The 261,061-nt window shown below is 42.2% G+C and overlaps 2 protein-coding genes across 4 annotated transcripts; both read right to left on the bottom strand.

Annotated features, from left to right (window-relative positions):
• Positions 1-17,346: 17,346 nt before the first annotated feature.
• On the bottom strand, positions 17,347-203,845 carry TMEM131L (transmembrane 131 like). Of its 3 annotated transcripts, none has more exons than XM_064383805.1 (35): positions 203,684-203,845; positions 202,931-203,001; positions 196,257-196,300; positions 110,309-110,377; positions 104,019-104,142; positions 102,850-102,966; positions 101,579-101,689; positions 78,407-78,484; positions 78,053-78,206; positions 76,144-76,202; positions 75,726-75,834; positions 74,146-74,239; positions 73,473-73,626; positions 72,340-72,510; positions 70,872-70,941; positions 69,667-69,784; positions 67,510-67,651; positions 66,100-66,209; positions 64,718-64,790; positions 62,226-62,353; positions 59,643-59,785; positions 55,691-55,877; positions 55,312-55,497; positions 54,575-54,724; positions 53,585-54,213; positions 45,294-45,442; positions 36,559-36,683; positions 33,128-33,294; positions 31,917-32,102; positions 28,736-28,814; positions 27,113-27,195; positions 21,899-22,019; positions 20,515-20,603; positions 19,237-19,376; positions 17,347-18,495 (listed from the first exon to the last, which is right to left on the bottom strand). In XM_064383805.1, exons 1-35 carry the CDS (start codon positions 203,805-203,807, stop codon positions 18,220-18,222), a joined length of 4,830 nt encoding a protein of 1,609 aa, XP_064239875.1. In that variant the 5' UTR covers positions 203,808-203,845; the 3' UTR covers positions 17,347-18,219. The 3 variants fall into 3 exon arrangements, with proteins under 3 accessions (XP_064239875.1, XP_064239874.1, XP_064239876.1); XM_064383804.1 differs by having other exon boundaries at positions 74,146-74,242; XM_064383806.1 differs by having other exon boundaries at positions 31,917-32,099; positions 74,146-74,242; positions 203,684-203,807.
• A 31,116-nt stretch (positions 203,846-234,961) lies between these two features.
• LOC110567340 (small ribosomal subunit protein eS28-like) lies at positions 234,962-235,309 on the bottom strand. Its single transcript, XM_064383722.1, has one exon. The coding sequence runs from the start codon at positions 235,307-235,309 to the stop codon at positions 235,100-235,102; it is 210 nt and encodes a 69-aa protein (XP_064239792.1). The 3' UTR covers positions 234,962-235,099.
• Positions 235,310-261,061: the final 25,752 nt, after the last annotated feature.

Genomic DNA, 261,061 nt, shown 5'->3' on the forward strand with positions numbered 1-261,061 from the left:
TTTGAATAGTTATCCAGCAGTTTACATGTATTTGTTCCTATTATCTTACATTTTGTTTTTTTCTGAAATTAAAGCAAAAATAGGGAATACACACCATGTTTGTAAAGCCAGGTTAGGGTCCTAATAACTAGTTACTAGGATCCTAGTACACTCCAGTAGCTGTGCTACGAATCTAATTTCCCCAATATATGAAAGCATGGAAGGCTGGGTGCTGGGTACCACAGTGAATTGGCACTCAATTTTGAAGAACACTCAACACATAGCCAAAGTGGTGGAGGGAGCTTCAAGTCCAGGCTTCTTCCTGCTGGGATTGTTTCTAGAATGAGGATCAGGTCCTACCTGCAGCTCTGGGGTTTAGAGACCAAAGACTCTCCAACTTGTTAAAAAATAAAGGAAAGCTTCTCCAAAATTGTATAGGTGTGTTTAAACATAAGTGGTGCTCAGCAGTAGGCCAATCATTTCTTTTCAGGACACATAGAAGCTTCCATTTCCCAGCCTCCTTCCCCCTTGAGTGGGAACACATGACCAGTTCAGGCCAATGAGCTGTAAGCAGAAGAGATATACTGTATATCACCACTGGGCCAAGCATAGAAGAGTAGGCTGCATACTCCTCATGGTTTCTGCTGTAGTTGAAAACAGGGAGAACTCTTATCTTCCTATGATGCCATGGTCCCAAGAGAAAAGTAACCTGACTTGCTGATTCACACCAAGGGACAGTTGCCCTGCAGCATCATCTGTGCCTGTTTAGAGAATAATTTGTTACTACAGCATAACCTAGTGCCATAGTCTGAATGTGTCTTCCAGAAAGTCACATGTTAGAGACAGAATCCCAAATGGAACAGCATTGGGAAGTGGGGCCTAACTGGAGGTGTTTAGGCCATGAGGGCTCCACCCGTAAGAATAGGTTAATGCCATTATGAAAAGCACTCTCAGGAATGGGTTCTTTCTCTTGTGCTCTTGCCCTTCTGCCTTCTGCCATGTGATGACACAGCAAGAAGGCCCTCACCAGATGCCAATACCTTGATCTTGCACTTCTGAGTCTCCACAACTGCAAGAAAATTTTGTTTTTTAGAAATTAGTCTGTGGTATTCTGTTATAGAAACACAAAATGAACTGAGACATCTAGCTTATCCCAGCAAATAAAAAATCAATTCTGGGTTTTTCAGTCAACTTGACACATTATTTTGACCTAGTGATTTTTTTTTTTTTACAATGAAATAAGGTACGCAAACAAGTGATGGTTTTATCTTTATTAGTACTATGGATCTGGAATACACAACGAACTTGGGTTCCTGACCTAACCCAGTACTACTTGTTTCCTTTGTTGCAGGAATTTGTTTTAATATTGAATTATCAAATGGTCATATTTCAGCCCACTCTTATAGCCTACTCAATCCCAAAGTCACAGTGCTGAGTCTGTTACTTCAATCATTTTGAGGTTTTAAATAAGTTCTATATCTACAGTGAATGAACAAACATTTAATTAGCTAGATGAAAGGACATTGGTTAAAGTTTTTGTTTTTTATTTTATTTTGTTTTTAGTTTCTAAAGTAATAGCTTTCCTTTAAAAATAACTGGTTGAAATCCAAATACATTCCATATTACTGACTTCCTCTCTGTACTCCAGCAGAAGTATTAAATTGCTCAAATGTCTAGGGCACACAGAAATAATTATTTTGAAATGTCAGTTTTAGTTTGCATAAATATTGTAGTATATATATTTTAACAAAGCTGTATTTTAATGGTGACTTTTATAGTACTTGCCCACCATTTTGATTAATGGTAATCCTACTGTTGTTCATTTCGTATATTGGCTAGACTTGTATGTAAAGACATTCTTATGTCCCTTTAATCCCAGCCCAAGTAATTACTACATACCTCATTTTATAGGACTTTTATTAGGGAATGCTTACAGAAAGTTTCACTTTGCCTTTGCCTTTAAACTTTGTCCTTTTATAGTATAAAGTAAATTTTATTAGGACTTTAGCATTTGCTTTTAAGATGCTTACTTTTTGCCACTGTTAAATAACATATACTTTCCCTTAAGATTTAATTAAAAGTTCTGGGGGAGGTGGATTAGATAATAGTAACACATGCTTATAGCAGACCATACCACCTCCCCAAAAAAGAAAGATACAAAAAAAGAAAATGAAAACCACTCACAATTTTCCACACCCAGTGGTGCATCACCCCACCCCACACGTAGTACGGGATCACACTGTTTATAAACTTTGTATTCTGCTTCTTTCATTGCCTGTGTTATTCTCTTACAATGATTTTTAGAGGCTTCCTAGTACTCCAACATCTGTTTGTACTATAACTTAAGCATTTCCTATTGTAGAACATTTATTTCCAACTCATTACTATTTTAAACACTGTAATGTATATGCTCTTACCTCATTTGTGTAATAGGCAGAATTATAACTCCTGCCCCAAAGGGGTCCACATCCTAATCCTGGAACCCCTGAATATGTGACTTTGCATTATAAAATATTTGATTAAATTAAGGACCTTAAGATGGGGAGGCTATCATGGGTAGGACTAATCTAATCTCTAGTCCTTAAAATAAGTGAATCTTTCCCAGCTGTGATCAGACGAAAAGATGTGAGATGGAAGCAGGGTCAGAGAGATGCTGTGTTGCTGGCTCTGAGAACAGAGGAAGAGGCCACAAGCCAAGGAATGCAGATGGCCTCTGGGAGCTGGAAAAGGCCAGGACAGAAATAGACTGCCCCCTAGACCCTCCAGAAAGGAAAGCAGCCCCGCCGCAGCTTGATTTTAGCCCAGGGAGACAGGTATCAGATTTCTGATATACAAAACTAAGATAAGATTATATTGTTTTAAGCCACTACGTTTGTGAGAATTTTTTATGGTAGCAATAGAAAACTAATCCCTTGTTGTTCCTTTGATTATTCTTGAAATCAAAGGAAAACCTTTATTTTCAACAAAACTGCCTAGAAAAGATGGTTCATTTATCCACTATGAGCAAGTCTTTCACCACATACAACACCAAAATATAAATTTAAAAAATTAAACATATCCTACCCCTCACACACACACATCTCCCAAAGGCCACACAACCCAGATGAAAGGAGAAAAATAATCAAACTCAATACCTTCACACAAAAGGAGTGTTTGAATCGGGATTTATAAATGTATATATTCTTTCCTATGAGTAAAGCAAACAAGAAGAAAAACCGAAAAATCAAAGGGGATTGAGCACATGGCTCAGGCTTGTAATCCCAATGCTTTGGGAGGCCCAGGCAGGAGAACCACTTGAGCCCAGGAGTTCAACACCAGACTGGGCAACAAAGTGAGACCTTTTATGTCTCTAAAGAAATAATACAAAAATTAGCTGGGTGTGGTGGTGCATGCCTGTAGTCCTAGCTACTCAGAGGCTTAGGTGGGAAAACCACTTGAGCCCAGGAATTTGAGACCAGCCTAGGCAACATAGTGAGACTCTGTCTCTACAAGAAATAAAAAATTAGCTGGGTGTGGTGGCACATACCTGTGGTCCCAGCTACTTGAAAGGCTAAAGAGGGAGGATTACTCGAGTCCTGGAGGTCAAGGCTGCAGTGAGCCAAAATCGTGCTGCTACACTCCAGCCTAGGCAACAGAGACCCTGTCATTAAAACAAAAAAGAAAAAAAATAAAGCTGGGGTGGCAGGGAACCCAACAAGAGGGTAAGGAAAAACTTATAGATGAAGGCCTCACAAGACTTAATACATAGACAGCATCACTATGCATAGTCTCAGACCTATTCAATCCTGCTTGTCATATTATATTCAGGAAATACTAAAGTAAGAAAAGCAATTTACTTTTTTTTTTTTTGAGACAGAGTCTCACTCTGTCACCCAGGCTGGAGTACAGTGGCGTCATCTTGGCTCACTGCAACCTCTGCCTTCCAGGTTCAAGCAATTCTCCTGCTTCAGCCTCCCAGGTAGCTGGGATTACAGATGCACACCACCATACCCAGCTAATTTTTGTATTTTAGTACAGACAGGGTTTCACCATGTTGTCCAGGATGGTCTCGAACTCCTGACCTCAAGTGATCCGCCTGCCTCGGCCTCCCAAAGTGCTGGGATTACAGGCATGATCCACCATGCCTGGCCAATTAACTTTTAACAGACCATGCATTTAGGTTATTTCTCTGGCTAAAAGCACTCCACAAAAATAGAGTTAGAAATAAATTTTTAAAGGAGATGTAGTTCTTTTTCTTATCTGGTAATCTTTGATTATGTTTTCTTGGTTTGTTTTTGCTTATTTGTCTTTTATATAGAATAAGCAGTTTAGCTTGGACTTGTGTAATATAATAAAATGTAAAAACTCAAGCTATTAAAGAACTTAAACAATAAAATAATGGAAAGTAGTGGGTAGATTCTGCGTGATAAGAAGCCTATCCACAGCTCTGAATAGCTGAGGAAGTCTATGTGATTTTTCCTGTATTCATTTTAATCACTAGGGGGCAACATAGACTATACCTTTAATAATTATATAATCACAGTCAGACTGTGGATACGCGAAGTGAAAGCAGAGTGATGAGTGGCAGAAGTTCCAAAGATAAAAGCTGCAGAAAAAGTCATCAGTTAATTTAGTGAACTGCATGAAACCGTCAGTAACCAGTTATTTTAGCAGGAAAACCTACTGCGTGAAGTCTTAGGAGCTTTCTCTTTTTATTTTTTATTTATATTTTTTGTAGAGACAAAGTCTCCCTATGTTGCCCAGGCTGTTCTCCAACTCCTGGCCTCAAGCAATCCTCCCACTTCACCCTTTCAAGTAAAAGATTTTTCTCTTAAATTTTGAGGAAAATCAAGTAGACATGATCATTGTGCTCTGAAAGTCATGCATAAGATCATGCAAAACATTTTAAAAAGTCATGAAAACATGGAATCCTTTTTTTTTTAATCAAGTATACGTCATCAATTACACATCAGTACAATCACTTTTTTTCTGTCCAGAGTGCCCAACCAATATGGCCTTATTTTGGTTTTCTTTTTTTTTTTTTTTTTTTTTGTAGAGACACGGTCTCACTGTGTTGCCCAGGCTGGTCTCAAACTCCTGGCCTCAAGCTGTCCTCCCACCCTCAAGCTGTCCTCCCACCATGGCCTCCCAAAGCACTGGGATTACAGGTGTGGGCTACTGCACAGCCAGTTGTGTTCTTTACACTGCATAATGTACATGAACTCATGTCATCCTTGCTCAGGTTTAAAAAACATGAAGGAAGCTTCCAAATGGGGAAAGATCCAGTAATGGAGGGAAAATAAAACACCACCTTAGGAATTGTGTTTTGATTTTCAGACTTACTAGTACATTTTAAAAAATATGTTTCCATCTACACAATGTTTTTGTTGTATGTATTTTCATTATTAAATGCTATAAACCTATTTTGAGAAATGCTGGTTGCAATAATGAATGCATTTTTTTAAAAAGAAAACTAATATCTAATTTTTGTGCATCTCTTTTGCTATTTTCCTTAGGAGTTAATTCCTAGAAGTTTTCAGGTACCCCACATATACGGCCAATCAAGCAATTTATAATCCCATCCCACAATGTATAAAAGTACCTCCCTCACTTGCCCAACCAATGTGGCCTTGTTTTGTTTTTTTTTTCCTGAGGTTCAATTTTATATTTTTCCTGATGTTTCACGTTCTTTCATTTAAATTGATGATAGCAATTATATGGAACAATGCTATGGAAACGCCCCCGGTTCAGTCTAGGCCCCATTGCTCACCAAACAGATAGTCGATCACTGAGATGACAAGTGTTGCCAGAGAAGAAGGCTTTATTACATTGTGGGTGATGTCAGCCAGAGACAGAAGCCAAACCTCCAATCCGTTCCTTCCCCAGACCTAAAGTTAACGATTTATATAGCAAAGAAGGAAAACGGGCAGGGCAAGGGAAATGAGCAGGTCAACAGGCAGCAGGCGGTTGAATGAGGGGTCTAGTGTCTCATTGTAACCACTGTCGGGAAATGGGAATTAGGGAGGGGTAAGGAAGAGGAGTTGGTCAGCAGGTAGCAGGTGCGTTTCATTGTCAGTTCTCCAGCTTCAGTTCTATGGGTACCCCGCTTATGGGAAAATTTAGCCTGTTACAATAAGAGTAGTCAATTAGGGGTGCTATATGCCAAGCACCATCCAAATGCTAATTCATTTAATCTTCACAACTTTGTGAGGTATGTTGCTATTATCATCCCCATTTTACAGAAGAGGAAACTGAGGCATGGAGAGGTTAAATATGCAGTAAAGCTGGAGTCAGAACCCAGGCAGCCTGGCCCCAGAGAATATGCTGTCTAATGGGGCCTCTACTAAAATGGAAAGTTCTGGAAACCAGCGTCGGTTTTCTCTTCTGCCTCCTTTATTACTCAAGTGGTTCTCATTTCCCCCAGCATGAGCATAATCCAATGTGTACTAGTTGTCACGTGGACGTATACCTGGAGACCGGTGTGTGAAAGTTCACATCGTAAGGACTGTAGTAACATTTTTTTTTTTCTATCTTTACCTATGGTACTTTGTCTCCCAACCATAGGATAATTGGAATAATCTCTAGTAATTAAAACTCACTTCTGGCTGGGCAAGGTGGCTCACACCTATAAATCCCAACACTTTGAGAGGCCGAGGAGGGCAGATCAGTTGAGCCAGGAGTTCAAGCCCAGCTTGGCAATATGACAAAACCCTGTCTCTATAAAAAATAAATTGAAAAAAATTAGCCGGGCATGGTGGCTTGCACCACCTGTAGTCCCAGCTACTCGGAGGCTGAGGTGGGAAGATCACTAATCCCAGCAGCTGAAGTCTGCAGTGAACCATGATCGCACCACTACCCTCCAGCCTGGGCAACAAAGTAAGACTCTGTCTTAGAAAAAAACTTACTTCTTTAACCATTACGTAATTGTATCTTTCCTCATACTTTTTCCTTCACATACACACTGCTGTACACCAGATACCACCATGGGTACTCCAGACAACAGTCAGACAAGCAGGCAAGGCTGTATTAGTTCAGGTGCTGCAACACAGATCCCCAACAGTAGTAGTTCAAACAAGGCAATCTATTTCTTTTCCATTTCACAGTCCCAGGGGCAGGAGTCCAGGGCTTAGAAAAGCAGGGACCTCTATGGTTTAGGAGGCCCAGGCACGTATCTTGCTGCTCTTCTATGCCCCTGGAGCAGGAGTAGGCAACCTTTCTGTAAAAGGCCAGATAGTAATATCTTAGGCTGTGCCTGTCAAAACTCTGTATTTGCAGGTAACTGAATTTTGTGTTCTAATACAGTTTTATTCAAGAAGCAGGCCACAGGCCATAATCTACTGATCCTTCCCCTGTAGCAATGCTCCTTAGGCTCTGATGTGCAAATCACCTGAGGAGCCTGCTGAAGTGAGAATTCAGGTGCAGTAAATCTGCATTTCTAACAAGCCTTGGGTGAAGTCAATGAGCGGACAGACCACTCTTTTAGCAAGGCCCTGGTGTGCTGTCCTCATCAGCACCCAGTCTCCTGAGTACTTCTCCCAGTGGAGAGAGGGAAAGGGAAGGGCACACCCCTTCCTTAGAGTTAACCCATCACTTCTGCTCAGGAGCAACGCAATCCCACGTGGGTACAGGGGAGGCGGAAAAATCCAGTCTGCAAGCTGAGAAGCCTGCACGCAGCTAAAGCCTCTCTTCCCGCCATGAAATCCACCTGCTCGCACTCCTGTCCACACCCATTCCAAAGGGGGAAGCGTTCCTGCTCCGGTTCATGCTCAGGCCTCAGCTTGAGCCTTGGTTCCCAGCCCCCAACAGTGTCCCACCGCCAGCCTCACACCCCTCCCGCGGCTGCTTTGCTCTCCAGCTCCCCTTACCAGTTGGCGGCCTCTGCATCCATCTCACCTCTGTCCTCTCCTACTCTCACACCAGCTGGGCTGGCTGCAAGGACGCCAGCCACCGACACTCGCCACCCAGCATGCACACCTCCTCCTTGTCCACGTGACTCCGCGGCACCGACACACGTGACCTTTCCCTCTCTTTTGTGGCTTCTGCTCCCTCATCAGCGAGTCTTCCTCCCTACTCCCGAAGCTGCCTCTCCTTCCTGTCTCTCAACACTAGGCCCCCAGATGCTCCACCCCAGGAGACTCCCTCCCTCCCTCCCTCGATTTAGACACTGTCAACAGACCGATCTCGCCGCCCCATTGGTCTCCAGCCTGGAAATTCACCAAGCTTCAGGTTTGTGGGTGGACTGCCTGTCTGCCTCTCCACGTGGATATGTTAAGCCTTTCACGAGGAACATGACATGCCCTCCCACAACGCTCCATCCGCCTCCCACCAGATCCTCCCCAGAGGTGCTTCCTCTCAGCTCAGGACCCAGGTCTCAAGACCCAGCCAGGATTTCTTGCCTTCCTACACCCCCTCAACCCCACCCAACCAGCCTGTCTGTGCCTATGTAACAAGCCCATCCGCCGTCATCTCCACTGTTGCCGCTGACTTTGAACTGGCCTTACGTTACTCCTGAACTACCAGCATCCTTTCTCCACTCAACTGCCAGCTGACTTTCAAAAAATTGAAGTCAGATAATGTTCTTTCACTTAAAAAGCTCCAATGGGCTGGTTTTGATAGCTCCCACCTGTAATCCCAGCAATTTGGGAGGCCGAGGCAGGCTGATCATTTGAGACCAGGAGTTCAAGACCAGCCTGAGCAATTTGGTGAAACCCAATCTCTACAAAAAATACAAAAATTAGCAGGGTGTGGTTGGTACACACCTGTAGATCCAGCTACTCTCAGGGTCTGAGGTGGGAAGGTCGCTTGAGCCCAGGAGCTCAAGGCTAGTGAGCCATGATTGTGCCACTGTACTCCAGCCTGGGTGACAGTGTGAGACCCTGTCTCACAAAAAATGCTCCAACGACTCCTCATTGCACTTTGAGTAAAACCTATCCTCTTTTTGGTGGCTACAAGGCTTTATGGAGGTGGCCTCCTGCCTCAGGGACTTTGCACTTGCTATTTGCTCTGCTAGGAAGCTTTGCCCAGGGATCTTGGCTTTTTTTTTTTTTTTTTTTTTGGAGATAGAGTCTTGCTCTGTTGCCCAAGCTGGAGTGCAGTCGTGCTCTTTCGGGCCATTGCAACATCTGCCTCCTGGGTTGAAGTGATCCTCCTGCCTCTGCCTTCTGAGTAGCTGGGATTACAGGTAACTGCCACCATGCCCAGCTAATTTCTGTATTTCTAGTAGAAAAGGGGTTTCACCATGTTGGCCAGGCTGGTCTCAAACACCTGACCTCAGGTGATCTGTGTGCCTTCGCCTCCCAAAGTGCTGGGATTACAGGTGTGAGGCATCGTGCCCAGCCTCTGGCTTTCTTTTTATTCAGGTTTTTACCTCAAATATACCTCCCAGTTCGTCACATCACCGTTTTGTTGCTCTCACAGCACTCGTCAGTATCTGAAATATGGTTTAAACCTTTTCTTCCCTAACCTTCCCCTTCTGAAATGTGACCCGGTAGCAGGACCAGGTCTGTTTGGCTCTTTGCTGCATCCACAGCCCGGGGACATCTCTTAGGAGGTATCCAGTCCATGATTTCTAAGTGAATAAAAAACTTGCAGTTTCCCTATTATTTTAGTCTTAGGGCTAAAGATAATATTCCAATAAAAGTGGAAATTTTTGCTTCCCTTTGTATATACAGTGCAATAAAATCTTATTTTGCTTTCTCATATTTTCCTGATAGGGAAATGAGGATCGATAAAGTAAAAAAATCAATTAGAATAGCACCGAAGCAGAATAACATCTAACGTCTCACACTCTCTCTAGTGGAAATAGGAGACATCACCACCATCCATCTGCAGAACTTTGTATTGATATTATCTCAAACAAACCAACTCTGTACACATCCGAGTGGTGACTCCCATTCCCTCCTCCCCCAGCCCCTGGCAACCACTGTTGTACTTTCTCTGAATTTGACTTTAGATCTCTCATAGAAGTGGGATCACATATTATTTGTCCTTTTATGTCTGGCTTATTATACTTAGCATAATGTTTTCAAGGTTCGTCCATATTGTAGCATGTATCAGAATTTGATTCTTTTTTAGGGGAGGTTGATACGCCTTTGTATGGACACACACTTTGTTCATTATCTATTAATGGCTATCTGGGCTGTTTCCACCTTTTGGCTATTGTGAATAATGCTGCCATCAACCTGGGTGTGAAAATATCTGTGCAAGTCCTTGCTTTCAATTCTTTTGGCTATATGCCTAGAATCTAATTATTTTATTTTTTTGAGACAGTCTCATTCTGTCACCCAGGCTGGAGTGCAGTGGCATGATCTCGGCTCACTGCAACCTCTGCCTCCCAGGTTCAAGAGATTCTCCTGCCTCAGCCTCCTGAGTAGCTGGGACTACAGGCACACACCACCATGCCTGGCTAAATTTTGTATTTTTAGTAGAAATGGGGTTTAACCATGTTGGCCAGGATGGTCTCGATCTCCTGACCTCATGATCCACCCGCTTTAGCCTCCAAAAGTGCTGGGATTACAGGCATGAGCCACCATGCCCGGCCGAACCTAATTATTTCTAATGTTATTCAATACTGGGGGTGGGGGAGGGGAGTGTCTGCTTCATGCAGATCAAGATTCTAACCTGGGAACCTTAGGATTTTCTAGAGGCGGTGCATGCCTGGAGCCTCTCTCTGCAGAAGGGCAGCCCCAAGCTTCCAAGACACTCTTCTCGGGCCTCCACACAACCACAGCAAAGAGAAACAAACTTAAAGCAAGTAAACCCTGCATTCTACTCAGAAATCACACCGGAGACAATCCAAGATGTCCGAATAGGAACAGCTCTGGAGTGCAGTTCCCAGCAAGAACACAGAGGATGAGTGATCGCTGCATTTCCAATTTTCCAACTTCCAGTTTTTACTGCCCACAGACCAGGAGATTCCAGGGTGGAAAAGAGTCACAAGTCTCCAGCATGGCTGTTTCAGCCAGCACAGCAGGTCTCCAAACAAAAACTCACACAAATCTGGGTGGCCATTTCAACTGGTGCCTGGGAGGCACAGTCACCCATTCAACTGAAAAAAAGGGGGCTGAAACAGGGAGCCAGATGATCTGGCTCAGCAGGTCCCACTCCCACAAAGACCAGCAATCTGAAATGCTCTGGATTGAGAGTTTCACAGCAAGCACAGCTGGACCTGGGACGGTCCAGCTCTGTTGGGGGAAGGGCATCCACCATTACCGAGGCAGTCTGCCATTACAGAGACAGTCCACCATTACTGAGGCAGTTCTAACTCTACAAACAAAACTGCAAGGAAGTTCACACAGCAGCTGGGCAGAGCCCATGGCAGTTCAGCAACACCTCTGCTGGCAGACTGTGACTAGGCTACTTCCTTGCTGGGCAGAGCATCTCTGAAAAAAGGCAGCAGCATGTCAGGAACTTATAAATAAAGCCCAACCTTCCCAGGACAGAGCACCTGGGGAAAAAAAGGAGTTTATGAGTTCTGCTGCAGCAGACTTAAACGTACCTGCCCAGCAGCTCTGAATGGAACAACAGAGCTCACAGCTCAGCACTTGAGCTCCTATATGGGACAGAACGTCTCCTCAAGCAGCTCCCCGACCCCCAAATATCCAAAAAGACACCTCATAAAGTTGAGCACAGGCTGACATCTGGCGGGTATCTTTCTGGGACAAAGATAACAGAAGAAGAAACTGGCAGCAACCCTTATGGTTCTGCAGCCACTGCAGGTGATGCCTAGGCAAGCAGGATCTGGAGTGAACCTCCAGCAGAGGGGCCTGTTAGAAGGAAAACTAAAAAACAGAAATAACTTCATCATCAGCAAAAAGGATGTCCACTCAACTACAAAGACCACAGGTAGATAAATCCACAAAGATGGGAAGAAACCAGCACAAAAGGGATGAAAACACCCAAAACCAGAACGCCTCTCCTCCTCCTCCAAGGGATCACAACTCCTCACCAGCAAGAGAGCAAGGCTGGATGGAGAATGAGTCTGATGAATGGACAGAAACAGCCTTCAGAAAGTGGGTAACAACAAACTTCTCTGAGCTGAAAGAACATGTTCTAACCCAATGCAAAGAAACTAATAACCTAGAAAAAAGGTTTGACGAAAAGTTAACAAGAATAAACAGCTTAGAATATAGCTTTATATAGAGAATATATATGAACTGATATATAATGAAATATAAATGAACTGATGGAGCTGAAAAACATGAGAACTTCGTGAAGCATACACAAGTTTCAATAGCCGAATCGACCAAGCAGAAGAAAGGATATCCGAGATTGAAGATCAACTCAATGAAATAAAATGAGAAGGCAAGATTAGAGAAAAAAAAAGAGTAAAAAGAAATGAACAAAGCCTCCAAGAAATGTGAAATGACCTAATCTACGTTTGATAGGTGTACCTAAATGTGACGGTGAGAATGAATCCAACCTGGAAAACACTCTTCAGGATATTATCCAGGAGAACCTCCCCAACCTAGCAAGGCAGGCCAATATTCAAGTCCAGGAAATACAGAGACCACCACAAAGATACTCCTCAAGAAGAGCAACCCCAAGGCACATAATCATCAGATTCACCAGGGTCGAAATGAAGGAAAAAATGCTAAGAGCAGCCAGAAAGAAAGGTTGGGTTACCCACAAAGGGAAGCCCATCAGACTCACAGTGGATCTCTCTGCAGAAACCCTACAAGCCAGAAGAGAGTGGGGGCCAATATTCAACATCCTTAAAGAAAAGAACTTTCAACCTAGAATTTCACATCCAGCCAGACTAAGCTTCATAAAAAGAAATAAAATCCTTTATGAGCACCACTAGGCCTGCCTTACAAGAGCTCCTGAAAGAAGCACTAAACATAGAAAGGAACAACCAGTACCAGCCACTCCAAAAATGTACCAAACGGTAAAGAGCATCGACACAATGAAGAAACTGCATCAACTAATGGGCAAAACAGCCAGCTAGCATCAAAATGGCAGGATCAAATTCACACATAACAATATTAACCTTAAATGTAAATGTGCTAAATGCCCCAATCAAAAGACACAGACTGGCAAATTGGATAAAAAGTCAAAACCCATCAGTATGCTGTATCCAGGAAACCCACCTCACATGCAAGGATATACAAAGGCTCAAAATAAAGGGATGGAGGAAGATTTACCAAGCAAATGGAGAGCAAAAAAAAGCAGGAGTTGCAATTCTCATCTCAGATGAAATAGACTTCAAACCAACAAAGATCAAAAGAGACAAAGAAGGACATTACATAATGGTAAATGGATCAATTCAACAAGAAGAGCTAACGATCCTAAATATATATGCACCCAATACAGGAGCACCCAGATACATGAGGCAAGTTCCTAATGACTTACAAAGAGACTTAGACTCCTACACAATAATAGTAGGAGACTTTAACACTCCATTGTCAATATTAGACAGATCAACGAGACAGAAAATTAACAAGGATATCCAGAACTTGAACTCAGATCTGGATGAAGCAAATCTAAAGACATATACAGAACTCTCCACTCCAAATCCACAGAATATACATTCTTCTCAGCACCACATCACACCGACTCTAAAACTGACCACATAATTGGAAGTAAATCACTCCTCAGCAAGTGCAAAAGAATGGAAATCATAACACTGTCTCAGACCGCAGTGCAATCAAATTAGAACTCAGGATTAAGAAACTGACTCAGAACCACACAACTTTATGGAAACTGAATAACTGGCTCTTGAATGTTGACTGGATAAACGATGAAATGAAAGCAGAAATAAAGATGTTCTTCGAAACCAATGAGAAGGAAGACATGACGTACAAGAATCTCTGGGACACATTTAAAGCAGCATTTAGAGGAAAATTTATAGCAATAATTGCCCACACAAGAAGCAAGGAAAGACCTAAAATCAACACCGTATTGTCAAAATTGAAAGAGCTAGAGGAGAAAGATGAAAAAAAAACCTCAAAAGCTAGCAGAAGGCAAGAAATAACTAAGATCAGAGCAGAACTGAAGGAGATAGAGACACACACACACACAAAAAAAACCTTCAAAAAATCAATAAATCCAGGAGCTGGTTTTTGAAAAGATCAACAAAATAGACCACTAGCCAGATAAATAAAAAACAAAAGAGAGAAGAATCAAATAGATGCAATAAAAAACAATAAAGGGGATATCACCACAGATTCCACAGAAATTCAAACCATCATCAGAGATTATTACAAACAACTCCATGCACATAAACTAGGAAACCTGGAAGAAATGGATAAATTCCTGGAAACTTGTCTCCTCCCAAGCCTAAACCAGAAAGAAGCCGAAACCCTGAATAGACCAATAACAAGGGCTGAAGTTCAGGCAGCAATTAATAGCCTACCAACCAAAAAAAGCCCAGGTCCAGATGGGTTCACAGCTGAATACTTCCAGACATACAAAGAGGAGCTGGTACCACTCCTTCTGAAACAATTCCAAACAATGCTAAAAGAGGGAAGGATTCCCTCTTTTTATGAGACCAACATCATCCTGATACCAAAACCCGGCAGAGACTCAACAAGAAAAGAAAACGTCAGGCCAATATCCATGATGAACATAGATGCAAAAATCTTCAATAAAATACTGGCAAATTGATTGCAAAAGCACATCAAAAAGCTTATCCACCATAATCAAGTAGGCTTCATTCTGGGATGCAAGACTGGTTCAACATATGCAAGTTTATAAACTTAATTCACCACATAAACAGAACCAAAGACAAAAACCACAGGATTATCTCAATAGATGCAGAGAAGGCCTTTGACAAAATTCAACAGCCCTTTATGCTAAAAAGTCTCAGTAAACTAGGTATCGATGGAACGTATCTCAAAATAATAAAACCTATTTACAACAAACCCACAGCCAATATCATACTGAATGGGCAAAAACTGGAAGCATTCCCTTTGAAATCTGGCACTAGACAAGGATGCCCTCTCTCACCACTCCTATTCAATATAGTATTGGAAGTTGTAGCCAGAGCAATCAGGCAAGAAAAAGACATAGGGCCGGGCGCGGTGACTCAAGCCTGTAATCCCAGCACTTTGGGAGGCCGAGGCGGGTGGATCACGAGGTCAAGAGATCGAGACCATCCTGGTCAACATAGTGAAACCCCGTCTCTACTAAAAAAAAAAATACAAAAAATTAGCTGGGCATGGTGGTGCATGCCTGTAATCCCAACTACTCAGGAGGCTGAGGCAGGAGAACTGCCTGAACCCAGGGGGCGGAGGTTGCAGTGAGCCGAGATCGCGCCATTGCACTCCAGCCTGGGTAACAAGAGCAAAACTCCGTCTCAAAAAAAAAAAAAAAAGAAAAAAGAAAAAGACATAAAGGGTATTCAATTAGGAAAGGAGGAAATCAAATTGTCTCTATTTGCAGATGACATGATTGTATATTTAGAAAACCCCATCTCAGCCCAAAATCTCCTGAAACTGATAAGCAACTTTGGCAAAGTCTCAGGATACAAAATCAATGTGCAAAAATCACAAGCATTCCTATACACCAATAACAGACTTAAAGAGAGCCAAATCAAGAACGAACTGCCATTCACAATTGCTACGAAGAGAATAAAATACCTAGGAATACAACTAACAAGGAACGCAAAGGACCTCTTCAAGGAGAACTACAAACCACTGCTCAAGGAAATAAGACAGGACACAAACAGATGGAGAAACATTCCATGCTCATGGTTAGGAAAAATCAATATTGTGAAAATGGCCATACTGCCCAAAGTAATTTACAGATTCAACACTATCCCCCATCAAGCCACCTTTGACCCTCTTCACAGAACTGGAAAAAACCACCTTAAACTTCACATGGAACCAAAAGAGATCCCGCATAGCCAAGTCAATTCTAAGCAAAAACAACAAAGCTGGAGGCATCACACTACCTAACTTCAAACTCAACTACAAGCCTACAGTAATCAAAACAGCATGGTACTGGTACCAAAATAGAGATATAGACCAATGGAACAGAACAGAGGCCTCGGAGACAACGTCACACATGTATAACCATCTGATCTTTGACAAACCTGACAAAAACAAGCAATGGGGAAAGGATTCCCTGTTTAATAAATGGTGTTGGGAAAGCTGGCTAGCCATGGGCAGAGAGCAGAAACTGGACCCCTTCCTGACACCTTACACTAAAATTAACTCCAGATGGATTAAAGAGTTAAATATGAGACCCAACACCACAAAAACCCTAGAAGAAAACCTAGGCAAAACCATTCAGGACATAGGCATAGGCAAGGACTTCATGACTAAAACACCAAAAGCATTGACAATAAAAGCCAAAATAGACAAATGGGATCTAATTAAGCTCCAGAGCTTCTGTACAGCAAAAGAAACAATCATTAGAGTGAACCAGCAACCAACAGAATGGGAAAAAATTTTTGCAATCTACCCATCGGACAAAGGGCTAATATCCAGAATCTACAAAGAACTAAAACAGATTTACAAGAAAAAAACAAACAAATCCATTCAAAAGTAGGCAAAGGATATGAACAGACACTTTTCAAAAGACATATATGAGGCCAACAAACATGAAAAAATGCTCATCATCACTGGTCTTGAGAAATGCCAATTAAAACCACATTGAGATACCATTTCATGCCAGTTAGAATAGAGATCATTAAAACAATCTGGAGACAACAGATGCTGGAGAGGATGTGGAGAAATAGGAACACTTTTATGCTGTTGATGGGAGTGTAAATTAGTTCAACCATGTGGAAGATAGTGTGGCGATTCCTCAAGGACCGAAAAATAGAATTTCCATTTGACCCAACAATCCTATTACTGGGGATATATCCAAAGGATTATAAATTGTTCTATTATAAAGACACATGCACATGTATGTTCATTGCAGCACTGTTTACAATAGCAAAGACTTGAAACCAACCCAAATGCCCATCGATGATAGACTGGACAAGGAAAATGTAGCACATATACACCATGGAATACTATGCAGCCATAAAAAATGATGAATTCATGTCCCTTGTAGGGACGTGAATCAATCTGGAAACCATCATTCTCAGCAAACTGACACAAGAACAGAAAATCAAACACCGCATGTTCTCACTCATAGGCATGTGTTGAACAATGAGAACACATGGACACAGGGAGGTGAGCATCACACACTGGGGCCTGTTGTCGGGGGACTAGGGGAGGGACAGTGGGGGTAGGGAGTTGGGGAAGGATAACATGGGGAGAAATGCCAGATATAGGTGACAGGGAGGCAGCAAATCACATTGCCATGTATGTACCTATGCAACAATCCTGCATGTTCTACACATGTACCCCAGAACCTAAAGTGCAATTATATATATATATATAATTAAATTTAAAAAAAGAAATCACGCCTATAGAATTTCTAATATAAAGACAAAACAACATGTAAAAATAACTTTATTAAAACTTAAAAACATTTTCAAAGTTTATACATGCAAATAGATAATTCCACCATAAAATGGACTTCTAAGATCAATGACAAGCAGATACAAACTGATCTGGTAAAACATGCATCAGCCACCTAACCTCCCCTAGGTTCCTGTCCTCAGGGTTAGCCTGCTTACTGGGAGGAAAACCACACACTTACCAGAATGTCCCTGCTGCTGTCATTGCCCTCAAGGACTGGCATGACGGAGGAACAGCCCTTGCTATAAGTGGGAAGGAGAGAACAGCTCTAGGGTGCTCTGGTTCATCCCAGCAACACACCAGGACTGGAAAGAACCCCACGCGGCACCCCCGAGCACAGTCGGCCCAAGCGAGTAACTTGCTAAGCTGGGCTTTCCAGCAGTTCTCAACACTGGCTGCTCATTATCATCCAGAGAACTTTTTTAAAAATCCCGATTGTCTGAGCCACAGATCAATTAAACCAGAATCTCTGGGACGGGCACCTGAGCAACTTCGTTTTTTGAAAGCTCCTCAGGTGGCTGCGATGCTCAGGGGAAGAAAACCATAGCAGCCATTTCTTGCTCAACTCCTACCTTCCTAGACATCTCCCTTGTTCAGATTTAAAACATTTGGCATGTCTGACACCCTTCTTGACTTTTCAAAGATCTGACATATGGATGCTTTGTTTCTACCACTTATCCATGAGGAGTTAAAAAAAAATAGAGCACCCAGATTTCAATAAAAAATTTATTTTCATATAAAAGTGCCAAAATATCCACCAATGTCATAATCTATCTCAATAACCAGTTTACACTAGTAATGAAAACACAAGCCTCTTTATTCACATTGTTTAAAAATCCGATTCTTTTCACACATTCCCACAGTAACTGGAGTCCCTAGACAGTGGGAAATTTGCATTCCTATTTGCTGTGGCAGTCCATATGTCCAGGTTCATATAGGCACGAAATGGGTTAAACCCTGGGTAGTACTCCTTGCACATGACCGCTTGGTTTTCCATGTGAGTTGAATGTTCCGTGGTGGGGTTGATGGGGCAGCAGTTTTCATACACATCGCTTTGCGGAGCCCAGATGGAACCAAAGAGTCCAGACATCGGAGACAAGCTTCGGGTGCTTGTGAGGTAGGGCTGAAGTATAAATGAGGAAGGAAAAATAAGTGAAAAAAAAAAAAGCAGGAGCAGCCTTAGAAAGGTAATGTCAACACTGAATACAAAGTACTGAATACTACAATGGTATTGAGCTACTTGGAAGTTATTAGACCACTCTCAATTTAAATCTGGGTTAACTCCATTTTTTCTCAAAGGAAAGGCTGTGAAATCCTCATGTAATGGGATAAACTTATTTGCAACCCAAGGAAGAACCCACAGACCAAATATCCTCTATCTGGAAAAACACAAAAACAAGTGTCAAGCGGATGTGAAAGGAGAAGCTGTGGGGCTTCCGAGCAGGGAAGCCGGGCTCACAGGCAGGGAGTGCTGGAAGCCTGACCACCCACTGACCTTCCTGGGACTTTCATCTCTTATCACTGACGTAAAGACGAAGTGAGTCCACATAAAGACAGCTGTGTCACAGAGGGCTGGCCCATGTTCAATTTTATCTACACAGGACCACTGCTTGGTGCATTTGGGGATGTTTTTCATTTGGGGTGGCCAGAATGTCAATGTCTGCAAGATCGCACCCATCTGATTATTACATGTTAGTTTCCTGCAGAGGGTGGCCAGCCCTGGCTTCTGTGATCTAAAAGAAACAAGCCAGGTTTTGGCTGGTCTGAACCTAACGCTAAAGCTAGCTGAGACCAGGCTTAAGGACGCACTGGAAACAGTTCAGAGCTACCCACGGCTTCCCAGCACAGGATGGGCAACACTGACCGGAGAGCTGATGAAATTGGCATGTCCCCAGGCAGCAGGCATGTTGGGCGGGGTGTTCCAGGTAGACTGTGAGTTGTGACCCATAAAGTCTGTCTGAACTTCGGCAGGACAGGGGAAGCCATTGGGATAGTTCATGTTTTCTACAAAGAATGGGAGAATATCATCATAGGTAAACATTTTCATTGAGAACTGAATTCTCACTCAGGCTAAAAAGCTTTCAAGGCCTTACTATACTGACACAAATACTTGGTCCATGTGGACCAGGAGAGTCGTTTCAATGTCATTCTCAAGATTAAAACTGTTTATCAGACACACAACCTAGGACGCCCTCAATGTGGAAGGTCTTCCTCCGGGCTTGTTTTTCTCTGTTTGATCACTTGATAGGAACCTTTCTATTACACAAAGTACACTAAAATACTACTAGAGATCTAAATAGTGTCAAGATTCTCGCCAGTCTTTAAAATGTTTTTATTACCTATCATGCCAAGCTCAGCCACCTACACATATATCATACGCGCTGATAAAGCAATTCCAAACCAAGGACTCCTTAGATAGCATTAAGAACATAATGAACAGACACTCACAAGCGTAAGAACATTCCCGAAGCACCCCCTTGTGGTTAGCATGGAGCAATGCATGTATCAAAATCTAGGTAAGAATGATATATCTCTTTCCTGAAAAGGCAACTCTAGCATAAGAAACCATGATCCAACAGTAATGCACAATAGAGCATTTTCCAGTTGACCAGGGAAATCCCATAGCTCTTTTTTATTATTACAGATGGTTGAGCCCAAGCATCTGCAATTTTCCACAATTTCCCCTCCAAGCTCCTTTCCTTCCTTCTGCAGCACCAGCCAAGGGCAGAGAAGTAAGGACCTAATGGGAAGCAGGCCAATGTTTGCATTTCACACGGGACTTGCCTGCCTAAAAAGAAGAGCGAGCAGCTAAAGCCCCCAGCCTCCCAATGGATCACCAGCAATGTTACCTCCACACAGCTCCAAATGACCCAGTTCTGCCTAACTAGAAGGACTAAATGGATTAGCGTTATTTTTGAAGCCCCCAGACACCCAAATTTGGAGGGGTTTTTGAAGGTCATATAAAATTATATATGGCATCAGTGCAAACTGGATCCACATGAAGCCATTCGGCGGTCTACTGTAAGCTCATTCTCAAAGTCTGCTCACTGTTAAATGGCACATTCTTCTAAGTCCACACACTTCCAGCTTTGACCTTCTGAGAATAGAAGAATGGCACTGGGATTGTCTGAAGAGCTCTTACCTTCTGGAAAGGCATTGTAATCGTTCAATTCCAACGGACAGTATGCGCTGGAAAACTGGCCTTCACATGTTGCACTCCAATCAATGAAACTGCACCCAAAAAAACAAGTGGTCAAGACATCAAATAAAGAAAAAGGAAAATGATTTGATTGCCTAGCATCCTAATCACTGTGAATTCCCCAATTTTGGAAAATAAAAGGTGTACTTTCTCAAGTCACAGAATCAAAGACTTACTAATGACACACCATGTGCGGGATGGATGGCATGGACTAGGAACACACTTCCTTTGTCACCATGTTTGTTAAGTCTAACTAGAGACAGATAGAGAGCTGTGGCTTTATCAGCACTGTGAAAGAACAGCTGGAATACCTTGAAGTGTCTTTGTGCACATCTGAAAAACTTAAACATGTTCTATTAAAAATGTCCACTCAGAGCGAGACCAGCATTCATCTTAGAGAAGTCCTAACTATAAAGACTATACGTCATGATAATGATCCCTATTGCAACCTAGATTCTTATTATAGAAATGAGATAGGAAATACTGTTGCAATAAACTGAACCCAGGAAACCTGCAAATGGATTCTGAGATTAAATATCTAATTTTCTTAAGGCTCCCTAATTGAATGATATATTAGTATCAAATAGCAAATTTGAGAAACTGCCATTGTGTAACTGTTTTTCAACACTCAAATTATTTGCTCTTTTAAAATTTTAAATGTGGGCCAGGTATAGTGGCTCATGCCTATAATATCAACACTTAGGGAGGCCAAGGCAGAAGGATAACTTGAGACCAAGAGTTCAAGACCAGCCTCGGCAACAAAGCAAGATCCTGTCTCTAAGAAAAAAAAAAAATTAGCCCAGCACGGTGGCACACATCTGTAGTCTTAGTTACTCGAGAGGCTGAGGTAAAAGAATTGCTTGAACCCAGGAGTTCAAGGCTGCAGTGAGCTATAATTGCACCACTGCACTCCAGCCTGGGCAACAGAGCAAGACTCTATCTCAAAAAGTAAATAAACAAACAAATAAATACAATGTTAAATGGGTTCAAGAATAATGCCATAGAAAAATGAAGAGCTTTGCTCTGCTAGGAGTTAGGAATTATGAGTGTTTTTTTCAAATCTGCCTCTAATGTATGAATAAATCATCTTTTCAATTTTTTAAAAATAATGACACTGTCACTAGCCTCATTTCTTTTATTTCCTTTCATGTTTCTCTCAATGCCTGGTTTGTTTAGTCCCAACTCTAAAATCAGAAGGAACACACAGCTGAAGTACACTGAGGAAGAAGCCTGGCCCTCGTTTTGGTAAGGAAACCCTAACAAACTGAACTCAAACTCCAACTGCCTTAGACTAAGCAAGGCCCCAATCAGAGAGGTGAAGCTGTACCTATTATGAACCGGGGCAGGCTCCTGAATCACACAAGGCACGCCGTTCTCCAGGGTGCAGTTTAAGCTGCTTGTCAGACACACCGGCAGAGTGGGCCACAGGTCTCCAGGTGAGTAAAGACCTAGGAAGAGAACAAGGCCTGAGTCCGCCCTATCCTCACCTGGCCCTCATCCTTAACCTGCTCTTCCTGAACTTCAACCCTTCCTGAACCTGCTCTTCCCTCCGGAAAACGCTCCCTGATGTCACCCACACACGCTGACTAACTCCTTTTGGGATATAATTTCGGGATATAATTCTGAAATACAGTGTATTATTTTGACCATTTCTTCAGACGGTGTCTGTCTCCTGACCTGGATGACAAGATGAGGTTCACGTAACAAGTATTTCAGGAATAACTTTCTGCAAGGCCCCGTTATAGACACTGAGGATACAGCAGTGAAGAAGTTACATTCAAGTGAGCAGAGACAACCAATGAAGATAGCACGGCAGATAATGTAAGTGCTGATAATGATGGCAAATACAGCAATTTCTTTTTGAGACAGTTTCACTCTGTCACCCAGGCTAGAGTGCAGTGGTGACACCTTGGCTCACTGCAACCTCTACCTCCCAGGCTCAAGCGATTCTCCTGCCTCAGCCTCGCAAGTAGCTGTGACTACAGGAGTCTGCCACCATGCTCAGCTACTTTTTGTATTTTTAGTAGAGACAGAGTTTCACCATGTTGGCCAGGCTGGTCTCAAACTCCTGGCCTCAAGTGATCACTTGGCCTCCCAAAGTGCTGGGATTACAGGTGTGAGCCACCTGTGCCTGGCCAAATACAACTATTTAAGATACGATGGTCAAAGGCCTCACTGAGGGAACAACACCTCAAAGATGTGACTGAGTGAGGAAGTGAGCCCAGTGGATACAGGGGAAGCACATTCCAGGCAGCAGAACAGTACTGCAAAAGCCCTGAAGCAAACATGCCTGGGGAGTTCAAACAGCAAGGATACCAGTGTGGCCAGGAAGGAGAGGGGAAAGGGCAAGAGTAGGGGCTTAGCCACAGAGCTCACTGGGAGTGGAGAAGACAGAGCCTGTGGGCCCCTTGAAGAATTTAGGCATTTTCTGAAGCTACCGAAAAGACTTGAGCAGAGCCACTTCTTGGAGACAAGTCTCTAGGGATTGCTCCCATTGCTGCACATCTTGTAAGTAGAGGCATGGCAACCTTTCTTTGGACTATCTTTTCATAGACGTTTGCTAGGCAAAAGCCTTGGAACATATAGTGTCTCTTTCTGGAGCAAAAGACAGGCATGCTTGATGCCTATTATAAAATCTTTGGGGTCCCAAAGCTCAGGGTTCCTCTCCTATAGCGCAACCCACTATGTGTGGCATCCATCTAGGGCTGTCTGAGTCACCCCCGTGGGGCTCAGAGGAACTCATGCAACCAGGCTGGAGCTCATGCAGTGGGCTTGCCCCAGCTATATTTCAGCTTTATGTGGAAAAATGGCAGCTATCCCTCTAGGGAAACTTTATCCCCCCCACTCTGTACCTGAAGCGAAGGTGCTGGCTCAGTGGGCCCTCAATTCCCAAGAGCTCCCTTAAATGCCTGGGCCTGCCTCACTGATGGCTGGGTCTGGCTGAAATCCAACAGCATCTAGTAGGAGGCTGCAGCTGTCCCACCTCAACACCCACCATGCAGAACTGAAAAGGAACGCAGCCATTTTGATCAGTGGGCAGAACCCAAAGTGGTTCTCACAGCTCTGGCTAGTTCTGCCCTGATGAACCTTGCTAGGCTTAAATGACTCGTAGGCTATTGCCAATGGCTTAGGTGCTTGGTCTACCACTTGGGAAGCAACAGACTGGCAGATTAAAGCTATGTTGTCTGGGGCTCTGAAATGTGGAAATGGATCTTGGCTTCTGTTTAAACCTTGGAGCCACTCAAGATGCAGGTCCTTGGTGAGGATATGTTCTCCACTGAGATCAACTGGAATCAAGATACTGATCAGGTCTGCACCACCCAGGCTGCCATTGTTGCTACCTGGGTGCATCACTGCCCCAGACATGGCAACACTTCCAGCATGACACACTGGGCACAAAGTAAGCTTCCTGGAAGGTAACTGGTTCATGCACATCCTATGGGAATTAATCACTAGGAGGGAGCTACCCAGTTAGAAACGGCTGGTATGGAATTTGCTGATATTAGCTGAAGTGATCGAAGACAGCACCTGGTCCCTGGAAGGCATCTGGATAGGCCTCAACTCACTGGCCGTGGTAGTTACAGATGACAGAATTGCTCCAGATGTTCTCCCTGCAGGCCAAGGTGCAGTCTATGCAACCACTAATACATCCTGCTGTACCTGGAGTAATGCCTCTGGCTAAGTGGAAAGATCAACACCGAAACTTACAGAGAAAGCCATCTGGCTCTCTAAGGTAGACCCTGGTGGTCTATCAGATTTGTTCAGCTGGTTGGGTCTGAGACTCTGGGGCATGGTTGAGGTCAATACTGCAAAGTGGCCTCATCCTGCTGCGTGGGCTCCTGTGGACAGCAGCTGTCAGTAAGTGTATGAGACAAAGCAGATTTGGTTCCACCTTCCCTTGGTCAGATTAAGAATTGCTTATGGCAGGATGCACTCATGTGAAAGTCTACCAGAAGCCGAGGCTACATAGAAATAAGAGGTGTGTATGTTGTGAGACAATTCTCCATGGGTCTCTCAGGTTTCTGCACTTCTTATGAGAACAGGCACTAGCTCCTTCTGGCCTAGCTTTCCCAGTGCATTTGTTAGGCAAAATCTCTGAAGGGGGAGTTAGTGTCTCCCTTTGGGGCAAGGCACGAGTTTGCTTAATGTCCAACACAATAGAGAGACTATCTTCTACACATACATTTGGGAGTTGTCCAGGTCAAAGGAAGGCTCAAACCTCTGCAAGCGGATGAGATCACCAAGAGAGTGTGCGCATACAGAGAAGAGGAGGGCACCAAGGTCTGCTCTCCAGAGGGCTCGGGGTCATGAGGCGGGGAGACGGGGAGGAGCTGGATCAGGAACCTAAGGTCTACCAGCCAGAACAGAACGTCCAATGTCATAGGTCAACATGGGGACCGAAAACAGAACCGATCAAACACTCAGCAATGTGCAAATCACCAAAGACTCCGACAGCACCGTTTCAGGGGAGCCATAGTGGCAAAGGCCAGATTACAGGGGTTTCTAGAGAGGACAGGAGGAGAGGAATTTGAATCAGCAACTAAGATAATTTTTCTAAGGAGTTTCCTAAAGACAGGAGCAGAGAAACAGTAACAGCTGAAGAAGGCAGTCAAGAGAGAGTTTTGGCTATTGTTGTATTTTTAATGATGGGAAGTATTATAGTATATTTGTGTGCTGATGAGAATGACCCATTCCAGAAAAACTGATGATGGAGGAGGGATGGGAAAATCTGCAATAATACCCTTGGAGAGAAGGATTGCATTGACAATCCTTCAGGCTGCAACAGGAGAGAGGCAGAGAATGGCAGAGAGAGACAGAGAATGGCAGAGAATGGTGGGCAGGTGGAGAGGGCAGTGGGAGCTTGCTGAAGGCCTCTCATCATTTCTCTCTTTTCCAGTAAAGCAGGAAGCAAGATCAAGTAAAAGAATGAGGCAGGAGGCATTGGAACTGTGGAGACAGAGGGGCAGGGCGGGAGGACACAGGTATTATGCAGAGTGGGTGTCGGGGAATCCATAGAGGCAGCTGGCATGGGGAACACTGCTCTCCAGCTTCACTCGCCTGCACAGGAGCAGGTGGAGCAGGTGGGGCCCTGGGCCAAACCATGGCTGGGGCTTTGTGATAAAGCAATAAAGGAAGAGGAGTTGAGGAAATGACTGTAGCAATAGATCAGGCCATCCCAGATGGGCAAGAAGGAAAACATGGCTGTGAGGAATGTGAGGGAGTATAAAGGCGATGCGCCCACTGCTTTGCAGGTAATAGACTGTGGACAAGATGTACTCGGTCAGTACATCTGACAAGGGCCAAGGTGAAGGCACTTGAAGTGTGAACGCACGCGCGTGCGCGCGCACACACACACACCCCTACCCCTGGGTTAGGACACCAAACCAGACATATATCTCCAATTGACAGCAAAGCAGGATGGCATATGCTGAAGGGCAGATGCTCTGTCAGTTTTTATTTTTCCTCACCATTAAAATCCTACCTTTCTCTATTAACCCACAGGAAAAAGAAAAGTACCATCCAAACCACCCCCACATCTTGCCTTTGCAAACTGTGGTTTACTGAATTTTAGATTTTTTTAACTGAAAACACTTATTTTACTGGACTAGTCATTAGATTCAATTTGCTATTTCTGTTGATAACTGGACAAGTCCAAAAGGAACCACATAAAGTCTTCCACTTTCAAGGGTAAAAATTCTCCAATGTGCAGAGCAGCTTTTAAACCCAGCATTAAATTCTATGACCAAAAGCAAGTATGTGTATTAAAGACAGAATAAAAATCAGGTTTATCCTGCCACAATTCCTGACCCACGTTAGGCAAGAAAGAAGCCCTAGAATCAGACAGGAAACAAAAGAAGAGAGGTCGAAGAAGAGGAAAAAAGAAGAAATTGAGGGAGGACTGGAGTTCACTTCCCATCAGAGTCCCCCCACCCGCTCCCGGCAGGAGAGGTTTCCTTCCTACCCACTGCTACTTCCATGCACCCAGGCAACTGCCTTCCCCGCAGGCAGAAGGTCTCAACCCTGTTGCCTGAGTCAAGCTGGTCTCCAAGCCTGTAGAGGCTGAATTAACCAGCTTCTAAAATAGAGTGAGTTGGGGAGGAAGGGGAGCAGGCCAGGGAAAGTGGTAAGCAGGTGATGTGCTGCACCCTCAACCCAGGCACGGTCCCCAATCAGCCTCTCTTCCCTTAGGCCACGCATCACCCTTCCATAGTTTTCTGTCGTCTCTGACTAGGGAAGGTGAACTAAATGCATCAGGAGTCTCCTGTGAGGGGCCTGCGATTATTCCAAGGAAGAGAGCATCTGTGCCTCAGCTGTAGAGAGGGGGCTCAGAATTGATGCACAAGGTCAGCTGGGGCCCTGATGATGCCCGTCCACAGACCAGGTGCCTTCCTGATCTATGAACATGTGGCTTGGAGAAGGGGCCAGAGAGGAAACAGCCCTGTCCCACCCCACCTGCTTTGTCTTCTCAAGCTCATCAGCCAGGAATATAGATAGCACAGAACCCGTGGCTGATGTCTGCAGCAAGAGGAATGCATCTCACCTTTATCTTCTTCAACACCTGTGGGCCCGGCAGGAAGGCTGGGGCAGGAAGGGTCTGTGTATTGTGGGAGACTATTCACAGCCCTGTAGGGAAGTGAGCAAAGGAGGAACAACTCATTTTTTTCTGCACAAGGAAATACGGATATTGTATAACCAAGTCTGATTGAGTTTTCACATGACGTCTTCCCCAAGAAACATACAGATATAAAAGATGCAAAGTTACACAGCCAGAAAAGAATTGAGGAATATTAAATTCCCAAGATCCAGCAAATTCTTGTCATAACCATCAACAAAAAATTAACTAACATAACTATGGTAACCTGTGGTTTTAAATCTACCTGTCCCCGTTAGCAGCAATTCTTAGTCCTGTGTTTACATCCTGCCCCCAATAAACCCATGAAGAGCTTTCCTTATGCGCTAGCAAGTTTCCTTCCTCACAAAGTCACCCGTTTACCTGCATTCTCGGTCCTCTCACAGTGAGGGAGGCACCTAAGAAACCAAGTTTATTTCTCACCTTGAATTCTCCTTCTTACCCACCCTCCTCTTCTCTCACTCAATCAAATGTGCTTGTTCATTTTGTCCAATGCTGCAGAAATCGTCACACAGCAGAACTGTAAGCATGTATCTACTAGGTTCTTGCAAAATTTACTAAATTATCAATGCTTAGTTTTATATCAAGGCCTACCAAAGGGTAAATGATTCCCATCTTTATAATAACAACTGCTTCCACCTTCTACACTCAGAAGAAATAAGGTCTTCTTGGCCAGGAGTGGTGGCTTACGCTTGTCATCACAGCACTTTGGGAGGCCAAGGCGGGCGGATCACAAGGTCAGGAGTCTGAGACCAGCCTGGCCAATATGGTGAAACCCTGTCTCTACTAAAAATACAAAAAGTAGCCAGGTGTGGTGGTGGGTGTGTGTAATCCCAGCAACTAGGGAGGTTGGGGCAGGAGAATTGCTTAAATCTGTGAGGCAGAGGTTGCAGTGAGCCAAGATTGCATCACTGCACTCCAGCCTGGTCAACAAGAGCAACACTCCATCTCGAAAAAAAAGAAAGAAAGAAAGAAGGTCTTCTTTTCTCTTCTGAGACAGAATCTCGCTCTGTTACCCAGGCTAGAATGTAGTGGCGTGATCACAGCTCGCTGCAGCCTCAATCTTCTGGGATCAAGTTATCTTCCCACCTTAGCCTCAGTGAATAGCTGGAAATACAGGCATGTGCCACTATGCCTGACAACTTTTTAAAAAAATTATTTTTAGAGATGGGGTTTCATTATGTTGCCCAGACTGGTCTTGAACTCCTGAACTCAAGAGATCCTCCCACCCTGGCCTCCCAAAATGCTAGGATTACAGATGTGAACCACCATGGCTGGTATCAGAAATTAGGTATTTTCTAACGTGGCTCCCTCTCTGAAAAAAAAAAAGTGATACCAGAGACTCTCTCACATGAACCATGTTTACCCGCACCATTCCTGAATTATTAATAAAATCAGATTCTACTTTCCTGCATCTTTAAAAAGTTTCATATTTTAACCTGCAGAACACTAAGTACAAAGAAGAAATACACTACTTGGTAGAAAAAGCAATATATAAAACATACTGTCAAAGCTGGAAAATAAAAAACTTACATGGGATTGCAGATGTTATGGGAAAGACTCAAGGAGATGGGAGCTTCAGAAGGAAAATCATTTGGTGAAACACTGTCTCCTGCATTAGAAGAAACACATCATCACAAGTTTTAAAAAGTATACTTCAACTGTATATTCGGTATTAAAATGCATAGGTTATTAATATCATTAATCCCTAATGACTGACTTTTCATTTTAAACTGATATTCACACATTTAGTCATTTAATTTTTAATTAAATATTAAACATGAATCGTGCAACGGTAATTATGAACATTTAGGTATATTTCTTAATAATCTCTTTTTGTTGTTACTGTGTTTTGTTTTATTTGAGACAGAGCCTCAAATAAATACAAAAGAAAAACACGGAGCCTCAAATACGTCACACAGGCTGGAATGCAATGGCGTGATCTCGGCTCATTGCACCTTCTGCCTCCCGGGTTCAAGTGATTCTCCTGCCTCAGCCTCCCAAGTAGCTGCGATTACAGGCGCGCACCACCAAACTGGCTAATTTTTGTATTTTTAGTAGAGATGGAGTTTCGCCATATTGGCCAGGCTGGTCTTGAACTCCTGACCTCGGGTAATCCACCTGCCTTGGCCTCCCAAAGTTCTTTATAATCTCTTTTATGTGTGTGTATATGTATAAAATTGTAATCATATTTTACAGAAACATTGTCTTTTTTTTTTTACACCATTTATTACATTGGGGACATTTTCCCGCTCTTACATAACCTTCACGCAACTTAAAGACTGCATACTATGCTATTGTATAGCAATATCATTAATGATTTTCATCATTCTGCTAATGTTAGCCATTCCCTCAAGCAAAACGTACACTTGTAGTTCTTCTTAACGTACCTCTCCCTCCCTTTTTTTTTGAGACAGTCTTGCTCTCTCACCCAGGCTAGAGTGCAGTGGTGATCTCAGCTCACTGCAACCTCTGCCTCCTGCCTCAGCATCCCAGTAGCTGGGACTACAGGCGCTCGTCACCATGCCCAGCTAATTTTTATATTTTTAGTAGAGACAGGGTTTTGCCATGTTGGCCAGGCTGGTGTCGAACTCCTGACCTCAAGTGATCTGTCTGCCTCGGCCTCCCAAAGTGCTGGGATTACAGGTGTGAGCCACCGTGCCTGGCCTCCATTTTAAAAATCCCACACTGGAATCCTAAGGCAAAACCTTCAGTCCTCAGTGGTAGATGCACATGCACAGAATGGATCCGCGGTGTGAACATTTTAGCAGGGGGTCATTAAGACAACAATGTCTAAAAAGGCTGAGCAAGACAAGAGGGAAAACCGAAAATGTAGAGAAATGCTAGTGGAATCACATACATGTGGGTACTTCCTCTAGGTTTTTATGGCTGCTACTGCACTAGTCTCTCAGAAAAAGCTTTCTTTTAAGGTCTCACTGCTGGTGGGAGAGAGGAAAAATAGTACAGCTTGCAGGCTGCGGAAGGAAATTCTCTATGGCTTGGGTTCAGCACGCAGAACAGCCATGAGGAGAGGAGAAGATGAGGTGGGCAGTGCACTAGGATCTGGGGAAAGAAGCCCTGGGCTCAAGCCTGAGCTACTGCATGGTGTCAAAGGATCTGGGCAACTCTGAGGCTGAGTCTTCAGAAGAGGATGAGAACACGCTGTGGACACAGCATGAGCACGCTTGACAAATGCAAGGCGCCACACAAACGGGAACTGCACAACCTCACGACCCTCTCTTTTCACTAAGGTTAAACATTTACTACGTTGAAAACAATAGTTAAACGGAATGGAACTACATCTCATTTAGATGTAAAGGTATAAAAAACAATGCTGAATAGGCTGGGCACGGTGGCTCATGCCTGTAATCCCAGCACTCTGGGAGGCTGAGGAGGGCAGATCACTTGAAGCCAGGAGTTCAACACCAGCCTGGGCAACATGGTGAAACCCCATCTCTACTAACAATACAAAAATTAGCCAGGCGTGGTGGCACAAGCCTGTAATCCCAGCTACTCTGTTGGCTGAGGCATGAGAATCGCTTAAACCCAAGAGGCAGAGGTTTCAGTGAGCTGAGATACCACCACTGCACTCCAGCCTGGGTGACAGAGTGACTCTCTCAAAAAAATTAAAAATTCAACCTGAGTGAAAAGAGCAAGAGGCAGAAGGCTACACTGAAGTATTATTTAATTTATGTAAGTTAAAGACTAATAGTCAATATTTTGTTGATGGATATATGAATGTAAAATTTAAAATGGACTAAAAGTACCCAGACCAAATTCATGAGAGTAAACAGTGATTCCCTTGGGGAGGGAGAAGTTAACACATGATAAAATATTTTTTCTTGAACAAAAAAAAAAAAGAAGAAAATATGGCAAAATTAAGAGTTGTTAATTCTGGGTGACGGAAACACAGATGCTTCTTTGACCTCTCCTACATCAGCTTTCTCAAAAATAAGGGACGGCCAATGTTCACAGTAGCATTATTCAAACCACCAAAATGTGGAAGTTATCATCCAAGCGTCCATCCACAGATACGTGGATAAACAAAACGTGGTCTGTACATAAAATGGAGCATTACCCGGCAATAAAAAGGAAGGAGATGCTGACACACACTGCAACGTTTTTGAACCTTGAAGACATCATGCTAACTGAAATGATCCAGTCACAAAACGACAATCATACTGTATAATTCCACTTATATAAGATACTCATAGTCAAATTCACAGACACAGAAAGTAGAAGAGGGGTCAGCAGGGGTTACAGAGAGGGAGAAATGCAGAGTTATTGTTTCATGCATAGAGTTTCAGTTTTGCAAGATAAACAATTCTGGAGACGGACAGGTGTGACGGCTGCACAGTGTGATGCACCTAGTGCCACAGAACTCCACACCTAAGAAGCATCACAGTGGCCAATGCTGTGTTATGTATATTTTACCACAACAAAAAGAATGTACAAATGAAAAACTAAATGCAGAGCTCTTTGAACTATTTCCAAGACAGACATTAAAAAACGACAATGATGATTATGGTTAGGATGGAGGGGAAGAAGGAGAGGAAAGAAAAAGCAAATGAGTGAAATCCAAAGCAAAGGTCAAGGTCACTGTCCCATCTGTCCTCTGCATGCCTGAGGGCAGATGGAGACTGTGTGGACTGGGTATGGGAGAGGGCAGAGGGAAGGGTCACTGAGAGTGCCTGGGGCTCCACTCAGGACTCACCAGCCGGCAGGAAGTGCTGGGTGTCCACTGCCGGCTTCTTATCCCCGTCAGAGCTGCTGGTGCTGCTCCAGCTCCCCCAGCTGCCCCGGCTGGCACGCACGCTGCCCGAGGAGCTCCCGCAGTCAGAGCTGGAATCAGAGCAGAACTTGTCTGCACACTTTTTCTCAGGCTTCCGGTAGTAACCTTCTGGAGGAAGAGTGAGAGCAGTCATGTTTTCCTGAAACAACTGTCAACCTCATGCATTTCTAGCAGAAGAAGAGAGGCGACAGGAGGAGGAAGGCCATGTTCACCTTCAGCTACCTCTGCTCATCTAGCAAGAAGGAAGGAGTGCATGGAAACTAATGGTTGCCCTGTGAGAAACAGGGGATGGGCTGTCTACTCTGCCTACAGCAGGAGCAATTAAGGGCTAAGATGGCCAACACCAACTATATAAACATGATCTAATAATGATTCTACAAATAACAAATAACTTCTATCAAGAAAACTGAGGCTACTCTATTGCACCAAAGATTCATAGGGGATTTTCCCCCTCTCTTTTAATAAGACGTCCAATAAAAGTTTCAAAATATTGATACATGGGTAGGGAGACTCTTCAATAAGACCAAAAGCAACACACGTGTGTCAAGGGAATGAAAAATAGAGGGTGGAGGGAGAAACCAGCTGAGTGTGCTGGCCTGTGTACGTGACATGGGGCATGTGTCTGGAGAAAGTGGGTGTTGGTTGGGAGGGTTACAACCCCCACCACCCCGTGCCCCACATGTACTGCCCTGTCCTGTACCAGACCCTGGACTCAGCACTGGGTGTCCCTCTACCTACCACTCCCAGGGACACTGCCCAGCAGGCCTTGGACGGGGCAGTAGCCTGGCTCTGCAGAACTCCAGGTGTGGGGCTAGCACCACCTCACTTGGCCAGTCCCCTCTTTCACCAAAGGGGGCCTGTCTAAGCAAGCAAGCATTGTTCCTTCAGCAATATGACTGAGGATAGTTATGACTGGCCAGACTGGAGGGTGGGGGCAGCACTACAGGCCTTCTCAGAGTCAACCAAATCTTAGTTTTCTGATCTCACCCTGAAAGCTTTCCACGGGGGCTTGAGTCATTAGCTAAGTTGTCTATAGCGATAGCACTGAGATGTCATTTCTCTTATTAGACACTTCCTTGAGGAAACAAAAATTCCAACAGAAGCATCATTTGTAGCTCAGTGTCATGACATACCTGCCTCTCTCTGGGCAGCAGGTAAACTGCTGGCAATTTCGGCATCTGCTTTACCAATCTCCCTGGTGCTTTCCTGTATACACCAGCTTCTTACATTGATGTCACTGCTCAGCTCAGACCTCTCAAAGTCACTGCACACAAGCTTTAGGTCACTCTGTTCAGAAGGCCTGCAAGAGCCACATACACATACACACAAAAAAATCACATCTGTATTTTATCATGTACACATGCAGACTTCCTTTCCATGAGACTTAATAGAGGTGAAAATATGAATCTGGGACTATAAGAGTCCTCCTCTCTTTGGGTCTGGTGGCAGAATATGATGAGCAGAAAGGCATACCAATAAGAAAAAGATTTTGTTATTTTAGACTTAGAATTAATTTTGAGCTCATTTAATCTATTTTCACAGTTTACAGTAAGAGGAGCAAGACTCTGCAAGGTCACTCAAAGTCACCTGGTAAGTGGCAGGTCCAGGGCTAGAACCCAGGACTCTTGGCTTGTTTTCCCTGTTGTTAGTGTAAAATATGATTTTTCAATAGATGAACCTGTTCCTTGGTGTCTGGCAGAAGGTATGAAGTGTTCATTTAAATGCATTCTCATTCACTCACTTAACAAACATCTGTTGAGTGGCCACCACGTGCCACGTACTGTTATGAAAGGTGCAGTGGCTACAAAGAAGAATAAAGTTATTTTCCCGAAGATCTCAAAGTTGAACAATACCTCTCTTACTAGACCTTGAATGCCTCGAGGGAAGAACTGCAAAACAACTTCATAAATAGCAATACAGAAATGCAGAGAATGCTACCGGAGAATTTCACACAGTCCAATTTCAGTACCTAATGTTAGGTTTGTAGGATGGCAGGTAAGATCAAATATGTGAGGTGTCCCAGGTAATTTCAATGATTTCTGATCAAGGTTAAAAAAAAGGTATATAGACAGAAACAAGAGCCAAGGACACAGACAATCTGAAACAACCTACTTCTTAAGTGTCATGAACCCAAAACAGTATAAGCTTCTGGATACTTGAAAGTTATTTTTCAATGACTTGATTTATTATTTCTTTATGTCAGAAATCTGCTTTTAAAAATGTATCCTAGGCCGGGCGCGGTGGCTCAAGCCTATAATCCCAGCACTTTGGGAGGCCGAGGCGGGTGGATCACGAGGTCAAGAGATCAAGACCATCCTGGTCAACATGGTGAAACCCCGTCTCGACTAAAAATACAAAAAATTAGCTGGGCATGGTGGCACGTGCCTGTAATCCCAGCTACTCGGGAGGCTGAGGCAGGAGAATCGCTTGAAGCCAGGAGGCGGAGGTTGCGGTGAGCCGAGATCGCGCCATTGCACTCCAGCCTGGGTAACAAGAGCGAAATTCCGTCTCAAAAAAAAAAAATGTATCCTAATGTTTAACTGGTGAAGTTCCACTTTAATTTTATATCTTTCTATATGCTCACATCAGGAAAATATAACACTTTAAAGTGACCTCAGAGTCTATTATATGTTTATGAAGATACATGTAAATGAATCCAACTAGGTCTGAGGCTTTTCCTTTCTATGGTATACTGCCTTGCAGCTTTCAAATCACTTAGTCTACATAATACAGGTCTAAATAAAGAAAATTACCTGATAATAATTAGAACTTAGTGTTAGCAAGAAATTAATAATGGATATGTGTATTTTTTTCACATTTGCATTTTGCAGATTGCTCAGCGTAAGCTGGGTGTTGAATTGGAGCCTGGAGATACCCGGGAGCTGCTGTACATCCGAGCACTGCTGGGGAGCTTGCTACGATGCTGAATCCCAGGCTCCAAATGGAACCTCCTCGGGGGCCTGCAAGCAGGCACATAAATAGCACCACGTGTGCTCTGTGCCGGCAGCAGTTCCACCAGAGGTCCCTCCCAACAAGCCGAACTGCAGCAAGGTGGAATTCCTTCCCCATGCAAATGTGCAACTGCTAGAGAAAAATCTAACAGAAACACATTGAAACACCTAGCTGAGCTCACAAAGAAGAGAACTCTCTAGATGCCAGAACTTCAAAGAACAAGCCAGAGTGGGGAATGTGGGGGGTACCGGGCAGGAAACGGGCCTGACTGTCCAGGAGCTGGGTTTTAATGTCCACTCACGGACACCCTCATACAGGCATCAGGGAGCCGAAATGAGTCTCCTGTATGAGACTGGGGCCCTGGAATGGGGCATCCTCAGTACATGGGAGACCAGAAAAGCTCCATCCACAGACCCGATGAGGAAGAGAAAAAGGAGCACATCTCTGCTGCGGGCTCCTGGCACATGCATGTGTGGGAGGCTGGAAGTCTAACCTGAGAAATCAAAACTCAGAGACCATACCACCTGCAGGACTTGGAGTCAGAAAGTACACACTACTGACCTGGTGGAAAAATCCCCAAGCTGAGAAATTTATAAAAATTAGATTTAGGTCACGCCTGTTATCCCAGCACTTTGGGAGGCTGAGGTGGGTGGATCACGAGGTCAAGAGATCGAGACCATCGTGGCCAACATGGTGAAACCCTGTCTCTACTAAAAATACAAAAATTAGCCGGGCATGGTGGTGCGCGCCTGTAGTCCCAGCTACTCAGGAGGCTAAGGCAGGAGAATTGCTTGAAACTGGAAAATGGAAATTGCAGTGAGCCAGGACCGCGCCACTGTACTCCAGCCTGGCAATAGAGCGAGACTCTGTCTCAAACAAAAAAAAAAAAATAGATTTAGGAGAATACTTCTGGCACTCCAGTAATACAGGATTCCCACACAAGCCCGGTTCAGCTCCTTCATTTACAGATAAGAAAATGAGAGCTCAGGGAAATTAAGTGTCTCAAAGAAGCAAGGTTTCCAAAGCAGAATGCCACACTGCCTGGGTTCTAATTCTGGATCTGCCCCTTTCCAAAACTTGTGGCTTTGAGCAAACCACAGTATCTGGATACCTCACTTTCTGCAGTTGTAAGAACCTACCTTCTGCAGGACGGAAGCAAGGGTTACCTGAGGGGTAACTTTTCTGTTTCATTATTATGACCCCAGAGAGCGCAGGTGGGTCAGTGGCTGAACAGGGAACAGAAGACGCATGCCTGTGCCCAGTGGGTTTCTCTAGTTCCTGTTCCACAAATGCTCCTGCCTCTCAGAAGCAGAATGAAGGTCTCCACATGGAGGGATGGCATATGCCTTTCCCCTAAAAACTACCATATCTGTTAGCATTTTATAAAGGAAAGATACACCATGGTTGCTTTAAGGTATTTTTAACAAAATAAAAACATAATGGGAAAATGTTAATTTTACAAAGGTATTTTAATCTTAAGATATAAATATCTACATTCTCATATTATCTGTATCTAACATCACAGAAATGAGTTTAAAAGCTAACAGCCAAATGCAAATTTCTAAAGTAAAAAACTGATCAACATGTTAAAGGAACAGTAAGAATTACGCACCTTGAGACTGGGGCAACACCCCTCTTCTTGTTCTTTCTACATGCTCGACTTTTATTCCAATTTAAATTTTGTAAATTTCCTTCTCTTTTCTCCTGAAGCTTTTTCTTCCTATAAGGATCTTCTTGCTAAAGAAGAAAAAGTAAATGTTTAATTGTTTAAACTGACTATGAATAAAAACATGTTTAAATTTTTGAAGACCGATTCCATCTGAATTCAGAATGTCCTAGAGCTGTTGAAAACAGAGACGTATGTTTCTCAGTCTCTAGTTTGTTTTCTTTTCCCTTCTTGCTCTACTTCTCTCCAGCTCCACAGAAAAAGAAGAAAAAAGAATTGCTGCCTATAAAATTCCTAAGAGGCTAAAAAGGAAAAACATCTGCTAGCAATTTATGACCAGCTTGCTGTTAACTTTGCAGCAATAAATCCTCCAACCTTCACCTGTTAATTTGGTACGTGCAACTCACATAAATTACTGTACTATGAAGAAAAATCAGGTAAAAACTCAATTTAGGAGCAAGTTGTGTATTTACATTTTTGTTTACAGACAAACTTTGGGAGAACAGCCAAATCTCTATAGAATGCTCCAAACTAGTTTAAGCTTCTTGGGTAAAAAAGGCAAGAATATGCCTGATGCTTTAAAAATGTGGTTCTGAAAAGCATCAGCACGACATACATAAACATTAGATATATGTATTAAATAGGTATAGTTTTCTCAATTGGGACCTTTTCCTCTTATAAATGTCAGGCTTGCTCTATTAACAGACCCAAAAGGAGAGGGATTCCCCTTGCCCTTTCAAATTATAAAATAGCTCAAGCCTTGAACATCCTCTAATACTTATTATTCCTCTTCCTTAAATATGTAGCCCCTTAAAGCAAAGACACTGTCAGTGCGTGGGCGGTGGTGGGAGCTCACACACTGAGTCCCAAAGGCTAAAAGGACCCATCTCTTCAGTGTGTTAGGTCCTTTCAGAAGGAACATGTCCTCTCCAGGAACCTCACAGAGGCAAATCCCCTTGGTCCAGAAGAGTCCCCTTCCTACTGACTCTTAGGATTCACACTTCTTGGAAACCAAAGATTGGCTCATTTTACCTTCTCTTTCAGAAGGCTGGCCCAGCAATCAGAGTAGGAATTGTGAAGTTGAAACATGCACTTGACTAACACGAATAACTTGAAAGGAGAAAAAGAAAAGGTTTTAGATAACCTGGAATACCTCCAAGTTCTGGGATATTAGAACCTTCATGCATCTATTTAAGCAATGTGCATACCACAGTGAATAAACACGAGAAGCAAAATGGGATTTTCACTGTATAGGAAGTGTGATTTTGACATTTTTGCTTTCTCCTTTATACACTTTTGTTTCCCCCAATAAGTATATATTAACCTTTCTCTGATTCTGAAGGTATTTTTAAAACCTGACAAGTTAAACACACAAAGCCCTATCCTACAGGACCTTACGCTAATTCTTCAAGTTTGAAGCTAAACAGAAGGACATGCAGACTCAGAATCTAATGTTAAACAGACATGCAGCACATTTATTCATGTATTGTTCCTTTGTGTATTTCTAACTTGGTGGGGCGTTTCCCACCCTCTGTCCACTGAAGGGCAAACAAAGGCTTGTCGACACAGCAAGTACTTAAGCCTTTCCATCCCTCCACGGTCAGTGGGGCCTGAGAAAGCGTGAGCTGGTAAGCAGTCACTCTGATACTTGGCTGCCTTTCTCAAATCCGTCCGGTTGGAACTGTCATCCTCTGCAAGCAAAAGAGTGAGTACATTCAAGACTACTGAGAGTCAGGACTTAGTGACCAGAAGTATCAGAGTTCTCCATGACTATGACAAAGAAAAGGAGAACGCAGGACAAGCTAGATTCAGAGGCGTGAGACGCATCCCAGAAAGAGTGGCAGGGAGCACCTTCCAAAGCACTGGGCCGCGAGGAGGGACGTGGCAGTGAGTCGAGCTGAGAACAGGCCTGCAATGGAGGCAGCGGGTGGAACAGGGAGGGAGAGCAAGCCAGAGCACACAGCAACAGACTTGTCAAGAAATCCGAGGAAGAGCAAAGGACCACCTGGCTGCTTTCTGGTAGAGGATCCCAGAGAGAGGAGGGTGGGACTAACTGAAGAGTCACGTGGAGCTGCAATTAAGAGCACATCTCCGAGGGTAAACGGCCTAGTGTCAATCTCATGATTGATGACCAGCTGTGTAACCTTGGCCAAGTTACTGAGCCTCTCTGCCTCAGTTTCCTGAGTCAGCCTCAAAGCACTGTGAGGACTAAAATACCTAGCATCTCATCAGCCATTTACATGAGACTTAGTTATCACCATCATCACCATTGAGTTATTTGGTGGTTTTTGTTTTGTTCTGTTTTTTGAGACAGGGTCTTGCTCTGTTGCTCAGGCTGGGGTGCAGTCATGCAATTGTGGTTCACTGCTGCCTCAACCTTCCAGGCTTAAGCAACCTCCCACCTCAGTTTCTTGAGTAGCTGACACTACAGGCAAGTGCCACCATGCCCAGCTATTTTTTTTTTTAATTTTCTGTAGAGATGGGGTCTTATTGTGTTGCCCAGGCTGGTCTTGAACTCCTGGGCTCAAGGAATTCTCCTGCCTCAGCTGAACTATTTGAACTATTTTAGTGAAGTTTGCTGAGCTCTCTGATACAGGCGTGAGCTGGTATCAATGATTTAACAAATGGCACATGGAGAAAGATTTCCTAAGCTTTACTAAAAGCAAAGGAAGAAATCAAAGAAGAGAAATCACAACTTTACTGCACAAAGCCATTTTTAAAACCACTGTGTATAAGTAAAATCAAATAAGCAATAACTTAAGTTTGCTTAGTCCCTTAGCAAACTGAGAAAAAACTCTGCTACACAATATTTGATAAAGTTGATATCTTTAACACAGAAAGTGCTCTTACAGAGAATAAAAAGACACTAACAGTCAAAAGAAAAAAGGGCAAAGGACATGAAATACAAATTCATTAAAGAAATATAAAAGCAAAAAAAAAAAACCACAAAGAGCTCATTCAAAATATTTCATCATAAAATAATGCTTTTGGGAAAGGTAAATCATAGACTATCTTGTGTCTCCTCTTTCCATTTTGGTTTCAAAAAACACAAACGTGTTTATGATGCATAAAGACTAAGAAATGGCTGGGGAAGCAGCATCCTGTTCACTGTGTCTGCCTCTGAAGTGTGGAAGCAGAAGTAGGTTAGATATTTACCTCTTAATTTCTAGAATTTCTTTTCAGTGGTGGCATTTTGGATGAATTGTTTGTGTTTTTCAGCCTTCTACAAAAAAATGAAGGAAATTGCTCACCTTTCCCTGGTAAGAAAACCAAACCACGACTGCTCACCTATCACACTGACCAAGATTCGACAAACGATGCTGCACAGCGGAGAATGAAAGCAGCATGCTCAGATACGACACGTGAACAAATCTGTACCAACTTTCTGGAAAGTAATCTGTCAGCACACATAGGAGCTTTACACAGTTTATAACTGTATTAGTCTGTTTCATGCTGCTGATAAAGACATACCCAAGACTGGGCAATTTACAAAAGAAAGAGGTTTACTGAATTCACATTTCCATGTGGCTGGGGAGGCCTCACAATCATGGCAGAAGGTGAAAAGCACGTCTCACACGGATGACAGCAGACAAGAGAAGAGAGAATGTGCAGGGAAACTCCCGTTTTTAAAACCATCAGATCTCGTGAGACTTATTCACTATCATGAAAACAGCACAGGAAAGACCCGCCCCCATAATTCAACAACTTCCCACGACATGTGGGAATTGTGGGAGTTATAATTCAAGATGAGATTTGGGTGGAGATACAGCCAAACCATATCAATACCCTTTCATTCTATTTCTTGACATCTATAACAAAGACTTACCAGAAACACAGGTAAAAGGAACAAAACTCTGCATCACAGACTTATAATTATGAAAGTAAAAAGCTGGAAACAATCTTAATGTCCAATGGCAGAAGAATGGTTTACATGATTGCACAGTTAAATGGTGAAATGTTATGTCACCAATAAAAACAAAGCTCTCCATTTAATTTTTATGGAAAATTTAGTTATAATGTTATGACAAAGCTACAGACAATAATAAGTTATTAACTATTTTAATATAATAATAGCTTTTAAAAATCTGCATAGAAAAGAATACAAAAACATTAAAAGTGGTTTATTCTGGATAGATCTTTTCCTACCTTATTCTTTATGCTTCTATAATAATCATGAATTACTTTTCTAAGGAAAAAAAAATCTGCTTAAAAGAAAATAGAAAGCCAAGCTAAGGTTAAAATTTAGTTTGTGGATTCCAAACCTGGGCTTCAACTTTCCTTGCCAATAAATCCAGAGGAATGTTCCACCTGTATTATATAGACAGATTTATACAATTTTGTAAGCTGCAAAATTAGGCTCTAAGAATGTGCAAGAAAAACAAACACTGAGCCCTGCACTTGGGAATGTGTTTATTGAGAATGATTTTACCAAATGAACAATGAAATGGAAACTATTAATACACTCACAGGACTTTCAAAGAACAGTTCTACAAAACAAGGAGTGAGTCACAGGGACAGGAAAGTAATGACAAACCACTGCCCCCAAATCTGCACCAGAGAATCCACCTTGGTTGACTTGGTTGGACAACCTTGGGCCACAAAGTACAGCTTATGCCGTCCACATCCCCCAGATGGACGTGTCTGCTGTGAACTGGCTGCCACCATTAGGTGCAGATGTCTGTTCTACACAGGTTCACAGACCAAACAATGAAGGAGAGTCTTACATAACCACTAAGACCGACAGCAAGAGCAGCCTTGAGCTCTAGGGATAGAGGTAAACGGCAAGACTCATGGCCTCGGTGATCTAATGGTAAAGACACACAGAGAAGAAAATACCTTGAAGAAATTAAGAACACAGCCATAACCAAGGGCATAGCTAAGCCTGGCACAGAGAGTCAGGAAGACTCCAGTGCGGGAGGAGAGTCTGAGATAGGCACTGGCACCCACACATGTGGCAGGTGGAGGCCAGTGACAGCACTGTTATTCCTTAGGGCCATCTTGTGCTGAGGGGACCTTGGGATAATCCATTCCAGCTTCCCCTCCCAGCACATAAGGGTGTGCATCTGGTGCAGTAAGTGCATGGAAGCATCAGCTTCTATTTCATTGCAGGGCAACATGTAAGACTCCAAAGCCCATATCAAAAGGATGTTAGGGGGCCGGGTGCGGTGGCCCACGCCCGTAATCCCAGCACTTTGGGATGCCGAGGCGGGTGGATCACAAGGTCAAGAGATCGAGACCATCCCGGTCAACATGGTGAAACCCCATCTCTACTAAAAATACAAAAAATTAGCTGGGCATGGTGGCGCATGCCTGTAATCCCAGCTACTCATGAGGCTGAGGCAGGAGAATTGCCTGAACCCAGGAGGCAGAGGTTGCGGTGAGCCAAGATCGCGCCATTGCACTCCAGCCTGGGTAACAAGAGCAAAACTCCGTCTCAAAAAAAAAAAAAGGATGTTAGGTTCAACTCCTAACTACTCATTCCCTCCTATTCCAAATTCAATGACTTTTTGTTTTATTTCTGCTCCTGAAAGTGTGCCCTACCTTCTAGGTCTAGCTTTTGGTATACTTGCCATACCTGCACCCTCAGCCAGTCTGCAAATTCAACACTGCCTCCTCCCCAAGGTCTAGATTCAGGGACCTTGTCTTTTCTCTGTGCACACCTCATAGGCTCCACATCTAACCTCCACATGGGTAACCCCAAATCTCAAGCTCCAGGCCTAACTTGTTGCAGAAGCTCTAGTTCCCCACCTCCCACTGTCTACCATACATCTCACTTCAAAGTCCAGCCGCTCTCTCTGTTGGTATGATCATTATCACACCTATCACTTTGAGACTTACTGCCTGTCAATACTTTGAGAGTGCTGCCATTCTAAAGCAATTCTCACATTAACCCACTTACTCCTCACAACTATTTGAGGTAGCTATGCTATTATCACCCTCATTTGCAGAAGGAGAAAAATGCAGTGTTAAGTAACTAACCGAATATTATAGAATGAATACATGATGAGCTAGATTCAAACCTAGAAGAAGGCTGACTAAAGCCCATGCTCTTAACCATGATAACAACATTGCTTTGACAAACATAAAAACGAGCTCATCATATCCATCAGAATTCCCCATTCCGGTCACCCAGGCTTGGAACCTTGGAGCTATGTTTTGTAAATGGCCATGTAAAAAAATGACTCCCTCTCCTGCATGTATTTGGTGCTAAGAAGTCCTGATAGTTTTTCTCTTCTAAAATGTCTCTTATCTACTTTCTTGTCCTTTACTCCTGCTCAAATGTAAGCCTTGATTACATCATATCTCCTCACAGAAAACAGCCTCTTTGTTAGAAAAGAGCTGGTATTCATTTCTTCCCTCTTCAATCTCTAAAACACTGAGGATGATCTTCCAATAATGTCTTACATTCACATTCATTCAAGCATTTACTCAACTACACTGCTTCTATGCAACAGGCATCCTGATAGTCTTTATAAAACTGAATTGAACAATATCTGATTGTTACCTTCAGGAAAATCACAGCCCACAGGTTGCTTTCAATTTGTTAACCACTGTCCACTCCCCCACCCCCACCACCAATTCAATAGCTCCCCAAAATCTGCAGAAAGGTCCCAAAGTAGCAATCCTTGGGCCAAACTCTCCAAAACAACTTTTTGTTTGAACAAATGTGCTTTTAACAAATTTGATTCTGAAATTCCTTAGCAGGCAATAATTCTTCAGTTCTCTACAGACACCACCACCTTCCTATTGCTTTCACTCAGCCTATGTCACCATTTGTGTTTCCCATCAAGACCTAGAAAAGAAAGTCTGAACTTTCAATCAGCATTCAATGGCCTTCCAACCTAGGAGGACTCTGACCTCTCCCTCCCATTACTTTCCAACAGGTAGCTTCTTCACAGCCAGACGGCTCCCTAACTGCACCCAATTATGTCTCAATGGCTGCTCCACCAGCGGGACTCAGTGCTGCCCGCTGCCCACCTTCCCTTCTCTGTTCTTCCACACACTACCTGCACAAGTTTCCACCTCCTTCAGGAGCTTTCCATGGCACCACAGCCTACATAGGCTTTTCAATCTCTGAAATCCCCTCTACTATGAATCTTGGTGTTTGGTTACACAGAAACCTCTTCTTTCCAAACAGACGGTAAATTCATAGTTTAGACTGCTGGCAACATACTTATTCTGTATCATTTCCACTATATTTGAATCAAAAATTCATGTTTATTATAAAGTTTAAACAAAAGAGAAGAAAATAAAGAAGAAAAAAGAAATCATCCAAAATCCCACCACTCAGAAATAACCAGGGTCTCCCACTAATTATTTCACAAACCTTATTTGTGAGTATTTTTCTGAGCCTACACATATGAAAGAATGGCAGCACGGATGATGGGAATAATTTACAGCACTAGGAATATATATAATTTTAAACTAAAAATTTAAGGATCCATTTTATATGAATTTAATGTAAGAAAAATAAACTAAAGTAGAACCAAAGGAACTGCCAAGTTTCAAAGAATTATTTCTTCAATTCATGCTATATTAATTCCTTAAGGATCTCTCTGAGGTTAAAAAAAAGACTGTAAAAATACTTTCTTAAGTTATCACCCTTTTAAACTACATGTTTCATGTTTTCTTAGTACTGGCTCTTTACCAAGAAAGATTAAAATTAAAATTTATTTTCACCTACCTCCCAATCCCACCTCCTGGTTTCTGCAGATTATATTACTATTTTTACTTGGTTAAAGTTTCAATTTTCCAGTCTATTCTGTGGTTAAAATTGCCAACTTTTTAGTCTTCGTTCTGGATATAAAATGGATTGAAGCCTCAACAAGAGACCTTTATTATGCCTTCTTCCATCCTGAGTGTTCATTTGAACTTCTATCTTGCTTAGCTAAATTTCATTAACTTGATTTTACAAGAACGGCTTATGATTTCATTTGTATTTAAGAACGTCTGTCTGTTGCCTTTGTACTTGAGCATTAACTTGGCTGGACACAGTATTCTTTGTTTACATTTCCATTCTCTCAATGATACCACTCCACTGTTTCCTGATATTAGATGTTCCTATCAAAAAGTCTGAGGCAAGCTTAAGTTTGTACTTCTCAATTTTCCTGTCTTTGCACAACTCTTTATGTTTGAAGTGCAATTAATTTAATTAAGTACCTAAGTCCATCATGATGCATCAATTTTTCCTGTTGTATACATTGTTTCCTTTTGATCTATAAATTTACTTCTTCCCTTAAATCAGAAGAATTTTCTTCTATTATATCATGAATACTTTTCTCATCTTTTAGAGAAAAGACGTTAATAGATACATGGACAAAGACAGACAAAAAGCAATACAACTCAGCAAGAGTATGCCCTAAAATATAAATGTTCAGTAATAACTGGATAGAAGAAATATGTTAGTTAAGTTCTACTCTTCCATCATTACCTAGAAATTACCCATTTGCTTAAAAATAGATTCTCTTCAGAGTAAAAACTATCTGGTTTCTCTAAAAATTACTGTAGTAACATCTATATAATTAGAAGATAAGTAAAATCCTCTGAATACACACATCAAACTCACCAGTTATCAGTATGGACTCAAATGCAGTGAAACATATGAAATATACATGTTCACTTAATAGACAGTCCTAAAAATGAGTTTTGTGCTTTTCAATAGGCAAGAAAAAAATACAGACCTCCATGAAAGGTATGTCCTGTTTCTCAGAACACATGTCTTCTCTAGATGTTTTGTGAATCTTCTTTTCTGAAGAAGGCTTTGTGTCCACCTTTTTCAAAGTTTCACAATGATCTACTTCATTCTTGACAGGTACTTGCTGGTTATTCCCTTGAATAAACAAATACAATTCAATTTCTAGCTAATAGTTTCCACTTACATTCCCCATGTTCCTTCCTACACCAAACATCTCATTTGACTTCATGAGAGTTCAACTTAGCATTGTTTTTTTAACATCCATGATGCTCTAGAAATTTATTTTGTTCATAGATGAAAGTATACTTACATTAAGAGTCCTACAAAAACTCAAGGAAAAAAGTGGGGGGGGGGAACACCAATATTCACAGCATTATTATTCATAATAACCAAAAAGTGGGAAAATGCCAAGTGTCCACTGACGGATAAGTGGATAAACAAAATATGGTATATACATACAACAGAACACCATTCAGAGTGACTCACTGCACAACAATGTGAAATACTTAAGACTACTAAACTGTACAGTTAAGATGGTCACGGCTGGGTGCAGTGGCTCACACCTGTAATCCCAGCACTTTGAGAGGCCTAGGCAGGTGGATCACGAGGTCAGAAGATTGAAACCATCCTGGCCAACATGGTGAAACCCTGTCTCTACTAAAATAGAAAAAATTAGCTGGGACTGGTGGCGCGCACCTCTAGTCCCAGCTACTTAGGGAGGCTGAGACATGAGACTCACTTGAACCCGGGAGGCGGAGGTTGCAGTGAGCCAAGATCACGCCACTGCACTCCAGCCTGGCAACAGAGCAAGACTCTGTCTCAAAAAAAAAAAAAGTCAACATTTTTTTTGCAAAAAAGGAATGAAATTCTGGCATATGCTACAACAGGATGAACCTTGAACACATCATGCTAACTGAACTAAGCAAGATATGAAAGGACAAATGTGTTATGATTCCACCCATGAGGGAACTAGAGTAATCAAATTCATAGAGACAGAAAGTAGACTGGTGGTTACCAGGGGCTGGGGAAAGGAGGCAATGGGTATTTATTATTTAATGGGTACAGATTTACTGCCTGAGATGACTAAAAGTTCTGGAAATAGAAATGTATAGTGGTGATGGTTGCATAACAATGTGAATGTACTTAATGCCACTGAATTTTATAATTTAAAATTGTTAAAATGGTAAGTTTTATGTGATATATATTTTATATATACATATTTTTAAGCTGGCAAAGAGGGAAAGAAGGATAAGGACTTGGATTCTGGTCATGACAGCCACTAGTTAGTTTTACAGTCAAAGTTAAGTCTCATAAGCTGCCTGTGCCTTAGTTTTCTTATTTACAAAATGAACACAGCCCCACCTGTCTTGCCTCCCCTGTTTGACAATTATAAAGATGAAAATAGAACAGATATAAATGTAAAACATCCCCACCAAAGGACACACGAACTGTTCATGGAAGGTCCTCCCTGCTACAGTGAATGCCTGCCCTGCCCTTCAGGAGCAGCCAATCAGCAGAGGAGCCAACAGCTGATTCATCAGATGGCAAAAGTGGGTGCTGGGAGGAACCGTTTCTGAAAAATTTTTTTTTCCATTTTTCTTTTAAGTGATTTCATGAGTGTACTTCTTCTATCTCTTATCCCGCAACAAAAGTAAATTAATTTCAACCCCACAATAACCAGCCTGTTTTCTAATTTGAAACAATGTATTTCAGTACCTTCTTTTTTCTTAAACTGAGAATCCCTAATGATACCTTTGAAATCTGAGAAGTTTAGATGACCATGGGGCAGGGCAAATATTTCCCAGCAAAGCAGGCTGCAGGCTCTGATGGATGGACACCTAACCGGATTACCAGCAGAGGCTCCAATCCAGCCCCGCTGTGGGGCTCAGGGCAGGGCAGGTCTCCCACCCACAGAAGGAAAGGAGCAGTCAAGTCCCCTCTGATTCTGAAATTCTGAGGCTACAAATTAAACTCACTCAAAGCAAGATACACAAATTTTTCAAATACACTTACTAGGTAAACATACTTTTATTTAGTTAACAGAAAATTATATAAATATTATGTAACCATAAAAATGCCAGGCAAGCAAATGGCACACACCTTGTAAAGTAATGCAGGTTTTTATGGTTTAAGTATAACTATGACATGCTAGGTCTTATACTTTCAGAAAAAGGGGCTCTATCTCAAAATTAAGGCTATACTCTCCAAATGTCACAAAATGAATACAGAAAATTAATCTTTTGGCCAGACTCATTACATAAAATAAAGCATCATGCCATGTTTTTAATGCTTTTGGCTGTGACAGAAATACAAGAGCCAAAGTCATATCCAGTGACAAAGCTGATCACTATCAACTGCTTCCTTTAATAATCAGGAATAACTTCAACAGTAGAGTTAGTGAAGAGTCTGAATCAAAGGCTACTTAGGCTATTTCCCAGGAATTTCTGTCCCTGTAGGACAGTCAACTATTTGCCTAGAGGGTTTAGATCATCCTCATTTAGGGGACTGTGGGACACAACTTTCGGATCCTTTTCAAACCTGTGCATTTCTGAACTAAGAGCATCTAACAGCAGCCCTGTGATCACCATTACCCTCCATTTCCTACCCTGTCAAAATTAAAAGTCATTCTTTAGCAGACATCACCTTTGAAATTTAACTCCTTCTAAAACACAAATTGACGATTAGACTTCCACAAAGGAAAATATCGAGCACTGTGAAATAGTGAAGCGACATCCAAAAGCAAGGCAGACAGGGTCCGTCCCAGAAAAAGAAAGCACAAGGAGAATATCCCTTTGGATTCTGGAAGCCATAAGTATGAACTACAATACAGATATTTGCCTCAAAACACAGATGCCATTACTCTCCTGGTGTCCTAATTTGTGAGAAAATGAATTTCCTTAAGTTTTCTTCAGGCCAAGAACATGGCACTAAAAGTATTAGTCATCAAAGTTTCTCAGGAAGGATAAAAATTAAACAGCCAGTACAAAACCATCCCCAAAAAGTCATAACGCACAGACTTTTAGAAAATTAGAAATGCCTTCTGTGGGGCCAAGGCTCAGGACAAGCAGTAAAATGAATGTTAGTAACAAGTTCTGCAGACATTCTAACATGAAAGTATTCAGGAATATGGGATACCGAATACATACATCATTTACAAATGACATCAATCCACGTGATGTGGTGTGGCTCCGGGTCCCACCCAGATCTCATGTTGAATGTCATCCTCCATGCTGGAGGACGAGCCTGGTGGGAGGTGACTGGATCATGGCAGCGGACTTTCCCCTGGCTATTCTCACGACAGTGAGAGAGCTCTCACAAGATTTAGTTGTTCAAAAGTGTGGCTATTCTCACAATAGTGAGAGAGTTCTCACAAGATTTAGTTGTTTAAAAAAGTGTGCAGCACTTTCCCCTTCACTCTCTTCCTCCTGCTCCCACCACAAAAGACGTGCTTGCTTCCCCTTCACTCTTCCACCATAACTGCGTTTCCTGAGGTCTCACCAGAAGCAGAAGTCTGTACAGCCCACAGAACCGTGAGCCAATTAAGCCTCTTTATAAATTAACCAGTCTCGGGTATTTCTTTACGGCAGTGAAAGAACAGCCTAATACTTCCCCATGACCTCACTGAGTAAGAGTGTTTGTGCCACATTAAAAATCAAAAACGAATGGAAGAAACACTAATAATAATAAAGGGGGAAGGAGAAGACTTTGGGAGGTGACCATGTTAATGCCCCTCATGGTGGTAATGGTTTCATGGTATACACTTATTCCCAAACTCATCAAGATGCATGCATTAAGTAGGTACAGCTTTAGAGCTCACCAATTCCTCAAAAAAGAGGTTAAAATAAAAAACAAACAAACGGAAGAACAAGAAACAAGTGATCTCCTCAGTAACCTGCTTAAAGTTGTAGTGTCTCAAATCTAATCACAATCACACGGTCTGTTTTGAACAAACCATCAAATCTTCATTTCAAGTTATTAGTATCTATAAGTAAGAAAGAACTTTTTTTTGAATTTCTGCAAATATGAATAAGTTCAGAAAGTTGAGGCATCTAATTCAGTGAAAACTTTCAGGTAGTGTTAAGCTCAAGGCTTAAGGTATTCTCACATTTAATTATATCTTTACATTATTACAGGTAGAAAGCCGTGAAATAATGTGTTCACTATTTCTCCTTGGTAGTGCTAAGGCCAACCACAGCTTGTCTTTAGCCATAATTCTAAATCTACATTATCTTGATCAGTGAAAATGGTTATGAACATTTAAAAAGAGTATATTCACAAGATCATTTACATCACACATAAAGTCCCACTCTTGTCAGAGGACCATGAGGTTCTGGAACACGTAACAAAGGTTTGACAAGTTTGACTTATTTTATAGTTGTTTGACAAGCTGATGCCAAGAAAAAAGTGTAGAAAAACAGAGCCTTAAAGAATATCAACAGACTATTTCTATTGGGAATTTTAATGTACTATTTACTATAGGCCTCTCTGAAGCAGGCAGGGGAAATGGAGTAGAAAAGGGATAGACACATTTCCTTTTCATTTTTTGTTTTTGTTTTTATTTTTGAGACAGGGTCTCCCTCATTGCCCAGGCTGGAGTGCAGTGGCACAATCATGGCTCACTGCAGCCTTGACCTTCTGGGCTCAAGTGATTCTCCCACCTCAGCCTCCCAAGTAGCTGGGCCCACAGGCCTATGCCCATGCACCACCAACCTGGCTAAATTTGTTTTTTTTTTAAGATGGGGTTTTACCATGTTGCCCAGACTAGTTTCAAACTCCTGGGCTCAACTGATCTGCTCACCTCAGCTTCCCAAATAAGACACATTTTCTGTTACTTACAAAATATTCTGTTTCTCGAAGACAAGTATGTAGTCAGAACCATTAATATATACCCTAGAATATTTTCTTCTTACATAATAAGCCACACCTTGCGGGGGGGAAAAAGCCTCAGAATAGGAGAAGGCAGGTTCTTCAGGTGGCTCCAGGAGTTCTGACAGGTTAGAAAAATCACTTATGGTATTCTTAAGAGGCGGGTCTGTCCCTGCCTTTCCCTTTTTCCCTTTGAAGGCAACCTTATGACTAGAATGTTTCTACAGGCCATTTGTATACTTTGGGAGAAATGGCTAAAATGTGGCAAACACACTGAGTGACTGAAAGTTCCTATTTTGCTGGAATCCTAAGCAGAATCCTGCCAGTCAACAGGAAACAATGTGACTGGTACTTAGGATTCTCAGCTATCAGGCGGCTGAAGCCCAGCTCAAAGACCAAGCTATTAGTACAATTCTACAAAAAAAAATACAGATTCTAGAAAAGATCTTACAGTAGAAACAACACACATTTCACAACGTGAAATACTTTTCAAAACTAGCAAAGAACTAATGCTCAAAGCTGGAAGTAAAAACTTGAAGGTTCTTATATATATGGTTTTCTCATTCTCAAGCATTCTTTGCACTTGTGACTTACCTGTCAATTTTATGCATGTTTACCATCTGCCAAGTTATTGCAATGTTTTCCTCTGAAATTCAACAGAACCCCAAACCCTTAGTATGACTAAAAACTCCAAACCCTCCCTTCAGACTATAATTATTTTTCCCTAGGTTTCTCAGTCCTTTCTTATTTGTAATATTTTAAATTCTTGAATTTTAAATTGTACATGGATAGCAGGCAATTTATTCACTTTTTAACATCTTTGATATTTTCCTAGAACAGTGTTGTGAACATAAAACAATCAGAACAAAACACATGTCAATGAATGAACTTCCCTGGGAGGATCTCCTGCTAACATATTACTTCTGTAGACAGGTAGAGGACCATGAATTAGCACCTCTGAATTTGCAAGTCTGAACACGGTGGAAAGCAAAAGTTCTTTCCCCAGCTCTTACTTGATCTGATCAATAATCACTCTGGTACCACTTAACATGCTGCTGATCCAGCCAAATTTTTTTTTTTTTTAATTTCGGCAGTGAGAGATTTGTTGCCCTTTAAAACATTATAAGCATACTAGTAATCTGTACAGGAAAGAAAGATTCTGGGCAGGTTTACCATCTACAATGATACAGGCAAACCCTATGTTTCCAGACTCACATATTAAATTTACTCATGCTTATTAAAGTATTATTACCTGATAATCTTGGCTCGGCTATTGGCATTGAACATCAAGCACTGGACAGGAGAATCCTGAATAAGAATTCAAATCCTTTGACCTACTCTGACACTACATTTCTCATCCATGCCTTTATATTTCAACTGCTTTAAAGTACTAAGATGCAGAAGGTCCCTCCTATCCATCTACCACAATGCCGTGGGCATTGCATCTTGCAGGCACATGTCTCTGTGGGCACAAGGGATGACAGTAGAAGCGCTTCTGGAGGGAGGATGCTATCAAACAACTCTAATTTCAAGTGTGTGCAAAGTCATCCTATGTTAAAGACTGTGCTCAAGCCTAAAAGACTCACAGAACAAGGGAAGAGTGCAACAGGACTCACTCCATAATTTCACCCTTTCACAAATGTTTTGTATTCCAGGCCCCAGAGAGTGTCTGGGAGAGAAACAGAGTAAGACACCCAATCACCCCCTCATAATACATCCACAGACAAGGTATACCATGGTTTGATTTGAAGATCTGGTTAGCTGCACTACCAGGGGGCACACTCACACGCCAGGTGGAAGAGACACAGGGCACAGTGTCAACCCTGCAGAAATCAGTCCACTTGAGGCATGCGGACCACTCCCAGGGGAAACAGCACAAATGAGCTGGATGAGGTGCACCAAGAACACACGTGTGCAGCTGCCTAGACCGCATTTCCCTCACAGGACTCCAACTTTCTTTTAAATTAGAAATGTCCTTTTATAGAACATTTAAAATTCAGCTTAGGATTTTTACCAAATGCATAAAGCTCATCAGGAGTAGTCAATCCATAACATCTCTGTACCTCTTCTCCAAAATCAAGAAGTGAAAAACATGAAGTTATATATAGATGCTTCAAATAAGACAAAAGGCAACTGAGTTTTCCAGATTAAAAAGTGTCAACAATCTGACTATAGGCTGGGTGTGGTGGCTCATGCTTGTCATCCCAGCATTTTAGGAGGTCAAGGCAGGCAGATTGCTTCAGCTCACCCTGGACAACATGGTGAAACCCCCTATCTCTACAAAAAAAAATACAAAAATTAGTCAGGCATGGTGGCATGTGCCCATAGTCCCAGCTGCTTAGGAGGCTGTGGGAGAGGATGGTTTGAGCCCAGGAGGTGGAGATGGCAATGAGCCAAGACTGCACCACCGCACTCCAGCCTGGGTGATAGAGCCAGATCTCATCTCAAACAAAACAAAACAAACCTGCCTAAACAAGTACAGAAATGTGCATATTAAAATGGTCAGGATGAACAAAGAAAAGAAAATAAATAAGCACAGGCCCTAAGGCTAGATAGAGGCCAAAGGGATTAAAGCAAAATGACAATTCTCTACAGAGGCCGTCCTCCTAGTCTACTGTGGCTTGCATTTCCCTTAACTGTTTTTGCTACATGAGAACATCTGTCTTCTTTTAACCAAGAAATACAATTAGAGAAGAACCAGGGCCAGGAAACCTGAGATGGTGGCAGCTGTTAAATAAAATAGCTGAAGTTTTATTCAGTCAGAAACATTTCATGGGCTGATTAACTTTTGTAAGTAGTCTGAAAATCTGAGTTAAAAAAAAAATAATTAGGGCCAGACTCGGTGGTTCACGCCTGTAATCCCAGCACTTTAGGAGGCTGAGGTGAATGGATCACTTGAGGTCAGAGTTTGAGCCCAGCCTAGCCAACATGGTAAAACCCCATCTCTACCAAAAAATATAAAAATTAGCTGGGCATGGTGGCACTTGCCTGTAATCCCAGCTACTCAGGCGACTGAGGCAGGAGAATCACTTGAACTCAGGAGGCAGAGGTTATAGTGAGCCAAGATCACACCACTGCACTCTAGCCTGGGAGACAGAGCAAGACTCCATGTCAATCAATCAATCAATAAAATTAGAAAAAGATGTCCATGTCCTCCCAAAAACAAAATATGATATGCATAGTCCTCTAAACTTAGGTACTAAAACTTAAACCTCGTAGTCACATTTTAAAAACCTGGTATCTTGCCTTGAACTTTTCATTTTATGTCTTTTTTCAATATTTAAACCTTTGCTAAAACTAAAAAACTCAGCACCCATAATTAAAACTGACAGTCACAGGTGAGTATGAATTTCACTAAAAACAGACGGGGGACAAACAGGAGAGAATTATCAAAGGGGATGAAAAGATTACCATTATTTTTTCTGGACATTTCTGGCAAGTCTGCCTGGTGGTACTGAGGTGAGTTTCTTGGCAAATGGTTTTCAGGTAGTTTCTTGGAAGTCTTCAGTGGACAGAGCTCCTGTTCCTTGAACTCGGCTGTGTTCTCTGAAGTTTTAATGTCAGTTTCCTTAGGAAACATACATGTCTGTATTCCCTCCTTCATATTACATTGTGAAGAAGGATTATTGAAAACAATTGTGTTTTTCAGTGTGTTTTCTTCTTTATTCAGTAAGTTTTTGGGAAAGGTTAAATTCTTCTGCAGGTTGACATTTATGCCACTTGCGTATTTGAGGTTGATCCAGTTCTCACCCACGGCATCAGTGCAAATGTCCTCCTTAGCAGCAGACAGTGAGCTGCCCAGGGGCGGAGTCTGTTTTTCCTCAGTAGTCGTGCTGGTGCTGCTGGCCGAAGTTGTGCTGGTTTTGTGTTTACTATAATACACTGAGCATTTGTGCTTCTTCTGAGAATGACCATAGGTAGCTGGGCTCCTCTTCGCAGCATTCTGGATCCTGCTTTGGGGAGTGTTCACTGGAAGGCAGTTCTTCCCCCTGCCTTTATCAGAGGGGCCATATGTATCGAGAAAGTTCTTGCAATTGCTTCTGAATTTAAGAAGAAAAACATTTAGCATTAAGGCGAACCAAATCAAACTCTACTTCTCTGCTTCCACATCCATGAGAAAAGGGTAGCAGTCAGTACTGAGTGTATTAGAAAGTTCTACCTTCCCTTCTTCTAAAGCTCCAGGAGTTTTCTGCCAATGAGAATACCCATCAACTAAGTCCTCACATGACTATCTCATAATAAAAGGAATGGGGCAGGCTGTTCACATAATGACTTAAAGAAAATTTTATGAAAACAAAATGTGGAATCAAAATTTATATTTACTTAAAATTAAATCAGAAATGAGTAATGTCAAAGGTGAGAAACCGCCCCCACTCCCAACCATGCTACAAGAATTCTTACTTGTAAGAATGGGAGCTGATTACATCCATAGGACCACTGTTTTGCTGGGAAGAGGAGCTAGCATTTTGCCTCTGTCTTGTTTTCATGAATTCCATGAGAATGTACTGTGCTTGCTGGAAGGCTATTAAAATCACACCCAACAGGGACAAACTGAGGAAGAAAGCAGCAAGGTTCACTATTGCATGGTTCTGACTGGCATTCAAAAGACCAGTTTCATTACAGAAGAATGGGGAATGATTACGAGAAACATCTGAAGATGCAGTATTAAAATTCCCTAAGATTTATACATCATAATTTCCGATGTTTCTTAGAGATTAAAAAAAACACACACACACAAGTTTCCAAAATCGTGCATATTTATAAGCTTGACATTACAATTCCATTTTTATAAAATCACTCAAACAGGGTCATGCCAGTCTTCTCAAATCATCGCTGCATGAGCTAACACAAGTAATTAATATTCATATCATCCACCATGACTGCCTATGAACACACTATACATGAAACAGAACTGTCTCATACTTCTATGCCTGATGACTTTCTTACAATTAGTTTACTATAACCTTAAAGTGTACCAGTGAATATTTCATGTATGTCACAGTTCTCAAAGCATATAACAATTCCACTCAATTCACATACTTTTTGACTACACTTGGGCAGTTTGCATTTTCATACAACTTGCCTGGATGACTTCTCTACTCAGTGAGAGGAGAACAAGAGAGACAGTAGTGGTTTACCTGACAAAGAAGACCGTAAGCCTCCAAAATGATTCCTCCCAGCTAGGTCCTGGAACCACATCTGCACACAAGGGCAACAGGTGATGAGGGAGAGTCACGTTGAGAGTGAAGCGAAATTCGAGGTCCGCTGCGGTTATGAGAGTTAGGTCCCGAATTACCCAGGAAGAGGTAAAGTCTGGAGTGAACCTGAAAATAAAAGGGGCATCTTTATGAACTTTTAATCGTTTTAATTTTAGCCACAAGGCAAAATAATGACAACACGTCTTACTTCTACAAAAGAAATATTTACATAAAAATAACATAAGACATTTTTACATCTTACATAACACACTGTTAAGAGCACCACAAAACTGATATCAAGTTAAAGCCCAATGCTTACACAATGCTGATATCGCGGGATGCGTTTGGGTCCAGGGAAAACTGATGACAATCCAGCACTTCGAATCCATACCCTTGGCAATTATATCCATTAATTTTCAGAGACAAAACAGTTACAGGAAGAGGTCCAATATTCTCAACTTTAAAGCTCTTTGTAATAGATAAAATTTGCTTGCTGTCTTTCAGTTCTAATGGGGGACCAAAAAAAACATATTTACCATATGTGAACTATAAAATTTATTTAAAATAATTTATTGAATCAATATTTATTGAGCAAACCAAACCATGATCTACATTACTAAAGTGTGAAAAAAAATCCAACATAAGCTCAAAGTATGATTTTCATCTAATTTTCAGAACAATTATAGATTCCATTCTACGATACAACAGAGATACTTAAATAGGCAATATTTTTCTTAAGTGAAATACTCTACCAAGATACAAAAAGTAACCAGGCCGGGCGCGGTGGCTCACGCCTGTAATCCCGGCACTTTGGGAGGCCGAGGCGGGTGGATCACGAGGTCAAGAGATCCAGACCATCCTGGTCAACATGGTGAAACCCCGTCTCTACTAAAAATACAAAATAATTAGCTGGGTACGGTGGCACGTGCCTGTAATCCCAGCTACTCAGGAGGCTGAGGCAGGAGAATTGCCTGTACCCAGGAGGCGGAGGTTGCGGTGAGCCGAGATCGCTCCATTGCACTACAGCCTGGGTAACAAAAGCGAAACTCTGTCTCAAAAAAAAAAAAAAAAAGTAACCAAAATCTCTTCTTTGGTCCTTTACTTATTAAAGGTTAAAGTTAAAAGTTTGTTCTTCTCAAAAGTCCAATAGTTTGATTTACTACAAGCCACCATATACCCCATGCTCTGTGATTTTCACTCACACTGAACCGGGCACCAATTAAGAGCATGTTCAAGTGCTTCTGTGTAAATCCATCACAGCTGCTAGAAACGTAGTTCAAACATGTGCCATCCTACTACAAAGAAGCAAATGCTTGCAAATAAACAAGAACACATTTTATACTGAGTTTGAAAAAAGAAAGGTTATGACAATTTTTAAATATCCTTGTGAATTATCACATATCAGGACTAATATTTTATCTGTTCTACAGGTTTTTTTTTTTTTTTTTTAGAGACAGGGTCTCATTCTGTTGCCCAGACTGAAGTGTAGTGGTGAGATCATAGCTCACTGCAGCCTTGAACTTTTGGATTCCAGCAATCCTCTGACCTCAACCTCCCAAGTAGCTAGGACTACAGGTACATGCCACCACAGCCAGGTAATAGTTTAATTTTGTGTAGAGATGGGGTCTCACTATGTTGAGCAGGCTGGCCTTGAACTCCTGGGCTCAAGTAATCCTCCAACCTCAGAAAACTAAAGTGCTGGGATTACAGGCACGAGCTATAACAACGGGTCTCGTTCTATATTTTTTTATATTACTTAATTCTATCATCCAAAGTCAACTCTAAATTTCTGAATGAATAAATGGGAAAACAAATACCCTAAAGAAGAATTCTGAATGTAAAATTACTAACAAATCTTTTCTTTTCTTTTTTTGGAGACAGAGTCTTGCTCTGTCACCCAGGCTGGAGTGCAGTGTTATCAGCTCACTGCAGTCTCCACCTTCCAGGTTCAAGCAATTCTCCAGTCTCAGCCTCCCAAGTAGCTGGGATTACAGGCATGCGCCACCATGCCCAGCTAATTTTGTATTTTTAGTAGAAACAGGGTTTCACCATGTTAACCAGGCTGGTCTCGAACCCTTGGTCTCAAGTGATCTGCCCACTTCGGCCTTCCTAAGTGCTGGGATTATAGGCATGAGCCACCATGCCTGGTCGCTAATAAATCTTTTCAAATTCAGTGCTCATTTAGCATAGTTTTCTAAAACAACAACAACAAAATCTATTCAGCCATTAAAATAGTCCTACAAATTATCCAATGGTTTCACCAACCAGGTTTCTCTGTAGAAAACAGTCACACTAAAATGCTTTCTGTGTTTTTATAAAATTAAAAATAGTAATAGGAAAATAAGACAGAATTTACCAAAAGCATTTTACATTGACTGTTTATATTTGTATCAGTTCCTGAGGAAGTTGCTGAAACTAATATAAGTGGTTTAAAGGCATTTCATTTAAACACATGCATAATTTAAAAATTTTCTAGTGCATGTTAACGTATTTTAAAATCTGTACTGTCTGATAGAGTAGCCATTAGACACATGCAGCTATTTAAACTTAATTAAAATAAATTTTAAATTAACTTCATCAGTCACACCAGTTATTTTTATTTTTGGTTTTGCTTTTTTCTGAGACAGGTCTCACTTTGTCGCCCAGGCTGGAATGCAGTGGCATGCTCATAGCTCACTGCAGCCTGGATCTCCTGGGCTCAATCAACCTCCCACCTCAGCCTCCTAATTGGGACTACAGGAATGTGCCATGATGCCAAGCTAATTTTCTCTTATTCTTAGTAGAGATGAGGTCTTGCTTTGTTGCCCAGGCTGGTCTCAAATTCCTGAGCTCAAGAGATCCTTCCACCTTGGACTCTCAAAGTGATGGGATTACAGGCGTGAGCCACCACACCCAGCAAGTAGTTATATTTAAAGACTTCTTTTCTTTTTTCTTTTTTGAGACAAAGTCCTGCTCTTATAGCTCAGGCTAGAGTGCACTGGTGTGATCTTGGCTCACTGCAACCTCTGCCTCCCGGGTTCAAGCGATTCTCCTGCCTCAGCCTCCCAAGTAGCTGGGATTACAGGCATGTGACACCACACCTGGCTAATTTTTGTATTTTTAGTAGAGACAGGGTTTCACCACGTTGGCCAGGCTGGTATTGAACTCCTAACCTCAGGTGATTTGTCCGCCTCAGCCTCCTAAAGTGCTGGGATCACAGGCATAAGCCACCCCTGACTATTTTTAAAGACTTCTTAACCACATGTGGCTAGTGGCTACTGTCTTAGATGACACAGATACAGAATATTTTCACCATCACAAAAAGTGCTATTGGTTAGCACACTTTTAATCTTTTCTCCACCATTTCAGTGATTTTCTGTGATTAGGTAACTGACAGCCAAATTAACTGCTTCACGTATTTATTTTAAATATTTAACGCTACTCTGATAATTTAGCAATTACACAATCTTCTTTCCCTCTATATCTTTTTTGTTTGTTTTAGAGAGGGGGTCTTGCTATGTTGTTCAGGTTGGCCTCAAACTCCTGAGCTCAAGTGATTCTCCCAACTTAACCTCTTGAGAGGCTGGGACTCCAGGTGTTGGTATGGTTTGGATCTGTGTCCCCACCAAAACGTCATGTTCAATTGTAATCCCCAGTGTTGGAGGTGGGACCTGACGGGAGGTCATTGGATCATGGGGGTGGTTTCTCATGGTTTAGCGCCATCCCCTGTCCCAATGCTGTCTTTGTGATAGTGAGTTACCATGATATCTGGTTGTTTAAAAGTGTGTGGGACCTCCTCCCCTCTATTGCTCCTGCTCTAGCCATGCAAGATGTACCTACATTCCCTTCATCTTCTGTCATAATTGCAAATTTCCTGAGACTTCCCTAGAAGCTGAGCAGATGCCAGCATCATGCTTCCTGTACAGCCTGCAGAACCATGAGCCAATTAAACCTCTTTTGTTCATAAATTACCCAGTCTCAGGAAATTTCTTTATAGCAATAAGAGAACAGACTAATGAAGGCCTGCACCACCATCTAGCTTATGTCTATTGTCTAAATTGAGTTAAATATCTAAAGATACCACTCTAATCCAGAGGTAACAGCCTATATATGCTCAAATGTTTACCTAATGTAATTATTTACATCAATGCAATGAATTTACTATAAATATTTAGAATTTAGAATTTAAAAGTTTTTAATTTTAGAATTTAAATTTTAGAATTTATAGAACGCTTTCACTCTCAGCTTTAATGCCAACCTCCCCTGTCAGAGTGCCACGCCTATGAACTCACGTCTACGGCAGTCCATCAGCGTGGACTCGGGCACCTTAAATCGGAGTGAGCCTCCTGCACCAGGAAGTCTTCCACCCACTTTCAATAACTCTCTCGCTCCAAATCCTTCCACACCAATCATGTCGATAACAGTCAAGTTATTCCTGTAGTGAAAGGAGATGCGAATAAAAACACATTACCATGGAGTCAAAACACTTGAATTTAAATATTCCAAGTTAGCAAGAACATTTTTAAACTTTTTTGAAGTTTTAAAAAAGAAAATCGATTTAAATAGTGTGGCATCTTCTTCCATCTCACAGAATAAGGCTGCAGCCACAGGCAAGGGAAGCCACCACTGCCAGGTACCCGAGTGAGCTGACTGCAGCAAGATCATGCAAACAATGACGACCTCCTTCTAAACACAGCCCACACACGCAGCCCCATATATTTTTCTAATAACTAGGAACCAGGGTAGTGATCAGACATTCAAGAGAAAAAAAAGCTGAAGAAATAAAGTGGGGGACACAGACAAACACTAATACATTTAGACAAAATGATGAAACGTATTTACAAAGTCAATTAAGGTGTTTTTATAGTAATTGTAAGAAATTCTGCCCTAGGGATGATTCTAGAAATAAAATTCTACTGTTTCTTTTGAAGTGAAGATTTAAAATTTCACCCCATAAATAATATGTATCTAGTCAGGTTTTTATTAGTCAAATAGTAATTCAAACTAGCATGTGACATTAACTGAAGTTCCAGGGCAAAAAGGTGGAAATAATTTTTATTTTTAAAAATTTTTATTTATTTACTTATGAGACAGGATCTTGCTCTACCACTTAGGCTGGAGTATAGCAGCATGATTATGGCTCACTGCAGCCTCAACCTCCCAGGCTCATGCAATTCTTCTAACTCAGCCTTCCAAGTAGCTGGGACCACAGGCAAGCATCACTATGCCCATTTAATACTTTGTATTTTTGTAGAGGTGAGGTTTCACCACATTTCCCAGGCTGATCTCAAATTCCTGGGCTCAAATGATCTGCCTGCCTCAGCCTCCCAAAGTGCGAGGATTACAGGCATAAGCCACTATACCTGGCCTGGAAATGATTTTTACATGATGCAAGTTGGAGTGAAGGCCACTCCTCATAATGTGAATATTATAGAAGAGAATTCATTTTACTTTTGTAATTATACATTGAAATATCTTTACATCTTTAAAGGATTAAAAAGCTTTTATTAACCATTTAAAAACCTTTAAATGATGGGGCGTTATTTACAGAACAGAAACCATCAAAAGTAAATTAACTTCTATGAAAAATTTAGACTTTCAAGTCTGAGATAATTCAACCTGGATGAAATAAAGTTTGTCTAGGACCTTAGTTCTTCAATGAAGAGTCGGTTTAAATGAAACACTAAGTCAAAAAAAAAGAGAATTTAAAAACAAAACAAAAAAATGAATGAAGAAACAGAAAAAAAGAAACTCTTACAGGGCATTAAGTATCTTTGGTTAAAATGCTTAATGAATAAACTCAAGAACTTTAACATATTTTTTTCTTAGTATCATTCATTTGCCCAAGAACAAACTTACATATTAAAGAAAATCCTGAATAATAAATTTTTTGCCAGGTGATCTGATACTACAAGTTTTTTTAAAAAGTAACTCAAATGTGGCCAGGCACAGTGGCTCACGCCTGTAATCCCAGCACTTTGGGAGGCCGAAGTAGGCAGATCATGAGGTCAAGAGATTGAGTCCAAACTGGCCAACATGGTGAAACCCCGTCTCTACTAAAAATACAAAAATTAGCCAGGCTACTCAGGAGGCTGAGGTAGGAGAATCGCCTGAACCCGGGAGGTGGAGGTTACAGTAAGCCAAGATCACGCCACTGCACTACAGTCTGGGTGACAGAGTGAGACTCCGTCTCAAAAAAAAAAAAAAAAACCTCAAATGTCATTTATTAAAAATTAAGCTTGGGTTAGACTTCTCACTAATGCAGAGCCTCAACAAACATCTGTATTTACTGTAAATTTTTTAAAGGCTCTCAAGACTATCTAAAGATGAAAAAAAATGAAAAATAAAACACATTTAACATGCTTAAATCAGTTAGCAGTAACTCATTTCAAAGGAAGAAAAGGAATAAAAAAAGCCAATAGGTTCAATGAAACACCTTTTCTGTTGTACACTGGACTACTGAGAATTCCAGCAGCAAAAAGAGATGAAAGTGATATGTTTGTTCAAATACTAAAGACTGAAAATATCTACCGCAGTGCTTCAGTGATCTTTCTATGCTAAGGACAGAGTAGATCTATGTGTGAGAGTGCGTTCTGCCTTTTGAGACAGCACTGAACGAGGTGCTGTGTGGAAAGCACTACCCCTCCTGGAGATATATGCGCACACTCCCTATTGGAGAAGAGAGGAGACTAGGGCCCTGGGGGTTACATGTCAAGCCTCCAGTGACCTCTTTCTCAGCTCCCACTTCTTCCTACCCTGCAACACAGCCTTAATCCTGAAGGTCTGATTGAGAAGCAAATGTCAACTATCAGCCAAAGAGACTTACACAGATGAGTCAGCGAGAAAGAAACATTCTACAACAGGAACACACCTACCGGATTAGTATGAGTGAGGTAACTTTTCCATAGTCAGTGGGTGTAAAAACTACACCAACCCTTTTCATTTCCAAAGGCTGCAAATGTAAGTGGAGGATGCCAAACCTGGATTCCTCGGAATGCATACCCTGCAAATTAATAACAAATTCAATGAAACAATGTCATACTCCTAGAAATCAGGCTTCCATGGTCAGTAAGTGCACCCTAGAGTTTAAACATGATTGCTTTTCTTTTAATGTCCAGATTTGACCATCTGATCAACATGTTTGAACTTGCTGATCCTGAGAGTTCACTCCAATAAACAGCTTCTGAGCCATAACTAAGAAATACAGGCAGAGGCTCCAGGACAACCTGACAAAGATGCTGGAAGGGGATTTGCTTCCTGGTTTGGATGGAAGCTGGGGCTAGAAGTTTTCTACACGAAGATGCTTTGAATGTAAAACATCAGTCAGAAAACAGACCCCGCAGGCTCTGCTTGAATGCTAAAGCAATCCGACAAGACCACCCACCCACCACTGGACAACCCAAAGATCCCTTCGTATAAATTCTTTATATTGAATTTAAGTTTATATAGAAATCATCTTTTTTATATTTCGTATCTCCAGTCAGAAGAAACATTTTTATTCATTCACATCTTCCTCTATTTCCTCCAAGATGTCTTTTTTTTCCTGCATAAAACTTGTGCTCTAAATTTAGTATCCAAGATTTCATTCTTTTTATCTTTGTGATAAGTGGACTTTCCCTCTTTCCACTGCTTTTTCTAGCTCGATCTCACTAAAAACAATGCATAATTTCTTAGAGCTGTTATATAATCTGAAGAACATTATTTTTCTTTCCTATGTTTTTAGTTTTTAATTTATCTTTCAATTATTGCTAGTGTTACCCATGCCATCTGAAAAAAAGAAATAGTAATGGTATTTGATTATTTGACTCATTTTCATTAGAATTATGAACTCCATGAAGGAAGAAACCCCGCTTTATACAAATAATATGAATGCTGAATTTAAAAGCTGCTGACTTTTGGTGTCAAACTTATAGTAAAAACAGCACTTCTATTAAATGGTTCTCATATGCCAGGCACTGAAATTTTTAGGGTATATAAAAAATTCCAATGCTCTTTACCAATGAAGCCATATTATATCTAAAAGCAAATCAACAAAATCAAAATGCGAGAAGCCTTTCTTTACATGATGAAGAATTCTAATAACAATTTTGAGTTAAATTTTAATTCAGTGTTTTCAAGGCACTAATATTAACTATTCCTTTCATCAATTTAATAAATTAAGAATAGTAATAATTTCCCTTATCCCAAAATGTATACTATTTCTTGGGGAAAATAATCAGTTGTAGATAAAAGCTTTTTCCAAATGAGTTGCATCATTTGTTCACATCTAAATAGAATATTTAGATTTAAAATAAATGGGCATTATTTTTGGAATTTCAAGCTATACATATTTCAATACCAGTGAGGCAAGATATCACTTAGTATTTTGGACTAATTATTTTGAATAGCCTTGAAGATCTCCTGGTGGAGGAAACAAGAGGGAAAGAAACCGGCAGGCTCACTAACAAGAATAAGACCACATCTGGGTGCAAGGCTTCACCCCCTACTGCTGCCTCACGCCTAAAAAAAGAGAGTCTCCTGGTAATGGGTTATCTGGGTCTTCCTCCGTCTGTTATTGAAATTAATCTAGAGCCAACAGTATATTTCTAGAAGGACAAAGATAAAGAAGAAAACACCCAAGGTGCTTAAATATGTGTGCATAGTAAAAATAGAGTTATCTGCATATGTGAGTTTTTAAGTGTATGTGTGTATTTTCTGTCAACAGATGCTCCACTTTTGAACTGATCTCAAACACAGAGTACCTGTAAGGCCAACACTCAGCTATGCACAAATAGCCACCGAATGACTGAGTGGAAACTGAGAAGTAAGGCTGCCAAGTCCCCAGGCAAACAGCATCCTCACCACATGACATGTTTACTCCTATTCCTAAGTATCTGGGCAAGACCTCATTATGGCCCACAGGCTTAAGAATTTTAGAGTCCTCCTTTTTTATAGATAAGGTAAACATCACAGTGACTTGCTAAAAACAGGAACACAGTTTAGTAAGAGAAGATTTTTTGTTAATGTATTTGTTTTTACCTTATCTTGCCATAAAAAAGAATTTGAGGGCCAAGGAGTCTTAAGAGAATTATAAATTCTGGGGTCTCAAGTTTCATGGTTTTCTACAAAGCTCTGTTCAACTGTTAATTCTTTACTCACATGATTCTAAATCATCAAATTAAAATGATTTACAGGCTAACATAAACCCAACTCCTACGGCATTCGTTAACTGGAAAAATCTGCTATGTGTTCTTAATGCCTCAAGAATCAAAATAAAAGAGCCACATACAGTACATAAAAGACATTTTAAACATAAATCAGTGAGGCCTGTATGTTCATGTATCTAGTTTGTCGGCATTCTTTTTTCTGTTTTAGGATAACATCCTACCTGGTAAGGGCAGGCTTTGGTGAGCTGGAATTCACCAGTTGTGAAATTAATCATCTGCATATCAGTGCCAAACCTATAAGGAAAAAAGCAAATGATTAAAATGCACTCACATCTGCCAATAAAGGTTTAATAAGTGTGTGCACATATATACATTTATACATAGGTGAGTATGCGTTTGTGCACACACATACACATATAATTCATCCCATCCTGTCACCACTGTGTCCCAGCTCCATCCCACATTCCCACCCCCATATCTGCCATACTGTCAGTGATCAATAAATATTGCTAAATGAATGACTTTGGCATCACAGGATATAAGGAAGCATATGGTGACAGAAGCTCTAAATATTATGAAGCAATTTTTTTCCAAATGGTTCACAGCTATGGAAGTTGAAAAAAAGTGACCCTCAACCAAAGGCAATTTTATCTCACAGGAAACACTGGGCAACATCTGGAGACATGTCTGGTTGTCATAGCTGGAGAGGTCCTACTGGCATCCAGTGGGTAGAAGCCAGGAATGCTGCTAAACATCCTTCCACACACAAGATGGCCCCTCCCACCCCACCAAACAGAACAGTAGAATCATATTATTTGAATTAATACTTCGAACGCTGAGAAACCCTGGGATAAGGGTGGATCTTACTAAACGAGAAGTCGGAAACATTCTAAGTAAAACTGTGATTGTGTGAAAATAAGATATAACAGACATGAACTAATTATCATCTTATCCTGTTTAATGCTAGACAAGAATATACATTCAGCCCTCTGCATCTGCAGGTTCCACACCTGCAGGTTCAGCCAACCACAGGTGTAGAACCCTGAAATAAGGAGGGCCAATTTTTCCACCAATGGTTTTAAAGGACTTGAACATCCTTGGGATTTTAGTATCCAAGGGGGTACTGGATGGTCCTCCATACTAATATTTTTTTAAAGATGGTGGCTTATACCTATAAAATATTACTTGTTTTCATTCTAAATGGGAAGTGATAAATATCACCTTTAGCATATATGGAGGGCCAACTGGACTAAAACACTAAACTTATTTCTTATGCTGCCCAGAAATAATCATGATTGAGAGTCTAAATTTTAGGAGTATATGTGAAAAAACATGATAAAGAATCCCTAACTAAAGGAAAAAAATGTTCTGTTGGTTAGTAGACTACGGGGTAACACTGGAGATGCCACATAACACACAGAGCCAGGCAGTTCCATCAGATCACATGTACCAAGGGGCAGGGTGCCCAAGGTCCATGAGCTAATTGGTTAATACTGTGTCCACATCCACACACAGGTCCTGGTTGACAAAGTGTAGGACATTAAGTAATTCTGAGTCTTCCCAGCACTTCCTAAACTGCCCCTCAGAAAAAAAGTCTTCATACCATCTGTGGAGCAGGTGCACTATGGCTTCGGGTTGAGGGTACAAGGAGAGGGGCAGGAGCTGCAAGGAGACTGGCCGAGAGGAAGGGTTCTGCACCACAAAGTACTTGACCTAGATGTGAGGAAAGAAAAGTTAAAACCCCGAGAAGGACGTAGCATCCTTCCTGAGATATCCTGGCCAAAAGGGCATAACCTAATCATGACGAAACATCACATAATGCCAATCAAGAAAGATCACAGGAAATAAATGGCCAGCATGCTTCAAAAATATCTATGTCATAAAAGGCAAAGAACGGGTGGGGAAGATTAAAGGAGACTACAAAAACCTGCCGATGCAATGAGAAATACTGCACTGGATTCTGAACCAGAAAAAAAAATGCTAGAAAGTATGATAGTGGGATCTCTGAAAACACCTGATCTACATATCTGGATATATGTAGTATATACGGTGTGTATATAAAATATATATATACACACACACTTCACATATACACTACATATACGTACTATGTACATACTACATATATACTGTAGATTAACAGCATCATGATTAATGTTACATTTTCTGATTTTGATCATTATATTCTGGTTCAGAAAAAAGCCCTTGTTCTTAAATAATTCACATTGAAAGTTAGAGGGCATAATGTCTGACACTCAGATGGCTCAGAAAGATACATGTATGCAGAAAGAGAAAAAATGCTAAAGCAAGTGTGGCAAACATTAAAAATGGATGAATCTTTGCAAAAAGTAACTGGGAGCTCCTGGTATACTACTTTTGAAACTTTTCTCTAAGTTGAAATCATTTCAAAATAAATTAAAACAAACAAAAGGCGGCCTGAGGATGTCATCCCTTAGAAAATCCATGAGCACCTGATAAGGCATAATTAGTACCACATGTGGTGCAGAGTTCTTAGCCATGAGACTTATGAGACATAAATGAAGTCTGCTGGAGGCACCTCCTTCCCTTTGCCCAGTCTTCCTGCCACCAGAGCTGGACGAGAGAGGCACAGACAAGCACGAAAGCCAACACGCTAAGGATGGACAGCAGACAGGGAGAGGAGCCTCAGTCCCTGACGGCATCACAGAGCGTGCAACCTGACTCACTCTGGACTTCTCCCCTTTGGGCTTCTTGTTATAAAACGATTCCTAATTAAGCCAGTCAAGATTTTCTCTGCTGTTTGCAGTTCAGTACTTCCTTAACTGATGCATTTATGGAGTGTACATTCAATTCAAAGTCGATTTGTTTCATGCATTTTCAATCAGCTTAGAATTTTACTCCTCGTCTAGTTCTTTTGACATCTCCTTAATTTTGGCTCTGAAACAGTAGCTCAAGGTGGAAATTATCTGGTACTGTGAAGACTCAAGCACTGGGGAGTCACTGACAAAGAGATGAAAAGACACACTGTCCTCACCACGCTGCTCCTCAGGGCAGTTGCACTGAAGTTTAACACGAGGCCAGGCTCCGCGACCAAACGAGGCAAAAAGAAAACAAAGGACTCTGACTCCTTGGATTTCTTCAAGTGAGCAAATCGAGTTGTTCCCAAAACATTCTTCCTGTTTAATTGATAAAGAAACTATTATGAAAAACAGTTTTCATATCTAAAAATTTAATATTTACTAATTTTGATATTTAGGGAAATCACTAAGTATTATTCCCACTTAAAGGAAAAAGACTCTTGGGGAAATGGTTTAATTCTAGGTCTGAGGATGAGAAAGTACAAGACTGACCCCAGAATGCTCTGTTTTACTAGAAAGCAAGGAAGCACTCAAAGAACAACGGGAACATGCCAAAGGGTTCCCACAAGCCAAATCTGGAATAATTTATCATCAAAAATAATAGTGATGGTAAGAGAGCACAACACTGCAACTAGATCACAGTGATGCTTAAAAACAAGACAAAAACTCTTAAAATTATATATATATATGAACAAAATAATCAGAAACATCTTTGCAGCCGTCAATCTAACAAGTGAGTTCAGCAAGAATTATCAATAAATACTAAAACCATGGGATGAAATATCCTTAGGGAACAGGTCACTTATATGCTATCAAATTATCACAGCACAGATTTATTAATTACACCAGGACAAAGGTATGTACAATGGAGAGTTCTGTCACTCATCACCTAAACCAAGTGACTCAACTTAGCAATGCCAATAATGGAAGCGACATTTATGTACCTCCTGATGAGATGAAATAATACAGACACAGGACCAACCAGGTAACTCATATTCTTACCAAAAACATTTAACCAGAACATGAAGTTGAGGAAGCAATCAGAAAAATCCAGAGTGTGAAATGTTTTATAAAACAACTGGCCTGAACTTTTAAAAAGCATCAACATGATGAAAGCTGATGAGAGGTAGGAACACCAGTCTAAGAAAACTAAGAAAACATGACGACCAAATGCAATGCATGGCCTTTCAATAGATTCTGGATTAAAAGAAAGGGAAAAGAAAAAAGCAGCTATAATGAACACTATCAGATCAACTAGGGAAAATTTTAACACAGGCTGTATATTAAACAATATAATTAAATGATACCAAGTTTGTTAGATATGCAATGGTAGTACAGTTACATGTAAGAAAATATTCTCCTTAGGAAATCAAGAATTTCCTAATAAAGTATTGAGAGTTGACGTATGACATCTACAGCTCCCTTTCCATGACTTGGCAAAAAGTCTGTGTGTGTTTCCGTGTGTTTCTCATATTCTCTATATATCAGTGTACACACACAGAAACACACACAGAAGAAGTGATAAAATATGAACACCTGGTGAACAAAATCTAGATGAGGAATATTTGAGTACTCACTGCACTATCCTCAACTTCTGAGGTTTGAAATTTGTCAAAATTAAAAGCTGGAGAGAAATATCAATCACTAGAAATTAAGGACTGTAATGTCAATAAAATACTGTGTACAGTGGTCCCCTATCCAGTCTTGCTTTCCAAAGCTTCAGTTACCTGTGGTCAACTGGGGTCTGAAAATACTAAATGAAAAATTCCAGAAATAATTCACAACCTTTCTATTACACACAGTGCTGAGTAGCAAGATGAAAGTTCAAACCATCTCACTCCATCTTGTCTGGGACATGTGAATCGTCCCTCTGCCCAGCACATCCACACCGTATTCACTACCTGCCGCTAGTCACTTAGCAGCCATCTCAGTCATCAGGTCGACTATCCTGGCATCACAGTGCTTTTGTCCAAGGACCCCTTATTTGACTTAATAATGGCTTTAAAGTGCAAGAATAGTGATGCTGACAATTTAGATATGCCAAGGAGAAGCCATAAAACGCTTCCTTTTACCCAAAAAGGTGAAAGTTGTCGAGTTAATAAAAAGAAAGGAAAGTATGCTGAGACTGCTAAGATTAAAAACCAATCTTCTATTCGTGAAATTATGATGAAGGAAAAAGAAATTCATGCATAGTATATAGGGTTTGCTACTATCTGCAGTTTCAGGCATCCATGGGGGAGTCGGGGGGAGGGTCTTAGAATGTATCCCTGCAGGTGACTACCATAACAGTGTCTCCCCACACCGAACAAAAAAGACGTCAAGTGGTGACGTACTTGCAGACGTCACCATTGTTATATTTCTTCCATCTTTCATACAATTTATTTGCAAGTTCAGAATCCACATCCCAGGTAGATGGATCCAGAGAAAGGCTCCCATTCCAGTTAGGATTTCCTAAAAGGTAGATCAGATTCCATATTTAGATTTACAGGAAACATAATTCAATTAGTAAATAATGCCAAGGGCTGAATATTAAACTTCTTAAACTGAGAGGACTGAAGAGTGAATAAACGCCACCTCTGTCCTCTGCTGCTTATTTACTAAAAGTCCCTCTAACTCAATGGCAAATGATACATCAAATTAAACAAACATGTCATAAAACAAAACTAAATTGAATTATGTGAAGGTAAAAACATAAAAGACACATGGCTCATGAATACAGCCTGAAACAAAACTAAACTTGGAACACTTTTAACAGCTTTAAATCTAACATGCGGAACTCCTTCCACACAAATGCTAATCATCATCAAGTCTTCCAGGTCACTATCTAAAGTGCTGAGGGAAAACAGTAGTTCTTGAAAGGGGGCAAAGACCGAGTCGATCCTAGAGAAGGTGCATGTTTATAACTGGTCTATCTTTCACCTCATCCTGCCAAGATTTGTTCTGTCTTGCTAAGGAGGGGATCAGGAAGGAGAGGTGGGACTCTTAAAAAAAAAACAAAAAAAAAACACTGTACTTTAAAACTCTCCTTAAATATCTTTATAAATCAAAAGACAAAAAAAAAAAAAAAAACCCAAAACAAGAAACAGCTTTTACATCAACACCAAAGCCCTTCAGTCCTCAAATCACAACCAGCAGCTTCTGCAAGATGTTTATGCTCCTATAACTTAAGTCCTCAAATACAATTCCAAGTTATTTTGACTAACTTCTAGTCAGTTCTTTTATAAAAGAATCAGAATCTTCCAATTTTTCCTATGGGTGCTATGATGATCAAACAGTTATTTGAAAAAAAAGAAATCCCTTGCAGAGGTACAAGCTACTACATAATAAGGGGGCATTATTTACACAAGTACCCCAGATGTTTCTGGAGGGTTCTTAACAGTTTTAAGTCATTCTGTTAATGACCATCCTCTCTAAGAACAGAATATGATGCAATTATCTTATAGAACTAACTATTCCATTGACAAATGCTCATTTTCTTCACTACTTCCCACTCCCCCAAACTAGAGTTCTACGGAAAGCCTAAGGGCAAAATACTTACCTGCTTTTGATTTTCCCATGAAATAATGCATGCCACAATGTGCTATCACTTCAAAACCCAGACTCCCTTCCTAGATTGAAAAGTAATATATGAATAACTTAAAACACAGCACTAAACATAAAAATCCTAACGCACTAAAACTCAAAGCAGACATTGGCCTGCACCTCAGTGAACTTCCCTTTAACCATGAGCCAATAAATTACTTTCTAATTTTTAAGAAATTTTCAGACAAATCGGAATTGTCTCTCCCCAGGAGGGTCACTGAGTAGATTCTGAACGCACAATAATCAATGACAATAATGACCCTTGGGCCCACAAGACACCAAACTGCCATCGGAATTAAAGATTATGATCATGTGGCTGCACTGAAGCCTGGGCAACAAAGTGAGACCCTACTGTAAAAAAGAAATTTTAAATTAAAAAAAAAAAAAAGATTAAATTAGTCTCAGGACATTCTCAGTGGCAAGAGGTTTTGTTTTTTTTAACTGAACTCTAATCCTCTGGGAAACAGTACGCTGATCTAGTCCTAGCTATTCAGGACATTAAATTTCTCATTTCCTGCAGGTATGTAGAGCACAGATGTGTGACTTCCACATACACCTGAAACATGCCTGCTCCTCCCACAATCACTCTGCTTTCCTTAAGCATCTCTTGGATGGAAAACAAATTTCTAAGAAACTACCCCTGCTGAAAATATGGATATATGGAATTAACCTTATATTCGGTTTAGTTTTAGAAGTCCTATCTGCATGCTTACAGCTAGTTAAGCATGAGGCATTTCTAACTATGAAAAATCAACACTATACGTGAGAAAAATAAAGATGGTTGCATGAATGTTTCATAGAAAAACCAGAACCCAGAGTTATACAAAACAGCTTGAAGCAAAAAGAAGCAATAATAATAACCAAATGAAAAGAAATAAATATTAAGGAAAAAAAGAAACATATTTAAGACGACCTAAATTAAATATAATTTACCCAGATTTTAGAAAGCATTATCTTAATTGTGAATCTTTGGAGGCTTTAAACTTGGCCCACTAAGGAAACTCAAGGATTACAAACAACTAAGAGTCACGTAGAAGAGATCCAAATAAAGCATTTAACGATCTAGTTTATTAAGTCATTGCGAGTACGCACTAAAAGCCAAACTGTTTTCTACACAAGCACGTATTTGTTGCTCTACAAATTTTGGAAATAAATGAAAATGACATCTATTAATCTATTGGTCATGACTTGTTTCATTCAAGAACCTCAAATTCCTTTATAAAAAAGAGATCCTCTTTCCAAATAAAGATTTCCATGGCTGAACAATTTATCATCCAAGATTGGCCTGGTAATATCCTTCAGTTTCTTAGCCTTAAAGAACATAAGCTTAACCCAGTTAATAAAACCCAAGCACTAAAGATTAATAAAAAGCAACAGTAATTATTAAGAAAATAGTAACACACACATAGTATTGTAGAAAATACCTTGCTTGGTGCTGAATAAATCTGTAGAGGTATTGCAAAAATGGCACCTATGTTTGTAGTCAAAAATATATTGGTGAATAGATTTATGGCAATGTCTTTAACAGCAAGTTTCAAAGAAAATATATTCCAACAGCCTGGAGGTAGAAATAAAGGGCCAGTGAAATTCAGAATCTAAAAAGAAAAGAAGCAAGAGAAATTACTTTTCCTAACACTAATTATGATTAAAATCATTATAAAGTATGATGCTAACGTTCTTCTATACTTCAGAAAGTAGAATTTTACTCAGTTATTTCCAGATCAAAAGTTGACATATTTTTATAGAAATGATAGGTTACAAATAATGCTTAAGGTGATACTGTTTTGGCCAAGCACGGTGGCTCATGCCTGTAATCCCAGCACTTTGGGAGGCCAAGGCGGGCGGATCATGAGGTCAGGAGACCATCCTGGCTAACATGGTGAAACCCCATCTCTACTAAAAATACAAAAAATTAGCTGGGCATGGGTGAAACCCCGTCTCTACTAAAAATACAACAAAGTTAGCTGGTCGTGGTGGCACGTGCCTGTAATCCCAGCTACTCAGTAAGCTGAGGCAGTAAAATTGCTTGAACCCGGGAGGCGGAAGCTGCGGTGAGCCTAGATCGCACCACTGCATTCCGGCCTGGTTGACAGAGCGAGACTTCATCTCAAAAAAACAAAAGATGACACTGTTTAAATTTCACAAAAGTAATTTTGAAATTCCAGTAAGTTATTTTGCAAAAAACCTACTATTTTATCATGAACCAGGCTCATTTTTACTAAATATAATCTTTTTGGTACAAACCATATATATAATATTTTTCAATAATGGTAAGAGCTATATTTTGAAATGCTATATCCTGCCTGGTCCCTTTGAACTCCTTTAAAAATAGTTTTTTACAAAGAGAGAAAGAAAAGTCTCCTAAAAGTAAGTCTGAAAACATTAAAAGAAAAATACATGTTTTAAAAATCATAAGTTAAAATTAAATTTTATATAAATAATAATTCCATAGCATTTGGAGTAAAAATTTTTATTATTTTATAGAAATAATTTCACAGCATTTGACCTTAAAGCTTAAAATAAGCTAAAACTTGGGGAAAAAAAATACTGTATGTACCTTTAAAATGTGCTTGGTCTCCTTGGAAACAAACACATCATTTAATACAACACTACGGTCAAAATGGTTGCGGTACCATATTGACCAAAGTCCTGATGTGTTTTCATGAGTCTCTATGTGAAACTGGGTTGCAGAAGAGTCCATTCTAAAATACCTGTGAACAGAGGACATGCATGCTATCAGCCCTGAGTGTGGGACAACAGTCAGCCTTCTTATGAGCCTCTAACTGCAAAAACAGGAGCATCATAAAACATTACTGAATGAAAGCTAGCGCCAGAGACAACCTCAGAAATCACCTCCTTCAACCTTCTGGCTCACATGAGGAACAACTGGAGCCAGAGGGGAAGCAACCAGGCTGCAGTCAGCACAGCTCACAGAGGCCGCCAGGGCCAAACCAGGACCTGAAGTCAACTCAGAAACACCATGTGAAAATGTGCTCTTTTCACACGCCTGGCTGCCTGACGCTGAACCTATTTCATAAACTGAATTCTTTCACTTCCTTTTCCCCATTCTGCTAATAGTCCTTTCGCTGCCTGGCAGCAGTGCTAAGGCAGGGGGAGGCAGGGCCAGAGAGAGAGAATCATACAAGTCATATCAGTATATTTTTTAAAAGCATTTCTAGAGGGGAAAACAAGAACAACATAGGATTTCAGGTGGAGTGGAAGTAACCTACCCTTGAGCCACAGAAGAGAAGAGGCATGCTTTTAGTGTTGGAGTGTGTGTTGTTTTCTTCACATCTTCTATAATTCCACTGTCACATGATGTAGCTCCTTTGTGATATAAAGAAATAAATGCAAAGCTTAAGTACCTTTTCTTTCATTCAGCCCAAACAAAAGTACAATATGTCTTATTTTTCATAGTTTTTTATTCACTTTTCTGTTTCCAATAAAATAGTGCATCAGACATAAACAGAACTACTTTCTCAAATGCTCCTGTCATCATCTTTGTTGCCAATTATCCAGAAGCCCACACTTTTTTAAACTAACTTCTCTACCAGAGATGACAAAAGTGAAACATGAAGCTCACCTGGCAGAGTAAGGGGAGGGTGTGGAGGCACGAGCAAGGAAGGAATAAAACCTCAAGAGCCAAAGGGAGCTGACCGGCACCAAGTGGGCTGCATTTGAAAGCACTGCCGATTGATCAGAATAATACTTTTAAGCTCTCCCTGACTTAGGTCATCACATTAAGTCACTTGTGCTCAATTCTTTTTTTTTTTTTTTTTTTTTTTTTTTGAGATGGAGTCTTGCTCTGTCACCCAGGCTGGAGTACAGTGGCGTAATCTCAGGTCACTGTCACCTCCATGTCCCTGGTTCAAGCAGTTCCCCTGCCTCAGTCTCCCGAGTAGCTGGGACTACGGGCACGCACCAGCGTGCCTGGCTAGGTTCTTTTGTATATTTGGTAGAGACGGAGTTTAACCATGTTGGCCAGACTGGTCTCAAACTTCTGACCTCAGGCAATCTGCCCACCTCAGCCTCCCAAAATGCTGGGATTAAAGGTGTGAGCCACCCAGCCCAGCCGACAACTTGTGTTCAATTCTTAACTCTCTGATGCTAATACCCAACTTCTGAATTATATATATAGTTTTTAAAAATTCAAACACTATCAAAAAATGTGAAAATAGTCTCCCTTTCTTCACCCTGACTTAAGAATTATCTTACAGGAGGCAGCTGTTAGCAGTCTCGCCAACACCCTTCCAGGTGTTCTGTGCATGTATAAGTACACATATACCCTCTAAAAAAATTCAGTGTACACACACTGCCTGCACTGCTGTCCATGCATGCTTCTCAACATCTTCTCAACAGATGTCCAGCGGTTCTGTCCTCACACACATTTCTATAGGCACAGTTTTGAATACATACATATCTGGAGGATAAACTCTTAGAACCAGAATTAAGGATCAAAGAGCATATACGTGCATTTAAAATTTTCACAGAGTTTGCCAATTTTCCCTTGAAAACAGCCTGCATATTTATACTCCTGTCAAAAACATAAGAGTGCTTTCCTTCCTAAACATCACCAACACAGAATATAAAGCTTTAAACTCAAAATCTGACATATGTGGCAGAATAAAAGTGGCATCAACAATCCACTACATCATACTATCTTAGAATCATTAAGGCTGGGACTTCTTGAAATCAAACTCATTCATTTCATTTTTTTTTAAAACATGCCTAATCTGTAGCTGTAGAAAGAGTTGCCATCATGACAACTAGATAACAAAAGTCAAATGACAATCTGTTTAAAAATCTGTACCTTTGCAGGTAAAAGAAGCAATTTTTGTAAAGTTTGTTGTAGAACTAGGTAGTAGTACTGGTTCAAACTGCAGAGACAGAGCATCTCTCTGTGAGAAATGGCGTATATCCTGAAACAAAAGAAAAATCCCACATTACTACTCTTAGCTGGGAGAGCATTCATCCAGTTTGAATCAACTGTTGGAATAAAAAGCACAGACCAGCACACATAGCAACTGCTCAGCATCTGTGCCATAACCGAGGGGATGCTGACAATCTTCATACAAACAGAGGTTCAAACAAGGGCAAATGGGCTTATATTAAAGCAAAAAAGAACAGAGATGGTGCTTCTGTCTCTGTTCCTGAAAAACCCTCACATTCTACAATTAAAAGCACACTTGCAGTTTCAAAGTTTACCTTAGGTAAGCATTTACAATTACCTGTATCCATATAAGGCTGTTTCCTGAATGTAATATATACATATTTACTGCTGAATCATCTGTCCAAAAGAATCAGAGTAATGAGATTAAAATGGAGCCATCTCATTCTCACACCTTCATATAGTAATTAAAATATCACATTACACATCTCTATAAAAAATGCTAACTTGTTTCTCAAAACTGAAATCAAAACTAGGAGCTGTTTCCTATTTTTTTTAATCACAAAAAAAAAAATCCTTAAAAAAATGCCTACCAACCTAAGCCCTCTAAATGATGAGGAACTACCCGGAGCAAAATTCCGAGTTTAGAGTCATATAATGCTCTTCTGGATGAAACCAACCAACTGGACAACTTCAAATAAAGCTATGTTCTCCTGTTGATTAGAAAGCCCCTCATTTCCTCATTTAGATAAACACACTTGGGAAGAAGAAAACCCTGAGATCTCAGATCGCAGTCTTCCTTTCAGCCTTCACAACAGAAATGGTCCCCATGGGTCAGGGATGTTCCCCATATGGATGTTCATCCAGCCGTTATGAGAATCACCAAGCACTGAGGACAGGAGAGCTGTCCTGCTGATCCAGCACTGCCACAGCCAGCTCTGAGGACTGAAAGGTAAATGCTGGTTGATCAATTAAGACCGCCAAGGCAGGGCACGGCGGCTCATGCTTGCAATCCCAGCACTTTGGGAGGCTAAGCAGGGAGGATTGCTTAAGCCCAGGAATTCCCGATCCTAAGCAACATAGGGAGACCCTGGTTCTACAAAAAAAAAAATTTAAACATTAGCCAGGCATAGGGCCAGGCAAGGTGGCTCACACCTGTAATCCCAGCACTTTGGGAGGCCGAGACAGGCTGATCACCTGAGGTCAGGAGTTGGAGACCAGCCTGGTCAACATGGAGAAACCCCGTCTCTACTAAAACTACAAAAAAATTGGCCAGGCATGGTAGTGCATACCTGTAACCCCAGCTACTCGGGAGGCTGAGGCAGGATTACTGCTTGAACCTGGGAGGCAGAGGTTGCAGTGAGCCAAGATCACGCCACTGCACTCCAGCCTGGGCAGCAGAGCGAGACTCCGTCTCAAAAAAAAAAAAAAAAAAAATTAACCAAGCATAGTGGTGTGCGCCTGTGGTCCCAACTACTCAGGAAGCTGAGGTGGGAGGATCAGTTGAGCCCAACCGAGATCACACCATTGCACTCCCGCCTGGGTTACCAAGCAAGATCCCGTCAAAAAATGAAAAAAAAAAACCTCAAAGAATAAAAACTATACTTTCTTTGAAAACAAATGCATATATACAGTCACATTCAGAAGAGTCTTTATAACCAAAAGATACTAGTAAATTCTGTTATGAATTTCATGGGTCACATAATGTGTCTCTGAAAAAAGTTCTCAGGAACTTAAACAGATGGACTTGCTTATTTCTGATAAGTAGGACACACATTTCCGAAGATAAAATTCACAAAACTGAACAGTAAAATTCTACCTCACTTGTCAAGCATCCAGGACCAACCACATCCTATTAGCTATTTAAAATACAAATCAGTGTGATTTGGTTAACTGAGCTTAGAGAAATCATTAAAAGTGGAACAAGAAACCCAAGACTTCGAATACTTTGTGAATATTTATATGAAACTGTCATGCCCATTTAATCTGTTTACTATCTACAAACACCAAGAAAAATTATTCCCAAGGAAACTCAGACTAGTTTGCAGTTGTCACTTAACTTCTCCTCAAAATAATACAGCCTTCTTAGCAGTTGCAGGCTGAGAACCAGTTACTACTACCATCGCTTAATAATTAAAGCAAAGGCTATTTGTCTTGGTTTGCTATGATACAGTCTATACATAAATGCTATAGAATGATAATGCAGACTCATCAAAATATAATGAAAATGTTTAAACATTTCACCTTACCTGCAGTCTCAGATTTATCTGTAGCTACGTAAACAATAGAGAGATGATCTAACAAATCTTGTGTGTTTTCTTCAAATTCTTTCGAAGAGTTTCCCATTGTTACCATTATGCTCATTTGTAGACGCAAAACATCATCAGATTCCAGACAACAACTCTGAGATTGGAAGGAGGAGGAAAAAAGGAAAAACAAACAAAAAAACCATCTAAACTTTGTGGTTTCAAACTCTGGAAGAAAGGAAAATCATTTAATGTAATGGCACATGTATGAGAACAGAATATGCTGTTTTGTGTTTTATTTTTAAGCAAAGAGGCAGGAAAGCAGCCAGAGAGAAAACACTACATATTTTATTTTACCTTTAATTGCTGACACACTTTATTATGTAAACTGCATTCCAGTTGCACCTGCAAGAGGCTAGTATTAGTGGTTTCTGCCTAAAATAAGAAAAAAGGGGGAAAAGAAAAAGTAAGCAAAAGGCTCAGTCTCACATTAACGATAAACAACCTGTCATGCATTCAGAAACTATACTTTTTCATTTATTAATAAATACTTGAATATCTGCTAAATGCTGGGCATTATTCTTTTTAGTGGATATACAACAGTAAGCTAAACAGACAAATCTGTTCTCAGGACTGTCACTGAGCCTATATTCTAATGAAAATCGTAAGTTCTCCCTTGGGCAACATGAAAATTCCTTATTACACCAATAAGCAGGTGAATATGTTCTAAATACACATAGGAACACTGGAGTTTGGCGTTTTTAATGTTTATTGAAAATGTTGTTTAAACACAGGAGTCTACTGTTATTTTAAAGTAGGTTTACAAAGTAACAGTTAATTCTAAGTGTGCCTTCCATTAGTACAGTGACCTAGAAACCATGACCCTCAAGTTAGACACACACACACACAAAAAGAGAGATGTCCAAAACTCAATTGACTATCATTTTTAACAGGGAAGAACTACAGATGAAAGAGACAAAAGTACACAAAAAGAATTCAGGACTGTCAAAGTTAAAGATCTTAACAGCCACCTGGGATGATGTCAACGTATATAAGAAAAGGAAAATGAAAAATCCAGTCAAGGGATACAACCTTGGGTAGGAGGGTGAAGGTGCTACAGGCATGTGAATACACCAAAAAGTGATTTAGTGCAGTACGTGAACCTAAAAGACACGAGCTATGAGATTTCCTCTTTCATTATGTTCAATGTCTCTGGCATAGTGATTGCAAAAGGGTACTCAGCCTGGGAGCCACAGTCCGAACATCAAATCTCAGCAAGGTAGGAAAGCATTCTCCAAAGTCTAGCCTGGCTTAATAGTAAGTGAGCATCTATTAAAACACCCAGGAAAGATGCATTACTAAGAAGAATCACTATAATTATGTTTAATTTGTTAGATTTATAAGACTTACCCAAGTACATTATATAAGAATACATTCTAAACTATGTCAATTGTCATTCAGGCAATTAAAATACAGGGAAAAAAAGGAATAGATCAGGCACAGTGGTTCACATCTGTAATCCCGGCATTTGGGAGGCCAAGGCCGCTCGATTACTGGAGCCCCGGAGTTGGAGATCAGCCTAGGCAACATGGCAAAACCCTGTCTCTACTAAAAAAAAAAAAAAAAAAAATTAGCCAGGCATGATGATGTGCACCTATAGTCCCAGCTACTAGGAAGGCTGAGGTGGGAAGACTGATCGAGCCTAGGAGGTCAAGGCTGTAGTTAGCCATGACTCTTTTATTCTTTTATTATCTTTTCAAGAAAAAGAATTTATATATACACATGCATATATATATGCATGTGTATATATATGTATGTGTATATATGTATATGTGTGTATGTATGTATGTATGTGTGTGTGTGTGTGTGTGTGTGTGTGTGTATATATATATATATTTTTTTTTTGGAGACAGAGTCTTGCCCTGTCGTCAGGCTGGAGTACAATGTCACCATCTCGGCTCACTGCAAACTCCGCCTCCTGGGTTCAAGCAATTCTCCTGCCTCAGCCTCCTGAGTAGCTGGGATTACAGGCGTGTGCCACCACGCCCAGCTAATGTTTATAAATTTAGTAGAGACGGAGTTTCACCATGTTGGTTAGGCTAGTTTCGAACTCCTGACCTCAGGTGATCCGCCCACCTCGGCCTCCCAAAGTGCTGGGATTACAAGCATGAGTCACTGCGCCCAGCCAAAAAAAAATAAAAAATATTTTTAATGCAGTAAAAATATTTAAGGAGTTTAACTAAGTTAGTAAATCAAACATTAAACACTCTTTTAAAGAAATCATTGTTGATATCCGCTAGTATTTTTAAATAGAATATGATTTGTAAAATATATATAAAATCTTAAACAACTAGATTCTTTTTTTTTTTTTTTTTTTTTTTTTTTTTTTGAGACAGAGTCTCACTCTGTTGTCCAGGCTGGAGTAGAGTAGTGTAATTTCAGCTCATGAAACCTCCACCTCCCAGGTTCAAGCCAATTTCCCACCTCAGCCTCCCAAGTAGCTGGGACTACAGCCATGCACCAACTCACATGGCTGATTTGTGTATTTTTTGTAGAGGTGAAGTTTCACCACGTTGCCTAGGCTGGTTTTGAACTCCTGGGCTCAAGCACTCCACCCACCTCAGCCTCCCAAAGTGCTGGGATTACGGGTGTGTGCCAATATACCAGCCCAAAGAACTAGATTTTAAAATTTGTCTTTCTATGAACAAATCCCAACATCAAAGACATAAACAGAAAAAGTCCACTTTCTGAAACTGATTTTTTTTTTTTTGTAACTTTTAAAACTTGTTTTGAGAGACTTGTTAGGCCAGGAGCAGTGGCTCATGCCTATAATCCCAGTACTTTGCAAGGCCGAGGTGGGCGGATCGCCTGAGGTCAGGAGTTTGAGACTAGCCTGGCCAAAATGGTGAAACCGTCTCTACTAAAAATATTTAAAAAGTATTAGCCAGGCATAGTGGCACACACCTGTAGTACTACCTACTTGGGAAGCTGAGGCAGAAGAATCGCTTGAACCCAGGAGGCGGAGGTTGCAGTGAGCCGAGATAGTGCCATTGCACTCCAGCCTGGGTGACAAGGGAAACTTCATCTCAAAAAATAAAACAAAATAAAAATAAAAATAAACACTTGTTATACTGCCCAGACTGAACAGGCGCAATCACAGTGCAGTGCAGCCTCAAACTCCTGACCTCAAGCGATCCTCCCACCTCAGCCTCCTGAGTAGCTGAGACTACAAGCATGTACCATCATACCCAGCTCTGAAACTGCTTTAACCAAAGTTACAAATGATCCTCACATGGCCAAATCCAACAGAAACTTCTCATTTTGTTCACCCCTCTCCCTGCTGTCACCAGCCCCCTGTCCTGTTAATAGCCTGAACCACTTGTCTCTCCTGGTTTTTCTTTCTCTCTGGTTCCTCTGCCGCTGTTCCTCCTCTAACCATCAGACACTGAGTTACGCTGGATACTGCCTGTGGCCTCTTCGCTCTCTCCCAGGTGGAGCTTGTTGGCATGCTGAACCCTCCCACACTGATTCCTCTAGCTCAGACCTCTTCATACCCATATGTGCAACCAGTGACTGGGCATCCACCTGAATCCTCACATACCCCAAGCTAGCCGCCCTTGCTGTGAGTCTCATCTTAGCACCATTATTCATCAATCCTATCATTACTTATCCAGTTGTTAAGCCAGAAACCTGAAAACCACTTTCACTTCACCTTCTCACTTACTCACTTCAAACAAGTCCATAACCAAGTCATACTGATTGTACCGCCTTCATGAGCCCTTAAACCCATTCACTTCTCCTGTTTCTTAATATCCCAGATATCAGGGGTTGGCAAACTATGCCACAGGCTAAATCCAGTTTGCTGCCTGTTTTTGTAAACAAAGTTTTACTGGAACACAGCCATGCCTGTCCCTTTATGGACCGTCTGCTATTGCTTTCGTGCTACGATGGCAGAGTTGAGTACCTGCAACAGAGACTGTATAGCCCATAAAGTCAAAATAAATTCTCTAACAACACTAAACTACAGAAAAAAATTATGGTGTAGTAACTTCCTCCTACTCTCCCTGCATCCACCTCTGCCCTTTCCACTCCATTCTCCACACTGCACCAAGAATGAGTTTACCCATATACAAATCTGGCTGGTCATGCCACTATTTGCTTAAAACTTTTCAAAGATTTCTCACCTGGCAAAAGTCCCAAATCCTCTGCTATAGCTATAAAACTCCGGCGCCTGCCCAGTCTCCACCTCCCTGCGCATGCTCTAACCTCACTGGTCTACTTTCTGCTCTGCTTGTCGTACAACCTTTGAATTTTCCATTCCTTTGCCTTGCACCCATTCTCCAAACCCAGCCACCTCTCCACCTAACTAAATCTGATTTATGCTTCATGTCCCCGCTTCTATATCCCTCTCAGACACCACAGCAACTTCTACCTGACTTTTTGTAACACTTCTCACAACAACCTGGTCAAGGTCTATATTCCCCAGGGGATTCTAAGTGTGGTGTTTTTATCACAATGCCTATCACTTCAACAGCACTCAATAAACGGCTGGTGAATGGATAGAGGTGGGCACACAGCCACAGATGCTACGGAATTGGCTTGAAAGGGCAAGAGAAGCTTGCAAAGGGTAAGAGACAGAAAATAGTAAATAGTGCCTACAAAATAAAATAATAATAAAAACCTGATGCTCAGTGTGTATTTCTGATCTGAAACTTACAAAAAACATCTAAAGAAAAAATCATATTAAAACACTTTTAAAGTACACATTTATAACTAAGTTTTTTTTTTTCTTTTTAAGAAATCTACAACAATGTAACTAGCTTAAGGTCTTAACTTGATAAGGCAATTCTCTACCCTAAAATATTTCTTCAAATGAAGAGATAATGTTAAAAGTTCACAATCATATTAACAGTTTTCAACATAATTAACAACCCTATTTTGCACAGTGATTTGCTGTGATTTAAAGCCTGACATTTTGTCATTCTTAGTAAATCTCTGGATGGATATATTTATAACTTGCCATTTTAATTAAGATTCTTCTATTAGTGAGAGGCATTTAAAAAATCACTCTTTTGTTTCATTTGCTGTAGGACATATTTCAGAATCCCACAAGGGGGAGTCCCAGAACCTCCAAACTGCCCTTCAGAAGTATGCTAAGTTTTCTAAAAGCGAAATTTTCAAATTCAAATCTTTCTCAAAAGAACAAAACAATAGCAAGGTTATCCTAAAAAAAAAAAAAAAAAAGAAAAGAAAAGAAACTCTAACCAAAATATTAGCCAGGGGCAACCATGCACTAGGGTTACAAGTCCCACCCCCCCGCACTGTTCCCAACTGAGCACACTATATGACAGCAGGACACACCCTCATCCCTGATCCTTCATCCAGAATAGGCCTGGGCTGATTAGACCGAAAAACAAACAAAAACCTAATGCTCTAGCTTTGAAACCTCCCATGCTCCTTTAACAAATCAGATCAGACATTTTACAGAAAAAAGAAACAGGAACTCTATACACAAATTTCTCTTAAGTAGTCTTCATTGAAAGTATTAATATACTTCGTATATTTCATATTACTTCATGTGAAGTATTATCCCCTTTTAGAAGATGAGGGGGAAATGTGGCTTGGAGAGGTTAAGAGACTTACCAAAGATCTTGGGGCTAGTTAGTAGAAAAACAGAAAAAAAAAAATAGCAGGTTTTTAAACTGCAAGTCATTACTTTTTTTTAACGAATCAGAACAGACCAAGTCTAGTTCTCCTAGACACCTAAAGGCCTAAAAATCTATCAACACAGGGATATATATTAGAAAAACATACCAAGATAAAATGCAAAGGTCAAGAAAATAGAAATGTTAAAACTCCTTTTGTATGGCATGTATTTGCACAGCTTTGTGGTGAAGAAGTATGAATGTAGGGAACTGGATACTAGAGAGAAAATAATCATCTCCCTTCACTTGCTAAGGAATTGCTAACGCCCTGGGCCAGGAGAAGAGTGTGATTTGGAAAGATTGTGGGCAATTAAACAGGAAAGGAAATAACAGAATTAAAGTACTAAGTCATTTAGATGACTTATTAACAAGAGTAAAGCACAGTCTAATAAATATATTTGAGAATCCAGATTAATCCAGACAGCATGAACAAGAGGACTGAAGATGTTCCTGGTAATAACTACATTAAACCTTTTTATTTAAGGACTATAACTTATGAAATATGAAAGAATTACTTAGATAAATCCCAATCTTAGATTCTATTTTTCTCAGACATCTTTCTCCCTTTTCACAATTTTGAATGCTAAATATTAGAGGTCATTATAAATCTTGGCCAGGTGCAGTGGTTCACGCCTGTAATACCAGCACTTTGGGAGGCCAAGGAAGGCATATAGCTTGAGGTTAGGAGTTTAAGACCAGCCTGTCCAACATGTGAAACCGTGTCTATACTAAAAATACAAAAATTTGCTGGGCGTGGGACTCACACCTATAATCCTAGCACTTTGGGAGGCTGAGGCAGGCGGATCACCTGAGGTCAGGAGTTCGAGACCAGCCTGACCAACATGGAGAAACCCCATCTCTACTAAAAATGCAAAATTAGCCGGGTGTGGTGGTGCATGCCTGTAGCTCCAGCTACTCAGGAAACTGAGGCAGAAGAATCTCTTGAACTCCAGAAGGCAGAGGTTGTGGTGAGCCGAGATTGCACCATTGCACTCCAGCCTGGACAACAAGAGCGAAACTCTGTCTCAGAAAAAAGAATTACAAAAATTCACCAGGCATGGTGGCACAAGCCTGTAATCTCAGCTTCTCAGGAGGCTGAAGCTAGAGAATTGCTTGAACCTGGGATGTGGAGGTTGCAGTGAGCTGCGATTGCACCACTGCACTCCAGCCTGGGCAACAGAGTCCATCTCAAAAAAAAAAAAAAAAAAAAGTAACTCTCTTATACCAACATATGTATCCGGAACACGGATTCTGTATAAGCCATCTGACCATTCCAGCAGGTGGTCCCCACACACAGTATTATGTACATGGCAAATAAAATGAGAGCTATCTTGGGTGCCTTCCACATTAACACTCATTCTATAACCAAACTCCTAACCTGCATTAACGGCAGGTTCCACTGAGTTATTAGTAAGCACTGTAAAGTTATTATTCCCTGATATTAAATAGCAATTGTGTTTCAACCCCCACCACACCACCACTACTACCCTTTTATTCCTCAGATATTAACCACTGAAACAAAATCTAACTATAGTGCCAGACCCGCTCATACAAACATCTGCAAAAACCTAGGAAGTGGCTGAAATGAGTTTGCTTTTAGGAGGGGAAAAAAAAAAGGCTACAGCATATGGATAGCGTTTTTCCTTATCCACATCATTTTAGTAAAGGCAATGTGGCCAAGTGCCTTAGCCAACACAGATTTGAGATCAAACCCCAGCCATAAAACCCTGCGGACATTCCCTACCCATTCTAAGCTCAGATTCCTCTTCCATAAAATCAAGTTATTGAATTCACAGCAATATTGTGAGTGCTAAATGAGATATATATGCAAACCACTGGGTACACAGTAGGCCTCAAAGGGAAGACTATAATTTGCTCATTCACAATTAACACATTTATTTAATAAAATTCCACAACAAATAATTTAGATGCTTGAGGGAAGCATTTTTCTCACATTAAAGCTTTTAGAAGAAAACTCTTCACCACTCCTTTGGTTTCTAAGACATTTTTTTCCCCCTAAAACACTTCAAATTCTTTTTGTCTTATTTCACAATTGGCTCAGAGCCCAAGATAAAAAGAAGTGTCATTTGCTGGACACTACCTCCCACCCCCTGAAATGTGTCAGAAACCCCCGAAAGATAGACAAAAAGCGAATGGGAGAATAAGATAACCCCTGTATTATCTAAACTGTTGGTTGGGCCAAGTGGAAGTCATCTGTGTTGGGTAACACCTTGGTTTTTACACTTAGGTAACTAGCTTTTAACTACCACAACCTGGGCTGGCAGCTTGGGTACAGCCATGTGGGATTTTCACCTTGGTAGGTCAGGCAGCATATGTTGGCTCTGTTCAAAGGCAAGTAACTATTTTTATACAATTGGATGATGCTGAGCCTCAAACAAATGGCAAGTAGGTCCTGCATGTCTGGCACAGGCCCTGAAACAAGATCCAGACTCGACAAAAGTTTAAGCTTTGCAATGCAGGCTGCTGTCACTTGACCTTGAGTAGCGTGGGCACAGCTTATACTTAGTAGGCATCACTGTGGCGAGAATTAGGCTATAAAAGAAAGGATGCTATGGTGGTTCCTCAAAAAACGTGAACAGAATTACCATTCAATCCAGCAATTCCATTTCTAGGTATACACTCAAAAGTGACAGCAGGGACTCAAACAGATACTTATAAACCCACGTTGATAGCAAGATTACTCATAAACACCAAAAGGTGGAAAAAGCCCAAATGTCCATTGATGGGCCAATGGATAAACAGAACATGATATATATGTACAACAGAGTATTATTCAGCCTTAAAAAGGAATAAAATTCTGATACATGCTACATAACATGGGCATTATGCTAAGTGAAATAAACCAAAGGGACAAATACTGTGCAATCCCACTTATATGAGGGACCTTCAATAGTCCAATTCAGAAAGACAGAAAGTAGAATAGTGGTTGCCAGGGAGAATAGTGGTGGCTGAGGGAAGGTGTTTAACAGGCGTGGAGTTTCCCTTTGGGGTGATGAAAAAGTCCTGGAGATGAATGGTGGTGATGACTGTACAACACTGTGAATGTGCTTACTGCCAGTGAACTGTACACATAAAAATGGTAAAAATGGATAGGCTGGGCACAGTGGCTCACGCCTGTAATCCCAGCACTTTGGGAGTCTGACGTGGGTGGATCACGAGGTCAGGAGTTCAAGACCAGCCTGGCCAACATAATGAAACCCCGACTCTACTAAAATTAAAAAAATTAGCTGAGTGTGGTGGCACACACCTATAGTCCCAGCTGCTCCAGAGGCTGAGGCAGGAGAATCACCTGAACCCGGGGGGGCGGAGGTTGCAGTGAGCCAAGACCACACCACTGGACTCCAGCCTGGGTGACAGAGTGAGACTTGGTCTCAAAAAAAAACAAAGGTAAAAATGGTAAATTTTGTGTTAAGTATATTTTACCCCATCTATATATAGGGAAAGGGGAAGGCAAGCACTAGACACAGCTGAAATGGTTTGAAATAACCAAACCTTGCTGGGTAACCGATACAAAGTTACAGCTAGACAGACGGAATGAGTTCTGGTGTTCTACAACACTACAGGGCGACTGCGGTTGACTATAATAAAGCCAGAAGAGAGGATTTTGAATGCTCACGACATAATGAAATGATAAATGTCTGAGATACGCTAATTACCCTGAGTTGATCATCACACATTGTATACACATATCAAAACAGCACTCTCTATTCCATACATAAGTACAATTATTACATGCCAACTAAAAAGGAAAAAAAAAAAGAAAAAGAAAGAGAAACCTCGAAGGCCAGATTAAACAGACATAAAAACAGAAGTGGAGATACCCTGAGATCTCATTGTGAGGGTACTTGAAATGAGCGAAATGTGTCTTTGTGCTAAATGGAGCTTTTAAAAGAATCTAATAAAACAGAAAGACAAGCAAGATCTCAGCAGACTGGAATTGTTCCAAAAAAAAGGATTCAGGCCAGACACAGTGGCTCATGCCTGTCATCCTAGCACTGTGGGAGACCAAGGCAGGTGGATCGCTTGAGCTCAGAAGTTTGAAACCATCCTGGGAAACATGGTGAAACCCCTGCTCCACAAAAAAATATAAAACTTGGCTAAGCATGGTGGCCCGTGCCTGTAGTCCCAGCTACTCAGGAGGCTGAGGAGGGAGCCCAGGAGGCCAAGGTTGTAATAAACTGTGACTACGCCATTTACTCCACCTTGGGCAACAGAGAAAGACCCTGCCTTAAAAAAAAAAAAAAAGTAAAAATAAAAATAAATTAAAATTAAGAAACCGCAACTCAGTTCTAGAAACTGTGGAGAAACACATTTCTAAATCCCTCATAGTAAACAATTAAGGAGCTCTACCGTCAAAGACTGAGGCGGCTACACCAAGCCGTACACAAACCTGGACAGGCGAGAGGAAATCAGGAAGGGGAGTGTGGAATGCTCAGTGCATTTTTCAGTGGAGATGCAATTACTGCTTGTGCTCTGAGGGAATATGCTTGAGAAGTTTACGGCATTTAGGACTCAAGAAAAGGCACAGCAAAGAGGAAACCATTAAAGGGGAACCAGGTAGGACAAGATAAACTGAGCCTGGGCCTGACTGGGATACTGGACTGACAGAAGAGTATCTCTTATGTAAGATTATGCAATGCAGCAAACAGAAAAAAGATTTGTTTGAACTATAGATGTTTTTAGTAGACCCAGAACTTGATTTTATCTCCTTTGCTTTGGGAGAACACACCAAAAAAAAAAAAAAAAAATTAGAGAAATATCTAAAGGGAAAATAAATATCTAGACCAAAAAGTAAAAAAAAAAAAATTAAAGGAACACACTAAGTAATTGAGAAGAAAGAGACCAACACAAAAATCTGGTTAAATGGAGGAACAGTGGAGGACAAGCAAGTCCTGGGGACAGGGCTAAGAACAGGCCCTGACGGACTCGCACTTCCAAAGTGTCAAAAACCGCTCACCTCAGGGCGTCTGCTGAGAGGAACACTCCAGTTGAAATCAGTGGACAGAAAGGAAACAACCTTCCCTAAGACGCAGGTTTCAGCAAATCCACAGTGAGAGGCAACGGAAACCACCTGTGCACAGATCTCAAGGTCGCTGCCCACAGAGTCTGCAGAAGCTCTGCTCCTAACACAGCTTCGACACCACTGAGCACAGGAGTCCGGGAAATGCCAGAAACAAGGGCCCAAGGAAGAAACAGAAATCCACACACGGAAAACAGAAGGCAGGCCGGCCGAGCAACTGGGCTACCGCCAGGCAAATAAATGTATAAACTCAGGAAAGGCCAGAGCGTCTCAGGTGCCCCTTCCTGAGAGGCGAGGTGGTATGCACAGGTGGCTCCTCTCTAACCCCCAAAGTACCCAGATTAGCCTCCTGACTAATGGCGATCTCCCCCTGCCAAGTGTTAAGTGCAAAGGTCTGAGACTTTAACGACCAGCATGAATTCAAGCGGAAACCAAAGTGAGGCTCTTTCCAACTTCCTTCCCTCTCTTTGGCAAATAGGAAGTACTGGGAACAATTCTGCTTAAAATTAGTGTTTGGAGGGCTGGGAGGTGGGAGGACATGTTTTTCCAAATTTTTTGGATGTGAAGTTAATAAATGAAGTTATTCTTGTGTGTTTCATTAAGATTGTAGATTCAAGTGAGGCTCAAAAGACTTACTACTGAACCACTACAAATTCTGAAACCTTGGGGGAACCACACACATTTTAGCAAGAACAAATCCAGGCTGTAGCTGCTAAAAGTTCCCCATCTGTACACAGGCATGGAGAACCTCTCTGATTAAAACTTAAAAAAAAAAAAAAAAAAAGACCAAGAAATTGAGGAGGACTTCAAATTCTTTGAATGTTAACTCACAGGCCAAGATCATTTGATACACCATAGCCTTGAACTTTCATGTCCTGCCAGGGGTTTGAATCTCTGAATTTTAAAGTTCTCCCTGAGTTTCATAATAGGAGAGGGTTTATATTCAAAAGCTTCTTTTTAAAAGTTAAGTGATTAAGGCATTTTAGCTATGTGCCAGAGACTAGTTCTAAGCTCTTAGAGAAATTAATTGATTGAATAGCTACAGCAATCCTATCCGAAAGGGCTATTATTACATATTTTACAGATAACCTGAGACACAGGGAGATTAGGTAACTTGGCTAAAGTCACTCAGAACCAAGATTTGTAGCCAGGTGGTCTGGTTTGGAATTCACCCTCTTACTCACTCCCACGATGCATCTCTATGACAGGCATTTTATATGGCTGGTATTTTCTACTGACATATTTTAACACTGTTATTTCATCTCATCACAAAAGCTCTGATAAACCGTACTGGATACTGCAGTTGAAAAGAATTTGGGAAAGGGAAACAGAGGAGGATGTGAACTTTCAACGCTGGTTACAGTGTGGCCTTGAAGCAGATGATTAGTGAATTTAATCCATCTCAAAGCTTTCTAGGGGCAAACTCAACAGCAGACCCCAGCAGTCCGAGGAGGGTCAACAAAGAAATCAGGGGAGGGGCAGGCTCTCAGGGGGAGGAGGAACAGGCCCAGGAAGGTGAAAGCTCAGGGCTGAAGTGGGCAGATCGCTTTGGGCTTAACAGGTAATTCCAGAGTCAAGAGAACCAAAACCAAGGACGTCACAATGAAAGCCTTCTCTTTCCCTAAACACTCCTGTCCTTTTATCCCAAGCCTTCCTCTCCCCTTCCCAATTACCTAATAGGTGGGCAACAGATAAGCATTCTATGCTGTGAAAAGGGCTGAGCAGGGCGGGGGCTCTTAGAGGAGTTGGGTTCTTTCCTCCTCCTCTCTATACTTTGGGAAGCATCTGTCCTTCAGACCCAAATTCCCCTCCAGTGAGTCACCCCAAAGTCTACCCTAGGGGAGAAGGAGTTAGTAACTCCTGGCTCTTTTACCCTAGCTGATACAGGAGAATATGCTTATTAGTAATACAAAGGCAGTTTTAGTTCTCTATCTCCAGATTCTTAGATATTCAATGATTCAGAACTTGGTGAGGAAGAGAGGTGTTATTTATTAGGTATCTCTAAGTCTTCTAACAAAAGTTTCTAAAATACTCTAAGAGAATAAATGAAAGAAGTCAAAGGAAGATCTGTGTCTTATATCTTCATAAATAGCTTATTGTAATGTTTTCCTTTTTATCCATTTATCCAATTGTCAACCATTTACTACATGTTATATTGCCAGACTCTGTGCTAGGCGATAGGAAAACAAAGATTAGGGCATAATTCTTGCTCTTAAGGGGTTTGTATCCAGTACAGAAAAATACATAAATACAAAAGCTTTTACGATAATCTTTTAACTTTCCCTAATATTTAATATTTTGCCAGCCACCCCAAGTGAATCCCAACATCCTGCAACCACAGGGATCTCTTAGGGTTTTCAGTAAAGAACTAGTCAATTCTCCTGGGAGGCAAACAAATAAAGAAACAAGGTAAACACTGAGTTAAAAGAGGGACCAGGAAACTATGTCCTCATGGTAGCCAAGAAAGCAGAGTTTTTAAAGAAGCAAACAGGAGGAAGATGAAGGGTGAAGAGACTCCACTCAGTCTGAAACAAAAATGAGGGGAGGGAGAACACCCCCACCCACACATCTTGGTATTTTCTCTTTCTAGAGTCTTCACCATGCTCCCCTCCTTTCTTCCAGTCACCAACCCTCCTCTACCTCTCCCCTTCCCACGTTCCCATTCCACAGAGGCATTCTCACTTGAAACTTAAGAAAAGTTTTAGTTGTTTAAGCAAGTCCTTAAAAAAAAAAAAAAAGCTATATTCAGAAGTAGATAGATAAGTAAATGTATACCATCACTTAATTTCCCCTTAATATACAGTAATCATTTTCCAGAGATTGACAGTCTATCATTTTTACATAAAAAAGATCAAACAACTTCTATCACTCAAAGAAATTGAAAGGAATTAGCTTGCCTTAAGTAGACAGCAAGGGAAGGGTTTCCATAGAGCCCTCCGTTCATGGGTTAGTACCTTATTCCCACAAAACATAAAAAGCAGCCTGGGGGCCGGGCGCCGTGGTTCATGCCTATAATCCCAGCACTTTGGGAGGCCGAGGCGGGTAGATCACCTGAGGTCAGGAGTTCGAGACCAGCCTGGCCAACATGGTGAAATCCTATTTCTACTAAAAATACAAAAATTAACCAGGTGTGGTGGTGTGCACCTGTAATCCCAGCTACTCAGGAGGCTGAGGCAGGAGAATTGCTTGAACCCAGGAGGAGGAGGTTGCAGGGAGCCAAGATCGCACCACTGCACTCCAGCCTGGGTGATGAGACCAAAACTCTGTCTCAAAAAGAAAAAGTAGCCTGAGGAAAAAAATCTAGTTTTTCCTCTTTCACTTATTAAACTCCCGCTCTAACCTCACCTTTGTGCCGTGCTCCTCAATCCTCTTGGAGGTAGGACAAAAAACTCCAGGTGTTATCTCAAACAACAAAAAACGGTTACATCTTGATGCACTGCTAAAACTACAACAAAATGTTACTAAATCATTATGTTTACACAGGTATTTCTAGGAATTCTCAGCTATCACAATACTGTTTATTCCATTTAACTAGTTGTGTAAGACTATCAGGAAAACAGGACAGTTCTAAAGGCCCTTATTTCTCTGTTCTCTCTTTTTCCATCTTCAAATCCTAGATCAGGCATTTTGTAATCTGTCAGTGAGAAATGTGCCCCTTTCCATTTCCTCATCAAACTGTGACTGAAAGGCTTTCCACGTTCTCCTCTTTACCCTGAGTTTACAGCTGCCCTTCTAGATTGCCACGTTAATTGACAGGTGTCAGCACCCTAGAAGGCAAGTAGCAGGTAACACCTTGGGGCACCTTCCCCACGCCAAATCTAGCAGGCGCCACGCTGCAGGCAGCCCGGGACCACAACCTTCGCCCAGCAGCTGTCCTTGGCAGGCGGGCACAAGGGTTGGACACCACACTCTGAAAGCAAAGGTTGTGCCAGTTTTAAAAGGTTAGGAACTCCTGGTCTGAAATATATTAGATATCACACAGAATATCCAGAGATAATCTCTCCTGTACACTATCCAGCATATGTTGCCATGGAGAAGGAGAAAATCCCTCGTCCCCACAAACTCTCAGAAAAAATACTGCAAGCAGACAACCAACCATTAATTATGATGATCGTTGCCAAGTATGACGGTGGTCTTAAGGTTTATTTCTAATGTTTTCTTTCTCTGGGTTTCCCATGTTTTCTTATAATCACATTATAGTTTCTGATAATCCCAGAATATCCTTAAGAGATATCTCTCAGACAATTCAATAATTTGATACTATGTTGAGACACACACACACTCACACACAACGACAAAACTACCTTTCCTTGGCAGAACTGTGTGTCAGTGTTTTCCTCTCACTTTAAAATCAAGTTTCCGACATTGTCTTATAATCACATTTTTAACAACATTATTTACAGTGATTTCAATAACAATAATTTAAGTTCTTTTCAATCTCTCAGACAAGTTATATGGCTAATGATCCTAAATGCCAGATTCTGAGACAATGCCAATTTCAAATATTCTGTTTTGCCCAAATAAATCACTGAAATACTCCCCAAATCTCAATGGCTTGAATCCAATACATTATTGGAGAAAACATTTAAATAATAAAATTTCTTGCTTTCTCATGAGCCCAACACCACTATATTTATATGCTATACCCGTCATATACTTAGTTACAATCATAGTCTAGTTTTAACACTTGTCAAACATTCCCAAATAGGTCTCATAATTATAATTCAAAGAACTACTTAATATTCTACCATGTTGATATGCTTACATTTATTAAATCCTTTTTCTACTGTTGGGCCTTTATACAGTGTCTGCTTTTTTGCCATAATAAAAATGCTTCAGAGAACATTTTATTTGTATTTATCTTTCCTGGATCAGGGATTACTAAAGCAATAGATATGAAAATCAATATAGCATTTACTAAATTTGGGAAAATTTTAAAGCATACTGAGCTGGCACTGCCAAGGATCAAAATATGCTCTTATTACAAAAAATAAAATATTCTTAACAATTATTCACTGGCTCTGCTCTCAACCTCCACCAAGTAACTTAAACTCTAAAAGTCCATTCGATAATTTCTAAAATAAGAATAATGCCACCTGACCTGGTAGTAAATCTGCTGAAGGTCAAACTGGTGGATGTGGTGAAAAGGTGAAGTTCTACAAATCTTAGATGTTATGACCAGCAGATATGCTATTTGGGGATCTCAACTCAGATGGCCATTGACTCATTTATCTATTAAAAACTCTGGGAGTCCTCAGTGTACTAAACATGAAATTGATAGAGATTACAAAAATGAAAAAGCAGGCCCTGTACCTCCTGCAGAGTCTCATGAAGAACAGAAGAGACACCTGAGACTCCAAGCATTAAGGCAGGGCGTGGACCAAGTGGCACGCAGACCCCGAGCACAGGCTGCCTGGGAACCTGGAGAGGTGCCAGAGAGACGATATCTGAACTGGGTCTTGAAGGATGGAATGAGAATAATTAGAATGGGATAAAAGCTTATGAGGTGAAGAGAGCTTGTGGAAAAGGGATGGCACGTACTGAGAATGATGAGAGGTCTGTGAGTCCGGAGTTCAGAAAAGAGGGGTAGAAGCTCTGAGTCTGGAGGGAGAAGCTGGTCCCAGGTTACTGAGGACCTTGCCTATCAAGCAAGAGCTTGGACTGTATCCTGTAAACAAGAGAGGGCTCAGCTAATCCAGCGGCCAGGGAAATAACCAGTTTGTGTAACATGACATCACCAGCAGCAGAGTGACATGTGAACTGGAGTGGAGAGAGAATGACTGGAAGAAAACCCAAGTGACAAATAACAATAAGAATGCAATAAAAGCAGGACAGCCTCAGATTGTCATTCAGACCCACCACCACAGTGACTTTCATTGCTAGGAATTCTCTCTGTGAGAGGGCCAAAACAATAAAAAAGAAGGACCAAATGAAAAGGTTTAAAAACGCAATCTTACCTCCACGTTTTCCTACTATCTTGGTCCACATGGTCAAACATAACAAAATGCCTCAAACTAGGTAGTTTTAAACCACAGACATTTATTCTCACAGTTCTAGGAAGTCCAGGATCAAAGTACCAAGAGATTCTAGTGAGGGATGGTTCCTCCTAGATGCCACCTGCTATGTGCCAACTATGCCATCTGTGTCCTCAAATGGCAGAAGGGGCAAACAAGCTTCTTTTTTTTTTTTTTTTTTTTTTGAGATCGAGTCTTGCTCTGTCTCCCAGGCCGGAGTGCAATGGGATAATCTCAGCTCATGGTAACCTCCACCTCTCGGGTTCAAGACAGGCTCCTGCCTTAGCCTCCCCAGTAGCTAGGATTACAGGTGCACATCACCACGCCCAACTAATTTTTGTATTTTTAGTAGAGATGGGATTTCACCACATTGGCCAGCCTGGTCTTGAACTCCTGACCTCAAGTGATCCACCCACCTCTGCCCCCCAAAGTGATGGGATACAGGTGTGAGCCACCACGCCCAGCCAGGCCTCTTTTATTAAGGGCACCAATCCAATTCATGAAGGCTCCAGCCTCAGGACATGGTCTCCTCCCAAGGGCCCCATCTCTTAATACTATTGCCCTGAGGATTCCATTCAGCATATGAATTGGAAGCAGTGAGAAAAAGTGAATGCATACCTTTGCGTGCAGTGTTGTAATATATGTAAGGAGAAATACTGCACACGTGGTGGCTCACACCTGTAATCCCAGCACTTTGAAAAGCCAAGGTGGGTGGATCAATAAGTCCAAGAGTTTGAGAACAGGCAGAGCGATATGGCAAAACCCTGTCTCTACAAAAAATACAAAAATTAGCCAGGTATGGTAGCGTGCACTTGTAATCCCACCTACCCAGGAGCCTGAGGCAGGAGGATGGCTTCAACCCAGAAGGCTGAAGTTGCAGTGAGCTGAGATAAAACCACTCCACTCCAGCCTGGGTGACAAAATGAAATCCCATCTCAAAAAAAAAAAAGGTGGGGGGTACACATCTATTTTCTCACTGCTTTCCTTTCTCATGATTGAATTTTGCTATGTTTGTAGTAGCAAAACATCCTTTATCATCTAAGATTATTCTGGCAACCCATATTTTAAGTTTTGCAACAGATAACTCATAACCATCTTAAAAATGACATTTGAATTATGTATCCTCAATATACTACATCAAGCACATCTCCCATTTTATGATCCATGCTCCACAGTTTTATGAAAGATTCCTGCTGTTTTTCCTTCTCTGATCAGCATTTCACAGACGGATGAGTCAAGCAGTACCTGCAAATTCTGGAACCTTACCTTCCAGACTATTTATGTTCAGGGATCCTTGGGTACATACATGCCTTTCTATCCTCTGCCTACACTGAAGCCAGATAATTTTTTAAATACTCAATGAATTATACTAAAATCCAATTCTATCTAGACCCATATGTAAGTCAGACCCAAACATATAATCAGCCTGTACGTTTTACCCACTCACGTATAAAAGTCTAAAAATTATATAGCCCTATGGTTTCAGTGAAAATACTTTTAAACCACTATTATCATCTTACTCAGTTTTCTTACTCATAATGATTCAATTGTCATACGTAAGACAACTGTATTTCTTCTCTCAACTTCAAATTTTATTCCTAAAACAAACGAGTTATTTTCTCCTCACGTGGCACTAAGGGAACAAGTTAAAGAAAAGTTGGCTGGGCGCAGTGGCTCACGCCTGTAAGCCCAGCACTTCGGGAGGCTGAGGTGGGCAGATCACGAGTTCAGGAGTTCAAGACCAGCCTGGCCAATATGGTGAAACCCTGTCTCTACTAAAAACAAAAATTAACCAGGTATGGTGGCATGCACCTGTAATCCTAGCTACTCAAAAGGCTGAGTCAGAAGAATCACTTGAACCTGGGAGGCAGAGGTTGCAGTAAGCCAAGATCGCGCCACTGCACTCCAGCCTGGGCAAGAGAATGAGATTCCTTCCCCTTACCCCCGCCAAAAAAAAAGAAAAGTTGATGATATATTTCTGTCTAAACCTTCTTGCTAAGCTTTCTCGCAGATATACTTTCTAGCTCTATACTGGAGAAGAGGCAATTACGCCTTTGGTACCTTCCACACCCTCTTATCCTTTTTGAGGGAGTCTGACCTCCTGAATCCACTAACCCCCCAACCCTGGACAATAGGTTCCTGACAACAGGCAGAGAGTATAAAAACATAAAACAGGTAGAATATCAAAATAAAGACATTCCTTTCTAAGAACAGTTGACAACTTTATAGCCACTTAAAATACAACAAAGAACTCACATAATGTATGCAGTTTTGACGCAGAAATATTATAGTCAGGATTTTTTTTTTCTAGAGGAATGCCACAATTATTTCTTAGGTTTAAATTTTGTAAGTTTTTGATTTTAGGTATTGCAAGACTTAAAAGATACTTTAAAATTTATTTTCCTGAATCGCAGTAAAAATGAAAGAAATGAAAATAACTGTCTTTTAAGAGTTTTTTTGATACTCAGATTTTTAAATATTGGTTTCTAAAAGAAGACCAGCCAAAAAATTACGTTTCATCTACAAATTCTGAAGTATTTTATACTGTAATATCACAAGAGTAAGGATGCTGTGTTGTGTTCACAGCCCTATCATTTATTGTAACACTCAAAAAATAGTGTTTCAATAACTATTTTTGACTGATGGGGGGAGAACTATGGCCAAAAAGAGCAGCCTTAGAAAGTGACTTAAGTAAACTCACAGACCCTAAGATAAATGAAAAATGAAGGAGAAAATCTACAGCCAGGAATGGGGCCACAGATGAGAGGTCAACGAGAATACCAAGACAATTCAGTGTAGAAAGAACTGTCTTTTCAACAAATGGTACTGGAACTACCAGACATCTACATGCAAAAAAATGAGTATGAATCCCTTCCTCACATCATATACTAAAACTTAAAGTCAGGATGGGTCATAAACCTAAATGTAAGGCTGGGCGTGATGGCTCATACCTGTAATCCCAGCACTCTGGGAGGCCGAGGCAGGCAGATCACCTGAGGTCAGGAGTTTGAGACCAGCCTGGCCAACATGGTGAAACTGTGTCTCTAAAATAAGAAGAAAAAGAAAAAAAGTGTGTGTATATATATATATATACACATACACATAGACACATACTTTAAAAAAACCTAAATGTAAACTATAAAATTCTTAGAAGGAAACATAGGAGTAAAGCTTTATAACCTTAGGCCTTTTTTGATATAATACTAAAATCATAAAGTGACAAAAGGAAAAACAGAAAAACTTGACTTCATCAAAATTTAAATCTTTTGTACTTCAAAGGGCATCATCAAGAAAATGAAAAGACAACCTATAAAAAGGGAGAAAATATTTGCAAACCATGTACCTGATAAAGGCCCAACGTCCAGAATTTAATCCATTTACTATTCAACAATAAAAAGACAAACACAATTTTAAAATGCGCAAAGGATATGAACAGACACTTCCCCAAAGACGATATACAAATGGCCACTGAGCACATGAAAAGATGCTCAATGTCATCAGTCATTACAAAAATGCAAATCAAAACCACGAGATACCACCTCATGCTCAGTAAGATAACTACTAAAAAAACAAAAGCAAAAATGCAAGATAAGTGTTGGCAAAGTTGTAGAAGACTGGAATCCTTATAGATTGCTAGTGGGATTGTAAAATGATGCAACCACTTTAGAAAACAGTTTTACAGTTCCTCAAAATGTTAAACACGGAATTACCATATGACCCAGCAAAATTCCACTGCTAAGTATACACCCAAGAGAAAAGACATGAAAGATACGTCCACACAAACTCACACAAAAATGTTCATGGAACATGATTCATAACAGCCAGAGTAAAAACAACACAAATGTCCACCAATGGATGGTTATGCAAAATGTGGCATGTCATACAATGTACCTTATTTGTAATAAAAAGAAATGAAAGACGGATGAAACTGAAAACATGCTAAGAGAAAGACGCCAATCACAAAAGACCATACATTTCATTTACATAAAATGTTCAAAATAGACGTTTTTTTCTTTTTTCTTTTTTTTTTTTTTACAAAAAATGTTGCTTTTCTAGACAAATCTTTAGAGACTGAGGCAATGAAAATGTTCTAAAATTAGACAGTGGTGATGACTGCACAGTTCTGGATATAGTAAAACCCACTGAATGGCATACTGTAAGTGGGTGGATTTTGTGATATATGAATTATATTTCATAACACTGTTTACAAAATAAATTTTTAAAATACCAAAAAGAAAAGAAACAGAGTTGGGTATGTTCTGAAGCAGAAACAAAGCAGCGCAGAGAGTGACAGAACCTGGCCTGTGAGGACAGCCCCACAGTGGAGGACAGCCAAAACTCCACTCAACCACTGCTTCCCAGGTGAGATGCAGGGAGTGCAACAGGAAGCCCAATCACACAGTCCCTGCTTTCACAGAGCTTCCATTCCATAGGTGATGGAAAGAATTGTGAAGCAATTACATCAGGTCGAAGTGTGATTATTTAATGGAGATAAGTATGGGAGTAGAAGTCTAACAAAGGTCCTGAAATTAGGATGGGGAGAGAGGCAAGAGTCCCTGAAGAGCTCAAGTATGTGTTGAAAAAGGAGGGATGAAATAAGGGTTAATTTGGGGAAAAGTTGGAGGTGGAGGTTGAGAACACTGTAGACACAGGGGCCTGTGGCAGGGGGGGAAATGGCATTGCACAATCTAGCGGGGAAAGGCTCTTGTGGCCATGAGGTAGAGACCAAGAATGGGCGGTGTGCAATGCAGGTGAAGAGAGACAGCAGCCAGACCATGAGGGCCTCACAGCCATAAGCAGGATTTGGTTTAAATTCTAAGACCTACAGGAATGCACTGAAGGGTTTCAAGCAAGGGACTAATGTGGTCCAACTTGAATTTTGGGGAAAGAAGTAGGAAGGGACCAAAGTAGATGCTGGGAGTTAATGGGATACTGGAGTTAGCCAGAAGAGAAATGAGGATGGCCTGGTGCCGGAAAGGGCAGTGGGCATCATGAGAAGTATGCAGGATCTGCCAGGCCACGGGGGTCAGATAATGGGCAAGCTGTTCTAGCTCTCTAGGAGGCCTGCAGAGTCAGCTTCCTCTCTCCCTTCATTCCACTTATCCTCACATTAACCCCCAATAACTAAGGTACTCTGAATACCCATCTGTATTCCAATACTCAGATCTCCACTGATAAGGCATCTGGCCCTCTGAGCTCCCAGTGGAGTCACAAGAGAAACCCGGCCATTCTCAGCTGCCCCATTTTGCTGAAGGATAGCCCTGAGATAAGGCTGAAAATGTTCATCTGCTGAAACCTGTGCTGCCAGCATATGCAAATTAAACTGAATCTCACTCTTTCTAATCCCTTCTCCAAAAGTGCAAGCCACAGCACATCAGTATCAGTCTCCTACTTAAAACCTTTCAACACATCCCCCCTGGTTTTAGGATTTAAACCAAATATAAATTTGCAAATTAAAAGAAGTACTCCTTAAAATTCTGCAAAGAGGGGCTTAGCAGTTTTATAAAAATAAAAATAATATTTTAAATCCCTAAGAATTATTTGGTGATAAAGATCCCAGATATAACCCTAGAGGTAAATAAAATTGGGTTTTCTCCTCAAGTGGAATGTAAGCTCTATGCAGATACAAACTCTAGACCAAGGCCTGGCACAAAGCAGAGGCTCAAGAGAACCGCTGAATGAATGAAAGCCCCAATTACTAATGGTATTGACTACAAATTCTAAGCAATGTTCCTTATTTAACAATCCAAAAGAAGAGGTAAGTTTCATAATATATTGGTTCAAGAGCTTTTCTCAATTATAACAGTTATCCAGTTCCAAGGAAATATGGATAATCAAGGAAAAAAAGTAGCTAACCCTATAAAATGATTAATGAAATATATATTAAAATAATTTGAACTTATCACTATACATCTACTACAAAATCAGAATAGTTCTTCCCACTAAGCCCCATCCAGCAGGACCAGAAGCAGGAAGTGGGGAAAGACAGCAAGACATCCTTAGAGGCCTGTTATTATTGGTGACCATGGAGGCTGTCTCCCTGAAAAGCAACCAGGTAAGATTTAACAAGCTCTATAAAATGGTTCACAGTCTTTAACCAAAGCATCTCTCCTCTTTATGAAACATGCCCCAAGGAAAAAGAGGAATCAGAAGGAAAATTAAAGAAATTTATAAAATAGGTATATGGCCTAACGGTAATAACAGTGAAAAACTGGAAACATTTCAAGCGTGGTGGCTCACGCCTGTAATCCCAGTACTTTAGGAGGCCAAGGTGGGTGGATCACGAGGTCAGGAGTTCAAGACTAGCGTGACCAGCATGACCAGCATGGTGAAACCCTGTCTCTACTAAAAGTACAAAAAAAAGAAAAAATTAGCTGGGCATGGTGGCAAGCACCTGTAATCCCAGCTACTCAGGAGGCTGAGGCAGGAGAATCCTTTGAAGCCGGAGACAGAGGTTACAGTGAGCTGACATTGCGCCACTGCACTCCAGCCTAGGCGACAGAGCGAGACTCCATCACAAAACAAACAAACAAACAATAAAACTGTAAACATTTCAAAAGACCAACGGTAAGATTAGGCAAACTATGGAATATCAACACTGTGAACTCTACAGCCATTAAAAAGAAGTTACATGGAATCCACTAATATTTTACATATGTATATTATTTCTATATTTTTTCAAAAAGCAGAAAATAGTAAAAACCCCAATTCTCAGAGGGTTACAAAGTTTGGCGGCTACCAGCATTCAAAGTAAATCTATTAAAATGACCTGCGTTTGTGACAGCTGAATGCTCTGGACCTTTGGAAGCAGAAAATAAGCATTCGGTAGCTGTTTTGCAGACCCTTCTGTAGAGATTCTGCGAGTGCCAATTCCAGATACCTGCAGAGAAAGAGTGAGAATTGCTCCTCTGTTAGAGTTTTAAAACACATTTGCCGTGACACAAAAGCATATCTCCAAAGGAAATCTATATTCATCACCATGGCCTTCAAGACTCTATTAATCCAATTATTATATTTATCTTTGTCTACAAAAAACACAGTGAATGTTTCAGAAATACAAAATGTTGTCTGGGCACAGTGGTTCACCCACTCAAGACTTTGGGAGGCTCAGACAGGTGGATCATTTGAGGCCAGGACTTTGAGACCAGCCTGGCTAATGTGGTGAAACCCTGTCTCTACTAAAAACACAAAAATTAGCTGGGCAGTGTTGGGAGGCTGAGGCAGGAGAATTGCTTGAGCCTGGGAGGTGGAGGTTGCAGTGAGCCGAGATCACGCCACTGCACTCCAGCCTGGGCAACAGAGTGAGACCCTGTCTCAAAAAAAAAAAAGAAAAGACAGGAAAGAAATACAGAACGCTGTATTTAAGCTGAATGTTCCTCACTGTAGCAAATCTGTTCACAAGTAGGCAAGTCTTCCGATATGGGACCTCTTTAATGGAATCCAGTAAGAAATAATCACAAAAACTGATCTTGGCACTTCAGTTGCTTGATGCCACATCTTGTTAAATGCTACATCAGGTACCATTTGAGATAATGATTCTTGTTTCTAAGAACAGCAATAAGATTCTTCAAGCTCCCTTCCTGGTACCTTGGTATGAATAGTGAGCTCCCTTGGAACCAGCATCCAAGCACACAATCAATGTCTCCCAATCAGAAATATTCCTGAGCCAATGAGGCGAGGTAGGCAAAATCACTGGAGATTGTCCTTAGAGCGCCTCCTTCCGAACTGCCTGTGAGGTGAGAGCCATGAGCTTTGAACGACTTCTGTATTTTATGATGGGAAACTGTGTGTGACAGATTTCTTTGCTTTGTATTCTCCAAAGATCCACAGTAGGGTTATAGCCCTGTACTTGTAGGACAGACAGCCAACTGTGGCATGTCAGGCAGAAAAGGGTGAATGCTGATGAATTTAACATCACTAACAGTCTTATATTTTAACGACATAAACCAGATAACATTTCCAAAAGTCTTTTAAAAAAAATCCACCCCTATGGTTAGGTCAACCAACCAAATTACGTGACACAAGGAAAAAGTTACTCACATGATAGGAAAGGACTCCATAAGAAGAGGTATTAATAAATAAAGAACTTTCAATGCTTCCTTCTTCAGTAGGTAAGAAAATAATTCTGAAGGAAGTTTTTCCCAGTGCTGGAATTACCTGAAAGAAAGATACTCAATCAGCCATTTGGAGGAACGGCCCTTTTGATAAATTGTCTTTCACAGACCTTCTTTTTTTGACAACTTCTGTTAATAGACAGTTGCATATTGTGTACCCTTGATTTATCAGTATCATGAATCCATAAGAAGCCCCAAACTGCTCAGTGTCCACCTAAGAGGATATATCAAAGAATATACCACTGCCTGAGGACGAGTCCTTTCACTTCAGACTGGAGCTGTCTGTCTCACATCTTTCCTTCCCCTCCTTTTCCACACCCACAGGTCCAACTGTCTTTAGCTAACAGATCTATCTCTACTTAAATATACAGAATAACAACATACAAACATGTTGATATGTAATAAAAATCAGGAACAACGTTTATCCAGACTGACTGTCATAAACCAAATAGTGGGCTTCCCCTTACAACACGTCCTTAGTCCCAGTGTTTTTTTTTAAGTACATAGTATCAGGCAGACATAGTAAGCAAAATAAATAAAAGCCTACTCGCAATCAGGATCATCATTAAACATTCAAGACCACTGAAATTAAAACTATTAGATGACTAGGTTTAAGCTCTGTGTTATGGTGCCAATCAGCTTTACAAGGAGTCATTCGCTATACCTTGCAGTCCTACATTTAGAAAGGAGACCTAACTTTCCTAGTAGGTTGGAGAGGTGGAAGAGGTCTTAACCATAAACTCGTATTAGTTACTAAATGCCTCAGAGTTTGTAGTCATTTAAAGACAAGTAATATAAACTTTCTTTAGTCATGATAAAGCCACGTTAAATATACATACATTACTACACAGCTGAGAGTCTTCAAACTCCCTCACAGCCCCTGCCTCCTCCAGCCCCAGTAGATATCAAGAGCCTCCAAAATTATAAAAATGAACAACTGGAAAAGTAAATGCAAGGTAAACACACAGAAGGAAAAGGTTTGGGTAGCAGAAAACGGGGAGACAGGGAGCAGAAAGTAAAAACTTCAGGCCAAAGAAGGCAAGAAAACCTGGCAGCCTGCCACGGCATAGTTTCCAGGAGTCCATCAACACCCACCCTGCAGGGAACCGGCGGCACATGGAAATGTCCAGCAGCTGCAAACACTGAATTCACCACAACTTCGCTGTCCCTGCTAGGGTTGTAAGCATGGAGAATCTTTGCTGTAGGATGTCCCAGGAACCTAGGAGAAGAAAGAAAGAAAAAGCAATAGATTGCATGGTTATATTACTATACATACATGTAAGTATTATTATATACATACACACACATATTTTTAAACTCCGAAAGCTGTCGCTGTTCATCACAAAGTTAAATTATCCAATCATGTTGGTAACAGAGCATTTAATTCACAACAGTCAAAAACCACAAAACGAAAAAACAACTTTCTTTTAGGTGTAGGCCAACCCACAGTAGCACTCCACTGGTTTCTGTGTTAGAAAAATTTAACCCATCTAGGCCATTAAAATGCTTGCAAAAAAAACACATGTAGGCACTTTTCAGACATGGGTCTCTAATTCAAATGAAAATATATTTAGATGAGAAACTGGACTCATAGAAAAACCCAATTTTTCTTAGGGTAGTGTTTTTTGAGTAATAAATTTAAAGAGACTTTTTAGGGAGGTATGCATTTTCAACTTACGAAGAGACGTTATTTTATTAGGGCTTATAAAAGGAAAACTTAATCATGGCTAAAGACCATTCTTGTGAGAAAGCTGAAAATGCTGCAGCGCTTTGCAGCTGTGGTTCTCAGCCATTTAAATTATGAGCCTTTCCAAACACTCTGATGAAAGCTCTGGCTCCTCCCTCCACAAACGTACACTTACAAAAGTTTCATACACAGCTTTAAAACCTTCCATAAACCTCAGAGTAAGAATCCCTGCTCCATGGCAGATACACTAATTCACGAAGGGCTCGATTCCAATTCTTTTCGGCAGCACTCTCCACCTACAGCGTCTCTACTCTGATAAAGGAATTGCCAGAGGAAAGGAGCTGGTCTCTGGCCCACCTACCTGGAGCCACCTACAATGTTCCCTCTAATCATTTAACTCTGATTCCTACTTCTCAAGACCAAATTCAGTCTCATTCATTATGTTGCAATGAACAGAAAGCCAGCAAAAATCTCACTGAAGTCATTTCTTCAGTTTTAATAGCCTCAGTGGCAGACAGAGCCAAATACACAGTTCTCATCAGGATGGCCTAGAAATAAAGTTATATTCTAATTTAAGCTGAATTAATTATATCTGTAATTGGAATAAAATTAGAAAAATGAATGAATTATACCTAATATTCATTATGCTGATATTTTTCTAATTTTATTCAAATTTCTCTGATACTAAAAATGTATGCTTTAGGAAAAATGACATGGATGTTGCTTCTCTTATATACAATGAGATTTCCAAAATACTATATTACTACCATCAAATCCTTGGAATTTTTCTTTTGGCTTTCACCCTTACTTTTAATCACTAGTCTTAACAAAAGCTTTAATATGTCCAATATGTATTTCAAAATGTAGTTCTTCACATCCCATTACAGATAAAATACCACATCAATGTGATTGAAATCCTGATTTTTCAAAATGTTCTTAATACAATCTTTTTTAAAAAATGTTCAACGCTACCATACACATAAAGGGTCACTTCAAAAAAGCCTTACCTCAGAGCATTAGGCTCTTTCTTCCCACAATTAAAATGAAATAAATAAGAACTTCTGTGATTTTAGGTTTTAAGTAAATAATATCAGTCATCAAAGTTATTAATACTTATCCTCAAAGCTTTATATTCCATTCACATAATTGAAATACAAGGTTTCTGGTTTTAGAGAATATACGTCTATCAGAGAAATACATGAGAAAATAAGAATGCAAAACAGCAGTGCTACAGAGCCAGTGACTGCACCACCAGAAATCTCTCCAGACCTAACAGAGAATGCTAGCTGAAGCCTAGTCACCACTGTGCTATTTTTATTCTATTTTTTTAAATTCTATTTTTAAAAGCATTATGAGGATATAAATTTCCTTCACTAGTGACAACTGGAAGATACTATTAATTTAACACTACCAAAGAAATGATTAAAATCTCTATGAATTATTAACAATTTTCATCTTAGGACCAGCAGAATATTAACCCTTAACCTAAGCCCTAAGAAGTGGGCAGAAGGCAACTGAGTAACAAGATCCTGACTTTGCATCCTCCAGGAAAATCAAAGCTATGAAGAGAGTTGGGATTTGCTCAAGGCCAACAACAAAATAAACCAGAGCAAAAGCTGAACTGGGCCAGTGAAGAACCCTTGGGGTAAAGTTTTACTCTAATGCCTATAAATTAAGTCATTTGTCAGACATAAGGTAAAACTCAACTAATCTTAAATGTGTTCTAATTTAGGCTAAAGTTAGTTCTTACTGAGTTTTTAACTTCAGCAAACTAATTCTCATAATCATATTCCAGACCTCACTAATAAGAAAAATAGCATCATGAGTGCTATCTTAGAAATCAGAAGATTTATTCTACCACTTCTAGTGAAATGACCTTGAGCAAACTGCATTCCTTCTCAGCAACAAATGTAGGAACACGTTTGTAGTACATGCTCAAACAAAGAGATATTTGAAAATAATACAGACTCAGATAGTGCCTGTCCTCACTGGATTGATATAAAACTCAAATGACAAGGGACATGATCACACTTTGGGAACCATAAAGTACTATACAAATATAACTAAATCTTCCAAAGGCAACTCAATCTAAAAATCAGAAATCCTTTCAAATCAGAGACTTTCAGCATTCTCTCAGCATGCTTCTAGCTATTAGGGCCAGCGATTCATGTACATTGCTAATTAACAAATGTGTATCATATACGGTCAGTTCTCCGTATCTGCAGATTCAACCAAGCTTGATTGAAAGTATTTGAGGGAAAAATAAAAAACAAAAAATAATGATACTATAAAAAATAAAGAGATAGAGTATAACAACTATTTCCATAGTATTTACACTGTATTAGTCATTATAAGTAAACTAGAGTTTTTTTGTTTGATTTTTTTTGTCTTTTTGAGACAGGGTCTCGCTTTGTCATCCGGGCTGGAGTGCAGTGGCATGATCATAGCTCACTGTAACCTTGAACTCCTGGACTCAAGTGATCCTCCTGCTTCAGCCTCATGAGTAGCTGGAAATGCAGGTGTGCACACCATGCTTAGCTAATTATAAAAAATTTTTTATAGAGACAGGGTCTCACACAGTGTTGTCCAGGCTGGTCTCAAACTTGGCCTCAACTGATCCTTCTGCCTCAGTCCCCCAAAGTGCTGGGATTACAAGCGTAAATCATCGTGCCCGGCCTCTAGAGATAATCTAGAGTATATGAGAGAGTGTATATAATTACTATGCCAAGGACTTGAGCATCCTCAGCTTTTAGTATCCACAGGGGTCCTGGATCCAATCCCATGTGGATAATGAGGGACAAGTATATACATACCCACTATAGCATTGACTATAGGAGTTTCACCCTTGTTGCCCAGGCTGGAGTACAATGGCACAATCTCAGCTAACTGCAACCACCAGCTCCCAGGTTCAAGCAATTCTCCTGTCCCAGCCTCCTGAGTAGCTGGGATTACAGGCATGTGCCACCACGCCCAGCTAATTTTGTATTTTTAGTAGAGACAGGGTTTCTCCATGTTGGCCAGGCTGGTCTCGAACTCCCAACCTCAGGTAATCTGCCTGTCTTGGCATCCCAAAGTGCTGGGATTAAAGCATGAGCCATCATGCTCAATCAACTATAGAATTTTTTTATGTTACTGAAGAGTAAATATTTTAGACAGCCAGGATCCAATGAACTAGAATTATTATCCTAATAGCGATACTTAACTATGACCCATTTTATATCTACCAATCCATAACATATATTCTTTGAAGTAGATCCTGCATCAAAATTTGTTTTCACAATAAAGACTTCCTTTTTTTTTCAATACAGAGTCTAGCTCTGTCACCCAGGCTGGAACGCAGTGGCACAATGATCTTGGCTCACTGCAACCTCTGCCTCCGGGGCTCAAGCAACTCTTGTGCCTCAATCTCCCAAGTAGCTGGGACTACAAGTACACACCACCACGCCCGGCTAATTTTTATATTTTTAGTAGGGTCAGGGGCTTTGCCATGTTGGCCAGGCTGGTCTCGAACTCCTGAGCTCAAGTGATCTGCTCGCCCCGGGCTCCCAAAGTGCTGAGGTTACAGGCATGAGCCACTGCGCTCAGCCTCACAATAAAGAATTTTCACAAAAGTATAGCCTCCTCTCAGAATTTAAAATCAACGAGGTTATGATAAATTCAGCTTATTTATACTATCAACTGAATTATTAAAATTTTAGTTTCAATTAAACTTTCTTTACATAAGAGTAAAAATATAAAAAATCAAAAAAGGAGACACCTAGAATCTTACAAAGTTGGCAAAGTCACAGTTTTCTCTTCCTCATTTTATAGAATCTCTTTTTAAAAAGCTCAGTATGATGCATTTAAATTCCAAGTTCAGGCTGGGCGCAGCGGCTCATGCCTATAATCCTAGCACTTTGGGAGGCCAAGGAGGGCAAATCACTTGAGGTCAGGAGTTCAAGACTAGCCTGCCCAACATGGCAAAACGCTGTCTCCACTAAAAATACAAAATTAGCCAGGCATGGTGGCAGGCACCTGTAGTCCCAGCTATTCAGGAAGCTGAGGCAAGAGAATCGTTTGAGCCCAAGAGACAGAGGTTGCAGTGAGCCGATACTGTGCCACTGTACTCCAGCCTGGGTGACAGAGGAAGACTCCATCTCAAAAAAAAAAAAAAAAATTGGGCTGGGCACAGTGGCTTACGCCTGTAATCCAAGCACTTTGAGAAGCCAAGGCAGGCAGATTACCTGAGGTCAGGAGTTCAAGACCAGCCTGACCAACATGGAGAAAACCCATCTCTACTAAAAATAGAAAAATTAGCCAGTGTGGTAGCGGCCACCTGTAGTCCCAGCTACTTGGGAGGCTGAGGCAGAAGAATCGCTTGAACCCAGGGGGTGGAGGTTGCAGTGAGCCAAGATCATGCCACTGTACTCCAGTCAGGGCAACAGAGCAAGACTCCATATAAAAAATAAAAACAATAAAAAAATTCCAAGTTCACTCTCCTTCACTGTAGCTCTAACATTTTGATGACTAGAAGGGAACGTAAAACAGGTAATCCAGATGCATAAAGGAGGACACACCAGGAGCCCACCCTAGCCCAGCCCAGATGCTCTCCTATGGCCATGGTTACTTCATTCACAAAACTTTGCTTGTCATTCAAAAGGCTCTACATGAAATTGAAGTGTTGTAAGCTGGCCCCAGAAACAAGCAGCGCTTTAACCCCTCAATCTTGAAACTACTAATTAGAAGTTCTATCTTTTCAACGTGGCTATATTCTGCATCCAGGAAGCTTAACACTTCAAGATTCAAACTATCACAGACAACAAGAGTCCTAATGTTGCCTGCTCTTCACGGCGTCACCCTTCCCTTCATTTTTCCAGGTTCCCAAGTTAGGCCCTCAACTGACACTCAGATCACATTCTCTTCATTTTGTGGTTCTTTACGTGATACTGTAAAGTCATTACAGTTTATGCACTGCCTTCCCCAACTTGAGTTTCCAAAGTCTTAATCCTAACAACTGTAAGCCTGGTGCAATTCTGAATCCAGAAGGCACAGCAAGAAGTAAAAGCAAGTGAGTAAACGAATCTAGTGTAAAAAAAATTCAGAGACCATCAATATTTAGAGTTTTTCATTATAAAATAACAGGATTTGTTTTGGAAAAACAGCATTGACTTTTTATTAAATTCCAATCACTATAAAATATTACAAGGTATACTTATTAAAAATTAAAGAATGGACGCCAGGTACGGTGGCTCATGTCTGTAATCCCAGCACTTTGGGAGGTCAAGATGGGCGGATCGTGAGGTCAGGAGATCGAGACCATCTTGGGCAACATGGTGAAACTGCATCTCTACTAAAAATACAAAAATTAGCTGGGCATGGTGGCATGCGCCTGTAGTCCCAGCTACTCAGGAGGCTGAGGCAGGAGAATCACTTGAACACAGGAGGCGGAGGTTGCAGTGAGCCAAGATCACACCACTGCACTCCAACCTGGTGACAGAGGCAGACTCCGTCTCAAAAAAAAAAAAAAAAAAAATTAAAGAAAGGACTGAAACAACTGTTGCACTCTCCTTTTCACAAAAATATTTCTCTTAACAAATCCCAGGATCAATATCCCTTCATATTATCAATATACTTAAAATTTAACATTGCACATATATGTAAAAAAATCCTGAAAATAAATAGCATAAATGAGTTTTAATTGTAAAGAAAAGATACTTACTGTATTCCAAAATCTAAAACTGATGGCTGAAAATGTAAGCCTTTTCCACTAAATAGTTTGTCCGAGAAGCTAAAAAATAGAAAAGAGAAATTGATTTTGTTGTAGTTTAACATTTAAATGCTGAGATATGACGATGTACTTAGACCAATGACTCTCAATGCATGAGATATAATTATACTCCCTTCTAGAATTTAAATGATAAAACTGAATTATTAAAAGTCTGGTAGATTTCTAGAGTTATAAAATTTAATATAATCTAAGATTATGGTTAGAACTTCATATCAGGCTGGGTGCGGTGGCTCATGCCTGTAATCCCAGCATTTTGGGAGGCTGAGGCGGGCAGATCATGAGGTCAAGAGATTGAGACCATTCTGGCCAACATGGTGAAACCCCATCTCTACTAAAAATACAAAAATTAGCCGGGCATGGTGGCACGCGCCTGTGGTTCCAGCTACTCGGGAGGCTGAGGCAGAAGAATCACTTGAACCCAGGAGGCGGAGGTTGTAGTGAGCTGAGATTGTGCCACGGCACTCCAGGCTGGCGACAGAGCAAGACTCAGTCTCAAAAAAAAAAAAAGAACTTAATATCAAATGTACAGATTTTGTAAGCATTCAGAGAGAATTAGAGATGGATTTAATTTGTAATAGGTTTTGTTTCTGGGTAAATTTGGATGACATGGCTATTTTCATAAATCCTAAATCAGGAAATGACATACAAGTAAAGTTGGCCTGGGGGAGGGGACTGTGGCCTCTGACTTTGTTAGACTTCTTATAACAAGGCAAGGACAGTATTGCATAGCCAGGACAGCTTGTGAGGCTGCAACCATCACAAGCCTGCATAAGAATAACAATCACACAGAATCTCACACAGCAGGTCACATTTCAGTGGTTAATCATCACTATGATTTCATTTTCCTTCATAGTCAAAGGGCACAAGTCAATGTAACACAAAAACATACCAAAACATATTTTTAAAAAACATGTAAAAGAGAATCATAATAAAGATACAACATGGCATATAAACATACTTAAAAACATAAAATACAAAATATATGAGTATCAAAAAACTATCAACTTCCATATGACATTTTAAAAGCTATAATAATCTAAAGATGTTTAACTGAAGAAGCTCCTAAAGGTAACACGAACAACTGTTTTCAAAGACTGGAACAAGCTTTCCAAAATAGAATCTCTTTGGCCGGAGGCAGTGGCTCATGCCTGTAATTCCAGCACTTGGAGAGGCCAAGGCAGGCAGACCACTTGAGCCCAGGAGTTTGAGAGCAGCCTGGGCAACACAGTGAGACCTTGTCTCTACTAAAAAAATCTAAAAATTAGCCGGGCATGGTGGCATGCGCTTGTAGTCCCAGCTACTCTGAAGGCTGAGGCAGGACGATTGCTTGGACCCAGGAGTCTGAGCTTGCAGTAAGCTATGATATCGTCACAGCACTCCAGACTGGGTGACAGAGCAAGACCATTTTTGAGACCTGTCTTAAAACTAAGTAAGTAAATAGAATCTTTCCATTTTCTTCTCCTACCCAGCAGCCATGGACCAAGCTAGTTCAAAGGCTGGTCCAGGAGTGCACATTTGACTTTTTTTGTTTGTTTTTTGAGACGGAGTTTTGCTCTTGTTGTCCAGGCTGGAATACAATGGCACAATCTCGGCTCACCGCAACCTCTGCCTCATGGGTTCAAGTGATTCTTCTGCCTCAGCCTTCTGAGTAGCTGGGATTACAGGCGTCCACCATCACGCCTGGCTAATTTTGTATTTTTAGTAGAGCCAGGGTTTTTCCATGTTGGTAAGGCTGGTCTCAAACACCTGATTTCAGGTGATCCTCCCACCTCAGCCTCCCAAAATGCTTGGATTACAGGCGTGAGCCACCGCACCCGGCCAGGTATTTGACTTTTAAACCTGCTGACCAATAGGCTTTGTAACCTTTCAGCAAGTCCCTCTCCAAGACCCCACTTTTCTTGAAGGTACAAACAATGCAGAGTCCCAAGAACCCTTCCAAAGTACCATCTCACAGGAAGAATTCTAGCTGTAATCTCTTCTTCCTCCCTCCACTTTCTGCCTTTATCTAAGCGTCTTTTTTCTCTATCTTCTCTCCAGTATATTCTGTTTGCACCTCCTTTATTCTATCTCCAGCACCAGCTATATTAATAATAAAGTGATGACTTGGCCTCCATCTGCCTAACTTTTGTCAATCTCTTCACTTGTTTTGAACATGGTCAGAGGAGAGGTATGCTATTTACTCAAACCCTAAAAGGCCAGCACTAATTTTACAACTGGCTTGCAGAGAAGGCCACTAACACACATGGTAGCCTCCGGAAATGATGTGAAGAACCACAGGAGGCGACGGAGGTGAAGAGGTGCCCACAGCAGGTCCACCACAGGGACCCAACTACAGATGGAGCTGGCCAGGCTCAGCATTTCAAAAGAAAAGAAAAGAAAAGGAAAAAAAAAACAAAAACAGGCAACTTCATGTACCAAAAATAATCTTGAAAAAAGTCAGGCTACTGCATAAGATAAAGTAATTAATGACAATCTTCTTCCTGTCTTGTGCACTGAAAACTGAATCTGTCATCAGATTTTATACAACTTCCAAATGAGCAGAGGAGGTTTGGAGGATTTAAGTAATTCACCCAAGGTCACATAGCTTCTAAGAGGCAGAGTCCAAATTCCAATCCAGATCTGTCGAGGTGGGAAACATGAGCCCAGTGTCAAGTTCAGGCATTGTATGACCTATCTAAGGAACCGGTGCAGTCTGGCCTGCTGGTGAGGGCTTGGGAAGCAGAGGCCAGTCAAACCCAGACTCCAGGCCCATGGCCATCACCTTCTAGCCCTGAGAGTATCAGTCACTTAGCTTCTTTCAAGTCCCAACCTTATTATCTGTAAAATGGAAATGATCTACCCCATAGTTATCATGAGAATAAAACGAAATAGGATGAGATAAAATGATGTGTCAGATATGAAGCAAAGCCTTCATTAAGTTCAATAAATATTAGCTTATATACTAAGAGAATGATGCTCATCTAATAAGAAAAGCAAAGAGAACAGATGGAAAAGCTGACTGAGCTTAAAGTCAATGTCAACCTCTGGAATTAAAAGTCCCAAGCAGCATAGTAATAATTATCTCTGAATATTATAAAATAAATGAAATATAAACTTGGGCTGTCTCATATTCTAATAGAGATTTTTTAATCCCACAATTAGAAAGTTTTACATACCCAGTAAAAAGCAGACATTTAGGGCCAAACCTAAAGTAATATGGTACAAATAGCCAGAGCGTCTCCAACTTCAAAGAAAACTCTTTTGATCCCAAATAGAGAAATCAAACCATGCCATTTTTTTCTCTAAAAGTCATAAGTTCTTTTTCTCATTGGCTGATTTCAGCTTAATTGACTTTACAGCTTGAAAAATACCATATTAAGTTACAAGGAGTTTTAATGTCAGTACATAAATTTAAAACTTGCAGGTAAATCTTGCAGGTAAAACTATTTCAGACATAGGTATTGACCTGGAGAGTACTTACACATGTACACATTGCAAAACTTTGTTAAAAGACTGGGGGGTGTGGAAGAGAACAAACTGCCAACATTTAGTCAGGTATGGACATGAACAATCATCCCCAAATATCAGTGCCAAGAAATTATATCCTGTTTGAAATGCCAAAGTTAGCTTCAAAGAAATAACTTAAGTCTCAATAACTATAGCAATAAAAGATAAAACTTCCTCCTTTTTCCCATTTCACTCAAAAGTCAGCATTTCACATTTCACCCTTCTCACGTTTCACCCTTAATAATAATGATTCATTTATGTCAAAGACGACCTGGCCTCTTTTACTCTTAGGAGTCCCCACAACTGGCATCAAATAACCACATGCATCTTGGAGAAATCAATTATAAATTTATGCCACATATTTCTAATTTTTGTCCCTTCTCCATCTGTAACATAATTGTTTTTAAAAAGCTCCTAGTTAAAAAAGAAAAATGGACTAGGTACAGTGGCTTACACCTATAATCCCAGTGCTTTGGAAGGACAAGGTGGGAGGATGGCTTGAGCCTAGGAGTTTGAGACCAGCCTGAGCAATACAGCGAGACCTCCTCCTCCTCCTCTCTCTCTCTCTCTCTCTCTCTCTCTCTCTCTCCCCCCCCCCCTTTCTCTCTCTCTCTCTCTTTCTCTCTCTCTCTCTGGCAGTCCCAACTACCAGGGAGGCTGAGGTAGAAGGATCCCTCGAGCCCAGGAGTTCAAAGCTTCAGGGAGCAATGACCGTACCACTACACTCCAGCCTGGGCAACAGAGCAAGATTCTGTGCCTAAATTTAAGAAAAGAGAGAGACTTAAATAAAAGGGACCACTTTGCTTCTATAACAGGAGAAAGGCACAAGGATGAGAAATAAAGGCAGGAGCCATCTGCGGTCTCTGAGCTCTTACTGATACAGATCCTGTTCCACACACTCTTAGTCCTTATTTTAAAGACCTTCTGCAAAGAGCTGAGCTTTCTCAACAGCAAGACCTGTAGACAAGGATGCCCACATGTGTTATTTTGAAAAACATTGATCTTTGCCTAAGATTTTACCTGTTTTTTTATATTTTAAAAGAAAAACAATCTTTTTTTAAAACTTTGGCCACCTTTTTTTTCTACATACATAAAACAAAGAAACAGTTTGAAAAAGTGCCTAGTTCAAGAGAAAAGAAATTTCAGTGGAAATGAGAAGACGCTGGGTCTTAGCTGTGACATGAACGCCAATGTGACACGGGGCTTCAGTTTCTTCTCCAGCAAAACAAGCAAGCTGCACTGGATGACTCCAAGATCCTTCAAAAGCAAGTCGATGCCCAGATTTCTTATTCTTAAAAAATTAAATCTGTCTGCTGATATCAGACACACCCTTTGAAAAATGAGTCCAGTAACTCAGACATGAAAATGAGTTGGATGTAACCAACCATTCCAGCTGTTCACAAATGTTATCCAACCAAAACACATCATTTCAAAGCAAATCTCCATCTCCCCAGAGTGAGAGGCAGGGCCACAGATTGCTAACCCCACCTCAAAGCTCTTGGCAATTTAATAAGGCTCAGCTGTATGGGGACAGGTGGTCAGCTCCAGGAGGATGCTCCCCTCGGGCTTACCATCCAGGAGGCCAGACTTGCTCATATGCCCATGATCAAAACCCAGAGATCAAGAGAGTCCAAAGACAGAAGAGGGAAACCCTACCTGAGAAACTCAGCAAAGCCCTTGGAGAATAGGGTTGAGGGGACCTCAACGAGCAGCTACCATAGAGGGACACTGAACGGAGGCTGCTTCCATAAGGCCAATGGCAGGAGTGAAGACAGCGTGGACCACCTTGGAGAACTGAGCACAGAAAGAGCACTTGCAAGCTGGCTTGCTGGCTCCAGCGGTGGAGTGAGGAGCATGAGGCAAGGAAGCCGGTGTGAGGGGTGAGGATGAGGGAAGAGGGCCAGCCCAAGGCAGAGGGCAGCCTGGGCCCCATAGCTGCTACTCAGGAAGGCTTTGCTGGCCCATGAGAAGGGGAGCGAGGGAAAGTCAGCAGAAGCTTCCCCGGGCAACGTGTGTGGATCTGTGCTGACCTTACTTCTAAGTGTTTACTCAACTCCTGGAGAACATCACAGTGTTTCAGAAGAGGGCCTGTCCTTTTCAAACAGGTGGAAAACAGCTTCACCTCCTAACAGGGATCTGAGACACAACAGCGAGCGCCTACAGCAGGAACTGAACTGTCTGGCTTCCATATTCCTCAGTGGACTGGTTTTCATCCATCTCTTGGCGCCCCACATCTAGTTAGCTGTCTTTCAGATGCAAACTCTTCCAACACCTGAAACAACAACAGGTGTTTCAAAAACAAAACTCTTTACGGTCAATGGCTTTAACCACTGGATGTTGGCAAAAGGTTGCATGGACAAGAGGAAAGGTTTTCCATCCATTTCACAAACCCCCTCTAACTCAAGAAAGGTAGCTAAGTAGACCACAGTAACCAGAATAATGTTATTGTGTCTAGACTCTTTAGTGTTCAAGGAATAACATGTTAGCTAATGAGACATTTACTCGGCTGTTCTCACTATTCACAGGAATGAGAGATCCCAGAGCTGGAAATAATGGAAGAGACCTGTAGACTCCATAATGGCAGAGATCCCTACATTAATCTCCTGGTCCCATTCTTCTAAACAGTGTGTCTGATGGGATATTTAGTCAACCACCATCTTCCTCTGAGTAGAAGACAGGTATTTCTAGGACTCAGCCGCTATCCCTGGGGACCTTAGAGGAATTCAGTAATTTCCATTATGCAACTGGACTTCAGATTGACCCCTGCACAGATACAAAAAGTCCCAACCTGGGGCAAGTCTATACTGACACATGCCAACAATCAGACTGGTAACTCCGGGGCACAGCCTTCCCCAGGTTCTCACTGCCTGGAAACGCCTATGATCTGAGGCAAGGCACTGTGCTTTAGGGCATTCCTTGAAAAACAAATGGCCTGAGCTGCAGTTTATTAAACGAGTTACATAACTACAAGAGTTATAAAATTCTACATCATAATCTTAGTATAAGTTGATTTTGTTTTTATTTTTAATTTAAAATGTACTTCTCCCCAGAAGTTTACTGATAGGAAAAAACATGAAAGACATGGGCATTGCTACTTAAGTTAGAACTGCCATTCTTACCTGTCAATTGACTACTTTCAAAGAACCATTTAACAATGGAGGCAGAAACCGGTATTTTTCTCCATTAAAATCCCACAAATGACAGCACTTCGGGAGGCTGAGGTGGGCAGATCACAAAGTCAGGTGTTTGAGACCAGCCTGGCCAACATGGTGAAACCCCGTCTCTACTAAAAATACAAAAATTAGCCGGGCATGGTGGTGCATGCCTGTAATCCTAGCTACTCAGGAGACTAAGGTAGGAGAATTGTTTGAACCCAGGAGTGGGAGGTTGCAGTGAGCCAAGATTGCACCACTGCACTCCAGCCTGGGTGACAGAGTGAGACTCTATCTCAAAAAAAAAAAAAAAATCCCACTGATGAGAAAAAGTCATTTGGTAGAACATGATTTTCCTAGTTTCTTTCATTATAGAAAACGATTCTACCTTTCAAGGTCAAAGCATTAATTAAACCAGAAGAGAGGAATCAAAAAGTCCTTGGAGCAATGCCAAGAGAGGTCTGTTGGAGGCACTCTTGCTAGTAACAGGACCTGGGGATGTATGGCAGTCCAGTGTGTTGATGGCTGGCCTTCCTAAGACAGTGACAAAAGTCATCCACTCATCTGTTCCTCAAGTTGCTGATGACCTTCTATGCATCCACACTATCCAAGGAGGAGATGTTGCATCTGTCAGACTAACCCCACGGCTGCTCTTTCTGGATGCATCCCAGGCTCACAGCCCTGTCCTTCCCTCTCCAGGATTTTCATCTCCCTCCCAGCTCTGTCTCCTCCACTTACACACATGAAAAGAATCATGCCCTAATCACTTAAGACCCTCTTGACCTTCCCTTGCTGCTTGAAGCCCTCTTCTTCCCTTTGTAGCCAAACTATAGGTGATGTAACAATGACAGCAAGTACATTTATTGAGCACTTGCAGTATACCAGATGCTGTGCCAAGCACCTTATTATCATATATAATCCTAAGAACCCTGTGTGGATACCAATTATCATCCATCCCATTTTCACATACAAAGATGCTTCGGGGATTTAAACAACTTGCTGAAGCGCACTCAGCTCTGGGATGGCTGAATGGGAATGTGATCGTGCATTCATAGCCCTTCACTACGCTGCCTCCACCCCATGGCTCTCTTGCCCCCAGTCCTCTCTGCATCAGCACGGCCCTTACTGAGGTCATAGATAATCACAAGCTGCAAAATCAAGTACTGAGCTGACCTGGCCTCCCCACTGGCTACCCTGTCATGAATGGTTCTCCCTTGGTTTCCAGGAAGCCTCCCCACTTTTCCTCCTACCTCTGTGGCTGCTCCTTCTCCCTCTCAAGCTCCTTTTCCTCTGTCTATCTCTTCCATGCTGCCATTTCCAAAGCTCTTCCCTCTACTCTTTTCTCACTCTAGCCTATTGTACACATCCACTGGTTTCACCTATCAGCCACAGATTAATGTGCTCTTCACTGACATTTCTCATTTCTGTGGCTGTCTGGCATCTTCCTTTACTGCAATGGTACATTTCCCATGATCATCCCTTCTGGATTTGGAAAGGGCCAGATACTAGCTTTAACAGACCCACTAATAGCTTGGGTGCTAATCCATGACCTAGACTTCTCCAGATTTACTCGCCTGAGGCAGGGCCTCCACAATCTGATGCCACAAGAAGTAAAGAAGTTGTAGGCCGAGAGAAAATCCAAGATGGTCGGTTAGGAACAGCTCAGGATTGCAGCTCCCAGTGAAAGCGCAGAGGGTGAGTGGACACCGCATTTCCAGATGGATTTTTATTGCCCACAGACCAGGAGATTCCCACGCGGAGGAGCCCCAAGGGTCGCCAGTGCGGCTGTTTTGGCCGGCACGGCTGTTTTGCCGGTGCCCCAGCGCAGCGGTTCCCAGTGCAGAGTAAACGGGACTGGTTCCCCTTTTAGCTGGCAAGTGGAGTTTCAGGAAGGCAGACTCGCCCATTCATCTGATTAAAAAAAAGGGGGGACTGAAACAGGGAGCCAGGCCAGGAGTTCCCGGGCAAAAAAGTGCCACGAATCTCAGCGCCGCTGTTTCAGCCAGTGCAGTGGGTCGCCACACGGGACCAGCACCTTTTCAACAGGCGACTGGAACACCTGGGAGAGAGTCAATCGTTCAACTAAAAAAAAAAAAAAAAGGATCTGAGGCAGGGAGCCACATGATCAGGCTCAACTAGTCCCACCCCCACAACAAAAAAACAGCAATTGGAAACGCTCTGGGTTGAGAGTTTCACAGCAAGCACAGCTGAACCTGGGGTGGTCCAGCTCTGTGGGGGAGGGGCATCCGTCATTACTGAGGCATTCCACCACTACAGAGGTAGTCCGCTATTGCTGAGGCAGCCTGCCGCTGCCCAGGCAACTGGCCATTACAGAGAGAGTCCGCCATTACAGAGGTGGGCCACCATTGCCAAGGCAGTTCTAACTACACCCATATAAACAGGACTGCAGGGAAGTTCAGTGAAGCAAAGCCTCTACAGGCAGACAGTGACTAGGCTGCCTCCTTGCTGGGCAGGGCAGCCCTGAAAAAAAAGGCAGCAGCACAACGGAAACTCATAAAAAAAAAGCCCTAACTCCCTGGGACAGAACACCTGGGAAAAAAAGGGGTTTATGAGTTGCTGCAGCAGACTTAAACATACCTGACCAGCAGCTCTGAATGAACAACAGAGCTCACAGCTCAGCACTTGAGCTCCTATAAAGGACGGACTGTCTCCTCAAGCAGCTCCCTGAACCCTGTATATCCAAAGAGTCACCTCATAAAGGAGAGCTCAGACTGACATTTCGTGGGTATCCTTCTGGGACAAAGATAGCAGAAGAAGAAACTGGTAGCAACCCTTACTGTTCTGCAGCTGCTGCAGGTGATCCCCAGGCAAGCAGGGCCTGGAGTGGACCTCAGCAGTCCTACAGCAGAGGGGCCAGACTGTTAGAAGGAAAACTAAGAAACAGAAAGAAATAACTTCATCATCAACAAACTGGACGTCCACTCAGAGACCCAATCTGAAAGTCAGCAACTACAAAGACGACAGGTGGATAAATCCTCAAAGATGGGAAGAAACCAGTGCAAAAAGGATAAAAACACCCGAAACCAGAACACCTCTCCTCCTCCAAGGGATCACAACTCCTCACCAGCAAGGGAACAAGGCTGGATGGAGAATGAATGTGATGAAATGACAGAATCAGGCTTCAGAAGGTGGGTAATAAGAAACTTCTGTGAGCTAAAAGAACATGTTCTAACCCAATGCAAAGAAATGAAGAACTTTGAAGAAAGATTTGACGAAATGCTAAAGAGAATGGACAACTTAGAGAGGAATATAAATGGATCGATGGAGCTGAAAAACCAACACGAGAACTTCGCGAAGCACGCACAAGTTTCAACAGCCAAATTGATCAAGCAGAAGAAAGGATATCAGAGGTCGAAGATCAACTCAATGAAATAAAACGAGAAGGCAAGATTAGAGAAAAAAGGGTAAAAAGGAATGAACAAAGTCTCCAAGAAATATGGGACTATGTGAAAAGACCTAATCTACGTTTGATAGGTGTACCTGAATGTGACGAAGAGAATGCATCCAAGCTGGAAAATACTCTTCAGGATATTATCCAGGAAAACTTCCCCAACCCAGCAAGGCAGGCCATACAACCTAGCAAGGCAGGCAAGGAAATACAGAGAACACCACAAAGATATTCTTCAAGAAGAGCAACCCCAAGGCACATAATCACCAGATTAACCAGGGTTGAAATGAAGGAGAAAATGCTAAGGGCAGCCAGAGAGAAAAGTTGGGTTACCCACAAAGGGAAGTTCATCAGACTCACAGCAGATCTCTCAGCAGAAACCGTACAAGCCAGAAGAGAGTGGGGGCCAATATTCAACATCCTTAAAGAAAAGAACTTTCAACCCAGAATTTCATATCCAGCCAAACTAAGCTTCTTAAGTGAAGGAAAAATAAAATCTTTTGTGAATACGCAAGTACTCAGAGATTTCATCACCACCAGGCCTGCTTTACAAGAGCTCCTGAAAGAGGCATTAAACATAGAAAGGAACAATCAGTACCAGCCACTCCAAAAACATACCAAATGGTAAAGAGCATCAACACAATGAAGAATCTGTATCAACTAATGGGCAAAACAGCCAGCTAGCATCAAAATGGCAGGATCAAATTCACGCATAACAATATTAACCCTAAATGTAAATGGACTAAATGCCCCAATCAAAAGACACAGACTGGTAAATTGGATAAAAAGCCAAAACCCATCTGTGTGCTGTATCCAGGAAACCCATCTCACATGCAAGGATACACATAGACTCAAAATAAAGGGATGGAGGAAGATTTACCAAGCAAATGGAGAGCAAAAAAAAGCAGGAGTTGCAGTTCTCATCTCAGATAAAATAGACTTCAAACCAACAAAGATCAAAAGAGACAAAGAAGGACATTACATAATGGTAAAAGGATCAATTCAACAAGAAGAGCTAACGATCCTAAATATATATGCACCCAATACAGGAGCACCCAGATACATGAGGCAAGTTCCTAATGACTTACAAAGAGACTTAGACTCCCACACAATAATAGTAGGAGACTTTAACACCCCATTGTCAATATTAGACAGATCAACGAGACAGAAAATTAACAAGGATATCCAGGACTTGAACTCAGACTTAGAACAAGCAAACCTAATAGACATTTACAGAACTCACCACCCCAAATCCACAGAATATACATTCTTCTCACCACCACATCACACCTACTCTCAAATTGACCACATAATTGGAAGTAAATCACTCCTCAGCAAATGCAAAAGAATGGAAATCATAACAAACAGTCTCTCAGACCACAGTGCAATCAAGTTAGAACTCAGAATTCAGAAACTAACTCAGAACGGCACAGCTTCATGGAAACTGAACAACTGGCTCTTGAATGTTGACTGGATAAACAATGAAATGAAGGCAGAAATAAAGATGTTCTTTGAAACCAACGAGAATGAAGACACAACATACCAGAATCTCTGGGACACATTTAAAGCAGTCTCTAGAGGAAAATATATAGCAATAAGTGCCCACATGAGAAGCAAGGAGAGATTTAAAATTGACACCCTATCGTCAAAATTGAAAGAGCTAGAGGAGCAAGATCAAAAAAACTCAAAACCTAGCAGAAGACAAGAAATAACTAAGATCAGAGCAGAACTGAAGGAGATAGAGACACAAAAAACCCTTCAAAAAAAATCAATAAATCCAGGAGCTGTTTTTTCGAAAAGATCAACAAAATAGACAGACCACTAGCCAGATTAATAAAAAAGAAAAGAGAGAATAACCAAATAGATGCAATAAAAAACGATAAAGGGGATATCACCACAGATTCCACAGAAATTCAAACCATCATCAGAGATTATTACAAACAACTCCATGCACATAAATTAGGAAACCTGGAAGAAATGGATAAATTCCTGGACAGTAGCCCCCTCCCATGCCTAAACCAGAAAGAAGCCGAAACCCTGAATAGACCAATAACAAGGTCTGAAGTCGAGGCAGCAATTAAGAGCCTACCACCCAAAAAAAGTCCAGATCCAGATGGGTTCACAGCTGAATTCTACCAGACATACAAAGAGGAACTGGTACCATTCCTTCTGAAACTATTCCAAATAATCCAAAAAGAGGGAATCCTTCCAAAATCATTTCATGAACCAATATAATCCTGATACCAAAACCCAGCAGAGACTCAACAAGAAAAGAAAACTTCAGGCCAATATCCATGACGAACATAGATGCAAAAATCTTCAATAAAATACTGGTAAACCAATTGCAACAGCACATCAAAAAGCTTATCCACCATGATCAAGTAGGATTCATCCTGGGGATGCAAGGTTGGTTCAACATACACAAGTCTATAAACGTAATTCACCACATAAACAGAACCAAAGACAAAAACCACATGATTATCTCAATTGATGCAGAGAAGGCCTTTGACAAAATTCAACAGCCCTTTATGCTAAATACCCTCAATAAACTAGGTATTGATGGAATGTATCTCAAAATAATAAAACCTATTTATGACAAACAAACAGCCAATATCATACTGAATGGGCAAAAACTGGAAGCATTCCTTTTGAAACCTGGCACTAGACAAGGATGCCCTCTCTCACCACTCCTATTCAATATAGTACTGAAAGTTCTAGCCAGAGCAATCAGGCAAGAAAAAGAAATAAAGGGTATTCAAATAGGAAAGGAGGAAGTCAAATTGTCTCTATTTGCAGACAACATGATTGTATATCTAGAAGACCCCATCGTCTCAGCCCAAAATCTCCTGAAACTGATAAGCAACTTCAGCAAAGTCTCAGGATACAAAATCAATGTGCAAAAATCACAAGCATTCCTATACACCAATAATAGACATAAAGAGAGCCAAATCAAGAACGAACTGCCATTCACAATTGCTACAAAGAGAATAAAATGCCTAGGAATACAACTAACAAGGAACGTAAAAGACCTCTTCAAGGAGAACTACAAACCACTGCTCAACGAAATAAGAGAGGACACAAACAGATGGAGAAACATTCCATGTTCATGGTTAGGAAGAATCAATATCATGAAAATGCCCATACTGCCCAAAGTAATTTACAGATTCAACGCTATCCCCATCAAGCTACCAATGACCTTCTTCACAGAACTGGAAAAAAGCACCTTAAGCTTCATATGGAACCAAAAGAGAGCCTGTATAGCCAAGTCAATTCTAAACCAAAAGAACAAAGCAAGAGGCATCACACTACTGGACTTCAAACTATACTACAAGGCTACAGTAATCAAAACAGCATGGTACTGGTATCAAAACAGCATGGTACTGGTACCAAAACAGAGATATAGACCAATGGAACAGAACAGAGGCCTCGGAGGCAACACAACATATCTACAACCATCCGATCTTTGACAAACCTGACAAAAACAAGCAATGGGGAAAGGATTCCCTGTTTAATAAATGGTGTTGGGAAAACTGGCTAGCCATGTGCAGAAAGCAGAAACTGGACCCCTTCCTGACACCTTACACTAAAATTAACTCCAGATGGATTAAAGACTTAAACATAAGACCTAACACCATAAAAACCCTAAAAGAAAATCTAGGCAAAACCATTCAGGACATAGGCGTAGGCAAGGACTTCATGACCAAAACACCAAAAGCATTGGCAACAAAAGCCAAAATAGACAAATGGGACCTAATCAAACTCCACGGCTTCTGCACGGCAAAAGAAACAGTCATTAGAGTGATTCGGCAACCAATAGAATGGGAAAAAATTTTTGCAGTTTACCCATCTGACAAAGGGCTGATATCCAGAATTTACAGAACTAAAACAGATTTACAAGAAAAAAACAAACAAGCCCATTCAAAAGTGGGCAAAGGATATGAACAGACACTTTACAAAAGAAGACATACACGAGGCCAACAAACATATGAAAAAATGCTCACCATCACTGGTCATTAGAGAAATGCAAATCAAAACTACATTGAGATACCATCTCACGCCAGTTAGAATGGCGATCATTAAAAAATCTGGAGAAAACAGATGCTGGAGAGGATGTGGAGAAATAGGAACACTTTTACACTGTTGGAGGGAGTGTAAATTAGTTCAACCATTGTGGAAGATAGTGTGGCGATTCCTCAAGGACCTAGAAATAGAAATTCCATTTGACCCAGCAATCCCATTACTGGGTATATATCCAAAGGATTATAAATCGTTCTACTATAAGGACACATGCACACCAATGTTCACTGCAGCACAGTTTACAATAGCAAAGATCTGGAACCAATCCAAATGCCTATCGATGATAGACTGGACAGGGAAAAGGTGGCACATATACACCATGGAATATTATGCAGCCTTCAAAAACGATGAGTTTGTGTCCTTTCTAGGGACATGGATGAATCTGGAAACCATCATTCTCAGCAAACTGACACAAGAACACAAAATCAAACACCTCATGTTCTCACTCATAGGCGGGTATTGAACAAAGAGAACTCACAGACACAGGGAGGGGAGCATCACACACTGGGGTCTGTTGGGGGGAAATAGGGGAGGGAAAGCGGGGGTGAGGAGTTGGGGAGAGATAGCATGGGGAGAAATGCCAGATATAGGTAAAGGGGAGGAAGGCAGCAAATCACACTGCCACGTGTGTACCTATGCAACAATCTTGCATGTTCTTCACATGTACCCCAAAACCTGAAATGCAATTTAAAAAAAAAAAAAGTTGTAGGCCATGCACAGTGGCTCACACCTGTAATCACTTTGGGAGGCCAAGGCGGGTGGATCACCTGAGGTCGGGAGTTTGAGACCAGCCTGGCCAACATGGTGAAACCCCATCTCTACTAAAAACACAAATATTCGCCAGGCATGGTGGCGGGCGTCTGTAATCCCAGCTACTTCGGAGGCTGAGGCACGAAAATTGCTTGAACCCAGGAGGCAGAGGTTGCAGTGAGCCAAGCTCACGCCACTGTGCTCCAGCCCAGGCAACAGAGTGAGACTGTCTCCAAAATAAAAGAAGCTGGAGAATATGTCCTGGGGAACCACAGCAGTACTGCAGTAGGGTAAGGGATGGGGTGGGGTTTTCGGCAGTCTATTTCCATGGTGTACTTTTGGCTGTGGCTCTAGCTGCTAATTCCTCTTTTTGCTGGCTTGTATTCTGGGCCTGGTTCTTCAGTCTTCCTAGAGATTCTGTCAGCTGCCCAACATCTTTTCAATAAATTCCTTTTCTGCTTAAATCAGCTAGAGTCTGGTTTCTGTGGTTTGACTGATTCACTTCCCAAGCCTGTGTATCTGTGGCCTCGACTCCTCTGCTGAGCTCCTGACTGTGTTTCCATCTCTAACAGGCCAGGCGTCATCCAGTGGATGGCCCACAGGCACCTCCCAATGGAATAAAAGATGCAGTTCACCATCTTGCTGGCAATGCCCCTCAGCTGGCTATATTCTAGGTCCCACGTTGGTAAGTGCCTTGGCCTACTTGCCCAGCTAAAAGCTTTGTTGATACCCTGATTCCTATGTCTTCCTTAAGTTCATATGCAACCAAAGAAATCTGTCCCTCACCCTCCCATCCTGTGAATACCAAAAGACATTTTATCTCCAATTCAAATAATTTTAAAATATATTATATTTTTATATTTACACATTTACTCCTACCATATTCCACATACTATAAAGAACTACTGCAAGTGCATGTATCCCAGCACTTTGGGAGGTTGAGGCGGGTGGATCACAAGGTCAGGAGTTCAAGACCAGCCCGGCCAAGATGGTGAAACCCCATCTCTACTAAAAATACAAAAATTAGCCGGGCGTGGTGGCAGGTGTCTGTAATCCCAGATACTCAGGAGGCTGAGGCAGAGAACTGCTTGAACCCGGGAGGCAGAGGTTGCAGTGAGCCAAGATTGCATCACTGCACTCCAGCCTGGACAACAGAGTGAAATTCCATCTCAAAAAAAAAAAGAGAAAAGAAAAAAACCCTACTTTAGCCAAGTAGTTAAATGACTTTGCAAAAACCTATTAAAGAACAGGCCAGCAATTAAGCTCACATTTCCCCAACTCCAGTTCCAACTTTCTCCTTACTCCAACTCATGGCTTCTCCGTGGTTTAAAGATTTTACTTCTTTCCTAGACACTAGGGTAGGTCACTCTACTATATGTTAAGATAATGAAACATGATTGTAAAATCTGCAAAATACAAATATCCATTTTGCATTACCTTTCGGCTCTAAGATAAGTTAGCATGAACAATCAGTATTAGATACCTCCAGCATTAACAGAGTTTGCCAGACAGTATACATTAAAAAAAAAAAAAAAAAAAGCCAAAGCAGAAATTCACACAAACCCTAAGCACATAAGGGAATCTAGGGATGAAGGACGTTTTCCTCTTTGATCATGGGTGGACAATGCAAGTTCATGCAATACTGCAGCTATTTTTAGAAAACCAACCTTTAGGAGGCCGAGGTGGGTGGATCACGAGGTCAAGAGATCGAGACCATCCTAGTCAACATGGTGAAACCTCGTCTCTACTAAAAATACAAAAAAAATTAGCTGGGCATGGTGGTGTGCGCCTGTAGTCCCAGCTACTCAGGAGGCTGAGGCAGGAGAATTGCTTGAACCCAGGAAGCGGAGGTTGCGGTGAGCCGAGATCACACCATTGCACTCCAGCCTGGGTAACAAGAGCGAAACTCTGACTCAAAAAAAAAAAACCTTGAGTTCTCAAAGCGTCCATAAAAATTTAGGTATTAATTCTCTAAAGGTGCACTAGCCATGTTTTAAAGCTCATCTATAACACTTTAAGCAACTTGGTAACTGAACTTATTTATATTGTAAAGGTAGACATGCCAAATTCCACCGACATTCATTTCTTCTATCTACCCAAGGCAGTTAGATTCAGAAATCCAAAGGCAAATAAAAAGAGTCTGCCTAGCTTTCACGGGCTTACAGTATAGTGTCTGTATCACATTATCTCCTACAATACATAACACACATGATACAAGTGCACAGTACACAGTACTTTAAGTGTCCACAAGAGGAAGATATCACCTGGCGGGGAGTAGGTTAGGAAACGTCTTTTGGAAGAGGTGGCATTTGAGTAGAATCTAGAAGACTGAACATGCTGTCTTCAGGTGAGGTTGGAAAAAGAGTTTTAACAAATCACAGAAAGGCTGGTAAGATAAAAACTGAAGTACAAAAGATAATTTCTAGAGTTTCTCAGTAGGACCACAGAACAAGCCTATATCACTTTATGACCCAGAACAATATTTTAACAAAATACAATGAACTGACAGATATATGGGGTTTTGTTTGTTTTTGGGGGATGAAGTCTTGGTCTGTCACCAGGCTGGAATGCAGTGGCACGATCTCAGCTTACTGCAACCTCTACCTCCCAGGTTCAAGTGATTCCCTGGCCTCAGCCTCCCCAGTAGCTAGGACTACAGGCCCATGCCACCACGCTGGGCTAATTTTTGGTATTTTAGTAGAGACAGGGTTTCACCATGTTGGCCAGGATGGTCTCGATCCCCTGACTTCATGATCTGCCTGCCTTGGCCTCTCAAAGTTCTGGGATTACAGGCATGAGCCACCGCGCTCAGTCTGACAGGTTTAAAAAAAAAAAAAAATCCCAATATGAGCAAATATCTCAAAACGATCTTCAGACAAACACAAAGAATGTTAACAAGATTGCCAGAAAAATCTAATGAAAAATTTCTGTTGTTTGAAGGACCAGCCTCATGAGTAAAGGAGCCACAGTGAGTGTAGGAACCCCATGGCTTCACAGCAGCTATTATAGTCAAGTACAAAGCTAACACGTATGTCAACGTTTCACTCCACCAGGGCCCAGTCCCATTTCTCAAAATACCTAGACAATATGTCATTATCCAAAAAGTTAAGTCTTCTCTTTACAAAAGAAAAAAAAAAAAAAACTAGCCTCTGAACATAATATTTTTAAAATAGAATGTAGCAAAAACTTTTTTAATTGAAGTTTCAGGCTGTCCATTCAGCACATTAGCATAGACCACACACTTGCCCATAAAGCATAATTTACTATCACTAAGCTCACTTATATGATAGAACCCCAGTCAGAAAAGGGCATTAAAAATAATTTTTCTTTCCGGGAGTGGTGGCTCACGCCTGTAATCCCTGCACTTTGAGAGGCCGAGGCAGGTGGATCACCTAAGGTCAGAAGTTCAAAACCAGCCTGACCAACACAGTGAAACCCCACCTCTACTAAAAATACAAAAAAACTTGCCGGGTATGGTGGTGCATGCCTGTAATCCCAGCTAATAGGGAGACTGAGGCAGGAGGATCGCTTGAACCTGGGAGGTGGAGGTTGCAGTGAGCCGAGATCGTGCCACTGCACTCCAGCCTGGGTGACAGAGCAAGACTCCACCTCCAAAAAAAAAAAGATTTTTTTTTCTTATGTGAAACCCAACAAACACTGACACTGGAGAAACAAGTCTAGACTGTGCCCAGAAAAACAAGGACTCCTTAACACAAGTCAGACGGTTGCTGGGTTTTTGTTTTGTTGGGTTCCCTCACTTTTGGGGAAGGTATGTGACTTAAAAATATGCTGTATCAGCCAGGCACAGTGGCTCACGCCTATAATCCCAGCACTTTGGGAAACCAAGGCGGCTGGATCATGAGGTCAGGAGTTCGAGACTAGCCTGGCCAACATGGTAAAACCTCGTCTCTACTAATAATACAAAAATATTAGCCAGGTGTGGTGGCAGGCGTCTGTAATCCCAGCTACTCAGGAGGCTGAGGTAGGAGAATCCTTTGAACCTGGGAGGCAGAGGTTGCAGTGAGCCAAGACTGTGCCACAGTACTCCAGCGTGGGCAACAGAGTGAGACTCTGTCTCAAAAAAAAAATGTTGTATCAAAAGCAATTTTTCCTTGAGAAATAATGGTAAAGACCTCACTGTTTCTTTCCCAAGGTTCTGTGACAGAGGTTGCTCTTTGGCCCCTAACATCCCTTCTCATCTTCTTTTACACAATGGAATTTATAAGTGGGCAGATTTCCAAGGCTCCCTTGGATCTGGGTACGGCCACGGGACTAAGTTCCAGCAAATGGGGTGCAAGTCAAGTATTGCACCGGCAATTTCGAATCTGCTGCCATGAACACAAACCTCGTCCCAGGATCAGGAGATCCCAGTACCCTGAGAAGGCAACATGGGGTCTCTAAAGGCTTCCTGGATCCAGCGGCTGCCTATCTGCAGACTCTCAGGAGAGAGAATATGCTATCTTATTTAAGACATAAGCTTTAATTCTAACTGGAACAGTTTCCCACTCTTTTCTAACACCAGAAATTGCCAGTGGCAGCTGCTCAGCGGAACTAATACTACATAGCCTTATCACTCCAGCCACTGCTTGCCCGGAGGGAGGCGGGTTTTTCAGCAGTGCCAGCCTTTCAAGGCAGCCAGAACCAGAGCATCCCAATAAACCAGAAAGCTAAGTGGCTAAAGCAAAAAGTAACTCAAACATAACCCAAATCTGATGGTAAAACAAAGAACATCCTAAGTATGGAAAGGATGGTTCCTGCTGCCTTTCACTGGGAAAAGCCATTGGCTGTGTTGGGGGCCTAGGATGGCTTTGGTCCCACGCTGATGTAAACTGGGAAGTGCCTGCATGTGACTGGTTCAGAGCTTGTCCTTCTGCTTCATAAATAGACCTGCAGGGACATACAAGGACCTCCATGAGATGCTTCAGGGAACCAAGGGAGGGAGGGCATTCCATGCTGATGTGGCCACACCAGAAAGAAAAGAGGTGCTATAAGGAGCACACAGGTGATGTCCCCACCTGGCAGGAAGAATGTCCTGGAAGGAGCCTAGTCAATATGAGCCACTTCCATTTACATTTCAGGGAAGGGAAGGGGTAAGAATTATCCTACTCTTTGAAGACTGCTTAAAACATACTCAATTACCGATATACATTACCTCCTTCCTGGGGGTAGCTGGCAGGAACCTTACAAGGGTAAATAACTGGGTTCTTGCTCTACTTAAAGTTGTTCAGTGCTGTGTCAAACTGCAGAGTTCTTGCAAAATCAGAAGAGAAAAAAATTGGGGAAAGTTGCATCTTACTTCCCTGTTAGTCTAGGGAGAAAGGAGTCCATCAGATACAACACAGCAGTGGAAGAAAGAATGTGACTAAATTCCTATAGGTTTGTCAGAAGCATTTGAACCAAAGCAACTCCATCTTAAATAGGAGCTAGGTAAAACGAGGCTGAAACATACTGGGCTGCATTCCCAAACAGTTAAGGCATTCTAAGTCACAGGATGAGATAGAAGGTCAGGCACAAAATACAGGTCATAAAGACCTTGCTGATAAAACAAGTTGCGGTAGGCTGGGTGCCGTGGCTCACGCCTGTGATCCCAGCACTTTGGGAGGCTGAGGCAGGTGGATCACAAGGTCAACAGATCAAGACCATCCTGGCCAACATGGTGAAACCCTGTCTCTACTGAAAATACAAAAAAATTAGCTGGGTATAGTGGCACAAGCCTATAGTCCCAGCCACTTGGGGGCTAAGGCAGGAGGACTGCTTGAACCCGGGAAGCAGAGGTTGCAGTGAGCTAAGATAGTGCCACTGCACTCCAGCCTGGAGACAAAGCAAGACTCCATCTCAAAAAAGGAAAAGGAAAAACAAAAACAAAAAAACAGGTTGCAGTAAAGGAGCCAGCGCAAACCTACCAAAACCAAGATGCCATGAGAGTGACCTCTGGTCGCTGTCACTGTTACACTCCATCAGTGCCATGACAATTTACAAATGCCATGGCAACATCAGGAAGTTACCCTATATGGTCGAAAAAGGGAAGGCATAAATAATCCACCCCTTATTTAGCATATCATCAAGAAATAACCATGAAAATGGGCAGCCAGCAGTCCTCAGAGCTGCTCTGTTCTATGGAACACCATTCTTTCTCATTCCTTTACTTTCCTAATAAACTCGCTTTTGCTTTGCACTGTGGACTTTTCTGGAATTCTTTCTTGTGTGAAATCCAAGAACCCTCTCTTGGGGTCTATATCAGGACCCCTTTCCTGTAACAGGTTCATCCCAGTCAGGAACAACCTACAAAGGTAGAGTTAACCAGAAAGATGAGCACAAGAGATCATCTAATGTTCTTGTGATCAGAGGTTCAGTTTTCACGTTATAAAATTAAGGTAAGACCCTGTGATGGTTAATACTAAGTGTCAACTGGATTGAAGGATGCAAAGTACTGATCCTGGGTGTGTCAGTGAGGGTGCTGCCAAAGAAGATTAACATTTGAGTCAGTGGGCTGGGAAAGGCAGACCTACCCTTATTCTGGGTGGGCACCATCTAATCAGCTGCCAGCGCAGCCAGGATATAAAGCAGGCAGAAAAACGTGAAAAGGCCATACTGGCCTAGCCTTCCCTACATCTTTCTCCTGTGCTGGATGCTTCCTGCCCTGGAACATCAGACTCGGTTCTTCAGCTTTTGGATTCGGACTGGCTTCCTTGCTCCTCGGCTTGCAGATGGCCTATTTTGGACCTTGTGATCAGGTGAGTTTAGTACTTTCTAATAAACTCCCCTTTATATATATAGATATCTTTATATATTTTCTATCTATATATATATCTTATCTATATATATAAAGGGAAGTTTATTAACATACATTATATATATGTATCATCCAGAACCCATTAGTTCTGTCCCTCTAGAGAACCCTGACTAACACAGACTCCTAAATCCATTGTGAGGATTAAATGAATTGTGTTTGTAAAGAGTTTTGCCAAGCGCCCAGCAAAATGTTCCAGGATTTCTTTTATGTTGTGGGAGGTGGGCAGAATGCCTCCAACAGAACTCCAGTGCCCTGACAGCTACAGGCTGCACCACAGGCACTGCAGCAACAGAAGCAGGAGCCTCCCTTTCAATTCAGCCTAGGGAATTTAATTGTTCTTAATTATACAGACGCCACTCATATGCAAATCATACATAGAGAGTTTTCCTTTTAAATTGTAATTTTTCTTTCAAACCCTTGAGGCACTGAAGTGTTATTGCTTGCTGAAGATGTCTGCAAAAGAAAGAATAGCCCTGCATGGTCCCCTAGCCCAGGAGCCCCTCTCCACAGGCCCTCATTCCCTCCGCCCCATCCGCAGCTTGTTACTGTCCCACAGGCCAGGTCTGCCCCAGTCCTTGCTCTTGGATTTTCCAACCCAGATCCTAACAACATCTCCCTCTTTCCAGCATTCTCCGTCCCTAGACAAAGCACAGTATGAATCCTATGCAGATGTGCAGGAAGGCAGGGGAAAGCAAAGATCAGCTGGTAGCAACATGGTTTTATCCATTCAATCCTTCTATCAGTAAACACCAGCTCCAAAAGAAGCAGAGCGCTCCAACAAAAATTGTGTTTTGAAGATTGTACCAGCAACATGAAAAAAGTGCTGCTGTTGCCGTGACAAGTAAACAAAAGGAAATAAAACTGTTATGTGCAGCAAGATTACAACTAAAAAAAAATAGAGGAAAATGAGAAGGCAACTACCAAAATATAACGGCAATGTTAGGATGAGCAGGATATCAGACATTTTCCTTTTGTCTGACTTTCCAAAATGGCTCAGACCCTTTGGGAATATTAAAGATGTTCAGAGCGATGTGCTTTCTGAAACCTCAAGAGCAATAGGAAAGCACACTCTTCCTAAATACAGCTTATAACATTTCTTTTCTTGATTCAAACAGCATTTTTCCACATTCACAAATTATTTAAAAGCTAACAAAAGTTTGAACTCCAAAACACTTGGTTTTGTTATTTTGCTCCACTTCCCCTAACTCGCTGGTCTCCTCTCAGTCTCCTCTATGACTCTTATGAATGCAGAGACACTCCAGGCTCCAGCCCCTGGTCCTCTTCTCTAAGCCATCTAAAATCCCTCACTGCTGATCTGATCCAATGTTAAGGCTGTAAACACCACCCCAAATGTACATCTCCAGCCCAGCCCCCTTTCCAACTGCCCATCCACACGTGCTCTGGTATGTCTAAAGACATCCCAAACTCAACAGGTGTGAAACTGAGCTCCTGATCTTACCCCCAAACCCAATTGCCCACAGCCAACTCAGCTCAGTTGTTGAAGCCAGTAACCTTGGAGTCATCTCTAACTGTTCTCTTTCTCACACCCCACATCCTATTCATCGGAAATCCCATGAGCTCCGCTTTCACCAGGCCCACTGCCACACCTGATCCAAGCACCCCACATGTCTCTCCATCTCTTGCTTACTGGCTGTAAGGGCCTCACTGGTCTCCCCGCCACCCAGGCTCAGCACTGCCAGCATGGCCTCTTTAAACCTAACTCAGAGGTGTCACTGCTCTGCTCAAAATCCCCACAAGAATGCATTTCCAAGGCCTCATGCTGTGCTCTCCCTGTGACCTCACCTCACTCTGGCTACACTGAGAATATTCCAAGTATACGGTCCTCCTACCTTAAAGGCCTTTGCAGTGGCTGTTCTCTTTTTTTTTTTTTTTTAAAGACAGAGTCTTGCTCTGTCTCCCAGGCTGGAGTGCAGTGGTGTGATCTCAGCTCACTGCAATCTCCACCTCCCAGGTTCAAGCAATTCTCCTGCCTCAGCCTCCCGAGTAGCTGGCATTACAGGCGCCTGCCACTATGCCTGGCTAATTTTTTTTATTTTTTCAGTAGAGACAGGGTTTCACCATGTTGGTCAGGCTGGTCTTGAACTCCTGATCTCAGGTGATCCACCTGCCTCGGCTTCCCAAAGTGCTGGGATTACAGGCGTGAGCCACCGCGCCCAGCCTCACAGTGGCTGTTCTGTCTGGAACATTCTTCACCCAGAGAGCCTCACAGCAAACTCCCCCACCTCCACCAAATCCTCCACCTCCTTCAAATCCTTGTAAAATCTCACCCTCTTAATAAGCTTCAACCTCCTGTTTATAACTGCAGCCCCCACCACAATCCTCACCCTCTTTTCCCTTGAAGAGTCGTTTCAACTTTTTCCATACCACATACCACCTTCTAACATCCATAAGATTTAGTTTAAATTTCTCTTTCTCCCATCCTATTAGACTGCAGGGTCCACTAGATTTGGGTCTATCTTGTTTGCTGTTTTGTATTTAGAGAACAGTCACTCAGTAACACTTGTTGAGTGAAAGAAAACCTTCCCAAACTGGTGTGATAGAGATTTATAAAATCACAATTCAGGCCTCAGAATATTTCTTTTTAATTACTCAGTATAAACCTGGCCTCATCCTAACACGTCAGAAACTGCAGAATCATAAAAAACGTTTCCCAAACTTCAACCAAAACCTTCACCAAATCTAATTTACCAAAACAATAAAAGTATGTATAGAACAATTTTTAAAACCAATGTCAAGTAGGTCATATTTCTTATTCAGCTTTAAAAAAAAAATCAGGTCTATTCATGCCAATCACAAATACAAAATTTAGTGATTTACTAAAATATGAATGTTGTAAATGTTAGGAGGGCAAGACAACTAAGAAACTTAAAATGCAAAAAGCATAGTCTCCTACTAAGGAAAAAAGAAACTGAACCAGGGAATGAAAAGTTATGAAAGAGATTAAGCTAGAAATTGCATGATCAGGTGGATCCAGACTATAGGAGGAGGCCTCAGTTGTTAGCCTTTGGCTTGGGGAAAATCTTTTAGAAAGTAGGACCCACAGCCTGGGTCTGGTTCAAATGCTTTGACTAACCATCTGAATTAGCAACCCTGGTTATTGCAGCATGCCTCAGATGGTTCTTTTAGTTCCACTGCTTGAATGAACAGATCTGTAATCCCAGAACGAAGAAATAAATCAAAACCCAGAGTAATTTATAAGCCAATGACACAAAAATATAGGCAAGCTGAGGTGAGGCTCAGCACCTGATTCACAGCCTCTCCTCCAACACTGCTGCAGATGTGCGCCTCACACCCACACCCAGTCCCCCTAGCTATAATGGGGTGAAAATGGCCAATGTGGAAATAAAAGAATTGAGAAAGGACTGGGCGTGGTGGCTCACGCCTGTAATCCCAGCACTTTGGGAGGCTGAGGTGGGCGGATCACGAGGTCAGGAGATCAAGACCATCCTGGCTACATGGTGAAACCCCGTCTCCACTGAAAATACAAAAAGTAGCCGGGCATGATGACACGCGCCTGTAGTCCCAGCTACTCGGGAGGCTGAGGCAGGAGAATCACTTGAACCTGGGAGGCAGAGGTTGCAGTGAGCCGAGATCATGCCACTGCACTCCAGCCTGGGCAACAGAGCAAGACTCCATTTCAAAAAAAAAAAAATTGAGAAAGGGAGAGAATCCCTAAATCTACCTGTGCCTGAAGCCAACACTCCTGCTTCTTCCAGGTTACCAGGGCCAGTGATTTCCTTTAATGCTTCAGCCAGATAAATGAAATTTGTCACTTGAAGCTGAAAAGATCCCAACTAGTAGGTACATGAGCCCGGCAACTAAAACATAATTCATGAGGTTGTGTCCAAAAGTCAGGAAAGCAGGTAACCTTTGGAACATTAAGAAACATTTGACAACTATTTATACAAACAAACGCTTTCTGAGAAATAGTATAATTTTTGCAAAAGGCTGAAGATTATCTGAAATTCCCACTTTAAAACAAAAGAAAAAGTGTCCCTCAAAAGCTACAAACTACATTTTCTTTATAAAAGAACCAACAGCTTCTTTTAGGAGGGATAAAAGTGTTCTAAAATTAGAGTGTGTTGCTAGCTGCAAAACTTCACAAATACACTAAAAAGTACTGAGTTGCACTCTTTAAGTGAGCAAATTGTATGCCTTGTAAATTATGTCTCAATAAAGCTGTTTAAAAAAAAAGCACTAATAGCAAGTAAGCACACACAGCAGACTCCTAATTCAATCATTCTGTCAGGATTCCATGTAGGAAAGAGGAGGCCATTTCTGCAGATGCATCTTCTCACATATGTACCATACAAGCTCTACACAAGCTCATTCCCTTTCTGTGCACACATATGCCTCTCGTACATAATGAAAATGCCATATGCAGATGCATTTGATTAACACCGTCCACATTTCCCATAATTATGCTGCGCTTTGTAAGCTGCAGTTAATTCCTGACTATTATCCAAGTGCAAAATCATTCGCCTAATTTTAAGCAGCCTGGCAGCTGCAGAGGAAGAACAGCCTTGCCCTTCAGTGGAGATCCATTTGACATATAACCCCTGCTGCTACAAGGACTCCAATCATCTAGAGCTAATCAATTTCACTCAAGCAGGCTCTATTAGACTAGAAAACAATGGTGATTTCCTTCTTCATCTGTTAGCATGCACCTTAAAAGGGCCAGAAGATGAAGAGACAGGCGGAAATCAGGACTGGGTTTTGGTGGGGAGGGTGGAGGGAGGTAAGGAAATCAAATAAGAGAGAACAAGTGCTTACAACAGACATGTGATCCTTAAACCACCTGGCCTCCCGAACTCAGTGAACTCTAATACTACAAAATTATCCTAAATTCGCCAGTTCTCTAAATAATCCCTTGACCTCTCTTCTTAGGAGGCATTTCCGTATTTTAAATAACTTCTATTGTCTTTCTCCTTTAACTATAAACAACGATAAGGAAATATACTAACGGCACTTTATACAATAAAATAGAGTATTATCCTGTAAAATGCTATGTTTATATAATAAAATACTGTATAATATTCACATGAATTTTTAACTCTCGTTACAAATAACTCAATTTTTATTCTGGATTCAGTAACATTTTTGAAATATATTCCTTTCCTCTAGTAATAACAAAAGAGGGAAATCCCACATAGTTCACATTCTGACAGTATTTACAGAATTAATCCCTTTAAATCCAAGAAAAGGTATATCCTCTGTAGTGGAATCTTTAAAAATGTATAGCTCCTAAACACTTCCTCCCTTTTAAAAATAATGCTCATGGGCACTGGCTCCTAGAGTCAAGAAATAATTTAGTCCACTGACAGCCAGTGTGGCCATCTCTTAGAGATAATATGGATTCCAGGGTTCTAGCACTTCCCCCTAAATCAGAATCTCTAGAGACAAAGCCTAGAAATCTGTGTTTTGGGAATAGCTCCCTCAGGCAATTCTAGTGTACATGCATCTATTAGGGGAGCAGAAGGAACCTGAGTACACACATTTGGGAACCACTGATCCATTTATCCATCTATCTGCTGCTCATTCCAGGATGCTTGCAGTGACACTTCTGTTTCCAATGCAGCTCATTCCCATTATAAAATTCTTCAGCCTCAGCCAGAGTCAGGATGCAGGAAATGAGCTAGCTATTTTAAGCTGAAAGGGATTTAATAGAGAGAATCAGGTGCTTACAAAATCACTAAAAAGTTCAAGGGAGCAGGCTCTATGCTGGGCCTCCAAGAAAGACTCCCAGAACCACACGAACTGGCCCACGAGGGGTCCCGGTGCCTCTGCCACATCAGGAAAGTGGGGGCCCTCAGGAAGCTGTCTTGGAACTACTGAGTCAGCCACATCCTGTCAGCTACAATCCCAAGACCTAAGAGCTACCTCTGTCACTACCGCTGGTCCAAGTCAGATATCCACTCAGTCAAACAGTGGGAAGAATCACTCACATTTTGCTATGCTCCAGAGGTGGAATCTACATGAGTAAAACGTGCTTCTGAAAATACCCAATGAATACCTTTTAAAGGTAGTTGCCAGAACCAAGTGGAGCATGCCAGCCCACCCTGAACAGAAGACCCTCAACTTTAATCGACACCTATGCAGCATTCTCTTTTTAAGCAGTCTCCAACACACTCACCCCCCACCCCGTCTCTCTCACCTACAGTACTTCCTTTGGGCATTCTTCTATTTCCCTTTCCTGTGGGGAAGCTGCTCATTCATGTCCCAGTACTGTACCAGACCTAATAATATCTTTTGAAATTATTCTTTGATTCAGCTCACAACGCAGCCTGTCTAGATCAGGGTCCTGATTTATCATCCAATAAACTGGCTCTTTCTCCCAAAATGCCACCATTCACCAAATTAATGACACTTAAACTATCAGTTTAAGTATACATGCCACTTCCCCTGTAATACCTTAATAATCACATTATCAAGAGCTGCCAAAATTCAACCAGCAATTTTTACACAGTATTTTCCAGATCTTATATCCAACACAGCATTAGGTATAGCGAATGGATAAAAGTATAAAACACAGACCCTGACTACAAAGAGTTTGTATTCTCCAGGAAGCAGCAGAGACCTAAGAAAAAAGGACAACAGAGCAAGAATTTTAGAGGCTGCAAATGGAATATTTGACACGAATATGAATTATAAACTATTAGATTTGAAATAATGATGGTTCTTTTCTTAAAGCATGTGTGAGGTCTCATGAAAGGGACATATGGTAACATCTTGTGTAACAGCCTGTTATAACAGAGACCATTTTTGCAATCAGATCTTACTTAATACAATACACTGGGTGACTTCAAAACACGGGCACATATGCCAAATACAGAAAATCTCCCACAGGTTACTTGAAGGAGATAGGGGAGAAAAGGGAGGTCTTGAAGCAAATGAAATCATTCCTATCACAAGGATTCAGGCCAGAGAGTATACCGCAGTATGACATCAAATATACACGTACGCTTCAATTTTTAAATTTATCTTCCCCTGCGATCAAACTACTTTTCCTCCTAGATTTAATTTGGTGTTATATTTGTGCTTGCATTAAGATTTTCCCCCCAAGGATTCAGTTTTCTCATCTCTTTAGTTTTTCAACTCTTTCAATCTACTCCCTTCCAAAGTAGCAGTATCTATTTCTAAAATAAAGATTCCCCTATAGGTTTAGTTACTTTACATACTCACCTTCAGTAAGTGGAAACATACACACTGACTAAACTTTCTCTTCAAGTTATGCTGAAGATGAAAGAGGTACACACACAAAAGCTTGCCAGTTTTAGTGGAAATTTTACTTTCATTTCTTTTGTAAAAAGGATTCCATCCCGTTTACATTTTAGAAGTATGCTGTGTACCATTTCCTTAAATAGAATATTCAAAGTAATCAATCATCTCTTTTACCAATGCAAGTACAACAGAGTCTCTATGGAACACAACATCTCCATTTTCTACAGATGAAAGTCAAGGTTAGGTTAAGTGTCATTTCTCATAAACACCAAGACAATATTAATCACAAAACCTCCCAGAAATCACCAGTGATCATGGAACAGGCAACCGATGGGCAGTCTCTGGAACCCTCTGGACAGTGGGGATAAAAGCAATGGAAGGTTCTTCCTCACCTCACTGGATCCTACCTCTTTAATCCAGAGGCCACAACCCTCTGAGGCCAGACCTACAGACAGTTACCCTACAGAAAGGGTGCCAAAATTCAAAGCCTGGTGTGACCAACCATACACTGTACATGGTCAGATAAGAAACCACTGCGGATGTTTCCCTTGAGTTTCGAAGTCTACCCTATCTGTGGCCCACACTCTCCCAGGGAGGGGTTGGCTCCCCACCGCCAACCAAATCCCTCTCTCGCCAAGACTGTTTCTACTAGGCTTGGAAGCCCTGAAGAGGCATACACTGTATCCTCTTAGCTTGCGGAACAGCAACTTGAATATGAACACATTAGGAGACAGGCCTAGGCAGGGAACCTATAGGAGACCAGGTTCTGTTATCTTAAGGAAAGTAGGAAGAACATTAAAAAGAATGCAAGTGAAAAAGCTATTTCCTCTTTCAATTTAAAAGTATTTTCCTCCTTTACCTGCTTTTAAACTTACACTTTTCCTTACCTTATTGTGACTTGTTTTGTTGTTTTTAAAGCCCCTAAATTTCCACAGGGGAATGGTTTATCTGCATTACGGCAATCAGACTTCACACTCTATGTTAAAAGTGGTACGCTTTTTTCAATATTGTAAAACATGTCACAGTTTTCCCTCGTCACTGGAAAAGGATACATCAAATACAAAACTTATGTTTTACCACCCACACAAATCTACCAATGCCAACTGCTGGGAGCTCAAATGCAATCTTGTTCTCTGTTCTGTTTTCCTAGGCTGGGTTTTCCCTATTAATAAGTTTCCATTTTTAAGACTAAATAATCTACCTGAAGAGGCAAGCTGTAACCTGTTTTATATTATGCCAAAACCTGGAAGTAAACTGAGGTTTTGAAAATGTATACCATCTATTCTCCTCTTTACTTCACAGAGATGGGAGAACTCGACAAGGCTGTGGCAGGAAATGCCTTTCCACATGGCAAGGAAATTTAGACCGGACAGTGAGGAAAAGAACCTGCTCAGGTTAATGGCATGGCTGTATGACACACAAACAGGACTAAAATCACAGAAGCTTCTCGAAATTGTATACATATAGTACCAAAAAAGAGGAAACGGAAGAGAGACGAATGCAAGGTGGTCCCCTGAGGCAGGACCCAGTAAAAGGACGAGGTTAGACCCAAATGTTGCAGAAACAGCCTTTGCCTCAGGGTCAGGGGCCCAAGATGACAGTCCAGGCTCAGCCAGACACTGACAGGTAAACACGTCGGGTTCCCTTCCTGGGATCTGTTTCCTCAAACACGAAAGACTTCCAAATTCTGATCCTTTCACTGACTATGTTATAAAACTATGAAGAAAAGGAGGTAAACATTAAAGCAGGTGGGGGTGGGGTCACATACACTTGCCTGGTTAGGATCAACGCACTATAAAAAAGACAAGAAGAAACTGAGGATTACACGCCTGTACCAGAACTCTGGAAAGCCAAGGCAGGTGGCCACTTGAGCCCAGGGCTCAGCCAGTGCAAGGGCAGCCTGGGCAACATGGTAAAACCCTGTCTCTACCAAAAAATACAAAAACTTAGCTGGGCATGGTGGCACACGCCTGAAATCTCAGCTACTTGGGAGGATGAGGCAGGAGAATTGCTTGAACCCGGAAGGTGGAGGTTGCAGTGAGCTAAGATTGCATCACTGCACTCTAGCCTAGGTGACAGAATGAGATCCTATCTCCAAAAAAAAAAAAGAAAAAGAAAGAAACTGAGGATTTGGTAACAAGTCACCAAATAATAATTACCATGAAAATTACTTTCATCTCCTCCTTACAATATTCATTTACTATTGTCAGTCACAAGTACCTGCTAGAATAAACCCGAATCCTAAAACATCAATGGACTGCAGCCAACATAAGCTTTATGTCAGAGGTGCAACTAAAAAAAGATGGTCATGTGATTCCTAAAAAAGGATCTTCAGTCTTTCTAGGAGGGTCAAACAACCTCATGCATTCAACATTTAATTCCCATGTCTTAGGTGCTGTCTCAGACAAAAGGGACACAAAGATAGATGTAAACAATAAATGCAGGCCTTCCCTCAAAACCCCAAAACCTACATGCATGCTCAACAGAATAGACGTGATGTGAAACCTTAATTACCAGAACAATTTCTCCCTCCTCTGTGTTTCCGCAGCATTTTACACCTACCTCTATTATAGCTCATTTCACAACATGACAGGAGCTATTTACAAGCCCTACTGGCCTCACACAAGACATCAAGCCTCTTGAGGGCAGGGAGTGCGTCCTTCATCCCTGCATCCTCTATCCAATACAGTACCTACAGGAGGGTGTGCTCAAAAAATATGTGTTGGACACCTGAAGTTAGGGATAGATAAATGATTTTCATATGAACTATACAGGTAGTGGCCTGGCAAAGAGAGGCCTGTGGATGAGGACAGGTGGACCAAGTGTGGCCTACATAAACTGTATGCCCTTGCTACTCAAACTGTGATCCACAAACCAACACCATCACATCACCTGGGAGTCTGCAGGCCCCACCAGACCTACTAAATCAGCATCTCCAAGCTAACAAGACCCGTCGATGATTCCTGTGCACCTTAATGTTTGAGAAACACTAATCCAGAGAAGATTTAAGTGGGAAACCCACTAACAAATGAGAAGAATCCGTTACGCTTGGGTAGCATGAGTAATAAAAAGAAATTAAGAAACCGAAAGCAAAAGGGCCAGATGCGGTGGCTCACGCCTGTAATCCCAGCACTTTGGGAGGCCCAGGTGGGTGGATCACTTGAGGTCAGAAGCTCAAGACCAGCCTGGTCAACGTGGTAAAACCCCGTCTCTACTAAAAATACAAAAAATTAACTGGGGGCGGTGGGCAGAGAGGGGGATGGCGTGCCTGTAACCCCAGCTACTTGGGAGGCTGAGGCACAAGAATCGCTTGAACCCAGGAGGCGGAGGTTGCAGTAAGCCAAGGTCACGCCAGTGCACTCCAGCCTGAGGAACAGAGCGAGACTCCATCTCAAAAAAAAAAAAAAAAAACTGAAAGGAGAAAGGTTTCCTTATGAGGTTGTTAATCCTGTGATGAAAATACAGGCACTGGCTCTAGAGGTACTATCACAATCACTATTTCAAGTTTTTAAAAACTGGAAAAAAATCCTAAAACTTTCCAATAAGTGCTGTCTGATACGTCTGCACCACTCAAACACACTGGCAAGAAGGAGAATAATCATTACGTATCAAGTCGCATCAGCCCATAAATCGGAAAGGGATGCCTACTGAATACCTGGACCATGTGCTGTTACCACACTCAGCATCATTACGTATGCTTCACTAGCCAAACAGCAGTGTGGTCCTAAAAACCGAGCCATCCAACGAAACTACTTAAAGTGACAGCCCCTCCTTTACCTCCACAGCACATTCCTAGTACCCATAACAGAAAGCCAATATCATATCTTCCCACGGGAACTACACTGTAATTGAAGGGTTACATCCTGGCCGAAGGCACCAAACAAACTACAGCAATGACGACACTGCACAAAATCTGTGACATGGCTACAAATCCTCTAAATAATATAAAGTGATAAAATCAGGCTTCAACCCATGACGTGGGAGTTTTATGTTAGAAGCAACCTTAACAGACCACGGGGTCTAAATTTCTCCTTCTCCAGGCCAGAAACCCACAGGGGCGCTTGCCCAAAGTCAAGGATCTGGTTAAAGAGCTGCACTAAGAAACAAACCCAGGCCTCCTGCCAAGCAATCCCATGTGCCACTAGACAAGCTAACCTTCTTTATAAAGTCCCTTAAAATAAAAAGCAGGCATCATTATTGTATCAGCTGTCTTCAAAATAAGACATACATAAAGCTCTTAAAAATATAGCTCTCCCTTGTGACATATTTTACCTCCAAACAATGTGAGTCATTAAAACATGTAACTGTGTCCTTGTTATTAGCAACCATTTTTCTTTTTGGCTTTTGAAAATTTACAGTGTTGTGGGAGAAGACCTGGACTGCCAATAGGAAGGAGACCTGGCTTATGGCCTCAAACGACACACAGTACTTAGCTACTGCCCCTCCTTCTGCTGAGAGACCTAGGGCAGGTACTTCAGGGTCCTTGGACTACACACCCTGGAAGGGAACTCCTGAGAATGCAAAGCTCTGAGAATGGCAATCGGGAGAAGCCAGGGACCAAATTCCCCACTAAACTTTGCAGCTAAGACAGAAAATAAAAAAAACAGAAGTGAAACATGGGCAAGACAGAAAACCTAAAGTGAGACGTGCTGGTAAATCACTTCTCAGCCAGGAGACTGGGGTGATGACGACTTATTGTCTTTGTTCTTTTCAGAATTAATCTTCCTACAATAAACATGAATTTTGTAAAGATAAAACTGTCATAAAGTTAGGGCAGGGCTGATAATCAAACAGAACATACTCTCTTTATGGAACGCTGCGGCCTCCTCTGATTAAAACCTTGGGTATCACCCTGAGTATGGGGTACAAAACAAAATACAATTTTCTATAGAATCTTCCAGGCTGACTGCAGGAGTAAAGGTGAGCTCTTTTCTGGGTGTGGCCTTGATGTGGAAATATTTTAGTTTTCTTTTAACACTAACTGCAGACTTTTCTCCGTAGTCTCATCAATCATAATATAACACTTCATGAAAATTTAACTATAAAACGTGAGGCCAATTAGAAGCACACAACCTCCCGAGTGCTTCCAGTTAGCACCCTCTTCAAAACAATTAGCCCACCAGTTCTGCACATGTCAGCCTTTGCATTTTCTAAAACCTCAATTCTTCTTCCTCAAAGGCTTCCCCTTCTTTTTACCAAGGCTTACCTTCAGACTTAGCCATGGTTTTAGTTTCCTCCTAAACAATGCAGTGCTATTTTCCTTCCAAATTTTAAGTCTTGGCGTATTACGCTTCTCTCTGGCCTCTATTCATTCCTAAAATGACTGTCCTCTTTGCTAGCTTAAGGCAAACTGCCTAACCTCACGTAGTATAGAAGGAATTTCATTCAACAGACAGCAACCTAGAGGGATACTAGGAAATTCATACATTTCACAAATACTTCCACTTAACAGGCAACATACTTCTGGCAGTTTTAAATAACATGGCTTGCCAATGCCTGACATAACATTTGGGAATTATATTCACAAGAAACTATATTTCAGATTTTATTCTGACATAAAATTCTAAAGGCACAAAAGTTAAAAATACAGGTAATCCTATGGTCTTAAACTATTTTTTTTGAGAACTAAGAAACACAGTACCATAGTAATATTACATGATGGTTAGGTGAGCAAACTAAGCCATAAAAACCTACTCATCCTTAAGTCCTATAAAGTCTAACCACCATGAATCAGAGTGGGCTAAGGGAAAGCCCAAGCTCTGCCGCCCAGGCAAAGGCAAATGGGGATTTCCTCTGCCTCATCTAGATCACCAGAGGTAACTCAAGGCAGGGCTTCAAGCAACCCAGTGCTGAAAGTAGTCTGTGGCAGTGGGAGTGGGAGGATGGGGAGGTCCTCCAGGAAGGGGACTCCACAAAGGATCGGGATGGGGAGGTGAGGTGAGAAATGAAATGGGCTGTGGCACAGGGTGAGATATGGGAATGGTCACCTTCTGGGCAGGCTCTCATTCATTCATTCCAAGAAGCATTTATTGAAGACTGGCTACGGCGAGGGAGCCTAGTTAAGTGCTGTGGATGAAAAATAGAGAATAACCGCCAAAGGATCTTGCTCTTAAGGAACTCCATCTTACTGGGTGGAGACAAACGAGAAGAGAGAACTCGGTGGGGCACCAAAGGGTTCTGGCAGAAACAGCACGAGGCAGGGGGAGGGGTCACGCTTCCTGGAAGAGCCACACGGTCCAAGTCCCAGGGGACCCAGAGGGCGGTCCCTCTGCCTCCAGAACTGCATTCCCCTTTACTTCCATTCCCGTCTCTTCCTTCCCAGGGTGCTTGGCAGGCGACATTCCGCTTCTCACCCACCTTTTAAAGTCTCCTGTTATCTGCACACAATGGAAGTCAGGACATCTATTTCCTACCAACTTATGAACTTAGAAAGTTGACATTAAAAGGGCACAAACAGGAACTCAAAACCCACAAGCTCAAGCTTCAAAGGTGAGAACGTCCCATTTCACAAATAGCGGTGGAGGGTTCCCACTTCACCGCTCCGTGTTTCTCCCCCAGCTCCCTCACCACAGCCTCACAGACCCACACTTGATTCTCTTCAACGATTCCTCTCACGCCCAACAAAACCGGAGGCCCTAGGGCAGCACGTGTGGGATTTCACTCTAAACGATTCTGCTTTAGGATGCAGGCTACGTAGAAGCACATACACCAAAATAACAAGTTACGGCAGGTAGGAGAATGATGAAGTTTTTTTATTCTTCTGTATACTGTTGGAAAACTGTAAAATAAACATGCATTCCTTGTGTACTAAGAACACGATATTAAAAAAAAAAAAAAAAGAACCACAAAAACGTATGCAACAGCATGGATAAATCTTGAAGACATTATGCTAAATCAAAGAAGCCAGTCCTAAAAGGACAAATAATGTATGATTGCCCTCCTATGAAGCACTCAGAGTAGTCAAATCCACAGAGACAGAAGTAAGAGGGTGGGTGCTGGGGCTGGGCGGGGCAGGGAGGAATGGGGAGTTACTGTTCAGTGGGCACAGAGTTTCAGTTCTGCAAGATGAAGAGATTTCTGGAGATGGATGGTGGTGACGATCACTCTGTAACATGGATATACTTAACGCTACCCTAATGGTTATTCACGTTATCTCCATCCTCACAAGCCTAGAAGAGCAGGTATCATCCGCATTCTACACATGCAGAAACAAGGCCCCAGATCACAGAGCCGGAAAGTCAACATGTGGGCAATGCTGCTCCCAGTGAATACTCCCTACAACCACTCCCCTTCCCAAAATCACTGGACACTTAAAAATGGTCAAAATGGCAAACTTAGTGTTATGTCTATCGTACCCCAACTTTAAAAGTAAGTAAGTAAAAAGAAGAGTTCTCAGGAATATATTTGATCCAGAATGAGGTCCATCTGTATTTAACAGGACATGTCCTTTTCTCCAGCAATGTACAACAGTTCTAGTGAATAAAAAAGAGGCTCAATTCCTAGCTAGAATACCAAGAGTGGACACATATTTGAGATGGTTCTGCCTGGAAGGCCACGGCCCAGAATTTTCCGTGGAGCAATAACCACCCCTCCCCTTCTCAATGATATTAGCACCATTATCCCTGACACAGTGGCCTCAGCAGCCACCACCACCACCCTGATGGTGCTGAATCCCTAATGGTTATTCACGTTATCTCCATCCTCACAAGCCTAGAAGAGCAGGTATCATCCCCATTCTACACATGCAGGAACAAGGCCCCAGATCACAGAGCCGGAAAGTCAACGTGTGGGCAATGCTGCTCCCAGTGAATACTCCCTACTACCACTCCCCTTCCCAAAAACCACACAAAGAACTGGCTTTCCAGGGAGTGCAAGTCACTTCACCCACTCATTCCGTTAACCAGATACAATGAACAGCTGCTCTATAAATTCCAGGAAGTGAAAGATCCAAAGATGTTGACTGAAAATGCAGAAGCTACAGTTATCCCGGGAAACCGTCCCCAGTTAACTAATTCTAAACACAAAGTACTTTAAGTCATGTTCCAATTCTTCACAGTTAATTAATCACTTCCAGTCATGAATCTCTAGCACACCCATTTATATCACAGAAATAAATGCTTCTCACTAAACCCACTCATTTATTATGGAAAGAAGAAGAAAGAGACAGGGCGCAGAGATAGCCTTTCCTAATCTCTCATCAGTGTTTTTCAAACTTTGCCCCCCTAAATTACCCACAGAGTAAAACGATCTCCACTGGGGACCTAGGGCTTTCCCAGTTTCCTGCCTAAAGTGGAAAAATATTGAGGATGTCATCTATTTTTAAGATGTATGCAAACTGAGCATTCTCCTCCAGCTTTCTGAGACAGGGTCTTACTCTGTTCCCCAGGCTGGAGAGCAATGGTGTGATCATGTCTCACCGCAGCCTCGACCTCTCATGCTCAAGCTATCCTCCTGCCTCGGCCTCCAAGTAGCTTGGGCCATGGGCGAGTACCACTACACCCAGCTAATTTTTTAAATCTTTTTTTAATGCAGAGGTGAGGTCTCCCTATGTTGCCCAGGCTGATCTAAAACACCTGGGCTCAAGCAATCCTCTTACCTCAGCCTCCTAAAGTGCTGGGATAACAGGCATGAGCCACTGTGCCTGGCAGAAATTATTTTAATATAAAAATCTTCCTCCCAAATCGTAAGTAAAACTGGCACCAAGAAAGATGGAACATATTTGTTCAAAGCCCTAAAAGATCCCCTGAGCCCCAAAGTCAGTCCAGATATGGAAGCAAGTCTACACAGACCTTCCCTAGGCGAATTTCTGGTTCTTCCCCTGAGCAACTGCCTGTTGTGTGTATCACTCACTTGGCATTTAGGATGTACTGGGCTTCACCCTGGTAGTTTTTGTTTGCATGTGTATTAATGTGTGAACTCCCTGTGGTCAAGGACTAGTAAACTTCCCTATTCGTCCACAGTATCTAATCCTGTTTCTTGCACATAACTGACACTTCATATAGCAGGTTCTTCAAAGAGTCCTCCTGTGTGAAAGGAGCCACAAGCCATCTTCCTAGAAATGCAGAGTAAATTTCTGTCTCACAGCCTACCAAGACCCTTAAGCCTGTGAGCTCCTTCTTCCTTCATCTCTGCTTCTGAAATTGGCCCAATTATCTATGTACTAAATGCATGCCTCTGCTTTACATTTAGATTTGCCTTCCTTTGCAAACCCAGGTATTAACGTTTAAGATTGCTCCATCATTCTCCACATTCTACATGTGATGACAAATAGACAGGTAAGTATGTGCAAACTCCTGCAGCAGCTTAAAGCATCTCCATGCCTTTATCCCAGCTCTTCCCCTCTGGTGTTAATGTCACCCAAAGTTTGACATTTCTTCACAAAATCTGTAGCAAGAAAAGAAAGTGAAAGATCCATCCATCTGGATTTGGGTATAAAGTCTTCAACTTCAAAAATAAGTACTATGCCACTAAATAATCTTCAGCCGTTTCCATGAAAAGCTTGGCCCCAAGCTGCAACTCGGAAAGATAATATTTACACATGACATCAGAACAACTGCTGCTGAAATTCCAGAGAACTTTCCCTACCAAATCTCTAAGAACAGAAAGTGCCCTGCACAGCCTACATCCCCTGATGCTCACCAGCAGGTCTACAATCCTCATAGGACTTCTCATGTCCCCTAAGGCTGTTTGTTTAGTCATATCACCAATTTAACAAATCCTTTACATGTAGAATCCGCCCCCCCACCCGAGAAAGGTGGGGAGTAAAAGCATTAGACATAAAGACTACAAACCCATCACAGGAAATGTAGGAATGGTGGTGAAAAGTTTAAGACACAGCAAGGAAACCCCAGGTTAAGGTCTCTTGATGTCTTCACCACCCCACTGACTAGAATTCTTACCAATGCCTGCCCTGACATGATGCAAACAGGAAAGAGCTGGCACCGTCAGGATAGAACCAGGAAATCAGCACGTGTGCCCCAGAGTCACAAGTGCAATGAAAAGCCTGAAAGTCAGTTTTGATATCACCTCAGGAGAAAATAGAGCCTGAGCACCAAGTCAGGCTATTCATTTTTACAGTAAACATGTACCAACATATACAAGAGCCTATCACTACTTCTGAAAATGTCACACATGATTTCAGGCAACAGGAAATTTCTCAGTTATCTGCCTGATGCTCCCATCGCTTCTAGGATGCTTAGATATCACTATTCTACATCCCTTCCCTGAGGCACCAAACACGTCACACTTGTCATGTACATTTTTCTCTCCAGTGTAATTTTGTGCTGAGACCAAAAATCTAATGTATTCACTATGTTTTCAAGCTTTTCTATTCCTTTGACAGTTTCTCAGGTATGATGTCTGTGTCTCATTTTCATAGGCCTCGATAGCAGGTTCAGCCTCTTCTGGTTCTGTTTTCTCTCTGGAGCTGCTCTCGTTGTGTTCCCTCTCACCGCTGGTGGACACAGCTTTCTACTGGAGCAAAAACACTGTCTTTCGAGATGCTCAGCAGCATCCCCAAAAAGTTAAGTGCTCAGGAAATTAGGAGCACTTTTTAATGTGCACGTGTTCAGTCCTACAATCATAGTGCACAGCATGCTTGGTTCCACGGACAGTGTGAGAACGCAAGCACCTGCTGACTGACCTCAGCCTCAGTTCTAAACAGGAACCTGGCTGGAGTCAAGCCCTGCACGTTCACTCCCATTGTCAGGATGCAGCTCTCACTAAAACCAAGTTGGAAATATTCTGTCTGTTCAACAAAAAGTTTACTGGTTTTTTTTCACCCCATTATAAAACACACACTCATCGTAAGTTCAAGGAATAAAGAAAACTAGTAAATAAATCACCCACCACCCAAACTGGGCAAATTTTCAAGCCAAATAAAAAGAGGGTCCAACAGGCTCTTACTCAGTGTAAAGGCTTTAAACAAGGTGAATCGCGGAGTTAAGAGAGAGGCTGTATGGGTGCTGACTACCGCCACTGGGTTATCACAGAAAATCAAGTGTGTACTATAATAGGTATTTCATCTGTTGTTAATTAAGGTTTGGGAACACATGACTGCATAAACACAGACACAAGATTAGTCATAACCATTTTCCAAGAGTCTTTATGTCACTGCTACCATAGTTTTCACGAGTCCACTTACTGGTAACCCAGCCTCCTTGAACAATAGGCTCCTTACCTAAACACTAAGAAAGCAAAGGACCAATACACTCAGTGGGTTCCATTCAATTCAACATTACATTCAACACCTAATACGTCCCAGGCAGGGCAGATCCAGGTTTTATGAACCCCTGAAACTTACGTGAGGGGGCAAGGTAGAGTATTTTAAAGGAAAAAAAATACACACTATATATTAGTTTTGAAGACTTAATAAAAAACATAGCCACGTAAAAACATTCCTAGGAACCCACCCAGGGCCTTGTAAAGAACCCATGCAAGCAAGGATGAGAGAGCATGTCTATGCCTGTGCAGCTGAGGGAAGAGGTAGGAACTGCTTCCTAGATTAAGGGATGTCTCAGCAGAGAACTGGAGGCGGCACAGGAAGTGATCTCCAGGCACAGCAAACTAGTCCAATGGTGGAAACAAAGGAAATTTCAACCACCTTCATCTTCATAAGCACATGCAAACTAAAGGAAGTATATAATACCAATTTGGACCACTTAGATTAAAATTTAAAAGATGAACAAAAAACACTGGTACTCAGTGCTGGGAGGTTCGTAAGAAACTGACAATCTCAAGACACCAGCATAAGAGTATAACTAAAACAACCTTTCTGGAGGGCAAGTGGGGAATATTCTTCAAAGGCCTTAAAGCAGGCCCACTTTTTGGCCCAGCAATTCCAGTTCTAGTAATGTATCCTAAAGAAATTATTGCACAAGCATTCAAAATGTAGATACAGTCTGCTGGGGTTTTCTTTTCTTTTAAATAAACTTCATGTATTAAGAATTAGATTTCAGGGCTAGGCATGGTGGCTCACATCTGTAATTCCAGCACTTTAAGGAGGTTGACGTGAGAGGATTGCTTGAGCCCAGGAATTCGAGACCAGCCTGGGCAATACTGGCGAAACCCTGTCTCTACAAAAAATACAGTAATCAATAATTAGCCTGCATGGTGGTGGGCTCCTGTAGTCTCAGCTACTGGGGAGGCTGAGGCAGGAGGATCGATTGAGCATGATGGAAGCTGCAGTGAGCCAAGATCTCACCACTGCAATGCAGCCTGGGTGAAAAAAAAAGAATTAGATTTTAAAATTATAGAACATTCATATAATGAACTATAAGGCAGAGAGTAAAAGTGATGTACTTAGATACAGACGTGGAAAGATTACTATATTAAGTTTAAAAAGCAACTTAAAAAATTGTCATTTAATACCATTTTAAAATATATAAAAATAATATACCATTTACAGTACATGACTTACAAAAATACAATTAATCTAACATAAAAGTGGGCAACAGAGTCCGGGCACGGTGGCTCACACCTGTAATCCCAGCACTTTGGTAGGCCGAGGTGGGTGGATTACAAGGTGAGGAGATTGAGACCATCCTGGCCAACGTGGTGAAACCTCGCCTCTAAAAAAATAAAAATAAATTAAAAATTTCTTTAATGGGCAAAGGATTTGAGCCAAGAGCAATTACTCATGTCTATAATCCCAACACTTTGTGAGGCCAAGATGGGAGGATCACTTGAGACCAGTCTGGGCAACACAGTAAGACCCTGTCTCTTAGAGAAAAAAAAAAGGGCAAAGGATTTGAACAGACATTTCTCCAAAGAATATATACAAATGGTCAATAAGCACATGGAAAAGAGAGTCAACATGATTAGAGAAATGCAAATCAAAATGATGATACCACATCACACCCTCTAGTAGGGCCATAATCAAAACTCATCTATTAAGTGTTGATGAGAATACAGAAAAATCAGAACTCTCACACATTATCTGTAGAAAAGTAATGTATGGTACAACTACTTTGGAAAACAGTTGGGCAATTCCTCAAAATGTTACACATAAGTTACCATATAAACCAGCAATACCACTCGAAGATATATAACCAAAAGAATTGAAAACGTATGTCCACACAAACACCCACACACAAATGTTCACAGCAGCATTATTCACAACAACCAATAATTAGAAACAATCCAAATGTACAACTGATGAATAAAGTGTGATCCAGTTATACAATGGGATATTGTTTAGCAGCAGAAAGGAATAAAGTATTATTATATGCCATGTGGTAAACCCTGGAAACATCAAGCTAAATAGAAGTCAGTCAAAAGAGGCCACATGCTATATGATTCTATTTATATGAAATATTCAGAACAGCCAAATTTATATATAGAGATAGATAGTAGAGGTTACCAGAGGACTGGAGTGGCCAGGGGTAGGAAGTGACTGCTTAATGGGTCAAAGTTGATGAAAATGTTCTGAAATTAGATAGCAGTGATGGTTGCAAAACTGTGAATATATTAAAAACCACTGAATTGTGTGCTTTAAAAGGGTGAAGTAATGTGAATATGAGATTCTATGAGGTGTGAATTATATCTCAATAAAGCTGTTTATTTTTCTTCTTTATATTTTATAGTATTTTTTTAAAAAAATTTTTTTAACAGGCATTACACTTACCAGCTGGACAAGCTTGAATGAGTACGAACTTCGGTTTCCTATTATAAAATGGGGCTGGTAATGATACCTCTCTTAATGGTACCTAGTGCATAGTTTTATTGGAATAATTAAATGAGATGCCACTTGTAGAAGGCTTTAAAGAGTATCTAGGATAAAGCAAGCCCTCAATAATCAGCCATTATAACTTTTATAATAGAAATGGCTATTTCCACTTTGAAAACCAAAACATGCCCTCCTACTTACATCACCATGCATTCTTGACTCATTTCTCATCATTTAAGAAGCAATTCTCTACTCAGCTGAGACAAATGCCAAGTGAAAAGCAATTGAGATCCAAGAGAAACATGGATGATAGCCTCTGGTCCTGCTACGGAGCATGCGCATTGTATAGACCCCACACAATGATCTATGTGTGCACTGCACCACTAAGCCTTCTCAACAATCCTCTAGAAAAGGTACCATTAGTCTTGTTTTACAGAGGAGAAAATCAAAGCTTGCAAAGATTTATTTGGCTAAGGTCACCCAGGGCAAGAGGATGAGCCAGAATTCAAAACAAGTTTTATGATTCCAAAGCCTGTGCTATGCAGTGTCCAAGAGAAACTGGTACCTCAAAAGAAGCTACTCAAAGGAATCCACTTAAAATCCACAATTATGAGAGAGACAGAGAGAGAGAGAGAAAGAGAGAGAGATAAAGAGAAATGAGACTTGTCTGAGACTTTCCTAAAAAATAAACATTATGGACACAGGGAGGGGAGCATCACACACTGGGGTCTGTCAGGGGGAAACAGGGGAGGGACAGTGGGGGGTGGGGAGTTGGGGAGAGATAACATGGGGAGAAATACCAGATATAGGTGATGGGGAGGAAGGCAGCACATCACACTGCCATGTGTGTGCCTATGCAACAGTCTTGCATGTTCTTCACATGTACCCCAAAACCTAAAATGCAATAAAAAAATAAAAAAGAGAAAAAATAAACATTATGAAAATAAGTATTTCATATTTAATCAATTTTGTTATAATCCCAACCATGCTCTAAAGTCTCAGTAGGACAAAAAATGAGTCAAGAGTCAAGAATTTTCAGTGTAATTCTTGACAAAATTGTAGCATTATAATGACATAGAGAGGGTCATAGAGAGGTGATTTTTGCTAAAACATTTGAGAAAGGTATTAATTTACACAAGGCCATCTTTTAATGTTTTGACATTTAAACCATCCTCTTTTGAAGCATCAAACACATTATCCTCATCAATTGCCAACACAAAGACACTGGCTACAGACCAGACGGGAAATGGGAGGAACAAAAGCCACTTTTAAGCAGGAAGACATGTTCGAATGGAAAGTAACTTTATTAGTATTACATTTATTATTAAATATTTTCATGTTATGACAGCTTCTGCAGCTCTGTGCAAAGTCAGAACTGGAACTAGAAGATTAAGGAAGAAAACAAGAACACCTATACTGCCCAATACCTAAAGTGCTCAAACATGTGAAAAGAAAACAGAACCCCTTCTGCCCTATTTCGGTCTTCAGTTTACTCATCTGATAAATATCTCTTGGTTGTATCTCTTCAAAACCATCTGAAATAAATTCAGAGTAGAGTTCCTATCCTACTGAGTAGAGACCCTGACAGCCAACACAAATAAGCTTCTTACATAGTCAAGTCTCAGTTTTCTCTGCTAGGTATATATTAATAAATGTGCTCTGGCAAAGGCAACAAAAAAGGCAAATGCCAAACTTTATCTTTCCATTAGGCTAACATGACAGTCTACAAAGCATCTGTAAATTCAAACAGTTTGCTAGAAAAGAGCCAGATTAGACCACAGAATACCCTGACCCCTACCCTCCAGAGCTCTACTGACTGCCTTATGCCTCCCCAACCTCTCTAGACTCCTTGATAACTAAAACCAGCAGATGAAAAAAAAAAATTAATAAAAGTTGAAGGCTGTAGTACCTGGACATGATGGACTGGTGATTTAAAACTTCATTAATGGCTACTAATCATGCAGATAGCCTACACATGTAAAAAATGCCTTGAAAAGGAAGATAAAGGATGAAAGCAGAAGACATCTATCTACATGTCAGGAATGGCATGAAGAAAGTCTCAGGGATGAGGAAAGGACCTGTAAAAGTGATCTTAGAAAGAGTGTGCATTTCGGATGTCATATTGAAGTTCGGCAAGTATTCTTTTTTTGTTAAAATGTTGCTATGCCATAAAGATAACCAATCAGTTCATCTTTTCAGGAATTTTAAGCAGGGAAAAAAATAAATACTTACTGTCCTCCTCATTACTCCTGCCCCCACGATAGCCTTTGCCCAGGGTTCTTCACATTTTTGTTTGCATAAAAGGACCCAGTAAAACTATAGACTCTTCCACACATTTTTAATATTCAAATTTTCACACTGTAATTTTAAATGGTTGTAAAGAGTATCATTTCTAGCATGTTGTACATGCTGAGTTTTAAATAAAGCAATTACATCTCTTAAACATATCCATTTTGACCTAAATGCCATAACCATTCCCACACCCAATATCCATTTAAAAAATAAATGAACAAACTCTTTCAGAGTTGGAAATAGTACATAATTTCCCTTTCTCCTCGATCAACTTTCCATTCCACTTCCCCCACAGTATTCCATCTTATTACTTTAAAGCTTGAAAGCTTTAAAGCAGCTATTCTACTCTGCAACACAAATTCTGCTAATAAAATGCGTGTATTTAACCATAAAAATCAGTATTAAATGTTTATTCGAGGCCAAGGTGGGTGGATCACAAGGTCAGGAGTTCAAGACGAGCCTGGCTAAGATGGTGAAACCTCATCTCTACTAAAAACTACAAAAATTAGACAGGTGTGGTGGTACACTCCTGTAATCCCAGCTACTCAGGACGCTGAGGCAGGAGAATCGCTTGAACCTGGGAAGCAGAGGTTGTAGTGAGCCAAGATCACACCACTGCACTCCAGCTTGGGCGACAGAGACTCTGTCTTAAAAAAAAAAAAAAAGTTTATCCTAAATTCAGTTAAATACAATTTTAAGGGCAAAATTGGTCAAAAGAAACTATAAAGTTATTCAATATAAACAAAATTTTATTGGAAATGCATATCTTAATGAGAAAGATGGGACTTTTTATCCAATTAGGTCATTCTTTGCAGAAGACTATTATCACTAGAATGAGACAAGATTCAGCACAAAATCTATTATTTTGTTTAATTCTTACAGATGTAGGCACTGAGAAAATGTTCATATACATAGGTAGGTGGAAAAAGGTTTTGTCTTTTTTTCAGTAGGGAAAGGAAGAACTTTTCAGTTCAGGTGTACATGTGCAGGTTTGTTATATAGGGAAGCTCGTGTCATGGGGGTTTGAGACACAAATTATTTCATCACCCAGGTACTAAGCCTAGTACTCATTAGTTGTTTTTCCTGATCCTCTCCCTCCTCCCACCCTCCACCTTCAGCTAGGCTCCAGTGTGTTGTTCTACCCTATGTGTCCATGTGTTCTCATTATTCGGGTCCCACTTACAAGTGAGACCATGTGGTATTTGGTTTTCTTTTTCTACATTAGTTTGCTAAGGAAAATGGCCTCCAGCTCCGTCCATGTTCTTGCAAAGGACATGATCTCATTCTTTTTGATGCCCGCGTGGTATTCCACACTGTGTAAGTGCCACATTTTCTTTATGCAGTCTACCACTGATGAGCATTTAGGTTGATTCCATGTCTCTGCTATTGTGAATAGTGCTACAATGAACATACAAGTGCACGTGTCTTTATGATAAAACGATTTCTATTTCTGTGGGTATATACCCAGTAACGGGATTGCTGAGTCAAATGGTAGTTCTGTTTTTAAGTCTTTGAGAAATCACCACACTGCCTTCCACAGTGGCTGAACTAATTTACACTCCCACCAACCGTGTATAAGCTTTCTTTAGAAGGTCTTTTCTAACAAAAGTAATATGTGCCCATGTGCTTACTATTTTAATAATTTATCAGCTGACCACTCAATTAAGTCACTTTTAATTTTTCTCTTCTTGTTTTGAGATAGGGTCTCACTACATTATCCAGGCTGGGGTATAGCAGCATGATCACAGCTCACTGCAGCCTCAAGCCCCCTGAGCTCAGGTGATCCCCCCCAACCTCAGTGCCCCACAAGTAGCTGGGACTACAGGCATGTGCCACTACGTCCGGCTAATTTTTGGTTTTTGTTTTGCTTTATTTTTTGTAAAAATGAGGATGACATGTTGCCCCGTCTGGTCTTGAACTCCTGGGCTCAAGTGATCCACCTGCCTCAGCCTCCCAAAGTGCTGGGATTACAGGCAGGAGCCACTGCTCCCCGGCACAATTTTACTGAATGCAAAGAATGGAAAACTTAATTACAAAAGGCTCCTTTACCAAGTCATTAGAGTCATTCACTTTCCCAGCAGCCCCACCAGTATTTTAATTATCTTCCTGCTTGGCACTCTGATGCTTAGGGGTAGGTCAGTGGTGTGTCTTCCCTTTGAAGAATGGTAATTAGGAAAGAGAAAGTGTGAAAGGAAAACCAGCAGGCCACCTGGGCCACAGGCATTGTCTCAGGTTGGTCAGTGTTAGAACTGATTAACACTCAAGATCTAAGAATCAGCAACTAATTCCCTTCAAATATTTGGTGCCTGCATGTCCCTTGAAACGTCTTCAAGTGCCTCCAAGTGTGCATCCTCTGATTTAAATGCCACTGCTCTAAGTCACCTGCACGGACAGACCTTGAGTTCTAAGGCAGATGGAGATGATAGGGAAGCACACAATGAAACCCGTTTTTATATTATCCAAAGGCTGATACTCATTTGGGCTGTTTCATATACAGATTCTTCCATAAATGAGAGTCAGTTATCAAAATTTTAATACAAACAAATGAGTGCTACTATACACTTTCACTTGATCAGATGTGCTTTTAAAATGAAAACGTAGCATTCTACAAAATGAACTTTGCAGTCAGTCCCTTTCCTGACAGATCATATTCCATGTAGCAAGACCAACACAAGGGCACCATAAAAGCAGCTGCCATCCTACTACAAAAGCAATCCCGACACAGCAGTTTCCAATTGTGGCTGTCCATATTCTGATTCAGTTATCTTAGGGTGGGGCCGATAGAATCAGTAGCTTTTTTTTATTATTATTATTTTTTGTTTTGTTTTTGTTTTTTTAATTGTTATTTTCTTTTTTTGTTTTGTTTTGTTTTGTTTCGTTTTTCTTTGTGATTGTATTTCTTGAATCAGTAGCTTTTTTAAAGAACTCCTCAGGAATTGTAATGTACGGGTCAGGGTTAAGAATCATCAAATTAATATTAAAGTATTAAAATTAGGTGTTTGGGGGTTTTTTTGGGACACAGTCTCGCTCTGTTACCCAGGCTAGAGTGCAGTGGTGTGATCTCAGCTCACTGCAACCTCTACCTCCCAGGTTCAAGCAATTCTCATTCCTCATCCTCCTGAGTAGCTGAGACTACAGGCATGTGCCACCATGCCTGGCTAATTTTTTGTATTTTTTTGTAGAGATGGGTTTCACCATGTTGGCCAGGCTGGTCTCAAACTCCTGAGTGATCTGCCCACTCTGGCCTCCTAAAGTGCTGGGATTACAGCCATGAGCCACCAAGCCCAGCCAGAATGAGTTTTTATTGTAGAAGGGTAATAGATGTTTCTAATTTGTAGATTTTTGTTTTGTTTTTGAGACAGGGTCTAGCTCTGTCACCCAGGGTAGAGTGCAGTAGCAGGATCATGGCTCACCGCAACCTCCACCTCCCAGGCTCAAATGATCCTCCCACCTCAGCCTCCCAGAGTAGCTGGGACTACAGGTGCATGCCACCATGCCCAGTTAATTTTTGTGGGTTTTTTTTTTTTTTTTTTTTTTTTTTGGTAGAGACAGGGTTTCACCATGTTGCCCAAGCTGGTCTTGAACTCCTGGCCTCAAGCGACTCCCTGCCTCAGCCTCCCAAAGTACTGGCATTACAGGCATGAGCCACCACACCCGGCCCTCTTTTCAGTTTTTAAAATGTGTTATTTACAATTAAAAAGCATCAAGATGTGTTATTTACAATTAAAAAGCATCACAGGTTGCATAGTTCTATGTAAATAAAAATGTACCATCTTTTTAACTTAAGAGAAGCCATTTCAAGAAAAACACTAGGCTGGGCGTGGTGGCTCATGCCTGTAATCCCAGAATTTTGTAAGGCCAAGGCAGGAAGATCACTTGAGCTCAGAAGTTTGAGACCAACGCTGGGCAAGATACTGAGACTCCCCCTCTCTATGAAAAATAAGAAATTATCAGGGCGTGGTGGGATGTATCTGTAGTCCCAGCTCCTTGGGGAGCTAAGGTGGGAGGATCAAGCCTGGGTGTCCGAGTTTAAAAAAAAAAATTAAAGAAAAATATTAAATCACATCTCTAAATTCAAGGAATTCGATGAGATACATCATTCATCAATTTTTACTGGGAGGCTATTTAGTGGAAAACATATCAACGATATGGATGTGAGAAAAGGATTAAATGAGAAAATACTCAAGGAGCCTAGCACATTGCCTGGCACCCAGCAGGAGCTCAGTAACTGTGTTTTTAAAATTCTGAACTTAGGATTCAGATGGAATATCTACATAATTTTCTTACCCAACAATTCCAGTCTTCATGGTTTTTGTTCATTTTATTTATTGTGACTGATCTCAGGTTAGAAAAAGTAGTATCTCATATGGACACCACAATATTTCTGGTCATCCTGGCTCAAACCTTAGAGTGATCTTTTCTGAGATTATGAAAATACTACATGCATGCAGCAAACACAACACAGAGTTGGGTATAAATTAAAAAGTCTATCTGCTTTCCTCTTATTCACATACACCCAAATTCCCAGTACCCATTCCTATGTCACACCCAAATCTATTCCCCAGAGGTAATGCTAAATGATTTTTTCCCTTCATTTCCTTATTCTAACATCATGAAATATAATTCATTCCCTCTTTTACATTCTCCTCAAATCAATTCTTGTTTTACTAAACCCATCCTTGTTCAGTCCTTCACCTTCTAATCAATCTCCTTGCCTCCAGTCTTCTCTGCATACAACTCATTCATGAAATGTGTCAGTGTTCTTAGCTGCCAACTACAGAATCCATTCTACGTGTTTTAAAGTCATTTACTGCAGCAGAGGACTAGGTGATACCCAGCCCTAGGACCTGAGCTGAATCCCACTGTAGAACTGGTCTGGTAAGGGAGCAGCTGCCAACATGGCCACTAGATGCACCCCAGTTGTATTATGATCCGGAACTGCCTCTGAAATCACCCAGGGCATGCAAGCGTTCCCTGGTTTTGTTTATTTGTTTTGCATCTCACTCATGAATCCAAGTCTTGCTATAACATCTCACTCAAATGGGCAAAATTCAAGTCAACAGTCTGCATCCTAACAGCAAGAGAATCTGCATAATACGATTTGATAGGTTCTTATGTTTTTGTTTTATTTTGTATTCTCTTTTGGGACATCAGGATTCACAATGTAGAGAACAATCCAAATGTGAAGAGAATGTTCAAGACTCTTGGAAGCCATAACCGAAGTCTACAGCAATGAGAAGAAACTCATCTTCCTAACTTACCACTGTAAACACAGTCTTCTAGTAGAGAAAAAACAAGCACGGGGGACATGAAGGTGTGCCACGCAGATCCCACTTCAAGGACCCCACTGCCTTAGTAGTCGGAGACAGCCGCCAGCAGTTGGTCCTTTAGGGTTTGCCTCAGCTGCTGACAGCCACCTGCCCACAACACACCCTCCAAAGGACAGTTCACATCCAGAAACTGACGAAGACAGGCATATAAAAACAAGCCTCGCCATTTCAGCCCAACACTGGAGAGCTCTGATGGGCCATAAACACTCCAAAGCTTCCCGTACGGTTCTCCAAACTGCAGGCCTAAGCTGCAGTTTGACTTCTCACTCTGCCCAACTCTGCTTCTGCCCCCTCCCTTCCACAGGTGTTAATCCCTAAAAAATGTGCATTCCTGTACACCAAACTATCTCAGCATCCACTTCTAAAGAAACCAAACTGTGCCAGCAAACCACCTGCAAGAGTTTTCAGCTTTGGTTACAGGGGAGCTTTTTATTCCCCACTCTGGTCTCCTCCTCTGTGTTAGTCTCAGATCTGTAAATAAAGTAGTAAATACTTACTTTTTTTGTCTGACTCTGTCACACAGGCTGGAGTGCAGTGGTGTGATCTCGGCTCACTGCAACCTCTGCCTCCTGGGTTCAAGCGATTCTCCTGCCTCAGCCTCCCAAGTAGCTGGGATTACAAGCATGTGCCACCAGGCCTGGCTAATTTTTTGTATTTTTAGTAGAGATAGGATTTCACCATGTTGGCCAGACTGGTCTTGAACTCCTGATGTCAAGTCATCCACCCATTTTGGCCTCTCAAAGTGTTGGGATTATAGGCACGAGCCACTGCATACAGCATAAATACTTATTATCAGTTATTTTGCTGAAATTTACCCAGTCACTTTTTGGTTGAATGACGAAGCTCACCCTCTAACAGACTCCTCAATAAGAGCTTAAAGTACAGAATTTCCTGAGTCACTGTGCAAACTGTTTTTCTAGTCTTGATACCTGGAGGACGGCCTGGCTGAATATAAAATCCTTGGTTGTCACTCTCTTTAAAATCTTTTCACAATGCTGCTCCATTGTTGCCTTGCTTTGTATGCCATTTTGAGAAACGTGATGACAGTCAAATTCTTTTGTACCTGTAAACTATACAATCTTTCTTTGCAAGGAATCCTTGAGAAATTTTTTTCTTCATCTCTATAATTTTGGGTTACTATTCCCAGGTATCACCTGGTGGGCTCTTCCGACATGCAGATTCAGGTCATCTTTTGTTTTAAGAACCTTTTCTTGGATTTTAAATATTAGTTCCACTCTATTATTGTTTTTCACCTTCCTAGTGCAATGATACCTAACTTATTTCTGCTTTGCTACCTTCCTCAAATGCTTCTCAGTGATCTTTTTTATTCTATGAAAAAATTTTAATTTCGAAGACAAGATTTCAGGCTATCAAGATCTGGTACAAAATATCTATGAGATACAGGTTGGACACACGAAACAAGCCCTCTGTTCTGGCCAAGCAGCCTCCTCACCACACCCTGGGCACACTCTTACTCATTCCAATTGGATGTGTCTATTTCCTCTCAAGTCTTTTCCTGCTATTTCATAAGTCCCTCTCTCACCTTTCTGGCCCCAAAATAGCTCTCTTTTTCTAAATTTGTAAAATTTTACTGCTTAACTCATTTAGGGGTATAAGACATTTTAGCTGGGAAATAAAATTATAGTACTGTCTTGGCCAGGCGCGGTGGCTCACGCCTGTAATCCCAGCACTCTGGGAGGTCAAGGTGGGTGGATCGCAAAGTCAGGAGTTTGAGACCAGCCTGGCCAACATGGTGAAACCCCGTCTCCTCTACTAAAAATACAAAATTAGCCAGGCATGGTGGCGGGCGCCCATAATCCCAGCTATTTGGGAGGCTGAGGCAGGAGAATTTCGCTTCAACTCAGGAGGCAGAGGTTGCAGTGAGACGAGACCACACCATTGTACTCCAGCCTGGTTGACAGAGCGAGACTCCATCTCAAAAAAAAAAAAAAAAGTATAGTACTACCTCATATCATTCATGTGTCAGGAGCTTTGAACTTACCTCTAAATAGAATGAGAACCTGAATGCTAAGAACCATGACCCACATTGTGCTTTTCCCCTTCAGGGCATGTTAAGGGTTGAATTTTGTTCCTTACAAAATTCTTATGTCTAAGTCCTCATCCCATTTCTCAGAATGTGACTATATTTGGAGATAAGATCTTCAAAGAGTTAACGAAGTTAAAATAAGGTCATTAGAGTAGACTCCAATCCAATATGACTGGCATCCTGATAAGAAATGGAAAGTTGGACCAAGAGATGGTACAAAGAGAAAACTATGTGAAGACACAGAGAGAAGATAGTCATCTTCAAGTCAAGGAGCCTAGTCCCCTGATATTAGCTCTACACCCCATAGTTCGCTCCTAGCCAACCCTATTCTCTGCTCACACATGCCCCCCTTGAGACCTAACCTCTGTTACAACTCAGCAAGGCTGGTCACTCTGAACAAAACAAGCTGAGATTCAAGTGAATGCATCCGTCCTTGACAATGGCATGTTGTCTGTGGCAAATGAGATGAGGAAGCAAAATGTCAAGGATTCTGCTTCCCATGTATCCGAAGTTTCATTCGTTTGTGGGAAAAGTCTTTCTGTGGAAGTAAATCTCATAACCTAGTTAAGAGACTGACAAAATTTTTCTAATTCTGCAGAGTAAATGAAAAAAATCATTATTTGTAAGAAAAGTTATATTACACCTCAGACTAACCAATCAGCAAAATAATATTTCTCTTGCTTAGCATAAAGAACAAGTGTATTTAACATTCACTATACAGTATATTTAAAAGCAAAGGCTTAAACATATATTGAAAACTCAGGGGAGTGAGGTTTTCCTTTTTTTTTTTTTTTTTGAGACAGAGTTTCGCTCTTGTTACCCAGGCTGGAGTGCAATGGCGCAATCTCGGCTCACCGCAACCTCCGCCTCCTGGGTTCAGGCAATTCTCCTGCCTCAGCCTCATGAGTAGCTGGGACTACAGGCATGCGCCACCATGCGCAGCTAATTTTTGTATTTTTAGTAGAGACAGGGTTTTACCATGTTGACCAGGATGGTCTCGATCTCTTGACCTCATGATCCACCCGCCTTGGCCTCCCAAAGTGCTGGGATTACAGGCGTGAGCCACCGCACCTGGCCACGAGGTTTTCTAATTGTTGTCTTTCCTGATTAAAGATTTGTGTCTAGTCTCAGCTGTGACTTACAAAACGTAACCTAACATTTTCATGACCCTTCATCACTTTCAGAGTACTTTATTATTATTATTATTATTATTGAGATGGAGTCTTGCTCTGTCTCCTAGGCTTGGAGTGCAGTGGCACAATCTCAGCTCACTGCACTCTCTGGCTTCCGAGTTCAAGAGATTCTCCTGCCTCAGCCTCCCAAGTAGCTAAGATTACAGGCATGTGCCACCATGCCTGGCTAATTTTTGGTATATTTAGTAGAGACCGGGTTTCGCCAAGTTGTCCAGGCTGGTCTCGAACTCCTGACCTCATGATCTGCCCACCGCAGCCTCCCAAACTGCTAGGATTACAGATGTGAGTCACTATGCTCGGTCAGAGTACTTTTACAACCCGTGTCTTATTACATTCTTGCAATGAGGCTAACAAGACAGACATTAGCCTCATTCTGCTTGTGGTAAAACAAACTGAGAAGTTAAATGACTTGCCCCACATCACATCACTAGTAAGTTGCAGGATGCACATCCTCTGACTCTTTGTCCTGACTCCAGCCATGAAATGAAGGCATTAATTTAATATATACCAATTCTTTTATTAACTATTAATATTTCTGTTTACCCAATAGTATATCCTAACAGTTTTTTTGAAATGATACCAGTTACTTTAAATAGAATTTTGTATAAATAATGAGTAAATATGAAAATGATAGTAACTCATAGACAGAAGCTACTCATTTTGCCTTATTTTAAAAAGCTGTCCCTTTTATGCCAAGTCACTTAAACCTGCCCCCACTCTATTCTACCTAAATGGTTAATCCTGTCCTATCTTCCATATAATTTTACAAGCTATGTTATGCTCCCAGAGCAAGAAGGAATAACCAAATCTCTGAAATGTTCCCCCGCACTCTAAAAATGAATAAAGGAAAAAGTGAATTAAATGAGAAAGCTATAGCAATGGAAAACATCACATGTGCATTTGCTAAGTGTTAAGGTTTTTGAGAAATTTCCTAAGTGAGAAAACACTCTCCAAGTTAAGTGTGAGAAACTTATATCTTTGTTTGTTTTAATGTCGTTTATAGAGTTTAAGATTAGCCTTTAAGCATTTCTGAGTTTTTTTAACTAAAAATAAATCTCAAGTATTTGGGTCAAAAGAAATAAACATGGTCTAGAAGAGTAGGGAGAAAAAAAGAGGATCCTGCAAAATGAGACTTTACAGTAACTGGCTTTCTAGAAATTTTACATCTAGGAAAAAGGTCATGGACCCCTAGTTATCTTCTTAACAGAAGAGAATAATGTGGAAAACTTAAGACATAGATTTCCCAGGAGTGACAATCAAGAGTTATAGGACTTCCAGGGCAGAGAGATCAAGTAACAAGAAATTATAAACACCAAATGCTCTCTTCTCATAGTCAAAGTAATCTGCATGAACTATCTCCATCTCAAAAGGATAATGTATGACTAACACCAGTCTCATAAGATAGTTTCAATAATTTGCAATTTTCTTCCATGTGCAGAACTTTTTCAAAGTAATGTTAAACTGAACTTTTTCAGCAGAACCCATTTAAATGCACATTCAGCCATATGAAAAGCTTCTATGGTTTAATGACTGGTTTACACATAATTCATTTTTTTTTTTTTTTTGAGACGGAGTTTCGCTCTTGTTACCCAGGCTGGAGTGCAATGGCGCGATCTCGGCTCACTGCCACCTCTGTCTCCTGGGTTCAATTCTCCTGCCTCAGCCTCCCGAGTAGCTGGGACTACAGACAGGCGTGCACCACCATGCCCAGCTAATTTTTGTATTTTTAGTAGAGACGAGGTTTCACCATGTTGACCAGGATGGTCTCGATCTCTTGACCTCGTGATCCACCCGTCTCAGCCTCCCAAAGTGCTGGGATTATAGGCGTTAGCCACCGCGCCCGGCCCATAATTCATTTTTTAACCAAAGCACAAGTTAATATGTGAAAGATCCTTTGAGTTAACTTCCAAAGAGTCAGAACAAATCTTAGCTTGCAGAAGCCTAGGATCAAGTGTACTGATAAGGTTCACTGTGACAAAGAGAATCCTAGCTACCAAACCCAGTAGCTGTTTTTCCTGTCCTCCTTAAAAGACATTTTGAAACAGGCATATGGCTACAGAAAAGACTCCTCTTCCCAGCCTACCACTTGCAGCTGAGATCCAAACATATGACTAAGTTCTGGAAATTAGATGTATATAAAAGTTTGGGAGTTCGAGACCGCCCTTACCAACAAGGAGAAACCCTGTCTCTATTAAAAGTATAAAAAATTAGCCAGGTATGGTGGTGCATGCCTGTAATCCCAGCTAGTTGGGAGGTTGAGGCAGGAGAATCCCTTGAACCAAGAAGTTGGAGGTTGCAGTGAGCCGAGATCGTGCTATTGCATTCCAGTCTGGGCAACAAGAGCAAGACTCCATCTCAAAAAAAAAAAAAAAGTTGGGGACAGCTGTGGTGGCTCACACCTGTAAACCTAGCACTTTGGGAGGGCAAGGTGGGAAGACAGTTTGAGCCCAGGTGTTTAAGACCACCCTGGGCAACATGGTGAAATCTCATCTCTACAAAAAATTAGCCGGCTATGGTGGCAGGCACCTGTGGTCCCAGCTACTTGTGAGGCTGAGGTAGAAGGATTACTTAAGTCCTGGATTTTGAGGTTGCAGTGAGCCGTGATCATGCCACTGCACTCCAGCCTGAGTAACAGCAAGACTCCGCCTCAAAAAAAATAAAAAATAAATAAATTTATTTACTTCCAGGAAGTGACCTGGAAAAGGTAGAGGGGAAATCCTACTCTAGCTCCTTCCTCCATCCTGGAGGGGAAATGAAGATGATCCTGTGGACTGAGCAGTCACCTTGAAGTAGGAGGCAGAAGGAGCCACAGCCATGATGATTATGGAGCTATCAGCTGAGCCCTGGCCTGCCCTCTGTTCTCTCAGATAAGCAGTCTAGAGGTAAGCATCTATCTTGTTTATGCTACTGGGTTTTCTGACTCATGAAGCTGATCCTAATCCTAACTGATATGCTTCTTCACCACCATAGCAGTGACAGTGATGACGGTAAGAAAAGTGATGGCAAGGGGTAATACAACACCTGCACACATACCCTGAGACTCCTTACCACATGCCAGAAAATACGGTAGAGGCTTTACTCACATTATTTACTTTAATACTTGCAAAAACCCTGTGAGGTGGGCATTATAAGTCCCATTTCTTTAGTTAAGCATCCTGTACAGTCATTATTCTTGTTGTTCTAAAATTTCACAGTATGCTTGGTGGGAGTCTTTAAATTCACTGTGCAGGGTACTTGGCGGACCCTGTTAATCTTCCACTTTCATCAGTTACCATTTTCTATCAGTTATCCACTTTCTATCTTCCAGAAGTTTTTTTAACTTTTTTATCAACTGATAGCATTTCTTCACTATGGGTTTTTATTAACCTTTTAAATTTCTATCCTATCATTAAATGGTATCTCCAGAGAAAGAGGAGACTCAGTCATGTGGTCATTCCATTTTCACCACTAGGAAAAAAGTGCACATGCCTGTATGTGCGCCTGCATGCCTGTGTGTGTGCATGCGTGCCTGTGTGCACCTGCATGCCTGTGTGCGCATGCGTGCCTGTGTGTGCGCCTGCATGCCTGTGTATGCATGTGTGCGCCTGCATACCTGTGTGTGTGCATGTGTGCGCCTGCATGCCTGTGTGCACGTGTGCCTGTGTGTGTGCATGCGTGCCTGTGTGTGCGCCTGCATGCCTGTGTGTGTGCATGTGTGCCTGTGTGTGCATGCATGTGCCTGTGTGTAAACATGCGTGCCTGTGTATGTGCACCTGCATGCTTGTGTGTGCATGTGTGCCTGTGTGCCTGCGTGCGTGTGTGCATGTGTGCCTGTGTGTGCACGTGCGTGCACCTGCGTGCCTGTGTGTGTGCCTGCATAAATGTGCACATGCGTGTGTGCGTATGTGTGTGTGTGTGTTTCTTTGGTCTCAGTAGGCTAAGATAGTTCAAATCATCAAGATAAAGCTTAATAAGACCAAATGTAAATACTTTTATTTTAAAGAAGGCAATTAATTACTTAAGTGTATATTGAGAAATATAAGTTAGTAGTTCCTGTTAAAAGAAAAAGAAGAAGACAGACCCAAAGGTGTTTTTTTTGTGTTTGTTCTTGTTTGGCCATAAAATCAACATGATCCAAGTAGAAAGAGACTGCTGCTAGAAGTGCTAATGAAATCTTAGGCTTCATTAAAATAAGCAGAGTCCAGGCAGAAAAAGAATGGATTCATTACATAGGGTACCATTCAGATCTCAACAGAATCACTCTATCCACTATTGGCAAACTTTAAACTAAAAAAGTTCTGGGATGGGAGTGGTGGCTCACACCTGTAATCCCAGCACTTTAGGAGGCCGAGGCGGGAGAAATACTTGAGCCCAAGTTCAAGATCAGTCTGGGCAACATAAAGAAACCTCGTCTCTACAAAGAAATATATAAAAATTAGCTAGCGGTGGGGATGGGTATGGTGGTATTGGCCTGTGGTCCTAGCTACATGGGAGGCTGAGGCAGCAGGACTGCTTGAGCCCAGGAGTTTAAGGCTGCAGTGAGCTATAATCATATCATTGCACTCCCGCCTGCATAAGAGAGTGAGACCCTATCTCCCCCAACCAAAAAAAAAAAAGAAAAGAAAAGAAGGGAAGAAAGGAAGAAAGAAGAGAAGGAAGAAAGGAAGACAAGGAAGGAAGAGGGAAGAAAAGGAAAAGGAGGGAGGGAGGGAGGGAGGAAGGAAGGTAGGTAGGTTGGTTCTGACCAAGTTAATATTAGGACTGACTGAAAAATACAAGGTATAATTTAGCCTGGGCAAGTTAAAAAAAAAAGATTAGGTAAAACCAACCTAGAGAAGAGACTTGATAACTGTCTCAAGTCTGTGCAGAACTGTCTGGCCAGAACAGGGTGGGCCTGTTCCGCATTGCTTCTGAAAGGAGACTGGGACCTGATGGTAGAAGATTCAAGAGAGCAAATGTGAAGTCAAAGTCAGAGAACATTTTAACAATAAGAGAGGCTCAAAAGTGGAAAGTCAGCCACAAGGTGAAGTCCCCGACATGTGAAATGCTCAAGCTGAAGCTGAATAATCAATCAGGGTAAGAATGTCAAAAGGGGCCGGGCGCAGTGGCTCATGCCTGTAATCCTAGCACTTCGGGAGGCCAAGGTGGGTGGATCATGAGGTCAAGAGATGCAGACCATCCTGGTCAACATGGTGAAACCCCGTCTCTACTAAAAATACAAAAATTAGCTGGACATGGTGGCACACCTGTAGTCCCAGCTATTCAGGAGCCTGAGGCAGGAGAATTGCTTGAACCTGGGAGGCAGAGGTTGTAGTGAGCCGAGATCACGCCACTGCACTCCAGCCTGCCGCCAGAGCGAGACTAGTCGCAAAAAAAAAAAAAAAAAAAGAACATCATAAGGATCTATTTCATCACTGGCAGAAAGCTGAAAGACTCCAGTCAAGACTGACAAAGCCATGGAAGATGTGCACGTGGAGCCACGCCACACAATGCTGCAGGTCAGCAATGGGCAGACCAGCACTGGGCTCATCCAAACCTCCCGAGGCCATGTCTGAGCTACAGCAGCTGACGGCTGGGCACCACTAACCGCAGGGAGGCGACTGCCCAGAACCAGGGCTCACAAGATACAAGGCACAGCGTCGGAGCCCTGAAACAGTGAGTTCAGGCCTGGCCCATCCCTAAATACTAACAGAGGGAGGAGAAACATGTTGTGCCTAGGATGAGCCACAGAGGCTTTGGAAAATGACGGGCTGTCCTAGTTCTCTGCGTAAGACTACATTCAAGGAAAAGGACAACAAAAACAAACATTAATACAAAGGGGCAACTTCCAGCTTCCCACAATTCCAGGCCTGCACGCTACAAATGCAGAATTCGCCACACTGTGCAGTGTTGTGAGGTTTCACTTAATTCCAGTGGGTTTTTTTCCAAGAAAGGTTGGCAGAAGCTCTAAGTTGATATAACTGCAAAGTCTGGAACAGACTCTTCTCTGCATTTGTTGCATAAACTCCTAAATGGCAACTTCTCAATTTCCAGCTCCTAACTGCTAGTTTCGAGTGACGGAAAGAGAAAAAGACGAGGGCAAATGGGAAGCCAGCGTCAGTCAGTAGGGCTGAATGAGAAGACCCTGGGGACCAAAGGGCCACAGGATCTCAACTCCTCATTGTTCACAATCTGCAAAAATACTGAGGGGAAAAGCATTTGCATCTTGTGAAGAGGGAGCTTGAAAGAACTGTGCTCACCCCCCAACTTCTCTACCCACCTCCAAAAATACACACACACCCACACACTCTCTCACATAGTGCGATCAGCCATGCATCTAAAGAATGTGCAGTCTCTATTCCAGAACCCTGCAAAAAACATTTTTATGAACCAATTCACTGAAACACATGTTCCAGGATGTCAAATTAAATAGCGAGCTGGGAATGAGTGGGAGAGCAAAGGAAGCTGGCCTCAGCCCTCCTTGGCTCTGCTGCTGCAAACCCTGCCTCTCTGCCCATAGGCGGACTTTTAGGAAAAGTTCCCAGCAGAAGACGGCTCCTCCCAGGCCCCTCGGCCTCAGAGGGTGCAAGAGCAGACCAAAGGCACCATGCTAGGACTCCCCCAAACCCCTGGCTCTGTCCAGAGCCTGCCAAGCATCATATGTGAATAAAGCAAGCTGCTCATTTTCCATCCTCCTACATCTCCCACCCACCTCCTCAAACTTACATAAACCCAGAGAATGGCAGGCAGGCTGAACAGGAGCTGTGCCTTAAATCCGACACAATAAAAAAAGAAGGGAACGTAACATTTTTCTTTATTTAGCCAAAAACTTCAAAATGCTTACACACAGGCCTCTGCCATCAGAAGCCTTAAGGACATTGGTAGAAGCTGAACCTAGGAGATGTGTGTCTGGGTATTCGCTGTACAAGTCTCTCAACTTTCCTATTTTTGGAAATTTTTCATAATAAAAAGAAAAAAAAAGATTTCTGCATTGTGTGATACTGTTTACACAGCTGAAATCATAGAGTAGCAGAGAGTATAGTCTATGATAAAAAGAGCCACAAATTAATGTTCATCACTTTCTAACCTCAGGTCCGTGAGTTCAGCAGGCAAATAACTCTCTCTTCCAGAACAGGGAAAGGCAGCAGCAACAGACAAGTGAACCTCATGGGATTTGACCTCCAACATGGAAAACGCTTTACCCGAAATGCAGACTACAAAAATATGTCTTTGAATATATAAATAATATAAAATGTAAGACCTAATTTAATCAACATAACTCTTTTGGTACCTGATTCTATGGAGAGCAAAACGTTTCAAACTGGCTGACAGAGCCACAGGTTCCTGAGAGGCTTATCTCCGGGGCCCAGAGAAGGGTGCTTAAAACTGAGGAGTAACAGGATGTTTTCAGCTCAAGCAGCATGAGGTCTAACTCAGAAAAAGGTAAAGGAGAGTATCTCTCTCACATGACTCACATGACCCAAAGCCCTGGAAGCCAGTTCTAGGGAGGTTGATTAGTAGCTCAATGACGTCATGATGTTTGCAGAATGCGCCCGCCTTGCCATCCTGCCATCCTCTCAGCAGCACACACTCACTGGCATTCTTCAGAGGGGAGACAAACTTTCCCCAAAGTCCCCAAAAACATTCCCTTTGAAAATGTTGGCCAGGTGCACTGGCTCATGCCAGTAATCCCAACACCTAGGGAAGCTGAGGCAGGTGGATCGCCTGAGCCTATGAGTTCAAGACCAGTTTGGGCAACGTGGCAAAACCCCATCTCTACAAAAACATAAAAACTAGTCGGGCATGAGGGCACAAGCCTGTAGTCCCAGCTACTAGGGAGGTTGAGGTGGGAGGATCACTTAAACCTGGGAGTTGAAGGCTAAAGTAAACCATGATTGTGCCACCACACACCAGCCTAGGCCACAGAGCTGTCTCAAAAAAAAAAAAAAAAGAAGTTTTCATAGGCCAAGTATGGTGGCTCCCACCTGTAATCCCAGGACTTTGGGAGGCCAAAGCAGGTGGATCACTTGAGACCAGGAGTTCAAGACCAGCCTGGGCAACATAGTGAGACCCTATCTCTACAAAAAAAATAAAATTAGCCAGACATGGTGGCTCACACCTGCTCTTCAGGAGGCTGAGATGGGAGGATCACCTGAGCCTGGGAGTTAGAGGCTGCAGTGAGCCAAGATCAATCATGCCACCACACTCCAACCTGGACAACAGAATGAGACCCTGTCTCAAACAAAAACAAAAGTCTTCATAAACAATGAATCCTAAATCAGTCGCTAACAAAACCAAAGAGAATGACAATGACACTGTCACAGTGACCTATGCAGAGGGAACTAACTTAGACTAACTGAAGTCCCTGTGGGGCGGAAGGGGCTGTGTTCCCTGTTAAACAGTACTGACATGAGGGAGGTGGTCCTGGAAAGGCAACTATCCCTGTGCCTCAATGGGCCTCCCTGTTTTCGATGCAATGGAGCAGCCCTGTATTTAACTTTCGTACCAGGCTTCTACAGAAAATTCTGTTTAAACAAAGTGTTCCATGGTTTTAAAACACTTTGATTTGTTTTTGCAAAACTAGGTTAGGGCCAGCCTGTGAAGTAATGCTTAGGCAAGGATAATTTGATACCTTTCTAAAGAATTCCTATCCATTAAATCCATAGCCTAATTATTTTGATGCCCCGACTCTGAATGGGATTATTTTAAAGAAACTGGCTTTCTGATTTCAGGTCTCACCGCCCTGGAGTAGGGCTAGATTGGCATTCGGAGACCCTGCTGGCACTCTAGGAATTCATCTTCAGACTTCTTTTCTGGCCAGGGCCGACATCCACTCTTTTAAGCACAGCACAGCCACTTCCTCATTACTCCACTGAAACAGTTCCACACTTGTTTTGTGAAAGGAAACTAAATCTCCATACCCTAAAATCGCTAAGCCTAGGGAAAGGTCAAGCCGGGAACCATGCCAGGCAAACCTGCCTCCCATTTTATTACAAAGATTTTTAAAGTTACGTACCTCCCTCACACTTTACCCACAAGAGCCTCAAGATCTTTACCCCAAAACAGTTCTGTTGGATTTCACCCTGGCAATGTAAACTGATAGCTCATCTTCACAGGTGGGGACAGAAAGTCATCCCTCTGCTCACCTGAAAAAAAATGCATATTTGATTGCTTCCTCTGCCCTATTGTTTACATAAAAATGCAGATTCACTGAGGCAGACTAAATTGTGTATTCAGTCAAAGGCTAATCAAGGACTCAAAAGAAAACCAGGCAGCATGGTGGCTCATGCCTATAATCCCAGGAAGACAAGGCAGGTGGATCACAAGGTCTGGAGTTCGAGACCAGCCTGGCCAACATGGTGAAACCCTATCTCTACTAAAAACACAAAAAATTAGCTGGGCGTGGTGGCGTGTGCCTGTAATCCCAACTACTTGGGAGGTTGAAGCAGGAGAATCACTTGAACACTCCAGCCTGAGCAACAGAGCAAGACTCTGTCTCAAAAAAAAGGACTCAAAAGAATGCAAACCTTTGTCTCTTATCCACCTATGACCTGGAAGCCCCTGCCCTCCCCTTATATATGCTGATTGATGTCTCACATCTCCCTAAAACGTAATAAAGCAAGCTATGGTCAAACAAGGTGGCTCACACCTGTAATCCCAGCACTATGGGAGTCCGAGGGTGGGCTGATCACCTGATGTCAGGAGTTCGAGACCAGCCTGACCAACATGGTGAAACCCCATCTCTACTAAAAATACAAAAAATTAGCCAGGCATGGTGGTGGGTGCCTGTAATCCCAGCTACTCAAAAGGCTAGGCAGGAGAATGGCTTGAACCCGGGAAAGTGGAGGTTGTAGTGAGCCAAGATTGTGCCACCGTACTCCAGCCTGGGTGACAAGAGCGAAACTCCGTCTCAAGAAAAAAAACAAGAAAGAAAGAAAGAAAAAAAGAAAAAGCAAGCTGTATCTTGACCACCCTGGGTACAGGACCTCCGAAGCTGTGTCACGGGCACGTCCTTAACCTTGGGAAAATCAACTTACTTTTTTTTTTTTGAGACGGAGTCTCACTGTCTCTGAGGCTGAAGTGCAATGGCGAAATCTCAGCTCACTGCAACCTCTGCCTCCCGGGTTCAAGCAATTCTCCTACCTCAGAGCCTCCTGAGTAGCTGGGAATAAAGGTGCACACCACAAAGCCCTGCTAATTTTTGTATTTTTAGTAGAAACACGTTTTCATCATGTTGGCCAGGCTGGTCTCAAACTACTGACCTAGATGATCTGCCTGCCTCCGCCTCTCAATGTGCTGGGATTACAAGCATGAGCCACTGTGCCTGGCCATAAAATCAACTTTCTAAATTGGTAGAGACCTGGCTCAGATATTTTGGGTTAACAGTTCGGTGACTAACTACTGCCCCTCCCCAGACCCCTCTCACACTTTCCCAGGGTCACGCAAGTAAAGGCTGAACATCCGGCAGAGCAGGAGCCCCAGCTGATCACCCACTGCGTTGGTCTCAGAGCAAATGTCTAAAATATCCCCCTAACCAAGCCCACTGGTGTCAGCCCTCTTCACAGTCTTCTGCCTGAGAGCTGTTAAAGAACTTTCCAGTGTTTCCCTTTCCCATAGCCTCATAATCACTCCTCATTTGCAAGAAGACAACTTCCTGTTCTTTAGGTGAGACAGCCTTAGGCAAGGTCTGCAATAGGATGAAAACAACTTTGGCAGAAGGGGCTTTCCTTGGTTCACAGCACTCAGGACAATAAGACCTTTGTATCCGATATTAAAGGTAGTTATTTCTAAATGTCTGTTTCCCCTTATTGTGAATTTCCCCAAGTCAAGATGTCTTACTTTTTAATGTACCTTAAGGCATAATAAAAATAAAAATACAGTCTCATTAGCAAGTGAAAACACTTAATATTTTAGAAGTTTCTTCCAGATTGCACAGAAAATTTTTCTGTAAAGAAGTCAGTATCGTAAACACTTTTCTGTGTCAAATATTGTACTACAACATTGTCCATACGGATGTAGTCGGACATTTAGGTTATTCCTAATTTTTTCCCAGTATAAACGGATGGATATAATTGTAAATATGGCTTGTAAATTTATCCTACTTCCTTAAGAAATTCTTAAGAGTGGAATTTTGCTAAAGCATACACACAACTTGATAGCCACTGCCAACTGCAAATTCCACTATTAACAGTTTCTTTTACATGGATTAACCCCTGGGATCCTCACATAACAATCTTATGAGATAATGTACTACTGGCCCAATTTTACAGATGAGAAAACAGAGGCTCAAGATCACACAGCTGGAAAGCTAGAGCTGGAATTCAAACCCAGAGTCCAGGTCTTTACCTACAACAATTCTGGCTTCTCAGAAGCAACTCATTAAAAAAAAAATAGGATTCTGGGCCGGGCACGGTGGCTCACGCCTATAATCCCAGCACTTTGGGAGGCCGAGGCGGGTGGATCACGAGGTCAAGAGATCGAGACCATCCTGGTCAACAAGGTGAAACCCCGTCTCTACTAAAAATACAAAAATTAGCTGGGCATGGTGGCACACGGCTGTAGTCCCAGCTACTCAGGAGGCTGAGGCAGGAGAATTGCTTGAACCCAGGAGGTGGAGGTTGCAGTGAGCCGAGATCGTGCCATTGCACTCTAGCCTGGGTAACACGAGCGAAACACCGTCTCAAAGAAAAAAAAAAATAGGATTCTGCTACCCAGAAGCCAGGGAAGGGTGTCAGCCAGATCAGGTTACCTCATCACTGTTACACAGCAGCCACCACTAAGACAACAACCTTTTCAATTTCATGGCAGGTAATATTAGAGCATTTACATGCAAGGCATTGTTGTAAATGCCTTACGTAGATTTAGGTAATCTTCAAAACAAACTCTGTGGTAGGTAGTATTAACAATACCCCTATTTGAGAAGGGGCAAACTAAGGCATGGAGAGGTTTGGCAACTCACCAAAAGTCACCAGTTAAACGGTATGACATCAGAGTGAAACCCAGAGGGTCTGGCTCTAAGAGTATCTTTTAGCCACTGAGCTACTACCCTACCTTGAGGATGGACAAAAATCTCCAGCCTCAGGTCATCATTACCATACCCACCTGTATCTCACCATCTGATCTCACAGCCTTGGATCATTCCCGACCTTCCTTTCCCTACTCCTTTCAAGCTTTCCTCCTGAGCTCAGCCTGCTGCTCTTATCCACTCAACTCCACCATCGTGGTCCCACTTTCCAGTCTATCCTTTCCACCCTGCCCCCAGCCCTGAGCCAAATTATACAAAGCCAGGAAAGATATATAAGTTAAAAAAAAAAAACTACATTAAAAACTCAGCTCATGGCCGGGCACAGTGGCTCATGCCTGTAATCCCAGCATTTTGGGACGCCGAGGCAGGCGGATCACAAGGTCAGGAGATCAAGACCATCCTGGCCAACGTGGTGAAACCCCGTCTCTACTAAAAATACAAAAATTAGCTGGGCATGGTGGTGCACGCCTGTAGTCCCAGCTACTCAGGAGGCTGAGGCAGGAGAAAAGCATGAACCAGGGAGTCAGAGGTTGCGGTGAGCTGAGACTGCGCCATTGCACTCCAGCCTGGTGGCAGAGTGAGACTCGACTGCAAAATATATATATATATATAAATAAAACTCAGCTCATAAACATACCTTACTTTATGTGTAGCCAAAGTCCCATGTTCCTTCTCTTAAAACCATATACATTCCTTCAGAGCAGAGGCTGTGTTTATAGCCTACTCGTTTAATCAGTGTGCTTCAGGGGCTTTCTAGTAGGCATGCCATACCAGTTTCTTATCACTATTATATTTTCTTCTAATCACTGATTATAGTAGAATATTTATCTTCCCAGGTCCCAAGTGGTAGACTTCAGATATTTTACACACAACCTTGAGATTCAGCCTATGATTTAAATGAAGTTATGTGCATATCAATAAGGATTAAGAATATTATTTGAAAATATTTCTGAAACCTCATTAACTTGGAAAATGTAATTTGGATAAGGATTAGTTAAAATTCTAATTTTCTTCAAACTCTATTTTTAATTTAAAGTGAACTGAAAAGAAATATTGGGCTACGTGCACTGTCTCACACCAGTAATCCCGGCACTTTGGAAGGTCGAAGTGGGAGGATTGTTTGAGACCAGGAGTTCAAGGCCAGCCTGGGCAACATAGTAGATCTCCATCTTTAAATAAAAAAAATTTTTTTTTAATTAGCTGGGCATGGTGGCATAAACCTATAGTCCCAGCTACTTGGAAGGCTGAAGTAGGGGGATTGCCTGAGCCCAGGAGTTCAAGGCTGCAGCGAGCTATGATCATGCTACTGCACTCCAGCTTGGGTGATGGAGCAAGGCCCCATCTCAAAAAAACAAAAAGGAAAAAACTGCCAGGTGTGGTGGCTCATACCTACAATTCCAACACTTTGTGGTGGGAGGATCGCTTGAGCTCAGGGATTCAAGACCAGCCTGGGCAACATGGCGAAACCTTGTCGCTACAAAAAATATTTAAAAATTAGCCAGGCATGGCAGCACGTGCCTGTAGTCCCAGCTACTCAGGAGGCTGAGGTGGAAGGATGGCTTGAGCCCAGGAGTATGAGGTTGCAGTGAGCTGAGATCAGGCTACTGCACTCCAGCCTGGGAGACAGAACCAGACCCTATCTCCAAAAAAGAAAAGAAAAGAAAAAACCCACACTCTAAAAAAGTACTACTAAAAATCCAAATATCCAGAGACTAATTACATTAAATGTGTATACAAGGCTTTTACTATACTAAATAAATGCACAAAATGTACAACTTGAAATGACTAATTTAACAAAATATTTTAAATTGTCCCCACACAGATTTACATGACTCAAAATTAGTTTTACTGACCACATGAATGATTACAGAGCAACAAAAAACTGATAAGGACCACTGAGAAAACAATAATACAAAAGACTAGTGATTTATTTTCATATGACTGACACTTATAATTACTGTCTGTCTACCAGATAAAAATTCCCAAAGCAGGTGTGTGGACAAAAAATGCTTCCAATCCATCTCAAAACACGGTTTTTTTCCTTCTCTCTGTTTATCAGTTTCCCATTGCACTTACTTCCCATCTACTCTCTTGTCTTGTATTAGTCAATATCACAGGTGTTCAGGTCTCTAGAACATGTCTTTCCTTCACCAGTTTCCCCTTTTATCTCCAATTCAAAAGTGGAAATAAAAAGAAAATGTAAGTAGAGTGCATTTAAGTGACAGGCCTTAAACTCAGCAAGAGACCAGGTTACTTGATATCTGTGTGCCCATAAACCCTATTCCACATGCCACAAATATATTCCTTTTTTCATTTTTATTTTTTTCAGATGAAGTCTCACTCTGTCGCCCAGACTGGAGTGCAGTGGCGTGATCTTGGATCTCGGCTTACTGCAACCTCCGCCTCCTGGACTCAGGCGATTCTCTTGCCACAGCCTCCCGAATGGCTGGGACTACAGGCACATGCCACCACACCTGGCTAATTCTTTATTTTTAGTAGAGACAGGGTTTCATCATGTTGGCAAGGCTGGTCTTGAACTCCTGACCTCAGGTGATCCACCTGCTCGGCTTCCCAAAGTGCTGGGATTACAGGCATGAGCCACTGCACCCAGCCTCACAAATATATTTCTGAACTCAACATGGACAATACCCACATGACACATCTCTTGAACGGGGTCTTGTTTTTGTGGTGCTTTTCTTTGGGTTTTAGACTCATTTTTTAAATCTAGAATGTTTTGTTTCCAACAAGGAACAACATAACTTTCGTGGACCCTTCATGTACTCACGACAACTTTATGCTTGCTCAAGTAAACAATCAGGGATAACCTACCTCTCTTAACTATGACCTGAATGTGGTGAATTAATGAAACCCCTTCCCAGCTCCCTAAACATACTTCCAAATTAAAATAAGGCCTGAATTTACAACCCAGGTTAAATGAATTAAAAGATTAAGGACTAGAGACCAAGTGCTTTATCCATCTCACTCTCACCTTTCAACCTCAAATTACCCCAGCCCTCTAATGACTAGAGTAGTCACTGTAAAGGCGCCTAATTACCCACGAATTACACCAACCATAACCAATTTCAGGATCGCAGATCAGATTTTCCCAAAACATGAATCTGCTAATTAAGTTACATGAAAGTCAAACTAACACGCAATTTGGATGTGACATTTCTCCACCTGAAAGTAAATCTGTAAGTATTTCAATTCACAATAACAGCAGCTATTCCTTATGGACAGTGCTATTATACACTTGTAACACTGTAGCTGAAATACATGGAAGCGGGAAGAGATTCATCCTGATTCAAGCATTTCCAGGAAATAACAAAAGGATTCTCCTGCCAAACCAACCAACGGCCCACCGGGACCTGCTTCAGCCTGGGAATCAACTCCAATCATTTGCTAAGTTAAACTGATAATGAAACAAGTTTAAGATACTCACAGAGACATACCACAGCACACACAGCCTGGCAGCAGATACCTTAGTCGCATTTTTCTAATTCTGATGCAAGGAACAAGGTCTGATTTCACAGCTTTGCCTATTTGCTCATTAAGCTTCCTAATTCTTAAATCTGCCCACTTATTTCTCACAAGAAAAAAAAAAATATGGCCAGGCGCTGTGGCTCACACCCATAATCCCAGCACTTTGAGAAGCCAAGGTTGGCTCACGAGGTCAGGAGTTCAAGACCAGCCTGGCCAACCTGGTGAAGCCCAGTCTCTATTGAAAATACAAAAAACTAGCCGGTCATGGTGATGTACACCTGTAATCCCAGCTACTAGGGAGGCTGAGGCAGGAGAATCACTTGAACCCAGGAGACAGAGGTTGCAGTGAGCCAAGATTGCACCACTGCCCTCCAGCCTGGGCGACAGAGCAAGACTCCATCAGAAAGAAAAAAGAAAAGAAAAGAATACTGCCAGGCGCAGTGATTCACACAAGACAGACAGAAAGACAGACAAGAAAGAAAGAAAGAAAAAAGACAAGAAAGAAAGAAAGAGAAAAGGAAGGAAGGAAAGAAAAAGAAAGAACGAACGAAAGAACACTGCCAGGCGTGGTGACTCACACCTGTAATCCCAGCACTTTAGGAGGCCAAGGTGGGTGGATCATCTGAGGTCAGGAGTTTTAGACCAGCCTGGCCAACATGGTGAAACCCTATCTCTACTAACAATACAAAAATTAGCCAGGCCTGGTGGCGGGTGCCTGTAGTCCCATACTCGGGAGGCTAAGGCAGGAGAATCACTTGAACCCAGGAAGCAAAGGTTGCAGTGAGCCGAATGCCACTCACTTGTACACCAGCCCTGGGTGACAGAACAAGACTCTGTCTCAAAAAAAAAAAAAAAGAAAGAAAGAAAAAAATACTTCTCCCCAACACTCACAATCTTGTGTAAATAAAAAATTTTCCTTGGACATGTGGCTACAGATACACAAAGAAATAATTCAGAAATAAAAACCATTCAACCAAAAGGCCAGGTTCAGTAAGCTGGGAAGAAGTCTCAATTTTATTCCTTCTCTCCAGGCTTCTGGCTGCATGGGTTTTGCAGCTGCGGCTGGAACCCGGGAGTCCAAAGCTGCCTGTGGACTGGTCCGTGCAGCTCTAGGAAAGGAAGCTTCACAGTGCATAGCTTCCCACAGCACCAGCCCAGCACCAAAAAGGCGGTTCTCAGGAGCCCTGGTATCGGGGGAGGGCAGAGAAAACAGGTGAGGGACACTCATGAGGGCTCACAGACAAGTCTCGCTGGGGACTATGTGTTTTGAGTTAAACTGTGTCTCCACCAACCCCAAAATGACGTCCAAGACCTAAGCCCCGTACCTCAGAATGTGACCTGACTCGGAAAGAGGGTTGGTGCAGATGCAATTAGTTAAGCTGAGGCCAGACAGGAGCAGGGTGGGCCTCTACTTCAATGTAACTGGTGTCCTTATGGGATAGCCACGTGGAAGCAAGGAGACACCCAGGGAGAACGTTGTGTGGCAGGAGACTGGAGTGACGCAGCTGCAAGCCCAGAAACCCCACAGGCTGCCGCGAGCCCGAAGAAGCTAGGAAGAGGCGAGGGCAGAGTGTTTCGGAGGCAGCCTGGCCCTGCCAGCTTGACCAAGGACTTCCAGCCTCAGGCCTGTGAGGAGAGAATACATTTCTGCTGTGCTAAAGCCACCCGTTTGTGGGATGTTGTTAGACAGCCCTGGGAAATTAACACACCACACTTGAACTTGGGTTGCTTCCTCCTGCCCTCCTCCATCCAGCCCCCTCAGCTGGCAAATGCCCTCACTCCACCACAACAGAGCCGCAGGGAACCCCCGGGCTGCATGTGGCTGGGAGGCCCCTCTCCCCTCTAAGTGGCACACGACAGGCCCAGGCCCTGGTCCCAATCGTATTCCTTCTCTCCAGGCTCCCGGTGGCCTCCTCGGCCCCGCCCTCCCCAGCACCGGTCCCCACTCCTTCCATGGGCAGCCCTGGCCTCCAGCTGCGGACGGGGTGTGGAAGTCCCCTCTGGGTGGGCAGTACCCGACTGCTTCCGCCCACCCCAGTTTCTCACAGAATTTTTAGAACACTTCTTTCAGTTTTGCCTTAAGTAATATCCTTCCTCACCCCCAGCAACCCCACTCTCCCACTGCTGCGTGCGCTCACTCTCACACACACTGCAGCCACAGGCCCACAGGGTCTCGGTCTCTCTCTCACACACACAACGAAGCCACAAGGGTCCGCCCCCCCGTCTCTCTCTCTCACACACACACACACACAACTCAGCTACAAGCCCACAAGGGTCACACACACACACACACCCCTCAGACGCAAGCCCACAAGGGTCGCAGTCTCTCTCTCTCTCTCTCACACACACACAACTCAGCTACAAGCCCACAAGGGTCACACACACACACACACCCCTCAGACACAAGCCCACAAGGGTCGCAGTCTCTCTCTCTCACTCACACACACACACACACACACACACAACTTAGCCACAAGCTCACAAGGGTCAGACACACAACCCAGTCACAGGCCCACCAGGGTCTCTATCTCTCTTTCTGTCTCTCTCATTCACATTCACACACACATACACACACACCCCTCAGCCACAGGCCCACAATGGTCTCTCTCTTTGTCCCTGTCTCCTCTCTCTCTCACACTCTCTCACACACACACCTCAGCTGCAGGCCCACCAGGGTGTGTGTGTGTGTCTCTCACACACACACACGCCTGCGCAGCTCCACACAGGCCTGGGCCAGGAGGCAGATCTGAGTACACACACCACCCTGTGCTGTGAGTGGCCACTCCCATCCAACAACTGAGACTTTTTGTTTCTGGGCCAAGGTTTTCTGCCAAACTCACTTCCCTTATAATGAATGAATTCTCCCTGAGAAGGTTTCTCAGTCGTCCCCTGGAAGCTGACCTGCGATGGCCTAACCCACCTGTTTACCAGGCGTGCTAAGACATGTGACACCCTGATAGGTGGACACCAAAGCTCAGCCTGGAACTCCTCCCCCATGTGCATAATCGCAGAACTTCTTTAGACATACCGGATGCAGCGGCTAACACTCCATACCTAAGAAGAGAATACATATGTATTCTAGGTGTGATAAAATCCTGGGCCAGTGGTGGTAAGTCAGGCTGAAAAGTAGTCATCTCCCAATTTCCACCCACTGTTTTACCTACCAGACCATTTCTGCTTCTCATTATTTAATTCTCAACAAAAAGTATATTTTGTCACGTGGTCCCTGAGCTGCCTCACCTGGACCAATGGTTCCCAAACTTGAGCATGCATCAGAGCCACCTGGAGGGCTTGTTAAAACACATCTGGTCTCCTCCCCTAGAGCTTCTGATTCACAGTAGGTCTGGGGTGGGGTCTGAGAACCAGCCTGTCTAGCAAGTTCCCAAGCGATGCTGAGTTAGGTCCCTGGACCAGGCTTTGAGAAACGCTGCCATAGACCGCTCATTCCTGGCTGAGCTCAGGTGACTCACTCAGCAGGGCACATACTGCAGTCGGTCTTCCACCACCCATTCCCCTCCTCCCACTTAGCAAAAGCCGACTGTGTTCCCAATGACTAAGCCCTGCTGGACAGAGCTGATCACGTGGTTCCAGCACGCCACAGGTGTGGGTGGGTGGGTGAGTGGTTCAAGGTGAGTGCAGATCCACCTGTAAGAGGGGAAGTCTGAGGAGTGCTTCTGAGAAAGTGGCCAGGAGGGGTCTTTTAACCTGCCTTTGGCTGTTCAGGTGGGAGGCTGGGAGGCTGGGAGGCTGTGAAGCCCACAGCCTTCCTGCAAATGTGAGGGGAGCAGCATGGCACACGGAGTCCAGCAGAACAGACAGGTCGGAAGAACCAGGCTCCCAGGTGCTGACACTAACCTGCTGAGTAAGCCAACCCCGAACCACCCTGCCTCCAGGCTCCTTGTTAAGTGACATCATGCATTCTTTATTGTTTGAGCTGGTTGTGTCAGGGTTTTCTGTTACTTGCTGCTGAAAATAATCCCAAAGCAAAGCAAACTGACAAACTCCTCTAAAGGCAACCTCTCCTCGGCACACATTACAATGGCATGTGTTCCACAAACTAATCCCAAAATTTCATATTTAAATTGTCCATATTTCAAAAGCTACGTAGCTGAATATCTGTGGATAATCCACACTTAGGATTAGCATAAAACTAAAGAACTTATCCAAAATATTATCGGAGGACCAACCCTGGGTCTATCTTACAAGAGCCATGCTCATTTATTTCAGGGATTTGCTAGGAATCATATAATACTAAGGCCAAATAAAGTATTCAGCTGCTTCCACACGTTCATCTTGGACTCAGCCTCCTTCAGTGGACAGCAGACTATTAGTAGCTCTAACTGGGAGAGTGTAGACAAGTATGCACTTAGAGAGAGGACACGGAGGATCACGCGCATGTTCTGTCACTTCACAGCGCTATAACCTCCAACAAATTGGGGTTTTTTTCTTTTTTTTTTCTGTCGCCCAGGCTGGAGTGCAGTGGCAAGATCTCGGCTCACTGCAACCTCTGCCTCCCAGGTTCAAGCGATTCTCCTCAGCCTCCTGAGTAGCTGGGATTACAGGAAATGAGCCACCACGTCTGGCTAAATTTTGTATTTTTGGTAAAGACGGGGGTTTCAACATGTTGGTCAGGCTGGTCTCAAACTCCTGACCTCGGTGGTCCGCCCACCTCGGCCTCTCAAAGTGCTGGGATTACAGGCATGAGCCACCACATCCAGCCTCAACAAATTGTTTTACTTTAATCAACCTGTCTCCTCATCTCTAAAATGGGAGTACTAGCACATATCCACCTGGTCATGTAAGGAAAGCACCTGTGAAAGCACTTTGCAAACCATAAGGTTTACACAAGGGCAATTACTTAAATCCCATTTTTATGGATTAAGTGGATTAACACGACCTGATTTGAAGAAACAGGATTAATCACGATCCTAGAATTACTCCACCAAAATTTTATACTACATACACCTGTCGTAACTATCAATCGAATGCTATTTGGATTATAATTCAAACATAACTTCACCTATTGTAAATAATTTAGAGGCAGCAACATCCACAAGGTAGTCACAACCTTCAAAGTTGATGCTGCAAAAGGCACGATATCAATATGAATTATTTACTATATACATTTGACAGTGGTCCACTTGGCAGGCCACACACTATGACTATGTTTTTACTGAAGCTATTCTCTGGGATCTACCTTCAAATGCAACAGTGGGTACCTGGGCACTTCACAGGGGGCAAATCATCTTTCCTACAGAAGAATTTCAGTTTTAATCCAACAGGCATGTGTCATTCAGAGCCATGTTTTCTAAAGAAAATACTTGAACAAACTGGGTAAAAACAATAGGGACGGGAGAATGTTTCTCAAACTGGGATGTGTATACGTATGTTAGAGAAAACAACGCAATGAATTAAATATGGCCACCTTCCTGGAACAGAAATGGTACGAGAAAGAAGAGTTTTGGAGAATAACAAAAATAAAAAGTGAGTAATATTTAAATTCTCAACAAATGTGGAAGTTTTTTTCAATTTCCAAAGAATTTTCACGCTCGTAGCAGACTTTAAAAACTACATTCCTACTACTGTGGGAGAAAACATTGAGAAGGACCACAATAAGCAAACAAGACTTCTTCTCATATCATTTATAAATTGGTTGCAAAGACAATGTTAAAACAACAGTCCCAAAAACATATTAATTGGGCACCACACATCTGCAAAACACTTTCTAGACTACCATAGTAATTATTTGTAATATGACAACATTCCTTTGTTTAATTGACTGGGGGAAATTACCGTTACTTCAGGGTCACAATTCATATGTGGAAGACTCTAACAACAAACTAATAACTTGATGACAATTCATTTAAAACAAGTAACAAGCTCCCAGGAGACCCCATTATCTTAATATTGGTGTTCCTAGACAGAGAAGACTGCCTTGGGAAATTTCTCCTTTGAACCTGGAAACTCCAAGCTCTGCTACCTTCTTAAGCAATAAGAAGCTTAGTATCACCACATATCCAGAACACCCTCGTAGAATTAATACTGCTGCCAATGTTGGGATCCATCCAAAAAGTACTTTCATTTCTCACTGACCCACCGTGACAAGTGAAAGCAATCTGAAGCACAATGCCCGCTGCATAAGAGAAGCCAAAATGTCAGCTTATGCCTGACCCTCTAGTTATATGCCTTCCTGAAGAAAAGTAAGTTTGGTTCTCAACGGCAAAACAACCAAGTCTCTTCTCTTTCTTACACAGCAGTACCTTCATTCTTGCCTAAAACAAGCTTCTCAGGGCCTTTTTTTATTTTCAGAGACAGGGTCTCTCTGTCACTGAGGCTGGAGTGCAGTGGCAAAATCACAGCTCACTGCAACCTCAACCTCCTGGGCTCAAGTGAGCCTCAGCCTGCAGAGTAGCTAGACCTACAGGTGCACACACCACCACACCCCACTTTTTTTTTTTTTTTTTGAAGAGAAAGGGTCTCACTTTGTGGCCTAAGCTGGTATCAAACTCCTGAGCCCAAGACAATCCTCCCACCTCAGCCTAAGTGCTATAGGCATGAGCCACCACACCCAGCCTCCTCAGTTCCCTAACTCACATGTTGTGGTTTCCAATGGCACGTCTTCCTGGGCTGTTGGATTTGTCTAGCTCTTTCTCTAGAATGCACATCTTACTGAATGATTCCATGAAGTTATTTTACTGTTAAATATTATGACGTGTAGCAATAAATAGTCAAACCACTGAGTGGCATCTGGAAGGACGCAAGCTGATTCACACGTTAGTGCTGAGTTAAACCACTTCTCCAGAAGGCAATATCTAGTCTAAAAAGTAAGGAACACTGAGTTTCTGGAACTGGGTCACCACATTTACGTACAATATCAAGCCTCCCGAGACCTTAACTCCACTTTTTTGTTTCAGGAATGTTGACATTAACGAAGTGTTTTGCCTATTTTTATTCTAGACTAACCCTTCAAAATTCTTAAAGAATTAAATGCTTTAATAAGGAATTATTAAAGGTTCAAATACCCTTTCAATATAAAGATAAAAATGAATACAAACCTAATCACTCTGGTGCTTGTGAAAACATGTTATCATGTTACCTAGGCGGAACTAAAAGTGTTTTGGGGGCTGGACGCAGTGGCTCACGCCTGTAAAGCCAACACTTAAGAAGGCAAAGACAAGAGGACTGCTTGAGTTAGAGACCAGCGTGGACAACATCGGGAGACCTCGTCTCTACAAAAACTAAAGAAAAAAAAATTAGCTGGGCATGGTGACGTGTACTTGTAGCCGCAGCTACTGGGGAGGCTGAGGCAGGATGATTGCTTAAGCCCAGGAGGTCCAGGCTATAATTCGCTGTGAGAGCACAACTGAACTTCAGCCTGGGCAACAGAGCAAAATCCTGTTTTAAAAAATACATAAACATTTTTAGGAACTAAAAATTTTAATAAGAAACAAAATTAGAAGGCCGGGTGCAGTGGCTCACGCCTGTAATCCCAGCACTTTGAGAGGCCGAGGCAGGCAGATCGTGAAGTCAGGAGTTCGAGACCAGCCTGACCAACACGGTGATACCGTGTCTCTACTAAAAATACAAAAATTATCTGGGAGTGGTGGCACATGCCTGTAATCCCAGCACTTTGAGAGGCCGAGGCAGGCAGATCGTGAGGTCAGGAGTTCAAGACCAGCCTGACCAACACGGTGATACCGTGTCTCTACTAAAAATACAAAAATTATCCGGGCGTGGTGGCACATGCCTGTAATCCCAGCTACTCAGGAGGCTGAGGCAGGAGAATCACTTGAACCTGGGAGGCGGAGGTTGCAGTGAGCCAAGATTGCTCCACTGTACTCCAGCCTGGGTGACAGAGTAAGACTCCGTCTCAAAAGAAAAAAATTAGTATTCTGATCCTATTGTACTATTTTTCTGATTTATTTCAATTGAAGGCTAAATAACTATATAAATACGTGTCAAAAGCTTTGCTAAAAATTTCACAATTTTTTCATCTTAAAAAAGGTTTTCATGGCTTGAAGACAATTTTAATAGAACCCTGTTTAAAAATCTGTATCGTATTAAGGAGAACACCTAAATTATGAGCTCTGTAACAGTCAAAAAAATTTACTTTACATTGTTATAGCTGCACAGACCACAGTTGAATGCATTCATTCTGCAAAGCTTCCAGGGCCCACAAGACCCTGTAGAAGGTATACTATGAGGCTATACATGAATAGAGTAAATAACCCATCCTCTTTAAAAACACACCAACTACAGTAACTCAGTATAAAAATACAGCCTCTAGGCCAGGCACGGTGGCTCATGCCTGTAATCCCAGCACTTTGTGAGGCTGAGGCGGGCGGACTGCTTGAGCCCAGGAGTGCAAGACAAGACTGCACAACAAGGTGAAACCCCAACTCTACAAAAAATACAAAAATTAGCTGGCCGTAGTGGCAGGTGCCTGTGGTCCCAGCTACTCAGGAGGCTAAGGTGGGAGGATCCCTTAAGCCCAGGAGGCGGAGGTTGCAGTGAGCTGAGATCGCACCACTGCTCTCCAGTCTGGACGACAGAGCGAGACTCTGTCCCAAAAATAAATAAATAAATAAGGAAGTTCCTTCGCTGTTGGTAAGTTCTCACACTTTTTAACCTGAAGCGTCTCCCCAGGGTTCCACTGGGGAACTTCCTGTCTTCCCACCCTGTCACGTCCCTAGGTGACCTGGCCTGTTCTGTTGGCTTTAAAAAAATTAAAATATATATTTTTATGGCTACATAGCATTTATTTGTTGCTGTTAGCTTTTTATATACTGTATATATAGAAGGAAGTTGAACATGGATCATACATTCTCCCCAGAGTTCTCCCGTTAGCCTGCAGGTACCACAGAATTACTGTGTCCTGAACTGAGCTCCTGGGCCTCTTGCTGTCCCCAATTCTTATGCCTGCCGTCCCGAGGTGTGGCTGAGTCTTCTTCACGTGGTCTCCTGCCTCCATTCTGCAGCCACCCCATCCTGTTCTTCTCATGCCCGTCTGTCCTACTTCCTTTCCTGTGGTCCCTCTGAAGAACGGCCTTTTATGGACTGCACTACCTTGGAGATGAAGCGCAGGGTCCTGAGCATGGCATGGGTGATGCAGAAGCCCTTTCGGGATTGAAGCCTCCCCAGCCTCTTTCTGGTCACTCACCTGGGCTCTCTCTGTTTTGCCGAAACACTCTTCTCCTCCCCAGCCATCTCCCTCCGCCATGCTGCTTTCCATAGCACCCTGGCACTTATCTTAGCACAAAGCTGTTACTATTCTGTTTGGAAATTGCCTTTCTCAGGGTACCCAAGTTTCTGAGTCTCATGCACCTGTCTTCCTAGCACCTAACATCGTACCTGATACCTGGGTGAAGAGCTGCTGAATGAATGCAAGCTCATGCTTTCACATTTAAACCTTTTAGATTGATTACTTGTTATGTTTTGCATGTCTTCCATGTTCATGCCTGCAAACCATATTTGCCATTGAAACAACAGGACTAGTATTCGTGTTAGAGGCTGTATTTATTTTTATTTTTATTTTTTGAGACAGGGTCTCACTCTGAGGTCAAGCACTGCTCCTGCTAATTTTTGTATTTTTAGTAGAGACAGGGGTTCACTATTTTGGCCAGGCTGGTCTCTCAAGCTCAGGTGATTACCCACCTGATCCTCCCAAAGCGCTAGGATTACAGGTGTGAGCCACCTCGCCCAGCCCAAAACTTCCATTTCTGAATAACAAAGAAAAGTGAGTAGTAGTTCCATTCCCTGTGGAATGGAACTGAGATCCTTCACTGCCAAAAACAGTGAAGAGTTTCCCTAAAGGTTAAGTCGTTCTGGTCTACAATTGTATCTTCCAGTATGTAGCTGAAAGGAGAATGAGATTCTCTTCATGTTCTGCCTCCCCAGATCCACCTTTCACTGGCATTAAACTATTTCAGGAGAACACATTTTGCTGCTGCTACTAATAATCAGATAAAAGTACATTTTAAAAGCAAAAAACCACCAAAAAAAAAAAAAACCTTTCATAGACATTGTACCTAGACAGTATTTATGATTTTTATAACCATTTTTAAAACCTGAAATAATATACTATTCATATGTTGTCAATGCTTAAGCTTTTCCTATTCAAATAAAACTCAAAAAAAGGCTTATCAGAGAGAGATGTACACAGACAGCCAGACATGCTTCCCAGAGTATTCAATTCTAGTAAGAGCTGAAGCCAGTTCCCCTTCGCACTCATAGCTGAATTCCCAAAAACAATCTTTCTTTCTCAGCAAAGGAACAGATTACTGTTGATATTTGAGAATACCCAGGGAAAAATAGAGATGAAGAGGAAAGAGGGAAGAATATCTTTCAAATATTGCTTTTCTGGCTTTCAACCAAATACAATTACATAGCATCCACAGAAGATGAAGGCAGGATAATGTAAACAAAATCTTCAATGAGGCCAATTACCCTGAAAGCTTTCCCAGACTTTGAGGTAACAGGCAAGCTGCTCTAGGAAGCCTGCTGCCCAGAATTAATACTGGGCCCGTTCCAGCCCCACCTTGGGCAGTCTTGCCAGTAAAACAGAGACCTTCTCATTCTTTAGATTGTTTCTGTCCGGTGATAAACGCCAGTGCTTCCTTTACATTTTGGGAACATACTGAGACTGTCTTACAGTCAAATTTGTTTCTCAAGTCCCAAGTTAGTAGTGACACCTCTGTATGGGTTAAGAGACAATGCATTCGTTTTGTGGAATTGATAAATGGTGGTTCTATGACTCCAAATCCACCTGAACATAATTAAGCTGGTATCGTGGGGTAGTTATTAAAATTAAAATCACAAAAAGTGTGAAAAATGTGAAAAAAGATACTAATACCTTCATAAATAAGATTAAGGATAAATGATATTAAAACAGCAGGGCAAACCTAATACTGGATTATAACCCAAAGTATAAATAACCATGAGCCCACAGGATATAAATAAATGAGAACTGACAAATCTCCCATACAGAATTTCACATACTTTGTGTCAGTGATGGCCAAGTGCGATGGCTCACGCCTGTAATCCCAGCACTTTGGAAAGGAGGCCAAGGCTCGCAGATCACCTGAGGTCGACAGTTCAAGACCAGCCTGATCAACACAAAGAAACACTGTCTCTACTAAAAATACAAAATTAGCTGGGCGTGGTGGTACATGCCTGTAATCCCAGCTACTTGGGAGGCTGAGGCAGGAGAATCGCTTGAATCTGGGAGGCAGAGGTTGCGGTGAGCTGAGATCACACCACTGCACTCCAGCCTGGGCAACAAGAGCGACACTCCATCTCAAAAAAAAAAAAAAAAAAATCTGTATTGGTGAAGCTCAACTTCACTTAATGATTTCCTCCAAAAAGGATATTAGGGAAAAAAACTAGTGAAATCTGTGGAGTTTAGCTCATAGTAAGGTACTAATGTTGGTTTCTCAGTGACAAATGTACCACAGTAATATAAGACATTAACATTAGGGTTAACTGGGTGAAGAGTACAAAGGAAGTCTCTGTAGTATCTCTGTAACTTTTCCATAAATTTAAATCTACTCTAAAGCACAAGTTTTATTTTTAAAGTAGCAAGAAATTAGATAGGTTTTGGGGAAGTTACAAAATTAAGAAAGTAGAAGGGAAATGAATAGTAAGTACACAGGTGACTAATTTACCAATCACAGAACATTACATTTACAGAGATAATTCTTGGAGAGAGCTTCAGAATCTGCATTTTCAAAAAATGGACACAAAGGTTTTTAAAAGAAGCATCCCACCCACATCATGATCATTTATTTACATATGAGAAACAGACCTCAACCCCAAAAAGCCAAAAGAAACAAAGAGGCTTGCAAGTCAAGTTTTTAAAAAATAGAGGTACGGCCGGGCACAGTGGCTCACACCTGTAATCCCAGCACTTTGGGAGGCCAAGGCAGGCGCATCACGAGGTCAGCGCATCATGAGGTCGGGAGTTCGGCCTGACCAATATGGTAAAACCCCATCTCTACTAAAAAATACAAACATCAGCTGGGCATGGTGGCACGTGCCTGTAATCCCAGCTACTTGGGAGGTTGAGCAGAAGAATCGCTTGAACCTGGGAGGTGGAGGTTGCAGTGAGCCAAGATCACACCACTGCACTCCAGCCTGGGCAACAGAGTGAGACTCCATCTCAAAAAAAAAAAAAAAAAAAAAGAGGTAAAATAGCAAAATACTATAATATTTAATATCAGGAAGAGAAACATATAAATCAAGGTTGATCAGACTGTGAACTATGATGCATTGAATTTTAAAATGAACCCAGGCGAGCTCCAATAGGAGACTGGAGGTTGATGGTTAAAGGCACTTCTTTTGGGAAGACAAAATGTTCTGCTAAAATTGATTGTAGTAATGGTTATACAACTCAGAATATGCCGAAAACCAACTGTGCACTTCAGATGGGTGAATCGGATGGTATGCGAACAACATCTCAATAAAGCTATTACAAAAAATAAAGCCAGTAAGTAATGAAGGAAAATGCAACAGAAAATAGAATATATTGCAGGCAACAAGAATGAGTACTATTTTCTGAAACTTTAATTCATTTCTATAAATAAATAAGTACATAGATTATACACATATATATATTCATACATCCATATGTATACCTGTAAGTATACAGTCATGATGCAAAATTAATTTTTTTACATAAGTCATCATCAAAAAGAACACTATTCTCCCTCATTCCCACATCTTTCATTTTGATAATGTGATGCTATGTGAAAAGACCAATAAGGATAAAATCTACACATAACTTAAAGTTTGATTTAAAAAAAAATTGGCAAAAAGAAACTAGTTATAAATAGAGAGAATGGAGAGAAACGCATCTACAAAAGAAAACAAATACAAAGGCACATGCAACACAGCTCTCGATGGGCTGCGCACACTCACACCTGGGTCTGCAGCCCAGGCCTCCGAGCTCCAGAGTGGTATCAACTGCCTACCTGCCCTCTCCCCCAGGCCTCTGAGCTCCAGAGTGGTATCAACTGCCTACCTGCCCTCTCCCCCAGGCCTCCGAGCTCCAGAGTGGTATCAATTGCCTACCTGCCCTCTCCCCCAGGCCTCCGAGCTCCAGAGTGGTATCAACTGCCTACCTGCCCTCTCCCCGTGGACGTGTCATATCAAGTCTGAGATTCCTAGGAGACAACCAAACACAGTTCCTGATTCCTTCCCACTAAATCCTTTCCCGGCACAGTCATCACCATCTCTCCAGACATTTAAGCCAAAATCTAGATGCTCTCTCTCCATGATTTCTCTTTCCCTCACACTCCACAACAGATTCAACAAGCAATGGATTTGTCCCACCTCAAAAACATATCTCAAAACTTTCCATTTCCTCCATCTACTACCAACCCCCAACTCTGATATCAACATTCCTCAACTTTTCTTGCTCCTATGCACCCAAAAAGGATGTTTGTGTCACATGTAAAATTGTAGGAGCTTAACAGCTGTAAAAATGTAATTTCTGCCACACTGTACATATTGGCATTTTTAATAAAACTCACAATCCCGTTTTAAAATATATTCAATGGAATCTAAATACCACTGAAATGATATCTACCATTATCCATTTTTTAAAATACAAAAATAAACTCTTTATGGCTGGATATTTTATGTGGTTCCTTTTCCTCCATGAACTCATTTCTATTCCATGTCACCCAAGGAATTTTAACTGAATATGTATTTATGTTCAAAGCCTTCTGCTACAAGACTATAAATATAAATTGAAATTTCAGGTTTTAAAAAAAAATTTTCCCATGACCATAAGGTCTAAATATTATTTTTCTTTTCTTCTGAATTAAGTTATCAATACAGGCCAGGCATGGTGACTCACGCCTGTAATCCCAGCACTCTGAGAGGCCGAGGTGGGTGTATAACCTGAGGTTAGGAGTTCAAGACCAGCCTGGCCAACATGGTGAAACCTCATCTCTACTAAAAATACAAAAATTAGCCGGGTGTGGTGGTGTGCACCTCCAATCCCAGCTACTGAGGAAGCTGAGGCAGGAAAATCACTTGAACCCAGGAGGGGGAGGTTGCAATGAGCCAAGATCACTCTACTCCGCTCCAGCCTGGGCAACAGAGTGAGACTCTGTTTTAAAAAAAAAAAAAAAAAAAAGCCGGGGGCGGTGGCTCAAGCCTGTAATCATAGCACTTTGGGAGGCCGAGGCGGGTATATCACGAGGTCAAGAGATCAAGACCATCCTGGTCAACATGGTGAAACCCTGTCTCTACTAAAAATACAAAAAATTAGCTGGGCATGGTGGCGCGTGCCTGTAATCCCAGCTACTCAGGAGGCTGAGGCAGGAGAATTGCCTGAACCCAGGAGGTGGAGGTTGCGGTGAGCCGAGATCGCGCCATCGCACTCCAGCCTGGGTAACGAGAGTGAAACTCTGTCTCAAAAAAAAAAAAAAAAGTTATCAATACAATTTATATTAGTACAGTCGGATCCCTGAGGGATTGGTTCCAGGACCTCTCAAGAATATCAAATTCTGAAGATGCTCAAGTCCCTGATATAAAATGAAGATATCAAGTCCCTGATATACAGCATTTGCATATAACCTATGCACATCGTCCTATATACTTTGAATCATCTCTAGATTACTAATAATACCTAATACAATGTGAATGCTAGCTAAATAGTTTTTATACTGTATTGTATAGGAAATAATGACAAGAAAAATTCTGTACATATTCAGTACAGACACATTTTTATTCTGAATATTTTCAATCCGCAGTTTGTTGAATCCACCGATGCGGAAGTCACGGATACAGAGGGCCAACTGCACACAATTGATCAATAAATTTCACAAATTTTGATAGGAAATTAAACATAGAAAGTAAAATCTTACTGAAAATGCATCCTTTAATGAGACGATCAGAGCTGTTTTCCCACCAACTGGTTCATGTGAACATTATTTACCACTAGAATGAGATAGGTTTATTACCAACTTAATCCTTTCCTCTTATCTTTTTTTTTTTTTTTTTTTTTTTTTTTTGAGACGGAGTTTCGCTCTTGTTACCCAGGCTGGAGTGCAATGGCGCGATCTCGGCTCACCGCAACCTCCGCCTCCTGGGTTCAGGCAATTCTCCTGCCTCAGCCTCCCGAGTAGCTGGGATTACAGGCAAGCGCCACCATGCCCAGCTAATTTTTTGTATTTTTAGTAGAGACGGGGTTTCACCGTGTTGGCCAGGATGGTCTCGATCTCTTGACCTCATGATCCACCCGCCTCGGCCTCCCAAAGTGCTGGGATTACAGGCGTGAGCCACCGTGCCCGGCCCCCTCTTATCTTTTTTTAAAATGTCAGTACTGAAAAAGCTTGTTCACATAAACAGATGTGTATGGAAATAGCTTTGTTACGGCACTGCCCTATATTCTCAAAAATACCTCAGTGTTTCTTCTAAAAATCACACAGTGAGCTATCATTAAAAAATCACTTGAATCATCTATCAGTTGCCAATTTCACTGGGTCCTCCCTCAATTTTACTAGAAGCAACGATCTGAAAACCACCAAAGTTCCTAAAGAATATGTCATCTAATCAGAGTGAATCACTTTTTCCTAACACCTATATTTCAAATTGTCCCTTTGCCCAAGATGAAGCCAACAGCAGGACTGGGGCTGGGTGAAAGAAACAGCTTTCTTTTGTAAAGTGGAGAAATGAGATTGTGAAAGCAGAGGTAGAAAATGGTAACTTACAACTAAGAAGGATCCATTTTAACAGATATATAGACCCTGGGGATCTGGAAGCCTATTCCTTGCAAGTTATCCTCCTGCTTATACACCACTTAGAGTGTCTTCGTGTACCTCCAAAGGATCCAGTTTGACAACTGACCAAGACTGCCCCATGACCAAGATATTCTCTTAAAAATGGAATTCACAGGGCCAAGCGCAATGGCTCACGCCTGTAATCCCAGCACTATGGGAGGCCAAGGCGGGCAGATCACTTGAGGTCAGGAGCTGGAGGCCAGTCTGGCCAACATGGTGAAACCTCATTGCTACTAAAAGCACAAAAATTAGACAGGCGTGGTGGCACATGCCTGTAATCCCAGCTACTTGGGAGGCTGAGGCATAAGAATCTCTTGAACCTGGGAGGTGGAGGTTGCAGTGAGCCTAGATCATACCACCGCACGCCAGCCTGGGTGGCAGAGTAAGACTGTCTCAAAAAAAAAAAAATAATATATATATATATACATATAATATATATATAGATAATTCATGTTTTTTGATTTGCTAGTTCCCTGCTTAAAATCCTTTAACAATTCATACCACACTTAAAAGTGAAATCCAAATTCCTTCCTGTATCTTCTAAAGTCCTCATCTCACCATCCTACAAACCACACTGGCCTTCTCCAAGTTCCTGGATTGCTGGCAGGGCTTCCAGCCTTAGGGCCTTTGCACTTCCATTCCCTCTGACCAAAGCACTGTTCCCATAGCTGTGTGGCTGCTCCTGTTAGCTCCAGGCTTCAGCTGGAATGTCACCTCCTAAAAGGAGCCTTACCTGATCACCCTATCCACCTCACTATTCTCTACCACAGGAAACTAATTCTTGATAGCTCTTGTCATTAGCACGATTATCTTCTTTAGAGTAATGTCTTACTTGCCCACTAGACAAAACAGAGGTCATGTTTGTGTTTCATGTTCAGCACCCAGAACGGTGCCTGGCACTCAACAGATGTTTCTAAACAAGAGGGAGGGCACAAGCACGTCAGGGAAAAAGTGAAATTAGTGAGTGTCGAGGGAGGGGGTGTTTCTAACCGCTTTCTGTACAACCTTATATAAAAACAAAGTCATATTAATTTATTAGAGGGTATAGATACGACAAACGCAAACAAGAAAGGTGTATTACAGGTAATATTAAACATATAAACATGGACATATACCAAGACTTCAGAGAGCACCCAAAGTGGGCAGGAACACTCAGCATACAAGTTTCCACCCCCATGTTTTCCTTACCTCTGTTCTTGAGAAGCCTCCTCCAGACCATCTTCAGAATCACCCTATTGAAAAAGAACATGTATTAACCGCTGTTTCTTTATTCTTCTTTCTTTTTTTTTTTTTTTTTTTTTTTGAGACGAAGTCTCGCTCTGTCACCCAGGCCGGAATGCTATGGCACGGTCTCAGCTCACTGCAACCTCCACCTCCTGGGTTTATGTGATTCTCCTGCCTCAGCCTCCCGAGTAGCTGGGACTACAGGCATGTGCCACTATGCACGGCTAATTTTTGTATTTTTAGTAGGGACAGGGTTTCACTATGTTGATCAGGCTGGTCTCGAACTCTTGACCTTGTGATCCACCCACCTCAGCCTCCCAAAGTGCTGGGATTACAGGTATGAGCCACTGTGCCCAGCCACGCCTGGGCAAATCTTATAGTCACCTTGCACTGCTCTTCCCCTTCACCTCCTACCAGAAAGACCTACCCACCCATAGGAAACCCAGTTCCGACCTGTCCTTTCTTCCAGCACAGCAGCCCACAAAGAAGACAAATACGGCTTTCTCCTCTGCCTGCAGACTGCTGCTCCCAACCATCCTGTGCACCACCGCACTCTGTGCAGCACAGACCAATCTCACATCACTCACTCCTTACCGCCCACACAGTAAGGACACAGCACTCAATGTCATCATATCAGTTCCTGCTCAAGAACCTACAATGGCTCCCTCCAACCGGTCAGATGCACACCAAGCTCTTCAACACAGCATGCAGCCCCGTCCCACGAAGCCCCTGACACACCCACCCCTACCTCTACAATCACCCTGAGGCAGGCACCTTGGGCTCCAATTTAAAATGTCCAAGGGAAAACAATGAAATTCACTGTCTACCAGGTATGGCTCTGGGCTAGGCCCCAGGCACACATTTGCTGCTGCAGATTTCTAAGGCCTCCTTCGTCCCTCAGCCTTAGCTGACCTCTCCGATGCAAGGTGCCTCTTCTCTCAGTTCCTGTATTTCGGCACTTGACTGTGATCCCAGGGTATTACCAGCCTGACCTTGCCAACAACAAAGGGCAGGGACAAAAGCATGTCATTCCCCCGCTCCCTCTTAGGAAGTGCCTCAGGGCCTTTGCACTGGCTGTTCTCTCTCACCACTGACTCAAATAATGCCTTTTCAGAGTGGCCGACTTTGACCTCTTAAAGTCGCAACACACATCATCACCCCACATTGCCACCACACAACATAACATGTATGCCCTTCGAAAAGACTAAATTACTTACAATGTATTCTCTGTCTTGTTTACTATCTATCTCTATGCTTCCATTTAGACTGCAAGCATCACAAGGGCAGGAGCTTCTTCTTTTTTGTCTATCGTAACATCCCTGGCACCTAAAGCAATGCTTGGCCCCCTAGTACGTGCTCAATAAACATCTGCAGACCTGAGTACCAGCTGTTTCTTAACTACACATGGATATGACTATTATGGGAACTTCACTAAGCAACTTTTTCTAACTCAAAATAGAACGTGACATTCTTTCCCTCAGACATAGAAACTTTACCACCATAATAGTGCTTTTCTGGTTAAACTGTATGAAGCTCACACAACATCCATAATGGCTAAAAACTTGGGCTCTGTAGCTAAACACTTCCTGGCTTTCCATCCCAGCACTGTCACTTTCTTATTACCTTGGGCCAAGTAATTTCACTGCTCTGTGCCTCAATTTCCTCACCTGTAAACTTCACAGTCTTTAGTGTGTTAATGAGCTATACTCACAAAGCACTTAAATAACACCAGCAGTACCCAACCCATGTTAGTTATTATTTTTTTAATGTTGATAGTAGAAATTGATTAAGCCAAAAATAATCTCAATAATAAAAAAGATTACCAAATACTGGTCAATGATTCACTGGAGCAAGATGATGTTACATAACACAGTACCTGCGATAACGAAAACTCAGACTCTCAGTGTATCATTTCCTGTTTCAACTTTCTACCAATTTCCGTTATGTACACCCTCTGACTTAAGATGGGGGAAAATAAACTTGATATTTTTAAAGGCAGATTCTTTCTTATTCATCACTGTATCTCTGGGGAACTAACTGGGCCCGCCCCAAGGCCCATCTTTGCTAAATGAACAAATAAGGCCAGGAGAGCACTGGGTCTGCCCAGTCCTGCCCAGCACCAACATGAGTCTGTATCAGGTAACAGTGGCTCCTACTCAGCACCTGTCTCTGGTTCCCAAACCTGCTAACCAAGGGGCATCAGGATTGAGCCTTCTCTTCTCAGAGAAGTCTGAATGGATTGAAAGAACAGATTCTAAACAGCCCTTCTTTTTTTGAGGGGGGACAGAGTCTTGTTCTATCACCCAGGCTGGAGTGCAGTGGAGTGATCTTTGCTCACTGCAACCTCCGCTTCCCAGGTTCATGTGATTCTCCTGCCTCAGCCTCCTGAGTAGCTGGGACTACAGGCACCTACCACCACACCCAGCTAATTTTTTCTATTTTTAGTAGAGACGGGGTTTCACCGTGTTGGCCAGGATGATTTCGATCTCCTGACCTTGTGATCCGTCCACCTCGGCCTCCCAAAGTGCTGGGATTACCGGTGTGAGCCACCGTGCCCAGCCTAGGCTGCCCTTCTTGCAGCTAGAACTGATTTTTTTTTAATGTGATTGTCAAATAACACTAGGAAATAAACATTTTAAGGGATTCCAACTGTTACCTGCAGACTTAGCCAACCTCATAAATAGGGGAACTAGGCAAGACACTGACAACTGCCCCTCCTCCACTAGGAAGACTTCATGGGCAGTATGAATGTCTACTGTAAGCAGGACACTGTGGCCACAGCAGGGCAGCAAGCCTTAGCAGCCCAGACCGTCAAAGGAGAACCCAGTTAAGACAACAAGGCATGCACAAGACAAAGGAGGAAAACGAAGACACTACGGGAATCTCAAAGAGGGAGAAACTATGACAATGCCCCTGCAGGGCAGGAGTCAGGAAGGACAGGCCCTGAATGAACCACGCGGCTGCTACATTCATTAATTCAACAGATATGAGCTGGACATGCGTGGCCAACGGTCCGGCTGGAACGGGTGTCCCAGAGGACTGACACGGAAGGCCCTGCAGGGCAGAGCAGGTCAGGTGGACATCACCTATGTGTGGATCACACAGAATCGCAGTTTCTGACTTGGACGGCAAAGTAAGAAGGTACACAAAGCCATACACTGCACACACGAAATTACTTCTTGAAAATAAGCTAATGAAACACCTCTTTGGTTTCCACACCATCACCACTTTGGATTCAGTGTGTTGAAGTATAGTTGAAGTCTAGCCCAAGCAGAAGAAAATCTCTGTAAATCTCAGAATAAAATCACATATATTTTTCCTCCTTCCTCTCACAATCACCATGCATAAATAGCTTGTATGTTCCCACACCAAATGATTTTACAACGTGAGAGTATATAACAAAAATATATGAGTAATACAACTTATCTATACAATCATAGAGCACACAACAGTACTGAGTTATCTGTACTATTCAGCCCTTTCAAAGCAAGAAGCCGTTCATGTTCTCCAATGACCAAGTCTACCAGTCAGCTCAGAGACCACCAAAATAACAGGTAACCTACAGCAGGTGCTCACTAAGTTCCAAGCAGTTAATTCTCTCAAAATCTTCTGCAATCAGCACCATCATTCCCCAGACTTTGCAGATGAGAAAACAGGACAAACAGGTGAATTTATAGACCTAAAAAGAGATAGGGCTGGGATTCAAACCCAGGAGACCTGGACAGAGGTTCTGCCAGTTGACAACAATTCAATTGTTGTATCTGGTATTACTAATGATAAGTTAGGAAGTTCTTGATCACTGAGAGACTCATCATTAAAAGAAAAAAAAAAAAGAACTAATCAACAGGAGACATGTCCAAAATAAATAACTATACAAACAGTGTTGGCAAACATGTTAGTATTTTTTTTTTTTTTGAGATGGAGTTTCACTCTTGTTATCCAGGCTGGAGTGCAATGGTGCGATCTCAGCTCACTGCAACCTCCGCCTCCTGGGTTCAAGCGATTCTCCTGCCTCAGCCTCCCAAGTAGCTGGGATTACAAGCATGCGCCACCACACCCGGCTAATTTTGTATTTTTAGTAGAGATGGGGTTTCTCCATGTTGGTCAGGCTGGTCTAGAACTCCTGACCTCAGGTGATCCACCCCCCCTCAGCCTTCCAAAGTGCTGGGATTACAGGCGTGAGCCACTGGCCCAACCAGTATTTTCTTTATTTAACGCCACATCCTCTAAAGTTCCTATTTCATCTACTACTGACAAATCTTAGCCTCTGAAGCCATCTTTAAGTCTTCCTGCATGAAAGAAACCCAATGTACTAGTTAATTAAATAGAAACTCTCAAATTTAAATAACATCTATAAATATTCTCTTTTCAACAGACTCCATTTGACACACATGAGGGAATTTTTACTGAAAAAATTCAAAATACTTTGAAAATAATTCCTTTAAAATAACTTTCTTCAAAACTCTCTGCAGCTTATGAGATACATATAGATATACACACATACACACATGTGGATGTGCTTATGAGATACACATACATATACACATGTGCTTGACATGCGTATCTATATGTATCTCACAAGCACGTGTGTGTATAAGTGTGTGTATCTCCCTCACCCTTGGCCCAGGTATAAGCAGGGCAAGATAGTTTCTAAAAGGTATACATATAGACAGGGATGAAGTATTGAGAAAATTATTTTGAATACCAGTTTCACTTTCATTATAGCTTTGATTAAAATAGCTAAGCTATAAATGCCTCTATAGTAAGTATCCCAGACAAACAGCTTCTGAATTCTGACATCTCTTACCAAAACAAATTGTATTTACATATAAATAAAACCAGAAATTAAAAATTGTAGTAACTTTTGAGCCTACAAATAAAATGAATCATATCATAAGCCTGAGCTTATGATCTCTGAGCACACCTACTAAATCTTCAGCTAACGCTCTAAGAAATGAGACTCTATAATACTAGACTCAATCGTCTATAATTTACTTTCCCTTTAGTCTGGGTTGGCTTCCAATACCGGCCAGTAAGAAGTGGAAACTACAATTGAGCAAAAATGCAAATACGTATACATAGATACAAACCAGTGCTTCTCCACCCGGGCAATTTTGCTCCCCAGGGACATCTAGCAACGTCTGGAAACATTTTTAGTTGTCAAAGTCAGGAGGGGGGTGGGGGAGAGGGGGAAGCAGTAGAGAGTGTCACTGGCATCTAGTGGGTAGAGGCAAGGCATGCTAACTGCTCAGCATCTCACAGTGCACAGGACAGCCCCACAACAAAACTCTCTAGCCCAAAATGTGACCAGTGCCACTGCTGAACAACTCTGATATACACAAACATAATTATTTTTTAAATAAATACATCAAGTTAAATGTGGTTCTCGCAGTAGGAATATGAAGGATTTCTATTTTGTTCTTTTTCTATAACTTCCAAACCTTCAAAAACACACATGTATATTTAACATAAGGAAAATAAAATCCATTTGGGAATAAACTTTTTAGGAGAAGGAAAAACTATCTGCACCTCATCCTGATGGGGCCTTTTCTCAAAAGCCGGTCTCATTCAGGCGGCTGGCCTTCAAGGAGGGTCCAGGAAAATTCTCTAAAATCACCTCTCTGCCTTGAAGCTGTTATTCATTAGCCCTGGTCAAAATGAATATTCCAAATATCTCAAAACCAGCACTCTGAATGTTTCACATAAGAGGCAGAAAACTGAAATGTAAAACTGGACGGCCTCTCCAGTAAAGTTATAGCTAGACATCCTGTTTTTCTGAACAGCCACGAGACACAACACTGAATTAAGTGCTTCCCAACGTGGGAAGTAATGAACATCTTAAAAAGTACTGCACACAAGCTGAATATTCCCTTATAATTCAAACCATCTCCACCCAAAAAATGCATCTTGGATCACTACTGTTGCCGGTGAAAGGTAGACAATAATATTATATTTAAATGGGCACTTCACAGTCAATGGGAATTTCTTGTAAAACTTAAAGACAAAAGCTTTCCAGTACTGTATCTGTTGCAGCAGTAAACCCTATATGATGCTACAGCTTCCCAATAAAATGTCAGTAATTATTTTTCTACATGCAATCATCATATCATCACATAGAGAAAAAAACCTGAAATTCAAGTTCTTAAGTGGGTGTATTTTAACAGGAATTAGCACATTTGGAGAAAATCCAAGATGACTATCCTTTAAAGTCACATCTCCATCCCAAAGCTATTTAACACTAATGGCAAATACCATTCTAACATTTATGAAATCAATACTCCTGTTGTCCTCAACCCCCCAGCCACTTGCCATCCACACAGCACCAGCTCACTTAAAAGAACAGTGTGCACCGAGGACACACGCTGCCGGGCAGACCGCTGGCCGCCTCCCTGCTGAGATGGCCTGGGTTCCCACCTTCTGAACTTGGGGCTAGCCTGACTCACGCCCTGTCACATGGCGTGGGAGGAGCCGGGAAGGCCACCGTTGCCAGGTGTTCAGGCTCGGCCCCTAACGTTTATTTGCCTTGCAAAGTGGCCGGAGCGCCTGTGCCACTGGGACGGGGGTGGGGGAGACTGGCGGCCTCCCAGCCTCTCCTCCCTCACACACTCACAGCCACTCTGTCACCTGGTCGTCCTCACCTGAGTGGGCAGTAGGAGTTCCCCTTCTTCTGCCTGCCACAGCTCCACCACGTTTGGCAAAGGCTCAATCGCTGCAAGAACACCAAAAAATACACCATGTTTTTAATGCACGCTAAAGAAAGCTTCCTGTTTCCCCTGTCGTCCCTCCGTGCCACTCGCCTCACCAAAACACGAGTCTCTTTTTCCTCCTAGGAGCAGAGGCCATCGGAGGGGCGAGCTGAGGATAAAAACACAATGGGCGGGGTGTGAGCCGCCGGCCCCTGGGACGCGAAGGCGACAGCCTGCAGGCTCGGGGTGCTCGTGCTGGCGGGAGACGAAATGGAGGTGAAGACACCCCACGGGGCACTCCGGGCTCCGCAGTCCGAGCATCTGGATGGTGGACCACGGGCGGCCAGGCTCGGGGGAACAAAGCTGCAGGAAGCCGGGCCGCGGCGGGGCACCCGCGCGCGCCACACAAAGCGGGGGCTGCGCCCGGGGCGCAGGGGCCGGCGCACAAAGGCTCCAGGGCGCGAGCGGCTAGCGGTCCCCAAGACCTGCGACCGCCCAGCTCTCCAGCTGCACGGAGTAGCGGGGCGCGGGAGGGGACACTGTGGTCGGAAAATGTTATCAGCGGAGAATTGCAACAGCTTTCCTTCCTCCTCCTGCCCCTTTCCCTTTCCTCCCCTCGCCCTCTTATAGATTTCAGCAGTTCCCTAAAAGAAAGAGCGGGGGCGGGGTGGAGAGGCAGAGCGAGCCCAGCGGCGCAAGGCTGACCTTGTCCCTGAGCCCCTCCCGGGCGACAGCAGGGCAGCAGGACCTGGAAGACGCCCAGCAGGAGGTTCACGGCCGCGGCGGTGCGGCAGTAGCAGCCGGGCTGCGGGCGTCGGAGCCCCGCCATGCTGGTGCTCGCGCTCCTCTCCGGTGCTTGCCGCGCTCGCCACTAGCTCGCTGGCGCCCCAGCTGCCTCGCCCCGGGCCCGCCCCCGCGCCGCCCCGCCCCGCCCCGCGCCGCACCCCCCACCGCCCGCCGCCCGCCGCCCGCCGCCGCAGCTGCTGCAGCTACAGCCCCGGGCGCGCCGCTCGCTCGGAGCGCGTGTGCGCCGCAGATAGGGAGGGACGGAACGCGGCGGGGTGCGGGGGAAAGTGGACAATGCGAATGCGGCGGCTGCGGGCGCCCAGCCCCGGCGCAGAGCACATGGCTGTGGGCCGGCTCCGCAGCGCGGACTCGGCGAGGCCGGGGCGCTTTTCTCGGCTCAGACCAGGTCGCTTAGAGCTGTCCGCGGGGAATAGCGGCCCACTTTTGCCAAGTGCGTTTTCATGAACTTTCTGGGGGTTGCTGCTTTGTTGAGGCGCTCGGGCCACGGTCTAGAGATTACCCTCGAGGGAAGAGGTGGCGGTGGAGGTGAGAACCCAGGAGTCGCCAAGCCAGAGGCCTTGGGCACAGGATATTAGTGGAAATAATGCAGTGGTTGTCAGGAAACGCGAGTGCAGCCACATGGCCACTGCCAGTTATGCAGCGAGGATATCCGGTGGCTGCAAAGTCTGTAATTAGAATAAAAAGAGCTCTCCCAAAACCCGAGAGGCTGACCTCAGCGCCGCGTGGCGGTAGTGCGCCCGGCACCCTCCGTGGACGCGGTCCAGGTCATGACAGGTGGGAAAGACTCTTCCTACGGGATTTATAGCTTCAAAAACTCTGCAAATACTCCCTTTTGGAATCATATTGCAAAATTCAGCCAGCCTTTCCTGAAATATGGTTGGGGTCGAGGACGTGGTCAGTTCCCTGTTTCTAACATTAGGATGATGGAAGTAATAAGTGGACATATATTTCCTAGCTCCAGGTTTCGATGCCTATAACCAACAAGTCCAAAATCTGGCATCTCTTTAAGGTAAAGGCATCTGCCTTTACCAGTGATGCCACAAACAAGGGCTTATTCAGAAATAAATTTGCATAACCTAGAGGTATGGGCAATCTTACGATTTTTTAAAGTTAACTTACTGCTCGCACTGTAGCTTGTATGAAGGTCAGAGAATATGAACAATACAGTATGAAGAGGGGACATGATGGGACACACCTGTTTACCTTGATCTTCTGTTTAATTGCTTCTGGTGCCTTACAAGCCAGACTATGGAAAACCAGTGCTTGCAAAGCAGACGCACGCCTGAGGACAAAATGAAGTCTAGGTCCTCTGTCCTAAAGACGTAATACTATTTAACCAAACAAGGTTAAATAGTACAATTGCTTGGCCAGACTTAATATTTAAGTAGATTAGCATAAACATAAGTTGTTGATGTGAAAAAAAAAAAAAGCACTTTGCATTTTCCAACTCGAATACCTCCAGTAGCCTCTATTCCGTACTTTTTTCTGTGAACCTTGCCAACATCTTTATTTAGCAAGGATCTCCAGTGCCATCTCAATGTGCCCTTTTTTTCTCTTCACTTCTCCAAGTTTATATTTGCCCCTCGGATTCTGAAGGTCCCTCACAGAGTTAAGGGACTTCCAGTGACAGGAATACTTGCATAACCCACTTAAGCAGTAACTACACCTTCAAAGTTGATTTCTAGATGAAAGTTCTCTCGTGGGCCTATTTATCTGCAGAATGTAATTTTAAGTCCTGTGACTATAATACATAGAAAGGAAAGCAAGCAAACATTGACGGCCTACCTGATTTTATTAAACAGATTTAAAGTTGTGATACAAACTTTCGTACTAACATTTAAATTATTTCACTCTTTCCCACATGAACGAGTATCACAGCATCAATAGAAACGACTTAAAAGATAGAGTAACATTGATATGGACCATATCTAAATACTGTGTAACTCTCTGAAACTTGGTAAGGCCAGCTTGATTTTTCAAGTTGTGGTCTTGTGGACTTTACAAAATGGGTAATGCTATTTGACTGTTGTTCAAAGAGGCAGAAGCATGTATCTGCAGTGCCATGGGGTTGGAGAGGGATACGGGATTACACAGCTGTCTTCTTAGATAAATCTGACCTACTTAGCCTCCTCTGGAGTTATTTTTCATGCTGACTCATGGACAACAGGAAAGTTCTAGCCCATTAAGCAGCATCCATGTTTTGGAGTAACCTTGTTCTTCAAAGAAGACTCCTGTGTCATTCGTGTTATATTTCCATTATTCCCCTTGTCAATCCTAGATATTGTCACAGAATATTACAGCTGGAAATTTTCTAGAAATCATTGAAAACCCCAACTGCTTCTTCTTACAGAAGAAACCAAAGCCCATAGAGAATTTTAAAATCCAAGTTATAGAGTTCCTTATAGAGTTCCTTTTAAAATTTTTATTTATAAAGTTTTTTGAGACAAGGGTAGTGATGAGGAAAAAGGCTAGGTATGGAAAACACCTAGAATCTAAAAACTAATAAGCATTTTCTTTAAAAAGCCAAGGATTTACATTTAATTCCTCTTTCCTTTACACCCTTTAAATCTATCAGTTAGTCCTATGGTGCCCTCCTCCATGCTATTTCCCATACCTAGCCTTGTTCTTCATTACTACCCTGATCTCCTCACTCGCCCAGGCCAGAAGGCAGTGGCCCGATCTTGGCTCATGGCAATTTCTGCTTCCTTGACCCAAACGATACTCCCACTTCAGCCTCCCAAGTAGCTGGGACCACAGGTGCAGGCCACCACACCTGGCTCATTTTCGTATTTTTGTAGAGACAAGGTTTCACCGTGTTGCCCAGGCTGCCCAGGCTTGAACTCCTGGCCTCAAACAAATCCAGCCACCCACCTCGGCCTCCCAAAGTGCTGGGATTACAAGTGTGAGCCACCCCATCCAGCCAGAGCTCCTTTAGTGGCAGAGTTATAGAGAAGCACATATGAAATAATGTTAACTGAAAAAAATTAATGTAACCACTGATTAAGTCAATATGAAAATTATAGGCCAGGCAAGGTAGCTCACGTCAGTAATTCCAATATTTTGGGAGGACAAGGTAGGAGGATTGCTTGAGCTCAGGTGTTCAAGACCAGCCTGGGCAGCATAGTGAGACTCTGTCTCTACAAAATTTTTTTTTTAAAGTTAGCCAGGCATGGTGGCGCATTCCTGTAGTCTGTAGTCCCAGCTACTCAGGAGGCTGAAGTGGGAGGACTGCTTGAGCCCAGGAGTTTGAGGCTGCAGTGAGCAAAGATTGTACCACTGCACTCCAGCCTGGGTCACTGAGTGAGACCCTGTCTCCAAAAAAAAAAAAAAGAAAAGAAAAAAATATATATACACAGGACTAAAAAGTGTCGAAGAGGCATTAAGTTGATGTCTTTGTGGAATATATAAATGTTAAGTTTGATTCATATAAGATAAAATGGTTCTATTAGAAAAAAAGAACTGTAAATGGCTAAATCTCTACCGATTGTTATTTATTTATTTACTTTTTTTTTTTTTTTTCTTTTTGAGCTAGAATCTGGTCTTGAATTCCTAGGTTTAAGCAATCCTGCTTCCTCGGCCTCCCAAAGTGATGGGATTATAGGCATGAGCCACCACACACAGCCTCTAGAGGACCCTTCTTAATATGACTTATTCCATCTCGTCTTATAAAGCCTCAATTAAATGCATTGGATAAGAATAAGGATTCTCTCCTTTCTCAGACTCTGTTGTGTTAAACAATTGATCTTTTCTGTTATGGGAATACAATGTAATTTTGGGTGAGTAGCAGCAATATCCACAGTTTATTATTCTCTATTTTTAAAAATACTCATAAAACTGTAAAATAAAGAGTTTTACTGTAATTTAAAAATAAATTGATTAAATTAGAACTTTAACATTTTGAAAAAGTTGGAAAGTTTGAAAAAACTTTTTTTTATATATACTTTAAGTTCTGGGATACATGTGCAGAACATGCAGGTTTGTTACATAGTTATACATGTGCAATGGTGGTTTGCTGCACCCACCAACCTGTCATCTACATTAGGTATTTCTCCTAATACTATCCCTTCCCTAGCCCCCCATCCCCCGACGGGCCCCAGTGTGTTATGTCCCCTCCCTGTGTCCATGTGTTCTCATTGTTCAGCTCCGACTTATAAGTGAGAACATGCAGTGTTTGGTTTTCTGTTCCTATGTTAGTTTGCTGAGAATGATGATTTCCAGCTTCATCCATGTCCCTGCAATGCACATGAACTCATCCTTTTTTATGGCTGCATAGTATTCCATGGTGTGTATGTGCCACATTTTCTTTATCCAGTCTATCATTGATAGGCATTTGGATTGGTTCCAAATCTTTGCTATTGTGAATAGTGCCGCAATAAATATACGTGTACATGTGTCTTATAGTAGAATGATTTATAATTCTTTATGTGTATGCCCAATAATGGGTTCCTGGGTCAAATGATATTTCTGGTTCCAGATCCCTGAGGAATCGCCACACTGTCTTCCACGATGGTTGAGCTAATTTATACTCCCACCAACGTAAAAGTGTTCCTATTTCTCCACATCCTCTCTAGCATCTGTTGTTTCCTGACTTTTTAATGATGGCCATTCTAACTGGCGTGAGATGGTATCTCATTATGTTTTTTTTTAATTTGCATTTCTCTAATGACCAGTGATGATGAACTTTTTTTCATATGTTTGTTGGCCCCGTAAATGTCTTTTTTTGAGAACTGTCTGTTCATATCCTTCACCCACTTTTTGATGGTGGTATTAGTTTTTTTCCTTGTAAATTTGTTGAAGTTCCTTGTAGATTCTGGATATTAGCCCTTTGTCAGATGGCTAGATTGCAAAACTTTTCTCCCATTCTGTAGGTTGCCTGTTCACTCTGATGATAGTTTCTTTAGCTGTACAGAAGCTCTTTAGTTTAATTAGATCCCATTTGTCAATTTTGGCTTTTGTTGCTATTGCTTTGGTGTTTTAGTCATGAAATCTTTGCCCATGCCTATGTCTTGAGTGGTATTGCTTAGGTTTTCTTCTAGGGTTTTTGTGGTTTTAGGTCTTAGTTTTAACTGTTTGATCCATCCAGAGTTAATTTTTGTATAAGATGTAAGGAAAGGGTCCAGTTTCAGTTTTCTGTATATGGCTAGCCATTTCCCAACACCACTTATTAAATAAGGAATCCTTTCCCCATTGCTTGTTTTTGTCAGGTGTCAAAGATCAGATGGTTGTAGATGTGTGGCGTTATTTCTGAGGCCTCTGTTTTGTTCCATTGGTCTATATATCTGTTTTGGTACCAGTACCATGCTGTTTTGGTTACTATAGCCTTGTATTATAGTTTGAAGTCAGGTAGCATGATGCCTCCAGCTTTGTTCTCTTTGCTTAGTATTGTCTTAGCTATACAGGCTCTTTTTGGTTCCACATGAAATTTAAAGTAATTTTTTTCTAATTCTGTGAAGAAAGTCAATGCTAGTTTGATGGGGATAGCACTGAATCTGTAAATTACTTTGGGGAGTATGGCCATTTTCATAATTTTGATTCTTCCTATCCATGAGCATGGAACATTTTTCCAATTTGTTTGTGTCTTCTCTTATTTTCTTGAGCAGTTATTTGTAGTTCTCCTTGAAGAGGTCCTTCACATCCCTTGTAAGTTGTGTTCCTAGGGATTTTCTTCTCTTTTAGTATTTGTGAATGGGAGTTCACTCATGGTTTGGCTCTCTGTTTGCTATTATTGGTGTATAGGAATGCTTGTGATTTTTGCATATTGATTTTGTATCCTAAGACTTTGCTGAAGTTGCTTATCAGCTTAAGGAGATTTTGGGCTAAGACGATGGGTTGTTCTAAATATACAGTCATGTCATCTGCAAACAGAGACAATTTAACTTCCTCTTTTCCTATTTGAATATGCTTTATTTCTTTTCTTTCTCTTGCCTTATTGCCCTGGACAGAACTTCCAATACTATGTTGAATAGGAATGGTGAGAGAGGGCATCCTTGTCTTGTGCCAATTTTCAAAGGAGATGCTTCCAGCTTTTGCCCATTCAGTAAGATATTGGCTGTGGGTTTGTCATAAATAGCTTTTATTATTTTGAGATATGTTCCATCAATAGCTAGTTCATTGAGAGTTTTTAGCATGAAGGGGTGTTGAATTTTATCACAGGCTTTTTCTGCATCTATTGAGATAATCATGTGCTTTTTGTCATTGGTTATGTTTATGTGACGGATTACGTTTATTGATTCGTATTTGTTGAACCAGCCTTGCATCCAGGGATGAAGCTGACTTGATCCTGGTGGATAAGCTTTTTGATGTGCTGCTGGATTCAGTTTGCCAGTGTTTTATTGAGGATTTTCACATCGATGTTCATCAGGGACATTGGCTTGAAATTTTATTTTTTTGTTTTATCTCTGCCAGGTTTTGGTATCAGGATGATGCTGGCCTCATAAAATGAGTTAGGGAGGAGTCCCTCTTTTTCTATTGTTTGGAATCGTTTCAGAAGCAATGGTACTAGCTCCTCTTTGTACCTCTGGTAGAATTTGGCTGTGAATCGGTCTGGTCCTGGGGTTTTTTTTAATTGATAAGCTATCAATTACTGCCTCAATTTCAGAATTTGTTATTGGTGTATTCAGGGATTTGACTTCTTCCTGGTTTAGTCTTCTGAGGGTGTATGTGTCCAGGAATTTATCCATTTCTTCTAAATTTTCTATTTTATTTGCGTAGAGGTGTTTATAGTATTATCTGATGGTAGTTTGTATTTCTGTGGGATCAGTGGAGACATCACCTTTATCATTTTTTATTGTGTCTGTTTGATTCTTCTCTCTTTTCTTCTTTATTAGTCTGGCTAGTGGTCTATCTATTTTGTTAATCTTTTCAAAGAACCAGCTCCTGGATTCATTGATTTTTTTTTTTTTTTTTTTTGAGTCAGAGTTTTGCTTTTGTTGCCCAGGCTAGAGTACAATGGCATGATCTTAGCTCACCACAACCTCCCAGGTTCAAGCAATTCTCCTCTCTCAGCCTCCAGAGTAACTGGGAATATAGGCATGTGCCACCACACCCAACTAATTTTGTATTTTTAGTAGAGATAGAGTTTCTTTATGTTGGTCAGGCTGGTCTCGAACTCCCAACCTCAGGTGATCCACCCACCTCGGCCTCCCAAAGTGCTAGGATTATAGGCATGAGTCACCAAGCCTGGCCTGATTCATTGATTTTTTTGAATAGTTTTTCGTCTCTCTCTCCTTCAGTTTTTTTGTTTGTTTGGTTGGTTTTGTTTTGAGACATAGCCTCGCTCTGTCGCCCAGGCTGGTGTGCAGTGGCCAATCTCAGGTCACTGCAACCTCCGCCTCCTGGGTTTTTGCTTAAGATTGTCTTGACTATACGGGCTGAGGCAATTTTTCTGTCTCAGTCTCCCAAGTAGCTGGGATTACAGGCACGTGCCACCATGCCCGGTTAATTTTTGTATTTTTAGTAGAAATGAGGTTTCACCATATTGGCCAGGCTGGTCTCAAACTCCTGACCTCGTCCACCCGCCTCAGACTCCCAAAGTGCTGGGATTACAGGCATGAGCCACTGTGCCAGCCCTCTCCTTCAGTCTGCTCTGATCTTAGTTATTTCTTGTCTTCTGCTAGCTTTTGACTTTGCTCTTGCTTCCCTAGTTGTTTTTTTTTTTGACAGAGTCTCGCTCTGTCACCAGGCTGGAGTGCAGTGGTGCGATCTTGGCTCACTGCAACCTCCAAATCCCTGATTCAAGCAATTCTCCTTCCTCAGCCTCCCAAGTAGCTGGGATTACAGGAACCTGCCACCACACCCAGCTTTTAGTAGAGAGGGGGTTTCACCATGTTGGCCAGGATGATCTCAATTTCCTGACCTCGTGATCCACCCTACTCGGCCTCCCAAAGTGCTGGGATTACAGGCGTGAGCCACTGCGTCCAGCTACTTCTCTAGTTCTTTTAATTGTGATGTTAAGGTGTCGATTTTATATCTTTCCCGCTTTCTCCTGTGGGCATTTAGTGCTATAAATTTCCCTCTAAACACTGCTTTAGCTGTGTCCCAAAGATTGTGGTACCTTGTGTCTTTGTTCTCACTAGTTTCAAAGAACTTATTTATTTCTGCCTTAATTTCGTTATTTACTTAGTAGTCATTCAGAAGCAAGCTGTTCAGTTTCCATGTAGTTGTGCAGTTTTGAGTGAGTTTCTTAATCCTGAGTTCTAATTTGATTGCACTGTGGTCTGAGAGACTTATGATTTCTGTTCTTTTGCATTTTCTGAGGAGTGTTTTACTTCAACTTATGTGGTCAATTTTAGAATAAGTGCAATGTGGTGCTGAGAAGAATGTATATTCTGTTGATCTGGGGTGGAAAGTTCTATAGATGTCTATTAGATCTGCCTGGTCCAGAGCTGAGTTCAAGTCCTGGATATCCTTGTTAATTTTCTGTCTCGTTGATCTGTCCAATATTGACAGTGGAGTGTTAAAGGTTCCCACTGTTGTTGCATAGGAGTCCAAGTCTCTTTGTAGGTCTCTAAGAACTTGCTTTACAAATCTGGTTGCTCCTGTATTGTGTGCATATATTTTTAGGATAGTTAGCTAGCTCTTCTTGTTGCGTTGATCCCTTTACCATTATGTAATGCCCTTCTTTGTCTTTTTTGATCTTTGTTGGTTTAAAGTCTGTTTCATCAGAGACTAGGATTGTAATCCCTGCTTTTTTTTGCTTTCCATTTTTTTGGTAAATCTTCCTCCATCCCTTTATTTCGAGCAAGCAGTCTGTCCCTTAGCAGAGCTCAAACACTGTGCTGGGAGATCTGCTGCTCTCTTCAGAGCCCGCAGGCAGGAAGGTTTAAGTCTGCCGAAGCTGCACCCACAGCTGCCCCTTCCCCCAGGTGCTCTGTCCCAGGGAGATGGTAGTTTTATCTATAAGCCCCTGACTGGGGCTGTTGCCTTTGTTTTAGAGATGCCCTGCCCAGACAGGAGGAATCTAGAGAGGCAGGCTGGCTACAGCAGCTTTTCTGAGCTGCGATGTTCAGTTCAGACTTCCCAGTAGCTTTGTTTACACTATGAGGGGAAAACAGCCTACTCAAGCCTCAGTAATGGCAGACGCCCCTCCACTCACCAAGCTCCAGCATCCCACCCAGTTTTGTGCTTGAAATCCAGGGCCCTGGTGGTATAGCTACCCGAGGGTATCTCCTGGTCTGCAAATTGTGAAGACTGTGGGAAAAGTGTAGTATCTGGGCTGGGATGCACTCTTCCTCACAGCACAGTCCCTCATGGCTTTCCTTGGTTAGGGGAGGGGGATTCCCTGACCCCTTGCACTTCCCAGGCAAGGTGACACCCCACCCTGCTTCGACTCACCCTCCATGGGCTGTCACCCACGTGCATCTACTGTCTAATCAGTCCCAATGAGATGAGCCAGGTACTTCAGTTGGAAATGCAGAAATCACTGCCTTCTGCATTGATCTTGCTAGGAGGTACAGACCATACCTGTTTCGATGCAGCCATTTTGCCAGCTACCCCCCAAAAAAGTTTAAAGTTTGAAAATGAAAGATAAAAAATTTTTAAAGAAAGGTAGAATATGGTTTATATAAGATGCCTTGGGTGTGGTCCTGCTAAATATTTAAATATGATTGAAAGAATGGTAGGCAAATGAAAAGGAAGTCACCTTTTCAGCCTCCCTTGCACCTTGGCATGGCTATGTGGCCTAGTTCTGGTGAATGAAATATAAGTAGACTTCTACTAGGTTGGATTCAAGGAAAGCTATTATTTTCCTGATGAAAAGGAGTAGACTAACACAAGCCTTTTGCTCTGTGTCCTTCTTCCTGCTGGAACACAGATGTGATGCCCAGAGGTTTGTCAGCCATCAGGCAAGCCTGATGAAGAAAGTTTCATGCTGAGGATGGTGGATTGGAAAGGCAGGAAATGTCTGGATCCTTGGTGGAATTATGGAATTGTAGACTGCTTTTAGACATCTTGTTTTATAAGCAAAAGTAACCCTTTCTTATTATGGTCAAGTTTTCTGTTACTTGCAGCCAGAAACATTCCCAAGTGACAGAACAAGAGAAGTCAATCAAAACGAAAATGAAAGTAAACAATGATCATTAACAAAAATCAGTCTCAAAGATATTGACAGAAGGTGTGTGTGAGACAAACAGCAAACTAGTACTTAGTTTATTTTACAAGCGCAAATAAAAACAAACATTTTATGTCAATTAAATTAGCAAAATAAGTCAAAGTACTAAAAGTAAATATTGGTTAGATATCTGCAGAGGGCCGGGCGCGGTGGCTCAAGCGTGTAATCTCAGCACTTTGGGAGGCCGAGGCGGGTGGATCACGAGGTTAAGAGATCAAGACCATCCTGGTCAACATGGTGAAACCCCGTCTCTACTAAAAATACAAAAAATTAGCTAGGCATGGTGGCGTGTGCCTGTAATCCCAGCTACTCAGGAGGCTGAGGCAGGAGAATTGCCTGAACCCAGGAGGCGGAGGTTGCAGTGAGCCAAGATCGCACCATTGCACTTCAGCCTAGGTAACAAGAGTGAAACTCTGTCTCAAAAAAAAAAAAAAAAAAAAAGATACCTGCAGAGAAACAGTGCTTATTACTTAGTAAATTAGTTTATTCTTCCAAGGATAATCTGCTATTACCAGGACCGTCACCTTAAGTGTGTGCTAATGGCACTCCTGGCATGTGCCACCTGTAACTCTGGATACCATCTGTGATCATTTCCCCCTACTCCTCAGTCTGCTTTGTTGCCTCTTCCTCCTATGGCCAACCTCTAAAAGTAAGAGTACCTCAGGGCTTGGTGCTTGACACTCTATTCTGCCTCTGGATTCACACGGCTAGCCCTATGTCTTTAAATACCATCCCTAATATGGTTTGGATATTTGTCCCTCCAAATCTCATGTTGGAATGTGATTCCCATTGTTGAAGGTGGAACAAAGATGGTAAGAGGTGTTTGGGTCATGGGGGTAGATTCCTCATGAATCTGCGCCCAGCCCTGTTGTTATACTTTTAACCAAACTTGTCTATTTAAGTGTATCTTTTGTAAACATTAATAAGCATCTCAAACCCTAACAGGTCTAAAACACTTGATTCTGCCTTTCCAAAGCTGCTAAATCCCCAGACTTTCTAACTTCAAGTCAACAACACCACTATCTACCTAGTTGCTGAAGCCTAACGTCGAAGCGTCAGCCGAGATCGCGCCATTGCACTCCAGCCTGGGCAACAAGAGCGAAACTCCATCTCAGAAAAAAAAAAAGAATACAATTCAGATTATGTATACAACCCTCTAGTGGTTTTCTACATGGTTAGAATAAAATCCAAATCCCTATCCTTGCCCCGTTTGAGCCTGGGAGGTTGAGTCTGCAGTGAGCAGTAATGGTGCCACTGCACTCCAGCTTGGGCAACAAAGTGAGACCTTTTCTCAGAAAAAAAAAAAGTATTGAAGTCACTGAGCACTCACTTCGCATGCATATCTTACGTAAACCCCACAAAAATCTGATGGGAATCATGTTATTGTTCTTATTTTACATCTTAGAAACTGAGACTGAGGGAGTAGGGAGCCAATCCAGAGTTAAAATTGACCTCTAACTTCATTGTACCATACTGTCTCTAAGACAAAGAGGCAGGAACACACTTTGAAACTTCCTTTTTTTAATGCTTTAATTCTACTTATTTTAGGGTGCTTATAGGTAGAAAAATCTATGAAGGCCCAACTATAGTCATTAAGAGTAAGTTGGCCGGGTGCGGTGGCTCACGCCTGTAATCCCAGCACTTTTGGAGGCCAAGGCAGGTGGATCATGAGGTCAAGAGATCGAGACCATCCTGGGCAACATGGTGAAACCTCCTCTCTACTAAAAATACAGAAATTAGCTGGGCATTTGGTATGCGCCTGTAGTCCCAGCTACTCAGGAGACTGAGGCAGAAGAATTGCTTGAACCCAGGAGGTGGAGGTTGCGGTGAGCTGAGATTGCGCCACTGTGCTCCAGCCTGGTGACAGAGCAAGACTCTGTCTCAAAAAAAAAAAAAAAAAAACAGTAAGTTACTGTTGTGACAAATAGCTATAAAACATACCCCCCCCATATCCTCTCCAATAGACAAATTAAGGGCAATACAAAATCCAGTGAAATCTGTCATTTTTCTTTTGAGTCTCCACACTTTGAAACATACAAATCTTGTCCCTCTACATATGTTTTCCCACTTTTTCCCCCTTTTTCCTCTACATTTGTACATACTAGCCTTTAGTCCATTGGGAAAATATTTCTGTAAACCTCTAAAATAGTAACTGCATTAACATACTTAATGGCTTGCACTTATTATTGAAATCTTCTACTTGTGGATTTGAAATGCAGACCAGGGAGTAGAATTTATTTTTCTTGTCCTGTTTGCTTTCTCTCTTCCTTGTTATTGGAAAAGATATAGAATTATACTTTATAACTAGTGGCATTTAATTCTGTAAATTGAGTCAATTTCTTAGTAGATGATCTTGGAAACACCCTGTTTTTAAAGGTCTCTCTTAAGCTATGAAACTAAGGCCTAGACCTAGTCTGGGAAGCAGAAATGGTAAGTACTTTTTCAGCTCCATTGCCATTTAACATTCTGAAATGATTCCATAGTAACTCAGCTTCTCCTTTTAGCAATAATGATAGAAACTGTCATATAGTGCTTATGATGTGCCTGGCCCTTTCCTAAGTGCTTTGCATATATTAGATTATTTCATCCTTCCAACAACCCCATGCAATCATTATCCCTATTTTACAGATTGGGAAATTGAGATATAATGTCTGAATACATTCTTGCTGCTATAACAAAATCCCACAGACTGGGTAGCTTATAAACAACAGAAATTTATTTCTCACAATACTGGGGGCTGGGAACTCTGAGATCAAGGCAGATTCGGTATCTGATGAGGGCTCATTTCCTGGCTCGTGGTTGCTGCCTACTCATTGTGTCCTCACGTGGTAGAAGAGGCAAGGCAGCTCTCTGGGGACTGTTTAGTCTGGGCACTCATTCCATACATGAGGACTATGCTCTCATTCCTGATTACCTTTCAAAGGCCCTACCTCCACCTCCTTGGGAATTATTAATGGGTGTCTGCATATGAATTTAATGAAGACACAAACATTTAGACCACAGCATACATAGGTGAGGTATAATTGACCAAAGTCATAAACCAGTAAGTGCAGAAGTGAAATTCAGACCCAGGCAGGCTAGCTCCAGAATCCTTGCTTTCGGCCACCGGGGCAATACTGCCTCTATACCCTTGAGTGAGTGGGAGGTCAGTGCTGACCACTGGTGTAACAGTGATGGGTAGAAATGTACACAGTTGAAAACACTAAATAAAAGCCATTATGGCACCACAAAATCCGTTTTTAAGAGGATGGCAATACTGCATAACCAATTTCTGATTATTGAATACTTCATAGTTCCAGAAACAACATCATGCTCAGTAGTGGCAATGGGACTTTTCTGTCTAGGTGAGGTAACCTCGATATGTGAATTAAGTCATGTGAACCTTTGATGCTATAGGAACTCCCCAAACTAATATCATACATCAATTTCCATAATTAGATAGAACCCTAACTGTACTACTTCAGCAACATTTACCTGACTTACCCATCCAAACAATCTAATTGTAATTTTGGAAAATATACTTCACAATGTTGAACGAGGCACTTTAGCTCCCATGGGTGTTTTTTCTTGCCTAGTAAAATAAAGCCCAAAAATAATGTTACCTCTAAGATCCTTTCCATATCTAACATTTAATGAGTTTCTGTCTTGACCTGTTAGCTTGACAGCAGGAAGCCTGAACTTTTTTTAGTCATCATTTCTTACTGCTTCAGAATCCACCAAATAAAGCAACTCCACAGCTTCCTGAATCTGCGTGCTTTCAAATTACAGTCATGTTAAGTTTGGCACTTAAAGTTCAAATAAAAAGCTGCCAGGTCAGCAGTGGGAGCCAGATCTTAGGAAAAAGGAGTCATAAAGGAAGATCTGTTCTTTCCTTTGTTGTACACCTGACCTGCCAGTCTGGGGACACTTGGCCAAATTTACAGTTGGTAGAATCTGGTGTCCTGTGGGCCCTTGGGCAAGTTTCTTTTTTTTTTTTTTTTAGATAGAGTCTCGCTTTGTCGCCCAGGCTGGAGTGCATTGGCGCGATCTTGGCTCACTGCAACCTCTGCCTCCTGGGTTCAGGCAATTCTCCTGCCTCAGCCTCCTGAGTAGTTGGGACTACAGGCATGTGCCACCACACCCAGCTAATTTTTTGTATTTTTGGTAGAGACTGGGTTTCACTGTGTTAGCCAGGATGGTCTCGATCTCCTGACCTCATGATCCGCCTGCCTCGGCCTCCCAAAGTGCTGCGATTATAGGGTAAGCCACAGTGCCCAGTGGGCAAGTTTCTTAACCTCTCTATGCCTTCATTCCTCAAGTGTAAAGTAGTCTGCCTCACAGGTTGTGGCAGAAAAATGAGTTAGTATATGAAAGGCTATAGAAGAGTGCCCTGCACATACTAAGTGCTATACAGTGTTGTTTTGTTGTTATTTTCTGTATTAAGAAAAACAAAGTGAGAACCAGGAGAAAGCAAACCCTATGAGTTTGAATGGGCATGTCAGAAGAGCTCAGGTGATGGTCCACTAAATGCATCCACCAAGTCAACTTTAATGCCAGACCAACATGAAACTAATGCCCTTATATTTGGAAAATGACCCCATTTCAATTCTTCCGTTTAGACACGTTGAAATTTCGGGCTCCCAAGCCAAGATAGGACTTCCTTACTTTTCCTCCAATTACAAAATAAATTGACCACCAATTGAAAAAGGAGTGCCTTGGGTACGGCCTGATCTGTCTATCCTCCCAAAATCTCCCTTTCTCTTTAAGGACCAATCAATAATAGGAGCAAACATTTACACAGGCAGAGGTTAAGTAACTTCCCAAGGTCACAGATGTAAGTGGTGGAGCCAGGATTCAAACCCGGGCAGTGTGGCTCCAAAGCGTGTGCTTGTGTGCTAGTAACCGTGACATCTTGAACCAACGACAGACTAAATTCAGCATGTGCCTATGTGTGTATGTTTGAAGAAGAAGAGAACAAAAGTCCGCCCTAAATGATTTGAGAGGAATGCCTGCTGGATGGTTGAAAAGGACCCTCACAGTGTACAGAACCTGACACCTGACTCCACATCAGTCTGAGCACAGACCTCCCTATACCTTTCACTCGGAACATGATCAGAGAAGGCCTCCTCTAGCAGAGAATATGAGAATCACCATCCTCATACCCTGGCTGGCCGTGGCAGACACACAGAGAGCAGGGTCTATCAGCTGGGGAAGAGAAACCAGGCAGGAGGCAAATGGGACGTGGAGAACCCAACGCGAAGCAAGTCAACCGCCAGCAGTAGCTTGGCGGAAACACTAGCTTGGCGGAAACAGCGGGACGCAGCCCAGACAAGCGCAGCTATCAGAGGCGCGAGGACTCCGGGCCGCCCGAGCCAAGGGGCAGAATCACAATCAGCGGGTGTGTGAACCTCACTCAGTGGCCCTGGCGGCTGCTGCCGGAGGGCTGCAGAGAAAGGCTACGGCATCGCCCAGCAGCCCTGCTGAGCATCGGAACTCCCAGAAAGTAGTGAGAAGAGCAAGATGTAGGAAAAGGCTGAGAATCTGGAGACTTAGATTCCAGTCTGAGCTGCCTGCAGCCCTCGTCCCCACCCTAGGGCCACGTGTCCTCTGTGAGCACATCAAACTGGAAATTGTGTGGTAGATGACTTGGAGAGTTGAAGCTTGGAGCTTGGTGAATTGGTTAAGAGACTTGGGCAGTCATCTGTGTGTGAGGAAGTATCCAGACTAGAGGGTGGCAGCGCGTTACTGCACAGCAATCCGGGGTTTTCTCCCGGCAAGGTGGAGGCCAGTTCTCAGTTTGCCCCATAGATTTGAAGGAATGACCTACCCCACACTCTTTCGAAATTATTTTCCCTTCATGTTAAAGATTAGTTGAGTCCTGAAATTGTATATTGATAGATCAGCCTCACTGCAAAATGCAAATTAAGATAACTGTATGTACTATCATTTTATAGTAATTAAGGACAACAATAAAAGTAATTGTTATAAAACAGTTTTGGAAATAACTCAGAGAAGCCCACTCTTCCAGTGCCAAGGACAGGATGAGTTGGTACTTTTTTGTTGTTTTGACCGCAGGTGGCACACCATGCCCAGCTCTTTTTTTCCCTTTTAAATAGAGACAGGGTCTCATTATGTTGCCCAGGCTGGTCTTGAACTTCTGGCCTCAAGTGTTCCTTCTGCCTCAGCCTTCGAAAGCACTAGGATTACAGGCCTGAGCCACCACGCTGGCAGTACGTTTTCTTGAAGGCAACCCGAATACAGAATAACAGCCATAAAAATGACTACCTGGCTGGGCTTGGTGGCTCATGCCTGTAATCCCAGCACTTTGGGAGGCCGAGGCACATGGATCACTTGAGGTCAGGAGTTCGAAACCAGTCTGGCCAACATGACAAAAACCCGTCTCTACTAAAAAAGCAAAAAGTAACCGGGTGTGGTGGTGGGCGACTGTAATCTCAGCTACTCGGGAGGATGGGGCAGGAGACTAGCTTGAACTTGGGAGGTGGAGATTATAGTGAGCCGAGATTATGCCACTGCACTACAGCATGGGTGGCAGAATGAGACTCCATCTCAAAAAAAAAAAAAAGACTATACCCTTTGCCACAATGGTATTCTTAGAATTCTATTTAGAGAAAATAATTTGAAATGAAAAATATTTTACCAGATATTTATGGCAATGTTATCTGTAATAATTCCAAACTGGAAACACCCAAAATAAATCCACTAACATGGAAATGGCAAAGAATACTACAATAGCTCCCGTGAGAAATACTTGAAACAATGACAAAGGGTTTTTAAAATATTGTAAAGAGAAAAAAGCATAGGAGAATGTTATACACACACTGGAGACTGGAGAAGGGACTTCGAGGCTGTAAAGTTGAGTAAGGGCAGATATGGGGTTGGGAAGGGAGGTAGATACAGTTCCACTTGGAAAGTATGCTAGGATCAGAGCTGATGACGATTGTCCACCTAAACACAAACTGAGAACCAAAAACCTTGGGATGCCATGGTCATAAGCAATTTGTTAGTTTACGTATTTTTCTGTCAAATGATTTTTAATTTTCAATGGAAAGTGGGGGAAACTTGTGTGTGGTTTAATGGGATACAAACTGGAAGATTGTAGAGTGGGTCATCAAACAGAAGTGACAGGTTGGGGCTGTGACCCAAATGGGAAGGGGGTCAATGACTGAACTCTTTTCACTAAAGGCATCTGTGGAGCAGGAAACTGGTGCACAGGTCACTGGCTCAAAAGGAACAGGGCTCTGAAGAGGAAATGGCTAAGACAGTCTTTTTAGCTGTCAGAGGAAGTTGATGTAATGAAGACAGGACTCTGGAAAAAAGTTACTCAAATATTAAGGCCAAATACTTCTCATCACCTCTGAAGAAGCCCAAATGGTATATGAGAACAAAAGGGTACAAGGTCAGGAGGATTGAATGAAATGTGTGTGGAAGCACGTTGCCAACTGAGAAATGCTTTATAAATCCTTGCTCTGAAAACTTGGGTTTCCCTCTACAAAAAGATGCAGAGTTAACCAGAGTAACCACACTGTAAATCTAGAGTATGATTTAGAGTAAAACCATACTCTAAATCAGTCGATGATTTTACAAATTCTTATAGTTCTAATTTTGAACAAGTGATGGTAAAATCATGAGCATCTTCCTATCTGAAGCTATAATATTATCTTGACTATTAAACCAGATTGACTTTTTAGTAGATTTTTGGTGATGTTAAGCTAGCCATAATTAAATCGATCATGTTGTGAATTAGTGAAATAGTATAAAAATACCAAAGCAACCATGATTGGCTCAGTACTTTCGTAGTCTGAATAGATCACTCATTCATTCATTCATGGATTCATTGATTCATTCATTCAGGACAATCATGAGAGAAGTACTGTGTCTATGTAAGTAACGTTAAAGTGGGAGGCCATTAGAAAAGTACAGAACACCATAAACTTTTAAGAAAAGAGAAGCCAGTGGGAGGCAGAGGCAGGTGGATCACTTGAGGCCAGGAGTTCAAGACCAGCCTTGCCAACATGGTGAAACTCCAACTTTATTAAAAATACAAAAAATTAGCTTGGTGTGGTGGTGCACACCTGTAGTCCCAGCTACTCAACAGCCTGAGACAGGAGAATTGCTTGAACTCCGGAGGCAGAGGTTGCAGTGAGCAGAGATCATGCCACTGCACTCCATAGTGAGACTCTGTCTCCAAAAAAAAGAGAGAGACAGAGAGAACCCAGTCGCAGTAGTTCACACCTACAGTTTCAGCACTTTGGGAGGCTGAGGCAGTAGGATCACTTGAGCCATGAGTCCAAGACCAGCCTAGGCAATGTAGTGAGATCCTGTCTTTACAATAAATAGTATTAGTTGAGTGTGGATGGTGTCTGTGCCCCTGTGGTCCCAGGTACTTGGAAGGCTGGGACAGGAAGATCACTTGAGCCCAGGAAGTTGAGGCTGCAGTGAACTGTGATTGCACCACTGCACTTCAGCCTGGGCTACAGAGCAAGACCCTGTCTCAAAAAAGAAAAAAAGAGAGAAAGAGATGAAAGCAAGACTATCTTATATAAATCATTCTTTCCGCTGACCTCAATGTGCCAATAACTTAGAGCTTTTCAAAGAACAACATTCAGTCTTTCTTGCCTAAGCTCAGTATTTGGCTTCACGAAACCTGCTGAATTCTGCTAGTTTCATGCTTGCACTTACACGCACTTACATGTTTCCTTAATGTTCGGCTCACCAGAGCCAAGAGTCCGTTTTTACCCCAAGCCTCAGGGATATCAGATTTCAACTCACGTTGTTTGAATCTTGTATACATCCCTTCGTGCCTTATTAAAATGAACACTTTCCATTTGACTTTCTGCTTGCCACCAGTGGCTCTAGGGTTTTCTTTCTCTAATGTTGTTAAACATCCCCTGTAACATGAAGCCCAGACATATGAGAGTAGAGAACAACACTTCTAGCTGAGAAAAGTAATGATCTCGACGAGATACCAATTTATCCATGTGATGAATGTACTGTTTCATTTCTGATGGCTTTAATTTAGCATTTATCCCTGTGTTGCCTTTATAAATACACTCTCTCACACAATACAAAGAACCTAGTTCTTTTTAGGCACTTCTCCAGCTGTGAGTTTAGCAAAGCTTCCTGCTAATGGGGAGACGGACAGAATTACAGCTCCAGACATTCCCCTGCCACTGATCCAGAACATGTGTTATCATATCACACACTGTAAATTGATTCCAAATTCCTGCCAATAGGGCACAGTCTGCATTCCAAATATCCAAGCCTCTGGGACCACGAATTGTAAAATAGAATTTGCCATGCTCCTCCCTTTAATTTGGTGTAAGCATGAATAAGTTTGTTAAAAACATTTTGCTTCCTCAGAATTTCTTTTTCTGGGAAACAGCTATACCTTAGTGACAATAGGCTACCTAAAATTCCCCAGTCTCCTCAATTGTTCATTGGTGAAGGTTGGTGATCAGGAAATAGGGCAAGATGAAGGGCGCTCACATTTATGATAATAAAGTGACTCTCGTTCTACTGCTAAGAGACGTAAACAGTCTGACTATGGTAGTCTCCTGGGAGTAAAAGTCTAGGATGTCAAATGCTGTATAAACAGTTGCAAAATCTCTGCAATTACTCTAACAAATGAACTCCTAGCACAGAACACAGATAAGGAATAATATATTTTCAGCTCTGCACCATTCCATATTGGAGACCGGAGTTTACCATCAATTTTTTCTTTTTTTTTAAAGACAGGGTCTTGTTTTTTGCCCAGGCTGGAGTGCAGTGGCACAACCATGGCTCACTGCAGCTTCAAATTTCTGACCTCAAACAATCCTCCAGCCTTAGCCTCTCAAGCAGCTGGAACTACAGGTTTGTGCCACTACACCCAGCTAAATATGTTTGGTAGAGGCGAGGTCTCACTATGTTGCCCAGGCTGGTCTTGAACTATTGGCCTGAAGCAGTCCTCCTACCTTGGCTTCCCTAAGTGTTGGGATTACAGGCATGAGCCACCGTGCCCCGCCTATCAGTTTATTCTTTCCTTGAAGTAAGTGTGTAGATGAACAGAGTAATGTGGTCAAAACTTGTCTTCATGTTTGTGACTTTTGAGAACTGGAGGTGGAAAGGGGGAGGAGAGGGACTAAATGTCACTGGCAACCTGGCATTGAGAATATCTTAAAGACAAGCAGGAGGTTGATGGAATCTGCTCAGAGGTCCTTGGTTCCACAGTGTCTGAGGAGCCCCAGTTTGGTGACCACAGTGATACTATTTCATTCCAATAATGTCAACCCACAAAGTCTCTACTGTTTCTTTATGTGATGAACATTTAGCTCATTCCTTTAAAAACACTAATTAATCATTTTAAATGGACAGAAAAATTATATATATTTATTATGTACAACGTGTTTTACAAAATATATACATTGTGGAATGGCTAAATGGAGGGAATTAACACAGATGTCACCATATATACTTATCTTTTGTAGTGAGAACACTTAAACAGCCATTTTTGGGAATACAAAGCCCATTCCTTTTGATCCAACTCTTCCTCATTAATCCTAAGATATAGCTACATACGCACACACAGGAATACGGAGGTAATTAATACTTTATGATAAATTGGCTAAAGCCAGGGGGTAAATTGCCAGAGCAAGTACTTAAAATTTATAGAAGAGGTTCTGCATATTTTCAAATTAAATCTCATTACATATGTAAGAGTGCTAGTGTAATGGTGGCTTGGTCTGGTTTTCCCCAAATTTATTAGGTAGTGTTAGCTAATAAATAAATACAATCTGGCTAACAGAATCATTACCCCCAAACTATTTTGAAGGCGGTCTGGGATATCAGAGGCATGATTCCACTAGCCTTCTTGAGGCCTGGCTTCCAGGATCAGCTTATGGTCAACCAGTCGAGTGACTTCAGGCAGGCCACTGACACTCTCCAGGTCTTCAGTTCTTTGATAGAAAAGATGGAGATGTTGAAACATGTGGGCTGGTCCCGAGGTAGTGAGTTAGCTCCATTGATAGTTCACAGTCAGTTACAGACCAAACTCCTTGTTCTACTCTTTCCCTGCTTCTCACTACGGCACTGGACTAGTCTAAAAAAAAAAAAAAAACCTAAAAAATAAAAAGAAGAAACATGTTAATGCATATTTCTATTTTGATCTCTTTGATCTTGCTAATTTAAAACATTTAGGGAATGAAAATAATATTTGAAGAAGTATATATTAGCAAAATTAAGGAACTCTAACCTTATTTTATATATATATATATATATATTTTTTTTTTTTTTTTGAGACAGAGTCTTGCTTTGTCACCCAGCCTGGAGTGCAGTGGTGTGATCTCGACTCACTGCAACCTCTGCCTCCCGGGTTCAAGCGATTCTCCTGCCTCAACCTCCTGAGTAGCTGAGATTACAGGCATGTGCCACCAGGCCCAGCTAATTTTTGTATTTTTAGTAGAGATGGAGTTTCACCATGTTGGTCAGGCTGGTCTCGAAGTCCTGACCTCGTGTTCTGCCCGCTTTGGCCTCCCAAAGTCCTGGGATTACAAGTGTGAGCCACCACACCTGACTTATTCTATAACTTTGTAAAGGCATAACTATGTCTTTTTAAAAGTGTTAATACATAAGGTTTAATAGCAAAGAACAATTCAAATCTTTTTTTTTTTTTGAGATAGAGTTTCCACTCTTGGATCCCAGCCTAGAATGTAATGGCACGGTCTCGGCTCACTGCAACCTCCACCTCCCAGGTTCAAGCGACCCTTCTGCCTCAGCCTCCCAAGTAGCTGGAATTACAGGCACCTGCCACCACGCCTAGCTAATTTTTTTTGTATTTTTAGTACAGACTGGGTTTTGCCATGTTGGCCAGGTTAGTCTTGACCTCCTGACCTCAGGTGATCCACCCACCTCAGCCTCCCAAAGTGCTGGGGTTACAGGCATGAGTCACTGCGCCCAGCCCAATTCAAGTCTTTTAAAGTATGATACGTGTTTTCATTTCCTGAAAAGTCAAATTATGAACAATGGCTGTAACACTAGGTTTAAATGATATAATTGTATAGCAAAAAAGTGGATTCTTCTTAAATATCAAGAAGTAAGATTCTATGTTAAAAGGGCCTGTTCTCTTACGTTTATTTCTATTTATTTTAGTAGAATAGATGTTATGGTCAGCATTTGACTGTAAAAGCCAATTGGACTTATAGACCTGAGTCCCAAGCCAGAACGTTGGAACTCTCTGGAAGCAAAGAGGTCTGCTCTAGGTGGTTGTGGGATGAGAGTATTTTCACAACCCTTTTTAGGAGGGCTGGAGAAATTTCTCCCACATAACTTCAAGGAGGAGGTACGTTCTGGTGGTGTAAGTTGCAGACAAGGACAGATACAATTTATTTATTTATTTAGCCAGAGTCACACTCTGTCACCCAGGTTAGGGTGCAATGGCACCATCTTGGCTCACTGCAACCTCTGCCTATTGGGTTCAAGCGATTCTCCTGCCTTAGCCTCCTGAGTAGCTGGGACTACAGGCATGAACCACTATGCCCAGCTAATTTTGTATTTTTAGTAGAGACAGGGTTTCTGCATGTTGGTAAGACTGGTCTTGAACTCCCGACCTCAGGTGATCTGTCCGTCTCGGCCTCCTAAAGTGCTGGGATTACAGACGTGAGCCACCATGCCCAGCCTCATGGAAAAGTTTTAAGGAGACTGACACCATCTGATACACATTTCATCGGAATCCCTCTGGCTGCAATGTTGCAAGTAACTATATGAGGGGAAGGACAAAACACAGAGATCAGTTTGGAGCCTAATGTAGCAATTCCAGGCTAGAAATGGTAGCAACTTGGACCAGACATTAGCAGTGGAGGAGCTGAGAGGTATTCAGATTCCAGATATATTTTAGAAGTACAGTTGGCCAGGTGCGGTGGCTCACACCTGTAATCTCAGCATTTTGGGAGGCCGAGACGGACAGATCACTTGAGGTTGGGAGTTCAAGACCAGCCTGACCAACATACAGAAACCCCGTCTCTACTAAAAATACAAAATTAGCTGGGTGTGGTGGTGCATGCCTGTAATCCCAGCTACTCAGGAGGCTGGGGCAGGAGAATTGCTTGAACCCGGCAGGCAGAGGTTGCAGTGAGCCAAGATTGCACCATTGCACTCCAGCCTGGGCGACAAGAGTGAAACTTGGTTTCAATAAATAAATAAATAAATTTTTAAAAGTGCAGTCAATAAGATTTTCAACGTAGATCAGATATGGGACATGAAGGGGAGAAAAAGGAGCCAAAAATGAGGCAAGGGTTTTTGGCCTGAGCAACTGTAAGAGTAGAGTTGCCGGCCAGGTGCAGTGGCTCATGCCTGTAATCCCAGCACTTTGGGTAGCTGAGGTGGGTTGTTCACCTGACCAACATGGTGAAACCCTGTCTTTACTAAAAATACAAAAAATTAGCTGGGCATTGTGAGGCGCACCTGTAATCCCAGCTACTCAGGAGGCTGAGGCAGGGGAATCACTTGAACCTGGGAGACGGAGGTTACAGTGAGCCAAGATTGTGCCACTGCACCCCAGCCTGGGCAACAGAGGGAGACTCCATCTCAAAAAAACAACAACAAAGGGAAAAAACAGTAGAGTTGCCATCAACTGAGATGGTTATAAAACAAAATCTCCTGCTTACCAACAAATCTGCATTTATGATTATTTTAAAAACTGATCAATTTACTAAAATCTCCACTGCATCTTTCCAATTATCATTCCAATTTGTACACAAGCTTGTTCTTTTGTGCCCACATAATTGTCCCTGTCTGTAATAATCCACCTCCCCTTCTCTCTCTGCCCATCTGAATCTTGCCCATCACTAAAGAGTTCATTCAAGCTCCACATCCTCCAGGAAGCCAACTCTGACCTTCTCCCAGAATTCTTCTGCGATTGTCTTTAATATGCTGTTTATAATGATTTATTTTAGTCAAAGAATATTAATCATGAGACATTTGAGTTTGATCCTTCAATAACTATTTTTCTGTAAGTTCTTACATTCTTCAACTTCTCATTCTTTTACTTATCTTCTTCACCAAGAATTCACTCAAAACTTGTTACCCCAACCTGAAGGCTCGTGTTGTGCTTTCAAGCCCCATCTCATTCACCAGACCTGTGGTTCCCCTCCAGTGGTCACCACCAGAAAATGCTTCAACCACTTGCCATCACAAAGTCTTCAGATATTTCAAGACAGTGAATAAGAAAGCGGATGTTGAGGCTGGGCACTGCGGCTCACGCCTGTAATCCCAGCACTTTGGGAGGCTAAGGCGGGCATATCACGAGGCTAGGAGTTTGAGATCAGCCTGGCCAACATAGTGAAACATTGTCTCTATTAAAAACACAAAAATTAGCTGGGCATGGTGTCGGGCGCCTGTAGTCCCAGCTACTCAGGAGGCTGAAGCAGGAGAATCAATTGAACCTGGGAGACAGAGGTTGCGGTGAGCCGACATCAAGTCATTGCACTCCAGTCTGGGCAACACAGAACAAAACTCCGTCTCAAAAACAAAAAATGTTGAAAGCCCCATTGTGTTGATGCTCTGACTCAAGCGTCTCCGTCTGTGCTGGGCTGGCTCCCACATCTGGGGATTCATGTGCAGACATTTCAAGAGCGGTTGATAGGCTCCTGGATGAGCTGACTCCACCACAGGCCTTGCATTACCTAAAGCTACACAGCTGTCAACTCCCAGACAAGCACTCCTGAATCTGAAAGTGCCAACTCACCTCTTACAGTGCCAGAAGTTAAAGAATTTCTGGGGGAAAAAAATGGGCATTTCCACTTACTAGGATCTGTTGTTGTTTTTTAGATAATTTCTAGAAAAGGGAGAAAGACATTGAACTTTAGAAAAGAGGAGAGGGAATCTCCGTTTCCTCTGGGCTCCACTGTTTCTCTTCTCTCTTCGTGTGATCTACCTGGGTGCAGCCCAAGCTGTATCTCCGGCCCCAGCCTGTCCTCCAGGCTACTGGCTGCATATGCAATGCTCTCCCTGGAAAGTGCAGGCTCCTCAAACTCAAAGTATTCAAAATTGAATTAATCCTCTCTCCTTCCTTCCCCCTGCTTGCTTCTCTTCTCATATGCTCAAACGCTCAATCCAAACTAGAAACTTGATGGAATCTTCAACTCCTCCTGTTCTCTGAATCTTAAGATTGCTACTCTGAATTTTCTCTCAAATGTCTGTCCCTCCACCTCCCACTCACAAAAGGACAGCTGATGGTCGCCTCTAACCTCCCTTCACTCCTGTCTTTCTCAATGTTGCTGCCAGTAGTCCCTCTAAAACAGATTTGACCTAATTAATTTTCTGCTTTAAAACTGTGAATGGATTCCTGTTGCAGAATGAAGTCCAAATTCTTTTTTTTTTTTTTTTTTGAGACAGAGTCTCACGCTGTTGCCCAGGCTAGAGTGCAGTGGCATGATCTCAGCTCACTGCAACCTCTGCCTCCTGGGTTCAAGCAATTATCCTGCCTCAGCCTCCCAAGTAGCTGGGATTACAGGTACCTGCCACCACGCCCAGCTACTTTTTGTACTTGAGATAGGGTTTCACCATGTTAGCCAGGATGGTCTTGATCTCTTGACCTCATGATCCACTTGCCTTGGCCTCCCAAAGTGTTGGGATTACAGGCGTGAGCCACCGTGACTGGCCGAAGTCCAAATTCTTAGCAGAGCCTATAAGGCCCTTCACACTGATCCTTGGCCACACTTCTAGCACTCCTCTATTCCAATCCCTATCCCCTAGTCACCCAAACTCTAGAAATAAATTAATTGTGTTCCTAACAACCCCACTGGATTTCCCAACTCCATGATTTTGCTATGCTATTCTCTCTCCACAAGTGATACCTTATCCTTTCTTTCCTATGCATTTCTATTCATCTTTCAAGACAAAAGATGTCAACACTTTCAAAAATAATTACAGCCAGGCACAGTGGCTCACCCTTATAGTCCCAGATACCTGGGAAGCTAAGGTGGGAGGATCACTTGAGCACAAGAGTTCAAGGCCAGCCTGGGCTACATAGGGAGACCATGTCTCTAAAAATAAATAACTAACTAATACATTTAAATATAGCAATTATAGCAATGATTACTCCGTGCCATGGTTTAATCTACCCTAAACCATCGAACTAGTAATCTCTGCCCTCAAGGAGCAGCACAGTAATAGAACCAAATTTATAAGAAGATTTTATTTATTTATTTATTATTTTTTGAGACAGAGTCTTGCTCTGTCGCCCAGGCAGTGGTGTGATCTTGACTCACTGCAACCTCCGCCCCCTGGGTTCAAGCAATACTCCTGCCTCAGCCTCCATAGTAGCTGGGATTACAGGAATGCAATACCACACCCAGCTAATTTTTGTATTTTTAGTAGAGACAGGGTTTCGCCATATTGGCCAGACTGGTCTCGAACTCATGACCTCAGGTGACCCGCCCACCTCAGCCTCCCAAAGTGCTGAGATTACAGGCTCGAGCCACCATCCCGGAAAAAGATTTTATAATCACACAAGAACAAGATGGCAAGCACTGTGAGGCTCAGCCCTTTCTGTTTGGTGAAGCCTTCTGCAGCTTTCTCAAGTGGAGTGGATGACCCTCTTGTCTATATGCTCTCAAAGTGGACTTGGTTACTTGTCTCTATTCCCCCAGGCAGAGTTGGCCACCCTCTCCTCCGCATTCCCCTCAGGGAGACTTGATCACCGTTATCCATCTCACTGGCTTTGTATCCCCAGCCCCTGGTACATCCTAGGTGTTTGGTGCATGTTTCAGATCCAGGTAGCACTCCTCAGGATCGCTGAGCTCAGAGTCTACCTACTTTCCTCCACTGGACTCAGCCTAAATGGCAATGAGCACCAGGACCAGCAGCAGCAGAAATCACCCCCTGAAGTCCCCCTGGAAATCTAGACTAAACTTCACTGCTCTCATAAACTTCCTTTTTTGTTTGTTTGTTTGTTTGTATGTTTGTTTTTCGAGACGGAGTCTTGCTTTGTCTCCCAGTCTGGAGTGCAATGGTGCCATCTCAGCTCACTGAAACCTCTGCCTCCAGAGTTCAAGCAATTCTCCTGCCTCAGCCTCCTGAGTAGCTGGGATTACAGGCGCTCACCACCACACTCGGCTAATTTTTTTTTGCATTTTTAGTAGAGATGGGGTTTCACCATGTTGGCCAGACTGGTCTTGAATTCCTGATTTCAGGTGATCCACCCGCCTCGGCTTCCCAAAGTGCTGAGATTACGGGCATGAGCCACCGTGCCCGGCCTGCTCTAGTAAACTTTCTAATGTGTTTGTATTATGACTTTTCCCCAAATGAATGTACAATGGCTTCCCGCAGACTATAACAGGAATAAAACTGGGATACCACGTCATTGACTTCTCTATTTCCAGCCTGACAATAGAGAGTGAACAGTGTCCAGATTTGTCACAGAAGGGTCCTAATACATTCCATCAATTAGATTCATTTAGGCTAATGAAATTTTGAAGACACAGGTGTTCCCTGGGAGAATGAATCATATAAGTCATTCAGACTTACTATATGTATATATATATATTTGAGATGGAGTCTTGCTCTGTTGCCCAGGCTGGAATGCAGTGGCACGATCTCGGTTCACTGCAACCTCTGCCTTCCAGGTTTAAGCAATTATTCACTCTCAGCCTCCCAAGTAGCTGGGACTACAAGCATTTGCCATCATGCCTGGCTAATTTTTTTTTTTTTTTAGTAGAGACGGGGTTGCACCACATTGGCCAGGGTGGTCTCAAACTCCTGACCTGGTAATCCACCCACTTTGGCCTCCCGATGTTCTGGGATTACAGGCGTGAGCTACCTCACCTGGCCCAGACTTACAGTATTTTAATCAAGTAATTGGAGACATGTATTGATCACTAAGTATCGGATGACTATGGCTTAAATATGCACATAACAAGGCAATCAGACGGTTTTCCAACTCTGAGGAATTGAAAACTTTACTTGAAGTGTGTTTTTAAAAAGGATAGTTTTGGGACAAAGTGCAGTTTGGAGGAAGACAGATTGGGTTCCGCGTGGCTGTGTCAGTGTACAGCGAGCCATGGGGCATCAGGGAGATGGGATACGGAACAGTGAGGATGGGGTCCCTGAGGGGTGACAGGCGTGCAAAAAAGCAAGTAGGAGGGGCCAAAGAGAACTCTTTTTTCTTCTTTTGTTCTTGTTGAGGATTCTGATATGAGCATTTGTAAATCATTTAGGGTTGTCACAGCCGGGATGATATGGTCAAATTCAAACCTATTCAAGCTTTCATTTTCTTCCCCGCCTGGCCCACATTCTCACGTTAGGTTAAAAGTTACTCTCACTCTAACTTGCTTCCCCTTTTGGGTTATTCTCCTTACCAGGGGCTGTTGTTTCTCTAAAACCTGTCCACCTCCCACTCTTTTTTTTTTTTTTGAGACGGAGTTTCGCTCTTGTTGCCCAGACTGGAGTGCAATGGCGCAATCTCGACTCACTGCAACCTCCGCCTCCCGGATTCAAGCGACTCTCCTGCCTCGGCCTCCCGAGTAGCTAGGATTGCAGGCACATGCCACCAAGCCTGGCTAATTTTTTGTATTTTTAGTAGAGATGGGGTTTGATCATGTTGGCCAGGCTGGTCTCCAACTCCTGACCACAGGTGATACATCCGCCTCAGCCTCCCAAAGTGCTGGAATTACAGGCATGAGCCGCCGCACCCAGCCATCCCCCACTCACTTATTCGGTCTACAAATATTCATCAAGGACCAACATTAAAGAGACCGTGCTGGGAGGGGCACAAGTAAGCACTAAGATCGTCTTGATGCGCGCCTCATTTGCAGGGTGCTTGGTGCCTTTTCCTCCATTTAGCCTCCATTGATAGTTTGGACATTTTCTGAATAAGCAGATCAGCTGCCTGACACGAGGTATGACAGTGGCTCAGGGTATTTGAAGTCAGGTCTGCTCTGGAAGATGTAGTTTAACATCTCCATTTTTTACCCTACTGTCATACTGTTTCAGCTATAAGGAACTGAAGAAAGAAGTGCTTTTCTTCATCTGAGTGGTTGTTTTTAAGATGAGACCAGCCTGGACATGGTGGCTCACGCCTGTAATCCCAGCACTTTGGGAGGTCGAGGCGGGAGGATCACTTGAGCCCAGGAGTTCAAGATCAGCCTGGATATAGTGAAACCTCATCTTTCCAAAAAAAGAAAAAATTAGCCAGGCATGGTGGCATGTGCCTGTAGTCCCAGCTACTCAGGAGTCTGAGGTGGGAGGATCGCTTGAGCCCAGGCAGTGAGCCAAGATGATGCCCCTGCACTCCACCCTGGGCACTGGGTGGCAGAGCAAGACCCTGTCTCAAAAAAAAAAAAAAAAAAAAAGGGGAGAGAGACCAGACAGACCAAGTAGCAGGAAGCAGTGGGACTGACACAGAGAAAATCACAGCAGGGGAGCGGGTGACAGCCAGCAGCCCCACTGGGACAGAGCTCCTGCTCACACCAGCGATTCTTCTCCAGAAGCCTATTCTGGCAAACCCTTGGTGAGTTTTTTTTTTTATTTTAAGCAGAGTTTACAGACACTACTACTAGACTCTTAAATTAACAGGATATAAATAACTTTGGGCAGGGTTCAGAGAAGAACCACAGTGAGAACCTTCACAACTGAAGTGTGGGCACAGGTATCTACTAATAGACAATGAAACTGAAATCACTTAGTTTGAGTGAGAGAAAGTTTAATATCTACCTAATAGGGATCTTTAGTGGATAAAAAGTCACAGACAAGCAATAAACCAGTGAGAAAGACATAGTCCTTGATCCACTCCACTTTAGAATCCTTTTTTTGAAAAACTAGAGACAGGGTTTTGCCATGTTGCCCAAGCTGATCTGGAACTCCTGGCCTCAAGGAATCTGCCTGCCTTGGCCTCCCAAAGTGCTAGGATTACAGGCATGTGACTCTGTTCCTGGCCTAGAATCCTGATTTTTAAAAAGAGATAATAGAATTACTCTTAATTTTGTCAAAACAAAGTTGAGAAATGAAGGGTTCCTAAATACCATCTGCTGGATATAACATAGAGAAAAAGTGGGAAGGAAACTCTGCACTGAGAGCAGGAAGAGATTTTTTTAAATACCCCTAAAATGTACTTAATACCACCCAGGTGTACACCTAAAAATGATCAAAGTGGTATAAATTTAACTTTGTTTATTATAACCACAAAAAAATACCCATAAAAGAAAGAGCTAACACATTTCCGATTGCTAAATAATGTGACTTTTAGAAAAATTCATATTTCACAGCACTCAAAATATATGAAGCTACATGTTTTTCTAAGATTGGTGATACTTTTTGTTTTCCTGAAAAAGCAAAGGGCTCTGAAAAGGAGACATGGAAACCGTTTGAAGATAGACTTGAAGTCAGATGCAGAATGACAGACAGAATGGATAATCAATACGTCATCTTCTTGTAGAATTTTATTCAAGGTTGGGGAGCAGTAAACCAGCAAGTGTAGTTGGGCAGGACAATGTGTTTTTTTTTGAGATGGAGTTTTGCTCTTGTTGGCCAGGCTGGAGTGCAGTGGCTCGATCTCAGCTCACCACAACCTCTGCCTCCTGGGTTCAAGCGATTCTCCTGCCTCAGCCTCATGAGTAGCTGGGATTACATGTGCCCACCATCATGCCCGGCTAATTTTATATTTTTAGTAGAGACAGGCATTCTCCCTGTTGGTCAGACCAGGCTAGAACTCCTGACCTCAGGTGATCTGCCCGCCTCGGCCTCCCAATGTGCTGGGATTACAGGCATGACCCACCGCCCCCGACCAGCACAATTTTTTTTTTAACATCAGGCAAAAGTGTCCCTGAAAGCTGAATCTAGAAATATGAATTTCTGGGACTTCATTCTCCAGTTTTCCTCTTTCAGATCCTCTTTCCTTCACTCGCAAACCTAGATCTTCCAACTTTATTCATGAAGCAATCAGCGGGCAACTAACTTGTAAACTGCAGGGAGTTCTACAGTTTCCTTTCCCTCAACTCTCTTGAAGAAGTAGAAGAAACTGACTTTCTTGCCCTCCTTGAAAATAGAGGTCTTTACTAGTTTCAGTCTTCGGGAAAATAATTTTTTTTTTTTTTTTTTTTGGTATCACAAACGCTTTATTTAAAGGTCCATCTCAATTTACGTGTGGCAGCACAAAATAAAGGACCAGATCGTGACACACCATTTCCATCTCAAGTGGTCGAATCCAACATCCAAAACCCAGCGAGCAGCCAAACTCAGCGCAACCTCTGGGCCTCTCGCTCGGACTCCAACAGGGTCAGCACGTCGCCCTCGCGCACGTGGCCTTTTACGTTGCGGATGATGGAGCGGCTCGTGTCGTCCATAAATTCCACGCGCACCTGCGTGCACTGTCCCTGAGAACCGGTCCTGCCCAGGACCTTGGTGACCCTGGCCAACTTGATAGGCTGCACACGGCTAGTATTCATAATGGCCTGGAAAATAATTTTAGATTAAAACTACTCATGATGACTTATGAGAAATGTGAAAGGATTCCCTCAAAAAAAAAAAAAATCTAAAATCTTTTAAAAATTAAAATGGAATTGGGTGTGGTGACACCTATACTTTCAGCACTTTGGGAGGCCAAAGCAGAAAGATTGTTTGAAGCCAGGAGTTCGAGACCAGCCTGGGCAGCAAACCACGGCCCTGTCACTACAAAAATAAATAATAAATTAGCCAGGCATGGTGGGGGGAATCACTTGAGCCCAGGAGTTCAAGGCTGCAGTGAGCTATGATCAAGCCACTGCACTCCAGCCTGGGCAACAGAGCAAGATGCCATCTCAAAAACATAAAACAAAAACAAAACAAAACAAAAAAAGACGCCCAACAACTAAAAGGCCTGAAAACTATAGTGTCTACTACTTCCCTTTTCTAATTTCTGAGTTATATCTATGGGAAACATATCTGTGTATTGGCTATAAGTAAATGCTGGTATTTTCTTAGGTTTCTGCTCTGGGCATTACTAGATGGGCCACTGGGTTAGTTTTTTATTTTATTTTATTTGTTTTTTGAGATGGAGTTTAACTCTTTCACCCAGGCTGTAGTGAAGTGGTGCGATCTTGGCTCACTGCAACCTTCACCTCCTGGGTTTCAGCGCTTCTCCTGTCTCAGCCTCCTGAGTAGCTAGGATTACAGGCGTCTGCCACCATGCCTGACTAATTTTTGTATTTTTAGTGGAGACCGGGTTTTGCCATGTTGGGCAGGCCAGTCTCAAACTCCTGACCTCGGGTGATCCACCTGCCTCAGCTTCCCAGAGTTCTAGGATTACAGGTGTGAGCCACTGTGCCCAGCCAACCACTGAGTTATTGATAAATCTTACTGCTGCCTGGTTGCTGTGTTCAGCAGAAATTTCATAGCTCAGTGAGTTTTGGAAACTATTTTCAGGGCCAACTGGTCATTTAAAAATGCAAGGTGAGATTGATTATGCCTCCCCAGCTGCCATTACAGCAGATGCTCTGCAGCCAAAGGACATTTTGTGGCCAGGCATGGTGTTTCACACCTGTAATCCTAGAACTCTGGGAAGCTGAGGCAGGTGGATCACCCGAGGTCAGGAGTTTGAGACTGGCCTGGGTAACATGTTGAAACCCCATCTCTACTAAAAATACAAAAATTAGCCAGGTATGGTGGCAGACGCCTGTAATCCTAGCTACTCAGGAGGCTGAGACAGGAGAAGCGCTGAAACCCAGGAGGCAAAGTTTGCAGTGAACCGAGATTGCACCACTGCACTACAGCCCGAGCAATGGAGTGAGACTCCATCTCAAAAAAAAAATAAAGAAAAAAATAACATTTTGCTTTCGGGGGATAAAGTCAAAATACACCATTATGGCGAGCTGATAAGGAGAATGTTATTTTAGTAAAAGGCACAGACTTTTGAGATTAAGATTAGAACTGAGAGGAAGAAAGTTATTAATGTTTCTCTTTCTCTAAAGACCAGAACTCAGTTCAACACACAAAAGTGTTCAAAATTTAGGTCCAGGAAAGGAGTTCCTGTCTAAAGAATTCCATTTGAGAGGACGGTTTGAGTCCAGGAGACTGAGGTTGCAGTGAGCTGAGATCGTGCCACTGCACTCCAGCTTGGGCGACAGAGCTAGACTCTGTCTCAAAAATAAATAAATAAAGCAAAACAAAATAAAATGTCAGGGATGTGGCTACAGTGGCTGCGGGGCTGATGAGAAACTACTAAAGTTTTTGGGGAAGCAAAGCAGAATTTCTTTTTTCTTTTTTGAGCCAGAATCTCACTCTGTCACCAGGCTGGAGTGCAGTGGTGTGATCTTGGCTTACTACAACCTCCCCTCCCGGGTTCAAGCAATTCTCCTGCTTCAGCTTCCCGAGTAGCTGGGATTACAGGCATCCCCCACCACGCCCAGCTACTTTTTGTATTTTTAGTAGAGACGGGGTTTCACCATCTTGACTAGGATGGTTTCGATCTCTTGACCTTGTGATCCACCCACCTCGGCCTCCCAAAGTGCTGGGATTACAGGCATGAGCCACCAGGCCCGGCCACAAAGCAGAACTTAAGAACATAATGGATGGAGAGGAGAAACCCTGTGGTGGCTGAGGAGGCCCCGACCCCATGGATGTCAAATTGATATTTTCCTACTGTGATAACTTTATTGTAATGGTAAATTCCACTTGAAAGAGCAGAGGCATGCCTCCTCCTAGTTTTTTTTTTTTTTTTTTTTTTTTTTTTTGAGACGGAGTTTCGCTCTTGTTACCCAGGCTGGAGTGCAATGGCGCGATCTCGGCTCACCGCAACCTCCGCCTCCTGGGTTCAGGCAATTCTCCTGCCTCAGCCTCCTGAGTAGCTGGGATTACAGGCACGCGCCACCATGCCCAGCTAATTTTTTGTATTAGTAGAGACGGGGTTTCACCATGTTGACCAGGATGGTCTTGATTTTTTTTTTTTTTTTTTTTTTTAACCATATATTCTATCCAGAAAACCACTGTGGGGGTAAAGGTTCGGGAGAGGGAGGAAAACAGGGATCAAAAGGATGGAGGATTTAGCTAAACGCTCAGTTTCATCCACTGAGAAAAATGTCTGAATTTGGTCTCTTGCCTCTGAGAGTAAGAATAACTCACCCTAAACTGGGTGCAGTGGCACACACCTGTAGTCTCAGCCACTTGGGAGGCTGATGCAGGAGGATCACTTGAAGCAGTGCGCCATGATTGCACCTGTGAATAGCCAGTGCACCCTCGCCTGGGCAACACAGCGAGAGTCCTCTCTGAAACACAACAGCAAAAAACCCCTAACCTAGAAAGTAAGAGGACTTTGAACAATGCTACCTTGAAGGCCAGCTCCAGCCTCCTTTTGTAACCTAATGAATGCTAAAAAGCCCCAGGTTTTTGGTTTTTTTTGAGACGGAGTCTTGATGTTGTTGTCCAGGCTGGAGTGCAGTGGCACGATCTCGGCTCACTGCAGCCTCTACCTTCCCAGGTTCAAGCAATTCTCCTGCCTTAGCCTCCCAAGTAGCTAGGATTACAGGCACGTGCCACCACATCCAGCTAATTTTTTTTTTGTATTTAGTAGAGACTGGGTTTCACCATGTTGGCCAAGCTGGTCTCAAACTCCTGACCTTGTGACCCACCTGCCTCAGCCTCCCAAAGCGCTGGGATTACAGGCATGAGCCACCACGCCTGGCTGTGCTGTGGCAGCGTTTTAAAAATGATGTAGCTATGCAATTTTTTTTAGAAAAAGATTTTTAATATTATGTCTCCCTATTAATAAGCATAGGTGCATTCAGCCTAGAAAAGGAAGTTCTGACACATGCTACAACATGGGTGAACATTATGCTTTGTTAAATAATCACAAGGGGCAAATTCTGTATGATTCTAATTATTTGGGGTACCTAGAATAGTCAATTCATAGAGACAGAAAGTAGAATGGTGGTTGACAGGGGCTGGGGAAGGGGGGATGGGGAGTTTCTGTTAATAGTTTGAGTTTCAGTTTGGGAAGATGAACATAGCTGTGGAGATGGATGGTGGTGATGATTGCACAGTGTGAATGTACCTGATGCCACTCAACTGCACAGTTAAAAATGGTTAAAATGGGCTGGGCGTGAGCCAGCAATCTCAGCACTTTGGGAGGCTGAGGTGGGCGGATCACTTGAGGTCAGGAGTTCAAGAACAGCCTGGCCAACACAGTGAAACCCCGTCTCTACTAAAAATACAAAAAATTAGTTGGGCGTGGTGGTGCATGCCTATAATCCCAGCTACTCAGGAGGCTGAGGCAGGAGAATCACTTGAACCCGGGAGGCAGAGGTTGCGGTGAGCCGAAATCACGCCATTGCACTCCAGCCTGGGCAACAGAGTGAAACTCTGTCTAAAAAAAAAAAAGGTTAAAATGGTAGATTTGACTTGACTTGTATATATTTAACCACAAATAATTTTTTTTTTAAGCGTAGGCCCTCATCTGGTGACAGTTCACACACTGGCTCATTTCTAGCTATTTTAACAGGGTGGTAATTTATGTCTGGTTCTTTCAACATAATGCAAGTCTCATAAATTTGGTTTAGCTCTTAGTTAACATCTTTTGAATGGCAACTGGGGACTTGAGAGTGGCTTCTTGAATCGCACCTGCAGTTTGCAAGCTGCCTGCAGCAGGTAAAAATGTGCAGTTTATTTTTATGATTAGCCTCGAGCAAGCACTGATTAAATGCTTGATAAAATAAGTTCTTGGAAGACTTGATTTAGATGGTGCTTTCCTCCTACTTTCCCACCCCCTTTCCTTCCCTCATGAATACCACATAAAAAGTGACGGTTTGTAATTTTTTCTCCTCTTTCAAGTGTTAATATCAAGGTAGGAGAGGTCTCATGCTGCTTCTGAGCACAGTCGGTGCATTCCACTCTGGGGACACCCCTCCCACCATTTCAGCATAGGCAATCCCCTATCAAAGAGAGGGCAACTTACCCGGTCACAAAATCAGGGTCTAAGGCACAAATAGGACATTTCCTTTGTACTTTTCCCCTAATATGGTGGTTTCTTTTGGGGAAGAGGCGTTGGGGAGCACACTGGGAAATAAAGCGTTCTGGTCCCCAAGTTCCTCTTTCTATTTCTGTGGTTTTCACTTCCTCTCCCATTAGAAATCCCCATGTGGGAGTAATGCTTTCTCCTCTTCCTTCCCTATCATTTCCCTTTCATTTCTCCCCGACACCTCTCCTGGGTTTGTCTACCTGCTACTGCTACTTTCTCTGCCTTTTCATCTTTATTTTTCATTTATTTTTTAGAGGCAAGAGCTCACCATGTTGCTCAGGCTGGCCTTGAACTCCGGGGCTCAAGCAATCCTCCCACCTCAACCTCCCAAGTAGCTGGGATTACAGGCATGCCACGCTTGGCTGTCTTCACGTCTTGAGTTCCATTTCAAAAAAAGGCATTGGCAGGCTGTCTTTATACCAAACACAATGCTCTACTTTCAGTAGTTCTCATGGGCCCCCCATACTTTTCCACACCGTAGACCCTGGGCAAGAACTTCAGGTCTGCTTTCTGACTGCTTTCATTTGCTCTCCACCAGCTGGGTTCTCTGGCGCTTTCTGGCTACTGATGGGGGATTTCACAGAAGGCTGTGCCTCCCACTATTTCTCTGGAGCTACAGGTCCCCATTTCACCTCAACGGTGGCTTTTGGAAAAATAAAAATGAAATAGAGCCTTACTGGGTAAGCTACCTCTGAAGCCAAAAGCCTTCGAAAATTCCTGTCAAAAATTCCAATCCTGTGGCTCACACCTATAATCCCAGCTACTCAGGAGGCTGAGTCAGGAGAATTGCTTGAGGCCAGGAGTTCAAGACTAGCCTGGTCAACCTAGTGAGACCCTGTCTCTAAAAAAAAAATGTTTTTTCAATTAGCCAGACATGGTGCAGTTGACCTGCAGTCCCATCTACTTGGGAGGCTGAGATGGAAGGATCCCTTTAGCCCGGGAGTTAGAGGCTGCAATGAGCCATGACAGTGCCACTGTGAATTCCATCACTTTGAGAGGCTGAGGTGGGCAGGAGTTCAAGACCAGCCTGGCCAACGTGTAAATACAAAAATTAGCCAGGTGTGGTGGTACACACCTGTAGTCCCAGTTACTCTGGCAGCCAAGGCAGGAGAATCGCTTGAACCTGGGAGGCAGAAGTTGCAGTGACTCAAGATCACACCACTGAACTCTAGCCTGGGTGACAAAGCAAGACCCTGTCTCAAAAAAAAAAAAAAAATCCAAACCTGTCCCCTCTATGAACCTCATCTCAGTTGACGCTGCTTAAATGACTCTGACTTGGACTGAGAACCCCTTCTGTATCTTTTCATTATAGGGTGGTGGCATGGTTAACTCTCATTCCTTCACACCCCACTCCTCCAAAGTGTGTAGAACTGCCTGGACATGTTTATTTCTGCACTTTTTCTTTTTTGTTTATTTGCTTATTTGAGACAGGTTCTTACTCACCACAGCCTCAACCTCCTGGACTCAAGTGACCACCACCCCCCGCCCCACTTCTTCAGCCCCCTCAGTAGCTGGGAATATAAGCTCATGATACCATGCCCAGCTAATTTTTTTTTTTTTTTTTTGTAGAGACAGGGTTTCATTATGTTGCCAAGGCTGGTCTCTAACTCCTGGGCTCAAGCAATCCTCCCACCTCAGCCTCTGGAAGTGCCAGATTACAAGTATGAGCCACCACACCTGGATTGCATTTTCTTTCTTTCCTTCTTTCTTTCTCTCTCTCTCTTTCTTTCTTTCCCTGGATTTTACAACTTTCTTTCTTTTCCTTCCTTCCTTCTTTCCTTCTTTTCTTTTCTTTGCAACCTTGTTCTGTCACCCAGGCTGGAGTGCAGTGGCATGATCTTGGCTCACTGCAATCTTCGCTTTCTGGGTTTAAGTGATTCTCTTGCCTTGGCCTCTCAGGTAGCTGGGACTACAGGCGCCCACAAACACACCTAGCTAATTTGTGTATTTTTGGTAGAGATGGGGTTTCACCTTGTTAACCAGGCTGGTCTCGAACTCCTGACCTCAGGTGATCCGCCTGCCTCAGCCTCCCAAAGTGCAGAGATTACAAGTGTGAGGCGCCATGCCCAGCCTGCTCTTTCTATAAAAAGAGAGTTTGCCTTATGTTGTGGTTATAAATCTCAGTCCACAAACATTTTCGTAATAGAACTCTATTTTCTATGTAAATTTATTTTCCATTTCAAGCCCCATCCTGCAAGATAGGGGACTTAACCTCATCCCTTTCTGAGGGTCTTCCCTCCCCATTTCCCAAGAGTGTGCCCCAGCCCTGGGATCTCACACAATATCAAGGACTTGTGTATTTGATGTTCTGTTCATGGAAGTGACCTGCTGCAAAGATGTCCACTAAGGTCTGGCAGCGCTTAGCTGCTTTCGTGCCATGTCTGGGGCATGAGAATCCTTGCCCGTCTACACACCTCACAGTCCCGCCTGCCCAGGCCCACCTCAGAGCTGTTTCTCTCTGGGGTCTTCCCGTCTCCTTAGCAGCATGCCTAAGAAGCAATGCACAGGTCCTCTCCACTCTTAGGATCCCCCAACTTCCCTTTCTTTCTTTCTCTCCGCATGGAGGAACTTCTTTCTAATCACAGGAAAATCTTGCCTTCATGTTTCTGGCCAGGATATTTTGACTATGCCCATTAATCCTTTCCCCCTTGCCTTTATGTTATTTATTTATTTTTTATTTATTTTTATTTTTATTTTTTGAGACAGAGTCTCACTCTGTTGCCCAGGCTGGAGTGCAGTGATACAATCTCAGCTCACTGCAACCTCCACCTCCCAGGTTCAAGTGATTCTCCTGTCTCAGCCTCCCAAGTAGCTGGGATTACAGGTGTGGGCCATCACAGCCCGCTAATTTTTGTATTTGAGTCAAGACGGGGTTTCACCATGTCAGCCAGGCTGCTCTCGAACTCCTGACCTCAGGTCATCTGCCTGCCTCGGCCTCCCAAAGTGCTGGGATTACAGGTGTGAGCCACTGCGCCTGGCACGCCCTTGCCTTGAAACCAATAGTCTATCAATAACTAGGAATCCACTACCCTCTCTAGAGTTCAGGTCTTTGAAAGCAAAAGCCGGGATTTCTGCTCTCCAGGGCCGCCGCCAAAACAAACACGAGGCCGTATTTGAAAAGTAAGATAAAGAGGACCCCAGCTGTACCTTTAGGCCACATTTTCAGCAGCAGTTTTTGAATATAGGCAGTGAATACTATGGTTACAAATGATTTTTAGATGTCTAATTAAAGAAAACCCTTCTCTCACCAAAGTCATTGTCGGGTCTTTGTATAGATCTGTATGTATAAATAAGTTGCATTTCTTTAACATCAGCTCAACGGTTATTCAAACTCTCTTTTCTGGAGAGAATTAACGTGGCATTTCCAAGTTTACAAAGAATATTCCTCCTGTACTCTAGAACCACTGAACAGGCCCAAATTCGGGGCTTGCTTGCTAATTTTTATAACCAAGAGAGTGATGCAAAAGTGTGACTATTCAACAGGGTATGGAAAACCTACTTTTACTAAGTACGTGTCCAGGAGCATCACCCTGCTTCCATCCTGAATATCATTCCAAAGTTAAAAATCAGTTTAGCAGACTTTAAGTTATGGCATAGGACTGTTACGAAGATATTAGCGTACATTCATATGTGAACTTATACTTCACAGAATGCCTTATATCCGTTATCTGTTTGGAGTCCCATAATCACTATAAATGGTAGCATTTTTAAAAAGGATCTTTTTTTTTTTTTTGACACAGCATCTCCCTCTGGTGCCCAGGCTGGAGTGCAGTGGTATGAGCTTGACTCACTGCAACCTCCACCTCCCAGGTTGAAGCAATTCTCCTGCCTCAGCCTCCCTGGTAGCTGGGATTACAGGCACCCGCCACCATGTCCTGCTAATTTTTGTATTTTTAGTAGAGATGGGGTTTAACTGTCTTGACCAGGCTGGTCTCAAACTCCTGACCTCAGGTGACCCACCATCCTAAGCCTCCCAAAGTGCTGGGATTACAGGCATAAGCCAGAGCACCTGGCCCAAAAGGATTTTTAAAATAGTAGATGTAACGGGACATGGTGGCTCGTGCCTGTAATCCCAGCACTTTGGGAGGCCGAGATGGGTGGGTCACCTGGGGTCAGGAGTTCAAGACCAGCGTGGTCAACATGACAAAAGCCTGTCTCTACTGAGAATACAAAAATTAGCCCGGTGTGGTAGTGCATGCCTGTAATTTCAGCTATTGCAGAGAGGGAGGCAGGAGAATCTCTTGAACGCAGGACGCGTAGCTTGCAGTGAGCTGAGATCACACCACTGCACTTCAGCCTGGGCGACAGAGCGAGAATCTTTCTCAAAAATAATAATAATAACAAAATAAGATAGTAGTTGCAGATGACATTTGTCTAGAGGTAAGTACTGAGCCCAGGTCTTACTTAATGAGGGGACTCCTAGGTAGTTCTCTGGAAATGAGAAAAAGACACCTATTTGCATGTTCAAATAATCATAACTCCTCCAGTTTCTTTTTAATTTTGGTAGCAATCTCTGGATAACATAATTTTCAGTGTACTACATGGTGATACAGACTCAAGTAGTTCTGAAAACCTGCTGAGAAAAGGGTCATAAAATGGATCAGTGGAGGGAAAAAAGTCGTGATTTTATACACATATCATGAGTTGTAAGTAATACAACTATTCCTGTAATTTTTACAACTCAGAAGGTGCTGGGTAGTAAAGAGAGTAAGAGAAAAAAGGCATGAGAGAGAGGTGGGGCCTTAGAGAGCGAGGCTTTCTATGGGAATTTCTTACCCTTAGAGTCCCCAGGGGAGAGAGAAAAGATGAAAACAGGACGCCTGAGGGCTAGAGGTAATCCCCCCTCACAAGAAGAACTGTTTAAAACTCACTGCCAAAATGACTTTGAGTTCTTTCATTCTTATTCTTCTCCAGAAATTTAAATGGCAGATTTTTATTCCATTGCATTAAAAGGGTAAGTTGACATTGTCATCTGAGAAGTCATTCAAGCCAGAAACGGAGTCACCTTTAACACTGTCTTCTTCCTCACCCCGTCCTCTCTAACCAGTCACCAAGTCTTCACCATTCAACTGGAACAGCATGCTCAGCGCCATCTACCTCCCTTCTTGCCCTAATCCACACTCCCCCCCAGCTTCTTACCTGGATTATTACAATAAATGTTGCCAGTCTCCCTACTCCCAATCTTTTTTTTTTTTTTTTTTGAGATAGGGTCTCACTCTGTTGCCCAGGCTGGAGTGCAGTAGCATGATCTTGGCCCACTACAGCCTTGACCTCCAGGGCTCAGGTGATCCTCCCACCTCAACCTCCTGGGTAGCTAGGACTACAGGCACACACCACCATGTCCAGCTAATTTTTTTCACTTTTTCTAGTGATCGGGTTTTGCCATGTTGTCCAGGCTGGTCTCAAACTCCTGGGTTCAAGTGATCCTCCTGCCACAGCCTCCCAAAGTGCTGGGATTACAGGTGTGAGCCCCCATGCCTGGCCTTCTACTCCCAATCTTGCTGTCCCTCCACACTCCATACCAGGGACCTTCCAGATAGGCCAGACACCTGCAGAGGGCACAAAAGAGCTGTAGGAGGAAATCCTTGGACTTTTAATTATCCTTTAACTTATTCATCTCTCTGTATTTCATAATGTGTATGTGATAATAAATAAACAACTATTTTGGCTTGAAGGTTTCAAATGTTTGACTGAGAAAGATACACGGTTTTAAGTTTGGTGGCCTTTACTCTATTTGGCAGTGATTTTTAAATTTTTTATTTAATTTATTTTTTCTTTTTGACATGGAGTCTCACTCTGTCACCCAGACTGGAGTGCAGTGGTGCGATCTTGGCTCACTACAACCTCCACTTTCCCGGGTTCAAGTGATTCTCTTGTGTCACCTTCTGAGTAGATGGAATTACAGGTATGCACCACCACACCCAGCTGCTTTTTGTATTTTTAGTAGATACGAGGTTTCACCATTGTTGGCCAGCCTAGTCTTGAACTCCTGACCTCAAGTGGTCCACCTGCCTTGGCCTCCCAAAGTGCTGGGATTATAGGCATGAGGCACCCTGTCTGGCCCAGGGTGATTTTTAAAATACAGATCCTAAACCACTCAATGGCTTCATTATCTACGAAATCCAAAATCCATGACAGTTCCCACAAACCCCGAAGGATCTGTCCAATTCTCTGGTTCTCCCTACAACCTACTCCTTTTCCTGTGCATGGGGCTCGGCCTTTTCTGTCCTTTCAAAGTTGTCAGGTTTTTCCCATGGGACATGTTCACAGATGCTGTTCCCTCTGCCTCCACGAAGCTGTAGGTCTCAGTTTAAACGTTGTTTTCTTCTCTGAACTTCCTCCGACCCCATGCCACTCCAATCCTCAGTTAAACTCTATTCTAGCACCCGGCTTTTCCCGTCAGGGCACAAAATACAAGTGCTATTTGTAGTTTTTTGCCCAATGTCTTCCAAACCAGGCTACAGTCTTCATGAGAACTTGATCACCACTGTAATCTCCAGCACCTAATAAGCGCCCAATAAATACTCAATGAGTGAAAGAATGAATTAAAGTACCAACATTCACCCCACCCTTACTTCCTGTGAGAATCCTCAAATTATCACCTCATAGAATCCCTGGCCTTTCTTGTATTCTTCCACCCTACTCCAGGAAAAAACTATCTTTTAAACAAAATGTAAGGCCAGGTGTGGTAGCTCACACCTGTAATCCCAGAACTTTGGGAGGCCAAGGTGGGTGGATCACCTGAGGTCAGGAGTTCAAGACCAGCCTGGCCAACATGGTGAAACCCCGTATCTTCTGAAAATACAAAAAATTAGCCAGGTGTGATGGGGGACGTTTATAATTCCAGCTACTCTGAGGCTGAGGCAGGAGAATCGCTTGAACCTGGGAGGTGAAGGTTGTAGTGAGCCGAGATCACACTGTCGCATTCTAGCCTGGGCAACAAGAGCAAAACTGCATCTAAAAAAAAAATAAGAAATTTAATTGACAAATAATAATTATACATGTTTATGGAGAACACGATGCTTTGTGAACACCATACCCTGATGGCTCAGCCCTGATGACGGATCTCTTCCTCTGCAAGGCCAATGAAGATGCCCCTGGACTGCCTGGCTGCACGCCTGTAATCCCAGCACTTTGGGAGGCCGAGGCAAGTGGATCACAAGGTCAGGAGATCGAGACCATCCTGACCAACATGGTGAAACCCTGTCTCTACTAAAATATAAAAGATTAGCCGGGTGTGGTGGTGTGTGCCTGTAGTAAACCCGGGAGGTGGAGATTGCAATGAGCCGAGATTACATCACTGCACTCCAGCCTGGTGACAGAGTGAGACTCCGTTTCACAAAAAAAAAAAAAAAAAAAAAAAAAAAAAAAAAAGATGCCTCTGGACAGTTGTGTTTCTCCTGCCCTCCCCAATGTCCCCTGAAAATCTTCATTTCAGTGCTTATTGACATGTCACTACCAATTCCATTTTTGTTTCTGCACCGAGACTAATTATCTTGAGGACTCAGACCTTGCCATTCTTCTTTGTGAATGGTATAAAGCAGGCATTTCAAAAGTGACTGGAGACCTCCAGTGTTCCAAGAATCCTTTTGTAGGAAAAAAAAGTTTCGGCTTGCTTAACTCCCATAGTTCTCAAAAAGTTACAACTATCCCTTAGAACAAGGCAAATACTCCAGACGAGGTTTCTTCTTAAGCTTTACAGTAATATATCAAATAATGCTTACATCCCACCCTTCTTGAGAGTTGGCTTTGACGACGGGGTGAAAAAAGAATGAATGCTCTGCCTAATTCTGCTTTTTATCTCCTCTCTCTGAGAGAAACTGATTTAAAAAGACAGGGTAAGTGGAGCACTGAATGTAAACCTGAAATAAACAGCTAAGAGTACACAGAAGTTGCTTTTGTCCACATACACTGGGACATAAAAAACAGAAGAGAAAGGAAATTCAAGATATATCTGATTATCTTCATGGTAATCACACAAAGTGGAAACAAAAGAGAGTTAGAAAAATGCTTTCTTGGGACTTAGGAGAAATTTAAAACAGAGCAACTGATCGTTTTTTTGCTAGGACACCAATCTCATTCAGATCAAAATCCATACATTTTTCTTTCTCTTTGAATAACTGTCCTAAACCTAATTTTGTGGATCCGTATGGTATCTATAGGATTCTACACAAGGAAGACTCTTACGCTTAGCTCCTAAGCTGTTTGACTTTTAAGCTTGGATCCTAATAAGGATCCTACTTGCTTATTTCAGTACCAAAAACTGTTGTGGAATGGTTACCATACATGGACAGAGAAGCTCGGAGGAGGAAAAGTGGGAGGAAGAACATCTCTGCCCCTCAGCAGTTATATAACCACACGAGGAGCGCTGCAAAAGCAAAAGGCTCTTTCTGCCTTCCTTCAAAGTAGTCAATTTAAAAAACGTCTAAAAGACACCTAATAAACACATCTTAGTTGCTGGGGAGTTAGTAAATAAAATATAAAAAAATCCAGATATCAATTTAATCTGAAAGGTTTCTGTTGCTGCTGTTTTAAATGACTCTTCAGATACTTGATGTCCACAAGGAACAGTTACAGAAATGTATGTGCACTATGTTTCAGTAATGGCAGAGCAAATGTCATTCCTTTTTCACTGACAGTGAGTCATGATTGTTGACCTACAGACTGTCCCCAAACAAGATACATTCCAATAGTTCATTTCTAAGTCAGCTGTTAGGAACTCAGAACATAGTTTCCCATAGAAACAATTTTAGATGTGGTGGTTTAGATTTCCAGATATGGCCAAAGATGCCTGTTTAGTCCTAAGTAATTTTACTAAAGATAACCATTATGTATAACAATACTTTTCTATAAGAAAATGTTTCCTGGCCGGGCGTGGTGGCTCACGCCTGTAATACCAGCACTTTGGGAGGTGGAGGTGGGCAGATCACTTGAGGTCAGGAGTTCGAGACCAGCCTGGCCCACATGGTGAAACCCCAGCTCTACTAAAAATACAAAACTTAGCCAGGCGTGGTGGCTAGTGCCTGTAATCCCAACTACTTGGGAGGCTGAGGCAGGAGAATCACTTGAGCCCAGGAGGCGGAGATTGCAGTCAGCCAAGATGGCACCACTACACTCCAGCCTGGGTAATAGTGCAAGACTCAGTCTCAAAAAAAATAAAAGAAAAGAGAGCCGGCCACGGTGGCTCACGCCATTATCCTAGCACTTTGGGAGGCTGAGGCGGGCAGATCGGCTGAGGCGGGCAGATCACCTGAGGTTAGGAGTTCGAGACCAGCCTGACCAATATGGTGAAACCCCGTCTTTAAAATATATATACATTTATAAAATAAAAAAAAAGGAAAGAAAAAAGAAAATGTTTCCCAAATTCTAAGTTGCAATTTCTGTAAATCCTCTTTCCTTGCCCTGGAAGGTGTGTAGAATGCCCTGACTTCCAATAAAGAAGTACAGAGGCAGGTTGGGAGGTGGTAGGTGTGGGCAGGGAAAGGCAGGCTCTTCCAGCGCAAAAGTAAGGACTCTGAGATGGAAGTGAACTCTGGTGGAGTCTGGGCCCTGAATGGCAGTGCATCTGTGCCAGTAACCTCCGTAGCTATATTAGGATGTATTGAGGATGTATCTCTTTCTAGTAGGAACTCCCTAAATGTTCAGAATGATGTAACTGCCTTCTATTGAGCACATATTTTATGCTAGAGCACAGAGTTAATTGCCGTGTCTACCTTATTTCTCTTCTTTTTTTTTTTTGAGATGGAGTCTCCCTCTGTAGCCCAGGATGGAGTTCAGTGGCACGATCTTGGCTCACTGCAACCTCTGTCTTTCAGGTCCCAGTTCAAGCAATTCTCCTACCTCAGCCTCCCAAGTAGCTGGGATTACAGGCACAAGCCACCATGCCCAGCTAATTTTTGTATTTTTTTAGTAGAGACAGGGTTTCACCATATTGGCCATTCTGATCTTGAACTCCTGACCTCGTGATCCTCCCACCTCGGCCTCCCAAAGTGTTGGGATTACAGGCCTCAGCCACTGTGCCCGGCCTACCTTATTTCTCTTAATTCTCCAAGCACACTTAACATCTGTTAGGGCAATTGTTGTCTGCCTTTAAGAAAGAGGACACGGGCTGGACGCAGTGGTTCATGCCTGTAATCCCAGCATTTTGGGAGGCTGAGGTGGGCGGATCACCTGAGTCTAGGAGTTTGAGACCAGCCTGGGCAATATGTTGAAATCCCATCTCCAAAAAAATACAAAAATTAGCCGGGAGTGGCGTCATGTGCCTGTAGTTCCAGCTACTCAGGAGGCTGAGGTGGGAGGATTGCTGGAGCCTGGGGGGCAGAAGCTGCAGTGATCTGTGATGGTACTACTACACTCCAGCCTGGTCGACAGAATGAATGAGACCTTGTCTCAAAAAAAAAAAAAAAAAAGGCATGAATGAAGGCTTAAGTAACTTGCCTACCTTTATATAGTTAGAAGCAAAAATGGAACCCAAGCTGGCTTTACGCCAAATCCACTTATGCTATACTATTTTCCAGAGATTTGAGAAACATTTCCAACGGCTTATTTAGTTTTCCAGTTAACAGCTTTAACTAAGGTAATAATCATCGCTGGCAATGAATGGACTGGATTAACTCATTCAAGAAATATAAAGTGCCTTCTGTGTGGACCATTCAAGGAGGAAGGTGCTAACACGTAGTGGATACAAGACATCCAAACACGAACATTTGTGTAACTTTATGCTGATGGCCAGTGCCAGAGGAATGCACATACCTTACTTCGTCAGTTCAGTGTAAGAGCCGAAGGGTGGCTTCTGTGACCTGGAATTATCATGGAAGGTCTCATCAAGGAGGTTGAACTTAAGCTGTGCCTTGAAGAAATGGGTTTAGATAGAGGGCATGCCTGATGGAGGGCTCGCAGAAGCACCTTTGCATGCTAATGATTTTTTAAATTTAGAGACAAGACTAGCTTGAGTTGTTTGATGTTACAAAGAAGTGGAAGTTGAAAATGCTGGGGGCAGGTGTAGAGACCTCTAGAATTTCTTAGTTATAGTTTTTTGAACAAATAATCATAATTTTAAAAATTTATAAACAACAATGAAGGAAAATCCCTCCACTTCACATAAATAACCACTGTTAGTCATTTTCCCATGCATCCTTTTTCTTGTGAACAGATAAGCAATTATAAATATATATATACTTCTGTATATGTATTCTTATTTCCCCCTTTACTTACTAAAAGCATATGGCCTGTAAAAATTTCAAACAGTAATAATTTACTTTGTATCTATTTTGCTATTTAAAATGATAAATGCAGGCCTGGTGTGGTGGCTCACACCTATAATCCCAGCGCTTTAAGAGGCTGAGGAGGGGGGTGGATCATGAGGTCAGGAGTTCAAGATCAGCCTGGCCAACATGGCGAAAACCCTTCTCTACTAAAAAAAAAGTACAAAAATTAGCCGGGCATGGTGGCGGCGCCCGTAATCCCAGCTACTTGGGAGGCTGAGGCAGAGAATTACTTGAACCTGGGAGGTGGAGGTTGCAGTGAGCCACTGCACTCCAGCCTGGGCGACAGAGCAAGACTCCGTGGCATAAATAAATAAATAAATAAATAAAATGATAAAACATAAGGGTGTTTCCTAGTGTGGTTTCACCGAACAAATATCAAGCACTGGGGGAGCCAGAATAGGGACAATAATTTCCAGAGGTAAACTCGGAGTCTTGCTCTGTCGCCCAGGCCGGAGTGCAGTGGCACAATCTCGGCTCACTGCAACCTCCGCCTCCCGGGTTCAGACAAGTCTCCTGCCTCCATCTCCCAAGTAGCTGGGATTACAAGGACCCGCCACCACTCTGGGCTAATTTGTTGTGTGTTTTTAGTAGAGACAGGGTTTTACCATGTTGGCCAGGCTGATCTTGAACTCTTGACCTCAGGTGAGTTACCCACCTCAGCCTCCCAAAATGGTGGGATTACAGGTGTGAGCCACTGCACCTGGCCTTTCTTCATAATTTTATAATGATCTGTTATGTGTCTGCCTCATTCACCTGACAGTGAGTTCTTTGAGGCAAGGACTATGGAGCTGATCTTTGTAGCATCAACATCTAATATAATGCCTGGCAAATATAAGATATTAAATGGCTGTTCAAATGACTTAATGCAGAAAAACGTTTGTTGAATGAATGTGAATAATATGTATAAGGAATGATTTAGATTTAGCTGATCCTGAGGGTATCTGAATATCAGGAGAAAGAATGGTATTTATTCTATCTGCAAATAGAGTTTGACGAAACACTGTGGAGATGTGCTAAGAAAGATCATGCAGTAGAGAATAAGAGAACAAATGAAGATAGTGGGAGGGGAGGAGGGGAAGAATGAAGCAAGGTCTTGGAGCACCCCTGAGGGAGCTGGAGTCATGGGCAATGGTGGAGAGTTTGGCCTGAACAGGAAGCATGGATGTGAAAATAATTTTGGGTACAGAGATTAGTAAATTGAGATTATGCTTAAAGAGCTCAAATTTTAAATAGAAAACAATTAAGGAAAGTGTGGCTAAGTAAAGAGGACCGAGTGGCGAATGTTTAAATAGCTGTAGGGACAGAGAGGAAAGCTGATTGAAAAGTAGCAGCTGCCTTATAGCCCTTCTGGAATAAGGCCAATTATATTAACTTAAATACAAGTAAAGGCGTTGATAAGCAATGCTGAGAGTCCATTTAACACTGGAAATTATGAAGTTGTAGTTCTTTTATGCCAAGGAGCTTGTGAGGTGCCACAGGCCTACAGAGATGAAAATCAACATGCTTTCAAGGAGCTGTTATCTAGTAGGGAGAAGCCTATCTGTCCCTTCAAAATATATTTAGTTCCAACATCCCACCTTACTCCTAACGCGACCTTATTATAACATTGTTAACACTGCAATATAGTTGTCACTGCTTCTAAATATTGTTGAAATATGTGAAAAGTTAACTTTTTTTTTTTTGAGACAGGGTCTTAACTCTTACCTGGGCTGGAGTGCAGTGGCATGATCACAGCTCACTGCAGCCTCAACCTCCCCAGGCTCAGGAGATCCTCCCACTGCAGCCTCCCAAGTAGCACCACCACACCCAGCTAATTGTTTTCTTTTTTTTTTTTGTATTTTTTATAGAGACTGGGTTTCACCATGTTGCACAGGCTGGTCTCAAATTCCTGGGCTCCTTCTGCCTCAGCCTCCCAGAGTGCTGGGATTATAGGCATGAGCCACTGTGCCTGGCACATACTTGCTTTTTAAAAAGTTTTGTTCTAGGCCAGGTGTAGTGGCTCACACCTGTAATCCCAGCACTCTGGGAGGCTGAGGCGGGTGGATTACCTGAGGTTGAGAGTTCAAGACCAGTCTGACCAACGTGGAGAAACCCCATCTCTACTAAAAATACAAAAATTGGCCAGGTGTGGTGGCACATGCCTGTAATCTCAGCTTGGGAGACAGAGGCTGGAGAATCGCTTGAATCCAGAAGGTGGTGGTTGTGGTGAGCTGAGATTGTGCCATTGCACTCTAGCCTGGGCAACAAGAGTGAGCCTCTGTCTCAAAAAAAAAAAAATTGTGTTCTAAACAAAAATGTATCTATCCTACCTTTCTGCTGAAGATATGGAACTTTGAATTATGGTTATGCAAAATAATTTTATTCCCTGAAGCTGTGTTACATCAAAGGTTGACACTTTTCCAAAACAGAAGTTATTTTTCTGGATCTATTAAGGTAAGTGTTGTTGTAAAAAGGGTATTTCTGTCTGTTAAAAACAAACAGGGCTTTTTGATCCTTGTACATATAAACTGATTTTATTGGGGTACTTAAAGGCAAAATAATTGTTCCAGTTGACCTAAGAATCAAATCAAATCTAAGCAGGTTAAATTCAGTCAGGTGTGAGTTTCCAGAGCTCACGGGAAACACAGGCAAGCACGAAGTGCATTTACTGAAACACGGCAACCACCACAACTGGACAGAAAAAACCTGCACAGCTGTTCAATTTAAATGAGTTCAAAGTTCCCATAGTTACTTTTCAAAATGTTATGAGAAACATGATGCCTTCCAAGTTCAGGCTTGCAAAATAGCTCACCCTTTCTGCAGCAGATCCGGTCTCCAAATTGGTAACTTATATTCTAGAGAGGTTATCCAGAAAGCATTTGGGATTTAACATTAGAAAGCCAATTTTTTTTTTCTTTTCATTTCTTTTTTTTTTTTTTTTTTTTGAGGCGGAGTTTCGCTCTTGTTACCCCGGCTGGAGTGCAATGGCGCGATCTCGGCTCACCGCAACCTCCGTCTCCTGGGTTCAATCAATGCTCCTGCCTCAGCCTCCCAAGTAGCTGGGACTACAGGTGTGCGCCACCATGCCCAGCTAATTTTTGTATTTTTAGTAGAGACAGGGTTTCACCATGTTGACCAAGATGGTCTAGATCTCTTGACTTGTGATCCACCCGTCTCGGCCTCCCAAAGTGCTGGGATTATAGGCGTGAGCCACCACGCCCAGCCTCAAAGGTAGTATTTTTAATAAATCTGTTTTTTATAATAGATACCCAGCTCATTTTTATACAAATCTTTTTTTTTTTTTTTTTGAGAAGATGTCTTGCTCTGATACCAAGGCTGGAGTGCAGTGGCGTGATCTCAGCTCACTGAAACCTCTGCCTCCTGGGTTCAAGTGATTGTCCTGCCTCAGCCTCCCTAGTAGCTAGGATTACAGGCATGCACCACCAGGCCTCACTAATTTTTGTATTTTTAGTAGAGATTGGGTTTTGACATGTTGGCCAGGCTGGTCTCGAACTCCTCACCTCATGATCTGCCCGCCTCGGACTCCCAAAGTGCTGTGATTACAGGAGTGAACCACTGCGCCTGGCTATATTCTCATATTCCTTTTACAGGATCAATTCTTTCTGAATAAGAACACTTTTTTCTTTTTTGTCAAGGAATTCATTAGATTTCCCACACATGTGCAAACAGATATATTTAGAAATGTTCTCTGAGGCCAGACAAGGTGGCTCATTCCTGTAATCCCAGCACTCTGAGGGGCTGAGGCTGGAGGCTCATGTGAGCCCAGGAGTTCAAGACTGGCCTGGGCAAGATAGGGAGATCCCCATCTCCACACATAATTAAAAAATTAGCCAGGTATGGTGGCATGAGCCATGATCGCATCACTGCACTCCAGTCTGGGCAACAGAGCAAGATTGTATCAAAAAAAAAAAAAAAAAGAAAGAAAGAAAAAAGAAATATTCTTGAAAAATTGTCTTAAATAATATGAAACTGAACACAAACCAAATGTCTACCAATCTGGGTTTAATAAACTACAGTATATTTTTATGAAGAAATACTACATAGCAAGTGCAACAAATGAGGTAAATCTGACTAACATGTGAAGATGTCCAATAATCATTGTTTTTTTTGAGATGGGAGATGGAGTCTTGCTCTGTCTCCAGGCTGGAGTGCAGTGGCGCGATCTCAGCTCATGGCAATCCCTGCCTCCCCGGTTCAAACAATTCTCGTGCCTCAGCCTCCTAAGTAGCTGGGATTACAGGCACGTGCCACCACACCCAGCTAATTTTTTTGTAATTTTAGTAGAGACCAGGTTTCACTGTGTTGGCCAGGATGGTCTCGATCTCCTGACCTCTCAATCTCCTGCCTCGGCCTCCCAAAGTGCTGGGATTACAGGTGTCAGCCACTGCACCCGGCCCCAAATATTTTTTATGAAGAAAGTAAAACATTGATACTCAAATCTGTAATGATAGCAAATTAAAAAATATAAATATTGCTGAAAAAATTCTAAAATATTACTAAATAGACTCCAATTTCACATTAAAAAATACAGTTCACCACAACCAAGTGGGTTTTGTGCCAGGAATATATGGATAGTTGAGCATTAGGAAATATGTTACTATCCCTTATCTTATAAAGATCGCATGATTATTTCCAGAGATGCAGAAAAAGTCTGTGACAAATTCAACAATCTTTCCTCATAAAAACCCTTGAGAAATATTAGATAAATATTTTCTTAACGTTATGAATTATAAAAGCCACATGTACTTAATGCAGAAATACTAAAGGCATTCCTGCTAAAGCCAGAAACAAGGCAAAGATGCCCTCTATCTCCACTAGAGCTTTATGAGTAATATTAGCCAATGCAAATGAATAAGAGAAAACAATTCAAAGGATAAGATTTGGACAAGAATTAAAACTATGTCCATTTGAAGACTATGCCTGCAAAAAGATTATACCTGGAAAAAGACAATATACCTGAAAATTTTCAGAGAATTAATTATAAAATAAACTAAACGAATAAGAATTTAACAAGAAGCAGAGTATAAAAGTAATATGCAAAATCAATAGACTTCAGATACATAAATAAGGCTAACTAGAAGAAAAAATGGAAGAGAACACCGCATTTAGAATGATGACAACAACAGCAACAACAAAATATTTAGGAATATATTTGAAAAACGTGAAAAATCTATGTGAAGAAAATAACAAAACTACCAGAAAAAATAATGTGCTTGAGCAAATAGAAAGGCATTTTTTTTTTTTGGATAGACTGTTTCATCATCAAGATGTCAGTTCTCCTGAATTTATAAACATAATACAATCTCGATTAAAAATAGAGCCAAGATTTTTTTTTTTTTAAGAAGAGAAGAGGAAGGCTGGCCCTGGTGGCTCACACCTGTAATCCCAGCACTTTGGGAGGTTGAGGCAGGCTGATCACGAGATCAGGAGTTCCAGACCAGCCAGACCAACATGGTAAAACCCTGTCTCTACTAAAAATACAAAAATTAGCTGGGCGGTGGCAGGTGCCTGTAATCTTAGCTACTAGGTGGGAGAATCGCTTGAACCCAGGAGGCAGAGGTTACAGTGAGCCGAGATAGTGCCACTGCACTCCAGCCAGAGTAACAGAGACCCAGTCTCAAAAAAAAAAAAAAAAAAAAAAATGAGAAGAGACTTCATTTTCTAGGGTTACAGCCTAAAGGCAGGTATTTTTCCTGGAACTAGAAAAGTTGAAACTAAAGTTTGAGCTCAAATCAGTTTATGAACTCATTACCTTATAATGCTATTGAGCCAGTCCTATTTACCTCTAGCTGATTTGCTGCTGTATGGAATGAAGAGTTACGGTTGCCAAATCATCCACTTTCCAAAAGAAGCTGAACTTCTCAATTTGCAAGTGACATTTTACAGTCTGAATAAATTGGCAACTAATTTAAATGAAAAATAAAATACATTTTTGGGAAAAAATACATCTTGCAGATCATATCTAGTTCATAGGCTGTTTTTGACCTTTTGGGGACTGGTAAAGTTTTTCTGGAAAGGATCAGATAGTAAGTATTTTAGACTTACAGTCTCTGTCCCATATTCCTGTTTATATCATTAAAAAACGTAAAAAGATAGTAAAAAACAGAGCTTGGATTTGGCCTTCAGTGTGTAATTTACTAATCTAGGTTAACAGAAACCATTAGCCTTGAGATTCAACAATGAGCACCTTAGAAGGAGACAGCCAGCCACTTCCATCTCTGACGTCTCTCACAAATTTTTATTTTATTTTTTTAGGAGTCTTGCTCTACCTCCTAGGCTGGAGTGCAATGGCATGATCTCAGGTCACTGCAACCTCTGCCTCTCAGGTTCAAGGATTCTCCTGCTTCAGCCTCCTCAGTAGCTGGAATTACAGGTGCCCACCACTACATCCAACTAATTTTTGTATTTTTATTGGAGACGGGGTTTCACCATGTTGGCCAGGCTGGTCTTGAACTCCTGACCTCAGGTAATCCACCCACCTCGGCCTCCCAAAGTGCTGGGAACACAGGAGTGAACCACTGCGCCCAGCCTTCTCTCACAATTTTTTAAAAAACTCATGCTGGGATAAGTATAATATATAGATTCACTGCAGTGGATCATTTTGTAACGCAGTGCTTTTTCTTTCTGGCAAATAAACAATATCCAGAAGTATATCCCGAAAGGGCATTTATGCATAATACTGCAATGTCATCCCATCTGTCACATTTTAACTGCTTTACGAATGATACAATATCAACTGAAAAATGTATTCTAGATACTTATATTCAGTCATCGTTCTCAAAAACAGTATTATCAGATTCACAATTTAGACTTTTCCACTCAAAAATTATTAGGGTGCTTCTTGCTTCTTGGCTGGCAGCTATATTCAGCTATATTCATTTCCTCTCCTAACCCTTTAAAGAGAATCATGTTTCTGTTTTTCTTTACAGAAAGGGTCTCATTCTGTTGGCCAGGTTGGAGTGCAGTGGTGCAATCATAGCTCACTGTGGCCTCAAACTCCTGGACTCAGGTGATGCTTCTGCCACAGCCTCCTGAGTAGCTGGGACTACAAGTATATGCCACCACAACTGGCTAATTGTTTTTGTAGAGATGGAGTCTCCCTATGTTGCCCAGGCTGGTCTCGAACTTCCAGTGTCAAGGGATCCTCCTACCTGGTCTTCACAAAGCACTGGGAATTATAGGTGTGAGCCACTGTGCATGGCAGAAAATCATGTTTGATAAAGTAAAGAACAATAGCATCTATTTCTGAGACAGGCCAAGAACTTTATAATCCCACTAGGCTAATGATGTGGCAAACATCAGGAGAAAAGTCTTACCCAATTCTTCCTTACAGAGTGCTTTGGTCCTGTTCTAACCTCAGAACAGACATTTCACAGATTGGATCTGACCTTGGACAATTGTGAAACTTACCAGGAGACTGAAAACATTTTTTTAGAATCCTCTAAAAATAGGACAGAAATTGAGATTAAAAAAAAAATGTAAAAGAGGTTGATGTCTTTTTTTTTAAGTGAGACAGAGTCTCACTCTGTCACCCAGGCTGGAATGCACTGGTGTGATCTTGGCTCACTGCAACCTCAACCTCTCAGGTTCAAGCAATTCTCCTGCTTCAGCCTCCTGAGTAGCTGAGATTACAGGAACGAGCCATCATGCCCGGCTAATTTTTGTATTTTTAGTAGAGACAGGGTTTCACCATGTTGGTCAGGCTGGTCTCAAACTCCTGATCTCGTGATCCATCCACCTTGGCCTCCCAAACTGCTAGGATTACAGGTGTGAGCCACCGAGCCCGGCCTTTGGGATTATCATTTATAGCATGATTTACTGAATCAAATTTGGTCCTGGATAACTTGTAATATGATTCTAGGTCTACCAAAGTTGTCCTAAATCTTCAAATCAGTAATGAAACCAACCCAAGACTAAGGATTACCTTGAGCTTGGCTAGAGTCGTGCTCCTGGGCTGCTGCTGCTTTTTTTCTTTTTCTTTCTTTCTTTCCTTCTTTTTTGAGATGGAATCTTGCTCTGTTGACCAGGCTGGAGTGCAGTGGTGCAATCTCGGCTCACTGCAACCTCCACTTCCAGGGTTCAAACAATTCTCCTGCTTCAGCCTCCCAAGTACTGGGACTACAGGCGTGTGCCACCATGCCTGGCTAATTTTTGTGTTTTTAGTAGAGATGGGGTTTCAACACGTTGGCCAGGCTGGTCTCGAACTCCTGACCTCGTGATCCACCTGCCTTGGCCTCCCAAAGTGCTGGGATTACAGGTGTTAGCCACCGCACACAGGCCTTTTTTTTTTTTGAAGAGACAGGGTCTCACTATGCTGCACAGGCTGGCCTCGAATTTCTGGGCTCAAGCAATCCTTCCACCTCTACCTCCTGAGTAGCTGGGTGATATAGTTTGGCTATGTCCCCACCCAAACCTCATCTTGAATCGTAGTTTTTGTAATCCCCACGTGTCGTGGGGCGTGCCTGGTGAAAGGCAATGGTAATTGAATCATGGGGGCAGTTATCCCCATGCTGCTGTTCTCGGGATAATGGGTGAGTTCTCACAAGATCTGATGGTTTCATAAAAGGCTTTTCCCCCTTTTGCTTGGCACTTCTCCTTGCTGCTGCCATGTGAAGAACATGTTTGCCTACCCTTCTGCCATGATTGTAAGTTTCCTGAGACCTGCCATGCTGAACTGTGAGTCAATTAAACCTTTCCTTTCTAAATTACTCAGTCCCAGGTGTGTCTTTATTAGCAGTGTGAGAACAGACTAATACACTGGGACCACTGGCACAGGTTACCATGCCCAGCTTCCTGCCTTCTTAACTAGCATCTCGAATTTCAGGTGATAACAAACTCGAAAACAGCCCTTAAAGATCAACAACAGCAATGGACAGGCGCAACAAGCCAGCGGTTAAACACAGCCTGCATTAAAGATGAAGTTCTATAAAGGATGATGAACTGTTTATTAAAAACAAAGACACCAAATACTGAAGAGTGATCACTCCCTAAGTACTGCACTACATTTCACCATTCCCCGTGCTGTTGAGATTTATTATCTACTGCATCTGTGTGGTGGAGATACGCAATGGTGTGCTGCTGAGCATCTCTTCCCCTTCTCCACTGGCATCACACTGGTGACTCAAATTGGCTATGCTGGCAGTACATACACCACGCAAGCAGGCAAACACTGTGTCAGCCTCCTTCCTCCAGACAGCCAGCTATTAAACACTGAGCAGCACACTGCTGGCTACAGAAGATGCTACAGCCTCTGGTTAGCTCATGTATCGACCCTCATCTCACTCTCATGCTGGCTCTATAGAGACCTAATTTAAAAGTTGCCTAAATATCAAACATCATCTTTTAGAGAAATGGTTCTTTTTTGAACACACATACCTCCTTTCTAAACAAATATCTTTTATAATAGCAAATTGGGCCCAAGAAGTCTTGGAATTCCCACAATTAGTTTTAGAAAAAGGCTTATGGCGAGGGATTTTTATTTTTTGTCCTTCGTCTCTTACATCAAATACTTTCTCTAGTCAGCAAAGCCGTTGCCTAAGGCAACATAAACTGGCCTCATGAACAAGACAGACCAATTTGCTCCCCACTAACCTCCAGGAAGTGATTAAGTAGACCCAGAGCAACTCCCTGGAATACAAAGGCCAGATTCACTAACAAATGGCTTGAATGTTATTTGGGTCATTTCAGACATATGGAGTATTTCACTTGAGTTACTTAAAAGAATATCAAAATTGGACAATGTGAAAAAAAAAAGCATGTGTGTAAAGGGCATTACTTATAATTTTTTTTCCTTTAGATTTGGAGTATCTGCAAATTCTCTAAATAGCCAAGCTGAACTGAAAAAAGATATATACATGGGATATGTCATTTTCAACCTACTTTTTTAGATAGCTGAAAAATAATCCTAAAATTCTATATAGTTGGTAATGTATGCTATACAAACA

This window comes from Aotus nancymaae, unplaced genomic scaffold, assembly GCF_030222135.1.
Source record: "Aotus nancymaae isolate 86718 unplaced genomic scaffold, 86718_ANA_hifiasm-v0.15.2.pri h1tg000033l, whole genome shotgun sequence".
NCBI classification, from domain to species: Eukaryota; Metazoa; Chordata; class Mammalia; order Primates; family Aotidae; genus Aotus; species Aotus nancymaae.

Excerpts from the sequence above, each read along its gene's own strand:
- LOC110567340 (XM_064383722.1), bottom strand. The coding sequence starts at position 235,309 with ATGAATACTAGCCGTGTGCAGCCTATCAAGTTGGCCAGGGTCACCAAG.
- TMEM131L (XM_064383804.1), bottom strand. The coding sequence starts at position 203,807 with ATGGCGGGGCTCCGACGCCCGCAGCCCGGCTGCTACTGCCGCACCGCC. Across the intron at positions 67,652-69,666 it reads AACAATGGTGACGTCTGCAA|GAAGAATGTTTTGGGAACAA; the intron begins GTACGTCACCAC and ends TCAATTAAACAG. Across the intron at positions 22,020-27,112 it reads AGGTGTTGAAGAAGATAAAG|GTCTTTACTCACCTGGAGAC; the intron begins GTGAGATGCATT and ends TTCTCTTCCTAG.